General features: G+C 48.9%; 2 protein-coding genes across 4 annotated transcripts; both read right to left on the bottom strand.

The window, feature by feature from the left end:
- Nucleotides 1–15,561: 15,561 nt before the first annotated feature.
- On the bottom strand, nucleotides 15,562–63,985 carry Btbd16 (BTB domain containing 16). The gene is made up of 19 exons (XM_042701350.1): nucleotides 63,878–63,985; nucleotides 63,728–63,754; nucleotides 61,885–62,007; nucleotides 58,411–58,614; nucleotides 57,295–57,452; nucleotides 54,373–54,461; nucleotides 53,240–53,374; nucleotides 51,689–51,703; nucleotides 50,319–50,402; nucleotides 49,191–49,305; nucleotides 43,997–44,066; nucleotides 41,770–41,900; nucleotides 34,417–34,536; nucleotides 24,327–24,422; nucleotides 21,952–22,030; nucleotides 20,255–20,332; nucleotides 18,897–18,995; nucleotides 16,630–16,815; nucleotides 15,562–15,671 (listed from the first exon to the last, which is right to left on the bottom strand). Exons 1-19 carry the CDS (start codon nucleotides 63,983–63,985, stop codon nucleotides 15,603–15,605), a joined length of 1,986 nt encoding a protein of 661 aa, XP_042557284.1. The 3' UTR covers nucleotides 15,562–15,602.
- A 3,234-nt stretch (nucleotides 63,986–67,219) lies between these two features.
- Nucleotides 67,220–193,734, bottom strand: Tacc2 (transforming acidic coiled-coil containing protein 2). 3 transcript variants are annotated; one of them, XM_042701419.1, is made up of 17 exons: nucleotides 192,083–193,734; nucleotides 191,297–191,398; nucleotides 147,900–148,037; nucleotides 110,764–110,900; nucleotides 102,055–103,336; nucleotides 98,168–98,228; nucleotides 96,719–96,920; nucleotides 91,897–91,958; nucleotides 89,703–89,818; nucleotides 88,131–88,302; nucleotides 79,457–79,600; nucleotides 78,773–78,849; nucleotides 77,723–77,766; nucleotides 72,137–72,297; nucleotides 71,788–71,894; nucleotides 71,355–71,475; nucleotides 67,220–67,763 (listed from the first exon to the last, which is right to left on the bottom strand). In XM_042701419.1, exons 1-17 carry the CDS (start codon nucleotides 193,273–193,275, stop codon nucleotides 67,698–67,700), a joined length of 4,185 nt encoding a protein of 1,394 aa, XP_042557353.1. In that variant the 5' UTR covers nucleotides 193,276–193,734; the 3' UTR covers nucleotides 67,220–67,697. The 3 variants fall into 3 exon arrangements, with proteins under 3 accessions (XP_042557353.1, XP_042557355.1, XP_042557354.1); XM_042701421.1 differs by lacking the exons at nucleotides 147,900–148,037; nucleotides 191,297–191,398; nucleotides 192,083–193,734 and adding exons at nucleotides 85,873–85,962; nucleotides 86,836–86,976; nucleotides 133,833–133,900; XM_042701420.1 differs by lacking the exons at nucleotides 147,900–148,037; nucleotides 191,297–191,398; nucleotides 192,083–193,734 and adding an exon at nucleotides 133,833–133,900.
- Between the last annotated feature and the right edge of the window lie 46,243 nt (nucleotides 193,735–239,977).

Raw genomic sequence — 239,977 nt, 5'->3', positions numbered from 1 at the left:
ATTACAGGAGACACGCCCTCCCTCATGCTAACCCGGTTCCTGGTTCATCATCTTTGCTACCAAACAACAAATGAGGTTCTCTCTGGAAGCTCTCCTGCTTATCCTGAAATGCCCTCTTGTACTTCATTCTGGTGCCCACATGCCGCTTGCCAGACTGTTTGTTTTGGATTCAGGAGACGAACTGGGGAGTGGCAGGCCTGCCCGTGCGATTCCTTGAAACAAAAGTTGTTCCCTGAGTCACTGCTGGGAGAAGCCACTGGATTAGGTACCAACACAGACAAGTCAGAAGTAGACCAGGGAGCAGAGTGACAGGGACAGAGGACCCGTAAACCAGGTAAAGGAGGGGGGCTATCCTGCAGAAATGAAGAGGGGCTACTGAAAGATTTCAAGAAAGAGAGAAGGATCAGGCCTGTGGGGTAGATGTATTCTCTTGGGTCTTGAGCAGTTTCTCCAGGAGTGAAGGCCCCGCCCATATTCCCGCTTTGCCCAGTGAAGGTGTCCTCCTCAGACCAAACCCAAGCCGACTCAGCATTTCTGCCTCCTTTGGAATGCTCTCCCCTGGCCATAAATGCTCTGCCATCCTTTAAACCTAGCTGGGCTCTGCCCTCTCTAGAAACTCTTCCCTGCACCACCCCACCACCTTACAATCAAAACTCCCCAGCTCTGGAACCCAGGGTTCTTTCCCACATAGCTATGGCCAGAGTCACTTCAAACTTGCTCCTCCTACCTCACCCCTATACAGTGAATTATTGGAGCACATAATGCTGTGAAAAGAGCAAAACTTCCGCGGTGAGAAGTCCCATGTGTAAGTCCAGATTCCACCCTTAGCAGCTGTGTATGAGCAACACTTTCCCCATTGGCTTAGTTGGGTGAAACAATGCATCTCCTAGGACTGTGGTAAGTAGCAAGGAAATGTAAAAGCACTCTGTAAATAATGATATTAAACAAAAGCTGGAAAAGGCCTGGCTGAAGCACCAGGAAGAGCTAGCATGGAACCCTGGCTCTGTGTCCAACTGGTTGACAGTATCCTCCAGCCTCTCTAGGCTTATTTTCCTTCTCTGTGGGTGGGAAGCTAAGTACCTGTCTTTGGCACTAATGTGCCAACCAAGTAAGTTAACAGATCAATAGATAGGTTACTATCTGACATATATTAACCTGGCAATGGAGTTAATTCCCTTCCCTTTTTCACTGTCAAAAGGTAGAGCTTTGGACTTTGTACTGCATGAGTATTTCTTTCTTTTTTATTTTCCCCCCCAATCCTGAGGCTTGAACTCGGGGCCTGGGCACTGTCTCAGGTCCTTTCTGTGCTCAAGGTTAGCACTCTACCACTTGAGCCACAGTGCCACTTCAGGATTTTTCTGTTTATGAGGTACTGAGGAATTGAACTCAGGGCTTCATGCATGCTAGTCAAGCACTCTACAGCTGAGCCATATTCCTAGCCCAACACAAGTATTTCTTGATCGTATGGCAACTTAATTACTGACTGACCAAATGAAAGGATGGAAGGATGAGTGGGTGTCCGGATGAATGGATAGGTAGTTATATAGACAGAGAGATAGGTGAGTGGATGGATGGATAGGCAAGAGGATGAAAGTTAGAGGAATAGATGAACGGGTAGGTAGAGAGAGATCTGTGGATCGAATTGGCTAGAACATGAATCAATGAATGGATAAAACAAAGTTGACAGCTGAATAATATCAAGGAACCGATAAGTATCTGAATGAATGAACAATGTCTGGAGAGACAGATGACTAAAGGAATGACAGGAGGCCATGACTTTTCCCTACTTCCTAGAGGCAAGCCTTCTGACAGACCTTTGTGATATGAGGAAAGCATTGGTTACCATCAAGGTCTTAGTGGCAGATAGATGTCTCTGTCAGGCAACCAGGGTAACTAAGTTCCTAAAGAGGCAGACTTGGGCTCCTTTGCAAGTATATCTGGGTTGATATTGGCAACACAGGCCAAGGTTCCGGGGCTACTACGTGGACTTGAGGAAGTGACTGCTCTGGGATGAAGGTGGTCAGCTGTGGCAGAATACAAATGAAGATGCCCAATGTAGGAAGAGACTCTCCCGAGGGCTCAGAGTGGCAGCAGAGACTAGGCAAAGCTGCGTTTGCTGGTACTCCCTACTTTTCTACAGGATATAAGTGTGCCCCACTTCCAGCTCAACTCAGGCTGCTAGTCTATGCTATAACTAAGCCTTCCAGAAGATTCTCACTCATGCTCAAGTTTGAGAGCCATTGCTCTACATGACGCCATGTGTGTGGCTGGATTCTTGCTCTCACTGTTTCACAGCCAAGTCATAAATAACCCTTCCCAAGGACCAAAGAGAAGGCACAGTGCCACAGGTGAGGGAGCCCTGAAGCCAGGTGGACCTCATGTTCCAGTCCCAGCTCTTCACTGGCTCTAGGAGTCCAATTGTCTGAATCTGTGAAGTGCTACCTAAGAGAGTCATTGGAGATGATCCCTTGAGATTCTAATAAGGTAGTAGGAGATGATCCCTTGGGAGCCTGCTGTGTACTACATATGCAAATGGTCCACCAAGACCATTGTATAAATTCATTGCAGTCAATACTTCTTTGAAATCATGGTACAAGTATTCTTCCTGTGTCTCCGATCTCACATGACAGTAAGGATTCTTGTCACTGCAAAAAGTCTGGCTGCAGATTCATATACCAAGGAAGAAAGAACACTTTGAGAATTCCAGCCCTGCACAAACAAGCAAGCATCTATCCACTCATCTCAGTGTGTTCTGGGAGCTGGTACCAGGCTCAAACATGCATCATTCATCCTCCATAGGATGTGTGCAGAAGAAAAGGAGAGTAGGTAGTAAGCATTCAAAGACATTTAGAAGCAGTCCCAGTGTTCCGATGTTGCCACTTACACCGATGTGTGCTAAGTGAACTAGAATTTTGTTAAGTCTTTGTTTTCCTGGTGAGTCATTTCACAGAAGTGTCATTCCGAGATGGACTGGGGACAAACTTGGACCCTGCCATCTGCAAGCATTGCCTCTGAAGTCCATGAGGGTTTCCCAGAAGCTTGCAAGGCTGGGCGCTGGTGGCTCACACCTGCAATCCTAAATTACTCAGGAGGCTGATATTTGGAGGATGGAGGTTCAAAGTCTAAGCAGAAGAGTCCAAGAGACTCTATCTCCAACATAACAAGCAAAAAGCTGGCAGTGTGGCTCACCTGAGAGAGCAAGCAAGTCTAGCAAACCTGAGGCCCTGAGTTCAAGCCCCAGTACTGGGAAACAAATAAACCACCCTTGGGGACTAGGAAGACTGGCTTCCAGAATCAGCCTTGTGTAAGCAAAGAGCTTCTCTGCCTTTCTCTTCCCCTCTTTTGCCCTGCCAGCCCTTCTCACTTTTGGCTCTACAACTTTTGACATTCTAGAATGACTTGAGATATCCTTTCTGAGAAAGATGTTTAGAGGGAAACATACATTAATACTAAGATCTCTTTTTTTTGTACATGTTTCCAAGCACTGGACAACCGCAAGGAACTTCCCAAGGGATCCTTAATCCCCACCTAGAGCAGCCAAGCAAGAGAGGGGGTAAGAGGTAGAGCTGGGACAAGATGGGAATACACAATCTGTGTCAATTCCACACGAGAAGAAAGACCAAGGAAAAGAAGGAGAGAAGAGAAAGACACCCGAAGACCTTAGCACTTTCGAAAGGGAGTCTATCCTTTGACAGGAACACCAGGTGGGCTTTTCCAGCATTTTCCATTGACCCCCTCAAGTCTGCCAAATGGAAAAATCCTTCCTTGCCTTCCTGTGCCTCTTCCAGTTGGCTAGTTTGGGAGATTTTCCAGCTCAGTGAGCCGATCTGAATGATGTCTGCGTGTGGCTCTCAAGTCCCAAACCTCACCACCTCTGTGCTCAGAGGCATTGGCTAATTAATTAGGCGACCTTTTCTGAGTGCCATGCGCTGTGGTGCATTATGAGTGTAATTGTGAGTGTAGACATTCCCCAGGCAAACAGCCAAAGCCTCTGCTATAATCAACAAGCCAGCTGCGAGCAAGCTTGGCCCAGACAGCCAGCAGCAAACAGTGGGGAGCAAACCCAGTCAGGGTGAGCTGTGCGAGGCCTGCAGCATTCACTGCGGCCTGTGGCTCTTCAGGTAGAGTCACTGCACGTGCTGCAGAGAGAAACCCAGGAAACTTTCTCCACAAGTGCTCGTGAGCAAACCAGCCAAGCTTGGCAAAAGAGAGAGGTACGGTCATATCTGTACTGTGACCCTAAGGTCAGTGGATCTGTTGGGAAACAGGTGTCCCAGAGAGAAACTCTGGGGGTGCCCACACACACAGACCCTGCCAGTGGCTGGGCACCCATGCATGTTCGTCTGAGGACTAATGGCCTGTTTACGGTGGTGCACCTCGTTTGTTCTTTGGGGGAGCTTCGGAAGAACATTGTGTCCTTGGCTCATGTCTCTTGGTGGTGCTGGCTGCCCTTCAGGGTGGCGTTTTTCCATGGCCACCTAGGCACTGACCAATGATGAATGAGCCCTGGTATGTGACGTATCTACCCACTTCGGTGTCCTACTATGTCACCCCAGTCCCAAAGCAGCAACAGCCCTATGAGTACAAGCTTGAAAAGCAATTCCCAGCTCTTCCCACAGAACTGCTCCGCAAAGGGCTCCAGCTCAAATCTGATGTCCAAGCTGGGTTAGGCAGCAAAAACAATCCAGCCACACAGCTGCTCACACACCTTCTTGGAGGTGTGTGTGTGTGTGTCACAAATGGACGCCTGCATGCTGACACCAGGTTCTCTCATCAGGCACACCAGTTTCTTCGGCGTCTCTGTATCACTAGCTACGTGACAAGCAAATCCCCCATTTTCAGAGCACTTTGTACAGCAGCCAGTAGCAGTTTTATGTCACCCACTTGACATAAAACATACATTTGTCCTTTTGCGGTTCTGGAGGTCAAAAGATGGAAATCAATTTCACTGGAATAAAGTCGCAGGGTTGGGCAAGGCTCATTCTTTCTGAAACCTCTAGAACCTCTTTCTTGCCTCTTGAAGTTCCAGGGATGGCTTGCATTCCCTGGCTTGTGGCCACATCCCCATATCTTTGCTTCTGTTATCACCTCCTGCCTCTCTGGTCTTCTTAGAAAGACCCTTGTGTGTATATCAGGCCCACCTGGATAATCCAGAGTCATCTCCTCATCTCAGATCACTTGACAGTCACCTCTACAGAGCCTTATTTGTTGTACAAGGCAGAATTAGGACAGGGGTATCTTTGGGGCTCATTATTCTGCCTCCTGTCTATCCCCATTCATTCCCTCATTCTGTCCTCACAATGGCTCTCTTGAGGATCAGAAGCCAGAGGCTCAGAAAGGTTAGGTGATTTGCCACAAGTCTCCTCCCAGAAAGTGGCGGGAAGTGGGATGGAATAGAAAGCTGTACAATAAGAACCAAGAGTCTAACTGAGCAAGAGCAGAGCAAGGCGCTGTAACCCGAGTCCTGCTGCCTTCCTCTTGGCTTGCTGCTCCTCCAGCACAACACCCAGCAGGCCTTTGTTCCTCTCTCAAGGGTGAGGAGTTGAGTGTTTGCCTGAGTACAAAGGGAACACCTGCAGGCTGTCCTAGTTCAAGAAGTGACCCACATTAGAAGAAAAGAGCCAAGCAGGCCACAGCTGGGTCTAATTTTCCCTCCCTGTCCCAGCTTTTATGGCAGTCCAAGGGTTGTTTGTCCAGCACACTCATGTGGTTTGGTCAATGATTTTCTCAACCTATGAGTTAATAACCTTTCCTATTACCTTACCTAAGGAGATGCCTTGCATCCCAGGATCCAACAGCCAGGGAAGGGAGGAAAGAACCGAAGAATCTGATACTGAGACAGCCAAAAAAAGGAGGGGCGGTGGTGCTCCAGATCAATACTCAGTTGTTTTGATCGGGAGAATGATGGAAGGGGTGACACTAGTCAAGATGGGTGGTGCTTATAATCTGACATGTTGAATTGAAACCCCTTTGTACACTATTAAAGATAATAAAAAGAAAACACATGTCTCTAACAACAACAATAATACTTACTTTTTTCCCTTTCATTTGTGCCAGTCCTGGGGCCTGAACTCTGGACCTGCGCATTATTCCTTCGCTTTTTCTTTCAAGGGTGGTGCTGTACCACTTAAGCCTTTCTTTCATCTGGGTTGGCTTTGAACCTCGATCTTCAGATCTCAGCCTCCTGAGTAGCTAGAACTACAGGTATGAGTCTCTGGAGCCTACCTCAGATCAGCCCTGCTGATCTGAATTGGTATTGCAGGGGTCAACAAATATTCCACGAGTCCAGGACCCTTCAAGGGCATGCGGATGAACAGCCACTCCGGCCTGGAACGAAAGCTGCTCAGGCCTCAGTGAGACATGGAGTGACTCAGGCAGCGGCAGCTGAGCAAAACTGAGGAAGAAAGCAATCGGCCGTGCTGCTCAGCGATGCGGAGATAAAGATAGTTAATCACAGAGCCAGAGCCTCACCCGGCCCTTTCTGGTATACTCATGACAGCCTCTGCCTCCAGCTGTCACCCATGCAGCTCTGCAGGCCTGGCTCCCTGCTGTTCGTGGTGTCACATGGAAAATTCCCCCTCTGTCCAGGAGCTCAGAAGCCCATCAGGCCTTGGGATTGGAGGAGAAATGGGTCAGGGGAAGGAATCTCTGGGTGGCTGGGAAACCGGACATCCTGTTGAAGGAAATCAAGGTGAAACTACTTTTGCTTTAGTTCACATGAGCTTTGAGTGTGCGCTTAGCAAATACACCAGGGAGACTTTCCCCAGGGGCAGTGAGCTAGAGGGGACACTGGGGAAAAAAAGGAAGTAGGAAGCTCCTTAGGGGGGAAGCAACCATCAAACCCTTTTTTAATACCAGATGGGAGTTGAACTTAACTTTGGGTCCACGTGTTTCATAAGATAGGTCTACAATATACATCTTTTAGTGAGATTGTATTTATGTACTTCAAATTTTGATTTCTTTTTTTCTTTTTGATTTCTTTTTTCTGGGGATACTACCACTAGAATGCTTCAACAGTAACGTGTGTGTGTGTGTGTGTGTGTGTGTGTGTGTGTGTGTGTGTGCTGGTACTGGAACTTGAACTCAAGGCCTGTGTACTTTCCCTTAGCTTTTTTTTGCTCAAGGCTGATTCTCTACCACTTGAGCCACAGCTCAATGTCCAGCTCCTTTTGCTAGTCCTGGGGCTTGAACTCAGGGCCTAGGCACTGTCCCTGAGCTTATTTTTGCTCAAGGCTAGCACCACTTTAGCCACAGTACCACTTCTGGCTTTTTTCTGTTTATGTAGTACTGAGGAATCGAACCCAGGGCTTCATGCATGTTAAGCAAGCACTCTACCACTGAGCCACATTCCCAGCCTCTCCACTTCCAGCTTTGTGTGTGTGTGTGTGTGTGTGTATTCGCATGCACACCAGTAGTTCTGGGGGTTGAACTCAGGGTCTAGGCACTGTCCCTGGCCTAGCACTCTACCACTTGTGCCACAGCTCCACTTTTGGCTTTTTGGTAGTTAACTGGAGATAAGAGTCTCATAGACTTTCTTACCTGGGCTAACTTCAAATTACAATTCTCAGATCTCAGCTTCCTGAGTAGCTAGAATTACAGGTATAAGACACCAGTGCTTGGATTTTTTTTGATTTTTTTTTTTTTTTTTTTGGCAGTTAATTGGAGGCAAGAGGGACTTTCCTGCTCAGGCTGGCTTTGAACTGTGATTCTCAGATATCAGCCTCCTGAATAACCAGAATTATAGGCATGAGCCACTAGTACCTGGCTATAATAACTTTACATTGTCTGATGCCTAGCTATACCCAGTTCTGCCTAGTTCCTGCTGTTAGCCATTCCAAGTCATGCTCATACTTTGCTGTTTTTATAGCAACACAGTTAGGAACACCTTTGTAGCTAAAATATTGACTCTTTTCTAAATTTTGTTTGCATTAGTGAATTTGTTTAATCAAAGGAGGATGCATCTCAATTGTTTCTTGCTGGACAGCAAACCAGGTTGGAATTTAATAGCTTAAAACAATTATTTCTTGTGATCTGGAGAGCTGACTGGAGAAATCCTCTCTGTAGGGTTCCTTCTAGAATCGCTTATGACACTACATTCCATTGGAGGGGCTAGCCTAGAAGCTTCTAGAAGGTCCTCCTCCTGGGTCTGGCCTTTGGTGTTGGTGATTGAGCTCAGACACTTGGTCCTCCTCCATGTGGCCTCTCAGGGTCACAGGACTGGCAGAAGCAAGTGCAAATTCACATGCGGGTATTTCTGCTACATTCTATGGACCACAGCCAGCCAGACTCAAAAAGGAACAGAACAGACTCCATCTCTGGATGGGGGGGAGTGGCAGAGTTCAGAGTGTGGGTCCAGAGCCGAGTGATTCGCAGCAGTCATCACACCGTGCTTCACAGCCGGAGCCAACGTTGGAGCTCTTGGCTAAGACGTAGCCATATTGGCCTCAGCAAGAGACTGTCACCAGCCAGTGTCTTTGGAAATATGTTCCTTCCTAGGAGCTGGTGCCGCTACTTCTGGAAGAGAGCATGTGATCCCTGATAGCAGAGGGGCTTCCTGCCCCATGGACAAGCACAGTGATCAGAGCAGGCTAAAGGATGGCCTAGGGAAGCGGCTCGTGCTGCTTAGATTTAGACACGACAGGAGCTGAGCTCCGCTTCTCTCCTCAGATCTCAGCCTCCCAGAGTAGCTAGGATTACACACATGTGCTAGTATTGAGGCTTGAACTCAGGGCATTCTCCATCAGCATTTTCCAGTTAAGGCTTTACCATTCGAGCCACATTTCCACTTCTGGCTTTTTGCTGGTTAAATGGAACTAAGAGAGTCTCTTGGATTTTTCTGCCCAGGCTAGGTCTGAATTGTCATCCTCAGATCTCAGCCTCCTGAGTAGCTAAGATGACAGGTGTGAGCCACCGGCGCCTGGCCAAATTCCAGCTTTACTGGGTAGAATTCATACAGTGTAAGCTTCACCCATGCAGGTGTGCAGTGCAGAGGTGGCTGGCACATCCACAGCCATCCAACCAGCACGACAGCCAGGTTAAGAATGTCATCATCAAGCCAAGCACTGGTGGCTCACACCTGTAAATCCTAGCTACTCAGGAGGCTGAGATCTGAGGATCGCAGTTCAAAGCCAGCCTGGGCAGGAAAGTCCGTGAGATTCTTAGCTCCAGAAAACCGGAAGTGGTGCTGTGGCTCAAGCAGTAGAGTGCTGGCCTTGAGCTGAAGAGCTGAGGGACAGGGCCCAGGCCCAGAGTTCAAGCTCCATGACCACCACTACCAACAACAACAAAAGAATGTCATTATCTCCAACAGATATCCCTTAGCTCTTTTTCTCCTAAGCTCTTTCCCCTTGCCTTCCTTCCCTTCTTCTCCCAGCCCCCAAACACCTCTAATTTGCTGTTTGGAGAGAGCTGACATTTCCTATGAGCAGAATCATATAATGTATGGATTTATGTATTTTCAGGGTGGGTTCATCGTTATTTTGGCCAGTCTCCCTGCCCCATACCCCTCAGTGCTGGGGGTGAAACCCAGAGCCTTGTACAACCTAAACCTTTGTTCTACCACTGAGCTACTTCCAAGGCTCTTCATGCCTTTTCTAAGGCTGAATAATAGTCTACTGCACAGATAGACCACGTTTTGTGTGTGTTCATTTATTCATGGGCATTTAAGTGGTTAGGGCTCTTCATCCTGCTATGAACCTTTGTGGATGGCAGGAATTTCTGGCTCACATATAGCAGTTGTGTTGGAGGAATTACAACTTTCCAAAGCAGTGGGTGAGAATGTGATTTCTCAACTTCCCTGTCCCCGCACCCCCACCCCGACTTTCAGATCTCTGCTGAAGCACCATTTCCCTCCAGTAGAGCATGCCTTTGGACCTCCACATCCCTCCCTGTTAGGGAGTTGCTTGATGCTCTCAAAGATCTTCGCTCTCATCCGGCCCTAGGGCAGCCTCTGGTGCAGTGGTTGTATTATCAGACGTCTTTCCCCAACACTGTGACTTCACCATGGCCTGGCCCATAGGAATGAAAGCACAAAGGCCATGTGACTTGCAGTTCCAGAGGTCCTTGTCACGGGAAGAGAAAGGTCGACCTCTGATTTCTTATAGCGGCCCCACCCATGTGGCAGCCATGAGCCACTGTGTTTCTAATTTTATTTCACTTGAAGACATTTAAATAGTACAAGTAGAAGGACCCAGGTTACAATGGCACCCTCCAATACACACACACACACACACACACACACACATACATACACACACATACACACACACACACACACACATACACACACACATACACACACACACACACACCCTCTATGACAGCAGAGCGCTGCTTTCCCAGCTATGGGCCTGTCCTTTTCCCCATAAATGGCTTCTTCTTGCCCTGGAAGTGGCCAGGGAAACTTTCATGGTGGCCGCAGGCTGAGCCTCAGGCATAACAGCTTTACCCACAAGGCCCTGGGATTGACCAAGAAACGCAGACCCTGGAGGAGCTACAGAATCAGGGAAGAGCAGAACGTGTTCCGTGGTGGGTCCTCTGTCACCTGCTCTTTTCTATCTGCTCCAGGCTGTTTACAGACACTGAAATGAAATAAAACTACCAACTCGACTGCTCGGTTGCACATGTCACATTTCAAGCCCTCAGTCGCCACACATGGCTTCTGGCTCTTGTAATGGACAGGTATCAACAGAGAAAGTTCTGGAGGGTGGTGCCCCCGCCCCCCCAGCTCACACATACAGATTTGTCCCATCTCTGTCTCCTCTAGCAGAACCTTCTTTTCCACCCTCAGCTCTGAAGTTCTTGGGTTAGTAAGCCATACCCCCACCCTCTCCTATACTCATTACCTTGCGGGCAAGCCAGTCTAGTTGGACCACTCCCCATCAAATCAGGAAGCCCAAACCCAGCACCTCCCATCCTAGCCTTACAAGGATGAGAACTTTCCCTCTCCTCACCATACCACAAGATGCATTGGTCTCGGGGATACCTCTCAAAAGAGAGAAGAGAAGGGCCTCTCTTACTCTTATCCTGATAAATCCGTGGGAGAATAAGCCATGGTTCATTGCTTTCCCCAGTTCTCAGGCTCGGCCACCCTCACTGCTCCTCTCATGGAATCTGTGATTCCAGCTGGACACATGTTCACAGAGCCCCTGGTCTGACCTCCTCAATGTGCATAAGAGGAAGCAGTCCCCAAGAAAGAGCAGGACCTGTCCAAGCCTACACAGCATCCATCTCAACCTTCAAGTGCCAAGGGAGTTGAGGAAACCATCAAGCAGGAACAAACTGTGTCAAGTCAAGCACTTATCCTGAGTCGGGCACTTTATAAATCCCATCAACTTACATAATTCCAACAGTTTCACTGCTAGGTTTAACTCAGACGCTGGCCTCTGAGAGGTGTCTGAGAGGTCACACAGATGGTAGGGGGAGAGCCAGGCTTCTCACTCAGGTAAGGCTGATTTGGCAACCTGACCTGCCATACATAGAGTAAATCCTGAGCTAGCAAGGCTGGAGGTGAACAATGAAAAGCAAGCAGGCCGAGGAGGTTTCAGACACGGCGTGCCTTTCACTGTCCAGTTCTGGTGGCCATTGCGACAGACATTGCAACTGTTCATCAGCATTCCAGTCTACCAAGCAAGCTCGCTCACTTGGAAGAAAAGCTTGTAAGGTTTTACTCTTAAGAATTATGTCCAAAGTTTACAGACTTTGTAACATGCAGTCCTCCCCCAGAATGTACCAATTTCACGTCCAACCACTATGCAAAGAGAACTTTGAGCAGCGGGTTGCAAAATTTTGAGATCAGGTTGCCAAGTTCAGCCGTTGCAATTCTCATTTTCCATTTCTGAGGTGGCTCCCGCCCTCTAGTGGATATGGAACGATTCTCAGCATAGCAGCAAACGGTTCAGGCGCAGGAAGTAGGTGCCTCGTTGCTTAGGAGCTGTTTATTTTGTGCTGGAGGAAATTTGTTTCTGGATATTCCTGTTTCCTTTTACAATAAGGCAGTGTGGTAAAAATAGGGTTGCATGTTTTTGTTGTTTGCAGGGTTTTTTGTGGTGTCGTTTTTGTTTTGTTTCTACACTGGGTAAAGGAGCCAACAATTTCCCATTGGAGTCCTTTCTGGTTTGACGAAAGAGTCTTAGATAACTAAATGCCATATTTTCTGTAGGGCTCAGTTTATTCTCTTAGCAAACTACCTCTAGGAGAATTGGGGGAAATTCATTGAGCTGGTCAGCATGTTGTCTGCCTGTGGGAGGCACCAACCAGTATTGTCACCCAGCTTGCTGTGTGCCTCAGTCCACTGGAAAGGTAGAATGAATGCCAAAGGCTCCTTCCCTGTCACTCCAAGTCTTGCTGCCTCTTGCAGCAAGGAGAGTGGGGATGCAGCCCCATCCTGCAGGCCCTTTCCCTGCCTGCTGTGGGGTGCTTTTCTCCTCTCAGGCTTCTCATCATATTATGTCCCTTTTAGGAACACAGTCTGTACTGCTGCTATGCTTGAGCTTGCACAGGGCAAACATCTAACATCCCCTCTACCTGGAAGGTGGGCAGTTACTGGCTTTTTAGTATAATGCTTTTGAAGAGCCTCTCTTTCAGATATCTGAAGATTTGCTTTTCTGTGTGTGTGTGTGTGTGTGTGTGTGTGTGTGCGCGCACGCGCGTGTGTCACACACATGCAGGTACTGGGGATTAGCTTTTTTTTTGCTCAAGGCTGGTGCTCTACTACTTGAGCCTTACCCACACTTTTGGCCTTTTGGCTGTTACTTGAAGATAAGAGTCTCAGACTCTCCTGCCCAGGCTGGCTTGGAACTACAATCCTCAGATCTGTCTCCTGAGGAGCTAGGGTTAGAGGCATAAACTGCAGGGACTCAGCTGCTTTCCAGCATTTTTGGCTCTTGTCAGACCTGGGAGCCCATTTGCACTGTGGAAGCGCACTCCAAGGTTGTACTTCCTGTAGAGCAGGTAATACTCTCAAACATCTGCACAAGGGCTGGCCCAGCAAGGCACAGCCCCAAACAGAGGCAGAAGAGCCACTGTTTGCCCTTCTTATAGGTAAGACGTTCAGAGAGTGACAAGTGCATTTTCTGATGTTGTACAGTTAGTCAGTTTGAAGGTAAGACAAACACCTCAAACCCTTCTTCCCAAGCCACTGGGCTTCTGATGAAAGATATACCCCACTTAACCTCTGAGACAGAACAGAGGCCAGGTAATAGTTCAGTGGTAGAGTGCCTGACGGGCAGGTACAAAGCCCTGAGTTTGATGCCTAGTGGTTTGATCCCTGAGTTTGATCCCTAGTTTGGGAGGAGGTATATCAGAAAATCAGGGTTCAGAGAAACATGCAATATTAGCAAAACTAGAAACCCCTGAACATACCCCAGATCATGGCAGAGGTCCTCAGTGACTCAGTCCTCTCCATTTTACTTTGTTTATATTTTTGTCTTCAACAAAATATATTACTTTATAGAAGTAATGCTTACTTTTTTTTAAAGAAAAAGTAAAACCATTACACTTGTCTGAAAATTAATGACCACACCCTACACAAACACAGAGTGCTCTCTCAAACCTGATGTTGAGTGGACGCATGCAACCACAAAGGAGTGTTTTTGTTGATGAAATATTCAGACTCAGTGACCAAACCAGTTGGTGGTGCTGGGAATCTGGGTAATGTTGGTCTGGGGCGGGGCCGGGAACCTGCTGCTCCTCGTCCACTTCCCCCCCTCACCTTCTGACAATTCATCCAATACTACATAGTAGGTAGTTGGTGGGGGAAGGAGGGTTTTTCCCCTGAGTATTCTGGTCCCCTAAGCAGGTACCCCTGTGGGCTCTGCCTAGTCCTAGCCCTGCAGGGGAAGGCTGGGTGAGATTATTGAGGTCAGTCATGTTACCCAACCATCCACCCCACAGCACCATGTCTTTGTCTCTATCGGTTCCTAAGCCTGAAAACACCAACTACCCCAGGGCAGGGGTTCAAGCAGAATGAATACAATACAGAGAACTGGTCACCGGGAAACTACCAGAAAAGCTGAGAAGCCAAAAGGCAGAGTGATGCTCCTACCACACCCCCTCGGGACAGGAGGGAGTATCAGAACCAGGAGAGTGCCGGCAGGAGGCTGCTGGGCAGGAAGTCCGGTGGCAAACAGGGCAGCCAGAATGAGCCAGAGCCAGGGAGAGACAGCCACCGCAGGCGATGGCCTCTTCTCATGGGCATGGAGCTATTCTGGCTTCTCTGCCTCTCATCTCCTCTGCTCCCATCACTGGTTCCCATTGATCATACTAACCAAAAAGTACCAATGAGGGAGGCCAGGAAACAGGACTTGCAGGAGGCTCCCAAGCCCAGGTCCTTCTAGTGGGGAAGAGGCTCCCTGGACCTCTCAGTAAGCATTCAACTAAACCTCCCTGCCTCACCTGCACGGCATCCTAAGTTCTCCACTGCTTTTCCAAAGACGACAGGTGACACGCGGGGGGGCCACACCCTAAGGTGACCCTTGGCACAAGTCTCTCTCCTTGGGCATGCGTGGAACACATGACTTCCTCTAGCCCAACGAATGGGCCAAAGGGAGATGGAACATCACACTGGTGATTAGGGTCCACCATGCAGGACTCCATCATAATGGACCCCAGTGAAAGACTCTGGCCTTGGAGAAGCCAACAGCCATCCCTTGAAATACCTATAGGAGCTACTGGGACCTGGGTGATCTTTTCCCAGCTCTAGCAGCTGTGAGGTACTCGTCATAAGGCTGGCTGCAAGAGGAACCTGCCTACAATCTGAATGGGCAAGGATGGGATTCTTTCACAGAAATCCAGACTGACTGCCTCTCAACTGTAGGACCGAGATACCCTGGGCACACAACCCAGTGAGGCTATGCCTGAATTTCTCAACTGTTAAGAGATAAGTGAGCGTGATTTCAGGCTGCTACATGCGGAATTTTGCTACACTGCGATGGAAGATGAACACACAGCCTTTCCAAACCAGCCAGTCTATTTAAAAAAACAGAATGGCCAGGTGCCTGTGGCTCCTGTCAATAATCCTAGCTACTTAGGAGGCTGAGATTGATGATTGCAATTCACAGCCAGCCTGGGCAGGAAAGTCCAGCAAAAAAGCTGGGAATGGAGCTGTGGCTCACATTGTAGAGCACCAGCCTTGAGCAAAATAGCTAAGGGACAGTGCTTAAGTCCTAAGTTCAAGTCCCAGTAATGGTACTCCCACCCCACAAAAAAAAGAATAGGGTGCTAAATATGTTAAGTTACACCAAGCCTGGTAATTGCATCCATCCCTTCTTACTTCTTGCTCTAAATGAGCCAAAGCAGCCAGGGATGATGATATTCTGTGTATCAAGTAGATCTGGGACATGAAGGAAATACTGGAGCTCTTGGTGGAAGTCTGTTGTTACCAAGGTGCTCTTAAAACACCCCAAGAAGCTAGATATGGTGTGCTTTGTGACCAAGAATGGCAAGTAGATGTATGACTCTGACACCTGCCATCCTTAAGAGCCACAAATGTGGGACTATGACCACGAGAGCAGGCAGGTGGACACTAGACAGCCCTCTCGACTGTCATTTTATTTCCTTTTAAGCAGATAGATGTCATATCTCATAGATTCTTCTGGAAACTATCAAGTTACTGGGAAGATGAACGCAAAACTCGCATAGATCGGGCTTCCCACAGTTTGGACTTTCAAGACCTGCAATGTAAAACAAAATACAGCAAAGGGGTCTTTGAGGGTGAGAACACAGTCAGAACCTCTAAAAGGGGAAGAGGAAGGCTACACCTCGAATCACTAGGGCAAGGTTTCTAAATAACTTAACATCTGAGGCATAAATACAAAATGAAGGCCCAAACCTCAAGAGTACAGCTTGGGAGGGGTCCTAGAGGAAGCAGGGCTGCATAGCCAGCGCGTGATCCAGGTGACGACCCTCCCCAGCTTTTCAAAGGAAGCCTCCTCCATGTTCCTATGTTCCCTCCCACCAGCAGCCCACCTCCCCCCAGCCCACAAAGGAAATTGCTACTGCAGACTTCCAGCATCGCCAGAAGCAACCTGGAAGATTGTATCCACAGAAACCCAGGCCCCTTCAGGGCGCATGCGGTCTCAGTCTGGCCAGTCTCCAAGCTAGATGCTTACAGCCCCTAGGTGATGCTGACAGAGCCAGCAGGACCCGCGAAGAGCTCTCTGCTCTACAGGACAGTCCCTGTCCCTTGTAGGCAGCAGAGGAGGCCCAGATGTCTTTGAATTCACATTCAAAGTCCTCCCTAGGCTTTCTGACCATTTCAGAATCACACCCGTAGAAGGTGCTGCTCCTGCCCAGATGCTGGCTGCACCCACCGAGTTGATCAGTCAGGGGAAGGCAGGTAGCCCCGGGCCAGGATTTCAGGGAAATAGACGGGCTAGGCATAGGTACCAGTGGATACCAGCACTGGTATCAAATGCACCCTCCTGAGTCGCCACACAAACAATTTAGGCTCTTTCCAGAAGGTTTCTCCTTAGCATTCTTTGGAACCATGCCCAAAGAAACTGAGAAGGCTCCTCTTTTAGATCACTAAAGATTGGAAGCCAGGGTTCCCTACGAAGAGGCCAGGGGAGAGAAAAAGCAAAGAAGAAAGGAAAGAGAGAAGAGCAGACAGAGGCAACAGGGAATGCTCACGTAGCTTTTGCAGCATTTTTTGTTGCACCGGAACTTCTGTGTGATCTGGTTGGTCTTGAACTGCTGCCATTTGCCCTCCACGAAGGTGAAGGCTCTGATCTGGTACGTGACGAGGCGCTCGGCCTTCACGCTGATGGTGATATACTCACAGAGAGCGAGGCACTCCAGGTCTGTGTGCTTCATTCTCTGTAAAGAGGATGATTTGTCTCAGTGGGCCATCTGCCACGTGGTCCAGTGACCGAGGAGACCAGAACAAGTGACACATGGCTTCTGAGACACACTCCTGTTTCACATGTGCAGAGAGCAACAAGGACCCTTCCCAGATGGTTTCCAAGAGCCACCATTGGTATTCCAGCCCTCACTAGACACAAGCTGCAGGCCGATGGGCTGCCTAGAGTTTAGCCAATCTGCAAAAAAACACTAACAAGCCAAGTGTCTATCATTTGGCTGGAATTAAAATGCCAACCTACACCAGCACATGATAAATCACACAGGATGTCCTCCAGGCGTTCACACACAGTGAGACCAAAGGAAGATTCTCTTAGGGGGGATCACAAAGGCCTCTGATCACATCAAATAATATTGATCACAATGAACTCCAGGAAGTGGAAACAAGAGTTTTTTCCCTTTGTTGTTATTTTTGTTTTCTTTTCTTTTTGCCTTGGTTGTTCACTGATCTGTCTTTGGGAGTGTAAGGGGGGAGACACAGAAATGGAGGGACAAAGGGTGAACAAATGCAGCAGAGGTACTTACTAGGCACTATATCAAAAATGAACTATATAACTTGTGGGTGGGGGCAGGAGGGAAAAAACTGGGAGAGAGAGAGATGGGGGGGAAGGAAGGGGGAGAGAAGGGATGACATTGTCCAAAAAGAAATGTATTCATTACCTGACTTACGTAACTGTAACCCCTCTGTCCATTACCTTTATAACAATAACAATAAAATAAAAATTAAGAGAACTACTCCAGCACAGTGTTCCCAGGGGCTTTGTGGTTGGTGGTTAAAATCCATCTCCTCCATCCAGTAACTTCATTGCACAGGGAGGCTGCCCAGGGGACTAGTGACTAAGAACCGCCACCCAAGGGAAAGGGACTTGTTCCAGGGAATATTAGAAGGTAGAGGCAAAGTTGAAACTAAAACTTGGGTTTCATCATTTGTTCGCTTATTAATTTTGTCCATCTCTTCCTTCCTTCACTTAGTCAAAGTTCCCCAACATTCTTGGTACGGTGGCCGGCAGTGGTAATAAACATATGAATACGATAAGGTTTTTCAAGAAGATTGCATTTAGAGAAGAGAGACTTCTCAACAGATCCTAAGTGTGATTTAGTAATCCTTCACCACAGTAGTAATCACCATCATCATCATCATCATCATCAAACTATCACCAACACACACAGGGTTGCCTGGGGTTGTAGCTCAGTGGTAGAGTGCATGTACTCTGCTGAGCCTCCCTGCGCTCCTGAGTTCCATCCCCAGAACCGAAACCAAAAAACAAACAGCAAAACAAACAAACAAAAACCCCTTCCGGTTATATGTGTTGAAACAGGACCTTGTCCCAAGCCCCTTGCACAAATCAGCACATTCAACCCACGGCAGGTCCTGTCACTTTCCGACTTAAAGACGGGAGGTACATGAGACCTGCCACGCTCACGTAGTTCACCAGGAAGTCCAGCTCTCTGCTCTTAATTGGCCCTCTTCTGCCCCTCCTAAGAGTCTGTAGGAGCACTGAGAAATCCTCCACCCTCCTGATGCTTCAGGCATCCACCTTCCACCTGGCTGAGCCCCTCCCCATCACCTCACCCCTTCTCCTGCTGTGGGCGCTCTGTGTGGCTTCCACGGAAGGATGACCATCTTCCAGGCTCCAGCCATCACTCACAAGCTGAGGATAGGCGGATTTCCAAGAGAAGGCTGGAATTCAACCCTGTCTTTATCAATAGAGGTCATGGGAAGCACAAAGTTGCTCAGGGTAGACAGCCCCATCTGTCTCCATGGCCACAACACACAATACGCAATGCTTACGCTACAGCCAACGTGGTTCTTTTTTTTGAAATTGTAAAGATGCTGTAGAGAGGAGTTACAGTTACATGAGTAACATAATGAGTACCTTTCTTGTTGAGCATTGTTACCCCCTTCTTTGTTTTTCTCCTACTATCCCTTCTCTCCCCCACCAACATGGTTCTTAGTTCTTGATGCACTGGTTATTATTAATCCAGTAGGAATGGATTGACTCTAAAGATGTACTTTGTCTGCATTCCATTCTTCTTACCTGCATGGAAAAGCTGTAAGAGGTTGCGTCATGTTTGATCCCCTTTATCTCAAAAAAGAATCCATATAGAGAAATTATCCTTGAGTAAGTGGTAAAATCCTACATTGGGAAAGAGAAACATCAAGGTGAAGGGAGAAATCTTCAGGATCGAAAGACGAGAGTACACAGCCAAACATACAAGCATATTCTAGCAATAACAAAGAGGAGGAACAACTCAGGTGACAACTGATTACTATTGTCACTACTCGGTGACTACTGACTGTTGGGATCCATTCCTTTGCCTGTTCCTTAGTGAGGAAGGAAGTGACTTGTGGGTGATGATTTGTGGTGTGTAGATCTCTGAAACCAAGCATTTGGTTCCAATCTCAGGGGCCCCAGAGACTCTCCCTACTCATGGTACTTGCAAGAAGTTCTAGAACTGGAAGTATGGTTCTAGTGGTGAAGCGGAGGCTGTGAATGAAGAAGCTCTGAGCTCAAGGCCCAGTGCCAGCACACAAAATAAAAAGGTCTTGGTCGTCTACCGTTTGCCCACTTTGGAGGGACTGACTGAGAGCATCTCTCAAATGGCACACTCAGAGCCTGGAGTCCCAGAAACATGAATTCTTTTGTGGGCCCTGCTGAGAGCCTTTTCAGGAGAGCAGCCATTCCATGGAGAACAGTGTCTCTCCCAGCAAACCCAAGACACAGCCCAGGCACCAGCTCCTGCCACTGCCCTGTGGCTGAGTGCCAAGGTACAGCAACCCACTGCTGCCTGATTCCAGGATCCAGAAGAATAGCTTCCCGACCAGGCACCAGTGGCTCATGCCTGTAATCCTAGCTATTCAGGAAGCTGAGATCTGAGGATCACAGTTCAAAGCCAGCCCAGGCAGGAAAAGTCTGTGAGACTCTTATCTCTAATAAACCACTCAGAAAACCGGAAGTGGCGCTGTGGCTCAAGTGGTAGAACACTCACCTTGAGCTAAAGAGCTGAGGGACAGTGCCCAGGCCCAGAGTTCGAGCCCCCCTACAGTCAAAAAAAAAAAAAAAAAAGGATGGCTTCCCAAGAATGAATTCACCCTTCAACATGGACTTGGAGTGGAGAACAGGGAAGATAAGACATCAGACTTTCCCCAGGCCTTTCCTGGTAGCCTCAAACCCCACGAATACCCTCTTCCATCCTGGGAAAATCAGAACAGTTGATCCCCCTAATTTGGGGCACATAGCTCAGATTGCTAAATGATGTGTCCCAGGCCCTTGTCTTGTGAACTTCATGACCTATGGGCACCCTGACCTCCCTCATAGAGGTCAGCCTGGTCACAGGCCATCCTACAAGTTTTAGAGGGAGAGCTCTTTCCCAGTGAGGGCCCAGATTTCAGTACCTTGTTAAAGATCATCCCGAATCTCATAGCCTGCGAGGAGAGTTCTCTCAAGTGGGCCATATCGCCCCCGTTCTCCAGCTGGAAGGGAAATGCACACAGCTGACCAGCACCCTCAGGCACCGAGAGGCATGCCTGTCACCATCTTCAAGCCAGGGCCTGGATCCCAGTCCCCGGCATCCTGGGAAGAGAGTTCTGTCTCCAGACTCCACATTCAGTGACTCATCTGATCTACAAGTATGTACTGAAAGCCTACTATGTGCTAGGTTTTGTTCTCAGTGCTTTCAGAGGATACACCAAAGATAGAAAGAAAACATGTCCAGATCTTCTCATGGGGAAATACAATGTGTACATCTGCATCTCGATCATGAGGCAAAGACAGAATTCGACCATTTCACCAAGAACAAGTTCCCACACGGCAGGCTCCACCCTGAGGGCCAGGGAAGGGAGAGCGGAGACTGGAGGGAATGACTCTGGGAGGGAGCAGACAAAAGGAAAGGCATGGGGAAGGTCAGAGGGCAGGAAGAGGGGGGCGGGACTTCCTGAGGTGTCAACCCAGTGAATGTTCTTCAGCTGTTCTATTGGAGTGCGGTTCTGAGCTGTGTCATGGAGTAGCATGAGTTGGTGGAGTTGTCATTGAACACGGAGAGAGCTGGAGCTTGGAGCTTTGGCTCACACATCACAATAAGGATTTGTGTAGCTGGCTGCATTTTAACTAGTGACTCACACATCATCAGAACTCGAACACTGCCCTGCTTTAGTTCTAAAAATGCACAATTGGAAATGCACAAAAAGTATGCCAGTGTGCATAAACAATTCACAAAGGGGACATGTGGGAATGCATGACCATATTTACTGGTAATAAAGGAAATACAGATTTTCAAATGAGATGCAATTGTTCCCTTCTTAATAAACAAAATGTGTTTTGAAATTAAAATGTCTAATGTTGCTGAGTATGTACAAAGGGACGAACGCTCATTTATATCTGGGGGAAGAGTAATTTGGCCCTGACATTTATTAATATGTATAAAAGAATAAAAGGAGCACAGTCCTTCTTTGAGCATTTCTATCTTGGGGAATCACCCATAAGAAAATTAAGTCAAATTATAGTAAAAATAAACCAAACCATTATGTGAAAATACATTCTTCACATGGCCAATTATAATAATAAATAGGAACACCACACATTTTCTGCAATAAAAGAATGACTAAGTATCATTGGCTGGATCACATACTCTTGGTGGGAAGGCTGTAACCATTAAAGGTGCATTTGATTGAGTACATTTTATATCTATATAGATATATCTATATAGATAGATAGATAGATAGATATTTAAAAAACTGAGCAGTAATAAATAGGAGTCCTTGGTTGGTTGATCTGAGAGTACTCATTTTCTTTCTTTTTATGTCTATGTATGTGGGACATTTTCAAGAAGTATGTTATGTTTGTGTCCTGTAAGGCCTTGGTTTGCAGGGTGGTGTGGTAGCGTGATCAAGTTCTTCCACCCCATGAAACTCTCTGGAGCAGAGGGGGCAAAGGCTCCGAACAGCAGGATCCTGGGGCTGGGCCTTCTCTACATCCTCACAGCTAGGTCCTGACCTCAGGGGCCCAGAGGTTCCAGTATGGAACACATCCCCAGCAAAAGCAAAGTCAGAGAGGAAGCAGAGTCAGAGAAGTGCTCCTGGTAGGGATGACTCACTGTGAAGTAGTGGTTGGCTGTCACCCGGACCAGCCAGGACTCCGGGAAGAAGTTAATGTGCCTTATTTCCTCCAGATCCCTGCCTGGGAGAAGCACAGAGGGAGAGAGCGTGTTTACGGCTTTATTCATCCCAGAGCTGCCAAGTAAGACTTGCCAAGTGTGGCTGAGGCGTTGAGGGAAAGGAGAGGGTTAGTTGATAAAATGGAAATGGATGCCTCAGCATCGCTGGGGTTGTACACAGGCTGTTTCTTTTATACTCCCAGTGCATTCATTTAAAAAAAAAAAACAACTCTCAGGGCTGGGAAGGTGGCTCAGTGGCAGAGCGCTTGCCTTGCATGCCTGAGGCCCTGGGTTCGATTCCTCAGCACCACATAAGCAAAAAGAAAAAAGCCGGATGTGGTGCTGTGGCTCAAGTGGTAGAGCGCTAGCCTTGAGCTGAAGAGCTGAGGGACAGTGCCCAGAGTTCAGGCCCCACGACTGGACCCAAAAAACAAATAAATAAAATAAAATAAAATAAAATACTCTCACTGCAAACAAACTGCCAAAGGAGAGGATGGATTCACTCCAAACTGGAGGGCATTTTCAACTTTAGTAGGAATTTTTTTGTGTCACCCATTAATGCATTGAAGTTTAACGTATTTTAGAAGAAATATATTCCTAATGAGCCCAAAGGAAAATGCTGTTGCCAAGTGAATAGTGGAGATGTACATTAAAGGAAAGACCAAATTCTAGCAGACTGAGATCTGAGGATCACGGTTTGAAGCCAGTCCAGGCAGAAATGTCCATGAGAGTTATCTCCAGTTAACCAGCAAAATGTTGGAAGTAGAGCAGTGGCTCAAGAGGTAGAATGCTAGCCTTGAGGGAAAAAACTTAAAGGACAGTGCCCAGGCCTTGAGTTCAAGTCCAGTATTCACACACACACACACACACACACACACACACACACACACACACACACAGCCCAAAACCCCCTTCAATGACCTCCAAGGTCAACTTCAACCAACTGACTACACTCTTCTAAGATACTTCTGTTCTCACAATATTATTTTTAAAAATACTGCAAGGAAAAAGGAAATGAGATGTTTGAACTGTCCATTGGTCCAGTTTAAATGCTCTTCTATTGTAACTTTTTCCCCAATACACTTCCTTACATCTCCATTCCCAAGACCCTAGGAATCCAAAAGATGTTTCTAAGTCACGGCCCATTTCCCTTTCCAACACACATACAAATGTCCACCTGGCTGGTAAGGGGATTCGAATGAGGTGATCAGTGCTGGTGGAGTCTAAAAGCCACTTGGACAAAACTGGTTCCATCAGCCATGCCTGGATTTATTATGTCTCATTAACATTGAAAGGTTCTCCCAGTTCCTTTTGGATACAGTCATCTCCCCGGGAGAGGTGCTCTGGATTGTCCAGAACACACTCTCCAATTTCTCGCCCTCTTCTAGCTGCAGGTGCCATTTCCCTGTGCCCAGCAAGGCTGAAATACAAGCCTATTGCTGGACACAGACCTAGAGCTTTGGGGTCAATTGAACAACTTGTCTCTTATCCCTATTCAGTTAGAGAATTTATCCCTGGTTTGTGCAGAATATGTTATGAAGCATCGTACTCTCTCATAGGAAATTATTCTGACATATTGGTAGGGGAGATGTTATAACATTATGTCCAAGTCAACTAGCATGCCACAAAGATTCAGCCAATAAACTATGGAGAGCTCCTCTCCTGGTCTTCTACTTTGCTTTACATTTGGTCCATTTTGGGTACACATGTCATGAGGAAGTGCAAAATGGAAGTTGAGACAGCCTGGGCAGACTGGAAATCAAAGAGAGCCTGGGTGTTACTATCCACAGCCCAGAAATTGGTGCAAAGGGTAGAACCAGCCTGAATTAGGCCTTGTAAAACAGGTGGTAAAGTTGGAGCAGAAATACTAAGGATTTCCAGAAACCAATACATGTTTGATGAACAGTATCTATAGTACTGAAGCTAATATTTTCCTTGATAGATGTCTTGAAAAAAAAATTGACCTTCAGGGACAAATAGTTCAACTGGTCCAGTGTGTCAACACTGCTAGGCAAATGATCCAGATGTGAATCCCATGCTCAGACCAGCCACCCAATCACAGAGCAAGAAAACAGCCTTCAGCAGCTCGGTAACCTATCCATCATCTTATTTCATGGCATCCCTGATTGTCCGCATTTTGCAGATGAGGAAACTGAGACCCAATGGTTATGTGCCTTTCCCAAAGTCACACAGCTCAGAAGTGACACAACTAGATTTCAGCTGATTTTTTTTGACAACTCCCAGTCAGGTTTCTGAGGAGCGGCTGAGGGCAGGGCAGGTCCCCAAGCGCTCCCACACACATGCCACCACGTCACTTACCGCTGGTGATGTTGTGCAGACGCAAGCAAAGGAAGAGCGGCATCCAGCCCTGTCCTATGTCGCGTTCCAGAAAGCAACACTTCCTGGGGAAGCTTTTCGGAGGCAAAAAGAAGAATAGAAACCTTCAGTAAACTGCTTTTGGGAACAAATGGAGTCTACTGCAGGCCATGTCAAAGAGGCTGGTCATTTCTCCATTAGAACCATGTGTACCTTGGTTCCCCTGGGCAGCACACAATCTGTGTGCCCAGGAGGTGCCCAACAAGTATGTATGGAATGACAGGCAGCATGGCAACAGGACCATGTTATCTATAGAGGATTTCAATCTATATTCTCTCCCCTGAGTTTCACAAACTTCCTGTGGGACAGACAGGGCAAAGACCGGCAGCTACCTTTTACAGAAGAAAACTGGAGGCTTGGTCAGTACTTCAGCCTGGGGCAGGTGACGCCTTCTTGTAGTGAGTGATGAAATTAGCCCCTTTAAGAGGACTTACTGGTAGAATTAGGAGGAAAAGAAGAGCGGCTGTGCAGAGTAACTCATTTCCGTGGCTGACTTCAGCTTCCATTCTATTACAGCCAGGGTCTATGGGAAATGCCCATTCATTACCACACAGGCAGCAGCTCAGGGCTAGCTGGCACTCCAAGTCCCCTAGAGGACATTCATATGCAGACACACATCCATCACTCTTGTTTTGAAATAATTGGCTTAAGAAAATGGTCATTTTTCCCAAATGGGACAATGGGGGATACTTTTTTCAAGTCTCTTTGGAAATACATGGTCACTCCCTCGGGGAAGATCTTGCATAAGACCAGCCAAGGGAACTTTTAGATTGCTTTTCCATGAACCAAAAGTCCAAATAACACCCTGTCCCAGCTGGACCCGACACACCCTTGGCTCTGAGCCCTGCCTGTGCTGGGGATCCTGCTGACCTGCACAGATTTGGGGGTTCCTGGGAATCTCCAGGAACTCTGATTCTCAGTGGTCCCAGGAACTAGATCTAGGGGTGCTGAGGAGGATGGGACACAAGACAAATGCATTCTGATTCAATTCAATGAGTATTTATTCATACATATACTTCCGTGTCTGTCAGATAGATAAATGCTTCCAGAATTGCAGGACTGTTATTCTTGGAACCAGCTCTCCATTACCTAAGATGTGTGGAGCTGGGGCTGCTGGTGTCCTAAGCACACAGGTGTTTTTGAGTGACAGTTAACATGGGTGTGCACCTGTTCTATTTACTGACTTGGAGGCTAGTTCCTTCTCTGCCTCTGTCACCATTTAATGGAAAAACAGCTGACGCCTCCATCATGGGCACTGTGGGTGTCGGGAAGGGGCCAGCCACTGCTCCCTCCTGGCCTTGCTAAGTGCCTATGGCTGGGGCTTCCCCGGCTGGGCTGTCCCCAAGCACTGAGTACCAGCTGGAGGTGGAGCTTCAAAACAGTCAGATGCACAGCAGTGTCAGGGCAGGGCTCAGGGATGTGTTTTCCCTCTGACTAGGCAGACACCAGGCCCCGGTTCCAATGCTCTGTGCTGCTGTAAGAACAGGAGGTCCCACGGCCTCCATCTTCCCATTGCGTGCCACTCAGACCTGAGGGACCACAAGCCAAGGCCTCTGTGGAGAAGCCGCTTGTCTGGGTGGATTTGGGAAGAGCTTTGATGAGAGACCTGGGGCACCACCGAAGGAAGTAGTGAGGATGTTCATCTCATGACTGACCTGGAAGAATCACAGGTAGCTCATTGACCAATGGAGCTGGAAGACACCAAGGTCCAGTTAGGGTCCAGCCACCCATCAAACACGACTGGGCCTCCCTGAGCTTCGATCTCCTTCGCTCTCAAATGGGAACAACAGCCACACGTGCCTCTTTTGGTAGATGGATGAAGTCAAGATGACAGTGTCTGGAAAGTGCTTGGCACCATTGCCTTCCTGTTCCGAAGTGAGCTGGGCCTCAGGCTGGTTGTGCAGTGATTCCATGGCATTTCTCATCACTACCACCTTCAAAGTCACCCAGGCCATGAGCTAACGCCAAGGAAGATGATGGTATTCTCAGCCTCTGTGTTTCTAAACTCTCAAAAGAGCCAAGAACAGGGCTCATCTCCTGGAGCCAGTCAGTATCACCCAGATCTGATCCTTTGCCCAGAGGAGGCCAGGCCCTCACGGGTCCAACCCCAGGCCTTTTCTATCACACCCGGTGTGTTCTGACTGTCTGGGTTCATTCAGAAGCCTCTGTGCCCTCCTGGCTGGAGGGTGAATGAGTGTGCCTGGTGTGACATAGAATAGGAAGAGGAGGGCTGCTGAGTCTGGAGGCTTCTGTGAATGGCTGTGTTGATGGAAACAAGGCCAGGCATAGTTTTCCTGGCACCAAGTTCTGCCTGGGAAAAGACCTCACGTGTTTTAGATTTATTTTTCTGCAACACACTTCCGGCTTCCTAAAGTTTCTGAGAAGCCCCAGGACATGGTTTCTCTAGGGAAGACAGATTAGTTCCTTGGTATTGCAAGACATTGCCAGATTGGTGCTGGGGCTGGCTCTCCATGCAAACTGCCTCCAAACCTCCAGAAAGACAGTGCCAGCCAGGAGCAAGTCTCTCTCTGAGGATGCACATGGCAGTTTTAAAGTGCCTTCAGGCCTTCCATCATCTTCCTTCCCATCGGTTACTCTCCCTGCTGAGTGTAAGATTCATGGCTCTGCTAGCCCAGCAGAAAATACCCCAGAATACCCTGGGGTATTCTGAAATGCACAAGAGCATAGGTGAACCTTTATGAAATAGGCCAAATACTGTATGATTCTACTCTATGAGGTGCTAGAATAATGATGTCAACAGAGACAGAAAGTGGCAGAGGCTACAGAGGAGGAAAAAAGGGACTTCCGTGAGTACAGTTTCAGCTTTAAAGGTAAAACGGGTGCATAACAAAGCGAATGCACTAATGACACTGATGTGTTTATAAAAATGGTTAAAATGCTAGATTCTGTGTACTGTATCTTTTACCATAAGAAAAAGAATGAAGGTCAAAAGTGTCTTTAGCTTACTTGAAACCTATCTGAAATAAATAATAAATAAATAAATAAATAATAAATGAAGTTGGAAAAACATATACACTTGGGGGCAATAGCTCACAGTAAGAGGAAAACATGGCTTTTTGTCAAAACATAACAGTGACAAAGACCTGGAGAGATGGACCTCTGGCTCTAAACCCCAAAGTGCCCTGAATGAAACAATCCCTCTGCGGCCAGCCCAGCTTCACCTCCCAATGTCTCCACTGCTCAGGCCATCCTACTCCTAGATACTACGCTGGTTCCTCTCCTTAGGTCAGAACATACCCACCCATCAGGTAAGACGTATGTATGGCAGCCTCCCCACAAAATGGTCAGGCTGCTGGCCAAAGTCTTAGCGGAGTAAGCGGCAGAGCTGGGATTCAGATCAGAACTGACCGCCTCCAACATGCGCCTCTTCTATGGTTTGTCTCTGCTGCCTGGATTCAGACTCTAGGAAGACAGAGATTTGTGTCTTGTGTCTGCTTTGTTGAGTCGTGCTTTTACTCAACGCCTCTGACTGTGCCTGGTCGTTCTCTTGCAGGCCGTTGGCTGTGTTGATTGAAAATCTGTACCCTCCCAACTTCCCAGCTTCAACCCCACCCTTCTGTCCCTCCATTCATCCACAGTTTATCTGCAAGGAATGCCAGCAATGCCAGCATTAGGTGGCCAGGCTACCCCAGGCCATATTTCCATGCCTATATGCCTCTGCTGTCACCACACTCATTTGTCAAACCAAGTCCTGTTGGTACCTTGTCAAGACCCAGTCCCATGTCCCCTCTGATGGTCAGGATGGCTCTGGTTCTTGAGTCTGGTCAGAAACTCACTAGCATCTTGCCTAATGACAGCTACAATCAGCATTAGGTACTCTTTGATGATTACCTACATCCAGATTCCTCCTGTGTTTCTGCACACTATTGTGGAAAATGTACTTTGCTGTCTCTCTGTATTCTGGAAAGCCAAGAAGCAATGCAGCAATGTGTGGGCGGGGGGAGGGTGAGGGGGGAGTAGAGAGCTATAAAGAACTAGAAATCAATCATATTTGCCATCTTGAGAACAAGGGAGATTCAAACTCCAGAGAGCCAAGCTGAAGGGAAACAGAGCCAGTGGCCAGAGCAAGGGAAGACAAAGTTCAGACAAGTCACGAAAGCTGCGTTCTGAGAAATCCTCTTGTCCTCAAATACACCAGCCTCTGAGCACAGGGCCGGGTGGAACAATTCTAAGAACAACTTGATGGCACCCATGTCCATGTGACTCAGGGGATTTTTAAATGAATCTTGCAGTAGAAAGATCAGCATTGCCACCCCCACCCCAGGGGAGCCTGGGCTCACGCATACTCTGTGGCTTCCTCTGCAAATGCCTTTCATGAATCACAAGGAGGTGTAGCTTCTGCCCACACCGGCATGGAGCATCTGGGGCTATTTCCCTGGAGAAATTAATGAACTGGGGGCCTGTGGGGCACAGGGCACGACCAGGCAGGTCTCTTAGGTGGTTCCATGAGCACAGTATGTGTGGGAAGGGTGGAGAAAGTGCTTGTTGGGTTATCAGGCTAGTATACACCCATGCAGCTGGCACAAGCTCTTGTTCTTTCTGCAGAAAAGAAGCACAGAGGAGGAATGTATCCAGAGTCTAGATGGGGATCCAGGAAAGCCCCCTGGAGCTATATTCGGTCATTTCTGTAAAGGCTGGATCCGATTTGGACAGGGCACAGGAAAGGTGAGATTTAGCTGAAGAGGCCAATGAAATCTAGAAAGGGGAGATCATTTCACTGCGTCTATCCATGACCTCTTTTCAGTGATCATCTGAGCAAGACACATTTGATAATAATCAATCTAAGAGCCAGAGATATAGATCTATTATGATTTGACCCAGCCCTAAAACCTCATAGTAAAATGATGTGTCAGGAGACCTGTGAGATTCATGTCGGTCTTGGCTCCACCACCGATTTTTCACAAAGGAGCCCTTATCAACCCAGGGCTTCTGCTAGAGTGCACAATGAAGAGGCAGGACCAGTTGATAATTGCTAAAGGACACTCAGCAGCAATCTCCTTTGATTTAGTGCAGTGACCAGTTTAAGAACTGAACATATCTTGTTATTATATAGCTTCTAAACCACTCTTCACTGTAATTCATGTTATCATAAGAAAAGTTTTACCCAGTTCCCTTGGAAATGGGAAGATCTTTCGCTGATCCCAATTACAATGTCGAGTTACACTTGACTATGAGTTGGCTTCTTCACCCTTCCAGAGGGGTTCACTCAGATCTAGCCCAGTCCCAGACACCAAAAAGAGGAGACATGGGGGTAAGAAGAATACAAGGCTGTTTTCCAATCTCCTGCAGATCCTGGGCATACACAAAGCTCCTGTAGAAGTGAAGGGCCAATCCTGGCCCTGGAAAGAGAGCGCCAGAAGAGGTGTAACATACACAGTGGTGCCCAAGCCTGGAGGGAGAAAGATGTCATCCAGCGTCAAATCCATGCACATAAGGACTGAAATCATCGCTGGCCCTGTGCATTTCCTGCAGAGCTCCACAGGCCTTGCAAACACAGCACCTGTGTCTATTTACTATCAATGGGCAAGACTAGAGTAGTTACCAAGCATTCCATGCAGAGTAGCTCCCAGCATTGAAGTGAAATATTTTAGAGGTTAAAATTCCTTCTACAGAACACTCAAAGCATCATGCATTCTCAGCTGTGAGGGAACAGCCGTTACCTGATGGAATTGGAGTGTAAAGTCTTTAAGACACAGTCCTGGCTTAGGGACAGATAAATCAATCACAGTGTATGTTTTAAATGAAGTACAAATCTTAAAGAGATGTGAATGGGATGGCAGAAGACCAGAGAATAAACACCCATGTTAGACCCTGGGGAAGGGTGGTAGTTGGAGGGTTTCCTTTGGGAGACCTTGCCACACATAGAAACATGAGAGATGATACCAGCAAGAGGCATTTAACACACCCCGTATGTCACTGATCAAGATGCATTATATTCATAATCTGCTTTGTTAAATGGCAACTCCTTTGTACAGCTACTTAATGATAATAAAGGTATTTTTTGGGGGGGGGGTCCGGTAGTGGGGCCTGAACTCTGGGCCTGGGCGCTGTCCCTCAGCTCTTCAGCTCAAGGCTAGCGCTCTACCACTTGAGCCACAGCACCACTTCCGGCTTTTTTCTTTTTCCTTATGTGGTGCTGAGGAATCGAACCCAGGGCCTCGAGCATGCAAGGCAAGCCCTCTACCACTGAGCCACCTTCCCAGCCCAATAAAGGTATTTTTTAAAGAACCCCATATCTCTGTTCAATAAGCAGATTGATCTATGCAAATTCACTATAAACCAAAATAAAATAAATTGTCATAGAACCCACTATTTTTTGAATAAATGATGATGGATTCCTACCTGAAGAGGTAGGAATCCCACTCCTCCTCCCATCCACCACATCAGGTAGAATGGATGGGTGAATGAATGATCCTTGTGGCCGTCTTTGCTTCTGCAACCATTCTTTCCAGGTCATCTCCCTGATCCTACCATACAGACAGGGGCAGCAGGTTCCTTGGCTGCCTTCCTTTCTCTACCTAGGTGCGTCCCTACTCCAGAAACAGCTGAAGAAATCCACCCCCACTGCCAACCTCCCACACCGTACACAGACACCACATGTGGAAGGTGTGAGAAAATGAAATGCATACCCCCAAAGCAGAAAGAAGCCTCAGAACCAATTACCTAAGTGCCCACACCTCAAGAAATTAGGAAAAAAATAGTAAATGATCCTCAAAGAAAGTAGATATAAGGAAATAGTGCAAAGGTTAGTAAAACAGGATATTTATGCATATACTTATATCCATAGGGATATATATATAAAATCAACAAAATGAAAAGGCTTTCTATCAAAATACAACTTATTTCAAAAAAAGGAATCAAAAGCTTTTTCATCAAAAGCCTTTCGGTTTTGTTAGAATAAACCAGTGCTAGGCATCATTAGCTCACACCTGTAATCCTAGCTACTTTGGAGGCTGAAATCTGAGGACTGTAGTTCGAAGCTAGCCTGGGTAGGATAATCGGAACATGGAGGCATGTCTCAAGGGGTAGAGTGCTAACCTTGAGCAAAAAAAGCTCAGGGACATGGCCTAGTAGAGTTCAAGCAATAAACTAACAATGTTGGTCAATGAATAAAAGAAAAGAAACATACAAGTTGCAAATATCACATAGGAAAAAGAGGCTACAAATTCCAAAGATATTAAAATACATTAAATATTTATGAAAGACTATTTTGGGCCATAATTCTCCGTAATTTAAAAGAATTAGAATTATAGAATGTCTCTGATAACAATGGAATTAAATTAGTGATAAATTACAAACATCCTTAACGGTTCAGAAAACAAACAACATAGTTCTGACTCATGACTCAAAGAAGAAATTTAAAGAGGAAAAATAGTATTTTGAACTGAATGATATTTAAAACAAAACACACCATAATTTGCGAGAATGCGGCTAAAGCAATACATAGAGGGAAATTCGTAGCATTGAACAAAGAATACAGGTTTTAAACCAGTGATTTACATTTCAAGTTTATGAAAGTAGAAAGAGAACAGTGAACCAGACATTTAAAAAAAGAGGGACATTGCTCCTAGTTAAAAAAAAAAAAAACTCATCAAACTAGAAACGAAAGGAACTTTTTCAGTCAAATAAAGGTATCTGTATTAAATCTGTGGTAAACATCCTACTAAGTGGTGATTAGGCTGGGCTGGTAAGATGCCTTGAATATCTGTAAGTGGGTCTCACAAGAAACACTGTAGGACTGGGGTTTACGAAATGGTCATGCACCATGCAGATTCAGGAAACAGGACAATCTCTGATGGCACTGCTGACATGCATGATAAGCTGAAGAGAAGCCAAGAGTTAATTTGGGACCCCTGGAAGGCTAGAGGCCCATGGCCTTCCATCTTCTGTGCAGTGAGCCACATACCTCAACATCTCTTCCTGCACTTCCCCTCCTGCTACTCCCCAAACCACTGCTCCAATGCATGGATCTGCGCTAGGTCATTTCCCATCTCCAGTGCCAAGATGAGCTGTCCCCAAGCAGCACTCCCTCCTGCAGCATGACTCATTGGAAGGAGTGTCTCTGGGCTATTAAAAGAGCAAGGCGGATGGGCTCACACATTTGGGTTCAGAGCAAATTATAGAGAAACTAAGCACAGCACACACAATTCTGGCCCTGAATACTGTTTTCTCCAAATAACAAGACAGAACCTAAGAGGGTTTTTATTAGTCAAGATGGTGCCAAGATGTTCCAGGAATGGATTGACTACTTCAGAACAATACAAATGAAACTTGGCTTTTTACCTAGTCACGCTGCTGAATAATGTGAAATATGTTTACCTGCTAAACTCATGTGTGCAAAAGAAGGGGAGTGGTTTTATTTCCGGAACGTTGAACATGTCCTGTCACTCCTGGAACCCCCATTCCTACTCTTGAGGAGAAGAGAAACAGGAATGCAGTGCGGAAGTTTACCCCACTAGCCCCTTTCCTCTCGAGAAGACACTCTGAGGGCCATCTACAGTCACTGGCTACAGCACCACCAAACTCCACAGCACCTTGGAGGTGTGGGTGTGATTTCACAAAGATTTAATGAAAGTGCAATGGGTCTTGTTTCAAAATACGTCCCCAAAGCCCATGTATGAAAAGCTCAGTCCTCAGCTTCTGATGCTACTGGGTGGTGGTGGAACCTTTAAGAGGCGGAGATTGAAACCCAGCCTCTCCTCCTTGTTTGCTTCCTGTCCACCTTGAAGTGACATTTTGCTACACCATCTGGTGGAGCCAGGCAACCACAGATTAAAACCTATTTGAGCCCAAATATATTTTCCTTTCTTAAAAGTTGACGGCCTCCATATTATGTCTCATCAGTGCAAAGTGACTAATAAAGGAAACTAAGGTGACACAAACTGAACACCAGCAGCCAGCGGGCTCACTCTTACCCGATGCTGCTCCCCCCACCACGGGACTGGACAAACTAACACACTCATAGACAGAAGGGGAAACGGGAAAGGGCAAGAGGGTGCCTCACAAAGCAGTTTGTACATATTTGGCTAATATAAACAGCAGCCTCGGGAGTTTTCCAAACCTTGTCGGGGGCCTTCTGCCAACCAACAAGGTAGGAACCACACTAGCTGCTGTAGTGTGGACAGCAAAGCATCTTGGGCTTTAACAGGTCTGAGATCAAGTCAAACTCCACCCCTTATCATGTGCATACTGTCTGCCAAGGTGTATCATCTCAATCTCACGTTCCTCCTCCCAAAATGGGAATGCTAAACCAGCTTCTTAGTAATGTGCAGCTAAACTGAAGTGGGGAACAGGATGTGCTAATTAGAGAGAAAGTACTTGGTGTTGCAGAGTTAAAGGGTGCCCAGTGGGAACAGGAGGGGGAATTGGGAGAGAGTAAGGGAAGGGGGGCATTGTCCAGAAAGAAATTGCTAGTATGTACTCACTCCCTGACTTATGTGACTGTAACTCCTTTGTACATCACCTTTATAATAACCATTTTTTCAAAAAGTGCCCAGTATTGTCACAGTAACTGTGATTTTTTTCCACTTGGTGAGACATATGGATTTTCAATCTTTTAAATTTAGGCAGAATAGGGAACCAGCTCAATATTACAAAACATCTACAAATTCAAATGCTTTTTTTATCTGCCCCAAGGCCCCGCATTTCTATACGCCATCTAGAGTAATAGAAACAAGAATACCTGGTCTCACTTAGGAACTTTTAAGGCCTCTGTAGAATGGTAATATTCTTCAACAAGAGCATATCTTGCACGTCCAGCCTATTGCTAGACATAGGAGTTCCAAGAATCTCAACCTGTAACACCTGCCTGTTATTTACACTTCTAAAAGTAGTCTGGTGGTCTGAAGACATCCCATAATGTTAGGCCTCCTAAGGAAGCTGCACTTTACATCTTGTGGAAGGTGTTATGAACATTATATCACATTATATCAGTGATAGAATGATATTATAAGACAAAAAACATCCTACAGGACAGACATTTTATCAATTAACACGAAGTCATATTACCTGTTGAAAAATGTCAGCATAGTTTCATAAACTGGAATTGTCTGAATCTTGGTGTGTAGTTGCAAGTAGACCCACATAAGTAAAGTTTTCAGAAGATCAAATTCGCTAAAGGTAAACAACCTGGTCAAAATGAAAGATGGAGAAGGAACATTAGGAATAACCACCGCCGCAGCAAAGCCATTTGTAGGGAAATGAAGCTACAAGTGAGTCTGGTGACGGAGGTAATGCCAGCTCTGAGTTTGCAGGTAGTGTCACACACAGAGAAACCAGAAAGTTAGTTCATGGTCACTTGACTGGCAAGAGCTGGGACTTGAACTTCAGCACTGTGGCTCTGGACCCTGAGCTTTCAGACACCCTCTGTGTGACGACAGAAAACAATGTCTGCATTTTGCAAGCTCTTATTGTCAGTGTTCCCCAAACATTTTATACAGATTTTCAACTCCACACTACTACTCAGTGAAGTTGAGATACCAACTTGCTTCTGTAGACGTGGAAACTGAATGACCCTGTGGTTTATTTAAATATTTAATACTGTGTTCATTCTAAAAAAATTTTTTTGCCAGTCCTGTGGCATGAACTCAGGGCTTGGGCGCTGTCCCTGAGCCTCTTTGTGCTCAAGGCTAGCGCTCTACCATGTGAGCCTCAGCACCACTTCCGGTCTGAGTAGTTTATTGGAGATATGAATCTTATGGGGACTTTCCTGCCCAGGCTGGCTTCAAACTGCGATCCTCAGATCTCAACCTCTGGAGTAGCTAGGATTATAGGCGTGAGCCACTGGCACCCGGCTCATCCTAGATTTTTTTTATATCAATTTTGATTTTTAAATATGCCTCAAAATATACTTTATGTTGATGACTGAGATTTTTCGCCCAAAGTGAGCACCTGGCTGAGAGTATGAATTATTAATCCCAGGTCACATGATGCCGGGCTCAGACTCGGGCCTGCTGGAACCTCTGGAGTGTTGCTCACCTGCCCTATAGCTGTGATTTTCTCAGCTGTGAAAGAGCAGTGATGGCAGTGCTCAGGAGACACTGATGAAGAGCAGAGGAGGTGACTCATTCTATGCGTTCCCAACTGCTGCCTCAACCAACTGTCACAAAGGGGCTTCAGACACCATCAGTTTTTTCTGTCACAGGTCTGGAGGTCGGAAGTGTGAAGCGGCTCTCACTTGGCTCCTCTGGAGCAGGACTGGCAGGGCTGATTCCTTCTGTAGACTCTAGGGAGAACGGCAGCTCCACTTTCCCCTACATCTCGAAGGCACCTTCATTCCTTGGCTTGTGGCCCCTTCCTGGATTGTACAGCTAGCCGTACAGCATCTTCCAGGCTAGTCTTCCTCTTCTGAATCTCTCAGAACATGTAAAGGACCCTGCCATTATACCGGGCTCACCCAGATAATCTAGGGTAACATCCTGTTTTGAAGTCAGCTGCTTCCTCACCTCCATTCCATCTGCAACTCCAGTTCCCTTTTGCCAAAGAACTGAACCTATTCATAAAGAACCGAACCTCTGGAGATCTGGATGTGCATACCTTTGAGGTCACTATTCTGCAGACATTTCCCCGCCCTCCCCCCCCCCCCCCCCACACACACAGTGCTTAGCCCAGCGCCTGGACATTCTATCATTCAGCTAATGGCAGCTCTTACCCAAAGTGGGTGTTGGCTCCAGAGTGCACACTGTGACCCCAGCAGCAAGAGGCCTCTCCCCAAGCACACACAATGCCAGTCACTGCAAAGCTAGGACAAGCAGCCCCTCCCAGAGCTTCTCCAGACTCGGTTATCTAAGAAAGCGATTACAGCGTTTCCCAAACCCAGGGATATTTTTAGTCCCTGACCGTGACGTGGCACCCTGGTTTACAAAATTTGTCACAGCCACTTCCTAGGAGGTGGGTAAGGTCATGGCAGTGGACCCCCAAGCCGAGTCATAACACTAAAGGGCAATGGAAATGTCACCGTGCACCTCTCTCGTTATTTCTGGATGCAGTACAACTGTCTTGTTTGTTTCTCTTATTTGGTTTTCAGGCTACCTGCAGAAGCCTGGGATTTGAATCCGGCTAGATGGGACCAAGTCGGTCACTGTCTGAGCCAAAACAAGGAGGCAGGATAAGGAGAAGATCCACAGAGCTGCTTCGCAGAGCTGCTGGGTGCCATGTCCCCGCAAAGAACTTTGTCAACTGGGTCGGGAAAGCTGAGTGAGTTTCCAGAGCGTATTCTACATGAGGTCCAGCAGCTCAGAAGGCTTCTACCTGACCGAGCAGAGGCTGGCAGCTACAGGGGGAACATTGGGGCTCCACGGTGGTTTTATTTATGGACAATTACTAAAAGAAAGTGCTGTGCCTTCAAGCCAATATCAGTGCTCCAAGGTACTAGTTCCTGCAGAAGGACAGGCACACACGTTTCCATGAGCCTCCAACTCTGATAGCCTCCATCAAGACAGAACTCACAACCAGTGACATCCCTGCAGCAATAACCCTGCCAGAACGTCACACACATTGTCATGAATTCAGAGCTCTGAAGATCTCCATCAGTGCATAGCCAGCCACTGCCAACCCCGCCCCACCCCACCCCAGCACAGGAGGGAGGTCAGGCTGCACCAGGCATGCTCCCCAGTGCCCCCTGGTGGCACCGCAGTGTAACTGCTGCTTGCTTTTTCCAAGAAAAGAAATGTTCTTTCTATTGCATTACTAGAGAAAATGGTACACCCACAATAAACCTCCTTTCTGAAGGCAGAGAGCCACACCCAACAGAATGGGCTGTGAACAAGGTCCCATTGCCGCTGTATGTGTCATAGGAGAAACCAAATAAAACCAAAGGCCTTCTTGAAAGAGATAGGAAAATGATGCTGTGTACTTCCTCCACAGAACCCTATGCAACCACTACAAGAAAAAATTGCAAATCAGGTACATCAGCATCAACCTGCTGAGAACACAAAGCGCGGCCTTGGTGAATGGGCTGCAAAAGATGGCCTTGGCGATGTTGGGCTGGACTTTAAGCCTCTGCAAAACGGCAGAATCACTGTTTACAGATGCACATGGATGCACAGTAATAAGCATTCAGTTGGGTTGATTCACACCAAGTCCCAAAGAGGTTTGCCGGTCTTTTCTTCAAAGAGTGAGTAGGATGGGTATGGGAACACTGCTTTACTGATAATATTTGAGTATTTGCTTTCTTTGTTTGGTTTTTTAATTTAAATTTATTGTCAAGGTGATGTACAGAGGGGTTACGGTTGCATATGTAAGGTAATGAGTACACTTCTTGTCAACCATTGTTACCCCCTCCCTCACGTTCTCCCATGTTTTCTTCCCTCCAACTCCCTCCCACTGCAAGTTGTAAAGTCCATTGCCAACATATTGTCTTGTGAGTATTGCTGTGGCATTGGCTCTCCTTTGGTCCCATGTCTCACCAGATTTCTTAATGTGTGACAAGTTGTTATTTGGGGAGATGAATACATTTGTGTTTTACATAATCCTTTCTACAATTATTTTACATCTTTTTTTTTTTTTTTTGGTCGGTCGTGGGGCTTGAACTCTGGGCCTGAGCACTGTCCCTGTGCTCTTCAGTTCAAGGCAAGTGCTCTACTGCTTGAGCCACAGTGCCACTTCCGGTTTTCGAGTAGTTTATTGGAGATAAGAGTCTCACGGACTTTCCTACCCAGGCTGGCTTTGAACCTCAATCCTCAGATCTCAGCCTCCTGAGTAGCTAGGATTACAGGCATGAGCCACCAGTGCCCGGCTTCTACTTTTATTAAAAAAAAATTTTTTTGTGCCAGTCTTGGGGCTTGAACTCTGGGCCCAGGTACTGTCTCTTGAGTTATTTTACTCAAGGATAACACTCCACCACTTGAGTCACAGCTCCACTTCTGGGTATTTTAGCAGTTTAATGGAGATAAGAATCTCATCTGCCTGGGCTGGCTTTGAACTGTGACCCTCAGATCACAGCCTCCTGAGTAGCTAAGAGCCACCAGCACCCAGCTATAAATTGTTCTTCTGAGGCAAAACAGTAACATCCATATCTTTATGCTTCTTGACCCTCATTAAGGAAAAAGGAGGCCATGTGCCCTGTACCCCAGCAGGCTGAGGCCATTCTGACCTGGCCTCAAATCCCAAGACTTCTGCTTGCAGGGGGGTGCCCTTGGCTAAGCCCTCTATTTCCTATAGTCTCCCTTTCATAGGAAAGGGAAAAGTGCAGGCAACAGAGCCGACCCCTCTGGGTTGCCATGGGGACGAGGGGTCCAGGAGAGGCCACTTCAGGGCTCCATACAAGTGCTCAGCAATTGGTAGGTGTGGTTCTTGTCCGTGGAGAGTCTCTGCTTCAGGAATTACATCATTGAGATAGGTGTCCCCTGAGGGTTGGAGGGCGGGGCTTGCTGTCACACACTGCAGGGACAGCTGGGAGAGGCGTGATAAGGACCCTAGGGATTCCTGAGCTGCCAAGACTCCTTGGATCACAAAGGACGTTGAGGTGCAGGGTGCAGAGACAAGGGTCCCTGGTTTCATGGCTGACTTTTGTGCACATGGGAACCAGAGAGTTCTCTCGAGGTCTCTCTTCCTCCTCTAAGTCCAAAAGCAGCCTGGCTTCCAGGAAAACAGAACTCGGAGTGAACTTGTCACCCATTAGTTACGAGAACAGGGTAACCTGGTGGTGACCTCGATGGACAAAAATTAACTGCAAACCAAATGCCTAAGTAAATAAAGCCGAAGACCCAGGAGGTCAGAAACACTGTCTACTCGTGTAGGTGTGTTGTCTCTGGTTGTTTACAAAATGGAAAGTCAATTCCAGACACAGATGAGGTCAAAGGGCCTAGAGATGGGAGAGGTTGCCCCGGGCAGACAGGGAAGCATCTGCTAAGAAGACAGTGTTCCCAATACCCACAGCCCCCAGCTGGGAGTCAGGTGACAGCAAAGTGGGGTCATTGCCATGCTTCCCACTCCCGGGGCCACCTCAGTCTCCACCATGAACAACGAGGGCTTAGGGTCTCAGGTAGAGGAGGGCCTCTGTGGCCAGGGAGAGCCCTGTGGCACACTTCCTTAGCCTCTGATCTCAGGGTAACAACTTGTGCTTACAGTGTAGAGTTGTGTGGACTGAAAGGGACATTCACCAAAAAGTGCTCAGTGACCATTTGCTGGAGGAATGGCTCCTTCGCTCTTTTTTTTCTTTTCTTTTCTTTTCTTTTTGTGTGCCAGTACTGGGGCTTGAACTCAGGGACTCATGCTTTTGTTTTTGGTATTGGTTGTTCCCACCCCACCCCCGCCCCCCCAAACAAGGCTGGTACTCTAACACTTGATCAATGTCTCCACTTTGGGCTCTTGGAAATAAGTCTCACGGATTTGTCTGGCCAGGAAACCTTTGAACTTTGACCATCAGAACTGAGTAGCTGGGAACACAGGTGTGAGCTGCCAGCGCTGGGTGAGAAGTTCATTTTTTTGTTCCCATGTGAACAGTGGTGCCAGCTGCATCAGCCAGAAGCCTGGGCCTCTCCGCAGGTGCTGGTTACATTTCCAGCAGGTGCCCTCTGCCTACATCCCCTGCCTCCCCCCTCCTGCAGACTGGGAAGTGGGTGGCCATGGGCTCCCATCAGCCTCCCGCCCCCATGCCAGGGCACTGGGCCCATGGCACAGCCATGGGAAGAGGCCATGTGGGGCAGTTCCATCCTGGAGGATGACAGCCAGAGTGCGCGTGCAGATGCGTCCTGAGGGACAGGACTCTGCTCCTGCCTGGGTCATGACTGCCAGGCTGGGGAGTCTAGACACCGGACACGTAATTCCTTGACGCAGGCTGCTGCCCAGTGAATGTTTTTGTCAAGGCCTGTGCCATCACCCATGCCCTGATTGTGGCCAGATGTTTTTATTTTCTCTCTCTCCCTTTTTGGTTACATGCTACCAGGGTAGGACAGCTCAGCCTTTCCAGGGAAGGAATGGTGTTAGGAAAAGGCTAAGAGAAGCCATGTTTATCTGTTCTTCACCATCGTGACCTTTGAGCTGTAGGGGGGGGGGCAGAAGGTGGGGGCCCGTGACCCAGTGGCTGGGAACCCTGGGCTGCCCTGAGCTGAGCTGGGTTCCTGGGATGACCTTAGATCTCGCATAGATGGTACAAAGGTAACGCTGGGGCTGCACCTGCCCAGCACTGGGCCTGGGGCAGGCCAAGCTCACCTCTGTCACTGCATGCTCCCTGGTCACCAAAGCTCACCACTCAGGGCAGTGATGTGGCCCAGAGTAAACCTCTCTAGATTGACTTGTAAAATCAGGATGCTTTCCACCATAAACACATAAGGAAACACTTATTTTCTAACAAATTACCAAGACCTTGAGTAGAATTTGGTTTCCACTTTTGAAATTCACCCTCTTCCTGAGATCCTATCCAAGGGGAATATAAGCTTGGTATCAAGAGCCACTGAAGAAAAGTCCCAAGGATACTTCACCCACCAGGTACACTGTATAATGCTAAACACATAGAGGACAGTACTGGATGAATGGTATCAAAATAATGAGACAGTCACAGCCAATTTCAACTTCAATGATAGTCAAGTGATACCCAGAGGGCTTCCCAGAGTCTAGCCTGAGCAGCCCGCCAAGGGTTCAGGAACTCCAGGGCTGAGGGAGGTTAAGGGGAGAGGTGCTGGGAACTGGGCTTAGCCGTAATTGTCAGAGGCCAAGCAGGAATAGGATCTCTGGTACAAAACTATTCCCCAGCAGAGTAGGGCTGGAGCTAGAAATTAGTGAGAGGTTTTCTCTTTTTCTACCTTCCTGTTGTCCAAATTTTCCACAATGAATATGCATTATTGTCAAAACGCGCGTGTGCGTGTGCATAGGTACTAGGGCTTGAACTCAGGGCCTGGGTGCTGTCCCTGAGCTTTTTTGGTCAAATCTAGCACTCTACCACTTTGAGCCGCAGCACCACTTCTGGTTTTCTAGTGGCAATTAGAGACAGGAATCTCAAGGACTTTCCTGCCTAGACTGGCTTTGAATTGCCATCCTCAGATCTCAGACTCCTGAGTAGCTAGGAATGCAGATGTGAGCCACCAGTGCCCAGCTGTTGTCAAGATTCTTTTCTAAATTACTTAGACAATAGTCTCCATTCCCTTACCAGGCAGGCAAGGAGACCTCTGGCCCAGGGGCCACACAAAGGGGTCTCCCTGCTCCCTGTCCCATACTCAGCACCCTAAGCGTGGCTGACACCGAGGCCTGACTATCCAGGAGGACAGGATGTTTGGCATCAAGGATAAAGTGGGCATTTCCCATCTCCTCCCCTCTTCTCCTGCCACTCCCTCCCTTCCTTTCCCCCCTCCCCCTCCCGCCCACACACACTGCTTCCTCCTACGCCCACCACCCCAGTGCAGTGTCCCAGGAACCAGCTCTGACCTGGGGGACTTCAACACCTTGAGGAGCAGATCCTGAGGGACCTGTCGAAGGTAAATCTGTGTCCCCATCAGAGGGACCAAGTTCATTTCCAGCCACTTCTCGCAGGCAATGGTGAGCTGCTCTTCCTTGTACTGAGAAGGCAAAAAACAAGGCTGGATGAAGGGTGCCCAGCGCCCTCTTCTGGCTAGCAGTGACATTACATACACTCTCAGTAACATGACACACTCACAGGCCCAAACCTTTCCAACAAAATAGGCAGTTTATATAGGAGGCAAGAGGGAGGAAGGGTTGCCTGGATTCTCTCTGTGAGGTGGGCTGCCTATTGCCACTATTACACCAAGGGTACAAGGTTCCTGTTTTTCCTGAGGTTACACACTAGTGTGTGGCTGAGCTGAATGCAAACTCAGGTGGCCTGAAATCCTTGGGCTGATGAGAGGAGGCTGGAGAACTCATGCAGGATTCAGAGGCTGCTCTGTGCATCATTAGAAGCAAAAATTAAAAGGCAGAGCCTGGTGCCAGGGGCTCACACCTGCAATCCTAGCTTCTCAAGAGGCTGAGGCCTCTTAAGGATCTGCAATCAGAGGATTGTGGTTTGAAGCCAGCCCAGGCAATAAAGCTCTTGCAATTCTTTTTTTTTGGGGGGGGGGTCTGGTCATGGGGCCTGAACTCTGGGCCTGGGCACTGTCCCTCAGCTCTTCAGCTCAAGGCTAGCGCTCTACCACTTGAGCCACATTGCCACTTCCGGCTCTTTTCTTTTTGCTTATGTGGTGCTGAGGAATCGAACCCAGGGCCTCAGGCATGCAAGGCAAGCGCTCTACCACTGAGCCACCTTCCCAGCCCCAGCTCTTGCAATTCTTAATTCCAATTGATCAGCAAAAAGCCAGAAGCGGGGCTGTGGTTCAGGTGGTTGAGCACCATCCTTGAGTAAAAAAGCTAAGAGACAGTGCCCTGGCCACAGTACAGGTATGAAAGAAAGGAAAAAAGAAAAACAGAGAAAGGAGAAAGTGGGGAGGGAGAGAGAGACAGAGACAGAGAGACAGAAACAGAGAGAGGTTCCCAGGTGCCAGAGTGTTAGACTATCCACTTTGCATGAACTCAGGACCCTGGGTCCCGCAGCTGGACTGGAATGCAGAGATGGTACCCAGTGCTCTCTAACGCCATGGAGTCAAGGTGAGGACCACAAGCGATGTGTGAGTAGATATTTAGAACATTCTTCCATGTGGCTCTAAGGGGGCTATGATGTGCTGGCTATGCCACAGTGGAGACTCTGGGTCTGTGTCCATGGACGGTGGCCACAGGGAAAGTGGAAGGAGACGTGGGACTCAGGACTGCCCCCTTGTGGCTGGTCAGCTGGGGCAGTTCAATTCCCCATTTTCTCTTCTGATAACAACAGCTGCATTGTGTCATTTGTTCCCAACACAGATACTCGGACTAGACCCAGTGGGACAACGTGTCCTAGCTCTAGAAAGAATATACTGCAAGGCTTTTTGCTATTTCAGTGAGAAGATCAGGCTCTCCATCCCCCTCTCCATCCCAAGATGAAGCCTTCCTATTTTTTTTTTTTTTTTGCTACTCACCATTCCTTTAAAAATAGATTATAAAGCCAGGTGCTTATGGCACATGCTTGTAATCTTAGCCGCTCACAAGACTGAGATCTAGGGGTTGGGAAGGTGGCTCAGGGGTAGAGTGCTTGCCTTGCATGCATGAGTCCCTGGGTTTGATTCCTCAGCACCACATAAGCAGAAAAAAGTCGGAAGTGGCGCTGTGACTCAAGTGGTAGAGTGCTAGCCTTGAGCCGAAGAGCTGAGGGACAGTGCCCAGAGTTCAGGTCCATGACCAACCAGAAAAAAAAAAAAAAGACTGAGATCTAAGGATCATCCTGGGCAGGAAAGTCCATGAGACTCATCTCCAATTAACCGCCAATAAGGCCGGATGGGGCTGTGGCTCCAATGGTAGAGTACTAGCTTTGAGCACAAAAGCTCAGAGACAGTGCCAGGCATTAAGGTCAAGCCGTAGGACTGGCATAAAACATAAATAAATGGATATAAATTTAAAAAATGTTTAAATGAAAGTTTAAAAAGAAAACAAATGTGTTCACATATTTCTAACCTTGGTTATTACCTTTGAATAGATTTTTTTGGAGCTAAGCCTAAGTGAAACCCTGGAGTTCAGGCTGCCTTTGAAGTCCCATCACCCCAAGAGCCCAGGTCCTGTGAGGGACTCTTACCTTACAGCCAGCCAGGTAGAAGGCCTTTAGAGTACTTGGCGAGAGTTCGTTCATCATCATGGTCACACACCTGCAGGAAGAAGATTGCTGATCCTGCGGAAGCCCAGGTTGCTGTCAGAGAAGTGGGGTGGGGGGGCAGGGGGAGACCCAGGGACTTCCTTTAACTCCAGGATGGCACCAGAGAGCTCACAAAAAGGGAATCTTGTTTTAGGGCAAAGGAAAAAACCAGAATGCCTTTACAAAGAGCTACCAGCTCTTCAGAGGACAGCCAAGTAGCCCCTGTCTATTATTGCTCTGTGTCAAAGGGCATAAAGCTGCCCTACTGAGGCTTATTCATAGCCAACATGGCCATAGGTACCTTCCTGCCAAAGGAGTGTCAATGGATCTCAAAAGCAACTTTTTTGATGAAAATCTTAGTTCTTTCCAATGACTATGCCTTATCGGTCTGGCTTACTTAGTCATGGAGGATCTGTTTACTGAGCATGCACCATGTTCCAAGCACCAGGGAGGACTTCACTGTGCAAACAACAAAGCTGACAGCCCAGTGGGTAGACACACAGGGAGACAGTTATTAGGGTAAAGCTTCAGACAGATTGCTATATTATTACAACTGTATTAAGGACATGAAGATATTGATTATTATAGGTCTTGGGGTAATTTGAAGATGGTGGCCCTTTTAATACCAATATTTGCTATCTCCCAATTATCCATTTTCCTTTGATCAATTGAAAGCTCAAAGCTGAATGTCTGGCTGAGTGTAGGTTGCTACAGTATACATGTTTTAGTTTCTCTATTCTTGTTTTTCTTTCTCCTTGGTTAAAAAAAAAGAAATGATACCGTTTTATGTATTGGTTTAGCCACTTAAAACCTGTACTAGCTGGACACTGATGCCTCACACCTACAATTCTAGAGGTCAAGATCCATAGGATCATGCTTTGAAACCAGATTGGGCAGCAAAGTCTATAAGACTCCATCTTCCATTAACCAGCAAAAAGCCAAGCTGGAGGCATGGCTCAAATGGTAAAGCACCAGCTGAGCTAGCAAGTTAAGCAAGCTTGAAGTCCTGAGTTCAAACTCTATAAGTGCAAGGCAGGAATAAGAAACAAAAAATGAGGAAGTAACTGGTTACCTGGTCATGACAAAGCACTCTGTACCCCTGGATTCCGAGTGGGTGCATGATGCCGATGAGGAGGTGTGGTCCTGAGGTCAGGGGGGGCTCGTGCACTGAGTCTGCGCTAGGCCCTGCTGTCATCTTGTGAGCTCCTTGGCTTACAATGGGCGAGCCCATCCATTCTCATCTTCCTGTCTCCTTGACCCACCTCTCCCCTCCTACTTCCTAATTCAAGCCCTGTGCGTCCCCAGTTGTCTTGGCTGAAGACTCCCAACAGGGGGCCTCCCTGCCTCCACGGCTTCCTTCACACTGTGAAGGGGGTCCTGACTAGGGTCAACAGGGGTTCGGACCCTTCCCCTCCAAGCTTCATGCTTGCCCTTGACTGAACCAACTGGAAGCTATCCAAGGTCCTCCTCGCGGGCCCCTCCCTCTTCCACTCTGGCTGCAAAGGCTGAGATCCAGCTGTGACTCCAGCCCACTGGGCATTTTTTTTTTTTTTTGGTGGGGGAAATAGTACCATGGTTTGAAGTCAGGACTTCATGCATGCTAGGCAGGCACTTTACCTATTGAACCATGCCCCCAGACCTTTTTGCTGCAGTTATTTCTCAAATAGGATCTTCTGTTGTTGTTTGGGGTGACCTGAACCATGATCTTGCTTCTTACACTTCCTGAAAAGTAGGGATGTCAGGCACATGCTACCACATCCCGGTTACTGGTTGAGATGGCATCTTGGTTAGTTTTTGCTAGTGCTGGTCACAAACCTTGATCCTCTTGATCTCTGTCTCCCAAGTAACTGGGATTAAAGGCAAGCGCCTCTAAGCCTCACCTTCTGGGTGAGGAAAACTCACCCAGAGGAAAGTTCTGCCAAGCTGGCCTTCGAGCGGTCATTTATCACCTAATGTCACAAAACCATCTGGGCACTGCTGCTCCACTCCACACCTGGGTGTACACACAACACACACACACACACACACACACACACGTACATGCACACACACACGTACATGCACACACACAACTGTACCTTCAATATCTCCAGAGCAGGCAAGCCCCAGCCCAGCTGTGTGAAGGCCTGCCCTGACCTCTGACCTAGAACAATCAGTCCTATAGCAATGATCTGCAGAATCTAGGGCAGGTCCTGCGGCTGTCAGGCAGGTTTGGTCCTGCCCAGTGGGAGGGCAGGTTTGGCTCTCTACCATGAGAGCCTTTCCCGCTCTGGCTCACAGCACAGGGCAGGGCAGCAGGGAAGAGAATGAGTCACCTGCCATTCTTGGGGCATTGTAGATAAGTCACAGATCGATGGGGCTTCTCATCTGGGGCTGAGGCAGGGCAGCAGAGGCTGAGAGATCGAAAGATCTCTCGAAAGGCCAAAGCCAAGCCCCAGGATGTGGTCAGAGATGCCGCACTCGGTGGCACCAGGAAACAGCTGTCCAGAAAGGACCTGAGTAAGGAGGCTGTGATTTGGTCATTGCTTTGTGTCCTAGGCTATGCTGAGCTGCATATGCATGCTGTACATAAACAAAGGGGTGGGAAGTCTTTAATAGCCCAGATCCCACCCCCCACCCCCATCACCAATAGGGTCAAGCCAGATTCCTTAGATGGTGCCAAGGCCATAGTCAAGCTGGCTTATCGCCCCTCTATGCCCAGCCCCACAGGTCTGACCATAAAGACTTGGTACAGAGCCACTCTGAAATGCTGGGCCTCTCTCGCTGTGTCCTCTGCAGAGAGAGTGGGCCTCTGAGTACCTGTAGGCCTTGGCTCCTAGGATCTCTGCATCACCAGTGCAGTTACATGAAGTGTCTTGTCCTGGCCCAGGGTATCTCCTGTGACCCAGGACTGAGGCACTGCTTGTGGACATTTGCAGACAGTGTGGAGGCCACAAAACGTGGTCCCCAGGGGAGGGCCTGCCTCTGTCCTCAAGGGAGCCGCTGATGTCCTGTCTCGGCTAAGATGAACTACTCATTCGTTTTATTCATTCACTCATTAGTCACTCAGATGAAGGAACTGAGGCCTGAGGTGGCCGCCAGACAGACAGATCATCGCTGCTGTAAATCTCCTCTCCACAGTCATTCACATGGGGGTCTGGGGAGGGCAGAGCTACGAGACGCCACCTCTGCGCTCAGGGCCACCTTGGTGAGGCTGGGCACACATTCCTGAAAGAGCCCAGGAGGAGCCGCCGAACAAGCTAGCAAGACGAATCCCACAGAAGATCTTCTACTTTCCTCGCTTACCCTTCCATTCACACTAGTGGCATGGAGTAATATTACAGGAAATCAAACAGGGGAGTTCTAAAGGGTGCTTTTTCTCATCATTGGCACCAGTTTTACTTGGCATTAATCACACACAGGACAAAATGTTCCATTTGGGAGTTCCTGCCCCTCCACTGCGCCTGACAGCTCATTTCCTGTGTCTTGGGAATGGTGGGGTAAGAGGCCTGCCTCTAAGGGCAGCCAGTTGCCCATTGGGGCCTTTCTGTCTCCTCGGCATCCTACGGAAGCAGTAAAAATCCAGCTTGAAGGAGCGAATAGGGGTCTGGTTGAATAAGCAAACTGCACCAGGCCCAGGGTCATAGAGAGAAAGGCTAGAGAGGCTCAGGAGCCTGAATGAGCAAATGACCAATCACATCGCTGCATAGAAGATGGAGTGGTGCTAATAGCGTAGGTTTGGGGACTCCTCAATGTCCTTCAAGATCTGGCTGGTCTACTTGGAAGCTGTGTGGTCTTGGGTAAGGAGCCTCAGTCTCCCCCTCAATGAAATGTGTGTAGCCATGGTACTCCCTCCTTTCGGGGAAAGATGTCAGGGGTCCAGCCTGGCAAAGAGCTCCACTGGTGTCTGACTGTGACAGTGCTCCACCTCCAAGCTTTCTGCCACTTAGTCCTGAGGAATAGCTAAGATAAACACGACGACCACACTTGCAGTGGAGACCAGAGAGGTCCGTGATGGTGATGGGGAAGCTTTTAGAAGGGTGGAGCCCACGAATCTCACATGTGCTTTGGGATTTGCAGAAATGTCCGATGACAGACAACTTGCAGCCTCTGACTGAGCCTAGATTATATCACCATGGCTTCTGCAATGCAGGCAGAAGTTCTGAGACCTGCCTGCTGCTCCCCCTGTCTACCAAGGTCTACGAGCTCTAGGCATTCCAAAATGCAGAAGCCTTAAAATGGTGCACCAATCCCTTTGAATATCTCCTGGTGCCCCTGTCCCGTGGCTTCCTACTGGACACCAAGATGAGACCAGGGGCTGTGACTACCCAAGCAGTAAAGCTATGCCCCCTAGTGGCCAGTGGAATCAATAGGTGATGGTGATTTTTCCAGGCCCCAGTGGCTCCACACTTAGAATCCTAGCTACTCAGAAAACTGAGATCTGAGGATGGAGGTTCAATCCAGTCCGGGCAGACAAACTAGAGAGACTCTTATTTCCAACTAAAACCAGAAAAAAAGCCAAAGTGGAGGTGTGGCTCAACTGGTAGAGCACCAGCCTTGACTGAAAAAGCTGAGCAAGAGAATGTGAGGTCCTAAGTTCAAGCCCTAGTACTGGCACAAAAAGAAAACAACAACAACAACCACTTCCCATTTTTCTCTCCCCCCAAATATTTACAATCACTATGTATGGCATTCATAACAAAGATATTATTAGCAAGAGAAAACAGACATATCTGAAACAAGCAAGACATGAACATGACAGAAAGCCAGCTCGCCCTCAGATTGTGTATGTACACACAACAGAGACTTTATTCTATACAGAAGTGAACCCTGGTGGAAATGGGCAAGCAAGCTTCATTGTTAGGATCTTAGAAAGTCACTTGGCATATCTGCAAAATCTCTCCCAGCAGGAGAAGCACCCCTTCCCTTGTTATTTTATTCCTATGAGCTACCTGCCCCTTCCAGAGACAAGTGCCTATTATGAACCTGCAGCCCACAACCTGTGCATCTGTTCTATTCATTTCCACATTCAAAGTCACATTGGGCACCAATGAGCCCACTGTGTCTCCATCCAGGGAAGAGATCCAGTCCATGAAATGGGCCAGGAAAGGCCCGTCTACATGTTCCCAGACGGGCCCTAGTCCCCCTGTCTTCTTACCTTTGAAACAGGTGACCGGACTGGAGGATGTGAGCGGAAGCCAGCACCCCCAGCAGGTCGTCCACGTTTATGTCCACGTTGGTCATGTAGAGGTTCTTCAGCGCCAGGGCGAAGGCTGGGGGCAGTAGCCAAGGGAAAGCCATCAGCGCAGGCCTCTGCCTGTGGCCCTGGCCCACGGCCTCACAATTCCTGAGGCTGGACAGGTGGATGCTCTTGAAGAAGATATACATGCGCAGACTCCACCTGAGAAAGTGGCCACTGGACTCCCACTGCTCCAGACGAGCTGAAGATAAAGCTAAAGGGAACTGAGCTCTGCCAAAAGGCCTCTCCTTGGAGCCACTCTGAGCATCTATCTGTGTCTTGGGACCGAGACATCTCAGGGATCTCTATGAACCTAGAGACCCCTCTCCTTACTTGGGGTCCCTGACCTGAGTAGGAATGTGACTATCTAAATACACCATGCATAGATTGGTCACATTTTCTCTCGAGATGACAAATAGTTTAATAATGATTTTCCTTGTTAGCTTGAGGACTCCAGTATGATCGAGGACATCTGGAAAGAGCCAGGATTTGATCACCCATGAACTAGACCATCCGGCTAGGGGCCATGATGAACTTGTCCTGCTCCAAGCCCTGCGTGATCCTAGAGAGTGCCGCCGTGTGGTGGCAGCGTTCTCTGAGGACAGCTGGCTGCTCAGGGTGTTCGTGCTGACCTAGCAATGCATGCAGCGGTATTGTGTACCTGATGGTGTGACACATGCCACACGGCCATCCTTCTCTAGGGCAGAGCCAAGGGAGCACCCTGGGAGAGTGTTCTGGAAGGCAGACCTTGGGGATCTTTGGGAAGAGGAGGTCACGTGCTATTTGGGGAGTTGTGCGTTTGGGCAGGAACATTCCATTTCCCCCAGGTCTGTCTGAGAAGGCTGCTCCTCCCTTCCCTTCCTGCATCCACCCTTCTGGCCCTGTCCCAACAGTCACAGCTCTATAGCAGCAATTTCCACCTTCTCCCACTTCTCCACGTGTCCCTGGTCCCTTCTTTTCGTGAAGGAATGTGCATCACCAGTGGACTGCAGCGCTCTTGTTTTTCTCTACTTTAAAATCGATTTACAGAAGGCAGGTGTACTTTACCAGATCTGCTGACGGCTGGATCATTGATCTTTAAGGAAATGATCATCTTCTTCACAGGGGGTACTTCTTTGGTCTTCCCAGATGCTGGATCTGTTGAAGAAAAGCAGATGGCGGCCTCAGTATGCCTGATCCTCCCCTCCCCTGCTCCGGATCTTGACTTGCACCACACCATACTTGGCGTGTTGCTTAGTGGATGCATGCTGAAGGTAACTGCGCAGAAACAGGGAGTCACAGAACTTGCAAAAATACTATGGCCAGTGCTGGTGTTTCCCTTTACCCAGCGTCCCTCACTGTCAACTGAAATGAATTCATTCCTCCCTCCCTTCCTCTCCCTTTCCCTCCCTCCCTGCCTGCCACACCTTTCTCATCATGGGAGGCCGGGAGCAGTGGGCGGGCAGAGTGGGCCTCCACTGTTGGTTTCTGAGCTGAGTGAGCAGCAAAGCTAGGGTTGGATCAAGTGGGTGATGGGGACCATCTGATGAGAGACGGGGGTGTCCAGCCAGTACCTCTTGACATGTCCTCTCCAAACTGGGGAACCCTGTCCCTGAGGAAGGGCAGGGCAGCCTCTCCCCCCCCCCCGCCCCCCTGGCTGGCCCCATTCACTGCAGTGCTCTCTGATGTGGCTTCCCAGAACGCCCTTGGCACCATCACTCCAGCCGCTCCAACCTCTTCCCACTGCTCCGCTCATCATCTCCCAGACCTGCCTCCTCTGGGCAGATTCCCGGGATTCTGCAGGACTTCCTGCTGCCCCTCTCCCTCAGGGGGGCTTCCTCACATGCCCCTTTCCTGACCCCACATGAAGAGCAGCACCTCCACCCCTGCTACCTAAGACCAGCCTCGCCATAGCCTGCTAGGCCAGTTCCACCACAGGTGTGCCTAGGAGTGCTTTGTATTGGCCAGGCACACTGATGGTGTACTCTACCCTCCAGGGTCCACCACAGTCTTACACACGAATAGGTTCTATTACCAGTGAGCTCAAGGTTCGAAGTAATGGAAAAGAATATAAATTGGGAACCAAGAGCATTCAAGAAAATGATCCAACAAAGAGGCCCTCTTCCTCAGGGCCCCTTCACTGTCCTCCAGTGCTACATTCTGTTTATTGTCTCATTCGGCCAGTATTTTTTGACAACCTACTAAGTCTCTGGCTCTGGATCATGTTCCTTTGGGGCCTCTACCTGCAAGACCCTGGCAGTCACTCATCTCCTTAGGAAGGAAGTACCGGAGATCATGCCCCCAGGTGCCAGGTGCACAGTAGGCACACAGGAGGTAGTGGCTAATGCTCTTATTGGTCAAGTTTTATCAGATGGATGATCACGCTCATCTTGGCGCCCAGTGTGGGGCAGAACACAGAAGGCAACGATCATCATCACGTAGGGCTTGCTGGTCTGCCCAGCCCAGATGACAAATTCTGAGCACAAGGTCCGGCACAAGCTAAACACTTGAAAGAAGGGAGAAATGGTATCAGCAAGGCCACAGTGAGTGCAAGGCAGAAGTTCAGCCTTTCCTCCGGGTTAAGTGAGGCCCAGCATAAGAAAGGAAGCATTTGATCGTATACATAGGAGGTCCTCCAAGACCAAGCTTGTGAGTTTGTGTGTAGTATGACTGATTCCCTTTGGATTTCAGTCCTGAGAATAAGTGTGTCTGCTCAGACACAAGCAGCGTTGGGTAAGGAGCAGCTGAGCCTCGTTGAGAGTCTGTGGTCTCCACTGAGCTTTTCTGGAATGTTCCTCAGTGCTGCCTGCAGGACGGCACACAGTTGTGCAATGGTTTTGAAATCGGTGCACAAACATCCTGGAGAGATACACGCTGAGCAGGAGGGACGGCGACTTCTTGTGGGAAGCCTTGGAGCCCCATTATCTCACAAGTGGTGCATGTGGAGAGAATGATGACAGTCGGGAACCCAGGAGTCTCACTACCGAATCTGCAGTGACATCTCTGGTCAGGACTTGCCACTAGCAGAGTCTTGGATCACAGTGGCCGTCCCAAGGTCTTGCAGTGACACCCTCATAGACCCTGTTAAAGACGGATGCTGCCCGTCCCTCCCTTTCTGCTCCCAGACTCTCCTGTTTTCCAGTGTTCTCTCTGTCTAGGGCATCAGAGCCTCCCACTGATGGCCTGCTGAGTGCTCCACCCTGGGCTCAGGGGAGATGCTAGAGCCCATCCCACTGGGTTAGGAAAGGCAGAAACGCCACAGGCAGCTTCCTACCGGTTTATAGGAAAGCCACAGTCTCCCACTGCCACCTCCAAGGACAGAGAGCTGAAGCAGAGGCCAGGGCCCCCAACAGATCCCAGCAGGCACCGGGGCACCACTCCCCAGGCTCAGGAAGGGGTTGGTAAGCCTGCAGAGAATTGCAGCCTCTGAACCTACACACGGGCAGCAGTTAAACCAGTAAACCCAAACCTATCTACCTGACAACAGAATGACGTAAAAAGACCTGTGGGGCATAGACAATAGAATGGAAAAGGGCTCAGGACAGGTGTTCAGGGAATGTATGGCCATGTAAAAGTTGAGCAAACCTTCCCAGGAACTACAAAGTAGAGGCACGGGGTGCTACAAAAAAAGAAATGAGAATAAAATGCAGGTAGCAAGACACCCCACGATCAATCAGAATCCCACTCATCAGAAAGCCATTCAGTTCTCACTATTTAACCAGGGTGGAGGACAGAAGATGGCAGGAGACAGAAGATAACCAGAGTCAGTGGGAGAGGGCTAAGAGGGCAGGCAGGAGCTGGTGGTCAGTCCTGTGATGAGCTCACACCACAGAACCTGGCTCAGCTCTGTCCATGCCAACCACCATTGGTCTCAAAACAGCCGGAGGCAGGCTGGGCCCTTTCAAACCTTGAGGGTGTGAGGGGTCCCAGGACCAGGGGGTCATTATTCTACACGAAATTGTACTGTGACTCTCTATAGATATACTTACATGGCACCGTGGAATCCGCGTAGTTCTTAGTCCTGTGCATCAGGGTCGTCAAGTAAAGCTTGGCCAAGGTCTCGGACTGGAAGAGCTGGGCCTGGTGCAGCTCCCACGTGTAGCCCAGGCATTCCAGAACCACATCTGAGGGGACGAAAGGACGCTGGGCAGTGGTTTGCTGGCTTCCCCACACAAGCACTTCCTCTTCGCCTCAATTCTCCTCCATTCACCGCAGCCAGGAAGCAGACGAAAGGCCAACCGACTTCCCCAGCCCCAGCGAAGTGTGGGCCTTTCAGAGCCTTGCAGGGAAGGGGATCTGCGCCTCCCGGGAGCCTAAGGACAGAGCTGGAGGGCTGCAGAGCCACATGGCTTCCTTCCAACTTGGAGACCTGAAAAAAGGCTCTACAGAGACTTTCCAGGGCCGCTCCTGGGAGACCTCTTTAGGGAGTGGGCCACACCTTGCCTTCCTCTAGTACAGGGGGTCCCAGCCTCGGCACTATTGATCCTTCTTTGTGGTGGGAACTGTCCTTGGTCACTGTCATTCCTTCGCCATATCCTGGGCCTCTACTTACTAGACTCTCAAGTTTGGATGAGTAAAGCAGCGGACTTTCATCCGGGAGTATAATGAGTACCGGAGCCTGCGCGGGGCCCTGGGTCCAGTCCTGAGCACCACAAGTATAAAAATTTAAAAACGAGAGGACCTTGCCAGGCTCCTCCGTGAGGCTCAACGTACTTACTTCTAGCTGGAGGGTCCCATTCTGACTCCCGCTCCTATCTCAGAAAAGGCTTCTGAGCTATGCAGATGTCCGATTCGTGACTGGCCCAGGTCCAGAGGGAGAAGAACAGCTGCCCCCGGGTGTGCTCTGTGCAGTCATCTCACCCAAAAGCTATCTATTGACCTCCGTGCCTTTGTCTTTATAGTAGCCATTGTCCTATGAAATGTGTGTGTGAGGCTTGGTTTCCTGTGCAATCATTTGACAGATAAGTATGGCTATTTAAATTACATGTTAGACACTGGGCAGTGGACAAGAATCACAATACACAGATTAGTGTTTGAGCTATGGACTGGCTTTGCTCCACAAGGTCTCCAGGGGCCCCAGAAGTCAGAACTATTGAAATGCTCTGATTTAAACACTGATGACAACACTCACCTGTCTCCTCCCCACTTTTGGCTGCCTTGTGGTTCTTCACTTCCTCAGAGAAGAGTTTCTGGATTTTTGAAATGCATAATCTCAAGGAAAGATACAAACGAAAAAAAAATGTGGGAGTTACTGCTGACATTTTTCTCCCACCGCATCATGCAGCCTTCTGGTATGTATGCACCTAAACATCCCTCGGCCACCATGTCACACCTCTGCTTTGGGGTTATACTGCCTGGATAAACCACAAGCAATGCCTTCAGTAGTAGCTAAAACCACAACATACAGTAAGTACCCAATAAATGCCTGCTGGAGGGGCTGGGAAGATAGATTGCTTGCTTTGCATGCATGAGGTCCTGGGTTCAATTCCTCAGCACCACATAAGCAGAAAAAGCCAGAAGTGGCTCTGTGGCTCAAGTGGTAGAACACTAGCCTTGAGCTGAAGAGCTGAGGGATAGCGCCCAAGTCCAGAGTTTAGGCACCTCAACCAACAATAACAACAACAAAATGTCTGCTGGAGAAAAGAATAGAGTGCAGTGTCTGTTTCTAGGACATTTCACCTCACCAATGATTTTGTTAGAAATCCTCAGTGTCTGTGTGTCCAAAAATGAACTTCACAATCGACCCTGAATCCTAGCCTGCGACTACACCAGATCTTGTCTCAGGACCGGCTCACTCGGTGTTTCCATAACCAATCACGTGCCTCAATCGGACAAAATACTCTTTTGGACTCGTCCATGTGCCTTTGCCTTTGCCACTATGACCTTTGACCAAGCCACCATTCCCCCTCCCAATTCATCAGCAGCCTACCAATCTCCAGCCCTCCTCTGCCTGGGTATCCACTCCTCTTAACAGGGCAGAGGTAGTCTTTCCTGTCTCCCCAGTACCTCTGGGGGACAGCTCAAACCCCTCAATACCGTGAACAGGCTTGTGCTTCTTTGTAGCCTCTGCCATCCCCATCCAGCTCCAGTGCTTTCTGACAACCTAGATGCTGCTCCTGCCTCTGCCCACCCCCCACTCCCTCTGTCCCGTGCCTCCTGCTGGCCTTTTGCCTTGGGGACCCAGAGCCAGCAGTGCCCTACCCCCCCCCCCCCCCGTGGTTACCCTGCCAGCCCCCTCTGCATCTGTGTCTCCTCCCCTGGGGCTCCGGGACCATCCTGCAGGTGATTAGTAAATGTGCATTGAATAAATGTGTGGTGATGGAGAGATAACACAGGTTTTGCACAATTGCCTGGAAAACGATACTAAATTCGAGTCACATAGTCAGTTTGGAGACCATCAGCTCAAGAAAGCCACCAGCCAGGGACGCTTGAGGACAACCTCTGAGCTGTGTATCGCTTGGGATCCCCGCCACCCCAGGAGCCCGCGCGGGCCCCAGTGCGAGGAGGGGGTTTGGACGGTAGCCTGTGCCCACAATCACACTGAGTATGTGCTGTCCTTCCCAGGGTCAGAGAGGGCTGCAAGTGACTCAGCCTCAGGAAGAAGTGGGGAGACCAGACTTGACCCAGCCAGCCTCAACCTCCCAGCGGATTGGGTAATATGTCTGACACAGCCAGGCAGGGTCACGGATGTGACCGGAGAGCACAGAGGGGGAGAGGGGGCCGGTGGCTCGTGAGTGCAGCCATCTCACAAACATCCTCCGCACCAGCGGAGCTGGAAGATGCTAGGTGACAATCTGGGTGGCCACGCTGCCTGTTTCTAGGTGTCATGGCTGCTTGTGAAGGGACCCCCCCCCCCGTCCCAAGCTCTGCAGACCTTAGGGCTGGGGTCCTTTTAGGACCTGTGGACAAGGGAATGAGATAAATGGCATCTTTTTCCTCTGGGGGACAAATGATACAGGCGCCGTGGCACGTGGTGACATTCACCCTGTGCTCTTGGATGGAGAGCTTCCTCCCCACCAAGTCCTGGCCCATGGTGGAGGAGGGAAGAAGGGTTCAAAAGAGGTCCGTCCACTGGCTGAAGGTCACACACAGAACCAGTAAGGGAGGCGCAGGGATTGCAGCCCTGTCCCTTGGGCTACTTTTAACCATCCGAATGGCCTGCACCGACAGCCGCTCCCAGGTCTGTGCCTCCCTCCTCTCCTGTGCCAGTCTCAGTGAGCTAGGCTATTCCACACATCAACTGCTTCGGATCTCAGCTCCTGCGGCCCAGCTTCTCCCCTCCGTACTCTGGACCATTTTTACCTTTGCTTTTGGGCCCAGGTGCAGTGCCTGCTTCCCTAGCCTGGCTCCGGTACTCAGGAGTGGGGCTGGCCAGTGCACTCAGGGGAAAGGAGAGATGATTGCTCGCCCAGCAAACATGGAGCAAGCCACTCTTCTGTGTACCTGCCGCCCCAGGGGCGCGGCCTGTGCTCCAGTACACTTGAGCCAGGCGGGGGAAGAGCACTGGCCAGGCCCAATGCACCAGGGGCCCAGTGCCAAGTCCCCAGACAACTGGTAATGGGGAGAAGTCAAGAGTCTAGCCTACTCCTAAGAATCCAAGCAGATTGGCAGGGAGTGAGGACCATTGATTGAGAGACATGGACATTGATGTGAGATGTCTGAATAGTTAGCTGGTAAGTTGTTGCTGTTTTCATTTGTCTCTGGAGGATAAACTGAGACTCTTGTAAGGGCCCAAGTTCCCAATGCAAAGGAAAGTCCGGGGGGGGGGGGGGGAGGGGGCGAGGATTGACAACCTCTCTGCACTTCTGTCACCATGCACAGCTAGCGTCAGGGGATTTGGTCCCTTTGTACCTTGGCCCTGCCTGAGGGACAGTCCCAGAGAGAGGGAGGGAAGGGGGGAAGGAGGGAGGGAAGGAGGTACCCTCCTGGAGGTGCCCCAGATGGCACCTCTATCCAGGAGGCATGACCTAACTCTCAGCCACCTTCCCTCCCAGAGGTGCACGCCCTGCCCCTATGGCCACTCCCCACCATGACCTTTGACTACCTGTCTGGGTACTTGTGAGCATCCTTGTCCTCCAGATCGATGTTGAGGGCCTTACACATCTGAGAGAGTGCCAGCAGGTCCCCGGAGAAAGGCTGCTTGGGGAAACGCCACCGGTTGCAGGAGCCAACAAGCCGGCGCTCCAAGCGCGGTTTGCACTGCTGGATAGTCAAAGAAAGACCGAGAAATTTCCTCACCTTACCAAGTTGTCAAATGTGTTCCTGATCTCCACAGCAGAGAGAAACGCAAGGCCCTTTTTAAGTTTCTGATTACTATCTTCCCCGGGCATCTCTCTCAAGGGAAGGATGCTGTATTCTGTGGACCAAGGATCTCAAGCTGCCGAGCACGTTGGAATTGGCCTTCTAGCCAGGAGGTGCCAGAGGCAAACATTTGGTCAGGGAGATAAAGTTGGTTCAGTTATTTTGCTTCGTTTTGGCAGTATTGGGATTTACCCATAGGGCCTTGTGCTTGCCAGGCAGGTGCTCTACCATTTCAGCCATGCCTCTGGCCCTGATTTTTGTTTTGCTGGTTATTTTGGAGTCTAGGACATTTTTTTCGTCTCAGGTATCCTCAAACATCCTCCGGATCGCAGTCTCTTGAGAAGCTAGGATTATAGGCAGGAGCCATCAGCACCCAGATCAAGGATTTTTCCTTAAGTACTTATCTGGATATCTAAAGAGATATTACAGAGCAGGGATTTGGGGCAGAAACTAATTTTTTTAGTAAAGCTAAAACTCACTATTTTGTTTATTACACAGTGTAGAATTCAGTGGCACTTAGTATGCTTACAGTGTTTGGTGTGTGCTCACCGCTCCCTGCATCCACTAAGGGCAGGTTCCCCCTCCCCTACTCACCAGCCCAGGAAACGCCACAGAGCTGCCTATTCTGGATATTGAAAATAAGTGGAAATAAGTGGAATCGCATAACATGCAGCCTTTCCTGTCCAGTGTCTTCCAGTTAGCGTACTGTTTCACAGTTCACATGTGTGTTGGCACTGCTTTGCTTTTGCGTGTGGAATCATATTGGCCTTACTGTATTTGGCTTGCCCATCCAAGGTAGAAAGGTATCCTTTCTACTTTCTAGCTATAGTAGAGACGGTGGTAGTGATGTGATGATGACAGGGGCGATGGTGGAGGCAATGGGGATGCTGGTGGAGGGGATGGTAATGATGGTGATGGTGATGAGGGTGGAGGTAACGGTGGTGATGGTGATGGTGAAGACGGAGATGATGACAGCGATGTGGTGATTCCATCTTACTTTCCGAGTTGCTAAGAGGCTAATGTTAGTTAAATACGCCTCAGGACCGTTCCTAATGGAGAGTGGCTGGTGGGAAAGCGGGGTGTGGGATTAGGTGTGGGAGCGCTGACAGGTGGGGTGCTGTCCTCTGGATTCTGCTCGGCAGTGAGTGCACGGCGCTCCTCCCAGCACTGAGTGCACGGTGCTCCTCCCAGCACAGCGGGAGAGTGGAGGACCAGAGCCGCAGTGGCTCGGCCTAGCCCCTGGGGGAAACGACAGCAACTGGTGCTGCTCCTACCCCCTGCCGCCTCGTGGCGCGCAGATGTACTCACGGGATTCAGCATCGTCACAAATGAGAGTGGAGATGACACAGTGAGGGGAAGAAAAAAGATGAGCAACTAGAAGACAAAAGAACAAACACTGAGACACCGAGTTCCCAAAGCGTCTCTTCAAGACTATAAAGGAGACTCGCCTAAAAAAATTCTGTAATGACGAGTAATAACGAGTAAGCCTCAAGTATGGATTATTTATCACATCAAGAGGATATCTGGTTTTTTAAAGGCAAATGAGTGAACAGACAATTTTCTGTATTGTACTGGTGACGTGGCTAAGTTAAAGCAACCGGGAGGGGCGTATAGCTTCATGCCCGCTCACAAAATGAAGACCAAAGGAGAGCTGCAAAGACACAGGCTGTATCATTGTACCGGGGACGAGAAAATGATGTTTTCTGTTACTGGGGTTGGGTAGGTACTGGAGTTTGATTATTAGGCTCGTACTCCACCATTCGAGCCACATCTCTTAGCTTTTCTTGCTGGTTATTTTGGAGAAAGAGTCTTGCAGACTTTTTTACCCAGACTAGTGTTGACCCATGATCCTCCAGATCTCAGCCTCCTTAGGTGTCAGAATTACAAGCATGAACCAATGGCTCCCAGGAAGAGGTGATATTTTTGAGTAGGCCCAACAACAGGGATAGCCAGAAATATATAACTCATACACACATTATTAAGGTAGTATATATATATATATATATGTGTGTGTGTGTGTGCATGTGTACATATATAATAAATACATATATACATATATGTTAACTGTAATTGTATCTGTATCTAAATATACATAAACCTATATTTGTATATCACTGTTGTAATTTCTATAAAATAGATTCTTCAAAGTGGGATTGTTATGTCAAAGATACATATGTTGAATTCAACTAGATATTGCCTCCCCAAAAGTTGCAGTAATTTATATTCCCAGCACCAATTTTTAATGCTTTTTCCTACATCAATTCAAGTAGAAAGCTTTATCATACCTTGGGGGAGAGTTGGATTTGTTTGCTTTGTTAATCTAATGAGTAACACATAGTTTCAGATCCTTATTTTTAAATTGGAACCTCTGTGGCCATCAATAAAACTGAGCCTTCTTGTACATGGTTTTTGGCTTTTTGCTTTCCAGCAAACCACTTAAGCATGGACTTTTCCCACAAAATTTGCAAAAGCGTTTCTGAGGAGTTTTCCATACATGGTCTTGGGGCAAGTGAGCTTTTATCTGTTACTGTGTGCCTCAAAAGTTCTTCCAGGTATAAATGTTTTTAACTTTGCTTTTACCCTACAGATTATTTCATTGGGTATGGAAAATATGTCAATTGTATATTTCTGTTGATTTCTAATTTTAACAAAAGTTGTGCATCAAATCAACATGGGCTGGGGCAGGCACACAGGCTCTGGGCTTGATCCCAACCAATGTGTACAGATGTGCACCTGTGTGCGCACAGGGAGATTTTCCCACCAGGGAACACACAGCTGCTTCTCTGACCCCTCCCTCATACCACCCAAGAACAAGTATGGCCTTCAATTCTCCAGCTTTAAAGCTCAGGCCAGGCATCCTGCTGGTATGAGCCTCAACATGGCCTAGAGGAAACCGAGGCAGTAAGACAGCACTCAGTGCTACACAGCACACAAAGGACACACCCTGCTGAACCCTCTGTGCCTGGAGAACTCCCTTCGGTTTAAAGAAGGCTCTGAGCTATCCCAGCTCCCGTGTTCTTTGACTCCATACCTAAAAGTCCTCCCAGCTGACCATTAGGCATCTCAATGTCCCGGAAGTGTATCTGTTCCTTTGACCTCCCATCAGCCAACATCCCCTCTGCGGGGTTTTTATTTTTCATTTGCTTTGATTGGTTTTTTTTTTGGCCCTGCGGAGCTTTGCACTGATAGCCAATCACTTACTTGGCTTGCTTGTTCAGCTAGTGCACTACTATTTGAGCTATACCTCTGATCCAGCTTTTTGCTGGCTATTTTAGAGGAGTCTCATGGGCCAAGACAAATATGTAGATATATGTCTATTTAGATAGAGGTTGAGTTAACATACACATATAAAAGCTGCCTTAAAATTGTTTGTGTGAGGTACATTTTTCTGTCATTTATGAGCAGAAAATACAGGCAACAACTTAAATTCACTAGCTGCAGAAGATTCTTGGCTATCTCTGGGCTCTGGCTTTGAACTGTCATCCTCCGTTTCTTAGTGTCCTCCTCTCTGGGTTAGAAGAGCCAGTTCCTAAGTTCTCCTGAGTGGACAGAAGCTTCTTGCAATGTCCCTTCACTCCGGGACCCCTTCCTGTCCAGCCAGTACCCAGAAAATCCCAGAAGATCCTTAAGCAGGAACATACTCTAACGTGGATGAAATACACCAGGGCACTTACAGTTCTGAAGCCCCTTTGCCCTCCACGTGGAGTTCACAGCGGACGTGTGTGGAAGAAAGGCGTGCTCATTACACTGCTCTCCATACTGTCTCCTGTAATCTGGAGGCTAGTCACCTTTGAGCCTGAATTCTGGGAGCTCTCTTGACATTTGGGGCTCACCCTATTCTTTTTATGGGCCAGTGAGCTTTGATGGGGGGCTTGCCTTCAGTTTCTGGGGTCATTGTGGGCACCATGGCAATAACAGGGAATGTTCCCAGCACTTCTGGTTCCAGATTCTGGTGTCAACACAGCCTGGGGCTTGAGCAGAGACTCCAGCTCTTCCTGAGGGGGGTCCAGGCTCTTACCTGGGGCCTTCACTCAGGGGCCCTGCTGGGTCTCTGCCACATCCTCAGTGACTTGGTCTGCAAAGCTTCTGCCTCAATTGAGTAGAGGAGGAGATGGAGCCGCCTCAGTCATGTCCCTCCTCCCCATGGTCCATCAGAGCCCAGGGCTAAAAATAAACTTCCTCAACTTACTTTTATCACCTGAATGATAACAGCATTTTGTAAGTGTTCTGCCCACATTCTTGCCCAAGACAAAGCCAAAGACAACAAATACACATAAATGGAAGGCGTTCCAGCATATGCCCGGAGTATGCAGTGACCAGGTCCTCAGCCTACCCGAGGACTGCTCTCCGTCTCACCTGGCTTAGGAGTAGTGATGATGAGCTGGCATCTCTTGGATCCCTGGGCCTCACTGGAAACAAAAGAGCGGCCTTCCCCTCGCACCTGCCACGCCTCCAGCTAGACATAAAGGGGCTAGAGGTTGAAAGCTTTTTTCTTTTTTTGGTCAGTCGTGGGGCTTGAACTCTGGGCCTGGGCGCTGTCCCTCAGCTCTTTAGCTCAAGGCTAGCACTCTACCAGTTGAGCCACAGCACCACTTCTGACTTTTTTCTGCTTATGTGGTGCTGAGGAATTGAACCCAGGGCCTCATGCATGCAAGGCAAGCACTCTACCACTGAGCCACCTTCCCAGCCCCGATTGAAAGCTTTTAAAGGGAAATCAGGAATCTTTCCAAGTGGGAAATTAAGTGCACAAGCCCAGAGAAGCCCCTCTCTCCCACCCCCATCCCCCACCCTGCTCCAACATATACCCAGCTAGAAAGGTTGGTGAAGTCCACAGGATCACTAGCCTTGGATGACTGGTGAAGGGTCTTTCCCTGTGACAAGCCAGTCCCCAAAGACCGGAGGAGGTGGTCGTTTATTCAAATGAACAAATACAAGAGACTAAGTAAGCCCATGGAGAAACAGGGGAACACAGCTCAGCCAAAAGAACAAATGAACCTCCAAAAGGAATTTAAAATAATTTTCAATGTGCACACACATAGACAAAATTAGAAAGAGGCTGAGCACAACCAAAAGTATCAGTGAAGATAGAAACTATGAGAAAACAGCCAAGAAGAAATTCTGGTTCTTCTGAAGACTACAATCACGGAATGGGAATTCTCACTAGAGGGGTTCATTAGCATATGTGATCAAGTAAAAGCAAGCCAATTGGAGGACAGGTCGTGGGGAATTAACGAGTCCAAGTTAAAAAGAATGAAAAGTGAAGGAACCCACGGACGCAGGGGTCCCTTCAAGCAGATCAACACACACATTGTGGGAGCTTCAGAAGGAGAAGAGAAATGTGTGGCGGAAATAATACCTGGGGGGGAAAAAACCTAAGTGCAAGGAAGGAATGATATCCAAATTCAGAAAGCAGAGTGGCGGCTGTAAGGCTCCTAGAACAGGAGCAAAGGGAGGTTGTGGGTCAGTAGGCACAGGGTTTCAGTTTCGTTACATGAGAAAGTTCTAGAAAGCAGTGGCAGAATGATTTGCATGTAGTTAATTTTCTACTGTGCACTTGAGCATGGTTAAGATGGTAATTTTTATCATGTGTTTTTATTGTAACAACAGAATGACTGTAAGAAGAAACAGAAATTCTAATGACAAACGTTTTCATTTTGATTTCAGAGAGAAGAGGCAGAAGGGAGGAAGAAAAAGAGGGAGAGAGGGAAGGAAGGGAGGGGGAAAGGAAGGAAGGAAAGGAGGGAGAGAGAAGGAAAAGGGGGAGGAGGAAGGAAAGAAGGAACAAGAAGCAAAGGAAGGGAAGGGAAGGCAAGGGAAGAGAGGTGAAAGGAAGGGAAGGGAAGGCAAGGGAAGAGAGGAGAAAGGAAGGGAAGGGATCTTAGCGTCTTATCAGAGCCCAGAGTAGTGAAGGAACAATTCTCACCGACTGTCACCCCTTCATGTCACACGGAACACCGGCCGTCTCTCTCCTGGAGTCAGCAATCTGGGTTAAGAATTGTCATCTGTGTGGGTGCAGGGTTGCCCCTTGGTTTAATCTCTGGTCTCTCAGATCTCACACCCAAGGGGCTGAGCCTTAAGCTTAAGTGAAAACTTCCCCCATAACCAACAGCATCCAGCTTCCTCTTTCTTCCATCATCTGTCTTCAAAGGGCCACTTTAGGACTGCAGTAAGCTCACCTTGAGTGGGGAGTCCCAGGTGCAGAGCTGAAAAGGAAAACGAGCAAAATCTCAACGGAATTGGCAAAATGGGGGCTCCTAAGGTGCTGATCTCACCACCGCTGGGGGCTCTGGCGGGTTCCCGGTGCTTCTTGTTCTTGCTTTCCTCACCGATTCAGCAGAAGGATATAAACAGTTGCTGGCCACCATCCTGTGGACAAGCACCTGGATGATGAAGAGGGTGGAGGCCATGTGGGTCCTGAAGGCCAGCAGCCCCATGCTAAGCAGAAACATGGGCATGACCCAGAGAGGGTAAGCAACCTACTCCAGTCACACAGACGGAAGGTGGCAGAGCTGAGATCGGAGCCTGGGGCTCCCATGGGGGGTGGACTTTCCTTGATTATTATTCCCTCCACGTCACCCTCTGAAGAGTGAGGAAGGAAGAGAGCCGCTGTCCTCTTCGCTCCTAACTCCACTTGTGGGGAATTTTTCTGGCTCATCCCCCCACGATTTCAAGGGAGAAGCCCGAGAATAGCCTAACACAACTCTTCGCAGCTGCAGTAAGGCGGGCCAGCAGAAGATGGAACCACCTAGAAACAGAGCCTCTTCCTGCCACGTTACAGTAGGGACAGGCTGAGACACCGGGGACCAGATGACGTGGCTCACAGGGACCGAGCACTGAGGGCAAGGAGAGGCTGGGCACCTCAGAGTGGGCTCTGCTGGGGAGAGGGACACCGAGGCCCTTCCAGGACATAGCGCTGAAGGAGAGGACAGGGCATGGAGCTACATAGGGGTACAACCTTTGTGGAAAGTTAGTTGGCTTTGGGTTCCCAAACTTAAAAGAAAAAGAAGTACATATCCTCAAAGATGTCACCTGAGCTTCTGGGAGAAAAAAATGTATCCTATCCTTGGAGAAGAGAAACAAGGCAGCTCCTGAAACCCAAGAACTTGCCTGGTGCTCACGCCTGAGCCTTGGCCATAGAAAATGTCACAGGACACCAGCATCAGACCAGCCACCAGGGCCAGTGGATCAAGACCAAACACAGACCACCTTGCAATCATGTGGAACAGACAGAACATCAACATGATCCAAGCTACACCCCTCAGCCCTGGCTGCTTCACCATGGCAGCTTCTCCTCGCTCTAGCCTCTACTTCTGCAGATTCGCTGGGAGACCTGATGTAAAATGTCCTTGGTGCCCCATGCCTCACAACAGCCAATGTGGGAGTAAGTTCTGCTTCCTAATCCTTTCCCCAGAATCACCCTTTCCAAGTCCAAATCCTACAGAGCAACTTCCTAAGATGTCTTGTGGCTCCCCCTGGCGGGTACCTCGCCTCACTACAACAAGCAACTGCCCCAACCTGATCAATAAATGTTCCTTGTGCTAGAGCTGTCACCTTAGCCCAGGTAAGCCACTTAAGGACTAAATTAATAAGTTTACAAGGACACTTATGTAGCTGAAGAACAAAAACACTGAACATAATAAATCGTAGGGGGTCAGTTAATGGCACCAAGGCCATTCAAAGTGAGGAATGGTGGCATTCATTGACAGAACACTTACTGCAGATTGCAGAAGCTTGAGGTTCACAGAGAGAACCCCAGGACAAGTGAGAGCTGATGGGCACAGACTGATGGTGTGTCACTGAGCAAAAAGAACTAGACATGGACAGAGGAGATTCTTAGACGCTGAGGGGTCAAATGTTCTCACACGCACTCTGCTTGAAAAAATATATAACACAAGGAGTGCCCAGAGGCTTCCATAGGCTTCTCGGAGAGGGGGATGATCATGTTTGCTAAGAAGGAACACTTAAAGAAGTCGTGAAGGTGGATGGCGCCACTCATGGAAAAAATGAATACCTCGATATCTCCTAAAAGGGAACAAGAGCTTCAGGATGCCAATGTTCTTGAGGCTCCCATACCACTCTACTCTGCCTCCCAGAGCTGGGGCTGCCCACAGCCTTCCTGCTTAGGAGTAGGGGTGGCTCTACACAGGGGAGCAGCCCACGGCCACTGTGGCCAGGCCAGGCAGGGAGAGGGGCAGCTATGAGGAGGATCATCACGGCCTCAGGACTGCTTTCCCTATGTAAGCCTTACACCACACATTCCATTGACACACACTTGTCTCCCCCACAGATATGCCCACATCCTCACCCCTGCTACCTGTGTGCGTGGCCTGATTTGGAAGCAGGGTCTTTGCAGAGGCTCTTGGGGATGCAGAGATGAGACTATCTTGGATTTAGGATGAGCAAGAAGTCCAATGTTGGGTGTTCTTAGAAGAGAGAAGAGGGAGCTGGGCGCCGGTGGCTCACGCCTGTAATCCTAGCTACTCAGGAGACTGAGATCTAAGGATTGTGGTTCAAAGTCAGCCTGGGCAGGAAAGTCCATGAGACTCTTATCTCCAATAAAGCACCAGAAAACCAGAAGTGGCACTGTAGCTCAAGTGGTAGAGCTGAAGAGATGAGGGACAGTGCCCAGGCCCAGAGTTCAAGGCCCATGACCGCCAAAAGAGAGAGAGAGGGAGAGAGGGAGAAAGGGAGAGATCTGAGACACAGAAATACAAAGACCACTTGAAGGCAGAGGCAGAGGTTGCGTGGTGTTGGGGCTACAAACCAAGGGATATGAAGGATTGTAGTGGCCCCGGAAGCCGGGAGGGGCGTGAAGCAGTGCTCTGCGGAGCCACCAGGGGGCCAGCCCCACGGGACTGACTGTGAACTGCTCTCCTGAACCATGAGAACAAACTTCTGCTGTTTTGTGCTACTAAATTTGTGATGTTTCGTCACAACATGCCTAAACCACAAAGATACCTTTGTACCTCCACATTCCCCTCACCCCCTACCCTTTTCCCTGGGGTTCCTGAGCAAGTTGGAAGCCCAGAAGAGGTCTGACAACAGACTCATTGCCAAGTGACTAAGTTCCAGATTCCTATGGGGACCTGTTCATCCTTTTCTAGTCATTTGGAGGGGAACAGACAATATTTCAGGATTGGTCCTTACACATGAAGAGGTGGGACAGGAAGAATGACAGTCCATTACATCTGGAAATAGATTTTGTCTTCTAAAGAAAGAGGTTTTGTTTTGCCAGTTGTGGGGCTTCAACTCTGGACCTTGGCGCTGTCCCTGAACTCTCCAGCGCAAGGTGAGTGCTCTACCACTTGAGCCACAGCACCACTTCCGGCGATTAATTGGAGGTAAGAGTTTCACGGACTTTCCTGCCCAGGCTGGTTTTGAACCGTGATCCTCAGATCTCAGTCTCCTGCGTAGCTAGGATTACAGGTGTGAGCCACCGGCACCCTGTAAGAAAAGAGGATTTATAAAAACAAAATCTAAGCTGATCCAATGTATCCGCTTCTTTATGTAGCGAGTCAGTACCTCTCATTAGCTTTGACTTACAAATCCAGCCTCATAAAAAGGAAATAATAAGAAAGGTAAAGAAAAAGCCAAATCTGATATTGTTGAACCAAGGTGAGAAAAGACTCGACCATTCCCAGAAAATAATTCACAGCCACACTCTTTGCCAAGATCCAAAGGAAAAAAATTTATTTACAATAGAGGATTTTATTCCAAACATGCGTTTGTTTTTTTTTAAACAAATCAGCAAATGCAGGCCAAGTTTACACTCTTTAAGGCAAGAGTCCCTATGCACGCTGTACATGTTCGTAGTAAATCCAAAGCTGCTCACCCTGGGAAGTCGTGTACAAATGGCAAGACCAAGGTCAGCAATTTGTCTTTTATTATAGAGAATCAGACAATCTCCCTGATACAGGAACTCTGAGGTCAACTTGCTATGAATTAGACTAGGAAAATGCAAACCAATAGCAAGAAATCTTGATAGTCTCCTCAGTACTGCATACAATCGAATCGACTCTACGTAGGAAGGAAGTACAGTAGTGCATACAAAAGGTGAGAAGAGAACCTGTCCTCATCCTGGAGGGGCAGCAGTGTGCCGACGGTCATATTGCACGCAACGCTCAAGTCCAAGCATTTGGTTCAAAGTTAGCTTTTCCCCATTTTGGCAATCAGTTCATCACAAATCTTGGTGAGTTCTTCTATCTCTTTATTCTGAAAATGAAGACAAGGAAGATGTTCCTGCTGCTTGAAATCAGACCAATCAGAAGGGTCCTGAAGGGCTTTATAGGGATGGGCTCTGGTCAGTTTCTGGGTCCTCTCCCTCCCAACCCCAAACGTCATCTAAAGCAAACAACAGAAATGACTGGGAGCCAAATCTTGGCCAGGTTACAGAATCTCTTTGAGCCTCAGTTTCCTCATCTTTACTTAAAATGTAGGTGGTCACAGCTAAGAAATAAGTTGCTATTGCTGCCGCTGCCATTCCTGCTGGGCTGTCACTGGTGATTTCTCATCTTACTGGAATATTTTAAACATCAGCCACTGAAGATATAGCAGCACCCAGCGCCTGGGTGCTGTCCTGCAGCTCTTTTGCTCAAGACTCGAGCACCGTTGCTTCAGGCAAAACTACACTGTGGGCTTTTTGCAGATTACTTGGAGATAAGACTCCCAAACTTTCCTGCCTACTCTGGCTTTGAATCTTGATCCTCAGATCTCAGCCTCCTAGTACAACAGGTGTGAGCCACCAGTGCCTGACTAAAAGAAGTTACCATTAGCCAGGTGCCAGTGGCTCCCACATGCAATCCCAACTACTCAGGAGGCTGAGATCTAGAGGATATCTAGATCTAGAGGATCTAGAGGATGGAAAAGTGGCTCAAGGGTTAGAGCATCAACCAAGCAAGCACACTGAGTAAGGCAAGGCCTGAGTTCAAACCCCAGTACTCAGGCTGGGAAGGTAACTCAGTGGTAGAGCGCTTGCCTTGCAAACTCCAGTACTGAAAAAGAAAAGAGAAAGAAAGGCAGTGAATACTGTCCTCATTACTTTTAGTGAGGAAACTGAGACTCAGAGACATTAGGTGTTTCGCTTAAGTTCATACAGCCGGTCAAATGTGGCCCGTCTGGAATAGAAATTCAAGTTGGCCAGGCTCTATGCACCTTTGCTATCATGCATATTAAAAGTGAGGTGCAGCAACTCCTGGATGAGAGGTATCTGAAATAGACGCCTGGAGATTCTCCAAGCTCTAACCAACACCCACAGCCTTGTACTCTACGGAGTCACTCTTCGGAGTCACAGGCAGACACCGTGAAATGCTTTATAAAGCCCAATGGGGTGAAGTGTCTCATGCATGCACACAGAATAGCTCTGGGGAATTTTATCCCTGGCAAGGTCCCTTCTATGTCATTAGGGTCCTCTAGAGAAGAAGCCATGTGATTAACTCATTCCTCTGAAGATCGAGTTTAAAATAAAATGGTATTTGTAGGCATATTTTTATCTTTCCTGTTGTCAAACTGTGCAGGCCAGGCTCCTTTCTTCTTTGTGTTTCAGTCTGGCCAGAAAACATAGCATTATCTTCCCTTAACAAAGGTAATGTCTGAGCAGGCCAGGGAGTCATCTGACTATCCTGATTCCTGCTTTACCCAACACCAGGGTGCAATCTAAGCACCACTAAATCCTGAGAAACATAGATAAAAATAGACAATCTCCAAGGTGCTGCTACATTACACGCCCAGAAACATTCAGTGAACAACTGCTTAGCTACCCAAAACGATGGTCTTTATTTTTTATTTTTATTTATTTATTTATTTTGCCGGTCGTGGGGCCTGAACTCTGGGCCTGGGCACTGTCCCTCAGCTCTTCAGCTCAAGGCTAGCGCTTTACCACTTGAGCCACAGTGCCACTTCCGGCTTTTTTTCTTTTTGCTTATGTGGTGCTGAGGAATAGAACCCAGAGCCTCATGCATGCAAGGCAAGCGCTCTACCACTGAGCCACCTTCCCAGCCCCACGATGGTCTTTATCTTAAGGGGACTTTCCATTTTTTAGGAGTCACTGATTATCAACACGTAATGAATTATGTGCAATAACTAAACATTAACACTGCAATGGCACTCTCAGTAATTATCAATGAGTGAAGTACTGCTTGTATTCCCTGCTCTGACTGCATTGCTTGTCTCTGTGGTTAGAGCTGAGAAAACATATACGGATAAACATAACTGGCATATTCGACATAATCTACATTCCCTTCCTTCCCCCTTCCTTCCTTCATTTGTTTGTTCCTTCCTTTATTCCCTCCTTCCCTTTTCCTTCTCTTTTCTCCTTCCTTCCCTCCTTTCTCCTTTCCATTTCTCTACCCTGCTTCCTCTCTATGTAGTCCAGACTAGTTTTTACCTTTTGACTGTCCTGTCTTAGCCTCCAGAGTTCTGCAGTTACAGGTGTGCACCACCACACTCAGCAGGCTTGTTCTTTTGTATTTTTATTTATTTGTAGCCAGTCCTGGAGCTTGAACTCAGGGCGTGGGCACTGACCTTGAGCCTCTCTGTGCTCAAGGCTAGTGCTCTAGCCACAGCACCACTTCGGGCTTTTTCTGTGGATGTGGTACTGAGGAACTGAACCCAGGGCTTCCTGCATGCGAGGCAAGCACTCTACCGCTAAGCCATATTCCCAGCCTCTCAACTTGTTCTTTTTCAGATGCAGTCTGAATACTAAACTCCTTGGCGGCTGCCAATTTGTCATTTGCATCCTAAGAGGAAAAGGAAAAGGCAGGACAGTAACTGTGCATTGTGCCCAGCTGCCCGGATTCTGAAGAATCAGGAAGAGCTTGGAGAACAGCACCAGTGAGTGGGCCTGGGTTAGAGTCACACCTACACCTTGGGGAAATTCACTCATCTAAAGGAAACTGAGGTGAAGGACCAAGAACCCCACTTCTTAACTCCCTGGGCTTTTTGTCAGATGCCACCTCAGTTAGTCACAGTTAGTGCTCACCTTATTGCTGGTTGGCCCAGATGCTCCTCTGGACCATACTAAAATTCCTGTTAGTCTGGGACGGCAGAGGCCATAGGCTGGACTCCTAAATGCCCATCTGCCCACAAGGGACGCCCTCCCCCATACAACTGCAGGAAGGGCACAAGAAATGCCAGTGCCTCCGGCTACCAGGGCCTCTGATGTTTCCAGGGGAATCCATGGCTGGAAACCTCTCGCCTTCAAGAAACCCGCCCAAGGAAGGACCTGCCTCCGCTCACACAGCCTCAGATTTACGAGAGCAAGGCTCGAAGGGACCTGCTGGGGTGACAGATCTCCTCATGGGACACAGGGAGATGGCGTCCACGGTGGGCCGGCTCTAGAGTGGATATCAGAAAAACCTAGGGACAAGCTGAGTGACCTGAGGCTCTGTCCATGGGACCAGAGGCCGTCCGGACCCTTCTGGCTCTGACACTGCCCACTGACTGTGTTACCGGGCACCTCTGCTCTGCCAGGGTTGGATGCAAGGGTTCATGTACAATGCCCGGCACATCACAAACGCTCAACAAATAGTTGACAAATGAATGAATGAATGAATGTTGAAAAGGAACAAGAAGCAGGAAGAAATACTCACATAGGTTACAGTTGCAAGAAAGTCAGAAAGGAAGCCCGTAACAGGGCTGGCATTAAACTGGATCTTCCAGGAACCACAAGTGTGTGATGCATGAACTTGACTGAAATGCTGCCATGGTTGTGGCTCTGCCCGCGAGTCCTGCCTTCGTTTTCTGATGGACAGGCCTCAGGGCAGGGGGCCAGCCCCCACCACCTGCAGACCCCACTCATCCTGTTACCTTCTGCTCCAGTGTTCTTTCCAGAGCATCGACTCGCAGCTGCTCCTTCCGCAGGCTGGCCTGGTAGGCAGCTTGCTCCTGCTGGGCCTTGCCTCGTACCTGGGCAATCTCAGCGTTGGCCCTGAGAGAAAGGAGTTCTGTCACTGTGGGCGGCCATCCCATGTCTCCCTCCTCCCAACACTAGGCAGAGAAAGGGGCCTGGACCCAGCCTTACCCACTCAAGCCTGAGTGGAGAAGGGTACCCAGAGTCTCCAACCCCAAACCACCACTCTGTGGAAATCCTGGTCATTACTACACATGTCCTTCACTACCACAACAGATGCTCAGACTGTGTCCCCGGCACAAGTCATGCTGAAAGACGTGTGTGGATCAGCCACCCTTCCCCAAAACCAAAGTCGGATGCAGACTCCCAGCTGGGCAGGGCCTGAGTTACCTGTCCAGCTTCTCCTCTGCATGCACCTTCAGGGCCTGGTACCTCTGCTCCTCTTTCTTCACGCGGGACAGGTACTCTTGTGCACATTTCTTCAGCACTTCTTCATTCTGACATGGCAAGGGGCAAGGGTCATGGTCATGAGAAGAAACCTACAGACTGATGCTGTAAACCCCAGACAGCTAAGTCTGACTGACTGACTCCCCAGCCTTGGAAAAGCCTCCTCCTTAGTCGACTCCAAGTGGACCTGCGGGGCCTCCTGCCCTCAGGTGCCCACCGACCCTCCCAGCCCCTTCCTGCCTGTGCACTGCGCATGCCCAGCCTCCTCCTCTGCCTGGGAACGAGGGCACACCTTGCGGAAGCCTTCCAGGACCTCCTTCATCTTCTCGTATCTCCTGAAGAGGTCAGCCAGAGACTTCTCCACGGAGTTGAGGTCAGCGAGGGCTTGCTCCTTCTCCAGGACCAGCTGCTGCACTGTTTGGTGGGACACAGACTTCTCTCTCTGTTCATCCTCTGGCAGGAGAGACAAGAAGCCAGACAATGGAGCCTGTGGAGTCCAAGCTGGGTCTCTAGGGGCCAGCAGAGACCTCAGCTATGATTCAGCCTATGTAATAGGTACATTACAAATTCTTGGAACAAATCTACTTTCCAGGGCCTTACCAGATGGCCTCTAAAGGTAAGGAACCCACAATCTCTGCATCCTAGACCAGAGCCTGCACAGTATCACACAGCACAGGAATTAACCTGATTAATGCAGGCCCTTGCAATTCTACACTGGAGACCCCAGATAATTCTATTTCCCCTACACCAAAGAAATCCTGGGGTGGGGAGTGGCCGGGGATGGGGGGGGGGGGATGGAATGCCTCCACTCCCTTTTGGGGAAGGCAAGATATAAGCATGTTATAGCACGGGTTCCAGAGGTGGGTCTTGCTAAGTATTGTCAAAACAGACAGAAAAGTTCACAGGGGGAGAAAAAGGTTTCTTTATCTCTCAAACATCCCAGAAACGCACGGCCACAAAACCCATTCTGCCCTGAAGTTCTGTCTCATGACAACCCTGACATCTTCTTGGCTGCAGAAAGCGTGTGAGTCCAGGCAAAACAAAGATAATTCTGCAAATGTGTCTCTCCATGATGCCCGGAATTGAACTGGCCCAGTTTAGAATGCTGCTCTCTGGCCCACCTCTGGTCCTCTTCTATCCCAAGTCAGTCTCCTATCCCACATGTCTAGGAAACCATGTCTGTGTTGCAGAACAGGCTCTGGAGGGCTGGAAGGGGTGGGGAATAAGTTGTCTGTGGCTCAGGACTGGATCTGAGAGCTGGCTTCTACGGAATCACAACTGGCATTGCTAACACTGGCTGCAAGGGCAGCACCAGCCTTCCTGGGCCCTTCTCTATGTTGAGCACTGAGCTGACTCTCTCGCTCAATGCCCAGCACTAGCACTCAAGAGCAGACCAAGTGTTCTAAAGTGTGAACTAGGCCACCGGTTCTGCACAGAGCTCCTCCTACAGCCTCCTCTGCACTGGGAATGAAGTCCAGACTCCTTCACCCTCTGTCCTCTTTTCAAGCCCTGATGGCCTCAGTTTCCTGGATGGCTCCTGCCCTGGGTCTCCAGAGGTCCCATAGCTTCCCAGGGCTCAGGCCAGTCCCGCCAAACTCTGATCCCATCAGCTCCTGGGAGCTATGGGAAAGGCTTCCTCTCCGCTCCTGAGACTGTTATTCTCTTGTAATAATCATAGAGAGATTTTACTTTGGGCTAAGAAGTTTTCTGAGTTAGATGTATGCTGTATGAGGTCACACAGCTTCATTTCCCACTTGAGGTGGTTCTCACTAGTGAGGATCCATTCGAATTGGTCAGTGGGCACTGAGATTGAGTTCCCCCTCTTCTGACTCGGGGGGGGGGGACGACTGGGTGAGCGGGGAACCAGCCCTGTGCTGCAGGATGGGGGCCCTGCCCGGGGAACCAGAGGTCTCCCCAAACATCCCCCATCCCTCTTTCTCTGCTTCTGTGATTCTGGAGGCCTTAGCACTCTTGTTCCTAGCAGCCCAGAGCCACCAGGACAGTGATCAAACTCCTGTGTCTGACAGCCGGGGTTCAAATCCTGATTCTGACACTTCCCAACTGTGTGATCTTGAGCAAGGTTTTTGAGCTCTGTGGGTCTCAGCCTCTTCCCGCTCCCCAAAATAGGAGATGACATTGATCTATCTCAGGGTATTTGGGGAAGAGTAAAGGAGAGGCTGAATATAGAGCCCTCGACATCCAGGAAACGTTGGGTGTTGGTGAGACACTGTCTACAAAGAGCCCTGAAACGATCACCCCCATTTCACCCCCAAATCTGAGTGGCAGAGACTTGAATGGCAAAATCTGCGGAACAATGGCTTGTCAAATGGTGAGCATTTTAACACAGGGAACAGAATAGAATCACCAATGACCTATATGCTACATATCCTCCCCTCACCAGGGCATTTTCATGTCCCACTAGCAACCAAATGCGTGTCTGTATTCTCTGACATTTTAGCTACTTCCTCAGTTCCCATCATGCTGTTCAATGTACGTTCTGGGCGGATTCAGGGCCACATACGCATTTCACTGGGCAGGCTAAAAGAGTCATTTATCAAACCAAGCCCATCTGATTTCCTGGATCTAAGAAATCTCCTGCCTCAGGTTTCCTTTCCGGACTTTTAAAAATAGAATTGTTCAGGAGACTGAGGTAATGAGACGCTGCATAAATCTTTTGTTACATGACCAATGCAGTTAGAGTCTTAAAATCAGGAAATCAGACTTAATCCAAAGACACAGAAGACTCAACAACAGAACAATGCCGCCGACCGCACCACTGCTTTTCAGGCAACACACTGTGAAATCAGGTAGGGAATGAAGCAAAAGCACAAAAGAAAAAGAAAAAAAAATAACAACTAAGAAATAGCAAAAGAAAACACAAGCAGAGGTGGCAATGGACAGGGGCCAAATGAGGGGGAGAGCGTCTACTTACCAGGCTTGCCTGCTTGTTTTGCAAGCGTAGGGCAAAAGCAAAAAAAACGACAACCACAACAACAACAACAAAAATGGAAGCAAAACAGATCATCAGGGCAATTGTTAGAAAAGCAGAAAAGAAAAATCAATTGCAACAACCTGGAAGGCAGAAAGCATTGAGCTCTCTTGGTGGATTACATTCTGAACAGCCACTATTTGAGCGTTAGTAGAGACGGGACAGTGACCCTGGGGCTGAAACATCTGTAAAAGACGTGTGGGAGCCACGGAGACGGAAGAGCTAGCGTGGGTGGAGTGAGCTGGTGTCCACTTTAAAATGCTTTTACATTCACTCTGCTCCTGGGCTGCCGAGCTCAGGCGGGAGTTCCCTGCAACCCAAGTGATGCTGAGTAAGGGAGTGACAAGATTAGATAAATGTGGAATCCAGATGAGGTTCACAGGCGTGTTTCCATATATGGAGAGCCTCACACCTTCCCCCAAAAGAAGGCACTTACGCCCACAGCAGACAGCTCCAGTCATATCAAGGACATCAAGGACACGGGGGACCTTGACATGTCTAGTGGACTGCGGCAGGGGCAGGGACAAGTGCAGACATACCACTTTCCTGATAAGGAAAGTTCTGGAAAAGGGGATGGCAAATGAGGAGCAGGTATTGACGGGGGAGAGGATTATGTGGCCAGGATCCCCAGCACCAGGCAAGAGGGAGACTGATAGCAATCTGTGGAGGGCCAAGTGGGTAACACATTATACATACACTCTCTCAAAATGGCCTTGGGTTGAAAATGTTCTGGCTAGGGCTGGCAAGGTGGCTCAGTGGTAGAGCGCTTGCCTTGTATGCATGAGGCCCTGGGTTCGATTCCTCAGCACCACACAAACAGAAAAAGCTGGAAGTGGCACTGTGGCTCAAGTGGTAGAGCGCTAGCCTGGAGCTGAAGAGCTGAGGGACAGCACCCAGGCCCAGAGTTCAGGCACCACGACTGGCGAAAGAAAGGAAGGAAGGAAGGAAGGAAGGAAGGAAGGAAGGAAGGAAGGAAGGAAGGAAGGAAGGAAGGAAGGAAGGAAGGAAGGAAGGAAGGAAGGAAGGAAGGAAGGAAGGAAGGAAGGAAGGAAGGAAGGAAGGAAGGAAGGAAATGTTCTGGCTGCTCTCACCTGCCAATCAACAGGGCCGGCTAGCCCTACGTTCCCATAAGGCCATGCCACTCCTGCCAAGGTTTTCACTGTGAGTTCCCAAGAGGGAGCATTTGCTCCTATCAATGTCCCCAAAAGCTCGGGGTCTCCCACCTCCACTCCGCCCCTCCCCAAGGGCCAGCTCCAAGGTCAAAACCAGAACCGTATGATGAGATGTGGCAGCCTTCCAGATGAGCTACACTAGCTTTACATGATGACCTCACATCCCCAAATTCTTAGGAGGCCAAAAGTTGTGCTGGGCGTGCCAGATACTACGTATTGGAAGACATAAATCCTTCATCCTGACTGCTTTTACCGGTATTTTTAATTCCAAGAGTTTTAACCTTTATCTCATCCATATGTGTTCATAAATCCTCCCCCAGCCATATATCAAGAAATGTCATCCTGATGGAAGGCATGTGCCGGGAGACTCATGCAGCTTCCGGAACTGGGGGTGAAATGGCCTCCGCGGCCATGCACCGCCACGGACGCTCCTGAGAGCAGAAGGTTCTCAACTGACGGCACCAGCACCCTCGCAGCCCCTGGTCTGTGTTCCCAGGGACACACTGGAAGGGAGGGGGTCCCACGTGGGAGCAAAGCGCTGGTCTGCTAGCACAGGGTCAGGCCCGAATGCATCCACCTGGTTCACAGCCTGTGGAGAGCTAACCCCAGGAATCCTCAGAGGCAACGGACTTTAAAAAGACTGATTACCGTGACCCTAAGCAAACACATAGATAGCTAGACAGCTAAACAAATATGACCTCCAAATTATAACCTCATTTCTGAACTGTGGTCCTAAGTGTAAAATCTCAGGCTTGGAGCTTCTGTAAATTTCAGAAGAAGGAGAAGAAGAAGAAGGAGAAGGAACAGAAGGAAGGAGAGGAAGAAAAACAGGAGAAGGGAGGGGGGAGAGGGGGAGAGAGGGAGAGGGAAGGAGAGAGGAAGAGGGAAGAAGAGAGAGAGGAAGAGACAGAAAAAAATGAAAAGAAAAAAGCTCCAATTGTATATAACTTGAGGCTTCCTTGCTTGCTTGCTTCCCTTCCTTCCTTCTCTTTCTTTCCTTCCTTCCTTCTTTCTTCCTTTCTGTTTTTGCTTTGTTTTTGGTGCTGATCCTGGGGCTTGAATTCCGGAACTAGGTGCTATCCCAAGCTTTTGCATTCAAGGCTTACACTGTCCCATTTGAGCCACAGCACCATTTCTGACTTGACTTTTATCTATCTATCTATCTATCTATCTACTTATCTATCATCTATTTGGTGATTAATTGAAGCTAAGAGTCTCACTTTCCTGCCTGGGCTAGCTTTGAACTTTGATCCTCAGATCTCAGCCTCCTGAACAGTTAGGATTAGAGGTGTGAGCCACCAGCACCCAGCTAAGAGGCTTTCTTTTATTATGGACCAAAGCAATCTGCCAGCACCGGCTGTCAGGGCACTGTGTTAAGGAGGACTCTAGGCAGTGGCTCCAAACCTATATATAAAAGCTGAGCAGAGGATTCTGTTCATTAAGACTACACTAAATTAGGGTTTAGGAACTTGCTTCCTCTATTCCTGTACACTAGGACCCAACCCTAGTGTATTTCCTCAAGAGGAGACAGGCCCTGGCTGAATCAAACAGTGTGTACAGAGGTTGGAGTTCATGAGCAGGGACAATGGAAAGCTCTTCTGGCAGGCGTTGCTCTTTTGGGCTGATTCCCAGGAGCTGGCTCTGAGCCCCCGACCCTCAGCGCTCCCCTCCCCCATTCAGAAACCACAGGCAGGTCTGCGCCTGGGCAGGCACCTACCTATCATCTGTGCAATCGTCTTCTCGTACTCGGCCACGATTTTCCTGCAGGAGAAGCAGATGCAGATCAGACTCCAAGAACAGAGCAGTGTTTAAGCTCACATCGTGCTGGGACTCAGCATTCCACAATGTGACCCCAACACACAACAGGGCCAGGCTGGCTTCACATAGCAGGGCTACCCTAAGTCTTCTCCTTGCACACCAAGTGGGTTCCTTTTCCTAGAGCCTGATCCAAACGCACAACTCCCTGCCATGGAGACCCTGACACCACCCAGCTGGAAAGGGCTTCAATGAGGTGGAAAGGGGCTTCACAGCTACAGGGCAGCTCTCCCCAGCTTCCCGAGGGCAGAACCAAACCCCACCCCAAGCACAGGTAACCTCACAGCCAGGAAAAGGAACCATGACAGGGGTTCACTGGGTTCCTCCCAAGTTCCCCACGATTAACTGATCCCCCCCTCGCATCCCAGAATCACAAAGCTGTGATGGAATTTCCCATCTTCACGGAAGATGGGGAGACCATAGGCCTCAGAGTGTCTCTGTGACCTTTCTCTTCATCTTGTCCTCACAGGGACCTTACAGACTGTCTCTCAGTGGTCCCAGCATTACTGAGGATGATGCTGGGACACAGACAGTCACAGAGCAGCAGAGCTAGGAACCCTAGTTTATTATTCTGATAATAAACCAGCCCTTGCCACTGCACTTAAGTGCGGTGTATGTTACATGCTGGAGACCCTACTTCTACCATGCCACACAAACAAATGAAAACAAATCACTTACGATTTTCAAACCTCAAAAGTTTTGGGTTGAGAAGTAGAAGCTGGTGGGGGAGATTTTCCACTGTTCATATACTTATGAGATTGCATTTATGAACTCCATTTTAATCATAGTAATAAAATGAAATTACTTTTATAAAAATATGCTTTGTATAAATAAAGAAAAGAGGACGCCACCTATAGAAGACACTATCTGAGAGTCACACCCCAGTCGAAGCCATTATCAAACCACAGCTCAGCATCTCTGGGCACCAGGCAGACCAAACTCCACAACTCACCTCATTTCCATCACTTCCCGCCTGCTTTCTTCATATTTATCTTTCCACTCTGAGACCTCTCTCTCCTTGGTGATGACCTAGGATGAAGGAGAAGAAGAGAAGGTTAATTTCAGGCCTGACCAGATCCAGTCAACATCAAATAAGTATGGAATCACAACTTCCTGCACCAAACCCTAATTGTATTCAGAGAACTTCCCTAAGCAGGAAGAAAGAAGCCAGAAACGAGACTTCTCAAGGTCCACTGGGAAGCAGTGCTTCCTGTTGCAATACATGGACAAAGACATTTGTGCTCATGAACAAACCCCACCATTTGCCACACAGCAGCATTCAGTTTTTTTTTGTACCAATACTGGGGACTGAACTCAGGGCCTAGGCATTGTCTCCTCGATGTCTGCTGAAGGTTGGTGCTTTATCATTTTAGCTCCAATTCTGGCTTTTTGGTGGTTAACTAGAGATGATAAGAGTCTCATAAACTTTCCTGCTTGGTCCAGCTTTGAACTGTGATCCTTAGTTCTCAGCCTTCTGAATAGCTGGAATTATAGGCGTGAGCCACTGGCACCTGGCGCCTGTGGCATCCAGAAGACAAAATCTGTCTCTAAAGACACCAGCTCTGTGGGTAAACATGTTATTGATGAGTAGCACAGCCACCAGAGCCACCTCCCCCCACGCCACAAGCCACGGTACCTCTGCTCTGGCAACCTGCAGTGCAGAGTCCAAGTCAGGCTGTGGGAACAGAAGGCCTGCCGGTTTCTCTACCTCAGTGGTCCCGATGCGGGAGTACAAGGCGGTTTTAGAGATGGAGACATCAGCTGGGTGCGCAGACTCTCTCTGTGGAATGGTTTTACATTAAAACAAAACAAACCAGCAGTTAGCTTTAATGGGACGACAAAGGCAAGGGCATTCATCATGTCATGGATCGCATTCATCCTCTCAGCTGCATGGCTTCCAAACAAAGAACACCAGAAGTATGAGAAAATGCAAGGACTAATGAATGGAGCAGTGCCAGGTGCAGTGGAGGGAGATCCATCATTCTGTACCTGACAAAGGGGCTAATGCAGAAGCCCTGGGAGCTGAGTGCGTCTGGTGCCTGCTTATCACTGCCATTTATCAGTCAGAGAGCCACTCGGCACAATGTGTAAGGACTGGAGTTATTATCTAATGGGCTCCACGTCCACGTGAGTCTTGCTGAGGACCAATACTGAATCTAAGTCTAGGTTTACTTAGTTTTGAATAACCCCAGATCTGATTATTTTCCTGAGACTAGATACATTTCAATTTGGGGAGGGGGAGAGGTGACATCTGGGTGGCTCCCTGTGGACAGATGTGATGCACACAGAACTTACATTGCTGTCAACCCTATTGACTCCAACAACCTGAGTTTCTGCATGTCAGAGTTATGCTGGAGTTGGAAGTGATGTTGGCCCTGCCTGTAGGTCTGTTATGCAATGAGGAGCTTGAAAACTGGGTCAATGTCTACACTGAAAATTGTGGGATCAGACCCACAAGTCATTTGGTCCCCTCCCTCCCCTGATGGACATTGGTTTGAGGCCTCTTAGGCCTCAAAGAGGTGAGCAAGGGCCAGCCATCCTTCCTTTCACACAAAATGCTTAAAAACTTGCAGCCCAGTTACAATAGCTATTAGAAGCTTCATCAGCTAGCACAGCCAGGCTTGTCAGCCTAACTCTACCTTGTCAGCCTAACTCTACAGCAAAAGAAACACCAAACCAACCAACCACTCTCAGTCCTATTCATTAACCTCACGGTGCCAACCTCGTGGCTGCCAACGTGACATCCATCTTAGTTGACAGTCCAATTCAGGCTGAGGTGACAGTGGCCAAATGGGCAGAGTGGAACTGCTCGTTTCTTGAGAGATTAGGAAAGCAACTTGAGCAGTGAACAGAACACCACAGTGCAGTAGAGAGGTCAGGAGGCTGAGGGCTGATAAAAGGCAACAGATGAGACTGGAAGGCCAGCAGTCTGGAGAAGGGGTGGACCTGAAGGCCTGTGAGTGGGATGACTATAAAGACAGGAACAGCACGTGTACACACCACAGACTGGGGCAAAGGCCGGGGCAGCGACACGGGCTGGAAAACATAGGCAGAGGTGTAATGAATAGGACTGGTGGTTACTGAGTTAGGGCCTGTTAGTTGTCCACATGCAAAGTGCGCTCAGTAGATTAGCTTGTCCTGGAGCAGAGCCTGTCACCTGGACCTTGCTGTCCCTGCCTGGCCTTGCATCTCTGGATACACTCTGATACGGCTTCCCGCTGAGCGCTCGCTCAGAGCCAGGAGCACGCAATGCAGGCCAACCACACCCCAGCTACTAGCTCAAGTGTCACGTGTCCCTCAATCTTCTTGGCCTCCTGTCCTCCACAGGCCTCTGTTCCTAGGACTCCTGACAGGCACCAGCAAGCAGCTTCCAAATTCAGGAGAAGAAGCGCCACAAGCCACAAGGGACACTTACAGAAGCTCATCTCTGCTGTTTGAGACCGTGTGCATCATTCTACCGATACTAGAAACTTCAAAGAAGTAGCTGGAGAAGTATACCTAGAGATTCAGTCTCAATGCTTAGATGGATTCAGTAGCAGGTTCATCCTCCCAAAAGGACTTACAAAGAAAACAAAATGTTCCTGTCACGATCACATGTGTTCTTTCAAAAATCAGAACAGAAAATTTCAAAATGAAAAACAAAAACACTGGAGCTGCCAGAGTCAGCCTGGTCCTTCTAAAGATGAAAACCCAGAGGATGGGAAAACTTTGGCCTGCAGATCTCAAATGAGATCCAACTCCAACCCCAAACAAGCCATCTCTGATGCACATGAGAAGATTAACTTGTGTCACCTTGAACAGGAGCTACATAGGACCAATGAAGAAAATACTAATCTTCAAGCTGCCTAAAGTCCTTTGTCAAGCAAGGAAAGAAATGAAAAGTAAATAAATAAAACGGAGTGAATTCAAAGCCATAGAACCCTCCAGAACAGTTCACTGTGACTTTTCACCACAGTTATCTGGTATCTTCGACAAGGAGACAAATGGTTTTAGGACTCACATGAATGACTCCTTTTTTTTTTTTTTTTGCCAGTCCTGGGGCTTGAACTCTGCCTGGGCACTGTCCCTGAGCTCCATTTGCTCAAGGCTAGCACTCTACCACCTGAGCCACAGCACCACTTGTTTTTTTCTGTGTATGTGGTACTGAGGAATCGAACCCAGGGCTTCATGAATGCTAGGCAAGCACATTACCACTAAGCCACATTCCCAGCCCACGAACGACTACCTTTATCCACAATCTGCTTGTTCATGAAATTCATGGTGCACAGCCTGGTTTTTCCTTACAACCAAGAGTTGTTTTCAACCGCAATTAAGAGGTTTGTCTCTCGCTGTTATTTTAAGATCAGATATTTTTAGAGTAACCTTTCTTTCTCTCACACAATCCCCCACTTGTTACTGCAGAGAGGCCAAAGAAAGCCAAAGCAATCACAGACTGAAATGTGAAACAGCCTCAGCTCCCAAAGCCCCGACACCTCATCCACACCTTGAGTCTCACGAGCGCCTCTAGACCACTGACGCTCCCTTCATGCCTGCAGCCTTATGTCTGGAGGCTTGCTGGTTTTTTGGCCAGGGATGGATTCTGTCGCCTGCTGGGTTTCGAGTTCTCCTGTGGCCAGTTCCCGACTGCCAGGCTTCAGGGCTGGCACCAAGCAGAATATGTGGCCCCTGAGCAGTGAGAGGTTGATGGCAGGGAATTCAAAGTACAGCTCAGAGGTCAGGAGAGGCACAAAGGGGCTGCCCTGGGCTGTCACCAGAGGGCCCAGGCCAGCTGAGCTAGGGCCACCGGGCAGGGCCTGAGTGTGTCTGGGCCACATGGTCCAGTCCACATAAGAGAATGGCCTTAAGCCAGTGCCGTCTCATTCAAGTCTGACAGTGGATGGCTCTCAAGGCCAGTAACTGCGCGCATCGGGAAGCGCTTGGCCACACCTTTGCCCACTCTGCACAGGGCACCAGCAGAAACCGGCCAGGCCTGACCACTGCATCAACACACAGATGCCTCACTCTAAAACCTAAGCTCCGGAAATGACTACATGTTCTCAAAGCTGGGAAACAAGCAGAAGCCTACGAACTAGCCTTCAGTCATCATCTCGAGTGGCCTCCACACCAGTCGCTGTCCTTTGGACTCCCTGTCCAATGCTGGTAGGAGATGGTGGCTGGGGTGTCTCACTGTGGGAGGGTGATCCTGACCCAACTCCTGTTCAGAGGTTTGTCAGATACAGGCACCTGCCCAGGTGAGCCAGGATGCCTGGAGGGATGGAGACACAGAATTCATGGCCCTCCCCTCGCCAAGGTGCTTCCTGCTAAGACTTGCTCCCATTTGTGTGACCTTGTTTCTAAGTCACCCGATCACCACACAACGTCTCACACACACACAGACTAAACTTTTATCTTCACGCCTCACACCCACAGGAAAGCCAAAGACAGGCTATTCAGGCTCCATCTAGCCTGGGTTAGGGTTAAGACTCAGGACTGCTACACCAAACTCAGAGATCTGGTCCGATTTACTTCCTAGAGATCACAACTGAATCCAGGTCCATCATAAGTGTGTGGGAGAAAGTCCAACAGCCCAGCTCCGAACTCGTCACTTCTAATAGTTCCTAACCAGTCACCAGAGAACCTCTATGTACAGTTTCTAAAGGCTGGCTCAGCTATCAATCCAAGAAGAAACATCCGTGGAAGGAGGCTCTCAGGAGCAGCCAGATTCCCCTCCCCAATTCCCTGCTGCAGGACATCCCACCTATATGATATTCTTTGTTCCGAGTGATTTCATTTTTGTGTCAGCGTCAGTTTAAGGCCGTGCTACAAAGACCTGCAGCTGAATTAAAGGGGCCATCACACAGCTATAAGAGAAAGAAAACCACAGGGGCCCTACTTGTTTGAGGTTAATGGACCATGGTTGGGTTAGCTGGATAGCAAGAGCAACTGTTTAAGGGCTGCAGCCAACAGATCATATATTTTTCCAAAAGCAATACAATGCTACGGTAGACACAAATATTTCTTATCCTCCAAGACTGTTCTTCCTTAACGGGCTATTCCCTTCTGCATGTGTCTGAAATGTATCAGGATGTGGCTTGGTTTGCTTCTCCAGCCCACACTTAGTGGATCCATGTGGCATTTCTTCCTAAATCAAAATCAAGACACAGGTCTGAAAAAAAAAAACAACAATGACTAAGGGGAAGTCAACGATCTGTCTGTTTTCCAGAGACCATCTCTGACACAGTCTCAAAGGGATGGGGTTTCCATGGTATCCCAGAACACTTCCTTCACAACCTACTATGCTACTTACCAGGATGCATTCATTCTGCCCCCTGATTTTCCTGAACAGGAATATGCTATTTATAGTAGCAGAATCTCAGGCAATTCCCTCTGTCTTTAAGCCATTCCACAAGAATATCAAGAACTACATCTAGCAGAGGGGAAATCCACACTGCTTAAGGCTTTCTGAAAATCTCCCTTTCATGGAAATTCAGCTCATGCCACAGGCATGGCAGCAGTATCAAAGACATCAACAAACTGTATTTGTTTTCCCTGTCCTGTCTGAATCCCACAGTTCTCAGTCTGGAGACTCATGGTGGGACTACCCCCTATGTCTGGGAGGGACTTCTGCTGGGCTAGTCCACAGGTGAAACTGCACCCCTTTGAGTGAAACAGCACCTGCTCCTGAACCAAGAAGTGTCTCTCTAGATGATCTGGTACTTGAGATGACGGGCAATGTCGCATTTGGGTACCCCGGTGGCTCTATGTCCTTAGACCAAATGAGATGTGGCTCTGTGTCCCTATGGGAGATGCTGTGAGCATCTGATCACATAAGAAGCAGACATACAATGCTAGCTAACCATAGCTCCATCCTTTATTGTACACCTACTCTGTGCCAGGCTCCAGGCTACTTTCCACAGGTGTGGTCCTTCCCATGGTAAGCCTCTTCTCACAGCTGAACAATCTAGGCTCATCCAAGGCTCAAGGACACAGAACACAAGAGGATTCCAAGGCTATATTCAAAGACCTTGGCTCACTGGCCTTCTGAGAGAAACACACACAGCATCTGCATGCTCTCAGCAGCAACTCATTCAATCTGTTCAGAAAGGTGACCTCAAACCTAAGCAGAAAGAGTTCTACCTGCCCTGTGAATGTCACACTCCACTCACAAAGCAGGGACTACAATCCATAGACCAAAGAGCCTGCTGCCTTCTTTCATTTTGTTTCATTTAAGGGTTCATGCCTATATTCCTAGCTACATAGGAGACTGAGATCTTAGAACCATGGTTTGAAACCAGTCCCTGCAGACAAATCTGAGACAGTTATTTCCAATTTAATAGCAAGAAGCCAAAAATGGACTGTGGCTCAAGAACACCGGCCATGAGCAAAAACACCATGTGACAGAAAGATACCCTGGGCACGAGCCCCAATATTAGAACAAAAACAAAAACAATTCCGTGCCATCTCTGTGTGTGTGTTGTCTGAGGCTGTGGCAGGTGGGGCAGCTGTGACAGGAGCCATTGACCCTGAAAATATGAGGTGTGTTAACTGTGTATCATTTTACCAAAAGGAGGGCAAGCCTCATCTACAGCATGATGTAGCATCTCCAGGGAGGTCTGGCTACTTACTACTGATTCTCAGTCAGGTTACACATGAATTGTTAGAAGTCAGCAGAGTTCCACAGAGAGGCAAATGACATCGTAGGAAAAAAGGCAACCTCAAAGGTAACTTTGTTCTTTCTGTTGAACTAGTATTCGTTAATTGAATCCCTAACTGCTTTGCCATCTTATTCCAGTCTTCTTAAGCGCCCCATCATCCCACACCCTGAGGCTCTGCACTGGTTTCTCTAATCCTCGTCTATGGGACAGGGCAGCACTGCCCTCTGCTCATTCCTTTGCTCTCCAGTTAAGCAGTGTGTATTTATGCAAGAGTTACACTCAGCCCTTTGGAAGTCACACTTGGTCAGACACCACAATGCCCGCCTGGCTGATGGGTTAGCGATGCAGTCCTGGGATCTCGTGGCACACACAGCATTCCCAGGTAGCAGCACAGGGCACTGCAGCGGCAAACAGGTACCTTGGTGTCCTGGCGGCTGCGAGAAGCCAGGGCAATCTGCCTGGCCAGCTTCAGGGCTTCTATCCGCATGATGGCAAACTCTAACTCCTCCTGCCCAAGGGGTTGGGGTGTGAGCAAATTGCAGGGAAATGCGGCAAGACAGACACAATGTATTCCACATCCAAGAAATGAATGTGCCACACAGATGCGCCATGACAGGTACTTGGCAAAAACACACGCTCAGCTTTCTCTCACAACGAACACCTCAGCAGATCATGAAATAAACATTCAATTTCTGTTCTCTTTGTAGTTGTCATGTTTGTTTGTTTAAATGACCCTTGAATGTCTGTCAGAGAGTATCAGCTGATGACAGAAAAAGAAGATTTTTAAAATAGAATCAAAGTGTCAACTACAATCGTATTCTTTGATTTCCTTCCTGTTGTTTCTTATAGAGTTAGCCATCACCCCCCGGGATGGCTGGATATATGTCTCTCACGTGGCTGTTTAACCATCTCTCAAGGCTAGAGCTGAATGCTCGAGTCCAGGGGATATCAGATTAAGTTGTCAAATTTCAAGTACAGGGTAGATAAATCATTTGGGTTCCAGATGTAGGCTGAGTCCAGATGCTATCTCAGTGGGAATCTGAGACTGCTTTGTATATCTAGACAGCCTGGCTGGACGGCGACCGAATGCCTTTGGTTCAGTGCGTGAATCCTACTGCCTTTCAATGCATCTGAAAAATTGACTGTTAGGACCCAATTTCCAAAGCATAACAGAAATGTTCGTTCAATATGTAACTGCACAATTCATACAGCGCTGGCTGAAGTACACCACAGGTGTCAGTGTTTGACGGGAAGATTTTCCATCTGGAACATTCCCAGAGCTTCCTCATGAAGTCCCTGTCTCAGCTTACTTGGCACTTAGGGGTTCATTCTCTACTGAGGTTTTGACAAACTCCCAAAAGGTCACACATGAACTACAAACCTGAAGTTTCTGAGCAAATACTGGGGGGTTCTTTTCTGCTAAGTCAGGTTCCAGATAGTCAAGTGCACCACAGAGAGAGGCAGGATGGGCCAGCCTGCTGAGGAGAGCGTCAGCAGAGGCAAAGGCTCCCTCCGGAGATGTCTGACCGCCGGCAGAGAGGACACAGGAGAAAAATAGAGGAGAGGAGAGTGGTATTGGTTCCAGGCAAGGCCAATGCATCCATGTGATGGAGACCAATGCCTTAACATTTAAGGGAGTATCATTAGCTGCCCATACTTGACTGCGGGCAGCTGGAGATGCGCAGGCCCACCCTTCCCCCAAAGCTGGGTCTTAGGTGCGCGCCCCACCCACAGGCTCCCTTCGCTCTCTAGACTGAAGATGAGAATCAAGTTCAAATTTACTTCACTATTTCAAAAATCCCAATGGGTAACACAACTCCATTAAGGAAATATCTCCAAGTATAAATGTCAGATGAAGAACAATTTTAGTAAAAGTCATCTAAATAAACGGAAAGATGACATAAAAGGGAAAAGTGTCTCCTGGTAGCTAAGAAAGTTCGAAATCAGAAGCCAGCTTTAGAAGGGAACCACGGATGCATGTTTGTGAGATGGACTGACAGCTAGACCTTCGCCTCACTCACTAGCTGCCAGACACAGAGCAGGCAGGTATTCATTCAGTGCTTGTTGCACGAGATAAATGAAATCTCCCACTACAGAACAAAACTAACACCCTGAACCAATGGCTTCAAAACTGGATTAGAGATTCCTAGGAGGGAGGCAAAAGACCTAAAAATAAGATTCACTTTACCTAGAAGGCACAGGGAGAGGGGTGGGTGAGGTCTATGGCCTAGGGCTCTGGGTCCTGCAATCCCTGGCAGGAGCTGGGAAAGGAATGGTCACTGTCCTGGTCTATAAGCAGGAGAACTTTCCTATCACTGACATTAAGGAAAATAAAACAGCTGGGGCCTAAAAGGAAGGTGTTTCCTGATCTACACTTCTGTGCTTGCCACAGAGGCTGAAAAGGTGGAGACTGACTAATCATGGTTCCATGATGTCCAGTCCAGTTCCGAGAGGAGAGGGGTGGAGAACAAGAGGAAACAAATAATCATGGGTAAACAAAGCACTCAAGCACCACAGTGGGTATGAAGGGCCTTCCCTTCACTGTTACGCTGTGGGGTCTCCTCTAAGTCTTGGGGCCAGGGTGGGGTCCTATGGCAGGTGCTAGGTGAGCGATGATGGTACCCAGTGAGCCCAGTCTCATCCCTGGTCATCTCAAGCCTCTCTGCCTCCACTTACAATTCCAATGGCGTCTGATGGGGTGCCCAAGGCCATGGCCTCCAGCTCCTTCTGGGAGGATTTCTCTGGCACCTGCAAATGAGGCTCTTGGTTAGAGGCGAGCCCACACGTGACAGGATGCTGGATCTTTACTGCAGCGTTCACGAGAGCTTCAGTCTCCTCAAAACTTGACCTGAGGAAGCAAAGGACAGCTTCAGGGTCCTCTCTTGGAAAAGCCACTGAAACCAAGCAGAAGCAGTATCCCAAGGGATCCCCACTTCCCAGTCTGCGTCCCCAGGCTAGGTTACCAGCAGCCACCCAATCTCATGGTCCAGCCCCATCCCAAGGCCAACCCATAAGGGAGGGGTAGGGAGGGCACGGATACCACCGGCTAATAGGTAGTTAAGCAGGTAGCCTATTGTTTGGCTGTGTGCTCTGGGGAAAAGACTGGGCATCATGCCTCAGTTTCCTTTCCTATAAGACAACGTACCTTTGGGAAGATGAAATGAGATGTGGGATGCATGTAAAATATCCCACAGTGCCCATCATAGGGTGCTACCACACTTTTTATACTAATACCACTTCACTACCTGGATTCTATTCTCCAGGGTCCCGAGTAAGTGTGAGAAACCAAGGCAAGAGCATTTGCAGCAGCTCAGTAAGAGGATGGTCCCCACCTTATAGCAATGCCCCACACCTCCCCAACCAAATGGGGCCCTGGTCAGAACACCAACCCTGACAGGTACAAGCATGAGCCCCTCGTAAATCATGCTTGTCTTCGTCAGACCAGGCACGTAGAAGCCAGGTGCTTGTGCCTAACACTTGACTGATGGCCTGCTTTTGTGTTCCCTAAATCCCTTAAGAGGTCAGTTTATGACTCTTACTTTATACTTAGGGAAATTGAAGTATATGAGGGTCAAATAACTACCATTAGGTCACAGCCAATAAGAAGTAGAGGTGAAATTTGAGTGGTTATGTTTTTTTTCTCTCTGTGTGTGTTTTGTTCTGTGTGTGTGTGTGTGTGTGTGTGTGTGTGTGTGTGTGTGTGTGTGTGTGTGTGTGTGTGTGTGTGTGTGTGTGTGTGTGTGTGTGTGTGTGTGTGTTGCGCTTGTACAGGGGCTTGAACCAGGGCCTTATGCTGTTGACCTTTTCCCTGCAAGCTGGTACTCTACCACTTGAGCCATACCTTCACTTTGGGCTTTTTACTGGTTAACTAGAGATAAAGAGTCTCATAAACGATTCTGACCAGGTTGGCTTCAAACAGTGATGCTCAGCTCTCAGACTCCTGAGCAGCTAGGATTATTATAGGTTCTGAGTGCTATTCCACATTGGACAAATGCCAGCAGAACACTGTATGTGAATTGTTCAGGCATCTGTGAAAGGATTTCCCCTTCGTCCACAGGGTCTCCAGCAACAGAACCAGGGCACCTGTGTCTGTGTGGCAGAGGATGGAATGGGTCTGCCTGGGTCAGGGTCTGAGTCAGGGTCAGGGTCTGTCTGACTGTGCATGAGTGGAATGAAGTCAGGACAGCAGGGTGAAGACGCTTGGGAGCTAGGGCTCATGGCTGATCTGTAACTCCCTCATTGTCATACCCTGAACAAGGCGTTGGAGAATCTGACATCCGGACGGGAGGAGACTTGACAGGGCTCTCCTGAGACGTGTCAAACATGAGGTACAAGGCCTGCTTCTTCAGGGTGTCATCCTCCTGCTGAGGGAAGAGAGGCTTGCGTCAGCCTGGGCACAGGCATCACCCGGATGAGAATCAAAGCGAGCGTCATCAGTGGGAGCAAATACGTCTTTAGTATTTAGGGAAAACACTTGGTTGCTCTTGAGTGACTGGAGGAGAGGGAGATGTGAGGGCCGGCTGGCAGGGGACAGGGGAAAGAGGGAAAATGGGACCCACTGGGGAATGGAATGCCAGCAAGGCGAGAAGGTCCAGACCGCACCTCCACGTGCAGTCTTCAGCCATCCCACTCATTGGCCATGCTATCAGGGCCCAACAGCATGCGGGCTCTGAGGACCCACAGGGGTTACGGCGAGATCCAGTGCTCACGAGCAAGGGGGAGGCCAGCCTGCTGACGAGCACACCACTAAGGACCAGAAAGAGAACAAAACCTGAGCTGGGTTTGAGAGGACCGGCTCGAAAGGCCTGGACAAAGGTGAGTGTCCAGGTACATTCAGAGCCTGCAGAGACGCTTGGCTGGGCTGGGACATGGATGGGCTTATGGTATGCAGCTAAGGGGAAGGAAGTTAGGTTCACAGGGGCCGAGGCTAGACCCTTTCCAAGGCTTTGAGTGCTGAACTTAGGAACCCAGAGACCCCTCTGCTGCCCTGGTGGGTCCCCAAGGAAGCTGCTATACTGCTCTGAACCAACAAAGAGAAAATTTCTGGACAGTGAAATCCTTCTCTAAGAAATGTAAGCTAATCATCATCATTGTCATCATCATCATCCTCATCCTCCTCCATCATCATCACAACCATTCCTGATTCCTGACCACCTCAGCTCCACTCGAATAGGAAATGATATCCCCCTCAGTACACAGTGTCACATACTGGGGATGCACTGTGACCTCAGGGGCAAGCCACACTCCAGGAAATGTACTGAGGGACAGTGTCAGTGCTCAGTACATTACTCAGGGGCGGTCATTTTAGTCTAGGTCTACCGGGGCTCATTGTCCTGCCTGGCCTGAAGTCCAGGAGTAGCAACTCCAGCATTTAAGATCAACTTACAGCAAGACAAAGAAGAGTGTGACATGTCCATGGCCATTTAGTGCCCCAAACAAGCCCTGCCATGCACCTCAAAGGCTATGAGGACACTGCTGGACAGTAGCACAGAAAGAGGTCATACCCAGACCAAAATGCCAGGCAGCAGCTATAAAGCTGGCAAAGATGGCTGTTGATCATTAGTGACTTAACATGTGAGGAGGGACGGGCAAGGCTTTCTGCCCAAAGAAATACTCAAGTTATTTAAAACAATTAGTCAGCCCTCACAATCCACAGGGAACATCCATCAACTGGTTCCAGGGGACCTCAGATAGCACAACCTGCTGTAAAATGGCCGCATTTGCATATAAGTGGCATGCACCCTTCCTGGGTACTTTAAATCATCTCTAGATTACTTACATTACCCAGGATGTGAACAATACGTAAAAATTTACTACGCAATATATTCATATAGAAAAATAGTAAGTAAATATGTCTATACATGTTTAGTACAGATACAACTTTTTAAAAAGAAAAAAATGTATTTTTCTTTGATGTCACTATTGGGGCTTGAAATCAGAGCCTAGGCATTGTCTCTGAGCTTTTTCACTCAAGGCTGGTACTCTTCCACTTGAACTTCACTTGCAGCTTTTTTGGCGGTTAATTGGAGAAAAGAGTCTCATGGACTTTCCTGCCCATGCTGGCTCTGAGCTGTGATCCTTAGACCCCAGCTAAAGAAAAAATCCACATGAATGAGAAACCCAGGGATGTGGAGGGAAGATTAGAAAACAACTAACACCAAACCCCCACTGTACAGAAGTTCTGACTAGCTCTGGCAGTCTAGGGAAATAATTCTGCAGGAAGCCGGACACTTCTTCTGAAACTGTCAAGTGCTGTGGATTGTACTCAGCCTTCCACGCCCCCCAGCCTCAGTCCCCCACCCCCATGTCCTGTCCCCAGGATGCCGTGGGCACACAGGATGCTCAATCCAGGGTCTGAGTTCCCGGAAACTCTGCATAGGAGAGAAGACCCTGCCTGCACACTCACACCAAAAAGGAGGGAGGCAGGGTTGGAAGAACTTACAGGTAAGGAAGAGCCAATTTTTTCCATATATTCGATTTCATAGGAGCTTCTGTAATCCAACTCTGCGAAAGAAACAGAAAATGAGATCAGAAAGTGAGATCAGGGGATTGGAGGCATGGCTCAAGTGGTAGGGCGCCTGCCAATGAGTGAAAGCATCAGGTACCAAGTCTGAGTCCTGGTCTGAGACAAAAAAATAAAAGCAAGAGAAAGTGAGATCAGATCGGTGCGGGTGGGGGGGCCCTGTGCTTTTTAGAATACCCACGGACCAGGGATTTCTGATATGCCTGACAAGAAGGTACAGTTCAGCTACTTTTCAGTCAGTAAACTTCCTGCTAGGAGGGGCTTCTGCCCCTAGGGCATTGGAGGGCTCCTAAGGAAATGAAGCGACGTGACCATGTAGAGGGCTTGGCTGTGGATGAACCCAAGCCCTCTGCAATGCATTTTTGGATCAGAGCCCACGTGTCAGTTGTCTGGGTAACTTTCAAGTACAGCACGTGGGATGACGCATCAGGTAACGCCTTGGAGATGAACCAGCTCTTTTCCCTCTCTGTGAATTCAGCTCCAGTGCCACTGAGGAAAGGGAAGGTCAGGTAGAGTTCCTGCCGTGTTACTGGTAAGAGAAGCTTTTGAGAATTAGCTGGACATTTCCCCAAATTCTTCCAGTTGCCTACAAGCTGGTCCAAATCAAGCTCTCAAATGCAAAGACCTGTAAAGTCTGATTAGGCAGAGAAATGATGTTCTTCAGTTGATTACTAACTTCAGGCGTAAGCGAAAAATTCCAGACACTGACCAGGGAGTAGAAATCCCACCTTCTGGTTCAGGTAGTGGGAAGGTTTGACAAAGAAATCAGCTTTATGGTTTCACTGAACTCCCTGTCCAGTACACAAACTGAGCCCCTACTGTATGCCTCCCCCTACCCTGGGCATCATGCATAGGTGGTGGGTGAGCCCGAGAGGGCATCGGTCCTTGAAGAAGCTGAATCTGGAGTTACCAGATTGTGTACTTAAAAAAAGATGGCCCTAGGGTGGTCACACAGGTCCCCTCTCTGCCCACCCCTCCCCCCGGTACACAGCTGTATCAACTCCTCCTTCACATCCACCAGAGGCAGCCATCTCTGTTTTTAATGGTGACCATCATCCCTGTCACATGACATGTATTTTTCTAGAGGTTTTTGAGTTTTGTGCTGCTGGGGATGGAAGTCAAAGCTACTCAGGGTCTCTTGGAGCAGAAGCAGATGAGGCCCTGAGGCTGGGAAGCCCAATGGTTCCTCAGCTCTTCCTTTCTAGGGAGCAACAGAGGTTGGGTTTTCTCCTACAGCATCATGTATGCGTGAGAGAAGGGTGTCCAGCAAATAAACATACTCATTTGTTACTGTCAATCTGAGGGGGTTTTGGTTTTGGTTTTTGTCAGTTGTCGGGCTTGAACTCAAGGCCTGGGTGCTGTCCCTGAGCCTCTTTGTACTCAAGGCTAGTGCTCTACCACTTGAGCTACAGTGCCACTTCTGGTTTTTGAGTGATGAATTGGAGATAAGAATCTCATGGGAACTTTTCTGCCTGGGCTGGATTCCAACTGCAATCCTCAAATCTCAGCTTCTAGAGTAGCTACAATTATAGGTGTGAGGCACCCGGCACCCAACTTTAATTTGAGCTTTTGATCAGAGGGAGATGATCAGAATCACCACAGGGAGTGAATAACATAGAACCCACATGGCATTGCAATCTTGCTCAACTGATTTCACTTTTTGAAATAGACACCTTGACACAATTCACTGCTCATGTACATCCAGAATAGGAGCCATGACCCAACCTTCGTCCTACAGATGTACGCCAGAAGCCCCAGGCCCGACTCACATAGACGGCAGTGAGAGGGAGTCACAGCTGTTATGTCAGGCAGACCCAGTTCTCCGCAGAGAACTCACCCAGAGGCTGAACAGCACCCAGCCTCTCTTCACGGTTAAGTGAGGAGCTGCAGGAATCCACCTCAGAGCTTGGAGGAGGAAATTAAATCATGCATATGAGATGGCAGATTTGGCTTCACCATCCTCGCCCATAGAACTGGTATGCCAATGTTATAATGAACAGGTGTTCAAACAGTAATTATTTTTTTCTAACCCAACATTTCCTCTTCTCTTGGTTAGGTGACTTCTTTGTAAGAAAGTCTCAGATCACAGCTGGAGTCCTCCACTGAGTCAGCCTGAAGATCGCATCACCACTCCTGGGAACATATCTGGTGTCTCTGAACTTAAAGTTACTAAGGGAGTAAGAGGGATGACCCACTAAGAGGACTCTGCATCCAGCTTCATATCCGGGTTTACTACAGAGATGGCCGTCAGTGCTTCCTGAAACTGGAATTGAAGCTCAAAATTGCCTCACAGCTAAACTTAATAGTTGTCACCTCCCAAATTTTGACAATTATTTTCTAAGGAGGAACATTTAACAGAGGTTTGTTTTGTCAGTCATAAGGCTTGAACTCAGGGCATGGACACTGTTCCTACCACTTTGAGCCATGGTATCACTTCTGTGGTATGAGTCTCATGAACTTTTCCTGCCCAGGCTGGCTTCGAAACCATGATCCTCAGATCTCAGCCTCCTTAGTAGCTAGAATTACAAGCATGAGCCACCAGCATCCAGCACACACTTTGGTTTCAAACTTACATATTGACCTATTAGTTAAAAGTCTGCAAAAACAATGAACATTTACATCTCTGAACAAGTGAACTGTTTGTTTTTAGTACACCACAAAGACACAGATGCTGTCACTGAATGAAGCAACTGTTAACTTAAAAAGTACTATTGGGGTTTTGTATTTTCTATGGAAAAAAAGTGCATATATTTAATCCCTATTGTTTAGTCACACACACACGCATATACACACATCAAAATTGTGCATTTTAATTCATTCTTAGCTACAATGTGAAGCTCAGGTGGGTTTCTAATATTCACAAGTTTCTTAGCCAGCTAGAGATGTGAATTAGAAGGAAGCTGCAGGTACTAACAAAATAGCAAGTCCAGTGCTTGTGCCCCATGTCCTTGCTGCTTCTGGGACACAAACCTTCTCTCAGTCTTCGATACTCACGCAGGTGACTGATGCCTGTTACAAAGAGCAAATCCACACTAAGATGGTCACCTCCTTGATGTTGTATTTCCTTTATCTCAAGACTATCTTTAGCTCCCATGATCTCCAGAGCACTTGGGGACAGAAGGAGAAGGAGACAAGAGCTCCTGCCTTCAAGAAACCCAGTTTAGCAGCAAACCAAGAAATGCTTGCACGCATATCTTCAGCATGGCATTATGCCCAAGCTCAGGCCAAGTGCCAAAGGCAAGCAGAACGGGCAGTGGACACTCAGAGAAGGGATGGGAACCAGTAACCTCAACAGAGCAAGGCGTGTCCCGGGGAATAGAGATATGGTGCAGGTGAGGCTCATGACTCAGACAGGTGCAGAGGAAGGCAAGGGTGAAGGGGAGACTGAGGCTTGATCCTAATACTTGTGGTGTCAGCCCAGGGTGAGATAGTCACTTTGAAGGCCCCAAACCCAAGCCAAAGGACCAACTTGATAGCTAAGCAAATGGCTCTGTTTTGTGGGAAGTAAGAGGTCCCAATGTCCTCCAAGCACATCACCTCATTATAAACAGAAAAGATAAGCAGAAGATCCAGAGTTCTGAGAGACCTATTTCCACTATGAACTACAACTTACACAAATGCTAACCGGTACCATTCTGAGGCAGCATTCCAGGTTCCTACCATCACCAGCACCTCCATGACACCACTGCCTCATCCCAAGGGGGAGAGGAGGGTTGTCTAATGATACTCTTGGTCCCTTAGTACCAGCAAGGAAGGGGAGACAGGATGACCTTCCTAACAGGAATTTCCACTTGGGCTTTGCTGGTGTTGTTTGTTTTGTGGTGGGGATCAAACTCAGGACCCTGCACTTGCTAGGCGACCATTCTACCACTTGAGTCAATCTTTCTGCTCTTTTGTTTGCTTGTTTTTCAGAGGGATCTCATATTAACACTGGCTGGCTGGACACTGGACCATGATCTTTCTATCTCTGTCTCCTGAGTAGCGGGGATTATAGGTGTGTATTACCATTCCTGGTCCCTGATTTCTACTTTAAAAAAATTATTAGAGACCAAAATCCTGGAAAAGTCAAAATGATAACAAAGTCAGAGTTGAAATGCTAGCTAGGACTAGGTTCATCAGCCTCACAAGGAAGAGGAGGAGGAAAAGCACTGAGGATTGGGGACATAGGACATCAGCCTGGGAAGAACAGACCCATCCCTCCTGACTCAGGTTCATGTCTCAAGAGCTTGCCCAGGAAGACAGGAAATATGAAAGTCAATACACAGACAGATGTGGGTGTCAGCCCCAGTCTACAAGAATTCATCTCGTTTCCCCCAAAGAGCCAGACAGAAAGTAGAAAGGAGGCACACAGGAAGGAGGTAGCCAGATAAGCTATCTGGCTAAGGAAATCCTTCTAAGGAAATCAAGTCCTCATTAGCAAACCTGGGGTGAACCTTTGGCATGGGGCTTGCTTGAAAGATATGGCCATATTTTCTGACCATCTCATGGGGGGGTAGGGACAATGGTGGCACCAAGAGACCCCCCGGGCAGGTCTCTGCCCTACACGCTGAGCAAGGAGCAGAACACTCAGTCCCAGGACCTGGACTCGAGGCTACCAGGCTGGTACTTAGCAGGCATTGCGGGGTCAAGGGGCAGCCTTAGCTTCCAGTTACCTGCGCAGTGTCTCTCCTGGCCTTGCTCTCTCTAAGGGCAGTATGATCCGAGGTAGGGTAGGGGTCCAGCTGGCCACCCAGTTGCTTACCCTCCGTGGGTGAGTTGAATTTGGTCTCATTTACGAAGGTAGACAGATCTGAGGGCTGCGGGAAGTCCTGCTTGTCGGCCTCCAGGTCCACCGTCATGCACGTCCACTTCTGACTGGTGACCGCCAGCTTCTCCTCATCAGTCGCATGGACCACTGCAGAGATCACTGGGGGGGCTTCTGGGGTGGAGTCCGGAGTGGAGTCCTGTAAGGAACCGGAAAACCGTCTCTCCTCTCCTTCAGAGTGTCAGTCAGAAGCAGTACCCATACAACCCATGTGTCTGAAGCCCAATTAACCAGGCCAGGTCCCTGTCAGAATCCTGCACCCACTATCCTCAGAAGCTTCTGCTGCTAATGGCCCTTCAAGGAAACCCATTCCTTCCTCTATGAATCTTCTTTTCTGGTGTCTGGTTTCAGGGACTAACTTTGAGTTACAAAACAACAAAAAAACCAAAACAACAGAATTTTTGAGTCTGGGTTATCCAAGATATTCCTGCCAGCTTTCTTCTTCTAACTGCTGCATTAAGCTCATTCTGGCCTCAAATATGGAAATGTCAGTATCACGCGGCAATCCCCATGCCAGTCCCTGGGAGGAGAAGGGGGGTCTCACTGTCATTCCAAAGGTCAGCATGGAGCTGCAAAGGGGAACCCAGAGGTTAAGGCAGAACTTGTGACTAGCCCAAAGCCCCCTATTCCTGGTGCAGAGGCCTCCGTCATTCCCACAGTTCCAGCCCTAGCCAGGATCTGTGGCTTTACGGGTTTAGGTCTGGAAAGATGGACCGTTTGCTTCTTTCTGACCCAGGAACAGTGTGGTAAACCTGCCTGAGGCCCACCTTCCTTAGTCTAAAAGGAGGGAAGGAAAAACTGATATGAACTTAGCAGATCAACCACCAATTCATGCAAATAATCTAGTGTCCCCTTCTTCAGAGGACACGGTTTCTTCATCTTTCCACTCTGGTAGAATAATTCGGTGACCTTAACACATATTCAGACTTTTCACCTTCTCATTGTTTTCATTGATCTTTAAAGGTTTTCTCAACTTGACAAAAGTAAGTTCTCCGAAAGTTAAATGGATAAAATGAACCAGAATGGTCTTTCCTATAGAATTCAGCCATTTTGGGCTGGGACAAACGGGAGGAGAATCACAGAAGGGGTAACAATGATCAAGACACACTATAGTCATAAACTGACATGTTGAATCAAACCCCTTTGGACAACTACTTAAAGATAATAATAAAGAATCCAATGATCCTGCTCCTTTCTCATCTTTGGCAAAGTGAAGGGATGAAAGGAATCTTCGTGGGAATTCCTCTAAGCGGAGGCAGCAGGGCCTTGGAGATACACCAGCAAGAGCAGGAAGGCAGACTCTGTGACAGCGATCAAACCTAGAAGCCTGGCTGTGGTAGCTGCCCAGGTAAGCTACAAAACCAGAAACATCAAAAGAACAGGTACCTGTGATGGTGGATCTGAGAGAGGACACCGTTTTGGCGACTTTTTCACCCTAAATGTGTCACTGGAAACAAAATGGAAAGTATAAACACATAGTAATGAGCAATACAGGCTGCAACCACAGCCTGTGCCCAGACCACTCCCACCTGCCCATCCTAACACCAGCAACACTGTTCACGCCAACAATTCATTCTGACGTCTTAACAGATGTTATTTTTGCCCCCAAGGGAAGAATCCATTAAGCTAACAATCATTAAAGAGATGCCATTTTGGAGAGCTGACCCAGAAAATGACAATTTTAATTCGAATTTTAATTCCATGTTCTTATTTTACCAAGCAAAAATTTCTCGGTGAGATTAATGTTTCTCAATTCTTTCAGGAATGTCTGAGCCAACTAAGGTTGGAGGAGAGGCTCCTGACACCAATCAACAGCACCCAATTCTCACATTGGGGCAGCCACCCACTCCCAATGAGCCAAAAGGGCTCATTGGGAGAAAGAGAAAGTGCTGGAAGAATCTTCCAGAACATAGGAGTTCCTGTGCTCTGATGGGTTCTATGATTTTAAGCATGGTAAGATTTTGTATGTCTATTTTCCTAATCATGACCAAAGTCAAGACACATAGACATTTTCTCCTTTTCTTTCTTCTTCCTTTAGATAGTTGGGGAGGGGGGCATTAGATAGTGGGCAAGGAGTGGCATTAGATAGTTGGGGAGGGCACGTCCCAGCAGCCCCCAGAGAAAGGGTTGCCTTCAATAGCAGCGTTAGGTCCATTGTGCGGTCAGGAGTCATGTCCACGGTCAACATGCAGACCCTCTCCACCCCACAGAGGGGCCCTTTGCTCTGGTCTCCATCCCCACCCTGGTAGGGTCTGACTCCCAGCCACGCAAGGGGGAGGTGGCCTTCACCTTAAATCCTGCCACCCTCCCTCCTCTGCTTTCCACATGAACTGAATTGACAAATCTGCCATTCCCCCTCCCCCTCCCCCCCTGAGGTTCCTTCCTTGTGTTCTCTCAAACAAAACACTCCAACAATGGCATTTGATCATGGAAAGAAAATTAGGAATGATTGCTTTATAGCATTTATGGCATTCGCTATACAAATAGTACCATCACAGCTCAAAGCATGTATTTATGCATGCATATAAATATATAACTAACTGTGTGTTCTGCAGTTACTAAATGACTTGGAATTACTAAAGAAATCCCCCAGGGCAGAAAAGCGCTTGAGACTCTGTGGGATCCCGGAGCTGTCTGACACCAGGTTCAGAACAAATTCCCATGGAAGGGCACTTGTTTTCAGAGCCCTGAGGGTCTCAAGAGTTCTCCCACCAGGGGGCAGAGCAGCAGAAGCACACAGGCAGCCGGCTACACTGACACCTAGCATGGATTTAAGTTCAGTGACAAAGGATGTAGGCCAGGGCAGCCTGGAGATGGCTAGTAGCGTGAGCTCCACTCTGAGCTGACCCTGCATTTCAAGGGGTTCCCATGCACCCCAACGCACAATGACCCCAATGGTTTGTTTCACACAGCCTCAGCACTCTGCCCGGGATTTCTGGGTGGTTAAAGTGAAGCCATGGTGCTACTGAAAGCAATCACTCGCCAGCCCGACTTAGAATGACAGAGAGAAATGGAGTAAAAAAAAAAAGTCCAGGTTTTTAAATGAAGAGGTCCAAATGCGAAAGAGGGGAAAGTTTCCAATGCTGACAGGCAGGCAGCCGTTAGATAATCGTGTCCTCACAGACATGCAGCCTCGCTCACACTCACCACAATTAACAGGAAAGTAACCTCTGCTACTGGAGGGCCCTGGGCCCTGACATTCCCAGGCTTAGCACAGAAACACAGAAGCAGCAGCAGCAGCCACAGAAAGGGAACTTTAAAAAAAGAAAGATTGCAAGCAGAAACAAAAGACAGAAAAGAAATGGAGCATAGGAGGCAGATTACATTAAATTTACTTACAACAGAGAACACACAGACATCATATCTTCAACCATCCTAAGACGAAAAGACAAAGAAAAAGAGAGACAGACAGGAGGAACTGACAAAAAGATAAATCTGCAGAGCTAGGTCTAGCCACGTAGGACCTGGCAGCATCCACGGCAGGCTGCTGAGGGGCCACAGCGGACCTTAGGGATGGGCTTCCTCTCTGGGTATTGGTCATCCAGTTGTTGACCTGTTAAAAGTTTTGTCACCCCGGGGTAAGTTCTTCCAAGTCACCATACCCATCTGTTTTATGATGAGTCTACTGAGGTGTGAGGCCAAGCTTCCCTGGTCTGTGTTAGCTGTGGCCATCCAAGAGGAATGGCTTTGGGGGCACAATGTCACCAGGCTCCCTCAAAGGAGGAAGCTACCAGGTATCCATTCTTACACCAAGACACAGTTTTGCAGTGTCAGTATTTCCAATTTCTATTCCGGTCATATTCCAACCAAGGTCCTACAGTATCTCTAGGATCGCTTGGCTGGGAAACAGATCTAAGCCCACCATTTTGGGCCACAATGGCCTCCTGGCCACCACCAGCTGATAGTGGGGTGACCCGAGGCCCAAGCCCTTCTCAGGAAGCCTGGGCCGTTCTCAGATGTTTAATGTGAGGGGGAAACCCAGATTGCAGGCAAATGGGTCTCCCCATCTCATCTGTGCAGGTAAATATGGAAGGGCCAACAATGTGACCCGTTTGTCACTGCTCTAGGAGACAAGTCCTGTCAATCTTGTTAAATTGTAGTTGCTGTCTCCAAGAAGTGACCGCACTACATATGGTCTCCTAAGATGGGACCTACAGTCATCCAAGCCAGAGTAGGATCCAGGGAGGCAGCTGGGAGGCTCTAGCACACGGAACTGAGTAAGGTACTAATCTGAACGCTTATCTGCAAAAGATGGCCAGAGAGAGGGAAGAAGACAAGGAGGCATCTCTTTTTGTTGTTGTTGTTGGCTGTGGGGCCTGAACTCTGGGCCTGGGAGATGCCCTCAGCTTTTCAGCTCAAGACTAGTATTCTACCACTTGAGCCACAGTGCCACTTCCAGCCTTTTCTGCTTATGTGGTGCTGAGGAATTGAACCCAGGGCCTCATGCACACAAGGCAAGTACTCTACCACTGAGCCACCTTCTCAGCCCCCAAAGGGAGCATCTCTTATAGGCTGGTCAGGGCAGCAAAAGTATCTTTCTGTCATGTGCCCCCAGAGCCTACTAAGTTACTGTGTTGGACTCTTGGGCTAAATCTTATTAATGGCAGAATCAAATGCTATTTAACAGGGTATATAATATACAGGATATATATCCTGATTTCTCCAAAAGGCAATGTACACATAGCCAGGGAAAAGGGTCAGTCACCAATGGCCTGGGTCTCTCGTGATCGCTCCCTTCTTGCAGGGCCTCCCACTCTCACCAAGAATAGAAAGTTAGATCTCTGGCTGACCATAAAAACTTTAGACCAGCTCGCACCCATGGCTCACGCCTGTAATCCTAAGCTACTCAGGAGGCTGAGATCTGAGGGTCACAGTTCAAGGCCAGAAAAGTCTTCTCTCTCATTAACCACTCAAAAAATGGAAGTGGCACTGTGGCTCAAAGTGGTAGAGCCTTGAGCAAAAGAACTCAGGGACAGAGCCAAGGCCTTGATTTCAAGCCCAATGACCAATCAAATAAAAACAAAGCAAACAAAACAAAACCTTAGACCACTCACTGAGGCAAAAAGAATAAATCAAATCAAATCCAGGACTCCTGACTCCACAGGGGATTCTTAGCAAACAGTCACCACTATGGCCACAGAGAGGAAACATGGTGGAATTACAGCAATGGGGGGGGGGGGGGGGGCAGCTGAAGGCTAGCCAGGCACAGACCCAGGGTCACAGCCACGTGCACCCCAGCTCTATCCTCCCCACCTCCACCCTTTTGAACTTACGTCTTCAGGGGCGTTTTCTTCTTCTTGGCGGGCTTGTTCAGTCCGTCCCCGTCCATTCCATTGGCTTCCATGGCACTAGCTGGGATCTCAAAGGAGGCCGGGGATTTGGAAGGGGAGCCGGGGGTCTTAAAGGGGTCAAGGGACTCATCACAGGCGTCGGGGTCAAAGGTGTATGATTGTTGGGGCAGTTTGGGAGACTCCTGCATTTTTGAGGTGGATGAGAAAGGGTTGAAATTGGGGTCATCCCACTTGTCGATGTCAAAGGTATAGGTGCCTTTGGCAATGGGGATGTCGTTGGGGTCGGCGGGGGATCGCGTGGGCGAGGCGGGAGTGGTGTCAACTTTCTCGGGGGTCTTCTTCACCTTTGGCCTCCTTAGGGGCATCTTGACAACTGGCTTCTTGCCTAGCTTTTTGGTGGGAGGGGGGTTTTCCTGCTGGCTGTCCTCAGAATAGTCAAACTCCAGCCTCACCGAGAGCCCTTTGGCTGGGGGGTCCTCCTGCTCCCCACTGTCCGATGGGGCTACCTCCCCCTCCTCGGGGGCCGTGGAAAGAGGCACCGTTTTCCTCCCAACAGGGGGTGAGTTCTGCACTCTGCCGCCACCCGAGGCTGGGGGCCCCACGTCCTCCACAGCCTCTGGCTCTGGAGGACAGGTGGCCTGAGGCACGGTGGGGGGTTCTGGGGGCGTCTCCTCCAACACAGTGGATCCAGAAGCTTCTGCAGTGGATGGCTCCGTCTTTGACTCGGAGGCCGGGTGCTCCTCGCTGGGGATGGGCCTCTCCTCGGCCAGCTCTTGCTGGCTCTCCTTCACCGGCGGGGTTTCCGTGGGCTTCTTGGTGGTCTGCTTCTTTTTTAAGGAAGGTGGCCGTGGTTTTTTAGTTCGCTTAAGGGTACTGGAGGCGCTGCTGGACCCCGTGCTGCACCCATCTGGGACGAGGGCCACGGCCTCGGGGCTGCCTGGGCAGGTGGCACCGTCAAAGTCGCCGGCTTGCAGGCTGAGCGAGCGGGACAGCGTGGACTTGGAGGGCGGCGTGGATTCGGTAGACTTCCTCCGCGTGCTCACCTTGCACTCCTGTCCCTTACAATCTGAGGCGCAAGGCTCCGAGCTTTGCAAGTCATCCACCAGCTCGATGCTGTCAAAGTCCAGGTTGTAAGTCCCACTGCTGGCTATGGGCTTGTCTTCATCGAAGACGGCAGAGGAGGAGTGTGGAGGTCGGAAAGGGCTTCCTTCCACCGAGTCACCACGCGGGCCATCGGGGACCGTGACTGGCTCAGAAACGCATCCTGAGGAAAGAGAGACAAAGCCATCACTTGAAGATACTCAACATGTGGGAGCATTTGTCATCTTGTACCAGATCTTCACCCTCCACAGAAGAGGCTGACCAACTCTAGGCCTTCGGCCCCCTAGGCTCAGCCACAGGTACCTGGCTTGGGTACAGACCTTGGTTCTATCTGCTATCACACCCTGGGCAGATGAGGGCAGATCAAGGAGCAACTGCAATGCCTCATTCAAAACACATTTACTAAGCCAGGATGATGCCTGTAATCCTAGCTACTCAGGAGGCTGAGATCTGAGGACTGTGGTTCACAAAGTCTTCAGGATTCTCTCTCTAAAAATAGCCAGCAAAGTAACTGAACTGGAGCCATGGTCTAAGTGGTAGAACAACAGCCTAGCAAGCAAGCTGAAAGAATACAAGGCCTGGACAGCCTGGTACCAGCATTCAATCAATCAATAAGGCATTTAAAAATTGCCAAGTGCCTGATGCAGACTAGTGATCAGGTTGGGGAATCAACTATGAAACAAAGTAGAAACAGTCTCTGCCTTCCCAGAAGGTCACATTCCTCAGAAAGAAATCAAAGAAGAAACAAGCATATGATAACAGAGAGGTCCAGATGATAATACACACTAAGGAGAAAAACAAAATCAGGATAGGTGAGCTGCAATCTTAGATAACACCACCATTTGGGCAAAGACCAGAAACAAGGTAGACATATGCCAGTTTTGCTGGGAAGAAAGCATCCTACACAAAAGGAACGGCTAGTGTGAAGGCCCTAGGGCAGGAGTACACACACACCCTGGCCCCCTGGTATATTACAGAAATTTTTTTTTAAAGCCTGTGTGACTGAAGAAAGGGAGATGATCAAGAAAGGAAAACAGAACTAAGGCAAGTAAAACATGGTACGCCTTTGATAGATATTCGCTATTACCACAGCCACGCCTGCTCTTCCTGAGAACCTGCCAGAGCCTTCACATGGCATCTTCCAGGCAACTAAGCAAGACTGCGCTTGCCTCTCACCACCCCTAGACATCACCTGGAACCTCTCCTGCCAGTCTTGCCCACCTAGTCTTGTCTCTTGTCTAGTCTCACTCCTCTATCAGGCTTCCTCCAGTCTTTCCTGCCTCCTCAGCCACTGCCAACACGAAAGCTGCTTCTCTTTTCCCTACGCTACACAAGCTTCAAATGTTGGCCCAATGATGCCCCCCTCTGCTGTTCCCTAGGGATTGCCAGCCCTGGCCCTGGCGTGGCCACTTTGGGTTGTTTGTACTAGGGTGGCACTTTGTATGCTCTTATGGGTGCCAAGCTGTTCCAAGCAGCCAAAGAACATGGTTTGCCAGAAAGCTGAAAACATGTCAATGGAAAAAAGAGGGCAAAAAGGCCAGGCACTTGTGGCTCACTGGTGTAATCCTAGCTATTCTGGAGGCTGAGATCTGAGTATCACAGTTTGAAGCCAGCCCCAGCAGGAAAATCCATGACTACAAAAAAAAAAAAAAACAAGCTGGAAGTGGAGCTGGTTCAAATGATAGAGCATTAATTAGCCTTGAGGGAAAAAAAAAATCTCAAGGACAGGAAGGCCAGGGATGCTGAGGAGGACCAGGGATGCTGAGGAGGACCAGGGATCCTGAGGAGGACCAGAGATCCTGAGACCAGGGATGCTCTCAGTAGGCCCCTGCAGGTGGGAAGAGCCTCCACCCTTCCATCATTTCCAAAGCAAGGCCCACCACAGCCAACCTTCCCTCTGTCAAGCCTCTGAGGCCTTCAAATGTCAGCAGTTTTCTCTGCATCATCAACCATCAGCAGATATTTGGCTCAACCATCTGCTCATTGCTTTGGCCAGAAGAAATGTCTCCCTGCCCACTTAACATGTCTTTGCTATTTGGAACCGACACTCCCTAATGAAATCAGACAGTATCAAACCCACTTGTCCTGTGGTCTCTTCACCTCAGTCTTCGGGTCATTTTAGGACCGTCTGTTCTTCATCATGCAGAACCGGCCTGTTCAATGCAGCCTGCTTCAAGGCCTACTAGAGGCAGTAGCACCTCCCACTCCAGTGATGACCATCAAAAGCAACTCCAGACATTGCCACATGGGGGTGGGGAGACAGACCGTCCTGGCGAGAGTGGCTACCTCACTGGTGTGGTTGCTGAGCGAGTTGCCCTATAGGGTCGGACCATGGAGGGCTGGGAAGAGCCCTTCACTGTGAGAGCTCACGGCCATGTACCACCCTGAGTGTCTAAAAAGAGCAAATGTGGTCCAGCTGGGTCCTCAAAGCCCACACAAACCTGTATGATCATTCATTCATACATTCCACAAATAATCCTAGTCCTTCTGTGGCCGTTGGATAGGCCATGACCTCAGAGGCAATGCAGAAGAAGAACCGTTCATGTCACCAAGTCCTCCACCGCATGCGCCTGCCAGCGCAGGTCTCAGTGAGGTGGAGCTGGCCTGGAAAACAGCACCATATACCCCAGCTCTCACTTCTGACTCAGTCCGAGACCAAGGCAGCTCCACAGCTCATTTTGTGAAATCCTGGTCCACTCACGAGCCTCAGCCTGGGTGCCATCAACAGCACAACTGCTTTTCCAACTCTGGAGTCGCAGTTCTGCAGGCTCAGGCTCAAGATGGAGGTGTCAGCAGGTTTGGCGTCTCCTGAGGTTTCTCTTTGGCTGCTGATGGGGCCTTTGCTGTCCTCAGATGACCTGGACTCTTCCTGGGCTGTGTCCACCACCAGCTGAGATGATCAAGGCTAGCATGCCCTGCCTGGGGCTTCTCCTTGCATGGGGAACAGGAGGTCCTTGTGCCTGGCTGTAACGTATCAGCCTTACCTGCTCCAGACACCTGGACACAAGCAACACTCACATCATAAGCAGAGCAGAGCTGGGTGCTGGTAATCCCAGCCTGTAATCCCAGCGACTCAAGAGGTTGAGATATGAGGATCATGGTGCAAAACCAGCCTGGGCCGGAAAGTCCATGAGACTCTCATCTCCAATAAACTACTCATAAAAAGGAAAGCTGGAAGAGAAACTGTGGGAGAGCACCAGCCTTAAACAAAAAAGCCCAAGGACAATGCCCAGGCCCTGAGTTCAAGCCCAGGATTGGTGTGTGTGTGCGCGCACACGCACGCACACACGCACGCACGCACGCACACACACACACACACACACACACACACACACGGTGGTGGGAGAGCAGTTAGTCAAGGACTCAAGTACTGTGGTAGCAACACTGGGCCTACAATTCACCGTGTGCTATAATCTGAATCTGTGTCTCCCCTAAAATTCGCATACTGGAATTCTCATTCCCAAGGGGATGGAATGAGGGGTAAGACCTTTGGAGGCTGGGCAGAGCCCAACAGGGCAACAGGATTAGTGACTCTGTTGTAAATGAAGCCAAAGGAGCCTGTCTGTCCCCTCCTCCACATAGGAACACAACAAGGTCCCACGGCCATGAGCCAGGTCCCCACCAGATGCCAAATCTGCAGGTATGGGATGGGTAAACTTCCTGCCTCCAGAACCTGAGCAGTAAGTTTCCCTTGTCCTTAAACTACTCAGTCCACCATGGGCTTTTGTTATAGCAGCTAGAATAGATGAATCCAATGTGGAATCCTGAGCTATTTATCCAACCCTCTGAGGCTCAGCTGTAGATCAGGCAGTTTGTTTTAGTTTTAGTTTTGCCAGTCCTGGGCCTGAGCACTGTCCTGAGCTTCTTTTTGCTCAAGGCTAGCACTCTACCACTTGCACCACAGCACCACTTCCAGCCTTTTCTGTGTATGAGGTACTGGAGAATCGAACCCAGGGCTTCATGCATGCTAGGCAAGCACTCTACCACTAAGCCACGTTCCCAGCCCGATCGGGCAGTCTTATAAGGATAACGTGGGTGCACACACAGGTGCCCAGCCCAGGGCACAGGGAGTGCTGGGAAATAGCAGCATGGTCTCCCAGATCCTGCCCCAGTTTCCAGAGGCCAGAAAGGGCCCTGGCCTGGCAGAGCTCCAGGACAAACTGTCCAACACCAGGCTCCCTGTGCCTTTGACAAGCGCCAACACGTGCCTTCCTCAGAAGCCTCCCAGGAGACGAAGCAATGCCAGCGTGTGCAGAAGCAGGCGTCTGTGGTGGGTCCAGACACACAGGAAGCTAAGGTCCAATGGGACAGGTGGGGCAGGGAACAGGGGGCTCTAGTCACTTCCAAGGCAACAGCAGAGCCTTTCCCAAAGCTCAACAGTCTTCATTCCCAGGGAAGAATGGTATTCCCAGGAGCTGTGCAAATGCTAGAATGAACTCACCTTCCTTCTCCCCACCATGCCAATCCCACCCCCCACTGGCTAGTTCTGGCACCTAATAATCCTTTGCCCTGTCCTCTACCTTAGCTAACAGGCTGGCCAAGCAGCACAAAGCTGCTGCCGTACACAGCTGAGCATACACAAGCACAGTGACAACCCAGCACCTACGCAGAGCCAGCAGTAGACCAGGGGCTCAAACGCCACAGCCCGCATCACCTGACTGGAGGCAGGGAGACTGGAGCTTGCTGCCAGACTCCAGGAAAGGCCTGTAACCTCACAAGAAGGGGATCATGTGTATGAGGATGACTGATTCACTCTCGCGTGCTTAGGAGGCAGAGTGTGCAAAGGTCCTAGTTCAGATCTGACACAGGCAGGGGGGAGCAATGGGAGCTATTATTCAATCAGGTGACCATTAAGTCCCTCCAGGGCCAGATTTGAGTTCTAACAGCATAGTTATTGTACAATAGCTAGTATTTTATTCAAAGACTCTGGGGGGTCTGAGACCAGTCTCAAACCTAGTACCTAAGAGTTTGGCTCATTAGCTAGCACTCTACCAATTAAGTCATGTCTCCAACCTCACAGGCTGGAGGGGACTCTCAAGATTTCCTCTGCAGTTAAGGAAAGTGAGCCCCAATAACCTGAATGCTGGCCCACCCTCAGAAAAGGGGCAGGGCAAAGGGCACACGCTGTGTCTTGTCCTTCTGTCCTATGCAGCACAAAGGTGCTGGTAGGACTCAGAGCACTGTGAGTTACTATTTTCATTTTTGTTTATTTAGGGTTTGCGTGTGCGTGCATGTGTGTATGTGTGTGTGTGCGCACGTGTGCGTGTGCATGCGTGCCGATACTAGGGCTTGAACTCAAGGCCTGGGTCCTATCTCTTAGCTTTTTTGCTCAAGGCTGGAGCTCTACCACTTGAATCACAGCTCTACTTCCAATTTTTTGCTGCTTAAATCAGAAATAAGAGTCTTACATGGACTTTCCTGCCTGAGCTGGCTTTGAATGAACCCAATCCTTTGGAGTCAGCCTCCGGTGTAGCTGGGATTATAGGCATGAGCCACAGGGGCCTGATGAGTTGCTATTTTGTTAAAAGAGGTTTCCTGAGTATGCCCGGCCTGCGATCTCACATAATTCCTTCAGCACCATTAGTAACATTCCAGGCCCTTTCCAGAGGAAAGACCAAACAAAAGAACTTCCTCTCTTGCCCTTTCTTCCCAGGGTTCTCAGAACAGTCCTCTTCTATGCAAGCAGCCCGGCCACACCTCAGGCTATTCTAGTACTTCATGGGTCTGTAGAATGGACCAGAAGGCTGAAGGCAGTTTTCAACAAGACAGCAGACAGACCTTGTGAAGCCCAAGGCAGTGGGGCTTGGAGTAGACCCAATCTCAGATTCACAAGTACTCTTCACAAGTTCAGGTGCAATCCTCACAACCTTGTGGTAGTTTTCACTAAGTCCTGGTTCAAAGACTCCATGGGTGAAATCAAAGGTCCTGAGGGACTGTGACTCAGAATCAATTAACAACTCAATCCTCTGCCCTGTGGACTTATCCCTGAAGCCAATATAAAGCTCATGCTTTGATTAACTACCATCCAAGAAAGAGGTGGTGGGTGGTGTATTTGTGTGCTCTTTAAGAATGAAGACTGTGGGGCTGGGAAGGTGGTTCAGCGGTAGAGTGCTTGCCTCGCATGCATGAGGCCCTGGGTAGAATTCCTCAGTACCAAATAAACAGGAAACACTGGAAGTGGCACTGTGGCTTAAGTGGTAGTGGACTAGGCTTGAGCTGAAGAGCTCAGGGACAGTTCCCAGGCCTAGAGTTCAAGCCCCATGTCCAACAACAACAACAATAAAAAGGAATGAAGACTGCTCTCTGCTTTGTTGAAGTTGAGCCTATGCAAAGACAGCAACAGAGAGGATAGCAAACCATTCCCAGAATGACCTGACATTTGATGGTGAACCCTAGAAAAGACCTTGGGGGGGGGGTGCAGAAATGGTCTTCCCCTATATATTCCACAATCACCAAGATTACAAATGTTTATCAGTCACCAACTTTCCATTCAAAACTGTAAAAACAACATGGGAAGTCTGGCATGCCTGTAATCCTAGTTACTCAGGAAGCTAAGATCTGAGGATTGTGTTTCCACAATTAATTACCAAAACTAAAAGAAAGAAAGCTAGAAGTGGGGCTGTGGCTCAAATGTACATATACACATACACATACGTATGTGTATATACATACGTACATACATACATACATACATATATATAATCTATGCCCATTCCTCCCACTGACTGCTCCACTCCTCACCTCTCTGTTGCTTCTAGCCAGGTGGGCTGTGGTCACCCAGCATACAGATCCAGTCCTGTCCTTAGTTCCCCCACTGGCACAGAGGAGAAGCTGAGAAGCTATGCTGGGACTGAGGGCCAGGTGAATCCTGTGACTCTACTGTGTGGTCCAGAGGGGTAGGTTCTGCAGGGCCAGAGCAGGAATCCTCTAAAGCCCAGAGCTGTCCAGCCTGCATGGCTGTGTTTCCCTTCCCTTCCAGGACTCAGTCCCATTCCATGGAGTAAAGAGGCACACACACAATAGGCCAGCCTGGAGGGTGGGGCAAAGGCCCAGTGAGATCAGTTCCCACTCCCAGGTATCACCATATGCAAACATACCTAAATGTATTTCAACTCACATGGATGGAGGAAGGAGGAGGAAGGATGTAGGGAAGTGACAGGTGATCAGGTGACCTGGGAGTCATGAGGGATGGCTCTCCACTTTCTCACCTTTCCCATTCAGCTATCCTTCTGAGACTTGAGGGGCTATGGTTTTGTAATACAAGCACGGAGTCACAGAAGCTGTATAGAATCAACGTTCTCATGGGGACAAACAACCTAAAACCCTGCTAAAAAATTTCCGAGACACAGTGGCCCAGCCCTCAAACCCATCCAAGCCCATAGCTAACCAAGTGGATAAACTATAAATCTCACAATACACAGCCCTACAGTACTTGCCCACCCACAGCTTCGTGAAGACCTGTGAAACGCAAGCCAGTGCAAAGCCAAGAGGTCCCAGTGGCTGGGGCTGTGCACTGTCCCAAGAGCACGCAGCCTCCTCCAGACCTGCCCAGGGGTAGTCATGGCATGGTTCCCCAGGGCTCCTGGTTACCTGGCTCTTCCGGGGCTGGTGGTGTGCTGACTTCAGGTTCTGGGATGACTTCAGGGGGCGGTGGGGGCGGGGCTGGTGGAGCTTTGACGGGGGTGGTTGACTCTGGGGTCTCAAACGCTTCTTCCGAGTCAGAGCTCCTGATGGAGAGAGGAAAGAGGCATGGGTTAGCCTGGACTCAGGGACCTTCCTGCTGAGCCACTTGTGGTCCGTCTTCTAACCTGGAACCAGTTCACTACTCCAGCTTTCTGGTCAATTGTCCTGTTCAGGGACAGATGTGAGGACGAGTCATCTCCCCTGATTCCCAAGGTAAATCAACACTGCTTGTGCACAAACAGTGTAGTCTTTGAACTCAGTTCACACGCTTCTCACCTTAGTGGCAAATACCCAGTGAGCTTCAGCACCCACCATCGGCATAGATGCCCTCTACCACATACGGTGTGCATGTCCGAGGTTGGGGTTCCAACCCACTCCTGAAACCCCTCCTTACAAACTCAATTTCCATTTTCCCTCGCCTCATCCTACCCCCTCCGCATCTCCACTCCCCTGCTTTCCCAGAGCTTCTTATAATTTCTGGGTATATTTATTCACTTTCTAACCACATTTTTCTTTTTCCCCAGTGGGCCACACTGGCCTCTTGTCTGTCCCAGTATCATGCAGGAGATCATGAATGAGCCTGGTTGAACGAATGAAAGTCGCAGCCCAATCAACAAAGATGCCAGACCAAGCCACAAAGCATGGCTGACTGACGACGCTGGCAGGGTGGAATCAGACCTTGGTGTATAATAAAATCTATGCCCAAGAAAAATTCCTCACCCAGTGACTTGGTCCAACAGTTCTCAAAGGGAAACACCTTCTCAATAGCAAAAGGGGAAGCCAGGGGCTCAAGCATGACCATGGGCTCAAGAAAACCTTGAAGATGACCTTCCTTTTCTGCTTCCCTGGGCCGACTGATGTTAGGCCAGAAGGATAAGATGAAGGCAGCCCAGTCACTGGGCCAGCATGCCACATGCAGGACAAAAGGCCACTGCTCACGGGATCCTGGAGCCCACCTGGCCAGGGCCTAACCTCTGTTTAAGGACAGCAGGTGCGGAAGCAGGGGCAACAGGCCAATTCTCATCTCCAAGAAGCCTGAACAGAACCAGATACTGGTGATTCTTTTACAACAAGGAGGTGAACTATCAAGACGGCGGATATTTAGGATTACAAAGCAGCATAAGCCACCCCAATGGGCGAATGGGACAAAGAAGTATAATCAGAGGGTAACACAGCACAGAACAGGACACGACTGGATGTACTGAGCCACGCCCCCAATACTGCTGAACTCCCCTAGAGGCAAAGGGCCAGTGAGCTCACTAGAGGTCGCCACCTTCTAAAGGCCAGAAGCAGAGGGCAGAGCACCAGGAACCAACCAATCCCAGCACTGTCCGTCAGAACGAGAGTAAAGGAACCATTTGGTGAGTTTCCTTTAGAAAACCTCCATCAATATTGCTTTTCTAAGTTATTGAGGGTCATTTCTTTCATGAGTGCCAATGATTTTTTTTTCCCCCATCAGACCTTTAAGGACTTTGGTACCTTCTGCCAGTCACCAAACCGTCCAGAGACTCCAAGAGACCAAGAGAAATACCAGAGCTGCTTTCAACAGGTCCAGTGAGCTAGGGTCAGCTCAGCAGTAAATTTCACAGTAAATACTTAATGCATGCAGCCAGCCACTGACTTCTCATACACACACTGACGGGCTTAGTACTCATCTGTGGGCAGAACTTAAGAACCATCCATGCCTGGACCTCAGTCTAGTCTAGGTAGAAATGTCTGTTTAGAGGTATAAAAAAAAATACAAACAGGGTCTGGGCACCTATGGCTTATGGCGGTAATACTAGCTACTCAGGAGGCTAAGAACTGGAAGATCAAGGGCCAAAGTCAGCCTGGACAGAAAAGTCCACAAGAGTCCATCTGGAAAATGCTAACCAAAAGCCAGGCTGAGTGGAGCACCAGTGGCTTGTGCCTGTAATCCTAGTTACTCAGGAGGCTGAGATCTGAAGAATCAGTTAACCCAACACAAATCTCTGAGACTCTGATCTCCAATTAACTAGCAAAAAGCCAGAAGTAGAACTGTGGCTCAAGTGCCAGTGTTGAGTGAAAAGGCTAAACAGGAGCACCAGGGACTATGTTCAAGTACTAGTACAAGTACCAAAATTTTTTTTAAAAAGAAAGAAACAGGGCCTAGAGCTGGGAGTTCTATGCCTGTAATCCTAGCTACTTCGGAGGCTGAGAGCTGAGGATCGCTGTTCAAAGCCAGCCCAGGCAGAGAAAGCAGAGCTGTGGCTCAAGTGATAGAGTACCAGCTTTGAGTAAAACAGCTCCAGGACAGCATCCAGGCCCTGAGCTCAAGCCACAGGACTGGCACAGAAAAAAAAAAAAAAAAGAAAGAAAGAAAAGAGACTGAAGGTGTAGTTCAAGTGTTAGAACATCATCCAAGCAAGTAAGCCAAGTGTATAAGGTCCTGAAATCACATCCCAATACCTCAAGCAAGCAAAACCTCACAGAGAGGTAGTATGAGAGAGAAGAGAGGTAACGCTTCAGATCACCTTGGTGGGCCCAGGTGCAGCCTTGGGAACGAATAAGCTTCCTCAGCCGGCTCCACACGCTTCAAGGACCAGTGTTGACGAGACACACAAAGCCAACTTGCCTCTTCCCACAACTTGTTTGTGGGGCCAGAAGCCTGGAGTCCTCACTGGTGCTCACTGCCATCCACATCCGCCGGACCCATTCCACAGGGGACACAACGGCCAGGAGCCCAAGGCCATCTCTGCGGAAGAGCAGCTTCAGTCCTCCAAACTCCCAGCTCTAATACTGCTGCCAGCACCCCTGCCCCACCAGCCACAGATGCAGTGAGGTTCACCAGCATCCAGACACCACAGCTTGCCCACTGAAGCCCAGACGCAGAGCGAGGGACCTAGCGCCCATCCCTCGCTTCTGCATGCCTGGGCACTGGAAGCTCCAAAGCACAAAGGGCCCTGGTCCTGCTCACTGGCGCAGACGATAGAGAGGGCCAGATGCGCTGAGGTCTTAGCGGCTGACTTCCAATGAGGTCTCTGCTAGCACAGCTGCCCGTCTGCACACCCGCTCAGAGGGACCACCATCTACCCCAGCCAGTGTGCAGATCAGCAGGGCACAGTACCCCAAGCCCCTGTGTGCGTCCTGTTTACTGTCAACTGCTCTTAACACATGCGGGGACACCAGGGATCACCGGAGCAGCATCCACTTCCGGTGCTGCTGGCCTTGTTGTCACATATCTTCTATGCCTTTCCCCGGAGCAGAGGGACTTAATTAGAGGAGGCAAATAGCAGCCTTGTAAATTAGCTCTCTTTTCCCCATTCGGTTTCCCAGGCGCTCAAAGGCATTTCCAGGAGCAAGGATTCCTGCAGTTCATCAAGTCTGTCCTAAAAAACCAAGCAGCATTTTGGACTTCCAAAGCAATAACGCAAGTTCCATATATTATGTGATTCTTTTTCTAGTAGAGGAAATAAAAATGTACAAAGTTATTGTTCAGGTTGCATGTACATGAAAAAGGGAAAAATAATACTCTGGTTTCTCTTCAGATTGTATACAACTTTTGCCTTCTACTAAAAATGAAAATAAAAATAAATTTTAAAGTGGGTGGTGATGACTCACACTTATAATCCTAGCTACTCAGAAGGCTGAGATCTGAGAATCCTAGTTTAAGGAAAATCTGTGAGCGTCATCTTCAACTAACCAGCAAAAGGCCAGAAGTAGAGGCGTGTGGCTCAACAGGTAGAGTGCCAGACTTGTGTGAAAAAGCCAAGTGGGAACATGAGACATGAGTTCAAGCCCCAGTACTAGCTGGCACCTACCCATAGGCAGGAAGGGAGGGAGGGATGGAGGGAGGGAGGGAGAGAGGGGAGGGGAGGGGAGGGTAGGGGAGGGGAGGAAGAAAACACAACAACTCTATTTCTTAGCATGGAAAACTTAACAGCTAGCCTGCTAAATGTTATATAATGTGACAAGTGCTGCATTAAGCTCTCTTGCTGGTACTGGGGCTTGAACTCAGGGCCTGAGCACTGTCTCTTAGTGTGTATGTGTGTGCATGTGTGCATGTGTGTATGTTGGCCCTGGTGCCTGAACTCAGGTCCTGGGTTCTATCCCTGAGCTTTTTTGCTCAAGGCTAGCACTCTACCACTTTGTGCCACAACTCTATTCCAGGCTTTTTTCTGAGAAGTTTTCTGGAGATAAGAGTCTCATAGCCTTTTTGCCTGGGCTGGCTTCAAACCCCAATCCTTAGCTCTCAGCCTCTGAGTAGGGAAGATTATAGGCGTGAGCCATGAGTGCCTGGCTGTCCCTTAGCTTTTCAATTCAAGGCTGGCACTCTACCACTTGAGTCATACCTCCACTTCTGGCTTTTTGCTGGTTAACTGGAGATGAGTCATAGACTTTTCTGCCTGGGCTGGCTTTGAACTGAGCTCCTCAGAGCCCAGCCACCTGATTAGCCACCACCCAGCCTGCTCGAGAGTGGGCCTATTTTATAGATAAGATTACTAGGGCTCAGAGAGGCAAACAACTTTGCCAAAGGCTGCGTAGTCAGTAAACAGTGCTGAGATCCAAAGCTGTTGGTGTCTGAAATCTGTGCCCTTCTCACTACATCTGTGGCTCTCTATTTTAGCAGCACTATGCATCATGTTTTTTATCATTAAAAAGTCTATCACGATTAACAATTAAGCTGTTAGGATCATCTTGAAAATTTGACATGGGGAAGAGGGAGGCCAAAGGCAGCCATTATCTGGCAGATTTCACTCCTGGTTGCATGACTTTAGGAAAAGTCCTAATGGGTACCAACAATAGTAATTACCAACAGCCCTTGGTTTTTAACAGCAGGTCCTGTGGTGATGAGATTTTCTTCACCTAGGCAGATGGGCAGGAGAACCACCTCACCACCTAAACCAATTAATCTATCAGCACAAGGCAGCACAGGATAATAGCCAAAGCACAGCATGGCGTGTGCAGACGGGAGGAAAGACAGCAGTGTGTGTCGCCAAGCGTGGACAAACCGTGCAGGCCATGGAAACGCAAGCCCACAGGGCCCCCTCCCCCACCCCTTCCCATCCCGGCTGTGTTCATGTAGTATAAAAACAGTGCTCCTGTATTTCCTTGGCTTTCAGAGGATTATTTTTATAAAGCACTGGGGTTCAAGAAAGCCCAGTCTGAAATGCTCTGCTCCACCCAAGGCTGGGTTCAGTCTCTTGACAGTGCCATGCTGGGTCAAATCAGGCTGTGGAAACTGTCCCCAAATTGAGAGCCAGGAAGCAGGAAAAATGAAGAATGGTGAAGTTGGCAGACACACGTGCACACCCTATACAAACATCTGTATACCTATTAAACACGGACGTATCTGAGAATACATATGTGTGCATAAAAGTAAAACGTGGCCATCTTTTAATAAAGATGGTACCTCTTTTAATAAAGAGGTACTATAAGTATAGTTTTCAATGCATCTTTAAATGGTTCAATTTTGCTCATGTTTTACTGGAGGCAATTCAAAGGCTCGAAATAATCAATTGCAGAGACCATGTAATCTTACAACTTTGAAACTAGAAACATTATTCCATTCCCCTCCCCTCTCCAATACCAGGGTTTGAACTCAGGTCCTGGGCACTATTCCTTAGATTTTCTTTTTTTGTTCAAGGCTAGTGTTCTACCTCTTGAACCACAGATCCATTTCCAGCTTCTGGGTGGTTAATTAGAGAGAAGAGTCTCATATCTCACAGACTTTGCTGCCCGGGCTAGCTTCAAACCATGATCCTCAGCTCTCAGCCTTCTCAGTACTAGCATTGCAGACATGACCCAGCAGCAGCAGCTATACCACCTTTTTAAACAGGTGAGGAAACAGGCCCAGAGAGCGGAAGTGGTTTGTCCCCATCACCAGCCTATTCATGGGAGCCATAGCTAAAAATATTCCTTAGAACTGGGCCTGCCTTCATTAAGCAGTGCCTCTAGATTAGAGCCTTTGTTCTGCTTGCAACTCCCACCTGGAAATCTGAAGTTACCCATACTTGAATGCTGCCTAATTATTAATTTGTTCTTAAGCATGGCTTAATGCATATCTATTCTAGATACATTTCTCAGCTTAGCACTTCACGTTTCTCCAAAAAGAAAAGTATCCTAGAACTGGGCCACCCACCCAAAGTGAAAGCACATGCCAGAGACAAGGGCTTCATAGTGTAAGCCCCACACGCAGCACTCCATGCAGAAAACCCTCAGCACCAAGTCCGCGCGAGCTGCACGAGGTCAGACCCCAGAGCCCTTTCTGCCCCCCCATCTCCCCCCCACCTGCTTCCTTCCCCTTAAAGACCAAGTGCAGGTAAAGGCCAACACTTTGGCTAAAAATTTTGCTGTGGAACAGCCGATATCATCCAGGCCAAGAGAGCATCTGTCATTCCTGGAGAGAGAGAAAAAAATCTTCTGGAAACAAAACTAGGCTTTCAGCAGCTCAGACAGTCTCATTCATCCCCATCCCTGTGAGTAAGGGTTGGATGGATTTGTAAATAAGTGGGTATTTTTGAAACGGCTGCATACTAGATTCTATTCATCAAAATATTCCACTGAACAACAACTGTAGACAGTCCTGTCAACAGAAGTTGTCCCAGCCAAACACACACACACACACACACACACACACACACACACACACACACACACACACACACGACTGACGAGTTTTAAGGGCTGACTGAAAGGGTCTTTCACTTTAATTTGCTCATCCTGGAAGTAGTCAAATAACTTGCCCTGTGGAATCGCTCCTTAATGTGCAGGGAAAGGAAGAAGAGGATTTCTTAACACCATCAAATGCTGACGTCCATCTTGGATGGTCAGGTGACAAAGAAGTAGCTAGTTAAGAGCTGTCCTCGGTGAAAATGAAGCCAGCTCTGAAAAGCCAGACTGCTAGAATCTTCCAAGCTGACACTTATAGTCACCTAGGAAAACTCAAGGCAAATGACAGCATATTTACCTTCCCTGTACCTGGTGTCTGTTGAAATGATTTTCAGGTATATGTATCTATCATTCAGTGGATATACTGAAATGTTACCAGGGTTCAAAGGGGCCAAGAGGAAGAGTACAGAGAAATCAAGGGTCCACAGTGCAGTTAGACCCAGTTGTAGACTAAATATGGCTGTAAGAAACAAGAGTTAATTCTGAATAACTAAAGCAAAAGTGGAATTTGTTGTAAGGTTGTAAAGGCTGAGACCCTGTTTGCAAAGAGTTTGCTTATTTAGTCATGCTTTAAATTCTAAAGAAAGCTGGGTGTTAGTGGCTCATGTCTGCAATCCTAGTATTCAAAAGGCTGAGATCTGAGGATCACAGTTGGAAGCTAGCCAGGGGAACAAAGTCCATGAAATTCCAATTAATCATCAAAAAGCCAGAAATGGATGTGTGACTCAAGTGATAGAGTGCTAGTCTTGAGTAAAAAACCTAAGCAAGAGTGCCAGGCCTTGAGTTCAAGTCCCATTACTGGCATGAATTCATTCACTCATTTATCCATTCCATGGAGGGAGTATCTGATCAGACCATCCAGGTCATATGCCCATGACTTAGCTACTAGTGGACAGGAAACCTTAAAACCGATGGGCAGACAGGGCTTCTAATTAGACAAGTCTGAAGCCGATCACTGGTGGCTCACACCTGTAATCGTAATTACTGAAGTTGCTGAGATCTGAGGATTGTGGTTTGGAGCTAACAAGGATTGTGGTTTGAAGTCAGCTTGAGCAGGAAAGTCTATGAGACTCTATCTCCAATTAATCACTAAAAACTGGAAGTGGAGCTGGGTACTGGTGGCTCATGCCTGTAATCCTAGGTATTCAGGAGGCTGAGATCTGCAGATCATGCTTCAAAGCCAGCCTGGGCAGGAAACTGGGTGAGACTCTTATCTCCAGTTAACCACCAGGCAACCAGAAGTGGAGCTGTGGCTCAAGTGGTAGAGCACTCGCCTTGAGCTGAAGAGTTCAGGGACAGTGCCCAGGCCCAGAGTTCAAGACCCATGACTGACAAAAACAAAAAAACAACTAAAAACCCTGGAAGTGGAGCTGTGGCTCAAGCAGTGCTAGCTATGAGTGAAAACAGCTCAGGGACAGTGCTCAGGCCCCAAGTCCTAGGAATGACAGGAATGTAGCTTTCCCCCTACACACAGCAACGGCAGACACATGCATCCGGGCAGCCATGACCAGCAGGCCTGCAAGGGCTCTAGACCTTTGGGGTCAGCCACATCACCTCTGCAGGCTGAGGTCAGCCCCCAAATTCCAGTGCTGTCACTGACTGACATCCTTGAGAGAAAAAGGAGATGGCCGGTCTCAAAGCAGACTCCCCACCCCCCAAGGGCAGCAGTGGGATTTCAGATCCAGCCTTTATGTCTATGGTGTCTTCATCTGTGTCTCTCAATCTGTCTCTGTTTCTAAGGTCTTCATGTCTGAAGCATTTGTCTCCAACCCCTCCTACCTGATCCCCTCCCTGTAAATCTAAAAGACTCTTTTCTCCAATTAGCCAGCAAAAAAAGCTGGAAGTGGAGCTGTGGCTCAAGTGGTAGAGTATCAACCTTAAGGAAAACAGCTGAGGGAGTGTGCAAGGCCTTGAGTTCAAGTTCTAGTAGCAACACACACAAAAAAAAACAAGAAATTAGTGAAATGTTCACAATTTAGAAAGTTTTAAAAGTCCATTTTCTACAAGTCTGTGAACAATGCCTTTTCACAATGGTATTTTTTTCTTTTCGTCAATCATGGGACTTAAACTGTGGGCCTGGGCACTGTCCCAGAACTCTTCAGCTCAAAGCAAGCGCTCTACCACTTGAGCCACAGCGCCACTTCCGGTTATCTGGTAGTTAACTGGAGGTAAGAGTCTCTTGGGACTTTCCTGCCTGGACTGGCTTTGAACTGCGATCCTCAGATCTCAGCCTCCTGAGTAGCTAGAATTACAGGCGTGAGCCACCTGCACCTGGGTCACAATGCTCTTAATCCTTTGCCCTCTCCCTTCCCTTATGTGGTAGAAAGGAAATGCAGGGGGGCTAGAGTCATGGCTCAATTGGTAGAGCGCTAGCCAATGAGCAAAAGCATGAGGTACCAAGTCTGAGTCCCAGTTTGAGACCAAAAAAAGAAAAGAAAGAAAGAAAAAAAGGAAAAAAGAAAAGGAAGTGTGGGGCTTGCACACAGGTAAACAGCACATTTACAGTTGCAGCTCACGCTTCTTGCTCAGTGCCTCGAAACGCACTTTTCTCTCAGACACTGTATGCTATGGAGTGTTAGAGGACTTTCACCCTGTTCTCTCATACAAACACAGAAAGGTGAACTCAGTCTTCCTGCAAACTCTGAAGTCTAAATGAAAGCAACTTCTTGGCCCATAGCATGTGAAATTACATGGTCCTAACAACTTGTACAAGACGTAAGCACAATATCCATTAAAGATTAAACGGAGCACCAACAAATCCAAGTTCCAAGTTCATACTCTAAGTCTGGACAGACTGCTAACAGCCCAGGACCTGTTTTCTGGTCTGAGCCAAGGATGGAAGGTACAGGTGACAGCCTGTGGTGCGGGGTGGCTTTGAGAGTGGTTAATTGCCCCCTGCAGAGCCCCTCACGCACCGCTAGGCCTTTAGAGAGAATTTACCTACTCAGGAAAGCCCTCAAAGTGTTAAAATCCTATCATCAAAATCACCGCATCCTTCCCCCAACCAACCAGAGAAACCGAAAGACAGAGCCATGCTCCAATTTCCTTTAACCGCCCCTCTAGCAGGAGAGCCCGGTGCCAATGATTCATGAGCTTAGAGCACGTGCAAACACACACACATATACACACACTGCTGAAACAGCTGTGGGCGAGGAAATGCAAAAGTAAGCAGTAAAAAAAAGTCACTCGAATATTTACTGAATTAATTCCCAGCCACTCCAAGAAGAACTGTAATCTTGCCAGACAGAAAAGTGCAGATAAGTCTGTAGTGGGCTCCATGAAGTGCTGGGGGTCCTCCTTCTTGCAGTCTCAAAAGTTGAACCCAGTAAAGCACACAAAGGCACGAAGGTGGTTCTATGGGCCAAGAGCCTTGAGGCCAAGGAGGCTAGGGTTGCCACTTAGGAGAACGAGGACAGGGAGGAGACCTGCGAGCTGGGCGGTGATGCCAATGCCCTGGGTTCTTGTTTGGACACAAATCAGGGACCCACCAGAGGACCTGACCCTAAGGAAGGAGTCACCCGAGCTAGAATTTTCTTTTTATTATACCATGTGTGTGTGTGTGTGTGTGTGTGTGTGTGAGAGAGAGAGAGAGAGAGAGAGAGAGAGAGAGAGAGAGAGAGAGAGAGAGTACTGGGGCTTGAACTCATGACATGAGAGTGGTTTCTGAGTTTTTTCGTTCAAGGTTAGCACTCTACCACTTGAGCTACACCGCTACTTCTGACTTTTGGGTAGTTAATTGGAGATAAGAGACTTTCCTGCCCAGGCTGACTTCAAATTATGATCCTTAACTAGGTTTACAGGATGAGCAGTTAGAGGCCATTTTTACCATGGCTATCTGACTGCTCTAAGAAACAGTAGCAGGACAAGAGCGGACTCTGGTTATGAGTTCAGAGGGAAGAGGATGATGCCTGAGAATGGTAGCCACGGAGAGAATGCAGAAATGGCTGGACTTTCAGACACTGGTGGGAGGTTATGGCAGCGAGCGACCAGGGGTGAGCAGTGAGCCCACGGTTGTGCTTTGGAAAAGGTTTAGTAAAATAAACATTTATTTTTATTTGCATCATCAGCAATGAAAAGAAGAAAATGCTTCTCATCACACAAGAGATTCAGAAGCTGCTACAGACCTATTGACAAAACAGCAACAACAACAAAAAATCAGAGCTATAATCAGTGGCTTGAATACGACCAAGCCGATCTTGGATTTCAGTCCCATATAACACAACTCAAGGAACAGATGTAACTTCTCACATCAAACAAGTACTGTCTCAAGGTTCAGGGTTTCATGGCAATCACCCAACTAGGTCAAAATACACTCTTGGGGCTGACCTTCCCAACAACTACTCAGTTGGTGAGATCAAACACGTACAGATGTAACAGTAGTCACCTGACTATTTCTCTCCATTGTGCCTCTCAGCCCTGTGACTTATGAACAGGTTCCAGCTTTCTGTATGTCTGACAAAAGGTCAAAGGCCAGTTCTGTGCTTTGTGTTCTCAAATCTCTTCAACCAAAGATTCAAAGTTACCTCTCCTGCTGTTTAGTTCTGGTTGGTTTCAGCAGGAGTTTTAATGTGCATTCTGTTGAACAATGAGGGCTAGCTGATAATTCACCATAGGATGTATTGATTGATCATCAGAAATAAGAAAAGGAAACTACTCAGGGGGCCGAGATGGGAAAATCACAGTTCCAGGCCAGCCCAGGTGAAAATAATAATGATGATGATGATGAAAATAATAATAATAAAGCTAGTAAGACTATCTCAAAAAATCATCAACACAACAATTATGAGCTGGGTACCAGTGGATCACATCTGTAATCCTAGCCTCTCCAGAGGCCAAGATCTGAGGATCATGGTTCAATCCTCAGGCAGAAAAGTCTGTAAGACTCTTATCTCCAGTCAACTACCAAAAAGTGAGATGTAAGCTAGGTACTGGTGGTTCACACCTATAATCCTAGCTACTCAGGAGGCAGGATCTGAGGATCGCGGTTTGAAGTCATTTTGTGCAGCAAAGTCCATGAGACTCTTATTTCCAACAAATTACTCAGAAAAAGACAGAAGTGGTGTTGTGGCTCAAGCGGTAGAGCACCAGCCTTGAGCGTAAAATCTAAGGGACAGCTTCCGGAACCTGAGTTCAAGCTCTGATAGCAGTACATGTATGTACATGTACTAGTGCGCACACACACACACACACACACACACACGACAAAGACAGCTCTCAGTTCTAAAAAACTGAGAAGCTAGGCTGTCCAGTCCTCTTACGTCATCACAAATGTAGGGACTCCAAATGAATGTTCAATAATACTCAGCAAGGCAAGGAATCAAAGGCAGGCTTTTTTCCTCACCTTTGTCCCTGAACACAAACCCAAATCCAACCCTAGGACCTGCCTTAGCACTCCACCCAAGACTCCTCCTCACCACTGTCAAGCTGCAGCCTGCCATGTCCTCCTGCGTGCCCAGCCCAGCCTCACCCAATGCCGCCTGTCCTACATCAGCCCTCTAGGCCCTTCAAGGCTGGGTCCTGCACCCCTTCTGGCCCGGGAAGGGCTTCCCTAGACTCTGTAAGAAACATTACTTCCTCCATGCAGCCCTCCCATCCTGCTCTCTCTTTCTCTTGGACCCTCACTGGGTGCTGAAGACCTCATGATGTCTATATCCCATATGCACAGCCCATGTCTGGTGGCAGCCTCCCCAATTTCCCCCACCGCTAGACCACATGCTCTCTGCCTGCCAGGCCACTCTCCTATGTCCCTTGCTCCCCACCGGCCAAGGGGCACAGGTCTGGCCTTAATTCTTCATCAGTAACCACCACTTGGCCACCAGGCCTTTTCTAACTCAAGTGTCTACTCCAATTACATTTCCCAATGCTGCTGAGCAATAACATGTTACACTTGGGGGTGGCAGAAAGATTTCCCAGAGCCTCTGAGACATGGGCAACTTAAACCATCATCAGAAAACCCAGAAAACCCTGCACCTTTCATTCTCCTCTACCCGCCATATCAGTCATTAGTCCTGAATCTCGAAGGTACAGTCCTATTTTGGAGAGAGGAAAGAGAAACAGAATCCACAAAGCCAGCCTGGGCAGGAAATTCTATGAGACGCTTATCTCTAATTTACCAGCAAAAAGCCAGCTTTGTGCAAAAACAAACAAAAAAAAGCCATGTGACAGTGCCCAGGCCCTGAGTTCAAGCCCCAGGACCAAAAGCAAACAAACAAAACATGGGCTTCTGTTGTTGCTATTATTGTTGTGTTTGTTTTTCTTCTGAGGGTATACAGACAGGGTGCAGAAGGAAGTGAACAAAAGCAATCCTTCAGTATACACTATGTAGAAAATGACCCATGTAGCTTGTGGGCAGGGATGAGAGGGGGAAACTGGGGGAAAGTAAAGGAAGGGGAGAGATTGTCCAAAACAATGAACCGTGCTCATTATCTGACTTATGAAATGGTAGCCCCTCTGTACAGCACCTTAATAACAATAAAAATAATTTTGAAACCCAAATAATATCCAGGAAATGAGTACATACTCCGGGCCTGGAAACGTAATATGTAAGCCCACATGTAAACACTTCCCATATGCTTTCTTCTCCCCATACCCAAATACAAGGGTGCAGCCTCTGCCCTCGGCCTTACCTGTTGGGGTTCTTAGGTAGTGGTGAGGAAAAAGGGGGCCTCACTCCATTTCATTGACATCACAACTGGAGCCTATGGCTCCCAGCAGCCTCTACTCTTCCTCTTGCTCTTCTGCCTCTCCCTCTGCCCCAACAGATGCTGTTCTGAGTGACTCCCCAGCAGCCGTGCACCCCAGGAAAACATCTTAGAGCCACTCATGAAAGGAAATGCACAGTGGAGGCAGGACCTCCCTGTGTGCAGATGTTTTGCCTAAAGTGAAGCCAGCCTCCTCCACTCTCTTCCCAGAGGGAAAATACTTCCAGACCCCTCCAGAAGCCTCCTTTTAATGTAGAACAAGGAATAATTAGCAACATCCATTGGGGCTCCTGTAAATGGTCGGGTGGGGGGGCCGCCCTTGATGCTGTGGCTTCTGCAGTGGCAGACTCTGGGTCTGGTCTATATTGAAGGAGGCGCTGCTTCCACTGGCTTGTAACAGAATCCATGGCTTCCCCTGGGCTGACCAGCAGCGGACTGTGCGCCATTCCCCCTGTGGCATTTTCTCCTCCAGCAGTGAACCAAGAACAGCCCAGGATCACTGGCTACACCAAGCTGCCACTTAACACCAACAGCCTGAAGTAACCACGGGCCAGTGTGAAGACCCTGTCCTTGTGTCTGACTGTATTCCAGTTCAGCTCTGAGCCTCCGCTAGAACTTGGGGTATTTAAACTCAGTCTCAACAGACACAATACTGAAAGGCCACTGTTTGGTTGAACACCTCTGGGCTTGCTGGGACTCTGGAGAGCTGGCCTTTCCCTGGAGAGTTCTCACTTAGGGGGAGCAGTCTACACCCAATTCCTTAGATTTGCCCTCCAGAACATTACTAAGTCACAAGAAAAAGGTCCCTTAGGACAAAGACAAGTAAGACTCAAGGGAGGACCAGACCTAATGCCCATTATTATCCCTACATTTCACTGCCTAGGGAGGATACCTCTGCTGTTGCTGCTGTGTGTGTGTGTGTGTGTGTGTGTGTGTGTGTGTGTGTGTATGTGTGTGCATGAGAGCCTGTATGTGTGTGTGCGTGTATGCTGATCCTGGGCACTGTCCCTGAGCTTTTTTGCTCAAGGCTGGCACTCTACCACTTGGGCCACAGCACTATTGCTGGCTTTCTGATAGTTAATTGGAGATAAGAATCTCAGGGACGGGCTGGGAAGGTGGCTCAGTGGTAGAGCGCTTGCCTTGCATGCCTGAGGCCCTGGGTTCGATTCCTCAGCACCACATAAGCAAAAAGAAAAAAGCCAGAAGTGGTGCTGTGGCTCAAGAGCCTTAAGCTGAAGAGCTGAGGGACAGCGCTCAGGCCTAGAGTTCAGGCCCCACAACTGGACCCCCCCCCCCCAAAAAAAAAAGAAAGAATCTCAGGGACTTTCTTGCCCAGGGCTGGCGTCCAACCATGATCTTCAGATCTCAGCCTTCAAAGTAGGATGAGAGGTGTGAGCCACTGGTACCCAGCCAATACTCTTAAGTTTGCCAAGTGATACAATCCATCTATAATACACATACACACACACACCACCACCACCACCATCACCATAGCACACATTTGTGTGTATATGTGTATGTTTAGCAGACTGCAAGTTAAACAATTAAAAGGACTCCCTGTAATCCCAGCCACACAGTAGGCACAGACAGAAGGTATCCTGACCTGAAGCCATCCTTGGCTTGAGACCCTACCTAAACAGTAACTAAAGCAAAAATGAGCTGAAGCCATGGCCCAACAGGTAGAGCACCCGCCTAGCAAACATGAGGCCCTGCGTTCGAACCCTAGTACCACCAAAAGTTACTTAAAATAAAATGACTGGCTGACTCACACAGTGAGTAATGAGGGAGCCGAGGTAATGTTTCACAAATGATACAGGGTGAGATTAAAACAGTTTTGTGTCACAGAAAAGCCCTCTGCAGGGCAGGGGAGCCGCTCAGCGGCAGAGCGCTTGCCTGGCAGGCGCTGACGTTCTCGGCTCCTTCTCCAGCAGCAGGAAACAACAAAAAGAAAAAGGTCCTCTCGGCCAAGATTTTGAGTTGCCATTTCTAAAGTTCTTGGACGCGGGAACTCCAATATGTTTTGAGTAAGTCAGGCTGGGATGTCAACAAAAAGTGGGCTCGGCAGCTGGCCTGAGTTCTCAGCCCTGGGGACACAGGGCTGGTGTCCCCCCTCCTCCCCATCCCCCAAACACTCCAATGCACCCCAATACTCAGCTCCTGCGGTTTTCCCTGGTGGAAGCTGTACCCACTTCCCTTTCAGAAGCAAGCAGGGGACGCCCTTCCCCCACTGCGATTCCCTGCACAGCAGCACCTTCCTTCAGCCCGGGAGTCCTTTCCCGTCTGAGGCTGAGGAGGTGGAACAAAGGCAAATGTGGAGCTCACGGGGCCATGCCAGCCTCCGCCAGCCTCCTCCCAAGGCTCTGCGCGACTCACATGCCCGGGCTCCCCAGCCAGCAGCTTGTGCAGGTGAAGAAGATGAAGGCAGGGATGGAACAGAGATGCCCGCCGACAGGAGGAGAGGCGAGGGGAAGAAGGGGAAAGAAGGCAGGGAGGGGAGGGGAGGGGAGGGGAGGGAAGAGGAAAGGAGGGGAGAGGAGGGAGAGAAAGGGAGCACAGCAGTCTGGAAGAGGAGTGCAGCAAGCTGAGAGCAAAATAATAGACATCTAAAAACAGCAAACCAGGCTGGGAAGGTGGCTCAGTGGTAGAGTGCTTGCCTCGCATGCATGAAGCCCTGGGTTCGATTCCTCAGCACCACATACACAGAAAAAGCCAGAAGTAGCACTGTGGCTCAAGGGGTAGAGCGTTAGCCTTGAGCAAAAGAAGCTCAGGAACAGAGCCCAGGCCTGAGTTCAAGCCTCAGGGCTGGCAAAAAATAAATACAAATAAATACATAAATACAGCTCCAGGAACTGAGAGAAAAGGGGGAGAGGGGGGCGGGGCCTGCTGCTCCCTCAGAGACATGCCACGTTCTTAAGACAGGTTCCCTTCCCTGTCCGGAGGGATGCCACGCTAAGGTGCAGAGCAGGCTGTGTTGAACTGTGGTGATGGGGCAGAACTGAGCCCCGGAGGGTCTAGCCCAGGCCTCCTCACAGCTGATCAGCTGGAGAGCTGATGTGGTTATGATTCTTCTTGCTGGCATCCGAGCGCAGTCTCATTCACGAGCACCTACTGAACCCCACATGCCGGGCGCTGGGCCAGGGGCTGGAGGCGGAAGTAGAAACAAGTGGAAGGCCGTGCACTGCCCCCTCCTCGTTCTGGTGAGAACAGGGAAGTAAATGAAGTAATTACAAGTCAAGCTGAGGACGAGGAAGAACCTGGAACAGAGATTCACACAGACCTGCGGTGGCTGGTCCAGCAATCACATGCCACACATGGCTACAGCAATTTAAATGAACTGAAGTGCTTGGCTGCTGGTCTGCGCCGGTGGTTAAAGGCCACTGCTCTGACTGTGGATGACAGACCTCACTGTCCTTGCAGATGTTCTGTTGGACATCATGGGAGAACAATGGCGGACAAACACTGTCAAGATTCAGAGCTGGGAAGGACCCAGCCAGAGCTGCATGGGGTGGAAGGCTTGCCTTAGAGCATGTGCAAAGGCTCTGAGGCAGGACTTGTATAGTCCTTGATGTGCCGGGTGACTCATGCCCCAGAAGAACAGATAAGGGGAACTCTGTAGGCCATGCCAAGGCTTGGATTCTAGATGAAAAGCAATGGAAGGTGCACCCAGGATTTTAGCTAGGGAAACCTCATGGGCTTGGGCTGTCCTGGGAAGAAGGGAAAGGTGGGAAAAGGGGAGAACAAGCCTTCACCTCCAGGTTCTGGTGTGACCCCACCAATCGCCAGCCACATGAGGAGATGCGGAGGCTGAGGCAAGTCTGGCTGTGAGTCAATGCCAGATTTTGTTTTCTGATTTTGTTTTGGCTGTGCTAGGGAGAGAACTCAGGGTCTCACACATGCTGGGTAGGTGCTCTACCACTGAGCTACACTCCCTGTTTTTATCCTTGAGACAAGGAAGATCATCAGTTTTACCTTTGGACACATTAATCCTAAGGTCTTCATGGGAAATAAATCCAAGACAGAAAATGTTAGAAACAAGAGAAGGAAAAGGAGGATTAGGGACATTATCAGCACATCTGTGGCCACCTAGAAAACATCAAGAAAGAGAACAAAGAAGATGCCTAGGCCAAAGGCTGGAGGATCTCTCCACTGATGGATAGCCTGGGGGAAGACAGGGGCCTGATCCCTGCACTAACCATCTGTATGACCTGGGGCCAACAAAACATAACCTCTGACCTGTCTTTGTCAATAAAGTCTTATTGGAGCATTAATGTACACATTATCTATAGTAGTGTTTGTGCTGTAACAGCAGAGCTGATGGCCACCACGCCTACAATCTTTACCTTCTGACCCTTCATAGAAGCAGTTTGCTGCCCTGGCGATTTAAACCATCCAGGGACTCCGTTTCCTGACCTGTAAAATCCATCCACCTCACAGGATTAATGGATGTAATATTTCTCTAACGGAAACAAGGCTGGCAGGCAACAGCAGTGCAAAAAAGTTTCTCTGAGTCTGGGTCTGCAGGGCAAGGCTGAGGAAAAAGGGCTTTAAACTCCTGGCGGCAAGGCTGTAAGTACAGCTCTGCTTCCACATCTGCCAGTCGTCAACGGCACCCACCTGCTCTCCAGAAACAACTGCTAAGGAGAGTTTGTAAATATAAACAGAACCAATGTCACCTGTGCTATCGCCTCTACCATGGGTGTGTACGAACAGTTCCCACTCAGTGGTGTTTCGTACTCAACCAGCCTCCCCAGACAACCTGCACCTCTGAAACAAAAGCAACTGGTTTCCACAGAACAACTGTTCACAATGCCTGAGTCCACCTCATTAATCTTAAGGGGTGGGATGGGGTTGTGCAACATCCCATGTTCACTCCCCCTCCGCCCCTCCCAACACTGCTCTAGCTCCACGATCCATCTGGCTGAAGCAGCCAATCAGGTGTCAGGCTAACGTAGTTTCCTAGGCAACCAACACGACAGCCACAGAAGCAGGCTGCAGAGAGTGGAAAGAAACAGTTAGGGACAGGAGGGTCAGTGGGGAAGAATGATCCGGAATCACCTGACCTTGATGTAAGACTCACCTTCAGAGTCACACTCATCAACATGTGATTTCTAGCTGTTTGTCCTACCTGTAGTGGGGCACCCCACCCCAAAACTATATGGCCGTTTGGATGCCAAGAACTACTAGAAGGCTTGGGAATGCCTTCAGCTCTCCACACACATCAGAGAAAGCCCCTAAGCCCCATGAAGTAGGGGTGAAAGGCCAGGCACTAGGTCATGAGTTCAGGCTGGAGCTGTCTAGGAATTCTAGTAGAAAAAGGTACCCACAAAGAGCCTTTTACTCTATAGTTTATTCCATTTCAGAGGGGATAAAATCAGTCTACTAATTGTTTCCAACAGTTACATTCAAAGTAAGTCTGCTACCAGGAAGACAAAAGTATCTGCAGAGTAGTGTAAGCTAAATGATTTAGCCAAGGGCTACTTCAAGAAAGGAGGCTATGGAAAGGATCAACTGAGAATTCAAGACAATTCCTGCTGGAGTCCCGGCAGCCTCTCCAGCCTCCGGAGGGGCTGAGTGGCTGGTAATTTTCAGACACCACACATTCCTGCTTTTGCAGGTATCTTACGTTTTATCATTATGAGCGAGTGTACAGATGGGGAGTTTCACCCTGAGAAAACCTTTTAGGTAAGTGGTCAGTTCAGAATCAGAGATCTGCTCAACAGCTTCCAAGATAAAACCAAGACAGAGTCAGGAACCACACACACAAGCAAGGGTCTGATCTGTGGCAGTGCCCAAGATCCTACTCTGCCCTGCCCACTTCCGCTATTCTTGGGTCCCCCCATACCTGCATTTCAACGGCCAGTCCAAAGACATCCACTTTCCCCCAAACTAGCTCCCGTTGTCATGTCCTGGGTAAGGCCTTGTCTTTCTTAATTGCCAGAAAGCACAATCTCTACTTAGTATTTTCCTACTTTATTTCCTGCCCCTCCCCCCCACACAGGGGACACGCAGCAGAGCCGGCCACTTCCCTCCTTCCCTCTGCACTCCTCCAGGCCCTTACACTAGAGCTGTCCACATGTGCTTTGTGGAGCCAAGGCACAAGTTCACTAGACAGTGGTGTCCCACGTAGCATCCTGGCTACAAACAGGACCACCCTGTAGGCCTCAGATGGTGCTGGCCCCCTGGTCAGCTCTCCATGACTGGAGGGAGGGGGAAATCTGAAGAGACCCTGGGATGAATCTCTAAGTCTCTAACCACAGGAAGGACAAAGTGTTTAATGCTGCTTCACTTAGCAGAAGTCGAGCCCCCAGGGCTCCCCCAGGATAATCAATAGACCTTCTTCTCTCTAGTATTTCCCGCCTCTCCCCTGCACTAGCTCCCCACATCTATGCAAAGGGTTTCTATGGAGGATTTTCCCTCTGCCCATGTTGGTTGGGGAAGGGACCATGGCTGGGAAGAAGTCACCAATAGTGATCAGTGTTTTCACATGGACCTGAGGTGGACGACATATAACTAGATCAGGGTTCTCCAACTCTGACTTGCCAATTCTGATTGAAGTGTGTGAGGCAGGGGGTGACGCCATGTCTAACAGGCTCCAGGGGGGGCCCTTAGAGTACAGGGACCAGTCACCTGGAACATGTATCCTCTGTCCACCTCCCATCCCATGTGTCTTCTGCCCTCAGCACCCCGCAGCTCTCCAGTTCAGAAGGAAGCCTTCAGTGCAAGCTACAAAGGCTGTCCAAAGGCACCCAAACCACAACAGAAGATTTTGAATAATAAGTAAAATTTGAATAGAAGAAATCCTAAAAAAACAAACAAATCCCATAGTCATTTTCAAATCCTCATTTGGTTTTACTCTTCCACATGGCCTTCCATAAGCCCAGCTTTCAGTGGAGTTACACACACACACACACACACACACACACACACACACACAGAGCAATGTTCACTCTGGAGTCTGGTTGTCAGGGGCTGCAACTGACAACTGACAGGTGAGCACCCAGAGTCCTCTCTGTTCCTGCAGCCATGACAGCATCATCTTACAACAGCAGCTCTTTCTGCCAGCATCCCTGCTATGTTGTCTTGTATATTATTCATGTGCATGCATTTTTTAGGTACATGAAATACAAATGATCATGAAAGAACCACTCTCCTAATGCATTTTTTTAAAAAAAACCTTGAGACTAGAAAGAAGCACATCTGAAGAGGAAAAGCCTCACATGGGTTTCGAAGGAAGTCAGTTGCTAGGAAGAGAATCCCAACTATTTCCCCTCTTTCTAATTCTTTAAAACAAACATGTCAAGGGAAAGAGGGTGAAATTTTGTGAATAGGTAAATATACGATCTTTTTTCTTTTTGTTTTTGGTACTAGGGCTTGAACTCAGGGTAAGGTGCTTTCCCTTAGCTTTTTCACTCAAGGCTAATGCTCTACCACTTGAGCCATAGCTCCACTTCTGGCTTTTTATAGGTTAAGTTGGAAGTAGGAGTCTTACAGACTTTTCCTGCTCAGGCTGGTTTCAAATGGAGTCCTCAGATGTCAGCCTCCTGAGAAGATAGGATTATAAACATGAGCCACTGACACCTGGCTAAAACACACTCTGTGTGTGTGTGTGTGTGTGTGTGTGTGTGTGTGTGTGTGTGTGTGTGTGTGTGTGTGTGTGTGTGTGTGTGTGTGTGTGTGTGCGCAGCGCCGCGCGCGTGCCAGTACAGAAGCTTAAATCAGGGCCTGGGTATGGTCCTTTCGCCTTTTCGCTGAAGGCTGGTCCTCTACCACTTGAACCACAGCTCCACTTCTGGCTTTTTGGTGATTAATTGATGATAAGAGTCTCAGAGACTTTCCTACCTGGGCTGGCTTCAAACCTTAATTCTCATATCTTAGCCTCCTGAGTAGCTAGGATTATGGGCCTAAGCCCCTAGTGCCCTGCCTTAAAACACACTATCTTAACCATCAGATTCAGATACATTTCCAAACATCAGGTCCAGTCCAGAGAGGGGGGCCTTAGGGTAACTGGTAAAGGGACTGACTATGCAAGTATCTGACAAGCAGCTTCCATCACGAGGTGACCACTCCGCCTCTACTATCACTTAAAGGCTACTGTCCTCACAAGGCAGGACCTTATAGAAAACTTCTGTCCCCACGGGCAGCATCTGCCCAATCGCTTCAGCTTCCTCCCTCAGCTGCTGAGTACACAACATTCATTAACTCAGCTGGGAAAGAGGGCGGGGATGTTAGCGACTAGTGTGTTGAATTTCCAATGGCTGAGGAGCTCATTTTTCCCAAACATATGGTCACATTATCCCTTCTGAGGCTTTTAAGGGCTTTGGTAAGCAAGAGCTGTAATAAGTAGTGGGCAAGCTGGTGCAGTCACTGATTAAGTGGTTTCTAGTTTAGATACTTCTTTAAAAAAAAAAAGGCTGGAATTGTTCTTTTCTTAGGCATGCCCATGTATCTGACAATACTTGCACCTGAATGTGAAACAGGGCAGCTTAGTACAAGGTTCACACCATATAACAAATAAAACCACTCCAATATGATGCATCTCCACTGAAAGACTGTCTTGAGTTGTAGGGATGAAGAGAAATGAGGGGTGAACACCTGCTCCCAAGAATGCCTCCTTCCTCATGAACAAGGGAGCCTGGAAAACCATGCAGCTGCTTGGGGCAACATGACATCACCATGGGGGCCAGCTCCTCACTGAAGCCCAGACCCACACGAGGTGCCACCCCTACCCCATCCATCCATCCCTACCACACACACACCAGTCCCTGCTACCACCCCACATACCAAAGCCTGGAGCTCACTGCTTTGCCACCCCCACTCCCAAGCCCCCAGAAACATTGTTCTCTGAAACCCACCCTTCTCCCAGGCCCACTCTGGACACCAGCCTGACTTGCTGAAACGCGATCTGGCTGGGAGGGGGGTGGGGACCTTCGTCAAGAAGCCCATCCTCGGAAACATGCCGGCTCCGTAATGCGGGCGACCACAACAGACACCATCGTGGTAATAAACACTCGTCCGGCATAGAGCCCACTTCGGAGCACATTAGCTCTGTGGCTTTGAAAAGAAGATCGGATTCCTGGATCGATGCACCACCGTCAAGTACCACCTGGGCCAATGACAAGGCTGCACAGGGTCTCTCCTCATAATAGCAAGCGGCCTTGTGCCTGTGTTCACCCAGAGCCAGGCGATGGGCGACGCTGGGGCTCACGGGACTGTGAGGTCCGGGGGTGAGGTCCCCGCCGCCCGGCCGGCCGGCCGGCGTGCCAGTGGCTGCCGATGGTCTCCAGGGCACGGAGCTGCCCCGCTCCAGGAGGAGGCCTTCCCCGATGCCAGGCTGTTCCCTGGCAGGAAATACCATGGGGGGGCGGGGGTGCAGAGGGAAGGATGCTGATGGAGCAGGAAGCCCCTAAGCCCGCACCCCGTGGCTGGAGGGGCTGAAATCCAGGGGGCGATTTCTGTCCCCCGGAGCCTCTTGGGGCTCGGGCATGAGCCGCTCCACGCGGCGGCCACCGGGTAGAGCTTCGCCAGGCTGCCGGAACCCCAGGCCGGTCGGGGCTCGGTGCATCAGGCAGGAGCTGGTAACAAAGCCGGCAGCCTCCCCCGCCCCCTCCCCGCGCCCGCCCCCACCCCGCCGACAGCGGCGCTTACATGGCCTCGGACACCTCCGGGTTCAGGTCGCTGGCTGGGGCTGCCTGCAGGGACTGCGACCCTCCCATCCTCGCTGCGCCCAGGCGTGCGGGCTAGCTGCGGGCAGGGCCAGCGTCCTGGCCAGGCTGGTCCTCCGGCCGGGAGCCCGGGAGCCCGGGGCGGGCCGGCGGGCGGGCGGCCGGGGCTGCTGCACTGCAGATGGGAGCAGCCGCTGGCATCCGTGGCGGCGGCGGCGGCGGCGGAGCGGGGAGCTGGGGCTGGCGGCCGGGCCGGGCCCGGGGGGCGAGCGCCGAGGGCGGGGGCGCGCCTGGGGGCGGGAGCGCGCGCCGAGGGCGGGGGCGCGCCTGGGGGAGGCGGGGAGCGCGCGCCCGAGGAGGAGGAGGAGGAGGACTCGGAGGAGGAGGAGGCGCGCGCCCCGCTCTAAGCAGTCCGGACGCCGGCGGCGGGGAGGCGGCGGGCGGCGGGGAGGCGGCGTCCCCTCCCACAGCCCCCGCAGCAGCCCGGCTCCCGTGCGGGACGCGATGATGTCATCCCACGGCAGCCCCGCCGCCCGCGCCGCCTGAACCTCCACAAAGCTCCGGCTCCGGAAACGGGGAGCGGGGCGGGGAGGGCGCCAAGACCCTCCCTCCGCACACGCGGCGCCCCGGACCGCACAGTGTGGCTTTCAGATGTAAATGTGCAGCCGGGTAGGCTTCGGGGACCCAGGAAGGAGGGTGAGGTGAGGGCGAGGTGGCTCAGGAGGCAGAAGTGGGGGGGAGAGGGGGGGAGGGGGAGGTGGAAGTGGGGGGGAGGTGGAAGGAGGGGTGGAAGTGGGGGGGGGAGGTGGAAGGAGGGGTGGAAGTGGGGGGGAGGTGGAAGTGGGGGGGAGGTGGAAGGAGGGGTGGAAGTGGGGGGGAGGTGGAAGGAGGGGTGGAAGTAGGGGGGAGGTGGAAGTGGGGGGGAGGTGGAAGGAGGGGTGGAAGTGAGGGTGGGGGAGGGGAGGTGGAAGTGGGGGGGAGGTGGAAGGAGGGGTGGAAGGAGGGGGGAGGTGGAAGTGGGGGGGAGGTGGAAGGAGGGGTGGAAGTGGGGGTGGGGAAGGTGGGGGGGGAGGTGGAGGTGGGGGGCTGTCTCACGGAGGATTCACACCTCCAGGAAGAAGAAAAGGGTCTTCTCCATTCTCAGGGCCTGGGCTGCTAGAGGAACAGGCAAATAGGTGGCTGTGGAAATTGAGAACTGCCCACCTCTGCCTCCTGGACTGCAGGTGGGTGGAGGCTCCTAGTCCCGTCCCCTGCCTCCCTCCACCCCCCCCCCCCCAGCCAAGGCGAGGCCTCAAGGATACCTTTGTTCTGCACAGTCGGCTGTGGGCTGTGTTTGGGACGGGGGGGGGGGGGGGGGGGGGGGGGGGGGGGGGCTGGGGAGCCGGGCCGCCGGCAGGGGCTGGGTCTCCAACACCATCTTTAGCCAGACTTCACAAACAGAAGCCCTGTAAGAAGACTTATCCTGGACAGGGCCAGCAAGGGGCCTCAGACAACACCCAGAGCCGGGTGACATGCAAGGCAGCCTGGCCTGCAGGACCAGCTCTGACGCTCGGTGCCCACCTCTTATTCTTCTGTCTCTGGGCTTGAACCCCTGGACCTTCTTACTAGAGGCTCCAGGATTCCCTTCCCTCACAGGTGAGGTTTGGAGCCACACCTGAGGCCTAGACTTGCCCTCTGCTGTCAGCACAACAGCGTTTGGAGCTCCAAACACAGCTCCCAACAACTGCACTCCCACAGAACCCCATGTGGGCAGGCTGGAAACCCGGAGGCTTTTCTCACCGTTTCTTCAGGCACAGGGCATTCGGCCTGAAATGCATCTAAATAAAACTACTTGAGGCATTTTAAAATTCCCTCCCCGGCACAGAATGTTTGCTAAAACTATGGCCAGGGATGTTTGGACAGGCACATCTGGAATTTCCATTCACAATGTTAGGACAGCTCTGAAATTTCATGGTGGGCTGGCTGACTTTCCTCTGCTCTTTCTTTTTTTAAATCAATGTCAAACAAAACACAGGTCCATCAAAACGGATTCCCAGGACTCGATGATGTGAAATTTCCAAGAAGCATTTACTTTTGCATTTATATGAAAGTAGCTAATGATTCTCTGTCAGTCTCTCAGGGAAGGTGACTGTCACCAATAGTGTGATGCGGACTGCTTTGGAAAGCACCGCCCAGGGAAGCCATCACTCACTGTCACTGCTGTCATTCTACCACCAGTCTTAGCCCCCCAACCCCCCAAGAAAACAGATCTTCTTGAGTTTATCCACAGAAGGGGGAGCCAAAGAACCTCTTCCCGTGGCACTGCAAAGCTCCTTCACAATAATCTAGACTATCCTGGAGAAGGAGAACCCCTTCTCTGGCCCTGCAGGGGAGGGACTTCAGCTACAAATGATACTAGGAAAATATGTGGAGAAAAATGAGCAGCCCAAGGAGGGCAGCACTCCATTCTGTCTCCCTCTGGTGCATTTTTTTTCCTCTTTCATTTTTGAACCATGGGACTGATGAATGAACATCTTTAGGGCCAAAGACTGAACCAGGTCGGTCTCCTCAAGTGATGACACCGGCAGCAACTTCTACAGAACCAGAACTGAAAGAGTGACGGATCTACCCACTGTCCTGACCAACACTAGTCGCTGTCAGCTAAGCATGCCCCACCCCTATATCATCTCCCTTTTCTATACTAGCTCAAGGTTCCTAACACCTTGAAGAAGGACATAGGGTCACTTGAACCTCTTTCTCTGTTCTTCCTAACCTAGCCATGTCGATTGAATCTTCCTTCATCCTTCACCTTTTCCTATCTCTTCTGTGTATTGGTACAGATGGCCAAGTCTGTTGTACTGTGGCTGCAAGAGTCCTAGCATTCCCAGGCTTCAGCCCTAAAACTCGTCACACAACCACTATTAGAACTTGCCTGATAACTTCTGAGTTTTGCATGACCTGCAGAATCCTATATCCATCAACATATCTTTACCGTTAGGTAAGTAGGGGTTGTTCTTGACAAACAAGGGAGGGCTTTGGAATGAAACCAGAGTTCTCAACTTCTCCTTCATTGGCTATGTAGCCCTGAACCAATCATCTCCTCTTTCTTGTCTGTTTGACAAAGAAAGAGCTGTCTACTTTTCAAAGTATTGAGAAAAGTAAATGAAATACCATCTATGAAAGCCCAGGATCCTTCTTTGTAAGAAATGTTTGTTCCCTAAGTAGAGTGCTACAAAGGAAGCAAGGGGTCATTGAAATGAAATGTTCATGTGAACACTCCAGGCACTCACACACAGGAAGACTGAGAGGACACTGTTAGGAAAGGAACAGAAAGGCACAAATACCTGTGCGTATCAGATCATACAGAATAATATTTATCAAAATGAACTCTAAGAAATGGAAACAAGAGGATTTTTTTCTTTTTGTTGGTTGTGGGGCTTGAACTAGGGGCCTAGATGCTGTCTCTGAGCTGTTTTACTCAAGGATAGTGCTTTACCACTTTGAGCCACAGCTCCACTTCTGGTTTTCTGGTGGTTAATTGGACATAAGAACCCCACAGCCTTTCCTGCCTAGGCTGGCTTTGAACTGCTATCCTCAGATCTCAGCCGCCTATGTAGCTAGGATTATAGCCACCCCCCCCCCCCCATGATGGGTTCCATATCCTTTAAAAAAAAGTCTTAAAATAGTTGTACAAAGGGGTTTTGAGTCAACATGTGAGTTTGTAAGGACAATGCATCTGGACTAAAATCACCCCTCCCATCATTCTCCCCCAGGGATTCACGTCCTGACAAAAAGGGAAAGGGCCTGAGGCCTCCCCCTCCCCCACCACCACTGTGAAAAGTAAGCAAGAAGGGCCCCATCTGTGAGCCAGGAAGGGGACAGGAGCCCAGAGCCTGACCTTGGACTTCCACATCTCCTGCTAGCCTCCGGCGCCAGGAGAAATAGATAATTTGCCATTTTAGCTGCTTATTCTATGGCATTTTTGCAACAGCCGTCTGAACTGAGAGGCACTGCTTAGGACAGACTGCCAGTATCAGGAAGAACACATAACTAAATGGGAGAACACAGGAAGGCTCTAAGTCAGACTGAGGAAACTCCAGTCCACAGCAGTCCAGGGCCGTTGAACAGAGACATTCCAGAGTCCCTGAAGCAGTATAGCCATCCCTGTGTTCGGGTTCCTGTTAAAACCTCTGTTATCCCAAACCCACCTCTGTTTTCTCTTCCTCCCTCCCTGGTCTTAAGTCATTCATAAAAGTTAGATCATATCACAAACCTATACAATAAGAAAGCCCAGGTTTCTTTCTAAGCGTTAAAATGTAAGCAGCAGTGCAGTCACCCGTTCGTTCCCTCAGTCAAGCTGAGCCCCCACCGGGCCAGGTCCCGGCCAGCGCAGAGGCTGCAGCTGCTCTCCTGTCCTCCAGTTATCTGGCAAATGCACACGGGTGACTCTGCTTGCCCAAGCCCAGCTGCTCCTCCCTTCCTCACTGTCCCCTCTCCGGGTCCAGCCTCGACCCTAGCCACCCGAGAGGGCCCTTTGGGGGTGTCTCCCTATCCACCCTGCCTCCGGCCTCAGATATGCTAGTTGCCATAGCAGCAGGGCTCTCCCAGCACAGCCAGTCAGTCGACCCCCAGAGCTACTAATTACCCAAGTACATACTGAAACAAAGGAGGTCAGATCACAGAAAAGCCTGTCTGGAGGGTGCTGGGGGATGTGCACACAACTGGAGAACAGGGATGACTGGACACCATCTTTTTCGCCCAGCCTCTGGCCTCATCCTGCCAGCATAGTGGGCAGTGTGGAGACGGGGCAGACCTGCAGATATCTCCAGGGAGGCATCATCTGACCGGCTCCAACTTGCTCAGATGGCACCACTGCTGTCCGCTTGCAACTCCTTCCTCCACTTGAAGTCCCCCTGCATCCATCCCACACCACACACTGAGCCGGGCACTCTCTAAAACCCCACATGCTGGGCTCAGCATGCCTTGCTTAAAACGATAAAAGTTAGTCAGGGCTCATGCTGTAATCCCAGCTACCCAGGAGGCTGAGATCTGAGGGTCATGGTTTGAAGCCAGCTGGGGAAAGGAAGTCCCTGAGACTCTTATCTCCAATTAACTACCAACAAGTCAAAAGTGGAGCTGTAGCTCCAGTGGTAGAGTTCTAGCCTTGAGCACAAAAGCTCAGGAACAGAGCAGTGCCCAGGCTCTGAGTTCAAGTCCTAGGACCAGAACCAAGAAAACCCTACACAACAACAACTCTAAAAAACAGGAAGCTGTGTGAGTGAGTCTAGCACCCACACGACACACATGAACAGGAGACCAGTAAAGCACAGAAGAGATAGGAGACACCAGACTGTGGTCAAGAATAGCACCTTGCTGTTCTTATGTTACTTCAGCCTTACTCTAAAAGCTGATCACTACCCTCAGGAAAAAGTCCCATTCCACCTCTGGCTTTGATCTAGCCCTGGTGGCATTCTGCATCCTAGCAGGCCCAGGGTCCTCACCTCAGCTCAGTGCCAAGGGGGCATGGTCTCCTCAACATCTCCATGACTCAGTTCCACCCAAGCATCGAGGCCTAGCTCCTGAGAGCCTAGGCTGGGCTACAAGCCTGGCAGAAGAACCAGGATATCAGGAATCCATGAGAATGATCCTGGCAGACAGCTCAAAACCAAGCTAAGCCACTGGGAAAGGAAACCCAAGGACTGAGGCCTGGGAAGAAGCGAAGAGGAAAACCCCAGCTTAGATGACAGCCACAGAGAGCTTCAAAGACGAGGATCATCAAGGAACTGAGAGAAGCCCTCAGGACTGCATGTGGGAAAGTTTCTGTGTGAACTGCAAAAGTCCAAGGATTGTGCAACTCCAAACTTCAGAAGAAGCTATGGCCCAAACTCCTCAGTGCCTCTGAGCATTAACCTGGCTATCATTCAAATCCACATTTAATTAAATGTAAGCCATTTTCATGATTTCCAGCTTTCTTTCAAAGGAAATATATTTCACACATTCTCCTCATTATAAACTATACAATTTACACTCATTAAGTGGATTCATTTTAAGTGATCTTTCTTAGGCAACACATTTCTTTAGATTGTATTAGATACCCCTTCCTGTCGCTAACTTTATAAACCAGGTTTAAGATTATAGGCATATCAGACGTGCAGTTTGGCCAAATAAAATCCCAACCTCCCAAGCTCAGGTTCCTACCGAAAAATAGTCAAGTTGCCTGCTAAATCCGAGAAGAACGAACCAAGGGACTCACCTGGGCCAGGTAACTGCTTCTGTCCAGGATCTAAAATATAAGCAGTACTTGCCATCTTTCTTCTCAGGCCACTGCTTCCAGAACGTTCTACAAGCATTTCTAAAAAGGCTTGAGCTCTTATTAAAAGAGCTTTCATGTGGTATTTGGTTTGAGTGCTGATGTGTTAATCCACCGCATTTCCCTCTCAAGCATAAGTTTACTGGTTTTAGAGGCTACTTTGTACTAGGAATAAAAGACCTTTTTAAGGAGCACATCAGGGAGTAAACAGAGATGGGACCTTCCCACAGCCAAAATGAATGCGAAGCTGGTTTGTCCAGCCAGGCTAGAGAAACAGGTGAAGAGAGGCCTTTGTGTAGGGGGAAGAGTACTCACAGGTCCCAGTGAGGCCCCGCCCAGGAGACTACATCAAACAGCCAATCCAGACGCTTCAAACCACTCATCTTCCCCTCATCATTCGCAAAGAACAGGTACAGGAAGACCTCTGTGCCCTCCCCCATGCAGTAGCAAAGAGCTCATTTATATCACCCTTGTTGGTTATTCTGGGATGATTTTCCTTCTAGGCTTGATGAGCTGTCAACACATCCAAACAGGGACTGTCACCCTACTTGTGAGGAAGACAGTCCTTAACCCGGCTCCCCAGGCACAGAAATGCTGACTCAACGCTCCATGAAGGAACAGAAATCCAGAACACTAGGCCAGAAATAGCGCCCATGAGCATCTATTGATAGCACAACTTCTGTGGGCAGAGCAAGTGAATGGTTGCCTGTGTGTGTGTGTGTGTGTGTGTGTGTGTGTGTGTGTGTGTGTGTGTGTGTGTGTGTGTGTGTGTGTGTGTGTGTGTGTGCGCAGCACCGAGGTGTATGTGCTACCAGGCCCACAAAATATCACCCTCTTTCCATAACCATCCCAGAGGCTCTGCCTAGCCCTGGCAGGCTAGAACTAGCATATAACTAACTTCACTTTACTTTCACTTAAGTTCTCAGATCTTCAGATTGACCTGTACATGGGAAGTTAATTTATTTTTAATTTTTGTGCTAATATTGAGGCTTGAACTGATCACAGAAGGAGGCAGAGGAGACCCAGCCATGCAAAAGCACTGCGTCCACCTAGGCAGGGGTCCCAGGCTCTGCTGACAGAGGTTCCGCATGTCAGGTAACACATGCCAACTCGATGACGGGCCTCTCTTCCTGGAAATGAAGCCGCTCGGTGCACTAGGAAACACCATCACATTCAGTGGTCGACAAACATTTTTAATTAGAAGAAAGGGGAGGGGGGAGGATCAAATATTAATGCATCTCACCTGGGTGGGAAGGTGAGTTTATGCCTATCCTGGACAGATACAAGGATCAGTACACATGCACTGACCACAGTGTGAAACTCCTACCCGTGCTGGACAAACACCCTGGGCAAGTGGTGGCTCCTCCAACCTGTAAGACTTCCTCTTGCTTCTTGATTTGTTTGCCTGTTTTACCAACTCAGCATCAAAGCTGGGATCTTCATGCCTCTTTAAGAAATGACTCTACTTTTGTTCATTCATTTTCAATCTACCCTGGAGACAGACAGGGAGCTCCTGAGGTTTCATAAAGTCCTTAGATACTGATGCTAGATGGTGGATAGATGGATGGATGGATGGATGGAAGATAGATGGATAAATGGATGGAAGCTGGATAGATGGATGGATGGACTAGTAGATGGATGGTAGATGGGTGGATGAGTGGATGGATGGGTGGGTGGATAGATGGATAGATGAGTAGATGGATGATGAGTAGATGCATGGAAGAATGGATGGAAGAATGGAAGATGGATGGATGAGTCAATGGATGGTGGGTGGTGATGGATGGATGGATGGGTGGATGGACGAGTAGATGGATGAGCATGTGGCTGAATGGATGATTGGATGAGTGGGTGGGTAGACGGATGGATAGATGAAGGAAGACTAAAGGATGGATGGATGATGAATGAGGAGTAGATGAATGAGTAGGTGTGTGAGTGGCTGATTGAGTGGAGTATAGATGGATAGATCACATGGTGCAAACAAAGCAGAAAAAAACCAGAATACCCTGCAGGACTGTACTCGGATACATACCACCTCCTGCTCTGGCAGCAGCCGCTTGTGGCTTCATCTCAGGAGCAAAGTATTACAGAAATACACTCGCCAGCAAAACGCAGCAGCACTTGGGCTGGGTGGGGCTGCGCCAGGCATGTTCTGGTGAGAACAAGGGTCCTCCCCACCTCCAGGCCTCAGCCCTGGCTCTTCCCTTGGCTTGGGGCTTCTTTCTCTACTTCCTTTGAACTGGGACTTGGCCTCTCCTGGCAGCCTTCCTTTCCACATCTCCAGCTGGGTCTGAGGGCCAAAGTGGATGTAAGAAGCCAAGTCTACCAACATGTGCTATATATACTGGAGTGGAATATGGTCTCCTAGCTTCAGAGCAAGAAGGGGGTCCATACCCTTCCAGAACCTTCCTGCCCAACTTCTCTAACTCCTCCAAGCATCATCACACCATGTGCTTCTTGCTGAGCCCACTCAGGTCTGCTTCCCTTTCAGGGCCTTGGGACTGCAGCTCGAAAGAGGGCACAGGGCAGAAGTCCCACAGCGACTGAGCGCGGTGCTCCGCTGCGCAGGGACAGGGTCCTCAGTGACCCCTGCAGGGGCAGCTCCGATTCCACTTCCCTTCTGGAAGAGGAGAAGCACTGCAGGACTAGAAGCCCGAGCCCACTCTCTCACCGTCCCCATACAGAGGCCAACTTCCACTGAACTCCTTCTGGGGAGGGAAGCAAAGCCTTGCTCCACCCCGAGCCGCCAGCCAAAGCCAGTGAGCCCAAGCCCTGGGAGCGCCTGGTGCTTGGCAGCCACTGGTGTCCATGCCGGACACTGAGCGAGAAACAGGAGCCTCGGGGTGATGGACTGCACTCCACTCTCTCAGAGGGGGCTGCGGGGTTATGTGTTTATACCCCGGCTGCCCGGGAACAAGTGAATGGTTAATACCTAGCTCATGTAACAGCAAAGCAGACCACAGTTTGCTGGACATGGGGTCTCATCCACGAAGACCCTCGGCCCCAATAACACAGCCCCTTTCCTTGACAAGGGAGAATCGTCAGCACTGTTTGATTATGGTTTATCTCCCCAAAGCTATAAATTAATGGTGCTAAGAGAACACAAACATAATCTGATTTAGGTGGTTAGAGATGAGTCATTTGGGACGCAATTAGATTTAGATAATATCATTAGCATGAGTCCCATGATTGTGAATCAGGAGCATTTTAAAGAGGTACAGAGCTGGGCACCGGTGGCTTACACCTGTAATCCTAGCAACTCAGGAGGCTGAGATCTGAGGATTGTGGCTCAAAGACAGTCTAGGCAGGAAAATCTGTGAAACTCTTTATCTCCAATTAACCACCAAAAAGCCAGAAGTGGAGCTCAGCTTTGAGCATAAAAGCTCAGGGATAGCACCCAGGCCCTAGGACCAACACAAGAAAAGAAGAGGAACAGAGACAGGCACGCATACTTCCTGTCAGCCGCTGGCAGCCATGAGGTGAAACTGACAAGGAAGGTTCATCACCAGAGACCGCACTCTGCTGTTCAGCCTTCTAGTCTCTGTAACACTGAGCTAAATTTTACACACACACACACACACATACACACAAAGTTTGCCTGCCTAGGGTATTTCATTACAGTAATGAAAATTAATACCAGCCCTCATCTATAAAATGAGCTTAGCCAGGTAGAAAGCCAGCAAAGGAACTGTGAGCAGGAAGGTGCTTAGTGTAATTCAGAGGACTCTCCTCTCTAGGTCAGTGGAGAGATGGGGAGAAAGACTCTGCTCTCTCTCCTGCTTTGGTACAGAAACGGTTGTAATCTGGGGCACTCCCCACCCCCAATGCTACAGCTCAGGGTAGCGTTTCCATAGGCTTCCTGCATTATCTCCAAGGAACTACTTTCTCTCTCTGCAAGAAGTCTGATCATGGTGTACACTCATTTCTTCTGGGTCTAATCAGGCCATCCTGCCCAGGTTTCTAAGTTACCAATTCCCAAGAGGCAGCTGTCCCCAGTAGGGAGAGGGGAGAGGTCAGCTCAGCGCAGGGACAGTATTTGCTCAGGCTCTCCTGCCACCTGGCCCATGTGCCAATACACCAACCTCTTTGCCAACCAGCCTCCTTCCAGGCCAGCTGTGGCTGCGTTGTTGTGAGCAAGAGCCTTTGACTCCGGTTCCTGGAAATTCTTGTCACCAGACTCCCTGTCTAGCCTCGGCTCCTGACAGTTCTCTCACCGCACTGAGAGGTCAGGCTGAGCTGCTGGGAGAGCTGGTGGAGACCCAAGATAGGTCAGAAGCTAAGTCACCATTGTCACATGTGGATTTAAACATCAGAATGCTAAGCCAAGCACCAGATCCTCAGCTGAGAGCTGAGGATCACAGTTTAAAGTCAGCCCAGGCAGAAATGTCCATGAAATTCTTATTTCCAATTAACCACCGCAAAGTGGGAAGTGGAAGTTTGGTTCAAGTGGTAGAGCACCAGTATTGAGTTGGGGGGGAAAGCAAAACAAAAGCTAAGCCCTGAGTTCAAACCACACACACGCACAGACCCCTTCTCAACAAAAAAGTGGATGTGATGGTTCATGCCTGTAGTCCCAGCTTCGTGAGAAGCCATAGGTAGGAGAATCTGAGTGGGACCAGTAACAGACAAGAACATAAACCTTCCTGAAAACTACCTAAAGCAAAAAGGGCTGGAGATCCAGCGCCAGTGGGAGAGTGCCTGCCTAGCCAGCAAGCAGAGAGCCTTGAATTTAAACCTCACTACTGCCAACAAAAGAGAAATGAAACTTGCACTGAAAACCTCCAGCGAACATAATCTACTTGGCCCCTGGATCCAGGCCACTGGCCCAAGACTAAAGGCATCTCCGAGAAGGCAGAGGAGGTCATACTTTATTTACAAGGATGGCACAGCTGGCTGGTGTGGAGGGAGCCTCGGGCTGTGGGAACCTGCCAATCCCGAGCTTCTCCTGCCCCACCAGGCAGCTCAGGAGGCCTTTTAAAAATGCAAATCTGAGCAAATCACTGTCCTGCTGTGGGCTTCTGGACACTTAAAAAGAAACTACAGCTGCAAGGATCTCCATGAACAAACAGCAGCCTTGGATTACAGCCCAAAGCACAAAATAAATACCCATGAGTCCACAGTGACAGCAATAAATGATTGAATATGTTAGTGAACGGAGACAAGACAGACCTCCAGGCCTGAGGAATGGGAAATCGTTTACATAGGTGTCCCTCCCAAACAAAAAGGAGCAGAAAGAAGGCTAAGGGACGGGTTAGGGAGGGGGGGGGCGGGGGGTGGGCAGAGAGGGAGAGAGCCAGAGAACTCTGACAGACACCAGTGGCCACCAGTGCTAATGGTTGATGCCATGAAAATGACACTACCTCGGCCACCTTCCTCTCCACATTAGTCACCCCAATCGAATCATCAGACCAGAATGCTTCAAAACTCTTATCACACTCAACCAAGTGCCTGAGGCTCACACCTGTCATCCAGCTACTCAGGAGGCTGAGATCTCAGGACTGTACTTTGAAGCCCACCCAGCAGACAAATCAAAGAGATTCATCTCAAATTAACTACAAAACAGCTGGAATTGGAGCTGTGGCTCAAGTGGTAGAGTACCAGTCTTGACTTAAAAAAAAAGCTAAGGGAGAGCACCCAGGCCTTGAGGTAAGCCCCAGTACTGGCGAGCAGGCACACATATGCACGCACATGCACGCGCGCGCGCACACACACACACACACACACACACACACACACACGCACAATCTATGAAGGTCATCAAAAAGAGGGAAAGAGTAGAATGAAAAGCAATGCTGCCCCATTATGGATTCTCCATCAGAAACAAGGGATTCTAAGTGAAAACCTCAGAGAATCTGGAGAAAAAAAAACTGTAGATTTTAATTAATGATAATGTATTAGTCTGTGTATCAAATTAACATACTATGAGATGTTCACAGAGGCAACTATGATCCTGGATAAATGAGAACTATTCACACTATTGTCTTGACATTTTCCCTGTATAGATAGATGGATGGATGGATGGATGGATGGATGGATGGATAGATAGATTGTACTTTAAAGTCTATTGGTAGAAAACTTTCTATCAAATCAGGTAGAAAATTAAGCCCCCAGCCCTAATCAAGATCCACCTGGTTTGACCAGCCACCTGCCTCCACCTGCCGAATGACCCTTCATTCCCTTCTATCCAGGCTCCAGCCACTTTAGGAGTTTGACTCCTCTGCCAAGCCTTCTCTGCCCCCAGGACCCTTACACATGCTGTCCTTCCCCTGGCAGTACTATCCTCACCCCATCCTTAGTCCATGTGACACTAAGCCTGCTCAGCCTTCAGACCCACCCCCTCTCCAGGTCTGTCTTCTCCAGGGGACCGTGTGCTCCATGCAGACTGTCTAGTATGAGTCTCTGGACCTCTGCGTCCAGGCACCCCTAGCGTGACACCCCAGCGTGGCTCTGCTGGCAGTCACTCCAGTGTGTCAGGGAATCTGACTCTGGAGCAGCCAGAACAGCATGGACTCCAGGGCATGATCCCTCGGTGTCCCACGGGGACAAGCTGGGAGCCTCAGGCCAGGTAAGCAGCAGCAAAGGACCGGGGGCCTGTGACTACCGCTCACATCCGTGGGTTCTGAGAGGGGCAAGGGAGCTGTGTGCCCTCCAGGCATTGGGACAAGACACGGGGCAGAATTCTTACAGATTTCAGTGAAAATCTCTCCTTAGACAGTGTTGGTGGTTTTTGTTTTTTGGTTTATTTTTAACTGAAGCATTGCTTAACAAATAATAAAATTACTCTTTCCCATATAGCTGCATGAATTTCGACAAATACATAGTCATGTAATCACCATTAGAATCCACATGGGATAATGTCATAACCCCAAAACACCCAAAAACCCAATTACAATCAAGATTCTTTTCCAAACCAGGCACTGGTGGCTCACACTTGTAATCCTAGCTACCCTGCTGAGATCCAAGAATTGTGGTTCCAAGCCAGCCCAGGCAAGAAAGTGCATGAGTCTCTTATCTCCAATCAAGTACCAAAAAGCCAGAGTGTAGTCCAAGTAGTAGGAGTGCTAGCCTTGCAGAAAAAAGCTAAGGGAGAGTGTGCAGGCCCTGAGTTCAAGCACCAGTTCTGGCATGCACACGTGCACGTGCACACATGCGTGCACGCACGCACACACATGCGTGCACGCACACACACACACACACACACAGAGGCAACCACTATCAGTTCATTGAAGCTTTTACCTTTTCAAGAATATCCTCCATTGTTAGAGGTGGTGGTGGTGGTGGTATTTGTTTTTGCTTTTGAGGTTTTGTTTTTTGTTCTGTTTTGTTTTGTTTTTTGTCTTTTTAGGGTGAGCAAAGCGGGGCAGGACACAGAAAGGGAGGGAAGAAGGGTGAACAAATGCAATCATGGTGTTCAGTATACACTAGGTAGAAAATGCACTATGTAACTGTGGGCAGGGACAGGAGGGGAAAATGAAGGAAGGGGTGATATTGTCCATTAGAGAAATGTATGCATTACTTGACTTACAAAACAGCAACCCCGTTATACACCTTAATAACAATAAAATTTTAAAAATATCCTCCAGCATGCACATTCATTCACACGTGCTGTTCCGTCTCCCTTTCAGGAACACTGACTTGGCACAAGCTTCTCTGGCTACAGGAAGTGCTAGCTGGCAAGGAGAAGCCTTGGGCCAGCCTACCACCCAGGGGCTGAGACCACCAAGCCCTGCTCTTCTCCAGCTGTGGCGGTGGCTTGCACAATACCTGCTTATGTCCTTGGCCGAATCCTGGCCGGTGGCAGTGGAGCCTTCTACTTCATGAGCAGCTGCGGAGGCAGGTGAAGCTGTGTGTTCTGAGATCGGAGGAGCAGCTCGACCCACGTGAGCAGCAGCCGGGGTGGTGCTGGAGACACAGTGAGACCATTCACAACATGTTCGTTAAGCCCCCACTCAACCCACCCACCAGCCCAGTGCTTTCCCGGGGTCCCCCCACCCTGTTACACTCAGTGGAGGCTGCAGCCACCCACCATCACCAGACCAGGCCCTCAAGTTCCTCCCTCTTCAGGATGGAGCAGACCCGCTCAGGTGTTGGAGACCCTCTTGAGTTTTCTTCTTTGGTGTTTATTCAGAGCAGAGGAATGTGTATGATGACTTGTGATCATGGTGTGGTGGCAGTGGGATTCTGAGCTGAAAACTAAAACATAATGTGGCAAAGTCTCAGGGGGAAGGAGGGCAGAAAAAAAACCCAAATATCCAAGACTAAGAAAAGTCTAGGTGAACAGGCTGATGGATAACTTAAGAACTTCAAATGGACCTGCCAGGGTCCCAACTCCTAGATTTCCCCAGGCAGGGAGCCCTGGAGGTGGGTGAGCGCCCCCTTCTGGACATCCAGGGAACCTCCCGGGCAGCCTCTGTGAACAGGAGCCCAAAGCAGGAAAAAAAAAAAAAAAGCACAGGCGTGAGCTCAAAGGAGTTTCTGTTTGTCATCTTTGGCAAAAAGCACTGCTAGGAATGCCATCCACAGCCTGGGAATGGTTTTCAGTGGAAACAGCCCTCCCAGCCTTTGTGGCCATCCACTCTGTTGTCCCCGGGGAGCTGGCCGGCTGAGGACCTCTTGGAGGGGGCCAGGCTAGAATTACGTGACTCACTAGGAGGGCCTGAAACCCAGCCTGCAGCGGCAGCTGGGGTTTGAGGTTTCACAGCCCGGTGGTATAGGCTCATTTCTTCCCTGGGGGCTAAATACCCACCGGAGTGTGGATTCCTGCCATCCCTGCCCTGGTCGTTGCCAGCCTTAGAGCTCGCCCCTGCCCAGGGGGCAACTTGGCCCTAGAGGGTGGAGGCCTTGGGCTCCCGCTCCCACACCTGGGAAGGGAATTCTCAGCCTTGCCTCAAGCTCTGCCTTGGCCTAGCAGGTTCTACAAGACCAGTCTGGCCTTGTCCCTCACCACCTGCCCACGTGCTCTGCCCACCCCTCAGTCAGGCCTCCTTACGTTCCCACGACGGGGGCCTCCTCATCTGGCAGCCCCCCTCTCCTCCCCTGGCCAACAATGCCTCACTTTCCAGGTATGCAGGATCCTATGCCAGCCACATCATGCCCACTTTCATACAAGCCCTTACATCTTCCTCCTTCCTGGGTATCACTCATGGGTCTCATGGCTGCCCTATCCCAGGGAGATGGGCCTGTGAGCCCCAGGAGCCACCCCTGCCGCATGTGCCACCCTGACCCAACATCCAGCCAGATCATCCACCGGTGGCATCAACAAAAAGGTACGTGGAAAGCCACAAAGGGTTCCACGGGCTGTGACCAAGTGTCAGGAGCAGAGCCTGAATGCGAACCCACACAGCTCCTCCGGAGCCCCAGAGAACTAGGGAAGAAAACAGGAGAGACAGCGCTCGGCAGGCCCAGTGCAGCCCGTGCATGGGGTAAACAAACACAAGTGCTTACAAAGAGCCAACAACACCTCACCTGGGCTTACAGGTGGTCTAGGGAGACCTTGTCTAAAAAGAAGGAGTCCGAATGAACAATGCATGCTATGAAGGCTGTGTGAGCTCGCTAAGAGAATGTTTCCACACTCTGCAAGTCCACCCTGGCTCTTACTCCACGTCAGGGAGTAGACCACTTACAAACACCAACTAAAACTGAGCTCTCTCAAGAGATTATGCGGGCCAGCTTCTCCCTCCACTCACACACAGCCCACATGAGATTTAATTTCATGCAAACGGAGCACGGCAGATTGTGTGCAGACCTGTTTCTTTGCAAAGATCGTTCACTGGCCGTACAAAGAAGAGAAGACGTGTACTTGTCTGTCTCGTCATGGTCCAAATCTTCACAGGCCTAATCCAGTCTCTAGGCCAGAGGACCCCCATCCTGACAGGGCTCCCCTCTTCATCAAACTGCACGGAAGGATCTCTGCCTTCCCACTATTGACAGAGGGAAGGAAGAGGCTCCAGATCGGAGGCCCCATGACTGCCCACAGACCTGGGATCTGATGAGGAGACACCCTCCCCCCCAAAAAAATCCCTTGGGGAAGCCTGAGAGTAGCAGAGTCAAGCCCCAGCACCAAGCTCCCCTCAGGCCAGCAGCCTGGACCCCCGCTGTCGGGTTCCCAGCCTTGTTCCCCGAGGGCCACCCTGTGGCTCCCATCCCTCCTTGGCCAGATCTCCCATGGCCACACCCTTCCAAAAGCACCAAACAAATGACTCAATAGCTCAATTAAGAATGGTTCCTCCCCCTGCCCCCTGCGGCCTGTTCTTGGACCATCCCCAATGGCCCCAAGAGGCTGGTTCTAACCAGAAAATGGGTGACTCACCACCAAGCCTAAGACACGGAACACCTCTTTTTTCCCCTGGCCAGTTTTCAGGGCTCGGGTGCAGGCTAGGCCCTGGCACTAGAAGTCAGGATTGTCGACTCTTCTGGTTCTTGTCTCATGACACCTCTACCTGATGAGTCACTCTCTTCTTCTGGAACCCAGTCTTCTCTGTCTGGCTACTCTTTCTCCCCTAAGCCTTGGTCCTCTTGGAGCAAAGCACTTGGGACACCTGCCAGTACCTGCCTCTGCTTTTGTCCCTTCAGGTCCCGGTCCCAACAGCTATTGATAGAGTTCCAATAGAGTGCATTCGATGCCTCAAACCCTTCCGAAGTCTCCAGCCCTCAGCATAGAGCGTGGGTGGCACGTGCCACAGTGCTCCACAGGGGCCCCCCTTGTGGGCAGCACAATGGTCCTACATTCTAGGAATGCCAGAGTCTACGTGCCAAGTCAGTTGGGACTAGCAATGGAATTTGCCAGCAAAGTGGAATGCAAGGCAAACTAAAGTTAGACTCTGGGCTCCACATGGCCAAGGTATTCGGAATTCAAGACGGAAACCAGGGGCCGGCTGAGTGTGGCACTGAGACCACCAGGGCCACACACTCAGTCAGCCCTAGACCTGGACTAAGGAAGAACTTAACTAGGGATCCCTGGCCCTTCCCACCCCTGACCACATCGGGCACAGCAGAAAGGGCCTCCCCTGCAGCCTAGCCAGCTCCTGTCACCAATCATGTCCCCCAGGACCTGTGGTGCCTGTCTTAGGGCCATTGTTCTCAGGATGGCCAGCACTCCACAGCTCAGGCAATGCCAGCTCCGGGCCCAGACCTCCACAGCCCTTCCAGACAGCGGCTAAGTTGCACACAGAGAGGCAGAGCACTGAGGCTAGGTTCTTAGCCTCTGCTTTGTCCCTCCGGTTGTCCCACTGAGGTCACCTCTGTCCTCTGGAAATGGACCCCAGGTCTGAGGAAGGCAGCGTTGCAAACGTTCATGGTCTTTTTTCCCATCTAAGGAGATGGTCACATTTTCTAAACCTCACTGGAACAATCAAGTGGAATGTGAATGCATATAGTGTTTATGTATTTGGAACATAAGAAGTATTGATTTAAACTTCTTGCTTTTTGATGAGAGTGACCAATAATCCACACTTAAACCATCATCATGTAGCGGTCAGCTATTACTGGTCAATCAAGGCATTCTTTCCTGTTAGGCCCAGTTGATAAAGACCTCAGAAAACTCAACTCTAGGAATGTATACTGCTGTCCTTACCAAAATCCTTAAAAAGGCTCACACCTGCTTAGGAAGCTGAGATCTGATGGTCAGGGTTCAAAGCCAGCCTGGACAGGAAAGTTCATGAAACTCTTATCTCCAATTACCCAGCAAATAATTGGAAATGGAGTCATGGCTCAAGTGGTAGCGTGCCAGCCTTGAGAAAAAAAAAAAGCTAAGGGACAACTCGCAGGCCCTGAGTTCAAGCCCCAGGACTAGCACACACAAAAATACAAAAATCCTCGAAAACAACTATGGTGGTCCCACTATCTGCTCCACCCGAGTCTCCACCTACTCACACCAGAGGACTGACTTGAGGACTAGGAGTCCACCTCTAATGAGATGCTCTTAGCGTTGAGTATTAGAGGGTTTGAATCCTTCTTGGAAGAGTTCCCATTGAGCTGAATGGATAACAACTTTCATTTTGAAGATTGGCTGGAGTTGCCAAATGAAGCCCCTGTCCTAGGACAAAGACCAGCGTGGCCCAAGCTGTCCCAGGAGGTGAGAACAGCCCCCAACGTGCAAGCTGAACCCACCACATCCTGTGGGGCCAGATGGCGGGAGCATCTTATCTCCTCATTCCATCGCCATCTGGAAGGCATTTAGCTCCACAGCCTTTCTTCTCAGCCTCTGGGTTTTGTTTTTTTTTTTTTAAATCCCCAAGTGCAGGGGATCACATAATAGAATCACGTAATGGGGCAGGCGTAAAGGCCAAAGACTCAGCTCAGACTGAAAGTGAGAAGGGAGGGAAGGAGGGAGGGAGGAATACTCTAAGATCGCTTGTTTACAGAGCACTGGATGGTGGATCTCATGGAGGCCTGAAAGCCTCAGCAATGGAAGGCAGGGCAAGGACTCAGAACCACTGCAAAGATCCAAAGACAACAGGAAGGTGCAGAGGGAGGCTGGCAGACTGCCTGGACACCCCAAGGAGTGTGCATCCAGACTCCTGCAGCCCTGGTGAGATGTATCAGCGGCCCAGCCCACAGGCAGCCCCAGCATGCTGGGGCTCAGTTAACCCTGAACTGACTGGTCCACTATCCCTTTGCCTGTGGCACCTTCTTAGCCTCTTTCTCTTCACAGAGGAGATACGTTAATTTTAAGCTTGCCCCAAGCAGAACTTAGGCAGGGAGGAAATAGCAACTGAGACAGGAATGTCACCAGCACCATCTCAAAACTCCAGGAGGGACCTTGATCGAGGATTGAAGCATCCAGGTTGCCAATTCCCACCATTGTCGTTAGCAGTTTGGTGGGCTCTAGGACCCAGGGCAAGATTTCCTAATTGCCCTGAATTCCCAAGGAGAGATCCAGGTTAGAAAGGATACAAGATGTGCTAAGAAGCCCCTCCCTACTATTTTGGGTAGCTGATCTCAGATATCCAAGGCTTGGACTACTTAGTCCCAAAGCCCAAGAAAGGAAGCTCATGAGTTGTGAGAAGCCAGAAGGAGTTCAAAACTTTGTCTGTGCAAACCATAGAAAACAGTCAGTATTTGACAAGTGGCAGGGTAGTTTGGCAGAGGTCACCAGCTGGACACTCACTGGAAACACAAAGATTCTAAGCCAATACAACGGGACATCTTGTGTGCTCAGCATACTGGGTATTAGGCGCACAGATCTGATTCGTGAAGTCAAAAGTAGCTTTTAAACACTGCAGAGGAGCTCTGTCATTCAGGATTTGGTCATTCCTTTTCTAAATTAATTTTAAAAAAAAGTCCTCTACTTCATGATTCGGTTTTTAATTAAGTACCTGCTTAAATGGCAGTTCAGTTAACCTTTGTGAGGTAGCCAAGCCCACTGAAAGACAGCACACACTAATGAAAACTAAAAGCCCACATGGGGTTGGGAGGGTGGCTTAGTTGGTAGAGTGCTAGCCAATGAGGGAAAGTATCAGATACTGAGGTCAAAAAAAGAAAAAAACACAAACCACGGTTTAGTTTGTGGGCAAAGGAAAAAACAGATTGTGCAAGTCAGTGTGAATGTTTTGCACTTCCGTGTACTAAGAGTTTTAAGCCCTGCTTCTGGGCAGCCAGGATGCAGAACTGAACTGTCAGCACCCCCCCTCCTGTCCCCCCCCCCCCGCACCTCCCCTCACACCCCCGCCCCCCCCCACTTCCCCTACCTCCCACCTGTACCTCATTCCAGCTCTTTTGTCCAAAGTTGGAGGTCAGAACTCCAGCCACCTTCTGCCTAGGCATCTCTGGCCCTAGGAGGCTGTGGCTAGGACCACATTGCTTCCCCCACAGGTTCTCCATGGGTGGGCCTCAGGCCAGCAGCAAAAGCATCCCTGGGGACTGGTCTGAAATCAAGACTGCTCCACACACCTCGGAAGCAGACCAAGGGTGGGACAGTGCTCTGGGGTCACCCCACTCTGTCCGGGCCCTGGCAGGAGTCACCTGTGTCCATAGGAATGAATCCTCAGGGTCTCAGGAGACCAGGATTTCTGATAGTGGGAAGAGAACTTGAGGCTCCCAGATGTAGCCAGAACACCCCATTTCTGTGTCTAGTAAATGGTGGAGCAGCCAGAAGGTTTCATTCAGAAAATGATTCTGGCTTTAAAAAAAAAAAAAAATGAAAATAAATACAGAATATATTGCCACGCCGACCCCAGTAGAGTCTGCTTAGCATGGGAAACCATCTATCAGACCATGATAGGGGCTTCGAGACCTATCTCTGAGTTTTGGGACTTCACCGAAGTCTACCTCAGAGAATGGGGCTTTACAGAAACCTATCTCCAAGTTTTGGGACTTCACCGAAGTCTACCTCGGAGAATAGGGCTTCTAAGAGGCCTACTCCTGGGAAAAGGCTGGAAAAACCCCTGGGAAAAGATGTGTTTCTGCCTTTCTTCACTGCATAAGAGTGCCTATTAATCTTTTACTGCTTCTACTGCTCTTTGTACTTGCTCATTGTCAACGTTCCCTTATTCAAAGCTCTTTCTTAAGAGTGTTGACAACCCCAATATCTGATGAGTGTCTTAAAAATATGACTAACTCACCAGAGTTAAGTGCTACCCTGAAACACCTCTCATGGAGGCTAGTAGATAAGTTATAAGTAAATATAAAAGTATTGGGGGTTTTCACAAAGTCACTTCAGCAGAAGGAATTGTTTGTAAGGGACTTACAAGAAGCTGTAGGCTCAGCTAGAACAGAAAGAATGTATGGCAATTGCTGAGATAATTACTTAGGAGAAAGAATTTCCTGCTATTTACTAAGAGAATTGCTAGACCTAGAGAATTGCTAGATCCAGGTCTCCTTGAGGTTTACTATTAAAGAAGAAACAGGAAAGATCTATTTGGGAAAGTTAAGGCCTCTGTAAAGATAGGTAATGGTTAATTGGTGACAAACATCATAATGGTTGTATTTCTTAGAGATAAGCCGGAAACAAGTGCCTATCAGGCGATCAGCTGGTGACCACCTAAAAAAGAAGCCCTGCAGCAAGATTGTGTAACCTTTTGCCCTCTCTCGTGGAGACTTTTGCTATAAAAGTTTGTTATCCTCTGCATTAAATCGCACTCAGCACTCAGCATCCACTCCTAATGGGTGTGAGTTGTCTGTTTGCCATCTCCCCATCCTATTCCAGGTTCCTCCCTTAGGTGTCCTCCGTCGTCCCGACAGAACCCGGTCCGTGGCAATATATAAGAGTACCAATGGCCTTGGACAATCAAGTAATTTGTAGAATGTTCTGGAATATCCAGGTTTAGGTTTCTGCATCAGCCAGGGATGCCAGTAGAAGAGTGATTGCCAGGAGCAAGTGTGATGTTCCTGGAAGGGACATAAAAATCATCTTTCCTGTCACCTGAGAATTACCCCAGAAGGTGCTTTTTGCCTTTTTTGAAGAAATCTAGAAATGGAAAGGATTTAGCACCAAAGAATTAGCCAGAAATGGGGAAGGACAGAGAGAGGCAGGCTCTGAGTTTGCCTCTCATGTGGCTTACTGCAAAAGCTCCCAGCTCCTGTCCAGTTTTTATTTGATTAGTAACTTTAAAAAGAGAAATACTGGTCACTCGCTCTATTAGCTTCTCAGGAGGCTGAGATCTGAGGATCAAGCTTCAAAGCCAGGCCAGATAGAGGGAAAAAAATCTCTGGGACTCAATTCCAATTAACCAGCAAAATCTCTTGGCAAAAAGCCAGAAGTGGTAGTGTGATTCAAGCGGCCGAGTGCCAGCCTTGAGTGAATAAGCCAAGCAAGATCATAAGGCCCTGGACACAACTTTTTAAAAACAAAAAAGTTTACCATTTGAATTTAAAGCATCAACTTTGCTTTAGCAGGAGGCAAAACCTCTCCCAAGGACTGGGCTTCTTCCCCGTCCCCTGCCCAGCCCTGTGATACACTCTAAGCTGGAAGGAAAAGTCCCCAGGTACAGTAGGAACAGGGCCACTGCTGAGCTGAAAAGTGTCCCTGCCGCACCGGAGAATGCCCAGCACTGCTCCAACAGATCACAGAGCTAAGGCCAGGTTGCAGCAGTGCTCTGTAAAGTCCCCAAACACTGAACCAGCCAGTACTGACCCACTGCTCCAAGGGGAAAAGAATGGGTTCGGTTCCCATGAGACTCTGGGCACACTTTCAGCAGCCAATCCATCAAAACACAGCCTGGTGCTTCTGTCTAGAAGTGTCCTATTTCAAGCAGCGCTATTTCAGCTAACTGCACTTCAACTCAGGCCAGATGGAGCTGCAGGCAGGTCATTTACTGGTGTGAGCTCAGGAGGTGGAGGAGGCTCCTCTCAGCTTGGGGAGGAAGGGATCCTGGGCCACCAGCCCCAGAAGAGAAGGAGCCATGTCTGTCCTGTTCACCAGGACCTTCTTAATGTCACATCGTATCTGACAAAGTGAAGCTGCTTTGCTGACATGGGTAACGTGTGTGATCGAGAGATTGCGGGTAGACATACATGTGAGCTGTATGGATGGAGAGGGATGATACACATACATGTGTGAGCATGCATGTACCTTCCAGGCACCTGAGCAGAATCCTGCAGCCAGCACGGAGTGGGCCTGGCAAAGAGCAAAGGGTACAGACACGGGGTGAGACAAGGCTGAATCCAGGTCAAGCACAGAGAAGACAGAGCCAGGAGCCAGGAGCAGCACAGGGCTGCGGGGCCCCATGATAGCAGGTGACAGTGAAGATCAGGGCGGGGGACCCAGGCCTCTGTGCCAGACAAAAGCCCTCCGTGACTCCTTTCTTCTCTAACCACCACCAAAACACCAAAGAAAATGGACAACTAACCCAGCTCAGTTCCCAGGAGGCCAGCTAGGTTGCTAGGCAGGTAGCTGCCATACCCTGAGCCAGAGATAGAGGGCAGCTTTCTCCAAGACTTCCATTCAAATAACGATGTCTGACAGTCCTGCATGGGGTAGGAGGAGTGAGGAATCTCCAAATGGCATGTGTGTGTGTGCATGCGCATACGTGTATGCATCCACGTGTATACATGTGTGTGCACAACATGTAGGAGGAGTATTTCCCTGATGTCCCTTAGATCATTCTGTTACTTATTTTTTGGCAGTACTGAGGTTTGAACTCAGGACCTCACACTTGCTACAATGGCACTCTACTGCTGAGCCCTGCCTCCAGTCCTACATTATTTCCTAAGGCCACAAGAAGAGGCGGAGCCCCAGCACGCACCTGTAGAGGACAGGTGTATAGATTCCACATAGGGAAGGAGAGAAGGAGTGGCCTCAGGGTTCTGGCATGAGGTCCCACCAGCAGCCCCAGCTCCACCCTACTTGTGGGCATTCCAGTAGGCAGTGGCAGATAAAGGTGGGTTTCCTGGTCTTGGGGGCAGTTATAGGGGAGCTGGGGAGAGGAAAGGAAAAGAGGCAACATTCAAAAATGGTTGTAATGCTGCAAACATGTTAACAGCACATTTTATCCGGCCCTGAGCAAGGCCTCAGTTTCCCTTCATATGAAGGGAAGATCTGTGCTGCTCATAGCCTGGAACAAACAAGGTGCATGTCCAAGAGGAATCTGGGTTTAGGAATCTTGATGGCGATTTGAGAGAGGAATTTTATGTCTGTTGAATCTAAAAACAGATGGTCAGTCAGGCCTTGTGTTTTGTAAGCTTCATTAATTTTTTTGCCTGTGTTTGTTTGGTTTGTGTGTGCGTGCGTGCATGTGTGTGCGCATGTGTGCCCGGACATGTACACTAGTATTAGGGCTTGAATAAAACTTGAGCCATAGCTCTACTTGCAGCTCTTTTCTAATTAACTGGAGATAAGAGTCTCACAGACATTTCTGACCTGTCTGGCATTGAACTGCGATTCTCAGATCTCAGTATCCTGAATAGCTAGGATTATAGGCCTGAGCCAGCCACCAGTGCCTGACTATGTTTTGAGAACCTCTTGATTGAGGTTCTCAACCCCTGGCAACATCCCCCCACTGGTCCAGCAATATCTGGAAACATTGTAAGCCATCACAGTGGAGTGAGGAGATGCTACTGGCTGGCTACAAGGAAAAGAACAACCCCTGTGGCAAAAGATGACCTGGTCCCAAATGTCCACACTGCTTTGTTTCAGTTTTCTATTAATTCATTGAATTGTATTTTGAAAGTTCTTCCTTCCTTCCTTCCTTCCTTCCTTTTTTTCTTTTTTTTTTTTGGTGTCAGTCCTAGGGTTTAAACTCAGGGCCTGGGCACTGTCCCTCAGCTTTTGTGCTCAAGCCTTGTAAGTTCCCACCTGAAAGTGGGAATTTTGGTGGTTAATTGGAGATAAGAATCTCACAGATCTTCCTGTTGGCTTCAAATCATGATCCTCAGATTTTAGCCTCCTGAGTAGCTAGGATTGCAGGCACAAGCCACCCACATGCAGCTATGTCCAAAGTAGCCACCCTCATGCAGCTATTTTCAAAGTTTTAATCTGTGTGAGTTAGACATTAAACATGGTAGTTCATTGCTCCAAACATTGGACAACCATCTGCTGACTGGCTCTGAAGTTCAGAGGCACAACCTGACAGGGCATCAGATCCCAGGGTGGGAGGTGTAGGCAGGTAAAGCCAGGAGGTCCATGAGCATCTTTCTCCTGATGAAGACTTTAGCTATTCTGCGCCAACCCTGAGCAACACATCATTGCTTGGCAAGTATGTGCTATGCTACAAGCAAGAGCCTACAGACTCAGCCAGAGGCAGACATGTTTAAAATCCTTATTTTTTTTTTTTTTTTTTGGGCCCGGTCGTGGGGCCTGAACTCTGGGCCTGGGCGCTGTCCCTCAGCTCTTCAGCTCAAGGCTAGCGCTCTATCACTTGAGCCACAGCACCACTTCCGTCTTTTTTCTTTTTGCTTATGTGGTGCTGAGGAATCGAACCCAGGGCCTTGAGCATGCAAGGCAAGCACTCTACCACTGAGCCACCTTCCCAGCCCCCAATCCTTATTTATTTAATAACAAATTGTAGGAATGACTACAAAAGAAGCTACAGATGGCCATGGGAGCATAAACCAGGAGCCCCTGGCCTAGAGTCGGGGCGGGGGAGGGACAGGGAGAGAATAAGCTGCTGCCAGCTGTCTAGCTCCAGGACAACCAATGTTTACTGACACTCACTGTGAGCCAGGCTCTCCTCTAAGTGCCTATAATAGATAATGCCATATTTGGTTGTTGAGCAACCCCGCGAGGAGGTACCACTGTGGTCCCTGCTTATCAGCTATGGCACAGAGGCTGAGTGCCTTGTCCATGGATGGTTATGCAGCTGCAAGGGGGCAGAGCCAGGGTTATGAACCCAAGCCTGACCTCCATCAACCACACCTGGCTGCACCCTGAAAGGGAAAAGACGAAGCAAGAGCCCTGCATGCAGGGAGCCATGTACTGTACTTGACCAGGAAGCAGTCTGGCCTTCTTCAGGAACACAAAAGGTCACTGTAATTAGAGTGTAGATAAAGAAAGGGGATGGCGCTGAAGGGGAAGGGGTCAGGGCCAGACATAGGAAGTGGAACTTGGTCCTAAATGGAAGGATTAAACCAAACCTCTTACAAATCATTTAGCCATAAATCACTGTCTTTGATATGAGGGAGGGGGAGGTCCGAGTGGTTTCCTGAAGCTGTCCCCTAAATGTCACTGGACAAGACCACATGCACATACATGTCACTGCTCTCCATGGTCTCTGCCCACCACCCCAAGTCCCCCAGGTCAATAATCCTCAGTCCCAAGAAGCCACAGAGAAACTGGTACAGGAGCAAAGAAGGAAGGAAGCAGTCTTCTTCAAAGAAGGAGGACAGCAGGAACTCTGGAAGTCTTCGATGAATCAAATTTGGAAAAATCTCAGTTGGGAGAAAACTCAACTATAGGTAAGATGGACTTTCCAAAGTCATAAAGTCAGAGTGGAAAAACAGCCAGGGGTTTTGGCAACACATTCAGAAAGCCATAAAAGACTTTGCTGCCTTCAACACAGCCCTTGTCCTTCCAAGAGGTCGTTTTAAGGAGATGAGAAACGGTGGAGGCAAAGATCACAGCTGTGAGCACCAATCTGAGACCCAGGTAGAAGACTGTTAATCAAATTTAGGCACGTAGCTGGGTGTGGTGCTACATGTTTGTAATCCCAGCATTCAGCAGGCTGGGGCAGCACTCTGAGCCAGTGGTCAAAGCCAGGCTAGGCTACATATAGAGATCCTATCTCAAATAAAAAAATAAAGAGACATAGGATGGACTTGTTTATTATAACAGTTTAAAAAAAAATGAAGGCAGAACTTCATGCATCTAGGTGTAAATATATCCATTATAGTAACTAAAAGTAAGGTAATAACTCAACTATTAGCAACAGCATCTGATTTGAGGTGTCTGTGTACACCGATCCACATTTCTATAAATATAAAGAAAGCAAGCACAGATAGAAGGAGTCAGAAAGCAATGCAGGATCTATGCCGAGATGTTTATAAAAGTTCCCTTTCAGAAGGTAAATTATGAATGTCCTTTTCTTCTTCCTGGGCTTTGATCTCTATTTACTAGTTCTGTGTTGAATATATACCACTAAGATAGTCAAAATAAAAAAGAAAATATTTAAGAAAAATTCTAGCCAGGTGCCAGTAGTTGATACCTGTAATCCTAGCTATTCAGGAGGCTGAGATCTAAGGATCTCCGTTCAACACTAATCCAGGCAGAAAAGTCTGTGAGACTCTTACCTCCAATTAACAAGCAAAAAACAACAAGTGGAGGTGTGACTCTAGTTGTAGGGTGCTAGACTTGAGCTCCAAACCCTTGAGTTCAACCCCTAGTAATGGCGCGCGCACACGCATGCATGCATGCATGCACACATACACACACACACACACACACACACACACACACACACACACACACACACACAATTCTAAATATCAGGGAACAACTTCAATTCATATCTCAGGGAAGATTTCACAAGACAAGGACATCAGCAGGGCCACCATCCCTGACCTCTGTACCCAGGCCACCTCCTGTGAGGATCTAGACTTAGCCTCTTCTCAAGGCAAAAACACCCACACACATTCATGAAGTGTCCCTGGGGATCATGAAGGCCTCCACAGAGCTTTTCAGAAAACAGATATCTGCCCACATTCTATGGAATGACATTTGTTTTTTCTTAACCCTTTGGGATAGAATTACTTTTCAAAGCATATGAGACACTTCCCTGGTTGTTTTCTAATCTATATCCTTGAACATAATCAAATAGTTTCTTGGTGACATTTGGTCAGCATCCTGAGCAACTGTGATGTGAGTGGAGAAGTATGTCAGAACATCAAAAAGGCAATTGCTTGTGACGTCCCAAGGCTGGACTCCAGACCAGCTCCACCCTGGGACTGCCGCCAGCTGATTCTCTGTGACTTCATTTTCCTTCTCTGTAAAAGCTGCTCACCAAAGATCTCTCGGTTCGGTCCCGTCCCTTTCGCTCAGGCTGTCAGCTGTCCCTTCTGCTTACCGACTCATCTCTCTCCTCCTGCTGCAGAGACTCCTATCTCACACAGTTCAAACACGGCTGAAGTTAGCACAGCATGTAGACCAAGAGTTAACAAACTTTGAGTGGAGGTCTGTCAAAATTCCAGACAAAACAACTACAATTTAAGCCAAATGCCAATGGCTCATGACTATAATCCTAGCTACACAGGAGACTGAGATCTGAGGATCATGGTTTTAAGCCAGCCTGGCAGAAAAGGCCATGCAACTCCAATTAACCACCAAAACAAGCTGGAGTGGAGCTGTGGCTCAAGTGGTATAGAGCACTAGCTTTGAGCACAAAAGCTCAGAGATAGCACCCAGGTCCTGAGTTCAAACCCCATCACCATCATCATAATTTTAAAGGTGCATGCATAAATATTTATTCATATGCAACAAGTCCAGCCACAGGCAAGCACTAAATATTCCTGTCATACCACTGGGACTTCTCTGTCTTACTTCCCAGGGTCTCAGTTATATTTCAGATGGCTAAGGATGAGAGAGAGTTTCTCACACAACTCTTCTCAGAGCCAACTGTCAGAGGCTATAAATGGATTCTGAATACTACAAGTGGTGGCACTGGCTGAAATATTTTTCAGAGTGGGGGGAAAGCCTTCAATCAGATATTTCCACCACCAGCTGCTGCCACCAGCTGCTAGGCCAGCCCACCGTGCACCCGGGCAGGCAGCAAAGGGTTGATTCTCCCCTGGAATGTCAGGGAAGCCTGTATCAACAAGGGCTGCACGAGGCGAAGGAGTCACAGCTGCAGAGGCAGAGGTGAGAGTGCTCTGCCTCAAACAGGAAGACTCAAGCTCTAGTCTAGAAGGCTAAACTCGACAGCCAGGTGCTGGCGGTTCACGCCTATAATCCTAGCTGTCAGGATGCCAGCCCCAGTAAGTCGAGACTCTTCTCTCCAATTAACCACCAAAAAGCCAGAAGTGGAGCTGTGGCTCAAGTGATGAATGCCAGCCTTGAGGGGAAAAAAAAGGCTCAGGGACAGTGCCCAGGCCCTGAGTTCAAGCCCTAAGACTGCCACTGAATAAATTAACTAACTAAAATGCCAACACAGTTCTACATAGGATCTGTGCCCAGGGAAAATCCTGCAGGTACCAGCAGGAATCACACCGGACCATGCCCTGGGGGCTGATGAGCCAATCAAGAGCAGGCTCACAGCCCAAAGCCAGGTGCTATCTTGGTGGGTTGGGTCACTCTGACAGAATCCCAGAACCACGGGTGGCCTATAGAACACAGACCTCTTCTCATGGATCTGGAGGCTGAGAAGTCCAAGATTAAGGTGCAGTCTTTTCACTGCAGCCTTGGTCCTCCTATGATGGGGGTGGGGGGAGGCAGGGGCCACAGACTCCTTTCCTAGAGCCCGGATCCCATTCATGAGAGTCCCCTAGGGCCTCAGCACCTCCCAAAGCCTCCTCTTGGAGCTTAGGATTTCAAATCCTAATGAAGCTGGAGAGGGGACTAGGGCCTCCCAGGTGCTAGACAAGCACTGAGCCACTGCATCACCAGCCTGAGACACTTGAATTCGGAAGGCCCCTGTGCAGCACACCAGCCCTCAGCGCCCTTGGCTGGCTTTTGCTTTTCACAGAACCTGTGCACCCTTCACAGATCACTCTGTGGCCCATCTTTTGTGTTGCATGTGGGAGCTCAGTCTGACTCTAGAACAAGGAGGGGCCTGGAGCTAGAGCACTGGATGGGGTAGCTGTGGGACCCACATGGCTGGGGCCGGGGCCAGCTGGAGAGGCCTCCAAGCCTCTGTGGTCCCAGTGATGATGGGGAGAGCTGGAGGGCTATGAGCAGTCGAGTGGCAGAGTATTTAGAGATCTATGAGCAGTATTTAGGATCTAACATACAAATTGCTAGGGGGGATACCTGCAGGGGAGGGGACCATAGGTGAGTGGGCAGGATTCAGGCTGGTACAAAGGAGGGGGAGGGGACTTTGTGACCAGACAATGTGGCTTTTGAGTATCCAGTGATTCACTGTAGGCTTCACACATACAACCTTAGCTTTCTCATGTTATTATTTGTGTGTGTGTGTGTGTGTTTCCAGTTCTAGGGTTTGAACTCAGGGCTTGGTATTATTTCTCAAGGCTTGGTATTATTGGTGTGTGTGTGTGTGTGTGTGTGTGTGTGTGTGTGTGTGTGTGTGTGTGTGTGTGTGTGTGTGTGTTTCCAGTTCTGGGGTTTGAACTCAGGGCTTGGGTGCTGTCCCATAGCTTTTTCACTCAAGGCTGGCATTCTATTATATCTCTACTTCTAGCTTTTTAATAGTTAATTGGAGACAAGTCTCATACATGTCCCTGTCCAGGCTGGCTTTAAACCTCAATCCTCAGATCTCAATTCCTGAGTAGCTGGGATTATGGGTATGAGCAACTTTTGCCCAAATGACTTGTTTTTAATGAGGATTAAGCAAGATTATTTACTTACATTTAGAGAGAGTCAGATGCCAGGCACTAGTGGTTCATACTCTTGCTTATTATTATTAGATTTTACACTCAGAACCAGTGCTCTACCACTTGAGCTATGTTGAGCTATGTCTCCAGTCCAGATTTTTTTTATCCTTCTGATTAGTTGGAGATAGTGTTTCAGTAACTTGCTTGCACCAACTGGCTTTGAACCTCGATTCTCAGATCTCAGCCTCATAGTTAGCTAAGATACAGGCATGAGTTACCAACACCCAGCCAGATTATGGGTTGTTTTGGGCTTTTTCTCCCCTTTTGAGTTTTTTCTTGTTATTTGTTTCTTGTCACAATGGGGAACAATTTAATTTCTCTGGCAGGTGAGGGGGGACAAACGGGGCCTGCTATGCTGCGAGGCAAGAACAGGGGTGGTTCTGGGTAGATATCAAGATTCCTAAACCCAGAGAGGTCAATTCTCCTAGGAGCAGAGGAGGAACTCAGGACCACAGTGATGGGAGGGACTTGAGTTCTGTGCCTACAGGTTTCATTTCTAATGATAATATTTGAATATGTATGAGACATTGTAACAGATTTATTATTGCAATTATAGTAAAAGCAGAGATCATAGCAACAGTAAGAAAGCTAGCACTGATGAACACATGTCTTTTCCAGGCCTGTGTGAAGAGCTGAGCCCCTCCCCTGGGCCAGAATGAAGAAAAAGTCAGGATTTAGACATGGAGCCAAGGGCACAGGGGCCAGGAAATCCCACACAAGATCTGAGGCTGGCTGCGGTACAGGACAGGAAGGCAGCTCCCCCAGGACTCTAGGGAAAACAGCTTGTGACAGCTCCTGGAGCCAGGGTAGGAGAATGGAGAGAGATTTTCCACTCCCAGATAAGAAAATCCAGCGCATTCAAAGTTTAGCGTGTAGTGAGTTATTTTTTTAAAGAATTCTTTTCTAAATACAAATGTAGCAGGGCTGGGACTGCCAGCCTAGAAAGCCTGAGGACCAGAGTACAAACCCCAGCACAAAGGATAGCAAAGGGGAAAGAGGAAGGAAGAAAGGGGAAAGGATGGGGGGGAGAGGGAGGGAGGGAAGGAGGGACGGAGGGAGGGAGGGAGGGAGGGAGGGAAGGAGGGAGGGAGGGAGGGAGGGAGGGAAGGAGGGAAGGAGGGAGGGAGGGAGGGAGGGAGGCAATATTCTTAAGTTTGTACAGTATCTTAGAGCTTTATCAAATACCACCTTGGGTGATTCTTGGGCACTCCAGCAAAGAAGGCAGAGAAGTTACTTTACAGAGCAGAGGCCTGGGACTCAGGCATTAAGTGGCCTGGTAAAGAAACACCTAGTAAGAAGGAGAGTCTTCTGGTACTCACTGCGCCCTCATCTGGGAGCCAGGCAGCCTCCTGGGATCTTTCCCAAGGGAAAGCAGGCCACAGTGCCTGGCCCTGCCCAGAGCAAAGCCACCCAGGAGGGATGTGGGAAATCTCTAGGATGTGGAAATTCAGTCATCATCACCACCACCACCACCCCCATCATCACCATTACTACTGAAGTGGGGAGAACAGGTCTGGCTGCCACCATCTTGGCCACATGATGGATGGTAGGGTCTGACAGCTTGTCTTCAGGGTAAGAGAAGATGAAGACCCTACCTCCCAGGTGATGGCATGCCTGAATCCCTAGTGGCAGGGGCAGGCACTTGGCTGATAGGTTACTGAACCTGTCAGTCCAGTGCCTGGGACTTGACTGGGAGTTTCCTATGACTCTGACCTGCGTGGACCCTATTTAGGCTCAGATCAGCTCAGGCCCCAGAGCACCATGCCAGGTGTCTGTGTCCTGTCTCCTGACTGTTCTCTGGTCACCATGACATCCCACTTCAACTCTGCACTGGAGCTGAGTTGGTTTGTTGGAATTGTTTTTATTCTTTCTTTCCTCTCTGGACTGCTTCTGAACTGTGTTAGGTGTATTTGTGGGCTGCAGGCCTTAGTAACAACTAGCTGCCTGCAGACCGCTAACACTCCAATAAAACCTCCAAGATCTGATCCTTCAAATGTGGCTTCTGCATTTCCTCACCTTACAACACTATTATTATTATTATTATTATTAGGCACTAGTACTGGGGCTTGAACTCAGAGCCTCAGACTCTTGCTTGGCTTTTCCACTCAAGGCTAGTGCTCTGCACCTCCACTTACAGCTTCTTACTGGTTAACTGAAGAATCTCTCAGATTTGTTTACCCAGGCTGGCTTCGAACTGTGATCCTCAGAACTCAGCCTGCTGAAGGGTTAGGATACAGGAGCCACCGGTGCCCGGCTCAATCCTCACTATAAGATCCTGAGAGGAGGCACCAGCTAGGATCTCTGGGAGGTAATTCCACTCTTACTTCAAGAGTAGATTTGTCTATTCATGCAATTTATAGCTGCATGGACTATCATGAGAATGATCTGACATAAAAGCCAGTCCATCCAGATGCCTCACTCACTCCCTATCTTGACTTACAATACCCTACGTTGCTTGGGACTCTACCAGCAAGACCATTGTGAAATACAACCCCTTGTCCATAGTCAGAACCATGATAAGTTCCAGGAAATGAAATGGGTCTTGCAAGGAGGGGGGAAGGCAAGGGAAGAGGGCCAGAACAAGCGAAGAAGGGGAATGCTGTGAAGAATTCTCTGTATAAGCCAGACACCGGTGGCTCACACCTGTCATCCTTGCTACTCAGGAGGCTGAGATCTGAGGATCACGGTTCAAAGCCAGCCTAGGCAGGAAAATCCATGAGACTCTTATCTCCAAGTAACCACTAGAAAACCAGAAATGGTGCTGTGGCTCAAAGTAGTAGAATGCTAGCCTTGAGCAAAAATTGCTCAGGGATAGTGCGCAGCCCTGAGTTCAAGCTCCATGACAGACAAAAAAAAAAGCATTAATTGCATATACTACAAAATTAATATAAAAAAAAATAAGGCAAGGGGTGGGGAAAGGGGGGATGAAAATGATGGAGTGATGACCCTGATCAGGATGTATTGTACACAGGGCTGGGAAGGTGGCTCAGTGGTAGAGCGCTTGCCTCACATGCATGAGGCCCTGGGTTCAATTCCTCAGCACCACATAAGCAGAAAAAGCCGGAAGTGGCGCTGTGGCTTCAGTGGTAGAGCGCTAGCCTTGAGCTGAAGAACTGAGGGACTGCGCCCAGGCCCAGAGTTCAGGCCCACAACTGACAAAAAAAAAAAAAAAAGGATATATTGTATACATAAAACTGCTTTGTTAAATGGTAAAGAAAAATTCAATAAATACCCTACAAAACTAAGAAAAGTGAGGGAAGGGGTGGGTTGAGGGGTGAGGGAGAATGTTGAATGTTGATCACGACACACTGCATTCATAAACTGCTTTGTTGAACGGCATCTCCTCTGTATAACTACTTAAAGAAAATAAAAGGATTTAAAAAAAAAAAAAAAAGAACCATGAGTTTAGCTAAACCTCTTCTCTTTGTAACTTACCCTGCCTATAGCACTACATTATGAACAAGAGAACCTGGATGAAGAGATCTCTCTACCCCAGGCCGCACGGGACCCAGCTCCCTCTCAGCTGTGGACTGACAGTAGGCAGCGTCCTCAGGGCAGCCTTTTTCCCCCTCAAAGACTTTGAAATGACAGTGGTGTGCAGAGCAGCCAGAGGGAGCTATCCCTCTGAGGAGAGGGCCCTGGCCTGGGCTCTAACCCCGGGAGACCCTTCCCTCCCTAGAGGCCTGAAACACCAGCTGTCAGCCATCAGCTAGTATGACCCTGAGGATGGGTTCTAAGGCAACCCCTGAAAAGAAGAGGCTACTGCAGGAGGGTGAGATGGGTATTGCGGCTCATTCCTGCAATCCAGAAATTGGGAGGGCTGAGGTTTGAGAATAGCATGTACAAAAAGTTAGCCAAACCCCATTTCAATCAATAAGCCCCGACAGTGGTATATGTCCTACATAGGAAGTAGGAGGATTGTGGACCAAGGTTGGCTCTATCAGAAAAATAACTCAAAAAGAAAATAATGGGTTACACCTGTAATCCTAGCTACTCATGAGGCTGAGATCTAAGGATCAAAGCCAGCCCAGGCAGAAAAGTTCATGAGACTCTTATTTCCAATTAACCATCAAAAATCCAGAAGCGGAGCTGTGGCTCAAGTGGTAAGAGTGCTAGCCTTGAGCAAAAAAGCTCGGGGACAGCACTCAGGCCCCAGGACAAGAGAAGAAAGCAAGAGAGAGGGGGAGAGAAGGAGGGAGGGAAAGAGGGAGAGAAAGAGGGAGGCGAGGGAGGGAAGGAAGGAAGGAAGGAAGGAAGGAAGGAAGGAAGGAAGGAAGGAAGGAAGGAAGGAAGGAAGGAAGGAAGGAGAGAGAAAGTGTGATTCAAGTGGTAGAGTGCCTGCATAAGCAAGCCTGAAGCTTGGGGTTCAAACTCCAGTACTGCCGATCTCCACCACCATCAACAAAAAAGATGAAGCAAGAAACCCTTCTAGGCGTTGTGAGGGGTCACAGGGTCAGGTAAGTGACAATGTAGCTGTCCCTCACCAAAGTAGCACAGGATGCTGCCTGCCAAGTGGCCAGCCCTGCAGGGTAGGATGCCAGACCAGCATGCCCGCATCTCTCCAGCACATCCATCCCTCCAGTGCAAGCCGAGGCATCCTAGGGGATAGCTGGTAGGGACAGCAAAGGCAGTTCACACTGTGGTAAGTCTGGACACAGGTCCAAGCTTGAGCCCAGGTCACTCAAAGCCCCAGGCAAGTTCACCCAACTTCCCAAAGCCTTGGTTTCTGAACTCACGAAATAGAGACAAATTACATTGGTTGGAAAGTTGTTTAAAGAAACTGAACAAAACTGAAGTGCAAAACTCATTGCAACAAAAGTAGAATGGCAATTGCCAGCTGCTGGAGGAGGAAAAGAAAAGGAATTGCTGAGTAGCAGACACAAAGTTTCAGACCGACAAGATAAAATAAATTCTGGGGCTGTTTCCCAACTGAAGTGAATGCACTCGACGAATGTACCGGCCTGGGCCTGTACACTTAAAATAGCTCGGATGGCAAAGCTGATTCGTTTTAAAACATAAGTAATCAAGCATGGTAGTCCCTGCCTGTAATCACAAAACTGGGGAGGCAGAAGCAGGAAGATGGTAAGTTTGAGACTAGTCTAGGCCGACTATAAGACCCTGTCCCAAACTACCATCAGTCCCAACAACTGCAAGAAGCATAGGTCAAGCACACCATTTTTCTCACATGTCCTCAATAAACAGTAGGTGCTCCATAAATGCATGGATATATGAAGATGGCAATTATAGAATGATACCACTAGCTTCTGCCACCAGAAGACAGAACCTGCTCCTTCTAACGTTTCCAAGCTTAGAACAGACACCCGGCCACAGACAACCAATCACAGCCTCAACAAATGTTTCCAGTGGTTTGACAGACAGGACAACATTTTTTAAGTCCAAAAACAAAACCCACTTAGAGTCAGAAATCTTCCCTGATCCCAAACCACAAAAGCAGTGAGATTCTCTTCATCCATCCAACCGACAACACAAGAAGGTCGAAAATCAGGCACCAAGCCCATTCCCACACAGCCCAAGACAAGAGACTGCCAAGACAAGAGACTGATCCCACGAGAAACTGCTAGAAAACTGTGGTGTCAGGCATAGACCTGAGTGCTGAGGATGCAGCAGAAAGAAACGAGGCCTTGTTAGCCCCTGCAGAGAGAGACCCCTTCATATGGCTGACCACAGGCCATCCGGGGATCTGGGAATGTAACATGTTCTTCGGCTGCTTTTGTTAATAGCCCAGGGCAGCTGGGCACCAGACACCTGCAATCCTAGCTACTCAGGAGGCTGAGATCTGAGGATTTCAGGAAAATCCATGAGACTCTTACCTCCAATTAACCATCAATAAAGCTGGAGGTGGAGCTGAGGCTCATGTGGGAGAGTACTACTAGCCTTGAGCAAAAAAAGCTCAAATACCATCTAGGCCCTGAGTTCAAGCCCCAGGACCAGCACAAAACAAATAAACAACAACAAAAAACCTTAGGCTCCTTCTGTGACTGAAACTATTGTTTCTTTTTTGGTGGTGGTGGTGGTCATAGGGCTTGAACTCGGGGCTGGGGCTCTGTCCCTCAGCTCTTTTTGCTCACGGGTAGCACTCTACCACTTGGAGCCACAGCACCACTTCTGGTGTTCTGGTGGCTAGTTGGAGATAAGAGTCTCATGGACTTTCCTACCGAGGCTGGTTTGAACCGTGATCCTCAGATCTCAGCCTCCTGAGTAGCTAGAATGACAGGTATGAGCACCAGCACTTGGCTCTTTTGCTACTTTAAACTTTGGTCAGGCTCCCCACTCAACTCCTCACATAGACATTTAAAGAACACCTACCTAAACACTTGACAACCCAAGGTGGATTTGTCCGAAATTTATTTAATCTCTCTTATTCCCCATCAAGGCTGAAAACACTGAAGAGAAAAAAAGAGTAAGATATTTTTAAGATGCCAGGATCAGAGAGCTTAGAGGCCCGAGCAAGAGAACTCATCTCACATGGAGAAGAGAGCCACATGCTCCCTACAGCAATGAGACCTGCAGAACCAGCCCCCAGGCAGAGGTCACTCGGACCAGTCTGACCACGACAGCCGGACAATGCTTGCTTCTTGCCCATCATCTCTTGTTTTTTGCCCTTCCCTATATAATCCAGAATCTCATGTTGGCACCCTAGAAGACAGGAGCAGAAGGAAGTCCCTGTTTCTTCCCAGGGTAGCCACACTGAATACAGACCTTCCTTCTGCTTTCCTGTCATCCACATCTGTGATTAATTAGACTCCAAAGGTAATGGGTGGTAAAGCCTGCCCCTGAGTCAGGCCTCTGACCTAGGATCCAGGCAATATCATCAGTAAGCTCTATAATACAGAGTCCCAAGCCAGGTAACTGGCTAGGATGAACAAGCTTCATTCAAAGGTAGATGAGGTAACATCTGATTTTTTCATGTTCTGGTCACTTAGGCAACTGGACAACAGGAAGGCCAAGGGTTGGAGGGAGGACTGACCTGGCCATAAAAGGAGGAAAGAAAAGGAAGCTACTGACAATCACACAGCGACATGACCCAACTTCATGCTATCACTTCTCACCAGGGGAAACGCCAGGCCATGAAACCAAGTCCAGGCCCTGCCCTGCAAAGCAAGAATGTGGCTCAGGAGCTTTATATTCCAATTGGGACAAGGGGACAGTTCAAGGGGTAAGCTGGGATGACACAAGGCACTACATGGTCACAATCACAAAGAGATGAAAAGCGACTGAAAAGCCAGACATCAGTGGCCTGTTATCCTAGCTACTCAAAAGGCTGAGATCTGAGGATCACAGAAGCCAGCCCAGTCAGTAAAGTCCATAAGACTCTTACCTCCAATTAACCACCAAAAAGCCAGAAGTAGAGCTGTGGCTCAAGTGGTAAATACTAGTCTTGAGCATAAAAGCTCAGCGACAGCACCCAGGCCCCGAGGTCAAGCCCTGGTCTGCTTTTCTTTTTGGTCTATTCCTCCCAGCTTTGCTATCTAAGCAGCTCTGAGATGAGTGCCATATTCTTTATTTACACTTATTTCTTAGGGAACAGATAAATGAACAATTGAAAGGGGAGGCAAACCAAATACCCCAGTTCCTAACTCTAGAATTAACTAGCTTCTGGACAGCAGGGCCCAGAAACAGCCAGGAAATAAAGGAGAACTGCATTTACCATAATCTCCTCGTTTGCCTTCAACAATACTAATAATACACATAGGTTAAAGGCAGGGTTAGGAAATCTGACTCTGCAAAGTAAATCTCTGAAACTAGAATGGAGATTTTAACACAACTGTGTTACAGTTTAGGGAGGATTTTCCTGGAGGGGGGGCCGGCTGTCCTGGCAATAAACAAATCCAGTCAGGGGAGGGCTGACTCTCCCCTCAATAACAAGGAAAGTGACTCAGAGATGGTTCAGGCCCTGTACAAGGTCACCCAGCTGGTGAGGGGTAGGGCACTGCCTGGAAAACAGAATCTTTGTCTCTAACTTCTGACTGTTCTCCACAGGGCCCCTCCCCTTCTCAGGGGAAACAAATCTTGGAAATGTTGCTTTCTCTTAACGGGTAGTGCTCAATCTAGCTAAGGGTAGTGCTCAATCTAGCTAAAGGACAGGCTAAAACCCTGTAACATACTAGACAGGGGGAAGGGAGTAGGGGGGAAGGAAGAAAGGAGGAAGGGGGAAGGGGAAGAGGGAGGGGATCTCCAAAACATCTCAAGGGAAACCTCCCACCCAGTCAATCATTCTTATTCCCTAGAGAATTCTCTGGCTCTGCTTCCAGCAGCATTGGCCCAACGTCTAGCTCCCTGGGTCTCCATTTCCATGCCTCCCATCTCTCTCAAATGGTTTCATAATCCTCAGGATGTTTTCTCAGGATGGGGAATTGCTGTGGCAGTGATTATGGAGGTCGTAAAGCAAGGAGCCTGACCTCAGTGGAAGGGACCCAGGGAGAGTTCATTTACCAAGACTGACTTCAAAGCCCTTGGTGGCAGCAGTGGAGACCAGGGCATCCCGGGATTGGGGGATCCAGAAACCGGGGGATCCAGCCCTGTGGCCTTCTCTTTCCTACATTTGCTTCTCTGGCCAGCCTTAGTCACTAACTCTGTTACCAACTCTCCGAAGCTGATTGTCTGTGCAAATGTACAGGGGTTTCCCAGCTGGGACCACAGTGAGGAGAGCTGGCGTGTGCTCTCCCCCAGGTCCTCAGCCTCTGCTGGCCTCCGCACACCCAGCGCTGGTGCCTGGCAAGCCCACCGGTGCCGCCAATTCCAAACACCATGGCAGAGTCCTCTACACAGGACACCATCTACTGCGGGCTGAGGGGTGACAGGATGCCTGCTTGTGCAGGACTCTCCCCTGCACAGCCCCCCTGACTCTCACCCTCTATTAGATGCCTGTAGTATATTCCCAGGTGCTGGGACAAAAGTGTGTCATGTCCAGACACCTCCTCCTATGATGTAACCTCCTCACATGCTATAAGCCTGCTCAGATCACACACACACACACACACACACACACACACACACACACACACACTCCTGCTTGAAGGCAAGGGCTGTGTCTTATTCAATCCAGCCACCGCCTATCCCCCAGGTCCCTATCCCCATGGTGAGCGGGACTGTGACCAGACATGTCCTCCCTCAAGTAGTGTCTGTCTCCATAGAAGCGACAAACAAATAACTGGGATGCAAAGCAGAATAAAACTAAAGAAGCCGGAGTGAGCCTGGAAATATTAGTGGAGCCTCTGGGGTGCTAGGGTGCAGCCCCTCCTAAGCAAGACCCTGGGCCTGAGCCTCCCTGAGCCCATCTGTTATGGAAACCTTGGTCTTGAAGTTTCCTACTAGAAAAAGCATCCTAAGTGTTCCAGCTCTAGGGAGGGGACTGCGGGAGAGGGGAAGGGGCCAGGGGTCAGAGGTCAGGGGACTCATTCTATCTCGGTTTCTCCAGTGCTCCTGTCAGTACATGAAGCAAGCCATATTCCAGAACGTGACTTTTTTTTTTTTTTTTTTGGATACAGGGTTTCATTATGTGGCCCAGACTGGCCTTCTTCTGCCTCTGCCTCCCAAGTGCTGGGATTACAGGTGTTTGCTATGGCACCCACTAGGGAAATAGGTGTGGTGGAATCTCGGCACAGAAGACACAGTCTCCAGTGGCTAGGCTGTCCGGCTAAGGAGGGCGGCCGCTGGCCTACTTCCTGCTCCAGCTCTCTTCAGAGAAAATGCTCTGGGCAAGGCAAGAAGCCCCGTGGGAATCCACTCCCTTCCACTCTCCAGCCCGGCACAGACAGCCCCAGGAGGCCTCCTCCGGGGCTCGGCTCACCCAGATACCCTGGGCGGAAACCAGGGCGCATTTCCCAATGAAACCCTTCTTTGGAGTCCCATCAGCTGTCAACCTAAGTTCCTGGGGACCTTGCACATCTGAAATCTACAAGTGGTTCTGATTGGGTGAAAAGGGTTGGAAACCCAGTCCGGGGTCATAACCTCAGCCAAACAGAAAGAAAATGGCTTTGGAAATGTGGCCTGAGGAGGGGGCTGATGGCCACAGGACCCCACTTCCCCCTGGTGACAGAAGTCTGCGAGGCAGGGGGCGGAGGGGAGGCGGGAAGGCTCAGTGGTAGAGAGCTTGCCTAGCATGCACAAAGCCCTGGGTTCGATTCCTCTGTACCACATACACAGAAAAAGCAGGAAGCTGTGCTGTGGCTCAAGTGGTCAAGTGCTAGCCTTGAGCAAAAGCAGCTCAGGGACAGTGCCAGGGCCCTGAGTTCAAGCCCCAGGACTGGTTACAAAAATAAGAATAAAGTCTGCCAGGGGCCCAGGGCTCTGCCCTGCGGTGATGGAAGAGGACGGGGCGGCCACAGGTGCACCCCGCCCCCCCCCCTCTGCCTGCTTGGCTTCCCAGGTGTTTTCCCGGCACAAGACAACCAGAGGGGAACGAGACCTGGTGGGGGGAGGGGGGAGAGGAGGATAAGGAGGAGGAGGAAGAGGAGAGGGAGGGGGAGGGGGACAGGGACGGGGGAGAAGGAAAACGATAAGGAGGGGGAGGGAGTGGGGAGGGGGAGGAGGAGGGGGCGAGGCATCTTAAGACAAGCCTGGGGATGGCCACGAAGTGGAAGTGGCGGGGCCGCAGGCAAGCTGACCTAGAGGAGGCCAGGACTGGGGAGGGGGAGCCCCGCCGGTCACGTGCTGCGCCCCGCACGGGCCCCGCTGACGTAACCGCTCGAGAATTTAAAAGTCCCGAACGCGGAGGACGGAGGACGCCGAGGCTCCGCCGCGCGCTGGGGTCCCCCCGCGTGAGAGCGGGGTCCCCCCGTGAGAGCCGGGGAGACCCCAGGTCTCCAAAAGCGCCCGACGGGCAGGCGCAGAGGCCGCCCTGGGGCGGGGACCGGGCGGGGACCCCCCAGCCCCGCGGGGCCCCGCGCACGGGCGGGGATCCCAGGCGCGGGCGCACGGGACGGGCGCGCACCCCGGGGTGGGGGGACCCGCCCGCCGCCCCGCACGCGCACACACGCGCACACGCACCGCGCCGGCAGGGGACACACGTGGATCTGCCCGCTTTCCCACCCCGGCCCTCTTGGGGAAAGCAGCTTCGCCTTTGTCCCGCAGCCAAGGTCCTGGGGTCGCCGGCTCCCCGCCCCCCCCACCGCCCGACCCGCTGACCCCGCGGGCGGCGGCCGCGCACTTACCGGCCCCGGGCGGGCGGTCAGGGCGGTGCGTGGCCCTCGCCAGCCGCCTTCCCTGGGGGGGGACGCAGTGGTCCGGTGTCCGTCAGTCTGTCCGTCTGTCCGCGGGGCGGAGCGCGGCCTCTGCCCCGGGGACACCGACTTCCCGGGGGGGGGGGGGGCGGCGGCGGGGGGCGCGAGCCGGGACGGCGGCCCCGAAGGGCTCGGGAAAGTTGCAGCACAAAAGGCCCGGACGGGACGGGAGCGGGCGGCGGCGTTGGCGGCGCTGGCGGCGGCCGGCCAGGCTCCTCCCCCAGCCCGGGGCGCTCGGCCCGGCCCCGCAGCCAGCTGCTCAGGGCGCCCGGCGCGCTCGGCCCCCGGGTCCGGAATGCGCGCGGGGCGCGGAGGGCGGGCGGCACCCGGACACGCGCGGGACAGCGCAGCCCCGCTCCCCGCGGACACACGCACCGCGGACACACCGCCCCTGCCGGCAAAACTTCTTGCCGGAGTCTCTGGGGCCTGGGTGCGCTGTGCTGTGCTCCGTCCATTCCCACACACGCTTTCCCATTGAGCGCCACAGGGAAGGACGTAGACACGTGGAAAGACCGAGAAAGCCAGGCTCTGACCTACCAGGTCCCTCCACCGTCCACATCTCCTCCAGGAAGGATCCCCACCTGTTCCACCAACACCCCCCCCCCCCCCCAGCCTCAGCGTGGAGATAGATCTGACTTGCTCCTTGCCCCGTCTTGCAGCCATTGGCCGCAGGACCTTTGCCTGACTCTGTCGGCCTGCATTCTCTTAGACTCCTGCCAACTTGGAGACAGGCAGTCTGCCCTCAAACTGTTTGCCTCCCGTATTTCTAGGGAGCACATGTGTTTCTGTAGTCCCCTCCCCCCCCCCCCCCCCCCCGTGGTTTCTGTTTTTGTTTTTAGACCAAGAAATGAACTCCTTCACCTACACCCACGGCCCACCCGCTAGAGGTGCGCTTACCTCCACGCCCTAGATCACCTTTCCTCTGGAAACTTCTGCAGCTAAAGAGCCTGAGGCTCGCTGTGGATGCCACACTTCCTATTTTAGGCTGAGTGTCAAAGAGAGCATTGCTATATTGTATACACTCAGACCAAAGGGCAGAGACTCAAAGTGACTCAACACTTCCTTTCCTCCTCTTAAAGACACAGATGCAGCTGGACACGCGCCTGTAATCCTAGCTACTCAGGTGGCTGAGATCTGAGGATCGTGGCTCAAAGCCAGCCCAGGCAGGAAAGTCCAATGAGACTCTTATCTCCAATAAACCACTAGAAAACCGGAAGTGGCACTGTGGCTCAAGTGGTAGAGCGCTAGCCTGGAGCTGAAGAGCTGAGAGACAGCGCCCAGGCCCAGAGTTCAAGCCCCTAGAAAACCGGAAGTGGTGCTTTGGTTCAAGTGGTAGAGCACTTGCCTTGAGCTGAAGAGCTGAGGAACAGCACCCAGGCCCAGAGTTCAAGCCCCATGACCAATAACAACAACAATAACAAATATTTGAGACCAGTGCAGGCAGAAGAGTCTGTAAGATTATTATCTCCAACTAACTACACACACACACACAAAACCCTTGAACCCTTGAAGTAGAGCAATGGTTGAAGTTGTAGAGCACTAGCCCTGAGCAAAAAAGCTAAAGGACAAACCCCAGCACAGGTATATGTGTGTGTGTGTACATGCGTGCACACACACATACACACACACACACACACACACACACACACACACACGAGCAGGGGTTGTGGAACAGGAAAGAAATATTGTAGGTTGGTGAAGTCTCCTCTCATATAAACCTAGTAACCTATGACAAAAATGTTCACCCCTGACCTGTACATGATTAGTCATTCGCAATTTTTTTTGTCAGTCCTGGGGTCTGAACTCAGGGCCTTGTACTTTCACTCTGTTTCTTTGCTCATGGCTAGTACTCTACCAATTCTAGCTTGTTGCTGGTTAGTTGGAGATAAGAGTCTCACAGGTTTGTCTGCCCGGGCTGGCTTTGAACTGTGATGCTAAGATCTCAGCCTCCTGAGTAGCTAGGGCTATAGGTGTGACACACCTGTGCCTGGCTAACAAATACTTCTTGAGCACTGACAATGCAGTAGGTGTTCCTGGGTGTTAGAAAGATGGGTGCAGAAGGACAGAGGACCCCATGAGAGGCAGGAGCAGAGAGAAAGCCTGTGGAGAACCCGCGGCCACTCACTCAAATACCAAACAAAAGACAAAGCTCAAGGGACCAGATGCCATCCTCATTGTTTGGTGCCTGTGTTCTGGCCTGCATGGCCTCCTGGAGGGAAGAAAGCCAGGCCTTCCAGTGATGTCTGCTAGACAGCTGTGTGGCCTGGGCCTCCGCTGTTAGGATTCCTGGTTCAGGGCTCATCACCTTCCCTCCTTCATCTCCTCCAGAACCAGCCTGCCAAACCCTTCTGCCTGGATCTCCGGCCTTCTCCAATACAGCAGAATCTCAAGGTTTCACCCAACCATCAAGACTTCAAACCACACCTTGCACTTGGAAGACCGTCCCTCCGTCTTCTAGCTGTGGAAGTGCTGTCCACCCATGTGGCAGCCCCCACTGTACCTTTGCCATTAACCATCAGATAAAGAAACCAGAAAGGGCAAGCTGGGAGCTGGGGGCTCACACCTGCAATCCTAGCTGCTCAAGAGGTTGCAATCTGAGGGTACCAATTCAAAGCCAGCCCAAGCAGAAGAGTCTGTGAGACTCCGATCCCCAGTTAACCACCCAAAAGTCACAAGTGGGGCTGTGGCTCAAGTGGTAGAGTGCCAGCCTAAGGGACAGTACCTAAGCCCTGAGTATTGCACAAATATAAAAGAAAACCAAGGGGCTGGGAAGGTGGCTCAGTGGTAGAGCGCTTGCCTTGCATGCATGAGACCCTGGGTTCAATTCCTCAGCACCACATAAGAAAAAAGAAAAAAGCCAGAAGTGGCGCTCTGGCTCAAGTGGTAGAGAACTAGCCTTGAGCTGAAGAGCTGAGGGACAGCGCCCAGGCCCAGAGTTCAGGCCCCACGACTGGACCCCCCCCCCCCCAAAAAAAAGAAAACCGAAAAGCAATGGGAGACCTTCTTACAATGATGCTCTAGGCCCTGAGTGAGGACTGACCCGCAGCTGCACTGAGGGGCGCCCCCTCCCTTCTCTCCCTTTAGGTGAGCTTTTGTGAGAGGGGTAGCTGTCATCCCTCGAGACAGTGCAGGAAAGAGGCTCAGGACAGTGACGTCACAGGCCCAGGAGGGGTTGGGGCTGGGTGTCTGCACAAGTCCAATGCCTACTGGGCTGTAGGGTCAAGGGTGGCAGCTGCAATGCTTCTGAGGGAAGAAGAGGGTGCGTGGAGCAGGCCTCTCATTCCACACAAGATCCATGTTCACTAGGCAACGCTCAGGAATTCCTTTTTTTTTTTTTTTCTAGAAAGAGTTCCTGCTTTGGACTTCCTCATGAAGTTTTCACGTTCCAAGAAGAGCTGTGCCACAGCAAGGCACATTCCTGAAGCGCCACGCCGCAGAACTCGATTGTAGGGCAGAGAGAAGTATTTGCAGGCAGGGTTCAGGCGTTCTAACAATTCAGCCATTACCTCCGCCCGTGCTATGATAAAACATCAGCCTTGAACCCAAAATACACACAGAGGAACACATCAAGCTTCTCAGCCCCATTGGAAGTTCTAGAGAATGACGGTGGGTTTTCCTTGAGAGCATAGCTCACACCTGCATTGCTCACAGAGAGGTTCCGAGCCGAGTTGCTGGGCTACTGTCTTCCAGGCCCAGTGCGCCCAGCCCAGCTCTCCCAGGGCCAAAGTGCTCTTGCACTTGAACTTGGCTTAGCCTACAATTTAAATCCATCTGGGACCAAATAGAAAACAGAGCATATTCCTTCTCCAGAAGACAGAGGCCAATCTCTGGATGACATCAGAGCTAAGGGTACACAATACGGCATCTGATGAGCAGCCGCCGCCATGGGCACAGGACTGGCAGGGCTGGGGTGAGGGTGCAGGGTTCCACTTGGTCCACACCCTGGTGCCTCACCACCCACCTCATTAATAAGCATCATTGTTTGGTCTCCTTCTGCAAAGCTTAGACCAGTCATTCTCTCCCGTGTAGAAATGTCTGGGGGAATATTAGATCTTCTATGCCTAGGCTGAACCCGTACCTATCAACTCAGAAGCTCTTGGAGGAATAAGAAGCTATCAGTATAGATAGAGAGTGTGTGTGTATATATATATATATGTAGTAAATAGAGATTATATATAGTAGATATCTAGAATATATATAAACTGGCACCAAATATACATAAATATAATAAAAATAAATACTATATAAATTAATTAATAGTAATATATATATATATATTTATATCTTTATGCCAGTTCTGGGCTTGAACTCATTGCCTGGGCATTGTTCCTGAGCTTTTTTGCTCAAGGCTAGAACTCTGCTCTTTGAGTCTACTTCTGGATATTAACTGGAGATAAGCGTTTCAAGGACTTTCCTGCATGGGCTGGCTATGACCCATGATCCTCGGATCTCAGCCTCCTGAGTAGCTAGGATGACAGCCTGCACCAGCAGCACCTGGTGGTATTAATATTTCTAAAACCACTGGGAGAACCATGCATGGTGGCTCACAATGCAATCCTAGCTACCCAGGAGGCTGCGAATAGGAGGATTGTGACTCAAGGCCAGGCCATTTCAACCACTACAAATATGGGCACAGCAGTGTTCAACTGTCATCCCAGCTATATAAGAAGTGTAAATAGGAAGATCACCAACCATGTTGGTCCAGGCAAAAAAATAAAATTTCTTTATATATGAAATACTGAAAGCAAAATGGGTGGGGGAATATAGCTTAAGTGAATATAGCCTGGCAAGTGTGAAGCCCAGAGTTCAAACTTCAGAACTGCCAAAACAAACAGCAAACAACAAATAACAAGAAACTAAAAATCACCAGGAAGCAGTATACACAGTGCCCCTGATCATTGCTGCTCGAGCAGTGGCCCGTGAACCTGGTCAGCTTCTCAAACAGCAGGTGAGGAGTCACCCAGGGCCTTGTTAAAATGCAGATTCCCAAGCCAGGTGCTGGTGGCTCCCACCTGTAATCCCAGCTACTCAGGAAGTGGAGATCTGAGGATCACAGTTTGAAATCAACTCTAGGCAGGAAAGTGTGTGAGACTCTTATCTCCAATAAACCACAAAAAAAGCCAGAAGTGGAGCTGTGACTCAAAACTAGCCTTGTGCAAAAAGCTCAGGAACAGTGCCTAGGCCCTGAGTCCAAGCCCCTAAAAAAAAAAGGAAACAGAAAAGGTCTTTTTGTTTAGAGCTAGCAGCGCTCCTATTTGCATCATTCCTCAAGCGCAAAATGCAAAAGGAGATTCTGAAAAGCAATACGGTCCCCTTTCCATTGGGGACCCTAGTTACATTCTATTTTTGTACAGAATCCTCATCACCAAAGACAAGAAACAGACAGGTGTACACACGGGTCCCACAGGAAACCTGGTGGTTTCTCACAGATAAGCTTGTCCCCATGGGGGGAAACCCCGGTAAACCATGCAGTGACCCCCTCAGGGCTCTCATCTCCCAAAGACTCACGGCCCAACTGCTCACAAAGACATAGGAGCTAGAGGGCTGTGTCCTCTGAGGTTCCTCAATAAGCTGTTCTCACAGACATGGGGTCAGAGCAAAGCTCAGGTTCCGTGGACTCTGAGTGACAGCGTCCTTCCCTCCGTGTGTCCGCACCCCATTCAATCCCAGCATCACGCTCAATCTGTGAGCACCTCTCACCTCTCATGCTGCCATTCCTGCGATCCTGAAAAGCTCCCACACACAGCAAAGGAGAGCCAGCCACAGGGCACATATCACCTGACTAGTCCCTGCAGGCAGCTTCCTAGATACAGCCAAGGTCATCCAAGGTCATCCCCTTCATCCACCCCCAACTCCAGAAAACTATCTAGAACATCAGTTCCTATGGTTCACGTTGGGGTATTTTCTATGACTGGCCAGGGAGTGCCAGTGGGGTTGTAAGGAAAAGTACGAGTCTTGAGACCCCAAAACTGCATTCAAGGGGAAACCGGTGGTGCCCAGACAGGATGTGTGGCCTTAAGGAAGTCACATACCCTCTCTGTGCCTCGGGTCTCTCATGAGTAAAATGAAGGTGGCGAAGATCTGTGTGGCTCTGACACTGAGACTGTGAATGCCTCCGCCAGGGTTGAAATGGCTCCCATTTCAAGGGCCAGCATCCCCGTCACCCAACCTCCAGAGCCAAAGAGCGTCTGCCCAGAGTGCCTTCCTAGGTAGCCGAGAGAAGCAGTCTGGGCTAGGGCCTGAGACCTCCATCCCAGACATGCTTTCCGCACCTTCCCCAAATTCTCACCATCTGCCAACTCTGGCCATGGTGTTTAAACACCAGCTGCATGGGCACCTGCCAGGAGAGGTCTCTAACTGCAGTGACTGATGTTCTAGCTTCTGGAAGGCAGGCAGGCAGGCAGGGACCGGCAACTTTCCACCCAGCCCCTTCTTGAGGAGGCCAGGGATAGGCTGATGGCTTCCAAGCAGAGGCAGCTGGTCCCAGAAGATGTGCCCAGAGCTTGCTTCCACCGCTATGCCTCTGCTCTCCCCCACCAGCACACGCGCCTTCCCACTAATGCTAGCTTTCAGACTTTCACGGCCACACTTGGCCAGAGCTTAACCCAAAGCCCTACTTTCCACAGGAAGAGAATGCATGCCCTAGGAATGCCAGACGGCTTGACCTTGCATCCAATACATTATTGCAAAGCAGAGCCCAACCCCCCCACCTGGTGGGGGTAGGCATGGGAGAGCGTTGGAGGGCAGCGCACCAGCACATTCCAAAGAATCCAGAACAGACAGATGCTTGTGAATTTCAGCAAGTGTGTAAAAACACAGGTCTTCACCGTAGACCTGCCTTAATAATGGTATTATCATCACTCAGCTCACGGTGATGACAAAGCCTGATACTCATTGATACACGATGACCCCTGAGAGCCCTGGGTTTCCTGCGGGTCCCCACAGAGTCTCTGATAAGCATTATTTGTTTTTCTGATAAGCTTTTTATACATCTTAGTTTTCAATCATCTCCACAGTAATTCTGTGAGATGCACCCTAGCATCGTCTCCGAAGCTGAAGCTTCTCCGGGCTTGAAGTTGCTTGAGGCTGAGGGCGGCTGATCGCAGAGCCGGAAGTGAGGTTCAGTATCTGTCTGACCTCGTTTTTTAGGACAGGAACCCCCAAACTCACTTGATAGCTAAGTGCGTTTAATTATTCAGCAGACACTTTCAGAGTCATGCTGCATATCAGGTGCTGGGTAACTAAGAGCCCCGAGAGTCTAACATTCCCCAAGAAAGAAGAGCATCCTGTAGGCTAGCCTAAGGCCCCAAACCACTTTATCTACCTGTAGACACATCAACCAGTACGTATGCAAGCAACAAGCCTGGACCAAGCACTTAGGACTTTCCTGTCCAATATCTTGACCCTACTCTGGGGGACACTGAGCCCAGGCAGGTAGAGGACATGCAGTCCCTTGGAGGAGACCCAGAGGAAGCAGGCCTGAGCAGTCAACCTGCACGGGAACACAGGGAACAGCAGGCTCCCATCACCCACAGCACATCAACCTGACAGCAAACCAACTCTTCATCCTACAGTTCCTCCCAGTGGAGGAGGCTGCACCCAGCATGCCCCTGGCGCCTCTTTCATTGCTTCCCTAGTAGGAGACACTGTGGCTTCTGCTTCTCATCTCTGTGGGATAAGCCCACAGAGGACGCCCATGACCTTGTCCATGCCCATGACCTTGTCCACAAAGCCCCCAGGAGCCAATGGTTCTTGCTCTGTGGCAGTCCTAGTTCACAGTGCCCCAAGTTTATGCAGCATGCGCCCCGTTTCACCCCGCCTGTGCTCCCAGGAGACATCATCAGCCTCTCCACCACATAGGCTTGGTGCAATCCTGTGCCAGCCATCCTGACTCCAAAAATGGAGATGGGATTGGAAGCCCAGCTCCAGCCTGCTCACCTCCTCTGGCTGTCTCCACTCACTGGGGTAGTGGTGGGTCTTGCTGTCCTGAGAACTCAGGGCTGACCCAAAGCGCCACACTCTGGGGTCCTCTCTGGCCCACTCTGTCCATTCTTGTCCTCCTCTGAGATTTTATCCTCACACCCTTCTTGCTGGCCTTGCAAAAGGAAAGGGTGTTAGAAACATCAGTAATCAGACCTTTTCCAGCACCTTCTCTACATAGAAACACTTTCTCATTCCACATCTGAACTGGCAGCCTACTGAAATATTTAACGCCAGACAACTTCTTAGGCATAGAGAAAGAAGAGAAGAGCTAGGTGGCATGAGCCTGGAATTGTAGCTATTCAGGAGGCTGAGATGTGAGGATCATGGTTTAAAACCTGCCCAGGCAGAAGAGTCTATGAGACTTATTTTCAATTAACCAACAAAAAGCCAGAAGTGGAGGTGTGGCTCAAGTGATAGAGTACCAGAAAGCTAAAGGACAACGCCTAGGCCCTGAGTTTAAGCCCAAGTATCAGCACTAGATAAATATTAATTAATTAATTAAAAGGAAGAGGGGAAGAAAGTCAAGGTTAAGATGCTTTAAGCTTCATTAAGCCCCTTCCAGTTCGGTGGTTAACTAACAATCTGCACTGCAGTCCATCCTGGCTCCCACCCAGGTCTGTGAGGGTTGCCAGGTAGGGAGGGCTCCTCACCACGTGCTGCTGCTGGTAGCCAGCTGACCAGATTGCCCAAAGCCGCCTTACCATGCTGCCACTCAGAGGCAGGAAGGGCTCGGCCTGGGCATGAGTTCAGCAGGTGAAGTGGAGTCGTTAGCAGGTCCTGGGCATTTCTAAGCTCGATGCGGGAGCATGTCCTTTGCTGGCCTGCGGTACTGAGCATGCTTGCCACGAATACACCTCAGACTCCATACCTAGACCCACAACCACTTGGAGCTGGGATATGACTCAGGTAGAGGGCTTGCCTGGCACATTTAAAGCCCTGGGTTCCATCCCCAGCATTGCATAAAACAGGATATAACAACAACAACAACCAGGCACAACTATCTGGCTTTCCCCACTTGCAGACCAGGCAGTTAAGGAGCTAAGGGGAGGGAGAAGTGAGGAGTGGCCAAATGCTCTTGAGCTTCCCACATATCTGAGATACTTCCAGGCTTCACAAATGACCTTGGGGAGCCGCTCTGGCTCTGACAATGAAGATTAACCTCTCTCTATTCCTCTATCTATTCTCTTTCTCTCCTCCTCCCCTCCCCTCCCCTTCTGCCTCTACCTCTATTAGTTTTTGGGTTTGGGGGTTTTTTTTTTTTGGTCAGTATTGGGGTTTGAACTCAGGACCTTGCGCTTGCTTGGCTGGCTTGCTCAGCTGACCTTTTACCATTTGAGACACACCTATAATAAGGCTTAATCTCTTAAGCAGTGAAGAAACTGTCCTTCCCCTTGGTTGACAGTGCATCAGCCCCCAGCCATGTGATTATTTCAGCTTCAATTTCAAGTTGTTGCAGACGGTACTGTTACAGAGAACAACCTCTCCAAGACTCTGCCCAGGGGGTGGGTTAATGGTCAGGGTTCTGAGCAGAGACATGGGGGCTGATGAGTTTTTCAGAAGAGAGCATCTAAGTCCTACCTTACTAGCTCTCCAACCACACTACCTGTTGGGGCCTCCACTTCTCATCTGCAAAAGGGGATATGAATAGCACCTAGCGGAGGGCGGAGATGAAATTGAAGCGAGATGCTGAATTTGAAAGCACCGAGGCCCCAAAGCTGGGGAAGAAAGTGAACTTGCAGGGAATATTGGTCCCACACTCGCTTGAAGGGTAGCTCATTTCATCTTGGCAGGCCACAGAGCCCTCCCACCCGCCACCCCGCCCCAGGTCACAGAGGTAGAGCTGAGCTCCAGTTGAGCTCTGCTGCTGTCCAGGTCTGTGCCTGTCCCATCCTACACTGTCCACGTCTAGAAGCAAAGGTGGGTGGCTGGCCCTGCTGGAGTAAGCACCAGAGTCCAGCTCCAGCTCTGCGGCTGGGTGGCTCCCTGGTCCCTTCCCCATTCACAGCCTCTGTTTCTCTTCCATAGAGTTGGGGGCGGGGAAAGGAGGGGACACAGCAAGAATGCTCCCAAGTTTCCTTTGAGCTCTAATCAGATAGAATATAAACTATTTCCCAAACACTGCTGCTGGATCAAACTAGCCCAAGTCTACTGTCACTTCCCCTGGCGGCAGTAATGATAGGCTCCAGGAAGAGGAGGCAAGCTATCCTGGACATACTCAATTTGGAAAATTACCACCTTGCCCTGGTGGCCAGGTGGATGTGCCGCAGGGCAGGGCAGAGGGGCTGACAAGCCAGGAGAGCTGGAAGTCAAGGTACTGGCCCTCCCGCTCCAGCCCCTGCCTACCGAGGAGGCCGCGCCCTGCCTCTGAGGACCCTGGTACCTTTTGTGCAAATGTTTCACACATGGGCTTTCCAAAGAGACCTGGCGTTTCCCCAAATGACGGCGTCACCTCTCACGATATTGGTTTCCTTATGAAAGACAAAGCTACAGGACTTAAAGGCTACCTTATTAGCGCCCCCTTTGAATTTTATGTAGGATGGTTCACAATGATGCAACTGCTGATAATCATGTGAACCTACCTCTGGTACAGACATAGTTTCCTATGTTTGTTTGAACCTGTGACGTCATTCCATGTAGGAGTTCACTGTGGGCCTTGTAGGGTAAGTGGCACTCCATTGGACAGACAGCAGCCAGAGCAAGGAGAGGTGGAAACAGACAGACTCCCTTCCACTTCCTGTGGGCCCTAATTCCTGCAGGCCCCCATGCTTAGCTTGTGCCAACAATACACCAGAACTCGTCCTGGAAGTTTGAGGAGCATTTCAGTTGTCTCCTCTCCACAGCCCTACTCGGGGCGGTGTTTTTCATTTGCCCATTGTATAGAGAGGGAAACTGAGGACTGAAAGGTTAGGCATCTCATCCAAAGGAATTAGCCAGGAAGACGCTAGGTTGATGTGAATTCCACGTTTTCCTTTATGGCTGTAAAACTCAAAACTAGAAGGCTCTGGGGAGTGGAGATCTGCTGTTCTGGCTTCAAACACCAAGAGAATCTCATTGGAATACTTTGCCCTCCTTTTCCTTAATTTGTCCAGTTGTAGTCATCTTCTAACCTTAGTCTTAACTTGAAAACATGGTGTCATAGCTGGTAATTTTAGAAGGGAGTGAAAAGAGAAAGAAAAAACAGACCCAGTGGGACGATGTCGTGGGAGGGAGGGAGGGGGAGAGGAGCCATTCTAGTGTGGCTTTCAGGTCCCGCCAGAGTTTCCTTGGAAAGAGGCCAGCTGTCTTTCTTTGTTCATCCCTCAACTTTTCAACTCGACTGCCCTTCATGGTTTAGCCTGGGACTATACAAAGATCCTAAGCATCTGGGAACAATTTAATTCTCTTAAAATGCATTAATAATTGAACATGATACCTTGCTAACCATTTCCCCGATGAAAATGAAGACCTCCCCCCTTTAAATGAATATTCAACAAACATAAGCGTGGTAGGTGACATCCGTGATCCATCCAGAACTGACAGGAGTAAAAAGCAACCAAAGTACCGAATTCTAGATCTTCCTACCAACATGGATCACGGTCTATAACAATGAGATCAATTCAAGCACTGTCAATGAAAAAAAACGAGGCTGTCTCGGGGTCCTAGATCCCCTCTATCAGGAGGACTGCATGATGTACAGAAAAGCAAATGAGCCATCTGTCCACCAGTACCTGCTCCTCCAGTCAGGTGTGAGATGATAGCTGAAGGGATGCAAATCCACGGCTACTCAGGCAAATCACCAGCAGTTGAAAGGCACAAGTTAGGAAATAAAGCAGTAAACATACTTTGGGGTAAGAGATTGGATTAGCAAGCTCTGCAAAGACAGCCGAAACAAAAACACTTCTTAGATGTGGAATCTGATAGACGTCATCAGCTTGAGCACAGGATGTTTGAGATTCTGTAGGAGCAGGTCACCTGACTGTCCCAAGATAGTAGAAGCCTTGCATTGGACCAACTTTGCTTCCTTTGTGGAAGTTTAAAACCTTATTTTGATTGTGAATACAATACAGTAGCACATTCAAAGAAAGATACACAAAGTATCACAGTGAAATCCAATCTCAACGATTTTGTAACATGTGGCAGATCCCAGTAGGAAATGTGTGAAAGTATTCTCTCTCAGCCGTCAAGTTATTTTAACAGGAAAAACGGGAATCAGTACTGAAGACGGAAAATAACCAAATTGAAACTTTGGCCTACGGAGCCCAGACTGGATCCCCCAAACAGTCTCCACATCACAGAGAGACAGGAATTGGTTCCTCAAGCTCACTGCTTCTGGAAAGCCCACCACAAAACCAAAGGTGCAGGCTGGGAAGGTGGTTCAGTGGTAGAGTGCTAGGCTAGCATGCCTGAAGCCCTGGGTTCGATTCCTCAGTACCACATAAACAGAAAAAGCCGGAAGTGCTGCTGTGGCTCAAGTGGTAGCCTTGAACAAAATAAGCTCAGGGTTCAAGCCTGAGAACGGGAAAAAAAACCAACCAACCAAACAAACAAACAAAAAAACCCTGACACCCACCAAGCACGGAGCCACAACAATATGGAGCTTGTGTCAGTGATCTTATTTAACTGCGGTGGCAGTCTGACAAGTCAGAAAAACTGGTCATCTCCACCCTACAGATGAAGAAACTGAGGCTATCTATACAACCAATAAGGACCAGGCTGTGGTAGGAATTCAAAGCTTCCTCTCATGCCAGCTCCTGGCAGGGAGTCCTGAATCTGGCCACCAGTACCCCCCAACTGGAGGAGGACTTGACCTTCACATGAAGCACCTGCTCCAGAATACACACACACACACACACACACACACACACACACACACACACACACACACACACACACACACACACACACACACACACACACACACACACACACACACACACACACACTAGCCTTGTCAAGCCTTTGTCAAGCCTTTCTCTGAGACCTGCTCAGGGCCACACACAAAAATACTTTGTGGTAACTAGGATCATCAGGAAGAAATACTATGTCTCCTCCCCAAAGGGAAGAAATACTCTAACCAGTTGTATTAAGCCATTGGCACAGCTAATAGCAGAGGGACAGAGACTTGGCAAGGCGTGGCCCTCTGATCTATGGTAGATGCCTTCAGTGCGCCACACGGGGATCCAAGATGACAGCAGCGGCCACATGGGGCTACTGAGTACAAGGATGTGAGCTATCCCAATTGTGTTGAGCTGTGAGTTTAACACACAAGGCCAGATTTTAAAGACCTAATTTGAATAAATATGAATATTAAAGCACTTTAGTAATGTTTTATCAGTTTTGTGTTGACATGGTAATATTTTTGATACACCAGATCCAGGAAATAATTCTCCAAGTTAATTTTCTCTGTTTCTGTGCCCATTAGAAAATGTAAGAACTGGTCTGGGGGCTGGGAAGGTGGCTCAGTGGTAGAGTGCTTGTCTTGCATGCATGAGGCCCTGGGTTTGATTCCTCAGCACCACATAAGCAGAAAAACCCGGAAGTGGTGCTGTGGCTTAAATAGTAGAGTGCTAGCCTTGGCTGAAGAGCTAGGGGACAGCGCCCAGGCCCCATGACCCAAAAAAAAAAAAGAAAAAGAAAAAGAACTGGTCTGTACCCTTCCTAAGGATTGTTGATTGTTCTGTAAGCCTAAGGTGGAATTTCAAGGGCTGTTTGCTCAAATGCTGTCTACCCTGTAATCTTCCTCCAGGGAGGGGAGCCAAAGGTCATCCACCTAGGAGATTAGTGTAGAAACTCTAACCAAAATTCTTTCCAGAAACCCTCAGCTAATGAGGAATGGGGTGGAAGGCCTTGTCCCCAAAGCATGGAGAAGGCTGACTTCTCCCAGACTGTTCCCAGGTTCTGGAGGCACATAATCTATGTAGAATGCCAGTCCTGTATGTAAAGGCCACATATGTAATTTTTAAATTGGGGGCTACACCTTAAAAATGCAGAAAAAGAAAGAAATGAACCACAGCCAATGGCTCACATCTATAATCCTAGCTACTCAGGAGACCCAGATCTAAGGATCAAAGGTCATAGGCCAGCCTGGGAAGACAAACACCAAGAGACTCTTATCTGCAATAACCATCCCAAAGCCAGAAGAGTAGCTAAGGCTCAGGTGGAAGAGCACCAGCCTTGTACAAAAAAAAAAAATCTAAGAGACAGTGTCCAGGCCTGATTCAAGCCTCAGTACTGCACACATACACCCCCACACCAAACCAAACATTTTAACGCAATAAACCCAAAGTATTCTTGTTTCACATATAAGCATTATAAAATGATTACTGTTGTAATTTCATATTCTTTTCTTCCACACTAAATTTCCAGTATGTCTCTGTCATATAATCCCTTTACACATAGCTGCCAGGAGTTGTGTTGTTCTAGAACAAAGGGGAGAGAAACAGGGTAAAACCTGTGACTCTGAGGCTATAAATTCTGTGATGGGTCACATGACATTAGCCACCAAGTCTATGGCTGTAAAGAATTTGGGTGGAGGTGGGAAACAGCCCTGTACTTTTAGAGCGAAAAATATCCGTGGATGAAATTACACACTAATATTAAGTAACAGTAACCATTGGGTGATATAATTGTGGATTTTCCTCTCTTTATGCTTTACCATACTTTTCAAATGTGCAACAAAAGTTATAATACCTAATGCAAATTTAGAAATTATCATTCTAAACTTTAATGTGATTAAAACACTGAGCCATGAACTATTCCTGGGGCTACCCTGTCTAGCCCTGAGCTCTCTTAGAAGGTGATAACACACCTCCAGATTAAAAAAAAAAAAGTTTATGATACAGTTGTGTGAAGATGGGAATAGTTTCCCTAGCTACACAAAGGCTCTTCCAAGGCCTTAAAAGGGAATGCAAAAGACACAGACCAGTCAGGGCAAGAAGACATTGCTCACTAAGTCAGTCTAGAACAGGTATCAAATGCAGATTAGCTCACATCTCTTGGGCAGCACAGGCCAAACAATGCAGGCCCCAGAGTCATGACAGACTCTGTTGTGGGCCTGGCGAGGAGGCAGCTGGGAGGCGGGTGGGGGGATGGGGAGGGAAGTGCTCAGACTTGAGAAGCAGGTGACCATGCATTCTTTCCGCGTGTGCAAAATATGAATCAAATCATTTACAAACGCCTGCAGCTGTTGGGAGGAGATGTAGGTACTAATTTAGAGTCTGACCCACCCTGATTTCACATGTGTGCTTGTGTGTGTGTGTACATGCGCGCAACAGCCAACACTCTGGGGATACTGCAAAGCTTATTCATAGTGTTCATGTCTGCAAGGTCTCCTTTTCCTTAAACTTCTGCAGGACCAAGGTGGCCTTGCCCTTAGGCATGAGCAGGCCACCCCCTGCACATGGAAAGATCTGAGTGATAGAGCCTTCCGGGTTATCTACCCTCATCTCAAGATCTCGGGGGTACATGGCTGCGGTGTGTTGGTGGGCCATGCCTGTGTCAGAGATTAAATCAATATGGACCTATCTGTCTCAAAAGGCAATGAACTGCATTACTGGGTGCCTGAGATGGCAGGGAGCTGGGGCTGGGGTTGGGAGGGGGTAGAGCTGCAGAGCTTCTTTTGGAAGGGAAGAACACGTTCTCAAATGGATGGTCACACAACTCTAAGTACTCTAAAGGCTGTTGGTCTGTACATTTCTTATTTGTTTGTTGAGGGTTGGTGATAGGCCCAAGGTGGGTGAGCGTGCTAGCCACACACTCAAGTCTGAATTGAGTCCAGTAAATGAGTGAGTTGTGTGGTATGTCAATCCTATCTCAGTATAGCTGTTTGGTTTGTTTGTTTTTTTAAGATAGTAAAGTGCAGTATGAAAGCAGCTCAGTCCTTCTTACAACATGGAGCTTTGAGTCACCGTGGCTCTATTTCCAAGGCCATCTGCCTCTCTCTTATGTAGGACTTGTGTATTAAAGCTACCATCCTCAGTGAACTGTCCAGTGCGTCTGCCTCTAAGTGACAAGATCTTCCAAAGTTTGGTAAATGTCACTGACCTCGCAGGTCCTCCCGGGCCTCCGACCTCATCCGAAGTCACTCCCAGAACATCCTTCTCAGGAATCAGAGGGAAGGTAGCTGGACCAGACCCAGGGTTCTTCCTGAAACAATGAAAAAATAAAACAATAGGGCAAGATCGATGGTGACAGGGCCATCTCTCTCCCTGTGCTACTAGAAGATCTTGTTGCCCAGTAAAGGCTATTGGGTGACTATTATACGAAAAGTCCTCCTGGGCTCCAGGAGGCTCTGAATCATTTCAGAGCCCTCTGCAGAAACAGACTCCACTGTGTCTGCACCCCGGAAAGCTTACGATTCGCTTCAACCTATCACCCAATCATGCACAGCCAGCTGGGAAGCACTCTGATTTTCCAGAAGTTAAACTTACGTAGTTAAAGTATACAAAGGGAAGCTGGGCATCATGGCACAGGCCTGAAATCCTAGCCTGAGCAGGAGGATCTCAAAACCAATTTGAGCCTGAAATACCGAAGGAAACTCTGCCTCACATAATGAAATCAAACACACACACACACACACACACACACACACACACACACACATATACACACAGAACACAAAGGAAAGGAACAAGACAAGACAGACCCAGAGCTTCCACACCTCCAGCCATTTCTACTCACGTTCTTCAGAGTCTCATCAAAGTCAACACATTTAAGCTATGAGGCACGAAACCTTGACTTTCTGAGAACCACCCAGCTATTTGATTGACCTTTAAAAAGTCAGCATGGGCCTCAGCTTGACGCTAACCCCACAGGAAATGATTCAAGTACCTGTCAGTGTTGAGCTCTTCCGGAGCCAAAAGTGGTTGCTTTAGGTCTCCAACTTTGTCAGGCCCTGGGGCTGAGGAGACTCTGGTATTCCCAGGTCCGGCAGGAGCAGGGAGCTCAGGTCCTGGCTGTCCTTTGACCGGTGGGTGCCCAGCTGGGCTGTCCCCTGGCGGGTCGGCTGCGGCCTCCATTGGCTGAGTCTGATCAGGGCAAGCTGGGTCCTGACAGCTCCCTGGCCGCGCTGAGTCAGCAGCCACGCCGGGAAGCAGCCTCGCAGTACCTGTTTCAGGCAGGTCACCGGAGGAAGCGCATGCCCGCATCTCAGCTGGGCTCAACAGGACGCCACCCTGGGCTCCCCCAGCAGCTCCTGCTCCAGAGGCTGGCCCAGGGGCTTCGTGCATGTCTCTGATGCTGGCAGCAGTGTCCAGCTTCCTCTCACTCCCGAGTGTGTCAGGGCTCCTGCGCTCATTGTCAGCCTGGGGCTCCATCCAAACATCCCCGCAGGGAGAAGATGCATCTAGGGCAGCGGTGGATCCTGGGCCCCCTGGAAGAGCACAGTCCAAGAGCATGTCTTCTCTGTGTCTTGCCAGTGTCTCCAGGTCCTCTTCTCCAGGGGTCTGGGGAGACACCTGGAAGCCACTGGTGTTCTCTGCAGGGGTCCCCTGAGCAGTCCCAGCAGAGGAATGACCTGAAGTTAATTTCTGCTCATCCTTCCCTGGGGATAAGGGAGCCCAGACTCCCAGCACCAGACACGCCTCCCCAGTAACCTCTGACCTCTCACTCCTCTTCACTCTTGGGACACCGGTCACCTTCTCTTCAACATAGGCATCTGGAAGGTTCTGTGCCACCACCAGCCCCATTGGACCTGGAGGCTTGTCGGAAGCTGCACCCTCAGGAATCGGATGAACAATCTCAGCCTCGGCAGCCAATGTTTGCTTCTTCTCCACCCAGAGCCCAGCAGGAGGTGCAGGGAGAGGAGCAGCGACAACTCCTTGTATCCCTTCTAGAAGCTTCTCCGGGCTTCGTGATCTGGTGAGGTCTTTGCCTGCTGTACTCCTTCCAGCTCCTATCTTTTCACTCTGGGATCGCTCAGCAGCTGGGGGTCCAAGCACAGACTGTTCAAAGATCTTGGTGATATGTTCTCTGAAGTCGGGGAGCCCCGCGATCACACTGGCCGGCTTGGAGCTGGTGCCCATGCTACCCGATGCCCCTTCCCTGGGATCTGAAGATGGCTGGACCGTTCCATCCTTGCTGAGCTCTGTTGCTCGAGCCACATCACCTGCAATTCCATCCTCACCTGCAGGCCCCACGGAGATCTCACAGCGCCTGGCGTCCGCCCCGGGGGCTGGAGACACTCGCTCCTCCTCTGTTGTCTGCTCACCCTCCACCAGAGGAGGCGGCCCGGCTTTGGGACTTCCACTGCCAGCCGGCACTGCAGAGTTTCCCCCACTTGCAGGTCCTGGTTGTAAGAGCGAGTCACAGGAGACAGCAGACAGCCTCCCATTTTCCAAGGCCAGCAATGGTTCCTCTATGTGGCAGGGGCTTTCACCAGGAGTTCTGGAACCTTCCGTAGAAACAGCTTGGGCTCCATTGTCTCCTGCTTCCTTTCTAGCAGCACCATCAACCTGCAGGTCAAATGGGTCAGGCCCAGCATCTTTAGGTGGCCCAGACAAGAGAAGCCTCTTTGAATCAGTGACAGTCCCACGTGCAGAAATATCTCCGGTGCTTCTGGGAATCTCACCCAGCCCTCGGGCTGGCAGCAAGGCATTCTGGCAGCCGGGCATGAGCTGCTCAGCTTGGTGAGGCTCATGCAGGTCTGAGATGGAAGATTCTGCCTCAGAGGTGAAGCAATGCTGATCTGGAATGAAGTCCCCACTCAGGGCCGCCACGGGGCGCTCTGCAGCCTGCCGCAGCCCTGGGCATCCTTGCCTGTTCTCACCAGTCTCAGCAGCCTTCGCTCCACCATCTTGGTCCTGGGGCACTGGGGAATTTTCCAGAAGCTTCTCCAACCCTGCATCCGCCATGGCTGGGCACTCCATTTCCTGCTGCGTGGCCGGCACTGGTGGCTGCCTGTCTTCCTGGGTTGCTTCTTTCTCTGGGGCATCCTGGGTGGGTGTGGCTCTGGGGCTGGCAGGCTCTGGGGCTGGCAGGCAGTGTGCTGCATCCTGGGACACTACGGAGTCAGGTGGACAAGGCAGGGCCTCCATTGTGTTTCCACTTGCCATCTCTGTCTCGCCCAAGCCTAGGGGCGTGGGGCCCATGTGACCGGCCTCTTCCTGCTGGCTCCCTGCATTCATGGCATCATCCAGCTCCTGTTGGGACTTGTTTAGCCCCTGCCCAGGAGAGCAACTTTCCTTTCCACCCAAGTTCTCTGCAGGAGAAGCATCATTTAAGGTGTCAGCTGTAGCTGTAGCAGGTGAGACCCTTGATGACTGGCCACCATCGTCTGCTCCCTCTTGCCTATTCTCCCCTAGTGCAGGTGACTTCTGTCCTGTTGGCGTTGATTCTGGCTGCTTGGATGGAGCATGCCCCAGAGCCGTGTCCTTGGGAGATGAACTTGGAGCATCAGACTGACTGCCTTTGGAGGCCTCATGTTGACATTCCGATCTGGATGCCTGCGCTTGTCCCTCATGAGCTGGGAATCTTGTACCTATCTGAGGCTCCACGGGTTTGTGGTTTGGAGAAGAATCTGCACGCTGGCTTTTATTATCAGGATTGCTTGAATAAGGTTCTTTCTCGTTTGCAAGTGGCTGGGCCTCTCTCCTGAGCCCATCCAAGATGGATGCTTCAGGGTACAATGGGGCTGGTTGGAGATGGCTCTCTACAGGGACCGAGGGCCTCTCGGATGCAGCTCCTCTTGTCCAGCTATCTCCCTCGCCGGATGCTGTCCCCTGACAATCTTGCTCCACACTAAACATCGTGAGGCCACAATCCACTGCTGAGTTCTCCCGGTCAGGGGGAGGCCATCTATCAACGTCAGTGTCCTGACCAGCTGCATGGTGCCCGGGCCCAGAGGGTTGACCAGGGCATGGCAGCAAGCTTTCCCCACTGCACGGCCCTTTGGGAACCGTGAGCCTGACACATCCATCTGATGCCAGGGGCAGAATGGGGTCCTCCTCAGGGAGTTTGTGTAGCGAGGTAGCTGCATCAGCCATCGGCTGCCATGCTGCCTCTGCTAATCGAGAGTCTGGCCTGTCCTTGTGTCCAGCGTCCCCATTTCTGGGTGGCTGGGCTGAGACTGACTGAGGAGGGGATCTGTTCTCTACATCACTGCCTGGCTTTGAAACCTCTTCTTTGCCCACCTGTGGATTGGGCTTGCGGACGCAGGCCTGAGACGCTTCTCCCTCTGCGTTCCCCTGATCTGCACCACCGGGTGCTTCTGTAGCATCTCCCTGTCCACTATGGGTATCTCCAGATGATCCACGTTCCTCTCTAGCCACAGCGGGGTGTTCAGCATCCTCCGGGGCCTTGGCTCTCTCCTGGGACCCCACTGACCTTCTGGTACTTTCACTTGAAGCCCCCAGATGAGGAGGGGGCACTGGTGTCCCTTGGGCGACTGCACAGCTCTGTTCCCTTTTCCAGAGTTCTCCCTGCTCCTGGGGGTTCAGGACAGGGGATTCTCTGTAGCTCCCTTCTGGGTGCCCTTGCTCTCCTCCCAGAGCTGATGATGGCTTCTCCCTTCCCACCAGCCCTGCCTCTGTCGGCTCTGTGGTGGGATCTGTAGAAACTGGCACTGCGATCTCAGAGTCGGTCTCCCTGGCCAGCCAGCTGGGTTCTCCTGTGGTGACAGAAATCTGTGCTGCTGGATGTGCGGTGGGGCTTGGGGCTAGATCTGCCTCCTCCATCTGAGTGAGTAGAGCGGCCTCTGCACTCACAAGCAAGCTTCCCGAATCTGGCTGGCTGCCCGCTGCCACGCCAGCCTGTGGACGAGACTCGGTTCCTGGTGGCCCTGTCTGTGGGTGGCTCTGAGCATGTGTGCCACCCAGAGCCTCGGCAGGACACGGCGGTAGGTGACACGGCAGCTCTGTGGGAGGCACGTGTGCTCCCCTTTGCTGCTGGCAGCTGTCTTGGGCAAGGGTATTTGCGTTGGCATGGTGGGCCACCCCTGAATTGTTGCTAGGGGGATGGCAGGCCCTGAGGAATTCCAGGCTGTCTGTGCCCCACGGATGCGATGCTTCCCCTGGGCATTGCCCCCTGTCTGAGGCTCGCAAGGCTGGACCTTGTGGAGCTGTGGTTTCAGCTGAGCTCCCTTTGTCCGGCGGGGTTACCATGCTGGTACGGGACTCTGAGGAGGGATGGCCACCTGCACCCTCTTTCCCTTGGGCCTTGAACGCATCAGCCTGGCCACCCGCTCCACACAGAGACGCCTCCCATGACTCCCCAGGAGGCACTGGAGAGATTCCCGGCAACTGGTCAATACAACGGGACCATTTGTCGCCTCCATCACTAGGGGCGACGGCCACCGTCCCGTGCTGAGTAAAGCCGTCCTGCTCGGGGGTGAGTGCTGCCCCCAGCCCCCCTGGGCCGTGGGGGTGGGGCTCCTTCCTGGACTGCTGGACCAGGCCGCCGCCCTCCTGGATTGCCCTGGGCCTTGCCAAGTCACCTTCCGGGGAACACTCGGTGAAGGGCATGGGGACGGAAGAGCAGGCCTGCCCCGGGGGTGGGGCTGGGCTGGGCACCGCAGCACCTCCTGGCTCCCTGGTTTCCTGGGCGTGTGTCTTTGGCTCAGTCGCCTCTGGGGACAGGATGCACGGGTCCAGGCTGGCAGGATTTCCAGAAGCGGAGCAGGAGCCTGTGAGCCCAGCCCTGCCAACAATGAAAACGTTTAATGTTTCATTGGTTCTCATAGACGCCACGGACAGAGCCACATCACAGGCAAAATTACCCAACGTCCCTCCACCCCCGCCCCCCACACTCAAGAAAGCCCACCAAATCCTACTGGATCCTGTGCAGCTCACTGCTGCCCACGAGGGGCCCAACCCCCTGCTCCCATCATGCCACATGCCACCGCAGTCCTGAGAATCAACGTAGGGGGTCTCCAGCACTCAGGCTGGGCCTTTGCATGTGCGTCTGCAGCCAATGGAGGAAAAACAGCAACATGTGCATAGTAGCAGAAAATGCAGGAGGCCCAGGAAGTATTTAATGAGAAGAAACCATCAAGGGGGATTTAAGTCAGTCCTGCATGAATTACAGGGAAGCTCTGAGCAGTCCTAGGATCCTTTGATGTTTGTGTGTGTGTGTGCACAAGATGGTAAACCTGTGCTTTGAAACAGAGATCTATTCTTAAATACAGTTAACTTGATTGTTCACATTGAACAGGTGGTACAGAGAGCGGCCTATTCTAAAGCTCATTCTTTTTTAGTATGGAATTTCTGCATGTGGCGCATGCACACACTGGGGAACAAAATACCTCCATTGTCTCAACTTGAACACAGTTAGCTGGGCAATGTAGGAAAAGAAATCTCTGAAGCACGCAGGAAACTTGAAGCAATGTGGCTCAGAATTACAGCCATTCATAACCAACTACCTATTTATTGCAAAATAGTTGATCAATTATTGTATTTGACAATGTGGCTCCATTCTATACAGTTTTGATTAAATGGATTTTTATTTGTTAACGTTTTGCTTTGTTTGGGGTGGTATGCGCCTTTGAACTCAGGGCCAGCGCCTCATGCTTCCTAGGCAGGTGCTCTACTAGTTGAGCCATGCCTCTAGCTCCAATTCATTTTTTGGTCAGTCATGGAGCTGAACTCTGGGCCTGAGTGCTGTCCCTCAGCTCTTCAGCTCAAGGCCAGCACACTACCACTAGAGCCACAGCGACACTTCTGGCTTTTTTTTGGTGCATTTTTTATTGCAAAAATGCTGTACAGAGGGGTTACAATTACATGAGCAAGGTAATGAGTAATTTCCTATTGAGCATTGCTTTTTTTTTTTTTTTTGCTTATGTGGTACTGAGGAATCAAACCCAGGTCCTCATGCATGCAAGGCAAGCACTCTACCACTGGGCCATCTTCCCGGCCCTAGCTCCAATTCAATTTTGTCCTGGTCCTGGGACTTAAGGACTTAGGAACTGTCTCTAGGCTTTTTTGTCTGCTCAAAGCTAGCACTCTACCACTTGAGCCACAGATCTACTTCTAGCTTTTTGCTGGTTAACTGGAGATAAGAATATCAAGGACTTTCCTGCCCAGGCTGGCATTGAACCATGATCCTCAAATCTCAGCCTCTTGACTAGCAGGATTACAAGCATGAGCCACTGGCGCCTGGCTCTCCAAAGCACTTTTATTTTACAAATAATACACATCAAATACAAAGCTTGGAAAACAAAGGAAAAAGATACTGTATGAGCTTGCCACTTTCAGTATTCTGGCAGCTTTCCTTTTTCTTTTTCCCCTCTATAATTTCTTAGGGTGGGGGTGGACAGCTGTGATTCTTGTACTTGTTCTGAATTTATATTTTCCAGTATCCCAAGAGGAACTGCTCAAGGCAAAGTTAGCAGAAATATGATTTTTCTAGGGCTTCTATCCTCTTCCTTAAAGGTATTATAAAGAGGAAAATAATAAAGGAAGTTAATGGAATCCTTTGTTATGACATATACACATTCAGAGAGGGGAGGGGAGAGATCTACAGTGTTCTGGATGTGGCCAGAGGAAGGATCCCATTTTCTCTGTCTACTATCAAAATTTCCATCTCTCCATTCTCCGAGCGAGGCCTGAGCTTTCACAGACGAGGAGGCGGAGGTATGCCCAGTGGAGAGGTAGGATGCATTCCTGCTACAATTTTAAAATATGTGCTATGGACCTAATTATCCTCATGTGACACTCCAGCTCCCAATATGACTGTATTTGGAGACAGCGCCCTAAATGAGGTCAGCGTGTAAGGTTAAGTGACGTCAGAGGAGTGAGGGCCTAAATCTAATAGCACTGGTATCCTTCTGTGATGAAGAAAGGCAGCGGTGGCGCATGCGCAAACACAGGCCACAAGGAAGTGGAAGCAGGGCGCATGCGCAGAAGCAAGGCCATGTGAGGACAGAAACCCACCCAGCTCGCTCCTTTGCCTGCCTTGTCAGGCTCAGGAACCTTGAGAAAATAACATCTGTTTTCTAAAGGGGCCCAGACCGCAGTGTTCTGTAATGGCAACTTAAGCAGACTAATAAAACAGGTATACGAGCACTCAACGTCCCATCCTTTCCATCTTCTCGTTATCCCAAATAAAAAGTTGAGGAAGTAATAGCAGAGACAATGGGCATCAGGGCTTGGCCAGCATCATCCCATGAAGCCTACGATGGCTGGATGCAGTGCACGTTATTGCTGCCATATGTAGATGAGAACTTGGGAAGTGTGTACCCTGTACTGAGATCTCAACCAGGCTCTGCCTACACACTGCACACTGCCTCCAAGAACGAAACCTGCACACTTCTCGCCTCTGCCACGCTGGGGCCTCTGAATGCCACATTCTTTGACATCCTTCGAGGAGGTGAGTACACACACGCCCACACCACAGAGGCCACCTGAGTGTAATGCCTGTTCTTGCACATAGGCGGAGAGGCTGGTGCCTGAGGACCTGAGAGGGATCTGGCTACGATTAGACTTTTCTGAGTCAAAAGCAAGTTAAGAAGATCCAAAAAGAGAGAATGAAAATCCAAGGCCTCCCAGTGTACAAATCGTCATCAAGGATAGGACTAGAGAGTCCAGATGCAGCCTGGACAAATACAAAAGCTACCTGGGGTTTGTAGAGCACGTAGAGCTACCCTTCTGGAAAGTACCAGGCCAGAGAGAGGACCCAGAACCCGACAGACACCCCTGAACTCCTCACTGGGCTCATTCAAAGACATCAGATACACATAATTCAATACTACTATTAGCAAAAGATGCTGCCAATCCTCTTGAACAGACTAGAAACAAACAAATCCACTTCCTTATTGGCCTGGCACAGTAACTGGCAATTTAGGGTTCCCTGCCATGGCTTCCCTTTAGGCTGACTGAAGTAATTTCCATCTGGAACAAGATGATAAATTTGCTCTACTTTGGCACCTGGCAAATCTGTTCATTCTTTTTAGAGAGTAGCCAGAATCGAATTTTCCATGGAGAATGAGACACACAGCAACTCTGCCCAGTAAGGATTTAGATACTGATTTGTTAGCATAAATGGAGCCCTAGCAATCTCTTTGATTTGTCATCAGAAGCATTAAAAAAAAAAAAAAGCCAGATTAGAGTCACTCACCAGGAGCAGTTTTGCCTCAAGGCAGAAAAAAATTCTAAGAACTGGTCTGTTGAGGGCTGGGCATTAATTAAGCTTACATAATGTCCTTTTATGCTCCAAGATTGAGTCGCAATGTGTGGGTTAAGGCTGTGCCCACAATGGGAGGGAGGGTGCTGAGCAAATATGCTCAATGGAAGCCTTTCAGTCCTGGAGTCACTGCCTCTGTGTCTGAGATCAGGAAGGACGCAAGGACTTCCACCCACAGCACCCCAAAGGGAGCAACCAGGAGGGTGCAGAAGGACAGCAGTATGCTGAGCAGATGACAGGGCACAGAAAAGACCCGCCCTCCCCCATTCCCGGCCAGAGACAACCACACTCAGTTGCGTTCTTAAGGGCATGCTTCTGAAAACACACACAGCGAAGCTGATCTGGAGAAAAACACAAACATGGCCGATGTGCCATTGGTGAGCTTTCAGATGAGCAAAACTGAAGCAAAGGTAGAGGTGTACACTAAGCACTTGTTAGGGCCAAGACCATGCCAAGCCCTTGTGGTAACAATTGCATTTAATTCTCCTACCATCCTGACAGAAGGTATGTCTTCCTTTGCACACATGAAAAAATTGTCCCAAAAGGTTCACACTAATCTGGTAGGGAGAGGAGAGCTGCTTAGCACAGCCAACATGAAGGCCCGTGACATTCGTTGGCCTGGTTCTAGAGCCCATTTTTCTGCTTGTTCCCGGCATCGGCCTTTCATCCAAACAGGTGCAGCCCCTTCTCCCATCGTGGCCCCCTTCATTCTGCTCTCCAGGCTTCAGGCAGAGAAATGGCTTAGGAAAACTCTCCAGTGTCTTTGCTTCGTTGTCAACTATGGCCCAGCTTACCTTTCCTGGGCCACCCCAGCCACTGAGAGCCGCCAGCTCTGCATCTGCCTGGATCACACAGCCCTCCTGCCTTCACCTGTGAGTCAGCCTTAGCTCCCTGATCAGGGCTCCTTTCACAGGCCCATCTAGTGTGAGGTACCATGGCCACCCATGTATTAATTTCTGTGGCCCTCACCAGAGCCTGGGTCTTCATCTCTTCAATACCATATCCACAACATAGCCAATACTTGGAGAATGTTGCAGAAAACATGGATATGGGAGTGAATGGAGAGGTGGATGGGTAGGTGGGTAGGTGAGTGGATGAATGGGAGGGTAAGTGGGAGGATGGGTGGATGGATGGATGGATGGATAGGTGGATGATGGATGAGTGGATACATGATGGATGGATGGATGGATGGATGGATGGATGGATGGATGGATGGATGGATAGGAAGATAAGAGATACACTGAACCCAAACCAAGGATAAATAAATATACAGCAATGCTCTCAGATCATGGGTCTTTCACTTGAAGATTAGCAAAGTTCATCCCTTCATCCTACTACCCAATTAAAAAACATATATAATGAAAGAAAAGTTATTTTCTTCCATACAATCATCATTTTTGTAATCTACTAATCCATATCTTTTATTTTGTATATAGGAAAACAAATGTCCAGAAAAAGCAAATCATGTTTTAAATTGCTCTGCAAAGCAAATGTGGCAAGGCCGCACTTGCAAGGCCCGGTCTCCAGACTCCCGTCTTGTCTCCATGTTAGCTGGCAGGTCTCATGAGTTACGAGTGCATGGCAAGTAAGTTGTTACCAATTATATAGCACAGATGTCTGTGAATGGCTTCTTTTTGCGAATGACTCTAATTCAAAAAATTACAAGATTTCTCCATCTAACCTCATTCACTGTTGCTCAGGGCATTCCAATGTACTTCCCAGAAAATGAAAGCCAGAGGCAGAGTGGCAGCGAGTGAATTAGAATGGGCCCTCAGAGCTACTGGGCCTGGCCCATGTCCTGTTGGAGGCCGCCATGCTGGGAATGGGGGTGTGTCCCCAGCTCCCCACATTCCTGCCTTGGCCTCAAACGAGGGGCTTTCCCTCATACTCAGCCGAGTATGATGAGGTTGTGGAAGCATACCTTTAAAGACCAATCACTGAGGCTGGGTGCCAATGGCTCATACCTATAATCCTAGCTTCTCAGGAGGTTGAGATCCAAGGATCATGGTTCAAAGCTAGCCCAGGCAAGAAAGTCCATGAGACTCTTATCTCCAGTAAACTACCAGAAAGCTAGAAGTGGAGCTGTGACTCAAGTGGTAGAGTGTTCACTTTGAGCAAAAGATGCTTAGGGACAGCACCAAAGTCCCAGGACCAGCACCATTTCAGATGCCCCTTGGGATTCCTAAAGGGCTTCTCACAAAAAGCCTCTGCCAGCCTTTACCTCCACTGGGTAGAACCTGCATGTCACTTGGGAAATTGGCTTTTTATTCACACAAGGAGTTCTCAAAACTCGCTCTCTACAGTGAGGACCCTCCCCTACCCCTCCCCTCCCCTTCACTCTGCCCTCCATCCTCACAGTGCCCTGTGTATAGCCTTCTCTTACTACCCGTGGATGATTGTCTAGTCTTCTAATCTTTGTGTGTGTGTGTGTGTGTGTGTGTGTATGTGTGCACATGCGCACACCATTCCTGAGGCTTGAACTCAGGGTCTTAGCACTGTACCTGAGCTTTTGTGCCCAAGGCTAGTGTTCTACCACAGTTCCGCTTCTAGCATTTCAGTTGTTAATTGAAGATTCTTACAGCCTTTCCTGCCAGGCTGGCTTTGAACCTTGATCCTCAGATCTCAGCCTCCTGAGTAACTAGGATTACAGATGTGAGCCACCAGTGCCCAGCTTTACTTACATTCTTAATCCAGTTCTTCCTCTGTGATAGAAAAAGAAAAGTAGCTAGAAGGAAAATATTTGTAAATTCTAAAGTTATTGGGGAAATTGTGTGTGTGTTGTGCATTAGAGTTGTCTTGGCCATTCAACATATACTTTACTATGTGGGCCTTTTTCTTTTTTTTTCCTTTTTGTTCATTTTTCTTTTATTCTCTCTTTTTCTAAAATTTTTCTCACCCAGGGCCTTGCTCTTGTCTTGGCCTCCTAGGTCCTGGGATTACACGTGTGTGCTGTGCCCACATGGCCATTTATATGTCTTCAAAATCACTGTGTCATTTGACTTATGAGAATCCATTATCCTGTTTTGGCAAGGGATGGGTACTGGCAAAGAAAATTAAAAAGGCGCCTTTTGGCCAAGTTTTCCAGTAGCTCTCCCACGGGGCCCTAAACAGCAGCAGACTGACCTGATTGCAATTCCTAGACTGGTTGTTGGCAGAGTCTGGATTGTTATACACCGGTGTTCCCACTGGCGGGAATGAACTCTAGGTCTTCTGTGTCTATGCTTCAAATGTATCTAAATCCTAATTTGTTTGCTTGCTTTTGTTTTTATTTCTATTGTTTTTGGTAGTAGGATTTGAACTCAGCTTCATACTTACTAGGCAGGCAATCTACTGCTGAGCCTTTTATGCACTGGTTATTTTGTGTATGTTATTTTTGAAGTAGGATCTTGATTCCTGCCCCAGACATTCCTAGACCATAATCTTCCTATTTCTGCTTCCCACTGTACTTGAAATGACAGGTGCATGTCACCACATCCAGCTTCTTCTATTGGGATGAGACTCATGGACTTTTCTGCCAAGACTGGCCTCAAAAAGTGATCCTCCCAAGTAGCGAGCATTACAGATGTAAGCCTCTGGCACACACCTAGATACTGTTTTCTGTTTGCCTTTTTTACTTGTGCGAGTCCTGGGGCTTGAACTCAGAGTCTGGGCACTGTCCCTGAGCTTTTGCTCAAGGCTAGTACTCTACACTTGAGTCACAGCTCCGTTTCTAGCTTTTTGGTGGTTAATGGGAGATAAGTGTCTCACAGACTTTCCTGCCTGGGCTGACTTCAAATTGCAATCCTCAGATCTCAGCTTCCTCAGAGCTAGGAATTATAGGTGTGAGCTACCAGCCCCCAGCTTAGAACTTGTTTTTCTTATGTATCAAATGCAAAGAAAAAGAAAAAAGAAGAAAAAAACTATAAATAAAGATAGCCAATAAAATTATGTTTGTTTTAATTCACAATAAAGAAAAAAAATCTTTAAAGATTTAATAAACCCAGATCCAAGAATTTGGTAGACTGTTTACCAAAATATGAATATTTCAAATTAAATGCCCAGTAATCATGGAAAAATGCAAACAGTTCTGATTATAGAACTGGGTTATGGTGGTAGCATTTAAACACTGAACAAGAAGTAATGATACATGTGTTTTTGTTTTATTTCTTCTTAGTAAGACTACCAATTGTACTGAAGCAATTTTTCTCCCACAATAAACACAAAACAAAACAGGGGTCATAATGGAATAATCCTTTGGTGACCATATTGTTTTTCTAGTGCTACAGATGAAACCCAGGTCCTTGCACAAGCCAGGCAAGTGCTCTACCACTGAGCTCCATCCCCCAGCCATAGTGACTGAAAAGGTTTCCAGACTCCGTAGCATCCTCTGAACAATATGATGTCACCAGTGTCATCCCAGACAGAGCTCATATGTGCTAACAACTGTGATCCAGGGTTTTCTTTTTATACAAAATCTCACTCACAAGTCTGTTTATCTTATTGTTTTCCTTAGATCTCTGTAATCCCATTGGGGGCTGAAAATTCACCAGTCAACACTACTGGGAACCAACCTGGTTCAATGTCAAAGACTTAAAAGTCCAATCCAGGCTTCCTTCCAGCACCAGCACAGCTGCAGTGGAGCTTAGGAAGATGAACTGTTGTCAAAGTTGGCATCTGAGGCCATAAAAAGACACAAAGAGGTTGCAAGTGTCTGTGATTCAAGGTGCACTTGAAGAGAAAAATCAATCAACCCACAAATGCCCTCTCATCCTTTTTTTTTGTCCTAGAAAGATCTTCCCACCTCTTCCAAACCAAATGTCAGGTGTTCTCTTGCATTTCCACTGAAAACTGACAAAAGACACTTGATATGGTGGGGTTTTTTCTTCAGTGTTTTGAGAGAGCCTGCATTTGAAAATGTCATGGAAAGAATTATTAATGACCAGAGGGATTGGGATAATGAGGGTGTGGCTATTATTAAAGAGACAGGGAGAAAAAGACTGGTGATCCTTGGGAAATGACACAAAACAAAGACAGCCCTGTGTTGCCCCGGTCTGAGGCCTGGCAGTCTAGCATGGGGTGCTGGCAGGGTGATGGAGACCGGCCATCTCTGGGACTTGAGGAGATGGAGCTAGCTGGCTTTGGAGACCAAGGCAGTCAGAATGCCCAGGGCACAGTTCCGGAGAGCAGAGGGCAGAACAGAGTGAACCCCAGAAACAGCTGAGGTAACAACTAGGATGTGCAGGTATAGAAACCATTTGCAGGGGCTGGGAAGGTGGCTCAGTGGAAGAGCGCTTGCCTCACATGCATGAGGCCCTGGGTTCGATTCCTCAGCACCACATAAACAGTAAACGCTGCAAGTGATGTTGTGGCTCAAGTGGTAGAGCTCTAGCCTTGAGCTGAAGAGCTGAGGGACAGCGCCCAGGCCCAGAGTTCAAGTCCCAAGAATGACCAAAAAAGAAAGAAAGAAAGAAAGAAAAAGAAAAGAAAAGAAAAGAATCCATTTGCAGCTGAGAGGTTCTGAGGGAGTAAATCTCGAAGCTGGAAATAGTTCTGTTTCCTCCAGCCAGAGTGGAAAACCTCATCATTCATGGGTATCTGTCAAGAGTACTAAGAAGGGTCTTGCCTCAGTAGTGGGAACAATTTAACCCTCGCTTAAACAGTGTTCTGGTCTCATCCACCCAAGCAAGACCTCAAAGGATTAAGTTGTAGCAAATAACTGCACCCCACAGCAAAGCTCAGGAATATTTATAGGAATACGAAAATATCCAGAATCCAAAACCCTAACGTCCATATTTTCTGGCAAGCCAGGCAGAAGGATCTACAATGGAAAGAAAACGCGAGTCATCAAAAACAACCCAGCAGCCTCTCAGAAGATAGAATTAGTCCACAGGATATTTGAAAACTAGTAGAGGACCAGAACTGTAGCCCAGGGATAGAATGCTTGCCTGGCATACACAAGGCCCTAGGCTTGATACCCAGCACTGCCAAGAACTAAATTATGTTAAAAATATTATACTCGCGTTTGTTTAGAAGGCTAGAGGTCAGACTGAGCCTGTGAAACACAGACGTGGGAGGTATAAGAAGACCCAAATCAAACTTCTAGACATGAAAAAAACTATGATATCTAATTATTGTTACCATATGAAAATAATGGCAGGTAAATTACTGGAGAGAAAATGTTAGTGAACCTGAGGATACAGTAATAGAAATAAAAATGCTCCAACCAAGACAGTAGGGATTGGAGGAGAAATGATCAAGACATCAGTGATCTGTAGGACAACCTCCTCCAGGTCTGAATATATGTGTAAATGAAAACCCAGAAGAAGAGGGGAAATAAAACAAGTTTGAAGAAGTAATGCCTGGAAAGTTTCCAAATATAAGGTCCACTTTAAACCCATACATCTAAGACTCTAGCATACAAGGTCAAGAAAAAGAAGACTTTATATCAAGGTACATGATAATCAAGTAGAAATAGAAAAAAATATTAAAATACCAGTGGAAAACCCATGGGAAAAGAAAGAATATTAAAAGTAGCTGGAGAGTGTCAGATACCAGTGGGTCACACTTGGAATCCTAGCTACTCACAAGGCTGAGATCTGGGATTGTGGTTCAAAGCCAGCCCAGCAGGAAGTCCATGAGACTCTTATCTCCAACCAACCACTAAAAACATCTCTTGTGGGATTAGAGTGGTAGAAGATATCCTTGGGCAAAAAGGATTAGGGACAGCATCCAGGCCTTAAATTCAAGCCCCAGGACCTCTCCACACATACACACAAGTAACTAGAGAAGAAGATGACATCAGCTTTATTACTGGAAATAATGCAAGTCAATACACAGTGGTAAAATATCTTTAATGGAAAAGAGCTATCTACAAAGTGGGAGGGTGGGGGAAGGCTGGTATACGTGTATATGTACAAGCACTCCAGGTCTAGGTCTTGAACTCAACCCAGAGCCTGAGCACTGGCCCTGAGCTTTTATGCTCATGGCTAGCACTCTAACACTTAAGCCACAGTTCCAGTGTTTTGGTGGTTCATTGGAGATTAAGGGTCTCACAGACTTTGCCTACTTGGGCTGGCAGTCAAACTGCAACCCTCAGATCTCAGCCTCCTGAGTAGCTAGGATTATAGGTGTGAGCTACCAGCCCCCAGTTTAGAATTTGCTTTCCTTATGGATCCAATGCAAAGAAAAAGCAAAAAGCACCCAGCTATAAAGGCTTCTTTGATCAGAGAGAATATCTTGCTAAAACATAGATAAACATTTTTTTTCAGATGCACAAATGGAAAAAGAATTATGTAGGCAAGGGCTGGGACGTAGCTCAGTGGCAAAGCACTTGCCTACCAAGAGCAGCATCTTGGGTTCAAACCTCAGTACCAAAAAAGAAAAGACAAAGACAAAATAGAATGAGTGGTAGAGTGCTCGCCTTGAACTGAAGATCTCAGGGACAGTGCCCAGGCCCAGAGATCAAGCCCCATGACCATGAAAAAAACAAAACAAAAACAACAAATCCCCCAGTAAGTATAGATTATTTTTTGGCTTTAGAATTAAACCAACCACATCTACATAAAATATTTAGTTATCTCACTGTCAAGAAGAGAAAGAGACAATGAACCAGGAAAAAGCATGAAGTGAGCACACTGATGTTTTGAGCATGAATGTGCACAGTGAAAGCATTGGTGGTTTCCTCCCTCCGTTTGCCACTTTCGCCAAGTTCCACGGTGTTGCCACAAAGAGTATTAGCTCACAAAGGAAGAACACTGCTCTTCTCTCTCTCTCTCTCCTCCTCCCTCTCTCCTTTCTTCCTTCCTTCTTTCCTTCTTTCTTGTGTGCTGGCCCTAGGGCTTGAACTCAGGGCCTGGGTGCTGTCCCTGAGTTTTTATGCTCAAGGCTACTGCTCTACCACTTGAGCCATAGCTCCACTTCCAGTGTTTTAGTGCTGAATTAGAGATAAGAGTCTCATGGACTTTCCTATCCTGGGCTGGCTGTGAACCATGATCCTCAGATCTCAGCCTCCTGAGTGGCTGCAATTACAGGCGTGAGCCATTGGTGCCCTGGCTCTTCCCTCTTTTCAAGCTTTAAATGCCCTGCTTAAACCAGACCCATGCCAAACACAGCCCAAGAGCACCTCCGGCCCAGCCTGTGTCAAGTCAGGTAGTGACTGGCTCCTTCCGGTCCTCACTCTCCTGTGTGTTGATACTGGCAGAGGTAAACAGTGAGTCAGAAGCAGGCGGAGGCCCCAGCCTCTCTGGTCAGCCTCTCTGGTCATGGCTGGAGAGAGCAGTGGACACAGCTCTGAGTGACAGAACAGGCTCCGTCCTTAGGCACCACCCCCACCCCCACCAGTGCATTACACAGCTCCAACCTCTTGTAATTTTCTTCTAAGAACTGACTTCCTTCCCAAGGAAATTAAGGACTGACTCATGTTTACTTTCGAATTATGACCTGCAACATAAAAACTCTATGAGGGGTTAATGTGTGTTCCCAAGTTTGGATTTGGGGCTGCCATTAGACCAAGCTACATCAAATCCTCATCACGATCCATTCTGTCTGTGTGACCCGGGACAAATGTCCTGACTTCTCTGATCCTTGGTTTTCTCAGGTTCTCTGCATATACCCACACACAGCCGCTTTCCCCTGAGCCCCAACTCCAGAGCACAGCAGATATTTGCTCCCTAAGAGAGGTATTACTACACCCTTGCCTTTCATTCAAAGTTCAGTTGTTCAATTTTCAAACTGTCTGGCTCCCCTTCCCCTAAACTGTTTGTTCCCAGTAGGACTTCGTCTTCTGAAAAAGCCAAGAAAGCAGTGTTTTTACCGGTGCCCCCAGACAACTCTGATACAGCCCCCGTCTCTCAGTCTGAGAGTCTTCTGGTGCTGGTTATGCTTCAACCAGCCAGACAGCTGTGGACTGATGGTGTTAGGAAAATTCAAAGAAAAGCTCTGGCTGTAGGTGCCCAAGGAAGGCCCCAGGTATGACAGACCTGGAACCATTCTAGTCACAGCATCCAGCTACATGGGTAGGCACCGGGTTGCTGACTGGGATTAAGCTAAACTCTGCCCTGGGAGGGCAAAGTGTCCCAAAAGTCCACCCTGGATGGACATCTGCAGGGCTTGGACAGACTATGCAGGGCCAAGTTACAACAGCGACACCATGTGGCGATCAGTTGAACTGATGGGCCCTCCACTTCGTTAGGTGAAGAATTTACAGCCTTTGGGGGTGTGGACACCCCACGTTCTAGCATAAATCAAAGAGAGAGAGAAAGAGCAAAAAGTAAAGCAAAGACAGATTATGTAAAGCGTTAATCCTTCATCCTTTCATCTGTGGAATAATATATCCTCCCAATACTTAAAAATCATCTGAGGTTATTTATAAGAACTGTTTGGTGTCAGTGGCTCTGCTCACTTCCTGGAATATCTGTATTTGGTGTGGGGATGGTAGCAGGGCCACCATGGTAGCACGGACTCATTCTCTTGCTTAGCATTTTTCTCTCAAGGCTGATATTCTACCACTTGCGGCACCCTTCTACCTAGAGCTTTTTACTGGATAATTGAAGGGAAAAAAATCTCAAAGACTTTCTTGTCCTGGGCTACCTTTGAACCATGGTTCTCAGAGGTCAGCTCCTGACAGGCTAGGATTACAGCCATGAACCATTGGCACCCAACAAAACTTGTATTTTTTAAACAGTAAATGTTAGTTGTCCAATGAGGTCATAAGGGTTGATGGACAGGACGTTAGGCCAACCAGCATCTCAGTGGTCATGTTTAGGGGTGGCAAGGGATCAGATGATGGCAAGGGATCAGATTTGAATAAAAGGGAAATCCCTCAACGGGAATGGCTACTGTGGGAATTCCTACCAGCCTGGCTGAGTTAGATCTCTGACTCAGAATTGAACTGATCCCAAGAAAGCAAACTTTAATTCTGTATGCACAGAACATTTGGTATGGTGTCTGGCATCCATATGTGAAATGAGCATTAGATGCTTTTGTTATCTTTCTGGTGGATGCCATGGCTGGTGTGATTCACCCATCGCCAGAGCCCCTTCCTGCCTCCTAAACGTCCAGACTTCTTGGAGAGCAGGGAGAGAAGATTTTCTCACAGTCTCTGAGTTCATTAGCACTGGTGCCCCTACATGATGGATATGTGTGCATTTATGGTGGATAATTCTGTTTTTAATTACGAACAGGAAGTTGCTTCTTTGGGCTTGTTCTTGGAAGACACCTCTCTTTTGCTCAATTTGCATGCCAATGAGAGGCAGTTTTTCTTCAAGAGAAAAATTGTAATTGATGAAATCTGAGGAACAAGCACCAGAAGACCTCCGAGCTGCTGATACTTTTTAGTCCCGCTGTGACACAGGCCAAGAACAATTCCCCGAGTCTCTTAAGAGATCCCAGGACTCCACTGAGACATGGTTGGGCCCAGAAGTGGTGATTCACACCTGTGATCTTAGCTACTCAGGAGGCTGAGATCTGAGGATCATAATCTGATGTCAGCCTAGTCAGGAAAGTCCACGAGACTCCTATCTACAATTAACCACCCCAAACCTGAAAGTTGAGCTGTGGCTTAAGTAGTAGAGTGCCAACCTTGAACAAAAAAATAAAACTCAGGGACAGCACATAGGCCCTGAGTTCAAACCCTAGGACAGGCAAAAACAAACTGAAAAACTTGACATTTAAATTATTGTCCTATTACCCTAATAAAAGGTTTGTGAACATGCAACAGCCCGAGGGATCTGGGGAGGCAAAGAGGCTTCTCATTAGAGGCCAGGACGGTGTCACAGGGGCCATTCAAAGCGTCCCTCTATGGTTCCTTCAGCAAAAAGGACTTTGTGCCCCCACGTGATCACCATTTCCCTCTCCTCTCCATGCCAAGCAGGTCTGAAATCATGTAATTCTGGAAACCACATAGCTCAAGCCACCCAGAAAATAACCACCCACAAGCCACACCCCAAGTCCTGCCACCAGGGGGCGCTCCGACAGACCCAAAGCAAAAAATAATAAAAATAACATCCCCTTTGAATCCGAATTCTGAAAAGCTACTAGGAAGCTCGCTGCCGCCAAAGTTTCACTGTCCGTGAATGGGGCTGATGGGTCAATGATGTGTTTTCATTGCATGGGGTTCTGGTTTGTTAAGGCCTGAAATGATCGATTCCTAGAAGCTGGGCTATCGTTGTTCAAGAGGGTTATTTTAACCAGAGCCAAGACTTACTAAGGAGTAGAACTCCTAAGTAGTTGTGGCTTTGCTCCAATGTACTTGGTGGGACCATTCTGGAGACCAGCTGCTCATGTCTGCTGGCCATTTGCTTGTGACTTCCTCTTCCCCTGATCTATGAGTGCAGACTCTCCCTCCGCTGAAACCTGGACATCTCCAGAGGCCGACATGCGGAGACAGCAATGGGTCATGCTTGCGGCACTCACACACCACTGCCCTAGTGGGGCCTCATGGGCTTCTGGAATTAACCCAGCAGCCTCCCCACGAGCTCTAGGAATTGCCCTCTGGGGCCTCGGTTCTACAGCTCAGTGCCTTCAATGGCTTCTGCCGTGGAATACAGACCAGGAAGCCACAGATGAGACCACAGATGAGGTCCCAGAAGCTGCCATCTTTCCCATTTTCAGTTCTGACCACAAAGCTGAACGGCCCGGAACGTTGCTAGCCTGGAAATCTAGCATCACTGATATGTCTTTCAGGTTAACAACTACAACTTTTCCAATGCTTGTAGGCTTAGCCAATTGGAGAGAGGCCCATGAGCCACTGAAGGAGGACTGGCTCATGGGTTTTAGGGTACATTTGTCAAAGCAAATGCTGAAGCAGGCAGTGTACAGAACACGCCTGGGGAAAGTCCACGCCCCGGTGCTGGTCCCTTACCTGGACACGTCCTGCAGGTCAAGGTCGCGGCTTCGGGGTGCGTCCCCCAGCTCCCTCCACACACTCTGACTGTCTCCAGGTGGCTGCACAGATCTTGGACTTGGAGCCAATGAAGACTTCTAAGCCAGGGAAAGACAAATTGGAAAGGAAATTAGATGAGAATCTATGAAAATGCAGCAACACTTGCCCAGAGGCCACGGACAGCGAGATTCAAGGTTGCGGTTTTATCATGTAACAGGAGGGCGTCCCCAGCGGCTGATCTCCGAGCCAGGCTTCCGGCATGGGTATCTAGCACAGAACAGGTCGTCCCCTGTCTCATCTACTGGGAAGAAACCCAGCCCAGCATGTGATTCCAGTTGAATAGAACGGCTGCTTCAGTTAAGACCCCAAGACTGGGGTCACCCACCGAACAGCAGGGGCATCTGCTCCTCGAGAGAGCCAGATGTGCATATGTTCATTTTTGTTTATTTATTCCAGTGATCCTCCCTTCTCGGTGTCCCAAATAGCTGTCCTAAATACAGGTTTGTGCTACCACACTGGTCAAAGTAGAAGCATCTCACCTAAGAGCAGAAAGATCAGATATAAACATATATACTTTCCTCTCAACCCTTCATGATCCCACGTGGAATTCAACTGGAACCTGGGAGGGGCGGGAAGGGGAGGGTCCAACTGACAGAGGAAAAATGTGAGCTCTTGCCATCCTGGGCCTCTATTTGAGGTCATAACCACTTGGAGAACTGGTCCCTCTTTCTCCCCCCTCCCACAATAAATTTGTCCACTGTTGATTGGTAAAATCAAAGTGTAAAAGTACAAGGCCTGGTCCATACTTCAAATTATAGCACAATAAGAGACAAGTTAAACGTACGTGTGTGTGTGTGTGTGTGTGTGTGTGTGTGTGTGTGTGTGTGTGTGTGAACTCAATTGTGGACATCAGTATCAAGTCCTTCTGCTCTTGTTCTGCTTTCTGGAGCTCTATCACTTGAGCCATGCCCCCAGTCCAGCATTTTCACTGGTTACTTGGAAATGGAGTCTTGACCTCTCTGCTTGGACTAGTTTCAAACCCTGATCTTCCAGGTCCCAATATCCTAAGTAGCTACAATTACAGGTGTGAGTCCCTGGTGTCTGGCTTTCCTTTTCTTTTCTTGGACTTAGGTTTCGAATATAAACAAAAACCTGCCATATTTGTCTGAGTCTGGCTTATTTCATTTAACATGATGATCTCTAGCTATATTTCATCTTCATGTCTGAAAAACATTTCATTGTGTACATATACCATAGATTTTCTCTATCTACCCATTGGTTGAGAGTTGATAGGTGATGCCATAGCTTGGTTCTTGTGTTGCTATAGATGCAAGTGTCTCATTGTGAGCTGACTTCCATTCCTTCGGGTGTATGCTCAGGAGTGGTAAAACTGGGTCAAAGGGGAGTTCTAATTTTAGTTTCTTAAGAAACCTCCATACTGATTTCCATGGTGCATTTCCACAGTGGCTGCAAGAATTGATATCGCCACCAGCAATGGTATCGCAGTTCTTTTCCCCACATCCTTATCAGCATTTGTGGCTTGTTTTCTTGATGATTGCCATTCTGACTAAGATGAAATCTGTGTAGTTCTGGTTTGTATTTGCTTTATGGAAAGGATGTTGAACATTTCTTTCATGTATTGGAAAATTGTACCTCTGCTTTTCAGAACTGACTGTTCAATTGACTTTTTAGTAACTGGATTTTTCTTTTGGTACTTATTTTAGCTCTTTCTATATTCTGGTTATGAATCCCTTATCCAATGACTAGCTGGGTAAAAGATTTTCTTTTAGTGTATTGATTGTCTCTTCATTCTGGTAATTGTTTTCCTTGATCAGCAGAAGCTTTTTAATTTGATAGAATCCCAGTTGTCAAGTTTCGCTCCTGTTCCCTGAGCTATGGGGGTTCTACTCAGGAAGCTGGTGCCTCTGCCTGGATTCCCCCAGGGTTCTCCTACAGATGTTCCAGCTTCAGCTCTCACATGGAGGTCTTTACCCATTTTGAATTGATGGACATAGATCTGCCTTCTTTAAAAAACCTGCCCCCTCTATGCCCTCTGGCCCCGAGGGTCTCATGGAAGGTGCCAATCACCAGAGTGTGTGCCGGGCCCAGGCCACACCTGGGTCTTCCACTGGACTCTCTGAGAGGGGTGGGAATGGAATGGTGGGTTCTGCAGACAATGCGAGTCACCAGCTACCGTGTTACTAGTCCCTGTGGAAGGAAGAGAGAGGGGAGCCAGACAGAGAGGGAAGCCAAGATGGGGGAGGGGGTGGAGGAAAGAGGGGGGAGGATTCTGGAGGTACCAAAGGCTCAGATGCAATGGGCTCTGGGGCCCGATCTCATTCTGTCCTGACTAGAGAGGCCTTGAACAAATGCTCCCTTTTACCTTGTCTGGTACAAACTGGATTTCTGGGGGTGTTTATTTGGGGGAAGAGGGGGCAGTTTGTGTGTGTTGTTGTAACAAGGTCTCAAAACATAGCCCAGGCTCGCCTGGAACTCTCTACATATCCCAGGCTTTCAACTCACAGTGATTCTGCCTCTGCCTCTCAAGGACTAAGGATTATAGGCATGCACCACCACGCACAGCTACAGGCTGGATTTCTGTCCTTTGCAACCTAAAGATCGCATCGCCTCAGTCACCAGGTCAGCTTGGAGAGAAACGAGGTGTCCTGTGGTCAAACCTTTGGGAGTCAAGGCTTCTGATCCATGTGATAAAAGGCCCAACCGACGGGGCTGGGAAGTTGGCTCAGTGGTAGAGCGCTAGCCTTGCATGCCTGAGGCCCTGGGTTCGATTCCTCAGCACCACATAAGCCAAAAGAAAAAAGCCAGAAGTGGCGCTGTGACTCAAGTGGTAGAGTGCTAGCCTTGAGCTGAAGAGCTGAGGGACAGCACCCAGGCCCAGAGTTCAGGCCCCACGACTGGACCCCCCCCCCCCAAAAAAAAAGGCCCAACCAAGACGGTTTAAGGATGGAGAATTCATTTGCACTCACGAGTTGAGAGGTTTTCTCCTATGGACTTTGGTGCCGTTTTTTCTGGACCTTTGGTAACACAGAACATGGTGGCTGTGAGAATGTGTGGTGGAGGCCACGTGGTGGTGGTGGGGGAAGGAGGGGCAGGGAGGGATAGGGAGGGAGAGGGAGGGGCAGGGAGGGAGGTTCACCTTCAGTAACCTACTTCCCTCTCCCCCTAAGCCGCCCCTCCTCCAGTTTCCACCACCTCCCCAAAATAGCACCACTAGCTGAGCCCAAGCTTCCCACAGGCAAGCCTGTGGAAGACATTTCCATAACAATGTGATCACCCTCTTCTAGAAATTCATAACGTGCCGCAAAATCTTACAGGTTCTAGAAGGCTCCATAGTGAAAGAACATGAGTTTGAACCCTGAGTTTCTACACTTGTCCTTTGTCTGGGCCCCACCTGGCAATGTCTCATAGAAACAGGGTGAGGGGGAACACACACAGGACCCAGCATAGCCCTCTCCTCTCCACCTTGCTGAAACCTGGCAGAGAACCCAAACCATACAACACAATGTTCCCCCTGGCCTGTGGCTAAATTTGGGCACCCGGAAGGCTGCACTCTTCAGGGTCAAGTGCATAGTTTGACCTCTGACCCCATCTCCAGCAGAAGCCTGTGACTCGTTGAGCACTTAGAAGAAACTGAGGCAGCCCACCCCCCCTCCCCAAGCCCAAGTTCATCCCTGTCCTTAGGGCTTTCTCCCATTCATGGAGGAATGGGGAGAGGTCATCAGGAACCAGGCAGGAAGAACTTTTCCAGCATCCGCAAGGATCCAGCTGCTAGTTGCTGAAATGTCCCATCAGGGGCGCTGTTCCCCTACATAGCTCAGAGGCACACACTCTCCAGCCCCACCATCACCGGGGGCAACCAAAGTCCTCTCCAGGACCCAGCGATTCACCAAGGCAAACCTTGGATCCAGATGCTGCTGGTATTTAAGGAGTAGCTCAGTTCACTGACTTTCTGAGAGACATTCTGTTCCTTGATCTGTTGACTCAATCTATCACCCTAGAAACGTCCCTCCAAAGCCTACTAGTTGCTAAAAGTGGGGACCTAAAACATGAAGATGAGTTGTCATCGTGTAGGGTGACAGATTCCAGTCCCAGGAGGGCAGGGTGTAAGCCCAGGGGCACCCAGGGAGGAGATAGACGTGGGCTCCTGCTTTGGAGTGGCAGATAGCTCCCCAGGCCAGGGAGGGGAAGGTGCTGAAAGACATCTGAGTGGGAACCATGGGTCCACTCTGTTCTCGGGTTCTTCTGGGGACCTTCAACCCCCTGTTGGATGGCTCTCGGCTTTGGCATTCAGCAGCCTGCCGGGAGAGCAAGCTGGCTTTGCCTGCCTTGCCCCACCTGGTACATCTTTGAGCTGTTGGCAAGCTATGTCCACCCAGTGATGCCCGAAAGGAAACTACAAAAGGTGTCTCCACTCTCAGGACCCCCACAAGTCAGTGCCAACACAAATACCTCAATGAGCAAATCTCCCTTCCCATTGGCTGAAAGACAGAAAGACAGCAATGACAATCGTAACAATAACAATAAGAGCTTTTGTCCACGGAGCACTTGCTAAGGGCCAGGCGCTGGACCACTGTTTCTGTGAATTTCATGCTTTATACAGAAAGTACTGTTTGTATGCCTGTGTTAGAGTTAAGGCATTGAGAAGTTCAATAACTTGGCCAAACTAATACAGCAGAAGAGTCTGATCAAACCCGATACCCCTTGATCCCTGATTTTTAGATACAGCATTCATGATAGCTTCAGCAAGGAAGTAGAGAAGGAGGCAGAAAGAGAGGAGTCTTTACCTAAGAAATGTCTGGCAGAGTCTCAATGCTGCTGAGCTGATCCTATAATCAAAGCTAGCCCTGCCCTGCCCTGCCCGGTGGGGACGCAGCCTCCTATCTGTCAGCCCCAGGGGACTTGTGTTCCCGTGCTGGCCCCAAGAAAAATCATGAGACCCTGTTCAAACATACAACTAAAAGAGCTGGGGGCGCAGATCAGGAGATAAGAATACATGCCTAGAAAGCAGGAAATGCTGCATTCAAATTCTAGTATTGTCAAAAAATACTTTGGCATCATGATTTCCACATCGTCCTGGGATCACAGGAGAATCACAATGCAGAGGGAACGCCATGTTTGTATCAAGGTCCTGAGTTTTAGAAAGTGAAGAAGAAAATTAAATAAAAAATTTTCTCTAGGGCTGGGAAGGTGGCTCAGTGGTAGAGCGCTTGCCTTGCATGCTCAAGGCCCTGGGTTCGATTCCTCAGCACCACATAAGCAAAAAGAAAAAAGCTGGAAGTGGCGCTGTGGCTCAAGTGGTAGAGCGCTAGCCTTGAGCTGAAGAGCTGATGGACAGCGCCCAGACCCAGAGTTCAGGCCCCACGACCGGACCCCCCCCCCCAAAAAAAAATCCTCTGTAAAAGAAAAAAAAAATTTTTTTCTCTAAAATTTGCCAAAGGAAGGAAGGAAGGAAGGAAGGAAGGAAAAGAAAAGAAAGGAAAAGAAAAGAGAAAAGTAAAGAGCAATGCAATGTCTGCTTGTTGGACTGTCAGGGTTCACAAACCTGCTTCTGGGCCTCCCTCCCATAGCCAGGTAGTCTGCACAGAATATTCTGCAAATAATTGAATGGATAAATCTGCCCCAATTTCCTTGATCAAGTTGTTGTTGTTGTGTTGTTGTTGTTTGTAACCGGGAAGATACTAATATATCTAACAGCCCAGACAAACGCCAACCACAGGAAAATATGGAGGCAGATCTTTACTGAGGGGAAGGGCCCTGACACTCAATTTCTTGGGCAGAGAGAGCAGAGCAAGGGTCCAGAATGCTTGGAAGAAACAAAATGCCTGCCATCTCCTTTCCCAGCCCCACCCTTCTCCTGCAGAGCTGATCTGCAAGAACCGAGTGGTTCTCTCTAGCATCTCTGGATGGAGTTATCGGCAAGAGCTGGGGATGTGGCCCAGAGGTCTGGCCCCTGCTTAGCAGGTGGGTTTAATCCCCAGCAACAAGTGAAGTAGAATGAAATGAAATCAACTGAAGTAAAAAAAAAAAAAAAAGAAAGAAAAGAAAGGCAACCGAGCTATCACCTGGATGGAGCATTCACAAAACCCTGGTTTACTAAACAGGCAAGTGAAAAAGGTGCAGCGTTAGAGTTGGGCAAGTAGCCCAGATCGCTCACCTGGAATGCCAATGTTCTTTCCACAGTAACACCCAACACTTAGTACTCTGTTGTAATTTTCATAGTAAATTTTCATAGACACTGTCTATATGCCAAGTGCTAGTCTCTTAAATGCTTTATGTCTAATTCTTACAACCTCATTTTAGGGATAAGAATACAGATTACACAGAGGGGTTAAACAACTTGCCCAGAGTCACACAACCTTTGATACCACACAGCCAGGATTTAGACCTGGATAGTTCAATCCCAGATTCAATGCTTTTAATCCCTATTTTGCACTGCTTATTAAAGCAGTCTTTGCCATCTTGTTGCCATTCTTCAAGCAACTAAAACAACTGGATCTTTATAAATAATGTGACCAAGTGGACACTGGTGGCTCATGCCTGTAATCTAACTACTTTAAAGTCAAATCTGAGGACCTCACTTTGAAGCCGGCCTGGGCAGGAAAGTCCATGAGATTCCTATCGCCAATTAATCAGTAAAAATTCCCAGATGGAGCTGTGGGTCAAATAGTAGAGCACCATCCTTGAGCAAAAAAAGCTAAGGGACAGATGCTAGGCTTTGACTTCAAACCCCATTATCAGCACAAATTAAATAGATACATAAATAATAAACAAATTTTTAAAAAGTGTCCAAGAGCCTAGATTTGATGACCAGAATAGGACCTGACACCAAAGAGGCAGATCATAAATATTTGGTGAATATATGAAAAATAGATCCCTTGGTGTGGTAGCTACTTCCTATACGGAGGGACTCACAGGCCTAGAGCTCCCGCCCTTGTCCGTTTCTGACAGGAAACTGAAGTCTTCTTCTGGTTTCCTATCTAGCAACTGCACCAAGTCATGGCTGCTTGCTGAACCCGTTTGGTCAGCAGGCATCACTAGGAAACAGCAGGACTTTCTAAAGCGACTTTCCATACTTCCAGACAGCCAGCTGCAAGATCCACTAGTCCAGTTGCTTCTTCAAATCTCCTGTGCTGTCATAGCACAAACAGCCTTTCTTTGGCTCAGGCCTACTCCAGAGCCTGAGTGGATTTTAAAGCAATCTTTACAGCAACTTTCCAGTCTTGAAACTTTCCAGCCTTTGCCATGAGATAAAGCATTTCGCCATGAAAAAAAGAAGTACTTTCACTGACCTTATTTACCTTAAGTGCGCTCCATCTCTACACGGTGCCAATTAATAAAAATTAATTAAGGCTGCTTAATAAACATGGTAGAGCATGACCTAGTTGTCCACCCACGTCCTCTGCTTCTTGAACTGGCTACTTGGGAGTCTATAGAGCCTGGTGAATGCTGGGAAGTAGACCAAAGGTCAGCCCCATGGCACAAGGAGTCAGATTTCAGAAGCACTGCCAGGCAGGCCAAATATGGAGGATAAACTCATGCTTGGTGCTCCAGCCAGCAGCCTCCCATCTCCCTTGTCAAGCCAAGGCAACCCAGATCTCTCCTTATCCACCAACTCAGCCAGATCACCCCAGATCCCTACTCATTTACCAGCTGAGCGGGATCCCCCCAGATCCTCCCTCACCCACCAGCTCTGTGGGGTCACCCCAGATCCCACCTCACCTACCAGCCCTGCAGGATCACCCCAGATCCTTCCTCATCTACCAGTTCTGTAGGATCAACCCAGATTCCTCCTCATCCATCAGCTCTTAGGGATCACCCCAGATCCCTCCTCATCCACCAGCTCTGAGGAATCACCCTTGATCTCTCCTCATCTACCAGCCCTGCGGGATCAACCCTGATCCCTCCTTATCTACCAGCTCTGCAGTATCATCCCAGATTTCTCCTCATCCACAAGTTCTGCAGGATCACCCCAGATCTCTCCTTATCCACCAGCTCTGCGGGATCACCCCAGATCTCTCCTTATCCACCAGCTCTGCAGGATCACCCCAGATCTCTCCTCATCCACCAGCTCTGCGGGATCACCCCCAGATCTCTCCTCATCCACCAGCTCTGTGGGATCACCCCAGATCTCTCCTTATCTACCAGCTCTGAGGGATAACCCCAGATCCCCCCTCACCCACTAGCTCTGCGGGATCACCCCAGATCCCTCCTCATCCATCAGCTCTTCTGTATCACCCCCAGATCCTTCCTCAGCTTCTGGGTGAGATTGATGTGACCCAGAGGATTTCCCAGCCTAAACCAGTGGGCGCCTGGTCCAGCCAACAAGGGAGAGGCTGCAAGCGAGACTCAGTGCTCCCACCTGAGTGCTCCCCGATGTCACTCTGCATGGTACAGTGTCAGAGGAACAAGCTCTGGAGTCAGTGAGAGTGGAGCTGAACATCACTGTGTCCTCGAAAGATGGAGATGGAGAATGTGAAAGTGTGGAGCTCACAGTATCTGTGGGAGTGCTTACATGCAGTGAGGGCCACTGAAGACAGGAAAGGACAATATGGGGCAGAGCCATGGGAGAAGTTGGCCAAGCTACTAGAAAGGGGAGCCCTCTCAGTATATTATCTTCACAACTTTTCTGTAAATCTGGAAATATTCTAAATAAAAATGCTTAAAGGGCTCACGCCTGTGATCCTAGCTACTCAGGAGACTAAGTTCTGAGGATGACAGATCAAAGCCAGCCAGTGCAGGAAGGCCCATGAGACATTTCCAATTAACCACCAAAAATCCGGAAGTGGACCTATGGCTCAAGTGCTAGAGCTCCAGCCTCCAGCAAAAAAACGCTAAGGGATAGCACCCAAGCCCAGAGTTCAAGTCCAAGTACTGGCATGCACACACACACACACACACACACACACACACACACACACACACACACACACAGGATCATAAAAAGCTAAGGGTCACACAGAGTGTTGCATACCTGTAATCCCAGCTACTCAGCAGGCAGAGACAGGAAGACTTCTGTCTGAGGCTGGCCCAGGAAACAGCAGAAGACCTTCCCTGAAAATGACCTAAAGCAAAAAGGGCTGGAGGTATGGCTCAACTGGTAGACCTTCTGATCAACCAAATACAATCAAAACATGATAGAGAAGGACCCGATCAAGGCTTAGCTCCAATTCTAATCTGAAAACATTTTCTTCCAGAAACCTTGCAATATAAAATCATCTAAGGCAAGCTGTGCTGGTGGATGATGGACAAGCTGGTCATCTGGACTCTAGTCCTGAAGGCCATGCTGGAGGCTCTGGGCTTTCCCAGAACCCAGTTTGCATACCACCACCGCCCTGCCATTCTTTGTGACCCTCTGGAGCACAGGGTTCATGGGCCAATTAGCTTCCTGAGCTTCTTGTCTAGTCTATGAAGTCAGAGCGATTTGTCTAGGCCTGGCCTCCTCGTGGGATTATAAAGACAGACAGATAATAGCACAGGCTTCACAAGACACTCCTCTAGGCAAGTCCCAGCTACACCATTCCACAACCTCAAACATCACTATGTACTCAAGGAGATACACATCAAGATACACACCTACCTGGCAGCCACCATTGGGGTGGAGCACTCTTAGGGCAAACCACACATCACCTGAATGAGTAACCCAGGTACAACAGGGATTTCAGAGGGAGCCGGTTCTGAAGTACCAGTGCCTTCCTGATCTACCAGCACACACTAATCCCAGCATCCTCTGCAGGAAAACCCACTGTGGACAGGAGGCAGGACTCCTGATCTAATCTCTTTCCTAGTCCACGGCAAATACTAAGAGCCCAAACTATGCCCTCCACTGTGTGCATTGGTGCACCATGACTGCATCTCTTTCTATGACAAATTAGATTGGCCACTCACGGGTGGCGAGGGTGAGGCCACCACATCGGTGGCGGCTGTGATCTGGAACAAAGGAAATCAAAGTTAGAGAGTTTGGAAAGATTAGTGTTGGCTCCCTGCATCTGCATTCCATTCCGTTGATGACATAAGCCTCATTTAGCATCTTGCAGCAAATCAGCAGTAAGCACATCCAAATGTTAGTGCTGTCAGATGCTGGTGGCTCCTGCCTGTAATCCTCGCTACTTAAAAGGCTGAGATCTGAGGATCACAGTTTGAAGCCAGTCCTGGCAAGAAAGTCTATGAGACTCCAAAACAGCCAAAAGTGGCACTGTGGCTTAAGTGGTAGAGTGCTAGCCTTGAGCAAAAAAGCTACCCAGACCCTGACTTCAAGCCCCAGGACACACACACACACACACACACACACACACACACACACACACACACACACACACACACACACACACACACACACACACACACACACACACACACACACACACACACACACACACACACACACACACACACACACACACACACACACACACACACACACTATTGCTAAAAACCTAAATACATGTTGTTGATCTCTGTGTTTCACAGCTTATTAGGAGCAGGTAGATAGGAGCAGTAATAGAGGGGAGAAACCTCAATATTTAAATGCACACACGAGGCCCATTGTCTGTAACTGTCCAGATGTTAGGTGGGTGCTAAAAGGCCAGCCATGCAGAACACACTGCCTGTACCTGTGGAGGTTCAGGGTCTGCAGGCCACAGGATGACTTTATTTGAGCTGGTCTCCTCCTGCCGAAAGCAAAGGGGTCTCGTGTTAGGACAGGTAGGGGCACTGGACCTCCCCAGGCCAGGTAGGGGCACTGGACCTCCCCAGGCCTCACCGCACCTCACCAGACCTCTGGTTTCTGTTCCCAGCCAGAACCCATGTGAAGTTCTTCTGCCCTGTCCATTGTACCCAGGTAAGATCAGACAGCAGAGAGAGAAACCTGTAACTTGAGAGTGTGTGAAGATGACCAGGCCAGGACTGGGAAGGTTTGCTGGTGGAGATGTGGGTGGCTTGTCGTGAGGGTCATCAAGAGCATCCCAAGGGAGATGGGAGTCGGGGTGGGGTGGGGGAGTGAGCAGAGGCAAAGAAGCCAGTTCAGAGGTATGAGACACAGTCTAAATGTGAAATCAAAAGAGTGTAGCAACAGCGAAGGGAAACTAGATACTAGATAACGTGGTAGATCTGTATTGCCTCATTGAGCTTTGAGGACCTGCTCAGTGTTTGAACCCAGAGAGGGCACAGGTTCTAATCAGGGCCAGTCTGGTTTCTTAGAAGGGGCAAATAGGGCTGGAACATTCTCTGGGGGAAGCATGTTGCTGCCAGAACAACTTTTTTTTCTGGAAACACTTCCCTGGACATTCAGGAACTACAGACAAAAGTTGAGAATGATCTGGGGAGGAGAGAACTGCTGTGCCACTGCGGAAGCTCTGGACTCAGCCAATATTGCAGCCAGAGGCAGCTGGCTTGAGCATTTATAAGCCATCAACCCCTTTCTCTGCTCACAGCCCCTGGAGATGAGCTTCTATCTCTTGCAAGGCCCCAATTTAAAACATTAGAGCACTGCATCCTTGTTTGTAGCTAGCAGTGGGGTTTGCAGAGAGCTTGTGGTCCAAGTAGATGGGAAGATGCCAGAGAAGGCTGAAGCCGAGCTGCTTGGTTTCCTGGGGAGGGGTAAGGCCCCAAATGCGTGTCCTGTAGAGACTTGGAGAGCTCTCAGCAGCTGGCAGAGAGGCCTCTGGCACTCCAGCACCAGATAGAACAGTCCTACAAGCTCTACCCAGTGGAGAGATTTTCCAAGCAAGTGACCTGAGCTGACCCCAGCTTACAAGCAGCTTGGAGAGTCTGCAGACTACTTGAAAATCATTGAAATTAAGCAATGGTGGCTCTTGTTTGTTCCTAGTTATTCAAAAGGCTAAGATCAGAGGATCACGGTTCAAAAACAGGGCAAGACAAATTCATGAAACTCAAATCTTTAATGAGCCAGCAAAAAAAAGCTAGAAGTGAACCTGTGGCTCAAGTGGTAGAGTACCAGCCTTAAGCAAAAAAAAAAAAAAGATAAGTGAAAACCCAAAGCCTTGAGTTCAAGCCTCAGTACTGGCACATGCACACACACACACACACACACACACACACACACACACACACACACATACATTATTAATTGCTAACACTTTATTATTTTTAAATTTTAGCTAATATCTTTTCAATTGAAGATTCTCTTATACAATTTTCCAGAAAATAGGAATGAGCACTTTTAAACATTTTGTGGAAGTAGTATTGCCTGGAGACCAAATTCAGACCCCAAAATTTGAAAACCAATCTAAGGTACCATATCTACAGGCCTCAGAAGAAAAGCCCTTTAACGGTATCAACCCATACAGAGAAACACTGGCCATAATCCAATCTATGCATGATTTTTAAAAAATCACCAACAAACTAAAATAGACATGAACTTCCTCAGTGGGTTAAAAGACACTTATTAAAAACAAACAAACCTGGAGCCAACATCATACTTAACATGGAAAATGTTTTCCCCTTGAGACTGAGTACAAGGGCAGAAATTCCATTTTCCCAGCTCCTAATTAACATAGCAATGGATACCCTGTTTTCGGCTAGAAGGAAAAACAATCCACACAGACTGAGGGGAAGAAGAAGCCTATAAACCCTCCCCATTTATAAATAGCATGTTTCTCTTGTTAGGAAATCCAGGAAATTAACAACAAAACCTTGGAACAAATAATTGAGCTACACAAAAACCAATTCACTGGACACTTATATGTAGATTGCAAAATGACAAATACAATGCACTTTCAGTCACTCCAAAGAATGTATAGTACTTGGGCATAAACTTGACCATACATATGCGCCAGAACTATTTGCTAAAGATTACAAATGATAATAGAAAATAAAGAAAGATGATCTAAACAAATGACTCAAAAGACTCAACATCATAAAAAATGCTCCTCACACCTGTAATCCTGCCTGCTAAGAAGGCCGAGATCAGAGGGTTACAAGTGAAGCTAGCCCAGGCAGAAAAGCCTGTGAGACACTTATCTCCAATATAATAAGTGCAAAAGGCAAAGTGGAGGTGTGGCTCAAGTGTCCCTACCCCCTCCCTCTCATACACACACAGAAGTTAGTGCTCCTAAAATTGATTATAAACTGATTACAGATCTAATGTAATCTTCTCAAAATCCCACCAAAGTTTTTATAGAGAAAAATCTACCCTAACGTTTATATGGGAAAACTATAAATCAAGAGTAGATCAAACTTGGAAAAGAAGAAAGTCGGATGATTACTCATCTGACTCAACTGTGTATTATGTAACTACAGTAATAGGAAGACTCAATGGGAGTAGAGCATAAAACCCAGAGAGCCACACAGATACGCCCAGCTGATGTTTGACAAAGATGCAAATTCAGAAAAAAAAAAAAAAGCCATTCCGTGGAGGAGGAATGCATGGTGTTAGAGACACAGACGTTAATGGACAAAACCACAAATATATATTTCTAGAAAACCGTCTTCAAGTTTAACAGTAAGAATGCCCACAAGTAGATTACAAACTGGGCCAAAGGAGGCATAGAAAGGCAGGCACACATGTAGCATCAGAAACGCAAGGTGCACTGGACAATGATGAGGATGGCCTAACTTCAGGTCATGGCTGTTAGGGAAGGAGGGAAGGAGAAGGAAGAAGAATAGAGACAAACTCAACATCCAGAGCCAATTTATGTCTCCACCAAGTAGAAAGAGTGCCTCTCTTATAGGCCAAAGGGGAAACGAGACCAGGGACAGGGCAACAATCTTGCTGCAGAGGCCGGCGACCCTGATTCAGAAAAGATTTAGTTAAGATCTACTAGCCAAATGCCATTCTCTCTGGAGAAATACCTTTAGACTTGTCCTGATCCTATCAATGACCAACACTAAACTCTGGTGAGGACAGGGAACAATACCGGAATGCCTGCCAGACAAGTGCTTTGATAAGTTTTTATAAACCTGACCATGTGACCCAGCAACCACTCCTCTGGGTGGCCAACCAAAGGAGTTTAAACTCTGTCCACAACAAAACCTGCATGTGGATACTTATTGCAAGTTTATTCAATACTTAGATACTGTCAAGGTGTGTGTGTGTGTGTGTGTGTGTGTGTGTGTGTGTGTGTATAATGGAGCTTGAATTCAGAACCTAGGCACTGTCCTTTAGCTCTTTTGCTTTAGGATGACACTTTACCACTTGAGCCACAGCTCCACTTCTGGCTTTTTGGTGATTAACTGAAGATAATAGTCTCACAAACTTGTCTGCCTGAGCTGGCTTCAAACTGTAATTCTCAGATCTCAGCCTTCTGAGCAGCTAGGATTACAGGCATGCGACACTGGTACCTGGTTCAAAATGTTCTTAAATAGGTAAGTATACTGTGATATATCCAGAAAATGGAATACTATTCGGTACTTAAGATAAAATAAAAGTGAAAGAGCTATCAAGACATAAAAAGAACTTGAAAGTATGTTGCTAACTGAGAGAAGTCAATCTGAAAAGAATACATACTGCATTATTTCAACTATATGATATTCTAAAAAAGGAAAACTGGAGAAGAAAAAGAAAACCAGTGAAGAGATTTGTCATTGCCAGGGATTGAAGGACAGGAAAGGAAAAACACTGAGGGTTTGTGGGGCAGTGAAATTATTCTGACAGTACTGTGGTGGTACCCCTTTTTACTCTGCTATTTACTCAGAGAATTACTGCATCACTAGTTAATCTTGGAGCTGGGCACCAGCTACTCAGGAGGCTGAGATCAGAGGACCGAGGTTTGAAGCCAGCTTGAGTAGGGAAGTCTGTAAAATTCTTCTCTCCAGTTAACCAGCATAAAGAAGTGGAGGCATGGCTCAAGTAGTAGCTCTACGTACTTGAATGTACAAAAATTCAAGTGAGAGCTGGAGGCCCTGAGGTCAAGCCACAGAATTGGAGCACAAGCAGGTGTGTGTGCGCATGCTCACGTGCACTTGCACGCACACACACAGAACAATATGGTGTCCATAGCTTATAAAAGCAGGGCCACCCTCCATCTTAGAAGAATCCTAAAGATTCAGGAAGGATGCATTGTCTCCCAGTTGCATGGGTGCTACATGGGTGCAGAGGCTGTGTCTAACTTCACTCCTTCCTGGGCAGAGGCCAGACGCTGGGAAGGAGGCGAGGTACGGCCCTGTCAGGTGTTGGTGCTGTGTTGTTATTGGAAGAAGCTTCTGACACCCACCTGGTGGTCCGAGGTGCTATTCTCATTGCCCATGGTGACTCAGGATGCCCAGAGTCCTTTGCAGTCAGAGCTCACTGGAAGAAAGGAAAAGGTAGATGCATCTGTGAAGGAGCAGACCTGAGGCTTCTTCTACTCCCCAACTCACAGCCACATGACGGCCAATGTTGATCTCCCAGCCACATGATGGAAAATTACTTTTGAAGGATTTTCTTTTGCAAGATGCCGCCCAGACACCGTTCCCAATACAAGCTGGTGTTTTTGTTGCCCGCCCTGGGGTTGGCAGGCACGGCTGAAAGGCAAGTTTGTTCCTGAAGCTGAGGTCATGCCAGCCTGCACATAGATGCGTAGAGCCTCAGACAGTGACCAGAGAGACCGGTGTGCCGAGCACTTGAGGGGTCTAATCACTGAGCATGTCTGTTTCCAAGTTTGGTCAGCTGACAGCAGAGCTTGGTGTCCACCGCGAGGAGGCATGAAGTCTACTTCTCAGCAGTGTGTGGCTCTCGGAGGTTTCTCTACACACTCTTGCAGCAAATCAGTTTCACTTCTGCACTTTTTTTTTTTTTTAAACACAATGTTTTTGTTTATTTTGGGGGGTTTTTTTTGTGTGTGTAGAGGTACTAGGGCTTGAACTCAGGGCCTGGGCATTGTTCCTGAGCCTTTTCACTCAGGCTAGTGCTTTGCCACTAGAGCTACGACTCCACTTCTGGCTTTTTATTTTTTTGGTAGTTTAGTGGAGATGAGAGTCTTACAGACTTTCACTGCCTGGACTGGCTTTGAATTGTGATCCTTAGATCTCAGCCTCCTAGAGCTACCAGCCCCTACCCACCATTTTTTTTTATTATTATTTTTGGGTCCGGTCATGGGGCCTGAACTCTGGGTCTGGGTGCTGTCCCTCAGCTCTTCAGCTCAAGGCTACGGCTCTACCACTTGAGCCACAGCACCACTTCTGGCTGTTTTCTTTTTGCTTATGTGGTGCTAAGAAATCGAACCCAGGGCTTCATGCATGCAAGGCAAGCGCTCTACCACTGAGCCACCTTCCCAGCCCCCTATCCACCATTTTTTATTGTTGTTTTCCTTGTACTAGTCTTGGGCTTGAACTCAGGGCCTGGGTGCTGTCCCTGACCTTTTATGTTCAATGTTAGCACTCTACTACTTGAGCTACAGCTTCACTTCTGGCTTTTTTTTTTGACGGGGGTAGTTTATTGGAAATAAGAGTCTCATGAGCTTTCCTGTCCAGGCTGGCTTCAAGCCTGTTCCTCAGAACTCAGCCTCCTGAGAAGCTAGGAGTACAGGCATGAGCCATTTGTGCCCAGCCACAATGGTTTTCTTGCTGAGGAAAATTGATGGTTACAGTCACAGAAAGCTGCTGAGAAAATGCTAGATGACACTGTTAATTAGGGAGCAGTAATAAGTCCTCAGAATGCTTCCAACACAATCCAAGCCTGGCTGCTTAGCCGACATCACACACCTGAGTTCATGAGACCTGGTCACACAAGCAGGACTCAGCTGCACAGTGTTAACACCACAGACTTTTAGGGGTGGTGCCTTAGAGATTACCAATGGGGAAACTGAGGCTGAGAAAGGTTCAATAATCTGCAAAGACTCAGCTGGGAGAAGCCAAAAATGAACTCAGCCTCCTGAGCTCTAGTTCAGGACTTATCCCATGCAAATAGGGCTTTCGTTACAGGTTTCCTTGGAAAACTTAAAATCCACCCACGGATTGTGTTTATTCATGCAATCAACAGTGGAGGAGAAGCCTCAATGCACTATTACTGGAGTGACTGAACAATTACTGGGAAATAAAAGGCAAGTGTTATCAGCAGACTGAATTAAATTGCCTCCAAACTGAAAAACCCCGCAAGTGCTTAGGTTCCCTCCTTCCTAAGTCTTTAATTAAAGGGATATGACGCCTTAATTCTTTATCATTTGCTGTGAACACACGCATACAACGTATCTCATACTTACAGAATATAAAATATTTTATTTAAAAAGATATTTATTAATTTTTGTTCATTGGGAAGATGATTTCTCATTGGAAATAATGTTGAAGCCAGGCACCAGTAGCTCACATCTGAAATCCTACTAGAGAGGCTGAGATCAGAGGATCATGGTTTGAAGCCAGCCTGAGAAAAAAATGTCTGTGAGAGTCTTAATTCCAACAAGCACGTCAAAAGTAGAGCTATGGCTCAGGTGATAGAGAGCCAGCCTTGAGCAAAAAGAACCCTGGGACAGTATCCAGGCCCTGAATGCAAGCCCCAGTTCTGGCACAAATGAATAATAATGATAAGTATTACAATCATTAAGCCTTTATCAATAATTAAACTCCTTGTGCCTATCTGGCCCCAAGTTCAAGCCTCAATCAGTACTAGCACAAAATAATAATGTTGTTACCATCACTAAGCCTGTATCAACTATTAACTTCCTTGTGCCTACCAGATTAAGCCCTAAGAAAGGAAATTTCATAGGGTCCCATGTAAGAGTAAGTTCTGAGACTCACTCACCAAGTACATTCAATATTCTATTAAAAATCAGGGCATTGGAACTAGCTCTTTAAACCAACTAAAAAGAATGGCAAAGCTCATGGGAAGCATGAATTCCAGCTCCACCATGGAAGGCCAGGCTGTGCTGGAATTCTTTCCTGGAAGTTCAACAACCCACAGCCCCAGCTTCCCCGGGTCAGAAAGGAAGAGGAGCCCCGACTCTGCCACCTGCTTACCTCTGGGGATGGTCTGCACTTCAGCCAGGCTATAGCTCACCCGAAGCCAGGGCTTTCCAGCAACTGGACTTTCTCCTCCTCCATTTGAAAGTATGTGAGGTCTAAGCCAGGTCCTGCCCCGCCTCAACCAGTCTGACAAACAACCTGTCTGCCTCCACCCTGGCGTTGGCACCACAAACCAGTACCTACACTGACATTACCCAGCCTTCCGGCCCACAGCCCACGTGGAATCCAAATCTCCCCAAGCTTTTCTCCGGGAGGATTTTCACAGCAGCAGGACTCTTTCAGAAAAGGCTTACCCTAATCAAAGCAAGCAGTCCCTGTGCTCTGATTGGCCCAGCCCAGCAGGGCTGTGGCTGGGATCACTGGCTTGCCTTGATGTGTCACAGCCAGGAACAAACCTCTCTTTCTAGAGAGGGGCCTAGGGCTCACAAGGCTTCTTGTGTGCACCTGGGAAAATTCCACTGCGAATACTTTGGACAGACAGAACCTGGGGAAATGGGCTGACGTGGAGTCTGGCACCTGTTGGAGTGAGCAGAAGGGGCGTGCCCAGGTGTGGCTTGAAATCAGCAAGTGAAGTCATTAAAAAATCCAGCAGACAGCTTACCTGTCCCCCTGGGAGGAGAGGACCTCTGAGTACCTGGTAGAACTGGGCACCTTATAGGATAGCAGCACCCACTCAAAGATCCCAACCAGCTACCTCCTGACTCCAGTTAGCAGCCTTTTAAGTGAAATCTCCTGTGGAAGCACTTGCCCTTGAAACCAGTAAGGCCAGTCAGGAAAACAAATGAGCATTTCATCACAGACTTCTTGGAGACATTTGAGGCCCCTATGGAGGAAAGCTGGATGTGCAGAAGGGGTTCAGCACTCCAGAAGTAGATAAGTGAATAAGTGCAATGGTCCATATAAAGGAATATTATTCAGCCATAAAGGGGGAAAGAAGGATTTACGCTATCACTCTGACAACTCTAATAAGCATTATGCTAACAGAAGCAGGAACCAAAAAGTGATCACACATGTGAGTCCACTTATATGAAACGTGCACAACAAGCAAATCCATCAAGCTACAAAGTCTTTCCAGGGACTGGAAGGGGGTGGGGAAGAGTGTTAGATGCGTACAGACTTTTATTTTGGGGTAAAGAAAGTGTTTGAGAGCTAGAGATGAGCATAACTAATGTGACTGGTGAATTTTGTTATGTAAACTGCATCAGAATTTGCAAAAGGGTGTTTTACATGTTAAGGGTTCTGTAGAAGATATTATTTGGAAAAAAGACTCCAGCATTGGAGAAAAGAAGTTTCTATACACACACACACATACACACGAAGGGATGCTTGCCTCTACCAGGAAAAAATCACAGATTTTTTTCTAAGGTATACAATCTAATTAAGCAAAATAACTTGGACGAGCAAATCTTCAACAGGTGGAGAGAAAAGAGGCGGGGCCAGTTAGCTGCAGGGAAAGAACGATGAAACCAAATCCTGGTCACACTCTGGGAGACACTTGCATCTCTCTCCTCCCTTGTACCTCCCCCTGCCACTCCTCCTTTGGGGTACTGAGTGCTAAGTCTACAATTAGAACTTCTTTACTTGTGTATATATTGAATTCTTTGAGACGCCAAGAATCTGTCACAACTGAGAGTATGCACTGGTAACAGAACTGGGGAGGTGTCCCTCACATGGGGAGGAGGATAGCCAGCCTAGCCCCCTAGGGTTCTGACAGTGAGACATGTGCAGTATTTAAGTTTCGGTTGTGTGCCTTTCAGTGGTGTTGGATCCCTCAACAACCCGTCTACTGTGGCAGACCCGCCTGTGTGGCGTGGCTGAGGCTGATGGGAGAGCACAGCAGGGTAAGAGGGCTGGGGTCTGTGGCTGGGGCCAGCTCTGAGCAGAGAAGAGAACCTATTGGCTTCCTAGTACTATCAAAATAATGACCACAGCCTAGAGCCTTAAACTACAGGTGTTTATTTCCTCAGTCCTGGAAGCTGCAAGTTTGAGGTCGGTGGCGTTGGTTTTTCCTGACGCCTCTCTCCTCGGTTTGCAAATCGTTGCCTTCTCCTGGGTCCTCACAGGACCATCTCCCTGTGTGGACATCATCAGTCAGACTGCCCTTGTGATTCAGTTTTACTTTAATCTCATTCTTCAACCCAGGGGTTTGTGGATTTGGGGAGAATTCAAGTAAAACTCAGTGTCCAATAAAAGTCAGAAGACGCTTCATGAAAAATGTAAAGCCTAGGAATTTAGAGAAGCTTGGGGTGTGGTGGGGGCAGCATAGACACTCTGGGTTCAGAGCAGGTGGGATTGACAGTCCATCCCCGGACTTCAGGAGCAGAGGGCTGGGAAAGGTCCCAGATGTAAGGGCCTTGGGACTGCTGAGAGCCAAGTGTCAGTAGTTTAGAGGTTGAGGACACAGAGGCCCTGGCCTAAACAGAGGCTGTGAGGAAGAGGGAGGAAGCCTGCAAGGAGGAGTGGATTTGGGTAAGAGTCTACACAAACTTGAAGATCCAGGGCTGGAGGATTAAAGGACTTGATACAGGGGTTGGGGAAAGAACAAGCAAAGAAACAAACCCCCGCCCCACACACACCCTAAATCCCCACAACAGACATCAACTGCCTTGCCCAGGACCACCCTACAGGTAGCTGCTCTTAAGAAACCAACAGCTCCAGCTCCAGTGCTGTATTTGTACCCATTGCCCATGGAGCCCCAGGGCCTCCATAGAGGGAGCAGCAGCTCATATGAAGGCTGGCATCTGAGACCAACTGTTTCTGGCCATTGCCTTCTAGGTAGATCACAAAGCAGACCTCTTACTACCTTCCCTCCCTCCTGCTGGCCTCTGGAACCACCTCGGTTCAACTGAGTTCTCTGATCCTTCCCAGCTGTTTTGTTGTGATTATTACCATTATTGTTGGTTCTTGGGAAAATCTAGCATTTCTGAAGGCCTCATGGCTAGCACTGCACTTGATTTTTTTCCCCAGAAGCCTTATACCAAACATACATAAAGTCATATTGTTAGGGCATGGCCCAAGGACACCTGGGACTGGAATTTGAGCCAGGACTTTCTTATCTAACTTTATCAGAGATGTTTTCAATGAAGTGTTATGGCCTATGGAGGGAATGTCTTTCTAAAACTGAACTCAGCACTTAACTGATTGACATACTAGGGGAAGATCAGTATCTCAGGGGAAAACTTATATTAACCAAACATGGGCTTCACACATAAAGTATTGGCATGGAATAGGAACTTGTTTGGCAAGGAGACCGGGACACTCAGGCTGGCCAGAGCTGCAATTATTCCCTTTGTACAGAACAGTTGGAAACTCAAAATCGGAAGCTGGTGAGCGGGGTGCCGCAGCCAGGGTAGCAGATGGTAGTGTGAAGTGGCTTTCAGCTGAGGTACCAGGGTTGCTATCCGCCCAACTCTATTCGTGGCCCAGAAGTCGAGCAGCAGCAATGGCTCTGGCGAACTCAAACAGGAAAGGGACTCATTGGAGGAAACAGAGTGTGTGTTTGGCCCAGTATGTGGTTTGGAGAACCAGGCCCAGGTCAAGCTGATACTGAGGATCCACACAGGCAGCCAGAGGTGTGGCAGAGCCAGGCCAAGGATCGATCTGGTTTGGTGGCTACCCCTTGGTTTCTGGTACCTCTGTTTGTCCCACCGGAGGCCACTGGACACAGCTACTAGAAGCATGGCAGGTGGTGCTGGGCATTGGTCAAGCCCTCTGACCCTGCCTCACCACTACTGTCCGGTCCCCAGCGAGGAAGACAGCAAACCAGCAGACATTTTAGCTCCACCCCAGGTTCTTACGATAGATTAACCGCAAAAGGAGACAGGCAGGCCCAGGGGCTGGGCACTAGAGAATCCAGAATGCTCTCATCTCTCAGCCATGACGACCTTGGCAGTACTTGGGTGGGAGGCCCTCACACCAGTCTCATCATTCTCTACATGAGTCTACAGTGATCAGCATCTCCCTATTCATGATGCTCCTAATCAGGCATCATATGGCTGCCCCCACCCACCCCCAGCAGATGGCCAAGCCCATGTGTAGTGTCTCCTCACCTGCTTCTGAGGACACCCTCACTGTGAAGGCAACAAAGGACAGAGATTACGAAGCCAGCTTGGGGCCAGAGTCTGCAGTGTGAATACAGACTCCATTGCTCATGTTGTTAAACACTGACTTACTGAGTTTCTCTGGACCCTGTTTTGTCAACTCTAAATGGGAATCAGCACTTTCATAAGTAGGTAAGTTAATTTCTACCAAGCAATTGGAAGATGTTGAGTGTTTGAGAAAGCATTGACTCATCATCATCATCATCATCATTATTATTATTTGCCAGTCCTCAGGTTTGACCTCAGGGCCTGGGCATTGACCCTGAGCTTCTTTTGCTCAAGGCTAGCACACTACCACTTGAGACACAGCACCATTTTCAGCTTTTCCTGTGGTACTAAGGAATTGAACCTGAGGCTTCATGCATGCTAGGCATGTACTCTACTGCGAAGCCAATTCCCAGCCTGTTGACTCATTACTGACAGAGTCTCAGAGTCCACAAAAGGAAATCCCTACCTTAAAGCTCATACCACCTTCTTTTCCTCTGTAAAACCATGAAGTTCAGATGCTACTAGCTAGAAATAGCTCACATCTGTCTTTGATCAAAACTATGACACAGTCACTGGCAGGAGTTAATTTTCAACTAATAGCATTGGCCCAATGAGAAGTAAATGCTTTCAACAGCTTTTGGCCAATTCATTTACATTAAAATACCTGTGGGGCTGAACAGTATCATTCTAGTCTAGTCCATTCCATGTGGCTATTGCTGGATTCAGATAATAACTTAAGAGTTATTCAGAATACTTGGGAAGACAAAACAGCATCTTCAAAAGGTTTTAGGATTTTTTCCAGGCACCAGTGGCCCATGCCTGTAATCCTACCTACTTAAGAAGTTGAAATCTGAGAATATTGGTTCAAAGCCAGCCTGGGCAGAAATGTCCAAGAGACTCTTATCTCCAATAAATTACCCCTAAAAAGCTGGAAGAAGAGTTGTGGCTTAAGTGGTAGAGCACTAGCCTTGAGCACAAAGGCTCAAGGCCAGCTCCTAGACCTTGAGTTCAAGCCCAAGGACTAGCACACACACCAAGGTGTGCACATGCAAACACACACACATACACACACCCATCTCAGGGATAGCACCCAGGACTGGCACAAAGAGAGAGTTGGGGCAGGGAAGATCATGGTGGGGAGAGAAAGAAAGACAGAAAGAGAGAAATGATTTAGGCTTTTAATTAATTCAGGATGGCTGGGCACAAATACAGTTGGGAATCAAAGAGCTTGTTCAGTAGCCAGCTAAAATGGAATAGTTCGTTCTACTTAACCTTAAGATAAAAAGACAAAAATCAGAGCTGTGAAGGTGGCTCAGTGGTAGAGTGCTTGCCTTGCATGCATGAGGCCCTGGGTTTGATTCCTCAGCACCACATAAGCCGATAAAGCCGGAAATGGTGCTGTGGCTCAAGCAGTAGAGCACTAGCCTTGAGCTGAAGAGCTGAGGGACAGCGCCCAGGCCCAGAGTTCAGGCCCCACGACCGACAAAATAATAAATAAAAATAAATCATTTGTTTCCTCTTTTAAAAGACAGGTGTTGCAGAGAAATTTGTTGTCCATTGGTGCATTGCTGTCACATGATCAAAGCCACAAAAGACCTTGATTGTAAACCATCTAGGACAGTTTTGGTTCATTAATTGAATGCATTCTATTAATAGAGAACTTTTTGTGTGTGCCAAGTGTGGCTAGGTGTTCATGTCCCCTTAAATACTTATAGCAAAGCTGTGGGGTTAGCGCTTTGTTTTGTTTTTGTTTGTTTTATGGATGAACAGCTAAAGCCCAAAAAATTAAGAGCCTAGAAAAAGTCCAGCAAAAAGCAAGGGAAAAGATAGAGACTCACACGCCATGAGTCATGGTGTGCTACTCTGGTAGATTTTTGCCAAGAGTTCAAAGATAATTTCCTAACCAGAAACTGATGGCTCACACCTGTAAATCTTAAGCTACTTAGCTTACATAGAAGGAAACGGATATCAAAGCCTCGAGGTTCAAAGTCAAATTAGGGCAATCAAACCCATGAGACTCATATCTCCAATTAACCATCAAAAAACTGAAAGTGGAGCTGTGACTCAAGTGGTAGAGTGCTAGCTATGCAAGAGTGCTAGGCCCTGACTTCAATGACCAACACACACACACACACACACACACACACACATACACACACACACACACACACACACACACATATACAAACAGGAAGCACAAGGTTTGCAACTTCCTTCAATGTCTACACCACCCTGTGTGGATGGCCTAGAGACGATCTACTGGGATTTGTCAGTAGGTTAGCAATGGGCTATATTTTCTATTGGATTTTTCTGAATAGAAAGAAAAATTCTCTCTTTGTTGTGTGATGATAGGAATGAGTCTGCTATTCCTCCTGAATAGCATAATCTAGATTGCTCATGAAGGAAGAAACTTCTAGAACCTTCCTTCACAGAGAAGAAGCTGAGGGCTGGAGGTGGCAGCAAGAAGGGCTGGGTGAAGCTCCAACAGGGGCCCTGGAGGTACTAGTTCTGAAGCTGGAAGCTGCCTTCCTGTCAAGCCAGGATCCTCCTACCCATAAGACAGTGGGCTGAGCTTCAGGCAGATGGTGTTACTTCATGGAGTGCAGGTCACATGGCTCATCAGAGTGAGCTCAGGCTCACCTGACCCATCGCAATACCCCCCCCCCCCCCCCCAGGACTAAGCGCATTTGCTTTCAGCTCCCTACCTTGCACAGCTGAGCAAGGAGCTACTTATAGCTCTGTTATCATGTTCCTGTTTTAATACAAACAAACAGCTGTCGCCTGGGAAAGAGATGTATTATGAGACATTGCTCTCTTTCTGCTCTGGCAAAGAACCTTCGTGAGTCTTACGGACCTGCCTGCTTGGCAGGGTCTGAGTTCTCCCCTCAACCCTTCCCTTCACTCCCTGTCTTCTTCCTTTCCTCCATTTCTGAGGCCCACCCAGAAATGTGGATGGCAGAAAGCTCACTCATGTAGAACATTAGAACGTGGGGCAATTTGGAGAACCAGCCCCTGCTCTTAGTGATCAAACACATCCGCTATCTGCTAGAAAGGGCTGGAGCCAGGGCTAGCCTTGTAGGGCTGGCTCTTAGCAAGTGTTCTCAGCCCCAGAAGCCCTGCAGGCGCCCGTCCCCCCCTCTCCCTCCCCCCCCACCTCCCCTGAGGCAGTCAGCTGTCAGCTGTGTCCCAGTGCGGCTCTCTCCCCACATGACCTCTGGCAACATCAGTGTCCAGAGGCTGAGCCAGTTACTGTGTCTTAGCTCCAAACCCACACAGCTACTTTGTCTGGTTTTGGTTTGGTTTGAGGAGGAGTTTGAGAATATGGATTGGAACTGAAAAAAAAGACACTGAGGAAGCAGGAGCCTGAAAGCAGAGGAGGCCAGAGAGGATAAACACTCAGGATTCATAGGAAATGTGGGATGGACTTCAGAGATCCATTAGGTATAGACTTGAGCTTGAGCCTACCCGACAAGAAGGCCACAGATGGGGGCTGGGAAGGTGGCTCAGTGGTAGAGCGCTTGCCTTGCATGCATGAGGCCCTGGGTTCGATTCCTCAGCACCACATAAACAAAAAGAAAAAAGCTGGAAGTGGCACTGTGGCTCAAGTGGTAGAGCGCTAGCCTTGAGCTGAAGAGCTGAGGGACAGCGCCCAGGCCCAGAGTACAGGCCCCACGACCGTACCCAAAAAAAAGAAGAAGAAGAAGAAGACCACAGATGGGCATCTAAGTAAAAGATAGATAGATGGACAGATAGACAGACAGATGGATAGGCAGATAGATGGGTAGGCAGATAGATGGAAAGATATAGATGTGCACACACGTGTGTATATATGTATGTGTGTGTATATATATATATATACAGATATATATATATATATATATATATATGCTTTTTTTTTTGTTATGCTAAATATTGAAGTGAGGGCCTCATACATAGTAGACAGGTATTCTACAACTGAGCTATACCCCAGTCCCAAATATGTACTTACAATTCTGTGTGTGTGTGTGTGTGTGTGTGTGTGTGTTAGTCTTAGGGCTTGAACTCTGGGCCTGGGCACTGTCCCTGAGGGTTTTATTTTTTTATTTATTTATTTTTGTCAGTTGTGGGGCTTGAACTCTGGGTCTGAGCACTGTCCCTCAGCTCTTCAGCTCAAGGTTAGTGCTCTACCACTTGAGCCACAGTACCACTTCCAGTTTTCTGGTGGTTTATTGGAGATAAAAATTTCATGGCTTTTCCTGCCCAGGCTGGCCTTGAACCTCGATCCTCAGATCTCAGCCTCCTGAGTAGCTGGGATTACAGTTGTGCGCCACTGGCTTATTTTTTATTTTTTACTGTTATTGTTACAGTTACATAAGTCAGGCAATGAGTATATTTGTTTGTGGACAATGTCACCCTTCATTCACTCTTTCCCAGTTTTTCCCTTCTGTCCCTACCTGTAAGTTGTATAGTTTCATCATAGTGTCCACTGAGTACACTGCTGCATCCGTTCACTCTTTGTCCCTCCATTTCTGTGCCCCCCGCCTCACCTTCCTCCCTGAGTTTTGTTCAAGGTTGGTATTCTACCACTTGAGCCACATCTCCACTTCTGGCTTTTTGGTGGTTAATTGGAGATAAGAGCCCCACAGAACTTTGCTTCCTGGACCTCTCTAACCTTAATCCTCAGATTCTGGCCTCCAGAGCAGCTAGAATTACAAGTGCAGTGAAGCTTACAAACTTCTTTTTTGTTTGTTTGTTTGTTTGTTTTGGCCCGTCATTGGCCTGAACTTTGGGCCTGGGTGCTGTCCCTCAGCTCTTCAGCTCAAGGCTAGTGCTCTACCACTTGAGCCACAGTGCCACTTCTGGCTTTTTCTGCTTATGTGGTGCTGAGGAATCGAACCCAGGGCCTCATGCATGCAAGGCAAGCACTCTACTACTGAGCTACCTTCTCAGCCCCTACAAACTTCTTATCTACAAAAGCAAACTTGGGATGATACATATTATACATACTCTTTTGAAACTGTGTGTGTGTGTGTGTTTGTTTTAAGAAATAACAGTGTCAGAGCAGGCACATTTCTCCATGCCTACAACTGCATTATTTCACAGTTGCAGTGGATGTTAAGTTGTTGCAAACACCTTCCCTGTTTTCTGTAGTTTGCCTCTGAGGAAGTTACAATGTGAAGGGGTGCAGGGTCTGTGCAGATCTGCTCTTGGTTAGATAAGGTGGGGAAGTATTGAAACCACGGGACTGTGAGCAGGGAATAGACTTAGGAACAAACTCAGGCTGGTAGGATCAGAAGTGTGAAGGAACTAAGCCAACGCAACAGATAGGGTAGAAAGTGAACAGGGACAGAGTACTTAAGGAGGCAGAGAAGAGACCAGCAGCCAGATTGCACACAGAGGATGGCTCAGGAGGAAGAGGATGCTACAGAGCTTCAGGAGAGCTCTGTACCCCTGTGCTGCATTTCCATGGGGAGACTCTTAGGGGGTTTGAGACAGGCTTTAGAGACCCACCTCAATGGTAGAAGACTAGGCAGAGGTCAGTAGGGAAGCCTGAAGACCAACAGGGGACAATGTAGTTGAATTTATGGACCATCATCTTTGACCTAAATTGGCCTTGCTTAGTCAGCATGCTTCCCATCGTCATGACTAATTAATGGTGGCTGATGATTGGCTGGCCCCCATCTGACCACAGACACATGAAGGATCCCAACTAAGACCAAGAAAACCACCCGGAGTGGTGAACCCAGACCAAGATGCCAACCCACAGAATCA

This window comes from Dipodomys spectabilis, unplaced genomic scaffold (genome assembly GCF_019054845.1).
Source record: "Dipodomys spectabilis isolate Male_0828 unplaced genomic scaffold, ASM1905484v1 ptg000289l, whole genome shotgun sequence".
Classification (NCBI taxonomy): domain Eukaryota; kingdom Metazoa; phylum Chordata; class Mammalia; order Rodentia; family Heteromyidae; genus Dipodomys; species Dipodomys spectabilis.
Note: the sequence above shows the minus strand (reverse complement) of the source record. Positions and strands in the feature narration are given on the sequence as shown.

Excerpts from the sequence above, each read along its gene's own strand:
- Tacc2 (XM_042701419.1), bottom strand. The coding sequence starts at position 193,275 with ATGGGCACCAGCTCCAAGCCGGCCAGTGTGATCGCGGGGCTCCCCGAC. Across the intron at positions 98,229-102,054 it reads AAGAAAACGCCCCTGAAGAC|TGACACATTTAGGGTGAAAA; the intron begins GTAAGTTCAAAA and ends TTTTGTTTCCAG. Across the intron at positions 77,767-78,772 it reads CGGGAAGTGATGGAAATGAG|GAAAATCGTGGCCGAGTACG; the intron begins GTGAGTTGTGGA and ends CTTCTCCTGCAG.
- Btbd16 (XM_042701350.1), bottom strand. The coding sequence starts at position 63,985 with ATGGGGCTGCTGGCCTTCAGGACCCACATGGCCTCCACCCTCTTCATC. Across the intron at positions 22,031-24,326 it reads CACAACATCACCAGCGGTAA|GGATCTGGAGGAAATAAGGC; the intron begins GTGACGTGGTGG and ends TCTCCCAGGCAG. Across the intron at positions 20,333-21,951 it reads CAGCCAACCACTACTTCACA|CTGGAGAACGGGGGCGATAT; the intron begins GTGAGTCATCCC and ends TTTCCCTTCCAG.